Source organism: Capricornis sumatraensis, chromosome X (genome assembly GCF_032405125.1).
Source record: "Capricornis sumatraensis isolate serow.1 chromosome X, serow.2, whole genome shotgun sequence".
NCBI lineage: Eukaryota > Metazoa > Chordata > Mammalia > Artiodactyla > Bovidae > Capricornis > Capricornis sumatraensis.
The window spans coordinates 82,218,904-82,507,261 of NC_091092.1; the positions used below are offsets into that span (position 1 = coordinate 82,218,904).

The 288,358-nt window shown below is 38.8% G+C and overlaps 1 protein-coding gene across 1 annotated transcript; it reads right to left on the reverse strand.

The window, feature by feature from the left end:
• Positions 1–4,373: 4,373 nt before the first annotated feature.
• Positions 4,374–200,258, reverse strand: AR (androgen receptor). The gene is made up of 8 exons (XM_068962648.1): positions 198,730–200,258; positions 81,780–81,931; positions 40,758–40,874; positions 18,282–18,569; positions 12,034–12,178; positions 6,205–6,335; positions 5,224–5,381; positions 4,374–4,529 (listed from the first exon to the last, which is right to left on the reverse strand). The coding sequence occupies exons 1-8, from the start codon at positions 200,256–200,258 to the stop codon at positions 4,374–4,376; spliced, it is 2,676 nt and encodes an 891-aa protein (XP_068818749.1).
• Positions 200,259–288,358: the final 88,100 nt, after the last annotated feature.

Here is a 288,358-nt window from a genome sequence, read left to right on the forward strand (position 1 = left end):
ATTTGGTAAATTAGCAGATACAATGTAATCTTTGGTTACATAATGTGATGCACTGTCTTTTTTTTTTTTTTGGTCTCTATATCTTTTTTTTAAACTGCTTTCCCAGATTTTCAAAGAAATTAGTGATGAGAACAGACCTGCCTATAAAAGGCAGCAAGGGTAGAAACTTCGTTTTATAAGATAGTGCACATGATAAATGGATTATTTTAAGTTTGGGATTGGATCTTGTGTTTTAGCATTCCTGATTCTCATGACCCCCTACATATAGTTGAGCATGAACGTCACCTCCCTTGGGCCCAGTGTCCTCTCACCTGGGCAACTGCCATAAAATAATTAATATTCAACCTCTTGTCTTCCCAGGGCCATGTAGGAACCATGCAGGGACAGTTACTAAGCTGTCTGAAGAGAGTCTCATGAAGTGCAACCCTAGCACAAGACTGAGAGGGAGTAGAGGGAGTGGCTTGTACTTTTGAGTCATGCCCAGTATCAAGAAAGAAAAGAGGACAAGGCCATGTCTGTGCTGTGCCTAATGAAACAAATACTCAGAAGCTACTTGATGCTTAACATTAGATCATTTGTGTAGTATCAATATCATGTGGATGGTGGACCTATTTTCTCTTGAAGTACAAATAGAATATTTCTTGCTATATATGCATGTATGTATATAGAAGTAGAGTATGAACAGAGAGGGATTCTAGCATCAGCGTGTTATTTCTCAACCTGGAAAATCACTTCAGCAACTACCCAAAGGACAGAGTGAAACTCTTTCCCCCCCACCTTTTTAAGTGCCAGTTAACATATATAAAAATATATGTATTACTGATTCTTTTTTTTTTCAAAGATATATGACAGAATCCTTCAAAAATCTTCTTTCTTGTTAAAAAAATAATGAACTCTCCAAGAACAAAGATACTGTCTGTGGCATAGAAAAGCTATGGAACAAAGAACCCAACCCGCATTTCAACTCAGAGGCCAGGCCTGGGCAAGCTGCCCAATGAGCAAGAGCTGAAACTGCCACACGACTCTTCCTTGACCACAGAATTTATGAACCTGACAGCTGTCTGCTGCCCAGCACAGATGGGACTTTCTCCCTGGTGCTCCTTCTTTTTCTCTTCCTCACTCTCCTTCCCCATTGAGCACCGCAAACCTTTTCGGGGATAGTCTCCATGGCTTGTCTGGTGAGTGATCCTCATCTTTACAGGTGAATGGGTGTGGGTGGCCGATCCTTCAAAGGTGAGCACAATGTACCAACCATATCAACTCTGTTTGTAGAGCAGAGTGCATGCAAAATGAGACTTCTGTCAATTACGCTGGCTGGAACAACAATGGCCAAAAGAAAATAAAAATCCCCCTTTCATCTGTGGGAGACAAAGCTAAGCTAAAATCTCTTTTGCTCACTGAAAGTGAAGCCAAAAGTGAAAGTAAAGTCACTCAGTCGTGTCCAACTCTTTGCCACCCCATGGACTGTAGCTTATCAGGCTCCTCCGTCCATGAGATTTTCCAGGCAAGAGTGCTGGAGTGGATTGTCATTTCCTTCTCCAGGGTACCTTCCCAACCCAGGAATCGAACCTGGGTCTCCCGCATTGCAGGCAGACACTTTACCATCTGAGCCACTAGGGAAGCCCAGTGCAAAAACACTACACCTAAATACTTGTTTAGGCCATTTTCTCCTTGTCTTGCCACTTGGGAGTTCAGAGTAATCTAGTTGTTTCTGTTTTTAATTACATTGCCATTTCACTGATTTTTGGCTTTCACAAGTGAAAAACATATACTCATAAAGACAAGAGTCACGATTGGGAAATCTAAAAAGATGAAAACCTTGATAGCCAGAGAAATGGAAAGGAGAGCATCTAGTATTTACAAGAAGAGGTATTAGAATAATATACTCAAATCCATGTACCACAAAAGATGAGGATCATTTCAAAACAGATGTAAAGGAACTTTTAAAAAGTAACCTAGTTTAAATGAATAGAGTGGTGGATTTTTTTTTCCTCTTTAAAACAGCTAAAAGTGATCCTGTAAGCCTATATAAACCAAATGGTGTCATAACAAAGAAAAACAGAATTGTTCTATCCTACCCTATAAAGAGAACCTGTCAGCTTTAGTTTTGTCCAGCAGATTTGGATTGGTGTAACACACATCTTAAGTTCCCCTCTCCCTTGTTATTTAAAGAAGCTGTTTTGCAGGTTCATTTGGCTATTAATATCAGCAGAAATCAGGGGAGGAAACCCATGTAGATCATATCATGTCACTCAGAAACTATCTTCTCAAGAAGTAGAGTGAACTAGCTGAAACGGGCAGCTTGGTAACTGGCCTCTAATTTGCTGTTTAGCAGATGAATTTAAGAGCTATGTGAAGAGGCAGTGGCCAAGATAAGAGAGTAGGTAGGCATTCCCCAGTACTCGTGACTGGGGGACAAAGTCAACAGAACAAAGGAGTGCCAAAGGACTATATGAAACCAGTGTCCCAGGAACACACCAAGTTCATAGGTGGCAGCCCATCAGAGCCACATCAACCAGACCTTTCCAAAGGAGGCCATGGTTTGGTAGTTTCAATATTTCAGCTTCCTCTGGCCGAGAGGCAGCAACAACAGTGGCTGAGTGAGTATGGCCAACATTAGAGCCCAGAATCAGCAGCAGAGAAGGATGGTGAATAAACTCACCAGATGGTGCCCATCTGGCTTTAGATTTTGCTTCTGAAAACTTTTAATTTATTAGTTTGTATTCTCTTGATTTCTTCTCTCTTCTTCCCCTGACTTCTGCAGGTGGATGTGTTGGATGGAAAGGAGAGCATTTACAGGATTTCTGTTTCTAGTGCCTTCCTTTTTCTCACCTTGGTAACAGAGTTTTCTCTTCAACACAGATCTGGGTAGCCCCTTTAGCTGCTCTGAAGGAGGAAGTGGGCATTCTTCACTTGGTGGGAAGGTGTCATCTCTGGGGGACAAGGGCAAGACGCCCAGCTTGTCCAATCCCATTGATGCCTTCTTTCCAGTTTGTCTAAGGTCTTCAGAGTTCTGAGAGTTCAGTTGATGAGAGACATAAGGTAAGAAGTCTTTGAGCCTACTGGCATCTAGAGATAGACATCAAGACTGCTGACTTGCTAGCCTTCTTGAGGGTGGGAGTTCTTAGCAGAGAATCTAAACATGCCCAAGGAGTGGACAAGTTTCACCATTGTGGCTGTAATGAAGTCTGGTGAAGCTCAGGCTCTGAAAACACAGAAGGGAGGATGGATGATGCTTGCAGCTGCATGGAGTCAGGGAGAAAACATTCAGGTCTCTTAAAGGTAGAGGCAAAGAAGGATCAAATCTTCAGTGTCCTAAGCAGAACAGTCAAGCCACCACTTCCTTTTCTTCTGACTCTAGCCCCAGGCTCCTCCCTGGGCCACAAATGGGAAAGCAGACCTGGATCAGAATGGGGCCTTACAAAAGGTCAGATCTCCCTCTCCTTCTTGCTGGTCTGATTCTTCAGTGGAAGTGGCCAAGTTTCAACTAAAGAGAACATTCAGTTCAAAGCTCTTAGAAAAGATATTGAAAGTCAATTTGAGGGTGGAGGCAGAGGATGCGAGAGAAAAGGGACTGGTGTGGGGAGGCATTCCCAACAGACAGGTTTTCAAACATGAAGCACATTTTTCAGTACCATGAATTGTGCTGCAGTTGAACAGCCTAGCTCTCAGGGGCCAAGGCTGTGGGCAGGTACTGGTGATCCATCTGTCCTATTTTAAATCTGCCCCCCATCCACCTCAGTTCTGGGGTCAGCCTGCCCTCTAATGGCAATAGCCATTGGCAGAAAATAAAGTCTCCCAGGGAGAGAGGGTTCGGGGAAAAAAAGCAGTGACTCCCCATGGGCTTGGAATTTTCACCTTATTCTAGTTACTGTTGGCCTCTTTGGTAATTTCTGTTTTAATATTTTTTAAGAGGGAAAAACCCTAGTGTGTTTTTGTTTGTTTGTTTGTCTTTTGTTTTCCCAGATACTCTTAGCTCTCTAAACTTCACGTGGCATTAGGTGAGTAAACGTTTGTGTAGCTGGCACACAGCACAGTGCTATAAACAAGCACAACTTGACACTGTGCCACATGAGGATCATCACAGATTTAAAGAAATACAACAGCATTCAAAACACAGATAAGAGCCACAGCAGGGAGTACAGTCTGAAAGTGCCATGGGAGAGTCAGATAGGGAAAGATAGAAAAGAAAGGTGGAAAAGAGAAAAAGAAAAGCCCAGCAAATAGAATTCAAGAACATCTTCATGACAGACTGTACATAAATAGAGGAAATTCCCCAAGGCACTGCAGAGAAGTAGTGCAGAGTTAAAACAGGCAGAAGATATCTGAAAAAGGGAGTGAGGTGGGGTAAGAAAATGGGGGCTTCCAAAGCTTCACTGAGTGTGAAAATAGATAGGCTTGACTTTCCCGGAAAGGATCTTGGGCACTTGCACAGAGATGATCTCTGCCATCATTTCTGGAAAGTCCACGCTCACCATGTGAGACTTGATTAGCAGGTCAAAAGTGAACTGATGCAGCTCTCGTGCAATCTGCAGGGAGACAATAAGAGAAAGAGAAAACAGGGTTGACAAGTAGTTGGCTTCTTGTCAGGGTCTCCCCCACAGCCTTTGATTTCCTCCTCCTTCCTTTTATGTCCTTGGGGCTCTGTGAGTGTGTGTGTGTGTGTTTGTGTGAGTGCATACACACACATGTGCACTAAATTGTCTCCAGGGAGTCACTGAGAGGTCCCAAGAGACCTCTTAAACCACTGCAAGCTCTCTGACTCAGGACTGGGTGTTCCTTTTCCCCAGCACACACACACACACACAAACACACATACACACACACATGCGCGTGCACACACACACACACACACACACACACTCTCTCTCCCTCTCTCTCTCTCACACACACACACACAAACGTACATGCACATGACTCAAGGAAGAGGGGGAAACATCCAGGTCTGTTTTGTCTGCCTAAAGAACTTATCTACTCTAAGCCCCTTCTCTGAGTCCCAGTTGCTCTGTTCTCAACTCCTCCACCTCTTTCACAACATCCAGCTGGGACACTGTGACCTGTGTTCCTTTCTTCTTCATTGGATTTTCTTCCTGGACCACACTCAAAGCCAGAGGGGAATGGAAGCACCTCCCAACAGGTGGTGCCAGACCCTAGAACAGCATATTATCACTTGGCTCTATCAGGCTACTCTCCCTGACAAAGCACCCTCCATTGTTTGCTTACAGGCTGCACAGAGTCCAGGAGCTTGGTGAGCTGGTAGAAGCGCCTTGAGCAGGATGTGGGATTTTTTCTCTTGCATGCAATGATACGATCAAGTTCCTTGATGTAGTTCATTCGAAGTTCATCAAAGAATTTTTGATTTTTCAGCCCATCCACTGGAACTGATGTGGGATGAAGACAGAATGGGGAGGGGAAGCATGCCCACGAAGGAGCATTAGACAAAGCACCAAGTTTTCTGATCACAAACTTGACCCCCACCCCCACAAGGAGGGAGCCATCGACTTGGCTTCCTGTCACTTGAGGTCTATATGCCTGGGGCCTTCAGGAAGTCTGCCAGGAAGGTCTAAGGGAGAAGGCTAGCTGGACCCAGTCTGTAGGGCATCAAATAAATAAAATTTACTGAGCCTTTCCTTTCTCTGGTCTTCACATCTATACATTTCTTGGTTTTACATTATCCACAGTCCAGTTCTGAATTAGACAATTAAAATATGTGGCCTTGAATATCAAATTTTATCTCCTTTCTCCCCCAGAGGGGCTAAGACAGCACTCTGCTTAGAAAAGATATTAAAGAAATATTCCTTGGCTGCCAAATAAGCCTTCTCTGAGTTGCTTACATAGACCTTGTCTTTTTTGGCAGAAGAAGAAATTCTTTCTACCCTACAAGAAATATAAGGTAGTCTTTGCCTGTTTCTATGGTAGATGCTATGGAAAAATTCAGAGACCTGATAGAACTAGCCAAAAAGGCCTTGTCCCAGAGAAAGATTGGGGGTAGGTTTTGAATTGAAGCAAAGAAATTGGTCTCTAGCCATGAAATTCATCCTTGTTAGGGAAAAAGATGCTAAGGGAGAGTGGAGGAGGGAGGGTGAAAGAAGAAGGGAAATATTCAGGATCTGGCTTTTTCCTGATAATCCTTTAATGAAAAAGCACCTCTCCTCTGATCCCCTATACCCTCTAGGGGCACTCTCTACCCTTCCAGGCACTTACTAATGCTAAAGAGCAGCAATGCCTTCATGCACAGGAATTCCTGGGGTGTGATTTGGAGCCATCCAAATTCTTGGGAGAGGTGCCTCATTCGGACACACTGGCTGTACATCCGGGACTTGTGCATGCGGTACCTAGGAAGGAAATACACAGAGAAAAAAAGAGGGGTAAGAGAAGGCTTAGAATAAACCCAGAGAGACTGTCTGTGGGTGCCCTCCCCTTTCCAGTTTCTCCAAGAGGAGCTTGATGTTTCTCTTGCTAGTGCTTCAGTGACAAGGAACAGGTTGTTCTTTCCCCCCCAGCCCCCCCCAAATCATGGTATCTTGATAACTACTCATCTTCCCTGGCCAGGATATGGGTTAGCACATGAAGTTTTCAAGTTCCCATACCCCTCCTGTTTCCTGAGACAGGGAAAGGAAAGCCTAACCAAATGAATACAATGGCACATGGTCTCCCTGACTACAGTTCTAATATTGCAGCTACAGCCAGAGACAGAACCTGCCTCCCAGACATTCAAACTTGAAGGATTTCTAAGAGACAGGCCTTAGACATCAAGTCCTGACATAAGGATACCAGGATTCCCAAGTGTCCACACATACTATACTAGAAATATCATTATTTCTTTAAAAACTCCCAGAAAAGGAGATTCCCCATTGCCCCTTTAAATGAGTTCCAATGCTTATCAAATCAGCCATAAAGTATTTCTGAATATGCAATCTAAATATCCCCTGCTGAAGGGGAGCCTACTCTTTCATATACTAGCTGTTCTTTACCACAGTTTGGGAGTTATAAAAACGTATGAGCTGCCTTTATTATAGTGACTTGTGAACAGATCATCACATTATCACCCATAAATTATATAGAGAAGTAGCCACGGCTTAGATAGCTTCTTGGGGAGAGCAACATCTCTGTTCCATGACTGACTGTGACAAGCCTGTAAGAGAAGATACACAGATACACCATTCTTCTGCTAGTAGAACTTCCTAGTCTTCAACACATCAGAATTTGTGTGTGTGTGTGAGAGACAGAGAGAGAGAGAGGCAGGGAAGAGGAGAGAGAGAATTTGATTTTATATCTTATAGAGAAAGGAAAGGGAATTTGACACTCACTTAAGTAGTGAGGGAAAAGACCACTGAGATTGGGCTTGAAGCTTATGGTTTGACATTTTGGTCCTCAAACCACTAGCTTCATTGACAGGCTGAGCAGGCCTGATACTGGCTGGGTGGAAGCTCAGAATCCTATCTCAGAGAGATCTTGGCTGGCCTAGAGAAAGAGGGAAAAGAAGGAGCAGATAGTGTAGAAGCATTTAATGCAGGCTGGAGCCCAACTAGAAAAAGGAAGTGTTTAGACAATGAAAGTGTTAGTTGGTCAGTGGTGTCTGACTCTTGCGACCCCATGGACTGTAGCACATCAGGCTCCTCATGTCCATGGGATTCTCCAGGCAAGAATACTGGAGTGGGTAGCCATTTCCTTCTCCAGAAGATCTTCTCGACCCAGGGATTGAACCCAGGCCTCCTACATGGCAGGCAGATTCTTTACCATGTGAGCCACCTTGGGTAGTATCACAAATCATTGCCCAGAACAGTGCTGCTCCAAGCTCTTTCTTCCTAGAGAATTTTTGAATAAGATCTGCTGAGTTTTGGGGTATGGCCTTGCTCTGGGCTCTATTGTGCTTCCAAGCCTTTGTTGATTATAACACTGCAGTATTTTTACCACTGAAATTGTGATCCTGACATGAAGGATTGCTATAACACTGCTGAAGGCCCCAGGAACAGAGACAGTAGGGAAAGGAGGGAAGATAGACAAGGGAAGGAATTCAAAGGTGAAAGGAATAAGACATGAGGAGAAAGGGCAAATAGAATGGGGGACAGCTAATGGAAAGAAAGGGATAGAAAGTGCAAGGTAGAAAACAAGGTGCAGGGATGGAATCCAGGAGGTGAGCAGAGGTAGGAGAGATTAAAAGAGAGTAGATGAATATTAGAAAAAATGATGGAGCACAGTGCCTGGCGCATAATAATTGCTCAAAAAAATGATACGTTGGAAGGTGCCATTGTTATACTATTCACTGTTCTACAGATGAGGAGAATAAGGTTCAGAGAAGTTCAGTGATTTACCCAAGGTTGCACAGCTAGGGTTCAGGCCCGTTACTCTCACAGACTATGTTCTCTACAAAGAGCAGAGGAGAAAAGAAGAAAGCGAGGTTGATGACAAGTTTGGTGTCAGAGAGATCAGCAAATGAGTTGGCCCAGAGTCCCTGTCTCTTTATTTAGGTATCAGTTTCCCCATTAGTACCTTGAGGAGTTTAGCAGTAACAGATGGCTTTTAATTGGAGGGGTACTGCCACCTTAGTGTGTGCGGGCAGTATGAGCTGTCACAGTGACTAGGATCTTATTTGGAAGACCCTGATGCTGGGAATGATTGAAGGCAGGAGGAGAAGGGGATGACAGAGGAAAAGATGGTCAGATGGCATCACCAACTCAATGGACATGAGTTTGAGTAAGCTCTAGGAGTTGGTGATGGACAGGGAAGCCTGGCATACTGCAGTCCATGGGATCACAAACAGTTATATACGACTGAGTGACTGAACTGAACTGAACTGAGTCAGGTACCAGGGATGTTAAACATATTCCAACATGCAAAAATGTACTACACAATGAAAAACCATTTCTCAGGAAAAGTCAATCCCCATTGAGAAGCAATGGTTTAGATGATTCTAGGGGTTTTAACAACCCTAACATAGTCAGTTTCTATAAGAGGAAGGGGACCTGATATTTCAGGAGCCTTGGGCCTTCATGGAGGACCCAGACTCTGTGTGGAATCCTATAGTACCTTTTGATGAGGTGCATGGAAGTGGACTAGAAAGCTGAGGTGGGGTGCCACATATATATACAGAGGTGGAAGAAGAAATGAAGATTTAGAAAATAGCCAATTATCACCTTACAGAGGTTCAAAGGTCTTTGGGCTCTGGATGGGATAGGTGCCCAGTAGTTGGTTTAATCACTGGAGCACAGGAAAAGGAGAACAGGAAGAGGGCTTTTTAAGGCCCAACCCAGAAGATGGCATCATAGGTACCTCTTTGGATATCTGGAAACCATAAAGCAGGTTGTGCCAAAAGCTCATTGGTTATTCTTAGCTTCTGACTACCAGGGCTGGCTGAGTTGGCAGAGGGCAGCTGGGGACACTTATTTTCCCCCATATGGCATTGCTGTAATGGGAGGAACCACTGGCCTGTAGATTTTATTTTAAGGTTCTTCTGGGTTAGAGGGCTGGAGGAAAGGAAAGGTCAATTCATTCCTGGACCAAAGGGGTTCTCTATGGTGAGAAACCAGAAATCAAATTGCAAACATTCAGTGGATCATAGAGAAAGCAAGGTAATACTAGAAAAACATCTACTACTGCTTCACTGACTATGCTAAAGCCTTTGACTATATGGATCACAACAAACTACATACAATTCTTAAAGAAATGGGAATACCAGACTATCTTACCTGTCTCCTGAGACACCTATATGCAAGTCAAGAAGCAACAGTTAGAACTAGACATGGAACTACAGACTGGTTCAAAATTGGAAAAAGAATATGACAAGGCTGTATATAGTCATCATGCTTATTTAACTTATATCCAGAGTACATCATTCAAAATGCCAGTCTAGATGAATCACAAACTGGAATCAACATTGCTGGGAGAAATATCAACAACCTAAGATATGTAGATCATGCCACTCTAATGGCAGGAAGTGAAAGAGGGAACTAAAGAGCCTCTTGATGAAGGTGAAAGAGGAGAGTGAAGCAGCTGGCTTACAACTCAACATTCAAAAAACAAAGATCATGGCATATGGTCCCATCACTTCATGGCAAGCAGAAGGGAAAAAGGTAGAAACAGTGTGACAGACTATTTCCTTGGGCTCCAGAATCACTGCAGATGGTGACTGAAGCCATGAAATTAAAAGATGATGTTCCTTGGAAGGAAAGCTATGACAAACCTAGACAGTGTGTTAAAAGCAGAGATATCACTTTGCCAACAAAGTTCTGTTTAGTCAAAGCTATGATTTTTCCAGTAGTCATGTACAGATGTGAGAGTTGGACCATAAAGAAGGCTGAGAGCCAAAGAATTGATGCTTTTGAATTGTGGTGCAGGAGAAGACTCTTGAGAGTCCCTTTAGCTGCAAAGAGATAAAACCAATCAATCTTTTTTTTTTCCCAATATTTCCATATTTTTTATTATTTCTTTTTTTAAATTTAAATTTATTTAATTGGAGGCTAATTACTTAACAATATTGTATTGGTTTTGCCATACATCAACATGAATCTGCCACGGGTGTACACATGTTCCCCATCCTGAATCCCTCTCCCACCTCCCTCCCTGTACCATCCCTCTGGGTCATCCCAGTGCACCAGCCCCAAGCATCCTGTATCCTGCATCAGACCTGGACTGGAGATTAGTTTCTTATATGATATTATACATGTTTCAATGCCATTCTCCCAAATCATCCCACCCTCTCCCTCTCCCACAGAGTCCAAAAGACTGTTCTATTCATCTGTGTCTCTTTTCAACCCTGAATATTCATTGGAAGGGCTGAAGCTGAAGCTCTAATACTTTGGCCACCTGATATGAAGACCTGACTCATTGGAAAAGATCCCGATGCTGGGAAAGACTGAAGGCAAAGAAGAAGGGGGCAGCAGAAGGTGAGATGGGCAAACTCTAGGAGATAATGAAAGACAAGGGAGTCTGACGTGCTTCAGTCCGTGGTGTCGCAAGGAGTCACACACGACTCCTGCAGCTGAACAACAACATTCACAATACCATGGGGGACCTCAAATAGAGACACAGAAAAGATTATCACTACTAGGAAAAGAGAATATTGGAAGGGTACTTCTTTTTATTTCTTGCCCATTTTGAGCCAGACATTTCACATCCATTAGCTCCTACTTTAGTTGTCATAACAAACCATTGAAGAAAGTTTTATTTTATTAACAGCTGAGGAAACTGTTAATCAGACAATGAAATAATACAACAGAGGTTTCAGTTAAGAAAAGTATGCTTCTAAAATTTGAGCCCTTGGCTAAATTTATGAAGGATAAATAGAGCTGGTGGGCAGGGCAAGTATTAATTAAACTTGTTTTTAAGAAGAAGGAACGGATTGGGCCAAGGTCACATGCCAGAAAATGGTGGAGTTGCTCTTCTTCATCACTTACCATCAGGAGGCAGTATAAAAGCTGGGAGTTACACAGTTATACTGTGAATTCTGTTGCCAACATGCACTGTTTAACATTGTTGGATGAATCACTATTTTGTTGAGCATAATTTCCCCCATCCATTTAAAAAAATATTTTAAAGGAGAAATCAAGTTATCATAACTTGATTTCACCATTAAAATGTGGGCTCAATGAGAAAAAATTAGGAAAATATCTAGTATAGTCCTGGCACACAGGAGTTTCTCAACAAAAGGTGACTGGCAGTAGCTTTTGGTGGTAGCAAAGGGACCAAGGGAGCTTCAGCATTCAGATCTAGAGTGTTTATGTTCACTCCTTATGTTGCCCAGAGTGAAGAAGGACCCTGACATGAGGGTCTGAGATAAGCTAAAAGCAGGTCAGAAGCACTGCCAAATTACCAGGATTGTGTCTTGATCAGGAAAAGTGATGGCCTTCCTCCCTTCCCTCCTATCCATTGGCCTTCCAGCCAGGCAAAGCCACTTTAGACTGAATAGGTTGGCTAGGTCTCTACTGCCTCATATAAAGGTCAAATGAAATAACTCTCACCATTACTTCCATTATCGTCATCGCCACGAACCAGGTCTGTGTCTATGTGAATTTTGGGCCCATAAGCACTTACTCATTGAAAACCAGGTCAGGGGCAAAGTAGAGCATCCTGGAGTTGACATTGGTGAAGGACCGCCAGCCCATGGCAAACACCATAAGCCCCATCCAGGAGTACTGAATGACTGCCATCTGGTCGTCCACGTGCAAGTTGCGGAAGCCTGGAGATAGGACAGAGGCAATGGTCAGACTGAGTACTGATGGTCTAAGTGAAGTCTGGGACTCTGCTGGACTGAGAATTTCCGGTACTCGGGCTGCCCCTGAGGAGACCCAGGGACCATCAATGATGGGGAGTAAGAGGAGAACAAAGTATATGGTGGGGATAATTATTTGTGCTCCCTAATTCATCAAGCTGCTCGAAAGAGATGGTAATGGAGGCAAAAAGTGCACTGCCCATTGGAAGAGAATAATAATCTAACACTGACAGCTTACAATGAATTAACTTTATCATAAGTATATTACTTATATTAATTCACTTAATACTCACAACAATCCAATAAAGTGTATATTATCGTGCCCAGTCTGTAAATCAGTAAAAGTGAGTCACAGAAAAGTTAAAGAATTTGTCCAAGATCATAAGGTTAGTACCTGGCAGATCAATTACCAAAGCCAGTCTGATTCCAAAGCCCATGCTCTTGATCTTCAGAAAGGCTCACTGCCTTTCTGAAGATGCAGTGTAATAATCATTTTTCTCACATGAACAGCATTTTTCATTTTACAAAGCTCTTTTCTAGCTATAATCTTGTTTGTACCCTCTAACAACCCTGGAAAAGGGATACTATTACATATCAGCATATGGTGAAATGCCTTTGACAGCCACACCTTCTCCTTCTTCACCTTCAGGCTTCATCTCTTTTCTCCAATCCTTTTCCTGCCTCCTACTTCCTCTCCATTATTTTCTACTCAACAAGTACCTGGCACTGCTAGTTTCTTACCTTACTGCCATTCCTGCCAACTGCCATTATGTATGCACAAACAGGCTCTTTATGACCTCCCTTCTTAGACTAACTTCTTATCATTTACCTTCTCATAATTTAGGTTCTAGCTATTCTGAAAAACCCACAATTTGCTGAACACACATAACATACTTCATGCCTCAATCTCTGCTGTCTCTGCACAGGCAGTTGTCTTTCCCTCGAGTGTATTCTTCCCTTCCCAGACTTTCCATCTGATAAATGCCTACTCATCTTTCAAGTATTCACTGGAAGGCTACCTTCTCTGTGAAGCCTCTTTCAACACATCCAAGCAGAAGACCTATTGATTCTTCTTTTACCATCCTAATGAATCTTAAGTAGTTCTATCTAATTATAGTACTCATTACACTGCACTGGAATTTATTTGTGCACATATCTGTCTACTCCACAAGACTTAGAGCTTCTTGAAGACAGGGACCATCCCCTTTTTTCATTTTTTCCTCCCTAGTATATAATACAGCTCAGGTATTTGAGTAGGAGTTTGAGAAATATTAATTAAATGGATTAAGGACTCTCATTTTTTTTTTCATTTTATAAAACGAGAATTAGATGATCTTCAAATTACTCCCTTAAACTCAGAGAACAGAGGTTCCCAAATGCTGCCTCCACAAATAGTACATAGGTAGAACAGATATTGCTCTGCTCTCCTGGAGGTTTCCAAGCAGTTGAATACTTAGAGTATCACATCAGAGCTTATCTCTTAACAGTACCACATTTATCTTCTCCCTAACAGATCCAGAATTATCTAAAATTTTGTTTTGCTATACCTCATTAGGAATGCTTATATAAATTTAGATAATGCTTCTAACTTTCCTGATGATGACCTCATTTAACTCTCACAATTATCCTGGAGTGTGGGCAATGTGACATTTATTTTGTCATTAAGGAAACTGAGGGCCAGAGAAGTCACAGCTCGAAACTACCAAGGTCACAAGTTTTTCTTAGCCATAGGGTCAGGTCTGAAATCTAAGCTATCAAGATACATTGTTCTGTTTGTTTGGTCCTTGCCACACACACACTCTATTCCCCTTTAGGTCCCAAGTCTACCAGACATCAGGGATGACAGAGTTCCTCACAGCACCACCCTTGACTGCAATCTTACCTCCCAGGCAAGTGCCTCCCACCTTCACTGGTAATGATATGCTAACAAACTAGTTGCAGCTTCAGACACAAGAGTATTTCCTGCTTGAAGCCCTTGTGTAGAACAGAATGCCTGGGATGGACTCTTTCCAGTAGGAGACAAAAAGCAAGGGTCAAGCACATAACATCCAAGAATCTCTTTGGGAGGGGTCCAGGAGTTTGAACCTTGAACCTCTGGGGTGGGTGACAGTGAGAATCAAAGAAAGCCTTGGAAGGTGACGGTGTGAATATGAGGGTTCATGGAGGTATGAGGATTAAACTGTACTAGTACGAAGGAAGTCATCAATACTAATGATTTTTTCCTTCACTGAGATGTTAGAGAACTAACATAGGAGAAAAATGGGATAGCTTAGTTTGGCTTAATACTAGTTAGTGATCCTTAGTGAGAGCTGCTTAGAACTCAAACTTAATTACTATGTACACATCAGCAACATAGCAGGCCAAGTTTCCTATAGGTCTAATCTCATTATAATACCTAACTCTGTTCTCCAATGTCCAGCCTTTGAAAAGACCTGCTTAGATAGTATGGCTGTCAAGGCATGAGTTGAGGAAACACTAGCTTCAGCCTATAGGTTTCCTTCAACATACATTCACTCAACTCCTATTTGGCAGTGCATCAGGCTGTTTTGGAAAAACAGAGAGAAGTCATTTTCAAGTTTTGAAACACACCAAACAGGTTAGGGAGCAGAGACAGTTTCTTGGAGACTCTGTTTTCTCAGCAGAATCCAATCAACATCACTTCTTAGCAATCTTGAGCAGAAACCTCTGGAAGAACATGTCTAAAGAAAGGTCAATTAGGAAATCTTTGCTGCTTTAGTGCACCTGACAGCCAAGGTCTTCAAAGAAGACAATTCATCTTTGGGACCTATGAATGAACTTCTAGGCAAAGTTAGTGGCAGTTTAAAATGATTTTAGTGGTTTAGTTCTCAAGCTTTATAATAATGACCCACTATTTACAGAGACTCTTCTATGTTCCAGCTATTGTACTCTTTATACAGAATTTCTATGTTGATAACAATCTGCAAGGTAGCAACTGCTCTACCATCTCTACAAACAAGGAAATGAAAGCATGTGCAGACACGTGATCTGCTCAAAGTCACGCTAGTGTATAGCTAAGATGCCAAGCCAGATACATCTGATTATAAATATACTGTGTACATACAATCTACTCACTTTCTCTCAATAGTTATCATTTATTAATGTGCTGGTGCAAAACAAGGCAATTTACATGTACTATCACTATCAAAAAAAACTTCACATCAAAATTATAATAGTAGGTACCAGCACAGTGCCTCTCAAAGGACAAGAAAGAGCTCAGTCTGTTCAATGAGCAAATAACATGAATTAGTAGGTGATTATTGATAATAGGAATAACAGTTCTAATGAATATGGTACTTGGCTTTCTTTTGAGGCTATTCTTCTAAATGACTCAGGATCAGAGATCATTTCCTTGGACAAGATGGATGGTGAACTGATATTAACTTGCAGACTTGTTAATGTAAGGAAACAGCTTCTCATCCTGGAGGTTGGGCTGAGAAAATCCAGTGACTTCAAGTTACACAAATTCTGTCATAATGATTTGCACTAAGTTATTGCTAAGACTGGAAATCAGAGGGTGTGAGCTCAAGCTATGGCTGTATTTGTTAAGTCACCAAGTGGAACAAGTTAATTTACCGCTATGAATCTTGTCATATGAAATGGGAGTAAAAGCCCCTATGGTTCATAGAACTGCTATAAGGATTAAGTGGAATCATATGTAAGAAAAAGTCTGTAGCCTATAACATGGTACAATTAGGTGTCTGGCAACTGCTTGGAAAGATTAAACTGAATCTCTGTTCAGTTCAGCACAGTTCAGTCGCTCAGTCATGTCTGACTCTTTGCAACCCTACGGACTGCAGCATGCCAGGCCTCCCTGTCCCTCACCAACTCCTGGAGTTTACTCAAACTCATGTCCATTGAGTCAGTGATGCCATCCAACCATCTCATACTCTGTCGTCCCCTTCTCTTCTCACCTTCAATCTTTCCCAGCAACAGGGTCTTTTCAAATAAGTCAGTTCTTTGCAACAGGTGGCCAAAGTATTGTCTAACAGAATCTCTGTTAGACATATAACATCAAGACACTCAGCTGAATAACTGATAAGAATTAAAGCAACTTTTAATTTTGTTATTATTATTATTTGTATTTTTCCTCCCTGTGTGATCTCTGTTTTTGGCACAGACAGTATCCTTGGGCCTTCTTCCCAGGGATTTTATTGGCTAGTCAACCCCAGATTTCCAAGCTAAGAAGGCGTTGCTGCTGCTGCTGCTAAGTCGCTTCAGTCGTCTCCGACTCTGTGTGACCCCATAGACAGCAGCCCACCAGGCGCCTCTGTCCCTGGGATTCTCCAGGCAAGAATACTGGAGTGGGTTGCCATTTCCTTCTCCAATGCATGAAAGTGAAAAGTGAAAGTGAAGTCACTTAGTCGTGCCCGACTCAGTGACCCCATAAATCTGGTGGTTGTATCTGGGCCTTGTGAATTGGAAAGACAAAAAAGGAGCTTGACAGTCAACATGCAATGTCTTTCACGTTATGATCCAACTGGCTTTGGATAACTTGGTCCCTCATTGTAAAACCCAAGGCTAGAGATCTACAAAGGTGCTACACAGACTATTGGGTAGAATTTGATGAGGAGGGAATTTGGAGTTAGGAGGAGACCTGGGCTCAAGTTCTGGCCCTACTATCTTCTGAATGTGCAACTGCAGGGCAAACATCAACTCTCACAACTTCATTCTTTATCTATAAAATAGGGAAAAGAATCCCTACTTTAAAGAATTCTTATGAGGATCAAATCAGGTAATATATATGAAACTGCTCTGTTCAATATAAATTCCCAACTGTTTGGCAGTTATTAAATGGTGGGTTAATCTTTGATTCTACAAGAAGAGGTTTGGTTGTTGATGATTCAGAAGAATCTTTCAATCATGGAAGTTTATGATTAAGAGAATCCTTAAAGAGTTTATGCTTCACTTGTTTCCACATTGTGTTCCCTAGAGCCCTAAGATTCTGCAAGAGTGATTTGAGGCTTCTCTAGGCATAGTGAGGGAGAGGCACTGGCTCTAAATCAACCAGCTCCACTTGGATGTGTACCATGTTTTTGAGAAATAAAGAGTTTGGCTGCTAAAGGAACATTTGTGAATCATTGGATGTGATGTGAGGCATATGGGATAGAGGATCTCTGAGGCTTCTTTAAACTCTAATATTTGAATAATTATTTCTTTTCAAACAACAGATGGCCAAGAGAGGAAGTGAGTTCCTCATCACTGGAGGTAAACTTGCAGAAGTTAGACAAACACTTCATATTTCTTTCACTATCACTTAATATACCCTTCCACTATGATGATCCTATTTTATTAAGGATTAATAAAATCCTTATTTTATTTTTTTTTCTTTTTTGGTCACACCCTGCAGCCTGTGGGATCTTAGTTCCTCAACCAGGGATTGAACCCATGCCCTCAGTGAAAGCACAGAATCTTAACCACTGGACTTCCAGGGAATTCCCTAAGATAGTTTTAAGAGCACTTATCAGGGAATTCCCTTGAAGTAAAACTGGAAAATTATTAATGCAGTCCAAACCACTTTTCACACATTATACATATGGAAAAACAGACCAGGAAAGGGAAGGGATCACATAATGAGTTACCAGCAGAGCTAAGGCTAGAATCCAAGTATTCTGACTTCCAACCCCATGTTCCTTCTACCATACCATATTATAAGAGTTCCCATGGTATGGGTCCTAACTAATAGTGAAAACAGATTATCAGTTAGGTTCAAGATTATCTTTGGAGTGAACTTGTGTATGTACATGTAGAAAAGCATCTTAAAGCATATAAGGATATGTATGTCTGTGTGATCCATGATTATGAGGAAATTTGCTGATTAAATCTGTGGGTTGAACATGATTGTTGTGTGCTGATGTGAGGCATATGGGATACTCAGTAATGCTGTTTTTCTTGATTTTTGAATTTCCTTATTTTAAACGTGGGGATTTTTACCATTCTCTCCCCTCACAAGGTTATGGTGAGTTAACAGATGGGAAAGGAACAGATGTGGTGCATGGCCCAAAGGAACATTCACTAAATATGATATCCCATATCCCATGCCCCCACTTACCAGGCAAGGCCTTGGCCCACTTGACCACATGTACAAGCTGTCTTTCACCCAGTTCATTGAGGCTAGAGAGTAAAGCTGCAAAGGAGTCAGGTTGGTTGTTGTCATGTCCAGCACACACCACCCCTGGCTCAATGGCTTCCAGGACATTCAGAAAGATGGGCTGACACTCATAGCCTTCAATATGTGACACTGTCAGCTTCTGGGCTGGCTCCTCAGTGGGGCTGGTGGCACTGGAAGCCTCCCCTTCCTCCTGTAGCTTCAGATTCCCAAGTTTCTTCAGTTTCCGGGCTTTTGGGAAAGAAGGGAAAGTTGGATTTATTATCAGTGGCAAAAAACACACAGCACAACTACCCTGTTAGAAAAGCTGCTTGAGCTAAGAAAACAAGTATGATCATTTTTCCTGATCACAGGCTCTAAACTCCTTAAGGACAAGTATACATTTTAACCACTGGTTGAATGAATGGTTCATCATTCTAAATTCCTACTAAACTCAAATCTTCATATCTTGCTTTCGCCTTTATCCTCTTGCCAGACATACCTAGTATATCTTTGGATTGGGGACTGCCTAAATACGGTCTCCAGTATTCATACTTTGAATCTTTAATTAAATCATTACTAACATATTCATGGTTCACTCATTCATTCAACAGATATCCATTGTTAAGGCTTACTTCTGAGTGACAAAAAGAACACAGGCCCTAACCAGTTTGGGAGAGGAAAAATAAATGCCCACTAAAATATCTATCAGTTAGAAAATGTCAAACTGGTGAATGTTATAACAGGGGCATTAACAAAAGAGGAAGGTAACAATCTTTGTGCATAGGTTGGGTCAGGAAGTGATTATGGTGACATTTGACCTGGACCTTGAATAATAGCAAGGACTTCACCAGGCAGAGAGTGATGGAAAGGGCATAAACAAAAGCACTAAGGGTTTAAGGGAAAAAGATACCAGTGTGGCTGGAGTGTATATTTTATGTGTGGGGAGAATGGCTATTTATGAGGTTGAAAATAATGATGGCATCTGACTTTGAAGGAACATGTATAACATATTAAGAAATTTGGGCCTTATCACACACAGTGATAACAAATATGGAATGTTTTAAAAAAAGAGAATGATGTACTTGTGTCTATGTCCATCATGTCTAGCAGATTGCTAGCAAAGGAGACCAGAAAGGCAGATCTATTGAAGAAGGACTAGACTTGTTCTATCTTCCCACTTTGGGGTAAATAAATGGGAATTTTCTGGTGTTGCAGCATTTCTCATTTTAACTGAAACAACCCAAGTTATTGTGAGATATTTACACTCATAGTTGAACATACATTGCAACACGTATATTGATTTTTTTCTTTAGCAAAGGAGAGAGGGGGAAGCTTAAGTCTGAAATCCCCAGCTGTATTAAAGAAATAATAGAATGTCCCTGCCTTTATAATCTGCCTGTAAAACGGGAACCGTGCTAGGAAGCATCCATTTGTTATTTTAAAAAGCAACAATAATCTAAAATCCGAATCTTAAGAACCATCCCCCTCCATGCTCTCATACACATAATTTAGAGGTCCTTGAGCATCCTGATGTTTACTTTGTGCTATTTTCCTTAGCATTTATATTGGCAGAAATATAAATAATTGAAAGGTCATAACTCTGATGTCTAGCATAGACGGTTGCACTGGGGCAGATCATAAACCACTTTATCTCTAATCCTTTTAAATAATAATAATAAATTTTAAAAGGTATACAACAAAGAGAGAAGCTGATTGCTGTTTTAATGGATGAATACAACAAAACCTGTTGCTGATCTGTTTCTGGCTCATGCAAAAAAAAAAAAGATACTTAGCTGGAACTGGCTTTCAGGTTTAATTAGAAAAATAAGTCTTGCAATGCAAACTTCAATCATAGTGCAACTCAGTAAATCAATGAAAGGATGAATCACATGTTTGGATTAACAACCAGGATAAAGGAGGAGAAAATAGAGGGATTGGTGCTACAAGAGGAGCACAATGAAGAACTCAGGGTAAAATAACAAGGGAGCCTGGAAAATTAACACAGAGTTCAAGATGACCTTGTCCAACAATCATTTCTGCAAGGCTTGGGCACAGTCAGTAATAAGGAGATATGCACACCCACTGTCAACTCCCACCTCCCATCAAGGGCACAAGCTGGAAGGTATGGGCAGGGCTAAGCTTATCTTACCCCGGAGCTAGAGGCCTGGCCCCCACAATAATCTTGTCATTTGGTGAAACCATTGTTGACACAGGTTCATGTAGGCAGCTCTATAGACTGGTAGTGCTTACTGGATATGCTCCTCTAGTACAGTTTCTAGAGGTAGACACTCTCTTTCCCATCACAGGCACTTTCTGACTATGGGCTTAGAAGTTGCCAGGCCATGTAGTTCCCCTTTTAGCCTGGGAAAGGACAGAAATATAATTAGCCCTATGCCTGAGCAAACTAAGAGATATAAGGATAAGTACTTTTTTCTCAGCCTTCTATATACCTTACTTCATAAACATATTATATCATTTAACTCCACAATGATCTTAGGAGGTGAGGAATATTTCCTATCTCTGTTTTGCAAGTGAGTAAACTGAGCTAACACAACTATCAAGAAACAGAATCTAAAAATCTTAATGTAGTCTGACTGTAAAGCCAATGTTCTTTCTACTATATAATACTGCCTACCCCAAGGAGCCTTAAACTCTACTTCTGGCCTAATAAAGTTGAGGAGTGGGACTAGGGTTATATCCTCCCTGCCTTCTTCCCTCACCCTTGACCCTAAACTTCAGTAACTATAATAGCATCAAATCCAGAAAGGAAAAGGTAGAAAGCTATGAGATTCCTCTGGCTGGGTACCTAAAGCAGAAATACGTTTGGGGAACTTATAGTGACTGGAACTATAGTGGCTTAGTGATTCATAAAATAACAAAATATTAAAGGTCCTTAGAACTCATCACATCCAGGGGGTTCACAAAATGTGAACCTTCAGTGTCTACACATATAACACATTGTGTATGTGTGTTTCTGTCTCTCTGGGTATGTGTTTATAGGAGAATGGTGGGAACTCTGGTGAACTAAAGTGAATGCTTGACCTACAATACATGTACACATACACATACATATACACATACTGTTAGAAGACATTCATATAATATTTACAAATTTTCCTAAAACTCATCTGTAAAACAAACATACAAACAAACAAAAAACTCATTTGTATCCCAAAGTTAAATTCAAGTCATAGCCTTTATTTTGGGACTTCTGTTGCTAATCCAACATTTCACATCAAGGATGGGGAGGCTGAGGCCAGAGAGAGTGAGGTCACCAAGTGGCAGAGCAGAGGCTCTTATTCCTAATTCAGAGTTCCCTGTGCCATATTAGCCCTCTTTTTGACTAAGTAATTTCTACTATATCTCAGTACTTGCCTCTCTGAGCTCCTTTTAGAATTGCACTGTCCAACACAGCAGCCGCTAGACACATGTGGATATTTAAATGAAATAAAATAAAATAAAAAAAATAATTCCTTAGTCTCACTTAGTCAGTTCAGTCATTCAGTCAGTTCGGTCACTCAGTCCAGTCCAACTCTTTGCAACCCTATGAACTGCAGCACACCAGGCTTCCCTGTCCATCACCACCTACCAGAGTTTGCTCAAACTCATGTCCATTGAGTCAGTGATGCCATCCAATCATCTCATCCTCTGTCATCCCCTTCTCTTCCTGTCTTCAATCTTTCCTAGCATCAGGGTCTTTTCAAATGAGTCAGTTCTTCCCATCAGGTGGCCAAAGTATTGGAGTTTCAGCTTCACCATCAGTCCTTCCAATGAATATTCAGGACTGATTTCCTTTAGGATGGACTGGTTGGATCTCCTTGCAGTCCAAGGGACTCTCAAGAGTCTTCTCAAACACCACAATTCAAAAGCATCAATTATTCTGCGTTCAGCTTTGTTTATGATCCAACTCTCACATCCATACATGACTACTGGAAAAACCATAGCTTTGACTAGACGGACCTTTCTGCTTTAGCTGTCTAGGTTGGTCATAACTTTTCTTCCAAGGAGCAAGCGTCTTTTAATTTCATGGCTGCAGTCACCATCTGCAGTGATTTTGGGGCCCCCTCCCTCACCAAAAACAAATAAAGTGTGTCACTGTTTCCACTGTTTCCCCATCTATTTGCTGTGAAGTGACAGGACCAGATGCCGTGATCTTAGTTTTCTGAATGCTGAGTTTTAAGCCAACTTTTTCACTCTCTTCCTTCAGTTTCATCAAGAGGCTCTTTAGTTCTTCTTCACTTTCTGCCATAAGGGTGGTGTCATCTGCATATCTGAGGTTATTGATATTTCTTCCAGCAATCTTGATTCCAGCTTGTGCTTCATCCAGCCCAGCGTTTCTCATGATGTACTTTGCATATAAGTTAAATAAGCAGGGTGACAATATACAGCCTTGGCATACTCCTTTCCCTATTTGGAACCAGTCTGTTGTTCCATGTCCAGCTCTAACTGACGTGTATACAGATTTCTCAAGAGGTAGGTAATGTGGTCTGGTATTCCCATCTCTTGAAGAATTTTTCCACAGTTTTTTGTTATCCACACAAAGGTTTTGGCATAGTCAATAAAGCGGAAGCAGATATTTTTCTGGAACTTTCTTGCCTTTTTGATGATCCAACAGATGTTGGCAATTTGATCTCTGGTTCCTCTTCCTTTTCTAAATCCAGCTTGAACATCTGGAAGTTCATGGTTCACATGCTGTTGAAGCCTGGCTTGGAGAATTTTGAGCACTACTTTATTAATGTGTGAGATGAGTGCAATTGTGTGGTAGTTTGAGCATTCTTTGGCATTGCTTTTTTTGGGATTGGAATGAAAACTGATCTTTCCCAGTCCTGTGGCCACTGCTGAGTTTTCCAAATTTCTTGGCATATTGAGTGCAGCACTTTCATAGCATTATATTGTAGGATTTGAAAGAGCTCAACTGGAATTCCATCACCCCCAGTAGCTTTGTTCATAGTGATGCTTTCTAAGGCCCACTTGATTCCGCATTCCAGGATGTCTGACTCTAGGTGAGTGATCATACCATCATAATTATCTGAGTCTTGAAGATCTTTTTTGTAAAGTTCTTCCGTGTATTCTTGCCATCTCTTCTTAATATCTTCTGCTTCTGTTAAGTCCATACCATTTCTGTCCTTTATTGAGCCCGTCTTTGCATGAAATGTTCCCTTGGTATCTCTAATTTTCTTGAAGAGATCACTAGTCTTTTCCATTCTATTGCTTTCATCTATTTCTTTGGGTTGATCACTGAGGAAGGCTTTCTTATCTCTCCTTGCCATTTTTTGGAACTCTGCATTCAAATGGGTATAACTTTCTTTTTCTCCTTTGCCTTTTGCTTCTCTTCCTTTCACAGCTATTTGTAAGGTCTCCTCAGACAACCATTTTGCCTTTTTGCATTTCTTCTTCTTGGGGATGGTCTTGATCCCTGCCTCCCGTACAATGGCACAAACCTCTATCCATCATTCTTCAGGCACTCTATCAGATCTAGTCCCTTAAATTTATTTGTCACTTCCACTGTATAAGTGTAAGCAATTTTATTTAGGTTATATCTGAATGGTCTAGTTGTTTTCCCTAGTTTCTTCAATTTAAGTCTGAATTTGGCAATAAAGAGTTCATGATCTGAACCATATTCAGCTCCTGGTCTTGTTTTTGCTGACTGTACAGAGCTTCTCCATCTGTGGCTGCCAAAAAGATAATCAATCTGATTTTGGTATTGACCATCTAGTGATGTCCATGTGTAGAGTCTTCCCTTGTGTTGTTGGAAGATGTTTGCTATGACGTGTGTTCTCTTGGCAAAACTCTACCAGATTTTGCCCCACTTCATTCGGTAATCCAAGGCCAAATTTGCCTGTTACTCCAGGTATTTCATGACTTCCTACTTTTGCATTCCAGTCCCCTATGAAGAAAAGCACATATTTTTTGAGTATTAGTTTTAGAAGGTCTTGTAGGTCTTCATAGAACCGTTCAACTTCAGCTTCTTCAGCATTACTGGTCGGGGCATAGACTTGGATCACCGTGATATTGAATGGTTTGTCTTGGAAATGAACAGAGATCATTCTGTCATTTTTGAGATTGCATTCAAGTACTGTATTTCAGACTCTTTTGTTAACTATGATGGCTACTCCATTTCTTCTAAAGGATTTCTGCCCACAGAAATAGATATAATGGTCATCTGAGTTACATTTACCATTCCAGCCCATTTTAGTTCGCTGATTCCTAAAATGTCGATGTTCACTCTTGCCATCTCCTGTATGACCACTTCCAATTTGCCTTGATTCATGGACCTATCATTCCAGGTTACTACACAGTATTGCTCTTTACCACATCAGACTTTACTTCTATCACCAGTCATATCCACAACTGAATGTTGTTTTTGCTTTGGCTCATCTCCTCATTCTTTCTGGAGTTATTTCTCCACTGATCTCCAGTAGCATATTGGGCACCTATCTACCTGGAGAGTTCCTCTTTCAGTGCTCTATCTTTTTGCCTTTTCATACTGTTCATGGAGTTCTCAAGGCAAGAATACTGAAGTAGTTTGACATTCCCTTCTCCAGTGGACCATGTTTTGTCAGAACTCTCCACTATGACCCGTCTTCTTGGGTGGCCCTACACGTCATGGCTCATAGTTTCATTGAGTTAGACAAGGCTGTGGTTCATGTGATCAGATTGGTTAGTTTTCTGTGATTGTGGTTTTCATTCTGTCTGCCCTCTGATGGAGAAGGATCAGAGGCTTATGGAAGCTTCCTGATGGGAAACTAGCCACAGTGTAAGTGCTCAAAAGTCACGTGTTGCTTGCGGCCTGCTACACCAGATAGCACAGATACAGAACATAGCCTTCATCTTACAAAGTTCTATGGAATAGTGCTGTGAATGTAGACTGTACTCTGGGGCAGCTGTCTCATTTGTCATGCCCTACTTATGTTATTGATAAAAGAAAATCACATAAACAGTGTATAGATGATCCCTGGTTTTTCTAAAATATGGAAGGACACATGGAACGGTTGGTGCTGATGCAATTAGCAAGGTACACACTCTGTCACCTTGACTCTCCCACCAATGATTCAGATCTCAGTGGGGTGATGACTCGTGGACCTAAGCAAACTCATTACAAGCCAGTTCAATATGTGTAGAGACTCTGGGGGAGGGGGAATGCGTCAATATAAAATAATTCCCCTTCTCTGCATAGTGCTAATGAAAACTTGGCTGGTATTCTCATATCTTCCTCCTTTAGACCTATAGGGCATCTGCTTGAGGAAGAGAAGCTGCATTCCCACTTGCCTCCAGGACCTGTATAATGTGCTGTCCCTGCGGCCACAGTGGCCCAAGCTGCACCAGGTGTTCTGGCCTCTCTGCCTAAAGAGAGTGACTGTACTGAACATAATTGAAATCAGATTCCATTCATTCTGCCTGGGAATCCTCTGTTCTCTGTCTGCAGCAGAGGCCAGCATGTTGCTAGACGACTTGGAATGCTGGACAATGAGGATTGCTAGTCTCAGCTGTTACTCAATGCCCAAGGCCTTGTTTTCATCCATGAAGGCTGCCCCCACACCCTTTGTGTCTCCTGCACCTGAGCCCCAGAGCCAGATCTAACTCTTGCATGCCAGGTACAGGCTCGATAGGCCCCTGTGTTGCGGCAGAGACCCATTGGTTTGCTCAAATTGAGTATTGAAGCCTGGATAAAGGGGACAGTAAAGGTGGGGAATTCTAATAGTGTGTGAGCTGCTTTTCATCTCTTCCCTGTCTTTCAATCATAGATCAAAACAGTGACAAGAAAGGGACATTGGCAAGGCATGTCCTTGTCTGTACCTGATATTTAGGGGACTGGAGTTCTTTAAATGATGCCTGGATCCTGCTGCCTGAAACTTATTGGGAATTCACTTTTCAGCCTTGTGGCATTAGACCCCTATGAGGGCTGTCTCTACAACAATAGAGAATGATTTTTCCAACCAGGTACATTCCCCAGAAGAAGTAGATGTGATTAATCTGTAGCTTCTACAGCCACTGTGACCATTAGGCACTATTACAGCCTCATTCCTTGGTACCTGAAGATAGAGGTTTTCTCATCTATGGACAGAGAACAGGCAAGGTGAGGTGAAGTTTCCAAAGTCTTAGAAAGTCCAAGTTCCTCTCTCTAAGGTCAAAGATGTTTCTCTTCCTAGGATCTCACCATGGAAATTGAAGCATAAAATGACTTCCTGTGATAGATAGACTTTTACAATAGCCACCAAGTTCCCCATGCCTGGTGTCCACATGCCTTCTTCCAGTTATTTAGTCAAACACTAATATAGGTGCTGTTGTGAAAGAAATAGATGTAGTTAGGGTCACAAGTCAGTTAAATTTTGAAGGTGATTATGCTTCATGGGCTTGACCTAGTCATATAAGCCTTAAAAGGTACTGGCTTCTTTTTGGAGAGATGTTCATGGACTCAGGGTGACTCTACATATGGGAGATTGCAGGCTTTGACACTGGAGGGGTTCATAGGGAAAACAATGAGGGAAGCCTCTGGAAAATAAGAACAGCCTCTGATGGACAGCCAGAAAGCAAACAGAAACCTTAATCATACCACTGTAAGGAACTGAATCCTGACATAATCACAGGAGCTTCAAAGAGGATTGTGAACTCCGGATTAGAATGAAGCCTGGCCAATAGTTTTATTTCATCCTTGTGAGACAAAGAGGTGAGAATCCAGTCATGCTGTGTCAGACTTCTGACTTACAAAACTGTGAGCTGATAAATGGGTATTAAATTTGAGGTAACTTGTTATGCAGAAGCGGAAAACTAATACACTTTCTTTACAAAATGTGTGGTATTGGCAAGGTAATAGGCTCTGGAATCAGACAATCTTAGATTCAAACCACAGCTCCATCAGTTACTAGGTTAATAACTTTGAGCCCATTGCTTAGTTTCTCTGAGATTCTATTTCCTCATTTGTAAAATGGGGGTACCACCACCTACTTCTTAGGACACTTATGAGAACTAAATGAGAGATAATGCCTGGCACATTCTAGTGAGCCCTCCAAAATGATTTTCTTAATTCTCCATCCATTCCTGAAGAGTAGAGAATGACTGGACTACAAGAAATGAAACCTGGATATGGGGAAGGAGGGACAGCAGGATTAACAGAGTACCAGAAATGGCAGAGAAGGGAAGAGTGACATATTATGAAATGGAAGAAAAAAAAAAAAGTAGCTGAGTTTATTCAGCACATAATTGCCTATAAAACTGAATTCAGGTCTTAAGTGTAATTCTAAATGCTGACTAAACACAAAGGTACATTTGGTGCAGAGCTTCAAATTCTTTGTGAAACCAGACTAGGCTGTACTTATGTGACTGTTTGCAATTGTGTGTGTGTGTGTGTGTGTGTGTGTGTGTGTATGTGTGTGTGTGTGCACAGGTGCTTATATATTATAATACTTAAATCTATGGGTCATGAGCTTCAATATCTTCACTAGTCAGACAGATACATAAATGAGTTAAAACAACCTAGTAAACATAAATAGGGTGGGTTGGGGACAGTGAAAGTGATTGATGTCCTGCCTAGGGGAAGTCTAAGTCTGTTTATGCTAGAGAAACAAAATTCTGCAAGTCAGTTCTGGCCTGTGGAAAACCAATTTGTGCCCTTTGGCTTAAATCATGCCAACCATCTTTCCATCCACTAGGATTAGAGTCAGGGGATCTCATTGTACAACTTTAGGCTTAGATATTCAGAGGAACACTGGATTAAGATCCAGGGGAGCCCACTGTATGATCTCCAGAATATCCTTTTCCTTCTTTTGCTTTTAGTTTCTTGATATATGTATAAAGTGTAGTAGTTAACAGCAAATAACCTGGAGTCATTGCCTCAGGGTTAAGCCTGGCTCAATTGTTCACTAGCTATGTGACTTTGGGCAAGACTTAGCCTCTCTGTACATTAATCTCCACATCTATAAATTGGGAAAACTATTAGCACCTACTTAATAAGGCTGCTAATGAGGAATATAGACACTGTGGTGGTATCTGAGAGTAAAGGGAAGATTCAGCACCACCAGAAGAACCCTCCAAGCCCACAGCATGGTGAAAAATTTCACTGAACTTAAAGGAGGCAGAATGCAATGATGACATCAGAATTCTAAAGTGGTACTCACAATAAAGGGATTTTTATTATTGGTAGTGGTAGTCACAGTCTTATGAGGTATCTGAGCTTGAACATATACCTTGATTCCTTCTATACCTCACTTTTCTCATCGGATCACACTACTGCATAAGACTATTATTAGGAGAAAGTGAGATGATCTCAATGAAAGTGCTCTGAATTTTATAAAAGTGTATCCCAATGGGCAGGCTATGACATTTTCCAAGAATGAATCTCTAGCTAGACAACATTCTGAAAAGCTGTTTAGGGTAGCAACCTATAAAATATTGCCTTCCATCTTGGGCAACTGGTCTCAAACCAAAGATTGAGGGCCATACTGACAGGTTTAAGAATCCTAAGATAATTATAAGATCTACCTCACAGAGTTGTTATAACTTTACCTAAGAGAATACACGTAAGGTGCTTAGCACAGAATATATTCTGTAAGACAATACATGATGCCTCTTATTCTCTTGCTAGTTGCTAAACCCTACATTACTACATGTCATTTCCTTTATCTCAAGTAGATGAATTTCTCTCTGAAAAAGCTAACTTATGAAACATACAGTTTTGACAGGGATTTAAACCAATTAGGAGAGAGAAACAAATTGGAAGTTCCCCCAGACATAAATCTACTGCAGTAATGGAGCCCCAAAGATTTTTAAAGGGCCCTGAGAGGAAGCAAAGTGGGGTGATCATGTGACTCCAATAACCCTGCCTTTTTCAAAGCAGTGCTTTATTCTGTATCTTCATTTCAGGCTCTGCATCAGATTTTGTTTGAAGAAAAGATTCCATTGCTAACAAGATGCTTGAACGCCCCAAATCTTGTCTATTTCTTCTTTTCCTATTGAAACTAATCCCCATTTTAAAGATGAGTAGGCTGAAGGCCAAAGCCAAATCTTTCCCAAGGTCACACAGCTAGATAGTAGCAGAGCAGGAACTAGAATCAGGTATCCTGACTTCTCGGGTAGTACTCTTTCAATTTTATCAGGTAGGGTAACACGTTTATGGGAGAAGGGTCAGCTGGAGATGAGTGGGGAATAACTAGGACAGGGATAAGAGACAGGGAACAGAGCCAGTTCTTGGCAGGCATGGAGTGAGAGATTAGTAGGGGCTGCATCCAAGTGTAAGTGTACACAAACAAGTATAGGCCAAATTCTCCCAGGCAAGAAAGCTCTTGGTCCTTCCACTCATGCCCCCATTCTCCCAGTTCCAATCCTGAGTCAGAGGGATAGCCAGGGAAAAGAATACCAAATTTTATCTTTCAAGGTTTATGTTGGACAATTTAGTCTAATGTTTTTTAGTTCATGAAGGAGTAAACGTAATTAATAATAGAATGATATGCAATGCTGCACATGCTTGCCAAAGCACAGGATCTGGCAGAAAATATTTCCAAGTCTCCTCTCTCTGACTACTGAGCCAGAAGAAAGAGGTTCACTGTCCAGATACCATTCTGGGTGAGGGGCACAAGGTCATTACCCAAAACCTGCTCATGTGAAATTGCAGAGACTGGAAATGGTTTTACATATCAGGCTTTTCCACTGGAAAAAGTAACTACATGAATTTAGAGCATACATGCTTTTACAATTACATTTAAACTGACATTAAAAACAAATGTGAAACAGTCCAAGCCGAACAGGTCAGCATGACCTGGAAAGCAAATGAGAGAAAAAAAAAAAGGAAAGAAAGAAAAAAGAAAAAGGAAAAAGGTCCAATGTTAACAGCATTAATTCTGTCAGTCTGCTGTAAATAAGAAAATACCATTGGTGTATTAATGGCTTTATTAAAGGAAAATTCGCTAGCAAAAATACACAACATTCAAACAAATAGAAAGCAGTTAAAAAATAAACCACATTAGCCTTTCGATTCACATTAGGGGAACTCTTGTTGGCCTGGAGATTAAAATTCTGCCCTAAAGAGGGGGAAATTAATTCTCTTCCCTCCTTGAAGTCTTTCCTTGGTTTTTCTCCAGCATGTTGTTTAGTCAGGGGAAGGAGAGAGAGGTGTGTGTGTGTGAGTGTGTGTGTGTGTGTGTGTGTGTGTGTGTGTGTGTGTGTGTGTGTGTGTGTGTGTGTGTGTAGGTGGAGAGAGGAGAAGGAAGAGGGTGGAAAATGCAGGCTCCAGGTAAGGCTGGAAGAGTGCTTCTGACCCTCACATTTGTCAGCCCCTGGCCTCAAAGATTCCACATCCACCAGAAGGAAGCTAGCTTCAATATGAAGTCTCTGAGGCAGAGACAGAGCATAGCAAAATATTGTAAATTCTAAGGCTCTCTCCTCTTTCATCAATGCAAAGTTTGAGGCTGGCCTGGGAGAAGAACAAAGCATCACACTTGATGGAGAAGCAAGTGTATTATGTAAGTGAATAGTGTGGGGCACTAAAGCTAGAAGTTAAGACATAAAATCTTATCAACTTTCTTCTATCATCTTAACTTCAATAGAAAACAAGAAAGTAGGCACTGGTTCTTAGATTTTGCCTTCTTTCACTTTATGAAAATTTCAAGTGTGTGTGCACTGCTAAAAGGGAAGTCACATTAACTTTGAGAATAGGGAGAAAAAGAATGTCTTATTGTACTCTCCTGGTCTGAAGAGTTTGTTGGCTGGCTTCTTGGAGGTGTTTCTACAGGGGAGTCTAAATATGGTCTTTGTTTACTGAACTTGTATGGATCAGCTACTACCTTCAGCTCAATGATGGAGCCTAAGGTTACGATCAAGCTCCATGGCAGAGGTCCAGCAAAATAGAGGTAAGAGGAAACTTGTGAATTATAAAAAAACCAAGTGAAAATGACCACAGGAGCCTCAGATAGGGACAGTGGCTTCTTGTTCAAAGCAGCACTTTGAGTCCTGTTAGCTAAGCTTCTTTGCAGCAGTAGCACACTGGAAAGCAAGCACCTGCACCAGAGCTTCAATGCATCCACTTGAGTCAGTGCCTGATGTCATCATATATGATCAAAAACAATCAAAGGGCCCTCTGCTAATACCAAGTCATATTATAGAAAACAACAATCATAATTGTCATGGCTACATGAATTGGTAACTCTACTACTTAGTCCTCACATAGCTATGAGGTAGGGAAATACCATCAGCTTCACTGGGAGGAGAATCAGCTAAGAGAGTAGTCCCCAGCCCCAACATCAGAGTTGAGGAGCACGGGCTTAAGTCCCCAAGTCTCGCTCCAGGTGTTTCCAGGATATCCAATAAAATCCTCTAGAACCCTCATTTTGAATAAGGCAGATCAGGTCAGCCTTTCTTTAGTGTCTGGTTATTATGAGATGTTTGCAGTATCTAACCTGCAATTTTTCTAATATGGTGAACGTAGCAACTTGAAGATATGTTAGCATGTTAGCTGGCTCCATAATCAGATACTTGAGTCAGATCCTCGGATGCAGGAGGCAGCAATGCAAAGTTGGGGAGAAGGAGTGCCTGCCATTTTGGACTAGAGGTTTTCTTCTCATTTCCTATCTACCTGTAAGACAGAAGTGAGGCTGAGAAATGGGAAATTCTTTATTTGGAGTTTTGGGGGCTTTTCCTCTTTCTCTTTCTTTTCTGCTTTATTGATCAATATACTAAAGGACATATATGTGTTTGTATGTGCCTCTTCGGCAAGAATAAAGTGGTGGTTGTGGTTGAGAGGAAAGGATATGGAGGGAGAGAAGGGAGGTGAAATTTAACAGTCTCCTTATAGCCACTCAGAGCCCAACAAAGACGCCCTATTTGGTCTTCTGAATTTCTTGTAGTAGCCAAACAATCCCATAATATTACAAGCATTATTACTCATCCTAGAGATGGGAGTGCTTCGAAATTAATGTCTCTGCACCTAACAGCTCACTAATCAAAGCTTCTATGCCTCATTTTCTACCCTGGTGAGAGTCCTCAGTCTCTTCCAGTTTCATTGTGGTCAGCATGATACACCACACTGTGCAGGCCCAGGCTGGTGAACTTTTGTCTTGGTCAAGATCCAGATTTTCTTTTTAGTTCCAAATGCCAGTCCAAGTTTTTTGCAGGTGATTTCTTCAGGATTGGTGCTTACATTTTTTAAAATTGCTGACTGTTAAAAGTCTGAAATGTCCCTCAACAATGAATTTTCACTTTAGCCACAGAAACACTGGTCCAATGGGGTATTAAACAGTGGAAAGAAATACATTCTATGCCAGGCTTAAGAGATCTAAAACCTGTAGCAAGGATGAAATGGACTGAAGAGAATGGAACTTGGTTCTAAAAGAGGTGATCCAGGGTAGCCATGCCATTTGCAGTTTACTTTCTATATACCCGTTGTCATGGAGATATTATTGGTAATAGACAATTTGAAGGCTCTACTGGTTTCTGGATGGTTGTGTATTTTCCTCTTAGTTCTACTTCATATAAACATGATCCCAAAGGATGTACAAAAGTCTAAAAAAGTATCTTTCCCAGGTAAATTGTCTATGTAGAAGTTCAGGACAATAAGAAAATATTCTAAACACTTTTGTTGATCTTAAGGAATACATTCTCCAATTTGTAAGAACAAGTGGCACTTTCTTAAATCAAAAGTAAAAGGTTTTCATACAAACAGTTATATTATCAGCTCATATAAAGCTTTTTTTCTAAATTGTTATATTTGGAAAATACCTGCTTTTGTATATATGACCTATTGTGTGCTGTGTACTCTTAGTTTTCTGCCTAGTACCTTCAAAAAATATTGCCTATGACATCATTTTACTCTCTCAAAAGCAACTGAGGGAATTTGGAGCTCTCACAGCAAGAGTAAACAACAATAAAATCTGCTGCTATTACACTTTAAAAACTCAAGGATTTTAAGTGGTGATTTTACAAGTGAGATACTTATTCAGAACCAGATATCATCAGTTTTGATGATCAGAGAAAATTATTTACTTCTAACCATAGTTCTATAAAAACAAATATTCAGAGACAGACCACAGCATATATATGCTGTCCCAGACAATGTGGTTTGGAGGTAATTCCATATAAAAGTTCACTTGAGAACTACAATTAGAGAGAAAGATACCTTTTACTCTCCAATATGTCACCAAATATGTATGTAACCAATTGGAAGATGGCAATATTGGCTTTGGAGGACAGATTACAAGTGTTAATTCAAGGGAAATTCAGAGACTGGAGAACCAACGAACCAGTGCCAAAATCCACACTGCTATAGCAAAGAGTACAGGCTCCAGTGGTGACTGGGAGCACACAGATGAATTTTTATCTGAAAAAGGAAGTACAGTGATATTTATTGTGTACCTACTATGTGTTAGTTTCTTTATAAATTTACCACAATTTTGTAAGGAAGATTTTATTATTCCCATAATGTAGTTAGGAAATTGAGCTGGGGAAAGTAAGGCTCAGAGAGATTTAATGATTTACCCAAGGTCATCAAGATAGTAAGTGGCAGAGCTAGGATGAGAAACAAGGTCTGTCTGTATCCTAGTCCATCAAGCTATTTCCACTATACACAGGACCTCCTAAAATACAAAACCAAAACAAAGAAAGAAAAAAGAAAACCAGAAACTTTAACTGCTGAGCCACATGTACATGTTGATGTCAAGGGGAGGGAGGAGGGAAGGGAGTTCAGGATGGGGAACACATGTATACCTGTGGTGGATTCATGTTGATGTATGGCAAAACCAATACAATATTGTAAAGTAATTAACCTCCAATTAAAATAAATAAATTTATATTTAAAAAATTATATGGCAATTATACTCCTCTGTGCATGCCTCAATTATACAGATCTGTAGGACTATCTAAGTATCTAAGAAATGTGTGTGGGGAGTAGCATTTCTCAGAATTGAGACTTACTGCTTGCATCTCCAACCTAGAGACTTTTGGGGCTCTAATCTAAAGAGTCAAAGTAGAAGGGAAGAAATTCTGTTAAATGAGTTCTACATTGTTGAGTCTTTATGATACTTAATACTCTGCTGCTTGCTGAAAGGGGTTTTGAGGGGATTCAATCATTGGGTGGGCAGTGGAACCCAAAGTCTTAAAATCTGTGATTTCTTGGCCTCTGATATGAATAATGAAGGTATGTGGTAGCACCATGATGAAGTTCTGGGTGGATGTTGGAATGCTAGTCAGAGAAAAAGGACTATTAAACTTTAGGGTAGATAGCCAAAATATTTAGTAATCACTTTGCATGATGCTAGAAGTCATCATGTTTCTCAGAAATAATGTATCTAGCATGCTCCTTGGGTAAGGAATATGTACCTATGACCATTGTATAATTTACTTAGTAACCCTACTTTGGCCTGAATTATATCTTATCCTTTGTGTATGACAATAATACTACATACCCAACATGGTTTACTATAGTTGTTTTAGAAGGCATTGGTGCATACTCTTGAGATGTGGTGAAGATTGTTGGCTCTTGGTCATGAAGTCATTCTTAATTGATTCTCCTTGTGAGCAATATACATGTAGATATATACATCTATAAATGCATGACCTGGGCTAGTGGTATCATCTCCTTATAGGATAGAGTATTTATCTATAACCAAGTTTTCCAAAGTACATTCCAGAAAACATCAGTTTTATAGGATATTAGCAGGTGTTATATAAAAACAGGTTTCTCTGTGTGAGATAAATTTGGGAATCCTGAGTTACTGAGCTCCTCAGGTTATTTTACTGCAATATTTGACAAGGTCTGTGATGTGATAACATGCAATGTAAATATTCCTGATCAAGACTATAATATGCAGGTTTTCCTAACTTATTCAATCATAAAAATAAATTTTCATGTGTCATGTTACAGAACTACTTTTCTCAAAACTTACACCAAGAAGCACTGGCCTAGATCAAGGCAACAGGCTTGTATAAGGGAAGGGCTTATGCATGTGGTCAGTACTGGCAGGTATCAATCTGAACAGAGGCAACTAACTCCAGGAACCAAAGCTGTAAACCTAGATGTTTAACAAAATTGATGCTAGAAATTTCTTTCTCTCTTACTACCTGGCCTACTATCTCCTTTTATAAAACTTAAGCCCTCACTGCTGCTGCTAAGTCACGTCAGTTGTGTCCGACTCTGTGCGACCCCAGAGACGGCAGCCCACCAGGCTCCCCCGTCCCTGGGATTCTCCAGGCAAGAATACTGGAGTGGGTTGCCATTTCCTTCTCCAATGCATGAAAGTGAAAAGTGAAATTGAAGTCACTCAGTCGTGTCCGACTCTTGGCGACCCCATGGACTGCAGCCTACCAGGCTTCTCCATCCATGGGATTTGCCAGGCAAGAGTACTGGAGTGGGGTGCCATTGCCTTCTCTAAGCTAATTCTCTTAAAAAACAAACACACAAATAAAATGGATATGTGAACATGTCTATCTCATGTCATAGCTCTTCAACTGCCTGAAGTTCAAACCTTTTAGCATAATAACCAAGTATATTTTCAGTGTGGTTTCAGCTTGCCTTCCCTATTTCCCCAGATCTGTCCATGAAAGTAAAAGTGAAAGTGTTAAGTTACTGAATCGGGTCCAACTCTTTGTGACCCCATGGACTATAGTTCACCAGGCTTCTCTGCCCATGGAATTCTCCAGGCAAGAATACTGGAGTGGGTTGTCATCCCCTTCTTCAGGGGATCTTCCCAACCCAGGAATTAAACCCAGGTCTCCCACATTGCAGGCAGATTCTTTTCCATCTCAGCCACCAGGGAAGCCCAGATCTGGCTATATTAAACTATTAATACTTGTGTTGTTCCTCAAAACCTCGATGCTTATTTAAAATGTCTCTCTGCATCTATTCCACCTCACTCAACTTCTTCCCAGTAATTTCCTATTTATTCTTTAAGGTTAAGCTGTATTAGTTATCACTGCCTGTCTCCAATTATTTAACTTTTTGAGGGCAGGGATTGTATCTTATTCATCTACGTTCCCCCAAAATGCCTACTACAGAAACTGGCACATAGCTGGCACTCAAGGAATATTTGTTAAATGGATAACTAGATGAATGGAAGGATGGAAATATGAAAGGCCTAGCTAGTTGGCTGGTTGGAAGGATGAATGGATAGACAGATGAATAAATGTGAAACTTGTCTCTTGAAGAATCAGGCTGAGTGGTATTTCAGCACTGGAATCACGCTATTGCATCCAAGGCATCTGATCCAGAAGTAGCAGTGGTGGCCTGCCCATGAGCATGGGGAATGATGAAAGAGCTGATATCAAAACTCTTGTCAACACTGGAAAGTGATAAGGATCTTTCTAGTGCTCATGGTAACATCAGACCAGGATATCCTCTCAACTAGAGAATCATGGAGGTTGTTAAAACCTGCAGATCTGTTAATAGTTTTGAGTCTCAGGTGTGGAGTTTAGCCCCCTAGAAGGAATGAGACTTCTCAAATATGTTAGAGTAACCCCAAGAAAATGCAGCATACTTCTGATTCTTACAAGTCATGGGGCTTCATGTTTCTTCTCCACATCTGCGTTTGGCTGTTACCTGAAATTCCTAAAAGGCCTACCATCTTCCATGGTTCAGGAGAGGAGGGCATAAGCAGGGGCCAATGCCATTTATTAAAAGTTGAGAATTCAAGAGTTGCTTAACAGAGAAATAAATAATGTTTTGGGAGGAAAAGGAAAGCAAATGAGAAAGAAAGAAGGGCCAGGGAAGAATATGGTGGGTAAAGGTAATTCTTTCTTTCTCATTCCATCTTGAAATCTGGGAGTATATCATTGAGTACAGAGAAAAGTGAGGTGACTCTATTTACTTAAATTATTAACTGTGAAAAAAACAGAAGTTAATTTATCAGAAAGAAAGTGCATCTTTGGACAGTTACATTAAAAAAAAAAAAATTCCTAAATGAAGAGTAGGCAAGAAGTATTTACCCTAGAGTAGGCAAGAAGCAATTAGTGACATGTGGTTTTTCCAAAGCAGGAAGAAACAAATCATGCTCAAAGAAAAGCCTATCCCTGTTGTAGATGGGCAGTTGAGAGCCTAGAGGTAGTCTTTAAGTAAACCATGCTGAGAATCCAACCACCTCCAGGATCCTTTCAGAAACAGTAAGAACAGCTAAAACAATAAGAATCAACAGGTATAGAGGCCTGGAAGCAAAAACAAAAGCGTATGTGTTTTAAGTATCTCTGATCTGAGGAGATTCCATTACCAAACACTACAGAGAAAGCTAAATTAGAGACCTTGAGGCATCAAGATCAAGCAGCCATCGGTTGCAGAGTGCCAGCTTCTCTAAGATACAAAGACAGCCCTTCTGCCCTCCACTCCATCAATAACCTATCCATACAGTCTAGACACCGGATATATCTTACTTAGATGTGACTAGAGGTAGCTAAAGTCACTATGCAAGTCAAAGTACACAAGTCTAGACTAATCTATATTTCTGGGACAGTGAATAGACAATCCAAAAAAAAGGACTGTCACAACTACAGTTCTTTCTCTGTGAGCTTAGACACAGAATCACAAAATGGTAGTTCCTAAAAGGTCCTTGGTGAAGCTCATTACCTTATTTTTATGATGAGAAAAATGAGCCTCAGAGGGGAGAAAGGAATTACCCAAAACCACATTCTTAATTGCCATTTTGGAATATATTATATAATTTTGAATTGAGTGATAGGAAAAATAAAACAAAATTATATAAATCCTTCTTCAAGGTGATCAAAATGTTGATGCTAAACCCACATCTTATGAAAAAGGAAGTCTATTATTAGAATATTCAAAAGGATCACTGTATTGACGTTTGCTTTCTTTTTTCCATTATTTGAGTAAAGTTGTAGTATACACTGAAATTGCAAGATAAAAATAAACTTGGGAGGGGTTTTCAGCAGGGAAGCAGGGAATATGAAGATAAGTTTAGCAAAATGCAAAGGTTTGTTTCCCAAACAATAGTATCTAAGAGGGTAAATACTTAGGTTTTCTTTGATGTGGCACTTGAATATACTGTATGAGTCCCTTAATTACTAGAATTGGCTTTCAAGCAGGATCTTGATAACACTTTTGTTTTGAGATGATTTCTGGTAATGTTCTGTCTGTTGGAGCTATTACATATTATAGGGCATGCCGAGTAACTCAGGATTAAAGCCAACTGGGAAGTGCTGTGAACAGCTTTACCAGCTAAATTACCACTGACCTTACTATCATAAGTCCTTACATTTGTCTAGCACTTTTTCACTTACCAAGGATATTCACATTCATCATGTCACCAGATCCCTATTACAGCTCCGTGAGAATGGTATGTCTAAATTACAGATGAAGAAATTGAAGCTTAGAGGGGGAACAGTGAATAATAGCGCTGGGCCTTTAACCTAGGTCTGCCTTACTCCCAAGGCAAGACCATTTACAAAACATCCAGAATCCTTGTACCTTGTGGACATTTCTTGAAGTTTGCCTGCCTGAAGCCCTATTGCCTAGCATGGTTCCTTGTACATAGGAGAGATTCAGTAAATGTAAAAAGGGAACTGAAACCAGAGCCAGCCACAGCACTTCTCAGCTTCTTTTCATTGTGTTGACCAAGCTCATTAAAATTTGAATACCTTAATAAATCAATTTGAAAACTTACTTTACCACTTTCTTCAAGAAATTAATTTATAGATTTATGTTAGACTACTATATGGACTAGTGAAATTGTCTATTATATATATACTTCTTTTCACAAGAGGTTCACTATAATCATGTTATAGACACTTTACAGTGGACGATATTAGCTGACATATGAAACTAATTTTAGGATTTGGGCCCAAATGCTATGAAGACTTTTATTATCATTAAACTTTACCTGTGTTAAAGCAGGTTTGCAATTCGTATCAGCAAATGGAAAACTAAGGGGCTCTCTATCTGGAAGCCTCCATCTCTTATACATAATTCAGAGAGGGCTAAATAATCGAGAGTTGAGTGTTTCAGAATCCTCACCCTGGGGTGATCCCACCACCATGAATGTTGTGACAAGATTCATATGGAGAATATTTCATCTTGACAACTCCGTTGACAACTTTCCTGGCTATCCTTCTGCACTTTCCCTCTACCCCCAGCCCTGTTTTTTCCTCCTCACTGTAGGCCACAATTGTAGGATTTCTCTGTAGTGGGTCAAGCAAAGAAGAATAAAGTTTATTTTTCTCAAATATTTGAATCTCATTTGATGTGGTTGCCTGGAAAACCACTTGTAGAGCATCTACATGCTAAGTCTAGGAGTACTAGACACTAGTTGAAAGGTTGTCTCAAACTGAGCCTGCATAAATTCATTTTTAATACTTTGGTCTGTTTAAAGAATATTACTAGCCTTCAAGGAGGCAAGGATACAGCTACCCACATGAAGTTAGAAAACTACCATGTTGATTTCTGTAAATATGCACATAGGCAGACAAGATATTGAGCACCTTGCAGAAAGCCAATAATAAACAAGTACTCTAAATCAGTCTTGAGAAGGGGAGGGGAGAGGGCAGAATTATAAGAACTTGGATTTTCCAGGATGATAATAAGTAATCAGGTATGAGGCCACAGTTTCAGGTGTTCAGAAACAGGCTTGTCTTTCTTCAAATTTCCAAATCAAAGTAAACTAATAAGCTTACTTTTCTCATGAAAGGTGCATCTTTTGGGAAGTGGCAAGTGGTAGGAAGGAACTTGGCAGTGAGCAGATGCAAACATGAAGAAATAGGAATTTGAAGGGGGAAAATGTAAGTGTCAGTTAAATCTTTCTGTAATGGTGACAGCAATCATGGTAGACATAGACTAGAGGACAGAGAGCATTTTGATGGAGGATTAACCTTGAAAGAGCTGTATCTTCATTTTGTCAAACTACTCTGTTACTAAAAAAAAAATGCTTTTGGAAATTGTCAATAGATTTGTAAAGAAAGGGAAATGATTAAAAGGCCTGCTCATCCCTGGAAGATGTGGGATAGGAAATTGGCTCTGGTTGGCAGCCTAGTCATTGATTCCAAAGAAAAGCAGCTTTTCATTCCAGGTGGCTAGCTCCACAACACAGGCAGCAGTTAACCGAGGAATATTCCTGGGTGTTCAGGGCCAGCCTGTGCCTGGGTCATCCTGCGCCTGTGACTGTTCTGAATTCCTTAGTTCTCTCATTCTAGCCATCATTTAACAACATAAGGTCAGTACCATTATGTCCCCTGGGAAGCCCTTCAAGTCAAGCCCATACTCACTCATCCTCTGATGGGTCCTGATCCCTGCTTCACACCTCCTGCTCCTATGATGAGCCCCACAGTATGGTGTAGCATGTTTAAGGATAAAGAAAAGCACCAGCTGACTGATGGCCACGTTGGATGTGAAGGGGTCAGCCTGTTTTTAGAGCATGGCTGGCCTCCTTAGAAGCATCAAAGAGGAAATCTGGTTTAAAGAGACAATAAGAGAATAAGGGAGGGAAAGGAAGAAAGAAAAGAGGAAGAAAAGTATCATACCTCCCAGAGTCATCCCTGCTTCATAGCATTTCCGGAGACGACAAGATGGACAATTTTTTCTTCGGAATTTATCAATGGTGCAATCGTTTCTGCTGGCACACAGGTACTTCTGCTTTCCTGGGAGAACAAATATAAGAGTAGACAGCCCTGTTAATGTGTCACTAAAGCCTCTCTGGAAAGTATTTCTAGAAAGAAAAGGTGTGAAGACATATCCTGGCCAATGAGAGAGGTGGATAGGGAATGGTCCCATACCATTCGATCACAAAACTCTATTACACCAGGATGATTTAATTCAATGCTGTATTGTTTGATTTTCATAGGTGTTTTTCAAAGGGATGGACAGTTCAGGTCCTGCTAAATACCTCCTTTATTAGGATGACACAACATGGGTGTTTTTCATAATACAAGTACAGATAATCCTTCTATAAAAGAGAACTCCATGTGATTTTTAATTGTTATGTGAGACAGCAAAAGAGACATAGATATAAAGAAGAGACTTTTGGGCTCTGTGGGAGAAGGCGAGGGTGGGATGATTTGAGAGAATAGCATTGAAACATATATACTACCATATGTGAAATAGATGACCAGTCCACGTTCGATGCATGAAACAAGGCACTCAAAGCCAGTTCACTGGGACAACCCAGAGGGATGGAATGGGGAGGGAGGTAGGAGGGGGGTTCAGGACAGGGGGACACATGTGCACCCATAGCTGATTCATGTCAATGTATGGCAAAACCCACAATATTGTAAAGTAATTAGCCTCCAATTATAATAAATAAAAAAATTTTTTAAAAAGTTAATTATCATACCACCAAGCTTTCAGAGTATAAAAATCAAAGTGATATATATGTGTTAGTATACTGTATTGGTGTTTTTCTTTCTGGCTTACTTCACTCTGTATAATCGGCTCCAGTTTCATCCATCTCATCAGAACTGATTCAAATGTATTCTTTTTAACAGCTGAGTAACCCGTGGTGGATTCATGTCAATGTATGGCAAAACCAATACAGTATTGTAAAGTAAAATAAAGTAAAATAAAATAAAAAAATAAAAAAACACAAAGTGATAAAGCCCACTCTTTGTAAACACAGCAAATAAAAGGAAGTCTTCTGAAGATAGAAGAAGAAAAACAATCACTGTCATGTACATGTGAAGTTGTGAGAGATACACAGAAATATATACACACAAACACACCATACACATTCTCACACTCAGAAATCCTTAGGATCATAGCTGTTCAAAGAAAAACATGAAGTTCCACTCAAAAACACATACTTCATTCCTTGCTCCTCACACAGGCCTGGCACACAGTAGGTCTTTAATAAACACTGACGGAATGAATGCTGAAGTTGAATGGAGAGATCTAGAGGCACATAGAGTTATTAACAGAAATCTAAAACATGCAGAACTTATGCTCTTTGTCCTGTCCCCAGCTTGAAATTTTTCTTCCCCTCATCCCACCCCTTTCTTTCTCCAAGTCCTTGTTTTTTTTTTTTTTTTTCTCTCATTTGCTGTCATGCTTTACTTTATGGAATAGATCAAGATTTTCAGGAGGCTTCTTTTGGCAGTGGAAGAATGTTTGCTGGAGGGAAAAGAAAGAAAAATTGAAGAGCAATTGTAATTTCATATTGGGGGGAACCCACAAATTTAGCCACAGTTCAGCTTTCCTCCCTCTTCACTCAGCCTAAAATGTACATAACGTTCACAGAAAACTCATCTATTGTAGTAGGTTATTTTATGCTGGAGATTCAGTGTAACCAGATTACAAAATTTTCCCTCCTCCCTCTCTTTTCCTCTTCCCTTTGTCAAAGGACTCCAAAATGCTGGGCTTGAAGGAACTGTTAAAGTTCACCCCAAAACAACATTTTCATTCCAAGGATGAGTTCTGGGGAGGTGACTTGACTGAAGAACACTGAATTAGAGGCACCAGAAGGAAGAAAAACTACCATTTAATAGGCATTTACTATGCACAAGGCTATGTGAGGGGATTTACATGTGCTATTTAAATAAATCACCTCAGCAATGCTTTGAGGTAGGTACTATCATCACTTTCATTCAACAATGACAAAATTAAGGCCTCTAGGCCAACAATCTTTCTACCATACTGCAAGATTTTATTTGTATAAACAGAACACATAATTTGCAGCTTCTTTGTGCTTCAAACTGAGGATGGTAATGTGTACAGAAAGGATGGTGCTATGATAACCGCCATACAGCTTTTGGGTGCCAACTCCTAGAAGGCAGGCCCTGTACCAGTTCCAGTGGGTTCATTTCTAGTGCTGTGAATGTTCTAGAACTGGGACACCCTCACAGAATCAGTGTTCCTGCAATCCTGAAGACATCTCAGAGATATTACAGGTGTGGTTACAGACTACTGCAATAAAGCAAATATGCCATTAAAGGGAGTCATATGAATTTTCAGTTTCTCAGTGCATGTAAAGGTTACATCTACAATCTACTATATTATACAGCTTCCCTGGTGACTCACATGGCAAAGAATCTGCCTGTAATGTGGGAGACCTGGGTTCAGTCTCTGGGTTGGGAAGGTCACCTGGAGGAGGGCATGGCAACCCACTCCAGTTTTCTTGCCTGGACAATCCCCATGGACGGAGGAGCCTGATGGGCTGCAGTCCATGGGGTCACAAAGAGTAGGACAAGACTGAACAACTAAGCACAAATAACATATAACATAAAGTAATAATAAAATATATAAATTTAATAATATGAAATAAAAATCCATCCCATTTGATTAGCTTGCAAAAGTTAATAACAATTTTGTACAACTTAAGTATAACAGGGATTACAACATACCTCATTATACAGCTGAAGAAAATGATGCTCATTAAAATGAAATTGACCAGCCTGGCACCACACCATTTATTTGTTCCATATCAGAGTGCATAAGGTTATGAATCTCACATATCAGAAATAACTAAGCATTGGTCACACCATCTCTACTCCATACAAAGCTTGAATCTCCTCTATAGCATTCCTGACCCATTTTTTCTTAAACTTTAGCCCACTTCATTTCTAGACTCTATTATAGGGCTCTTACTTCCAGGAAACTCTGTATCTGTCTCCTTGTAGCTCTGACCCCAAACCCTTTATTGAGGTATGTAAATGAAGACTGGAATTAAATGGGAAGATGCAATACTTCAAGGATGCCAGCTTTTCTCCCAGTCAAATCTACAAATTTAAATAAACCTGAACAAAATTTTGACAAAATAATCCTAAAGTTGATCTAAAGGGATAAAACGTGTGATATTGCCAAGATATTATTTTAAAATAAAAAAAAAAAGTAATGAGAGTTTTCCTACCAGTATTATAACTCCATAATGGTTACTACAGTTTGGTATTCATTCCAGCATAGATTGATCAGACCAGAGAAGTCAAAAACAGACTGCATATGCAATACATCATTATAAATCAGCAAAGAAAGGATGATTTATTCATTAAATGGTGTCAGAACAACTGGTTACTCATTTGGAAAAGATAATAAAGTTAAATTACCAGTTGAAACCAAAATAAATTCCAGATGGATTAAATATGTCATAGAAAAACAAACGAAAAAAGGAATTATTGAAATATTGTTAGATGTTGAAATATTGCAGGTGAACTTTTTTTTAATTTTTGAAGATTGAAAGGAGATTTTTGGAACATGACAATAATGAATATGTAAGTGAAAATTCTGATAGACTTGAAAACATTTAAGTTTTCTTACATGAAACAAACATAATAATATAATCTGAAGGCAATCACGAACTAAAAAATACATATTGGTATCAAGTATGTAAAAGCAGTGGTTAATCTCCTTGATATATAAAGATGAGTAGTATGATGAAAATATGGGCAACAGACATGAACAGGCAAATAAAAGAAAAAACACCAAAGATCAATAAGCATATGAAAATTGTACAATTTCAATTTTATTAGTAATTATAAAATATGAAATGACATCATTTTCACAAGGAAGATTGGTGAACATTTACTACTAATTAATGTTGAAAAGGTATTGTTAGTGGGTGTGTAATTTTTAGAGTGCAATTTTGCCATATATCTGAAAAGTTAAATTCACACAAAGTTCAATCAGTAATTCCACTTTTGGATTTTTTTACAAGAAAATAGCAAGGTTAAGCACCAAAATGTAGTTCTATTTATCATTATATAAAAAGGGAAACCAGTCAGCTCTCAATATTCATGTTTCACATCCATAGATCCAACCAATCATGGATCAAAATTTCAACTGCATTTATCCTACAATGTATTTTTATTATTTGTCTTTCAAGGTTTTTTCTTTATTATTGCACTATAGTTGACATGTTTGCACGTGCATGCTCAGTTGTGCCCGACTCTTTGAGACCCCATGGACTGTATGTAGCCTTCCAGGCTCCTCTGTCCATGGAATTTTTCCAAGCAAGAATACTGGAGCAGGTTGTCATTTCCTTCTCCAGGGGATCTTCCTGATCCAGGGCTCGAACCCACATCTCTTGTGTCTCCTGCATTGGCAGGCAGGTTCTTTACCAGCTGCACCACTGGGGAAACCCCACAGTTGACATACAGAATTATATTAGTTTCAGTTGTACAATATAGTGATCCAACATTTATATAGTTTAGGACTTAATCACCATGATAAGTCTAGTAACCGTCTGTCATCATACAAAGTTATTACAATATTATTGATGATATTCCCTATGCTGTACATCACAGCCCTGTGACTTATTTATTTTATAATTGGAAGTCTCTATCTCTTAATTCTCTTCACCTATTTCTCCCAACCCCTCACTCTCCTCCCCTCTGGTGCCCACCAGTTTGCTCTTGGTACTGTTTTGTTTCATTTACTTTTCAGAATCCACATATAAGTGAAATCATATGTTATTTACCTTTCTCTGTCCACTTTTTTCATTTAGCATAATGCCTTCCAAGACCATCTATGTTGTTGCAAATGGTAAGATTTCATTTTTCCTTATGGCTAAGTATATATACACTATATCTTTATCCATTCTTCTATTGATGGACACTTAGGTTGCATCCATATCTTGGCTATTATAAGTGATGCTGCAATGAACACAGGGATATATATATCTTTTTGAATTAGTGTTTTCTTTTCCTTTGGATAAATGCCCAGAAGTGGAACTGCTGGATCATATGGTAGTTCTATTTTTAATGTTTTGAGGACTAACCATATTGTTTTTGCATAGTGGCTGTATCAATTTACAATCCCACCAATAGTGCATGAGGGTCCTCTTTTTTCCACATCCTCTCTAACACTTGTTTTTTATTGTCTTTTTGGTGATAGTCATTCTAACAGGTGTGAAGTGACATCTCACTGTGTTTTTGATTTGCATTTCTCTGATAATTAGTGATGCTGAGTATCTTTTCATGTGCATTTTTGTCATCTATATGTGTTCTTTGGAAACATGTCTACTCAGGTCCCCTGCTCATTTTTAAATTGCTTTTTAAAAATGTATGTTGAGTTGTGTGAGTTCTTTATATATTTTGGATATTAATCCTTTATCTGACATATCATTTGCAAATATCTTCTCCCAGACAGTAAGTTGCCTTTTTGTTTTGTCAGTTTCCTTTACTATGCAAAAGTTTTTTAGTGTGATGTAGTCTCATTTGTATTTTCTTTTTATTTTGTTGTTTTTGTCCAAGGAAATAGATTCAACAAAGAACTGCTAGGACTGATGACAAAAAGTGTACTGCCTTTGTTTTCTTCTAGGAGTTTTATGGTTTCAGGTGGACTAAATCATTTTATATAAGGTACTTGAGCATTCACATATTTTGGCATCCACTGGGGCTCCTGGAACCAATCTCCAGCAGATACCAAGGGACAAATGCATTGGAAAAATGTAAATGTCCAACATTATGAGAATGATTAAATAAATTATTCCATATTCATGCAAGGGAACACTGTGAAGTCAATGTCTTTTTTTTTAATTTCGAAGGATATTCACAATATACTATTTCATTAAAACAACAAAATGGTGTTAACAAACAACGTATTTTATTGAATCCAACTTTTAAAAATTAATACATTAGAAATTATTCAAATTATTTTCTCTTTTGCAATGAACCTTTTTTTTTTTTTTCACAAATGAAACATTACGTACAGGCCCCATATACATAACAGATGAAAATTAAATCTAATGTATCTGAAGCAAGCATAGGAAACTTAAAACTCCAGCTAGATCTCTCCATTTCTCCCCTTCTGTGTAGCTTTATCACTGTGGTATGATAGTAGATATAAAATAACAAAGCGTAAAGCATTATATAGATCTTATCTATTGATCATTATCTAATGATGGTATCGTTATATCATCTAATGGTATCATTTTTACTCCCCAAGGCTTTGCAGAAAAGTTTAGAAATCTACTTGACTTAGTCCAACCTTCCTATCTCCTATTTCACAGATTAAGAAACTTAGAGTCCGAAAATGGGGGGTGGGGGGGTGGGAAACTTGCTTAAGATCATACAGTGAGTCAATGTCAAAGTAAGGACAAGAAACAAGAATTCATGTCTATCTCAAGTCTAGCAGTTCTAGTAGTTCAGTGCTAACCTCACACTGGTAGTAGATAAGTAGATAAAATAACAAAGCATAAGACATTATGTAGATCTTACCTATTATTATTTAAATAATATACTCCATGAATATCAGAAGAGGCAATGAGATCTGCTGAGATCATCTAGTCCAACACTCTCATTTTCAGTTCAGTTCAGTTCAGTCGCTCAGTCATGTCCGACTCTTTGCGACCCCATGAATTGCAGCACGCCAGGCCTCTCTGTCCATCACCAACTCCCAGAGTTCACTCAGACTCACGTCCATCAAGTCAGTGATGCCATCCAGCCATCTCAACCTCTGTCATCCCCTTCTCCTCCTGCCCCCAATCCCTCCCAGCATCAGAGTCTTTTCCAATGAGTCAACTCTTTGCATGAGGTGGCCAAAGTACTGGAGTTTCAGCTTTAGCATCATTCCTTCCAAAGAAATCCCAAGGCTGATCTCCTTCAGAATGGACTGTTTGGATCTCCTTGCAGTCCAAGGGACTCTCAAGAGTCTTCTCCCATACCACAGTTTAAAAGCATCAATTCTTCTGCGCTCAGCCTTCTTCACAGTCCAATTCTCACATCTCATTTTACAGATGAGGAAATCAAGATCCAGAAAGCAGAGTGGACTTGACCAAGATTAAATGAGTCAATGATAATGATAGCACTCTCAGGTTTTTGCCCACAATATTCTTTGCACATTTCCTTTATTACTTCAAAGTCATTTTCATATTCATTATCTGGCTGAGCCTTCCTTCAGAGTAGGGAGGGTACAGGCCATTATCTTCAATTTATGAGGAAACCTAAGATACAGAGTGCCTATTGATACCAAAGAATATATCCCAGTTTCAATACAGGTTACCATATGCTTTCTACTGAACCACTATAACCAAAAAAATATTTTATTTGCCTCTCATATGACTTATTTGTCCTGTATTTTATCCATTTACCCACTGCCTCTTCCTAGTGTCAAGGAAGAGTAACACTTGAAGTTCCTGGGGAAAGCAATGGAGAGAGAGGAGGTAACCCATTGTGCTTTGCATACTATTCTAGGTGACTTCAAAGATGCTGACTCATTTAATTCTTGTAAAAATTCTTTTTGATAACTGCTATTGTTATTTTAAGGTTGAGGAAAATAAGGCTCAGGGATGCTGAATGACTCACTTACAGTCACCAGCTAATAAGTGGAAGAAGCAGAATCAGAAGCCAGGTCTGTATGACCTGTGATAGAGATGTTTGTCTTTGTCAGTGTGGTATCTTTTCTCATCTGGGCCCTGACGCTATACTTAAAAGAAAGAGGTAGCACAGAATAGTTAAAAATCACAGAGCAAGAAGGAGAAAGACCTAAGGACCAGCCCTGCTGTCTCACTGAATCACTATGTGACCAGCTGTATGTTTTTACTTCTCTCTTGATCTTCCCTGCACCGGCCCCCACCCCTGATATATAACTAGAAGGGAATCTTAGGCATAAGAGAACAGTAGAAGACTATGGAAGGTAGGCTCAGAAGTCTTCTATTCATATTAGAACTTGTGCTGAGAGTCTCAGAGTCCACCTGAGTGTGACTCAAGGAGAGATAAAGCCAGTCTGCATTTCTATCTTGTTTTTCCAATCTCGACTCTCTTGACCCTAAAGGCTTTGTCTGAAAAACAAAAAACACTGTATAGAAACAAGTAGCTAAGTGTCTCTTTCCTGAGTGACCTACATAGACTGAAGGGAGACCAGCTCCTGTTTACAGTCACATATCCTATGGACATTATTTCTCTGGGGCTGAGACAGTGTAGAACCTCTGACCTAATCACTCAAGGGCTCTCTTCCATGAAAAGTAATCCCAAGCATTATTGTTTTCTAGTACTTTTTTTTTTTTTCCTCCTAGAATACTATCTTTGGACCTGTGGAATAGGTTAGACGACTCTAAACAACACGGTCTGTGCTCTGCCAAAGGGCAGGTCTTTTATGAGAAGGACTTATAAGGTAGCTGAGTCCTTGTGATTCTAAGGATTTAACCATTCCCTTACCTGACCCAGAAACACAGATGGCCATTAAACCAGTACCATGAATGGGCCCTCAGCCAGGCCCCTCAGCCACTTCTCAATGGGAAGGCTTCTTGGGAGTGGTTATAAAGCCATGATCATTACTGATTTTTTCAACATTATGGTTAGCTCTAGAGAGGCTGATAGGAATCAAGCACACACTTCTCTTCTTGACTTTCTGGATCTTCCACAATCTGGTCCAAGCTCCACAAAACAGAAATATAAAGAGTACTAGACTGGCAATCAGAACAGTTAAGTGTCAAATCCCAGCTCCAAATGGTCTAAGGCAAGTCTGAGCTTTGATTACTCTCTAAAAAAAAATGAGGATAAAAATAATGGCATTGTCTACATCCTAGAGTTTTTACAAAACAAATTATATAGAATGTATGTGAAAGTGATTTGTAGTAGGGAAGTATTAGATACGTGAGATGAGTTATGTATAATGTTGCTGACTCTATCTTGTCTTTCATTTCACTCCAAGAGCAACTCTCTTATGACTATGCTGTTCTCTTCATTGGCCCCTCCCCTGGTCACAAGCATTCCATCTGTGCTTCCTGCCCCCAGTACATACACACATATTTCTCTGTTAAAGAAAACCCTGCAATATTCAGTTCTAGACCATCTTTCCTGTCTACTGTATTTCATATAGACCTCCTGCTTCAAGAATACGGAAGTAGAAGGTGAAGGTGACAAATTAGATGGTGGCTAGGTCATAAACAGCCTTGAACACAATGCTATGCAGTTAAACCCTTAATATAATGAAATATTTGAAGACATCATTGAATTCAACCATAGAAGATGTTTAGTAACTATCCTATGATAGTTAAAGGACAATCTTTGAGTGCATACCTACTACGTTTCAAACATAACTCTAGGCAACTGGGAAAACAACAGCGAACAATACAAAGGCCTTGCCCTTAAGCTAGGTGAACTTTTGGTGGAAAAAGACAAACAATAAATGAGTGATAATAACTTAGATATTTTCAGATGGTGCTACATAAAATGAAAGAAATAAAACAGAGTGCTGTGATAGAACAGGAGAGCTTATTTTGTATAGTAGGAAAAGATTCTCTGAGGATGAGGTTTTGAGATGAAACTTGAATAACAGAGACAGACATGTAAAATTCTCAAGAGAAGTAATAGCAAATAAAAGTCTTAAAGTCATGAATGAATTTGATGTGTTGTTGGAACAGCAATGTGGCCTGTGTGGCTGGCATATCGAAAGGGAGGGGAGGTGGTAGGTTAAGTTGATTTGACTGTAGAACCAGGTTGTGCAGGGCAGTGATTCTTAACTTTGGCTACAAGCCAGAATCACCTAGGGAGACTTTACAAAATACTTATGCCCAGTTTCACTCCTGATAGCTCTGATTCAATTGACTGGGGGCAAGGGTAGGCACTGTGATATTTTTAAACACTTCCCTATTTTATCTAATGTGCAGCTAAGGGAGAGAACAGCTGATGTTGGCCTTGGACAGTGAGTTGATTGCTTATGTAGTTTTGCAGGTGACACCAGGTAAAATAACTGGATGAATGTTTGACATTGAAATAGCATTTGACAACTCACAGAACACTTTTCTTTTTCTTTTCTTGCTTCTCAGGAGACTGCTGAAGTTCAGTCCACTCAGATGAACAGTGTAGGGAGCATCAAACAGATGATGTTCTTCATATGGGATTTGGAAAGACCATCTTGGAGAATTACAGGTTCCAACCTCATCAAGGAAAACACTATGAAGAATAGGCAGTTCACTTCTGTCAAGGTCATCTGAGATTTGGTCAGACCCAAGTTTTATGTTGTCAAGCTGTCTTCCCTTATGTTCTGTCCAGTCTTGTGCTGGAGTTGGCTTGTAGCGATTCATTAGAAACAATTCTGAGCATCTCTTCACAACTTTACAGTCAATGCTGACATACTGGTAGCTTAAAACTGGTCCTCATAAAATTGTCTCAGTTCAGTTCAGCTGCTCAGTCATGTCCGACTCTTTGTGACCCCCATGGGCTGCACACCAGGCTTCCCTATCCATCACCAACTCCCTGAGCTTGCTCAAACTCATGTCCATTGAGTCGGTGATGCCACTCAACATTCTCATCCTCTGTCATCCCCTCCTCCTCTTGCCTTCAATCTTTCCCAGAAGCAGGGTCTTTTCCACTGAGTCAATTCTTTGCATTAGGTGGTCAAAGTATTGAAGTACCAGGTTCAGCATCAGTAATTCCAATGAATAGTCAGGACTGATTTCCTTTAGGATTGACCGGTTTGATCTCCTTGCAGTCCAAAGGACTTTCAAGAGTCTTCTCCATCACCACAGTTCAAAAACATTAATTCTCTTGAGCTCAGCTTTCTTTATGGTCCAACTCTCAAACCCATACATGACTACTGGAAAAACCATAGATTTGACTAGATGTACCTTTGTCAGCAAAGTAATGTCTCTGCTTTTTAATATGCTGTCTAGGTTGGTCATAGCTTTTCTTCCAAGGAGCAAGCATCTTTTAATTTCATGGCTGCAGTCAAAATATGCAGCTATTTTGGAGCCCAAGAAAATAAAGTCTGTCACTATTTCCATTGTTTCCCCATCTATTTCCCATGAAGTGATGGGACTGGATACCATGATCTTAGTTTTTTGAATGTTGAGTTTTAAGTCAACTTTTTCACTCTCCTCTTTCACTTTCATCAAGAGGGTCTTTGTTCTTCTTCACGTTTGGCCATAAAGGTGGTGTCATTTCCATATCTGAGGTTATTATTTCTCCCAGCAATCTTGATTCCAGCTTGTGCTTCATCCAGCCCAGCATTTTGTATGATATACTCTGCATATAAGTTAAATGAGCAGGGTGACAATATACAGCTTTGACGTACTCCTTTCCCAATTTGGAATCAGTCTGTTGTTTCATGTCCTGTTCCAACTGTTGGTCCTTGACCTGCATACAGATTTCTCAGGAGACAGGTAAGGTGGTCTGTTGATGAATTTTCCACAGTTTGTTGTGATCCACACAGTCAAAAGATTTGGCATAGTCAATAAAGCAGAAGTAGATTTTTTTGTTTTTCTGGAACTCTTGCTTTCTCAATGATTCAATGGATGTTGACAATTTGATCTCTGGTTCCTCTGCCTTTTCTAAATCCAGCTTGAACATCTGGAAGTTCATGTTTCCCGTACTGTTGAAGCCTCACTTGGAGAATTTTGAGCATTACTTTGCTAGCGTGTGAGATGAATGCAATTGTTTGAACATTCTTTGGCAATGCCTTTCTTTGGGATTGGAATGAAAACTGATCTTTTCCAGTCCTGTGGCCACTGCTGAGTTTTCCAAGTTTCTTGGCATATTGAGTGTAGCACTTTTACAGCATCTTCTTTTAGGATTTGAAATAGCTCAACTGGAATTCCATCACCTCCACTAGCTTTGTTAGTAGTGATGCTTCCTAAGGCCCACTTGCCTTCAGATTCCAGGTTATCTGGCTCTAGGTGAGTGATCTTGCCACCTCTTCTTAATATCTTCTGTTACTGTTAGGTCCATAACATTTCTGCCCTTTATCATGCCCATCTTTGCTTGAAATGCACTCTTGGTATCTCTAATTTTCTTGAAGACATCTCTAGTCTTTTCCATTCTATTGTTTTCTTCCATTTCTTTGCATTGATCACATAGAAAGGCTTTCATATCTTACCTTCTATTCTTTGGAGCCTTGCACTCAGATGGGTATAGCTTTCCTTTCTCCTTTGCATTTCACTTTTCTTTTCGTAGCTATTTATAAGGCCTCCTCAGAAAACCATTTTCCCTTTTTGCATTTCTTTTTCTTAAGGATGGTCTTGATCCCTGCCTCCTGTACAATATCAGGAACCTCTGTCCATCGTCCTTCAGGCAATCTTGTCTATCAGATGTAACACCTGTAATCTATTTGTCACTTTCATTTTATAATTGTTAGGGACTGAATTTAGGTCATACCTGAATCGTCTAGTGGTTTTCCCTACTTTATTCAACTTAAGTCTGAATTTGGTAATAAAGAGTTCGTGATCTGAGCCACAGTCAGCTCCCAGTCTTGTTTTTGCTGACTGTATAAAGCTTTTTCTTCTTTGCCTACAAAGAATATAATCAATCTCATTCCGATATTGACCATCGGGTGCTGTACATGTGTAGAGTCTTCTATTGTATTGTTGGAAGATGATGTTTGTTATGCTGAGTGTCTATATTTTGGAATACTAATGAACACTACAAATATCAAAGCTTCCCACTGACTCTGCTCCCTCAGAGTCAGAGATCTAGTTTATTGGCACAATACCAGTCCTGCCCTCATGGTAGCTTTACTTTCTTCTACTTGAGTATGACCACCTTGTCCTTTTCTCCATTTACTTTCATCCGAATACATCTCTGGGGCCTGGTAATATGATTAAAAGTACAGTTTATATAGTCTGAATTGCATTTTAGAAACACTGCTATCTTCACATACTTTACCCAATAGAAGTTTTCCTGGACAGTAGTGTATAAATCATATTTCTTTTTAACTGAATTCTCATTTGAGTATACAGTGGGGATTGATTATTTAAAGAAACTTGGTATTGAATAGTGCTGTAAGGTCAAGATAATAATTATTTTGTAAAATCAACAGTAACTATTTCATTTATAAATTTTATCAAATTCACATTTTGCATAATCTTACAATCTTTGTGGAGGAAAATTTGACTACAGCTTTCAAAATTAGAATGCATATATGCTTTAACCCAGCACATACATGTGTGACATGACATATATACAAGAATATTCTCTGCAACATTGTTTATAATAGCAGGAGACTGGAAACAAGATGAATGATCATCAGTAGATAAAGTTGTATAATGCAGCCATTTAAAAATGAAGCAGTTCTGTATACACTGAGTAGAATAATCTCCAAGATACATAGTAAAGTGGGAAAAAGATGCAAAACAACACAGAACACAAATTCTCTGGGCAAAATTGACATATTTTTATGTGCCTATAAATTAATATACTATGTATACAAGAAACTAAAAATTATTTGTTGCCTCTGAAGAAGAGAACTGCATGCCTGAATGATGGGGAGTTGGAATTATTTTTCACTCTTTAACCTTTTTTGATTTAACATTTTTGAATTATGTGCATGTATTGTTTAATTTAAATAAATAATACACTTAAAATAGTTAAACCTCTGTTATAAACTTCCCTGTTGCCTTGAGATAAATCACTTATACTCTCTGGGCTTTGGTATCCCTACTTACACAACAAGGGGCTTGTTCAGAGAGGAAACCAAAACGAGGTGCCCCCAAGCACATCCTAGTTCCCAGTTTATTGAGTCACCACTCACAAAGGGTGGTTGCCTGTTCACCATATTGTATAATTAGAGAAGCTGCTGCTCTAATAAGGCCAGAGACCGTACTCCTGCTGTTGACAAAATAAGCTAGTCAATAACTTTATAATACTATTGGCTTCACTGACTCAGTGGACATGGGTTTGAGCAAACTCTGGGAGATGGTGAAGGACAAGGAAGCCTGGTGTGCTGCAGTTTATGGGGTCACAAAGAGTTGGACACAACTGAGTGACTGAACAACAACAAGTTAGTCTACTAATAAATGTCTACTGAAAACCCAATAGTCAAACCCTGTGCTGAGTCTGTAGAAGAGAAAAAAAAAAAAAAACATAACACTTGCCTTTTAAAAGCTTGCAATCTAGTGGGTGATAGAATGAATAGACATGAAATAGCAATAATACAAAAGAGGATGAGAGAATTCTGGAATGAGGCAAGGAGGTGTAAGTCATGGCTTAACTACAAAGGCTCACTGTGAGGTGCTGGGCAAGTCAATACTTTCTATTAAGACTCAATTTCTTCATATATAAAATGATGGAGGAGCACAATGAGGAGAATTCAATAATCTCTCAATAAATTAATTCTCAGCCCAGAGTTTAAGAGACTATAGGCATAGACTATGAAGCTTCTATTACCTTTCTTAGCTATTTCCTAGTTGGCAAAGAAATATGGTGTGGTGGCAAGAACAGGAAGTTAGAAATCAGAGGGATGCATTATGAGTCCCAGCAATGTCATTTGCTAGTTAGGGACACAGCATGTGCATGTGTGCTTAGTCGCTCAGTTGTGTCCAGGTCTTTGTGACCCTGTGGCCACTAGCCTGCCAGGCTCCTCTGTCCATGGGATTCTCCATGCAAGAATACTGGAGTGGGTTGCCATGCTCTTCTCTGGGGGAATCTTCCTGACCCAGGGACTGATCCAGCATCTCTTGTGTCTCCTGCATTGCAGGTGGGTTCTTTACTGCTGAGCCACCAGGGAAGCCCATGGACATAGCATAAACTTTGGCAAATAGCATAAACCTTTCTGAATCTATTTTCCCCTTTGTAAAATGGGGATCATAACAGTCACCTTTGGGAAGCCATGGACATTTAAAATAATATATGCAAAACATCTGGGAAATTCTAGGTACTTGGTAAACAAGAGTTGTTTGAATGGTATGACTTTGCTGGAGTCATATGGAATGTGGAAAGAGCAGATCAAGGTTGAGGTTACTGCTGAAATCTTTATTGTGCAGCACTCAAGGACTGTGCTTAATGTTATTTATTTATCAAGTGCTCCATAATAAAACATTTACCTCAGAGTTTTCTTACTATATAGTTTTAGAAATAACGGTCACCTAAGATCAAATTTGAAAACTGAAAGTTAATCTGCAGCTCAAGCACACCTTCATTATACTCCCTTTATGAGTGCTATTCTGATTTGACTTACTAAAACTTAAAAAAAAATTGATAATTATCAAGATTATAGTGTATCTATATCAAAACACTTACATGCCTCTTGACAAAAGTAATGACGGGGGTGGGGGGGAGAAGGAGAGGGAGAGGAGGAGGGGAAACAAAAGGAAGAAAGGAAGAAGAAGAGAGAGGAGAAGGAAGAAAGAAAGGGAGAAAGAGGAAGATAAGTGGAAGGCGTCAGGGAAGAGGCAGGAACTAGACGGTAAAAGAGACAAGAAGAAAAGTAAAAGAAAATAAAAGGTTTATAGAAATAAAAACCCTATCCTGGGCCCCACTAAAGACCTACTGATCTATGTGACAGCTTCAAGAAAAGCTGAGAGGCCATTACCGTCCCCCACCCCCAACCAAGCGCTGCCTCACTGGGCTCAACATTGCCTGTGATGGTGGAAGCATTCCTGGTTGCAGGAGGGAAGATGTGAGCTTGTATCCCAATTATTTCATAGCCATCTTCTCCAAATCTCTCCCAAACATTGTTTTGAGTTTCTTCCCTTTAGAAAATCACCCTGTGATGGACTCAGAGCACTAAGAAGCTGAAACTCCTTTCTGACTCTAGGAAAGCCCCACAAATGTACCAAAAGATTGACATGGGACACTCAGAAAACACTGGAAACTATAGAGAAAGGAGCCAGTATAGTATAGTAGAGAAAAAATAGGGCATTGTAGTTCCACAGATTTTATTCAAATTCCTGCTTACTAGATGGGACTTGGAGTAAGTAACTTGATTTCTTTGGACTTCAGTTTCGCTCACAGTAAAATAGACTTACAGGTCTGCTGGGACATGTAAATGAAACAAAGTGTGCAAAACAACTAACACAATGGCTGGCCCTTATAGGCATTCACTAAATATTGAAAGAGAAAGAGAAAAAGAGAGGAGTCAAGGAGTAAAAAAAAAAAAAAAAAAAAAGGACCTAGAATATGTATACTGAATGGGGCAAAATAACAGTTTCTATATAATATCACCAGAAGACAAAATAATGGGATGCTAGGATGCTGGGAAAGATGAAAGGCAAAGAGAGGAGGGGGAGGCAGAGATGAGATGGTTAGATAGCATCACTTATTCGATGGGCATGAATTTGAGCAAACTCCAGAAGAAAGTGGAGAAGAACCTGGTGTGCTCTCCCATGGGGTCATAAAGAGTCGGACATGACTTAACGGTTGAAAAACAATAAAGTAAACTGTATAGTAAGAGAAATGCAACTTGCGAATGTTGTTAAACTCTTAAAATGAAAGAATTAAGGAGTAATCTTTATGAAAAAAGAACTTTACTAAGTTAACAAAGCACAGGTAGAGAATACCAAGTAAAGGAAATGATGTATTTGAAAGGCATGCTGGTTGGAAAGAGCCAAGATTAATGGATGAAACAAAGTGTGAAATTAATAACTTGTTTGTCATCAAAGACTAAAATATTCAGTTAAGTCTTAAAATATCAGCACTACTTGTCATTAGTTGAAATTTATTGTACATCCCTGATGTTCTAGGGTGAGTCTCCTTCAACACTGGAGTTTTTAAAGTCATTTTGCTCTGAATTATTTGCTGTGAAAGTCGCTCAGTCATGTCCAACTCTTTGCAACCGACTATACAGTCCATGGAATTCTCTAGGCCAGAATACTGGAGTGGGTAGCCTTTCCCTTCTCCAGGGGATCTTCTCAACCCAGGGATCAAATCCAGGTCTCCCACACTGCAGGCCGAATCTTTACCATCTGAGCCACAAGGGAAGCCCAAGAATACTGGAGTGGGTAGCCTACCCCTCTTCAGCGAATTTTCCCGACCCAGGACTCGAACTGGGGTCTCCTGCATTGCAGGTGGATTCTTTATCAACTGAGCTATCAGGGAAGCCAGATTATTTGCCTTAGATGGAGCCAAATACATTCGCTCCATTCCACTCTATATTTACCTTTCTATTAAAAACAAAGTATTTTTTTCTTTTTATAACTACCAAAAGAGTTTGACCTGATCAGGAAAATAACAGCTGGAGGCTCGCAGGGCAGTAGAAGGAATCAGTTCAGTCACTCAGTTGCGTCCGACTCTTTGTGACCCCATGGAGTGCACGTCAGGCTTCCCTGTCCATCACCAACTCCCTGAGCCTACTCAAACTCATGTCCATCACATTGGTGATGCCATCCAACCATCTCATCCTCTGTTGTCCCCTTTTCCTTCTGCCTTCAATCTTTCCCAGCATCAGGATCTTTTCAAATGAGTCGGTTCTTTATAGCAGGTGGCCAAAGTATTGGAGTTTCAGCTTCAACATCAGTCCTTCCAATGAACATTCAGGACTGATTTCCTTTAGGATTGACTGGTTTGATATCCTTGTGGTCCAAGGGATTCTCAAGAGTCTTCTTCAACACCACAGTTCAAAAGCATCAATTCTTCAGCACTCAACTTTCTTTATAGTCCAACTCTCATATCCATACATGACTACTGGAAAAGCCACACCTCTGACTAGACAAACCCTTTGTAGAAGGAATACTGAGTGCTTACTTAAAAGCTTTATTTTCCAACTTTCCAACAAGAAAGCAGGGATACTACATTCATCAAGAAAGGTCCACACGTGCCATCAATCTGCCATAAAGATAATGTATTTTCCTGCCATATACTGGAGTTCCCCCAAACAATTCTCACTGAAAATGTTGAAATCAACTGAACTACAAACAAAAATAATGGTCACTGACAATGTGAGAAATCTGTCATTAATCTTAAAATTCCTCTAAAAAGAAACAAATACATTACTCCTTTCCATTTGTGATTTGGAAAGCCAGAAAAACCCAAAGGTAAATGTTGCTAAGCATTCCTTAATGAAAACAAAACCAAAACCAAACAACAATGACAAAACAAAACAATCAAACAAAAAAAAATCCCAGCCTGGCCAACTTGAGGAACATGAGCTGACAACCAAGTTTAATTTTCTGTTCTTTTTTTTGCTGTCTCAGAGGTCTCTAGGTATCTGAGAGTCTATGCAGTTTGGAGTACATTTTCAGCACCAATGGCATCAGAGATTTTCCTAGGAAACATGGAGTCATCTTTGGCTCCAAAACATGCAAAACATCAAAAACTCTTAACAATCTAGGGCTAAAAGACTTGCAAAACTCCAGTATTGAAAGAGGATCACCCTAGAACATTAGGAATGTAAAATAATTTTCAACTAATGACAGGTAGTGCTGATGTTATTCAGGTTTAGTTGTTCTCATATTGACTGTACTCCTTCTGTTTCCTAAGCACTCACCACCAGGAAACAGTTTACATGTATTCATCATCTTACTAAATCATTAACATTTATATCAACTCCACCTTGCATTTGTTGGTAGTTTTAAAACTTATAGGTAGTGTCCCTATGCATTATCTTGCTTGAACCTCACAACAATTCAGAGAAGTTATTATTATCATTTTACAAATGATGAAATTGAAGCTGAGAATGGTTAACAGAATTGTCGAAGCTTATACAGTTAAGTAAGAGATGAAATCTTTGCCTCACAGTATATTCGCTCATTTTGATTATTTTTCCATAGTTTTCCAAAATTCAACAAAAATGTTAATTACAGTCACTCTGCTATGTTCTGGATGGCATGAAAACCACTGTACCCATTACATGAAGAGATACATAAAAATATCAAAACCCAGACTTTTTGGAGATCAGTTATCTGGGAAAATTCATTTAAGTTGAACATTCCCTCATAGCTCAGTTGGTAAAGAATCTGCCTGCAAATGCAGGAGACCCCGGTTCAATTCCTGCATTGGGAAGATGTGCTGGAGAAGAGATAGGCTACTCACTCCAGTATTCTTGGGCTTCCCTTGTGGCTCAGCTAGTAAAGAATCCACCTGCAATGTGGGAGACCTGGATTTGATCCCTGAGTTGGGAAGAATCACCTGGATAAGGGAAAGGCTACCCACTCCAGTATTCTGGCCAGGAGAATTCCATGGACTATAGTCCATGGGGTCCCAAAGAGGTGGACATGACTGAATGACTTTCACTTTCACTTACCTGAAAATACTAGAAAAATAAAGGGTTAGAAATGGAGCATGGTATTCATTGTGTCATTCAATGAAAAATGGCTAAACACCTACTAAGTAGCAGAATATATAATAAACATTGTTTTCTTTGCCATATGACAGATGAAATATTAAGGCAGAATTAATTAATTGGATATCTATTAAATATTTATACCAAGCAATATTTTAGATGCTTGAGATATATCACTGAACAAATAATCACAAATCTATCTTGACTAATATTTTAATGTGTGTCGGGATGTGAAAGAGGGAAGGAAGCAGACAATAAAAAATGCACATAATAAATTAGACAAAATTAATTTGTATGTTAGAAAGCACCAAGTGCCATGAACAAAAAACCTAGTAAATGGAATGGGGAATGCTTAGTGACAATGATTTTGAGTGGTGAAGACAGGTTTCATTGGGGTGATGCTTGGCCAAAACTTAAAGAAAGCGAAAGTGAGCCACACAAGTATTAAAGGGAAGAGCATTTGTGGCTGAGGGAACAGATGATGTAGGTCCTTGATGTGGGAGGATACTTGTCACGTTTGGGAACTGGCAAAGAAGCCAGTGTGGCTATAGCTGTAAGAGCTAACAGCAGAAGAGATCATTTATGATCATAAAGGTCATTGATTTATAGGTCAAATACTCTTACCATGAGTGAGATTGGGTACCATGAATGAGATTGGGATACAATGGAGGATTCTGAGTAGAGGGAGAACATGGTCTGGCTTTTATTTGTATATCATATGCATAAAACATCTTTCTTCTTGCTTGTCAAACAAAAAACAACATTGGGGTCGTGACCTCAGTAACAGCAGAAAGATCCTGAAAATCCACGTAACTCTCAGGGTCTTTTTACTGGACACTGTAGATATTCACTTTTAAAAAAATTAATTAATTTATTTTAATTGGAGGCTAAGTAAAATATTGTAGTGGTTTTTGCCATACACTCACATGAATCAGCCATGGGTGTACATGTTGGGGAGTGCTCGATCAAACCATTTTAGACTGGAGTAATGTCAGAGTAAATGATGAAGTAAGAAACTGCTAAAATTCTCTCCTCCATGAAATAAATTATAAAACTGGCCAAAAGATGGTCAGAATAAACATTTTCAGAACTCTAGAAATCAAACAAATGCTTGCATCAATCTGAAGAGGATTTATTCAAAGCTTTATGATATTTAAATTTGCCCTATTGCCCATCATCCCCTCCCAGCTCCATAGTTACCATAAAAACCAACAGTCTGCAATGACGGTAAAAACGAGCAGATTGGTAATCACTGGAGGAGACAGAAAGGGGTTGGAACTCCTTTAAAGCCCCTTTCTCAAAGAACTGTTACTGTTTGACCTGTCTGAAGATTCCCTGAAAGACTCCATTTTCAAGACTATGTTTATTTAACCTGACTCAGAGCTTGCCAGTGTGAATAGCTTTTTCCCTGGGGGAGTTTGTAGAAAATAATCAGAGACAAATGCCGAAGGTCAAGGCTGGCTGAGTTGGTGGTAACAACTGTGGCAAACAATGAGCTAACCAAAGAGCTTAAAAAAAGAAGTAAAGAAATGAAATATCCACTGGAGGTTTTGAAAAGCTTCAACATATCCCCAGGCATTTAGAATTAGTTTTTAAAAACTCACTAAACAAGCAAATAACAAAGACAAGAATAAACAGCAGCAACAACAAACTATGAGGTTTAGCAGGTGTAAATACTGCCTAGTAAGTAATTAAGTGTAATTGTATTATACACTGCTATTAAAAGACAGAGATTTGAAGAATGAATTGGAAAAAATCATGAGATACAACTACACGCTGTCTACAAGAGACACCATAGACTCAGAGACAAACACTTTGAGAGTAAAAGAACAGAAAAAGTATTCTATGTAAACGGTAACCAAAGGAAAGCTGAAGTGGGTATACTACTGTCAGACAGAATAGACATGAAGATAAAAGTCTGTGACTGTTGACAAAGATGGTCATGTTGTAACAGTATCAAGTCAAATTCACTAGGAAGACATATAGTTATACATATAAGAATCTAACAACAGAGCCCGAAAAACATAAAGTACAAACTGACAGAATTGAATGGAAAAATAGATGGTTAAATAATAGAAATTTAAAGACCTAATTTTCAATAAGAATAGAATAAGTAAGCAGAACATAAGAGAAGGGAAGTAGTGACAACACTATAAAAATCAGGTTTAACAAATATCTATAGAATGCTCTACCCCAAAACACCATCATACATATTTCTAAATGCACACTGAACATCCTCCAGGAAAGAACATAGTTAAGGCCATAACACAAATATCTTTAAGTTCAAATGGACCAAAATCATACAAAGGATGTTCTCTTTTAAAAAATATTAATAGAATTAAATTAGCAATCAGGAAGTTTGAGAAATTCACAGATATGTGAAAGTTAATGCAGCCTAAACAATCAATTGTTCAAAGAAGAAATTACAAGGGAAATAAGAAAATACCTTCAGATAAATTGAAATGAAAAGACAACGTGCCAAAGCTGTTGGAATTCAATAAAAGCAGTGCTTAGAAGAAAATTTATAGTACATTTACATTATTTACAGCTGCTGAGAAACAGCTCAAATAAGTAACATTATCTTTTATCTTAAGACACTAGAAAAAGGCAAGTAAACTAAAAAAAGAAAAAGAAGAAGGAAAAATGATTTAAAAATATACATGTACACCCGTGGTGGATTCATGTTGATGTATGGCAAAAACAATACAATACTGTAAAGTAATTAGCCTCCAATTATAATAAATAAATAAAAAAATAAAGACATAAATAAACTAAATAGACAACAGAAAACAAAAGAGAAAATGAACAAAACCAAATTTTGGTTCTTTGGAAAGATCAACAAATTGACAAACCTTTTAATAGGCTGGCCAAGAAAAAAAAAAAACACAACATGACTCAAACTATGAAAATCAGGAATGAAAGAAGAGAGAATACTATGGAAATAAAGGTAATTTATTGAATCATTTTTACCAAACAAAATCTTACAGAAATTTAAAAAAAAAAACTATATGAGAATGCCACAACTGTATGCCAACAAGTTGAGTAACACAGATGAAGTGAAAATTACTAGAAAGAAACAAACTGTCAAATCTGACTCAAAACTAAAGTCAGAATATACCTATAACAAAGATACTGAATAATAATAATAATTGTAGCAATAATAATAATTTCTCACAAAGAACAGTCCAAGGACTCATGGCTTTATTACTGAATTCGACCAAATGTTTAAAGAAGAACTTATACCAATTCTTCACAAATACTTCTGAAAGAGGAACAAAAAGATGAAGGAACAATTTCCAATTTATTTTGAAAGTATTATTACCCTGATAACAGAATGAGACAAAGATAGGGCAAGACGAAAATTACAGATCACGTTTTCTAATGAATAGAATATGGAGGTAAAATCTGAACAAAATACTTACAAACCAAAAAGCAATACATAAAAAGGTTTATACCCCATAACCAAGTGAAATTTATCCCAGGGATATAAGGTTGGTTCAACAACAACAACAACAAAACTCAATCAATGTAATATAACATTTTAACAGAATAAAAGACAAAAATCACATGCGATTTAAATAGACACAGAAAAAGCATTTAAAAGAATCCAACAATGTTTCTTGATAAAAATATTTCAATAAACCAGGACTAGAAGGAAAGTTCCTCAACCTGATAATGGGTATCTATGAAAAACCCAGAGCTAACATCATACTTAATGGTAAAAGACTGAAACCTTTCCCCCTAATATTGGGGACAAAACAAGGATGTCAGCTCTCATCACTTCTATTCAACATTGTACTGGATGTTCTAGTCAGGGCAATTAGACAAGAAAAAGAAATAAAAGACATGCAGATTGGAAAAGAAGACAGAAAACTATCTCTTTTCACAGACTGTTTTATCTAATACAAAGATAATTCTAAAAATATGCAAAATAACTTAGAGTTGATAAATTAACTCAGCAAGAATGCTGTATAATAGATCAATATATACATATTAGTTACATTTTAGTAGCAATGAGTAATCTAAAATAAAATTAATAAATCAACTCTATTTACAAAAGCATCAAAAAGAATAAAGTCTTTAAGGATAAATTTAATAAAAGTCTATGAAATTTGTACATGGAAAGCTACAAAACATAATTGAAAGAAATTAAAGAACAACTAAATAAATGGAAAGATGTCTTGTGTTCATGAATGTGAAGATTTAATATTGTTAACATCACAAAACTCCCCACTCTGACCTACCAAAACCCAGCTATCACTTTTCCTGAAATTACAAGGTTTTCCAAAAATGCATATGAAAATGCAAGTGTCCTAGAATAATCAAAACAATCTTGAAAATGAAGGACAAATTTGGAGGACTCACACTTTCCAATTTCAAACCTTACTATGATGCTACAGTCATTAAGATGGTGTACTAGTTTCATAAGGAAAGATATATAGTTCAGTGGAGCAGAACTGAAAGTCCAGATATAAGTGCATATATTTATGATTAATAGTTTTTAACAAGGATACTAAGATGACTATGGAGAAACAATACTCTTTTCAACAAATAATTCTGGGACAGCATGTTATCTACATGCAAAAATGGAGTTCGCCTCTCACCTCACATCATCTAAAAAAATAAAAGAAAATCAACTCCATATGGATCAAAAACCCAAATGGAACAGCTAAAACTACAAAATTCTTTGAAGAAAGCATAAGTGTAAATGTCTGTGACCTTGGATTAGGCATAAAGTTTTGGATAAGACACCAAAACACAAGCAATAGCGGAAAAAGACAGATAAACTGAACTTCATTAAAGATTTTATTCTTTAATAGATACCATCAAAAAAATGAAAAGACAGTTTTACAGAATAGGAGAAAATGTTTGCAAATTATATATCTGATAAGAGACTTGTATCTATAACTCACAAAGAATACTTACAAGTCAATAGCAAAAAAGAAATAATCCAATCAAAACATGGGAAAGGAAATGAATAGTAATTTGATTATAGAAGATACACAAATGCCCCAAAACCATATGATAAGATGCATAACATCATTAGCTATTATATAAACACTAATCAAAACCACAATACAATACCACCTCACACCCACTAGGATGTGTATAATAATAAAAAAATAATAATGCAATATAATAATGAGTTGGTAAAGATGTGAAGAAATTCAAACCCTCATACAATGCTGATGGAAATGTAAAATGGTGAAGTCTCATTTTTTAAAAAAGAAAGAAAACCCTTAGTCCCTGTTAAACGTAGAGTTACCATGAAAGTGCAAGTGTTAGTCACTCAGTTGTGTCCAAATCTTTGCGACCCCATCGACCATAGCCCACCAGCCTCCTCTGTCCATGGAATTCTCCAGGCAGGAATACATCAGTAGGTAGCTATTCCCTTCTCCAAGGGATCTTCCCAATCCAGGGATGGAACCCAGGTCTCTTGCATTGCAGGCAGATTGTTTACCATCTGAGCCACCAGGAAAGCCCCATATAACCCAACAATTATTATTCAATTAGAAAAAAACGAAATACTAATGTAGACTAAAACATGGATTAACATCATATTAAGTGAAAGGATCCAGATACAAATGTCATGTAATGTTCCATTGAGGTAAATGTTCAGAATTTATAAATCCATAGAGACAGAAAATATTAGCAGTTTCCAGGGATTGAGAGGAGGGGAAATTGGGAGTAAGTGTTAATGGGTACAGAGTATCTTTTTGAGATGATGAAAATGTTCTGGAATCAAATAATGGTAATGTTTTCACGATTTCTTAAACATACTAAAACCATAGAATTAAACAGTTAAAAAGGGTGAGTATTGTAGCATGTGAATTTTATCTTTTAAAAACCAGGCTCCTCTGTCCATGGGATTTTCCAAGCAAGAATTCTAGAGTGAGTTGCCATTCCCTTCTCCAAGGGATCTTCCCGACCCAAGGATCAAATCTGGGTCTACTGCATTGCAGGCAGATTCTTTACCATCTGAGCCACAAGGGAAGGCTCTTAAAAAAAAAAAAAAATCCTACCATGCTTTTTGGTGCCAATAATAGGAGTCAGAAAAGAAGATTAAGAGTGTCTTGTAAATTGTGCCTCAAATGATCTAATATAAAGTCTGCAGAGGTCTTTAAAGACACTGGAAGTCATTAATGAAGGTAAGTCTACCTTTATAAGGTCCTGAAATCAATCTCATACAATGTAAGATGTGGTAACATGAGCAAATCCCTTTCTATACATTACTCACAACATACTTATGAAGTAGAAAAAGCAAATACCATTAACAGCCTTGTAGATACAGAAGCAGAAGTCCAGAGATATTCAGTGACTTGCCTACAGTCACATGCTAGCTTTCTTTTTTCTAGTAGTGGTTTACTCTGACATGATGCATGCATAAAGTGTGTATGTGTGTGTGTGTGTGTGTGTGTGTGTGTGCACGTGCAGATGTGTGCTAAGTCGATTCAGTTTTGTCAAACTCTTTGCAACTCTATGGACTGTAGCCTGCCAGATTCCTCTGTCCATCGGATTCTCCAGGCAAGAATACTGGAGTGGGTTGCCATGCTCTCCTCCAGGGGATCTTTCCAACTCAGGGATCTCATGTCTCCTGCATTGGCTGGTCAGTTCTTTAACACTAGTGCCACCACTCTTTTCTAAAACAAAATGAACTCTTCCCAACTTCTCATCTAATTCATGTCATTATCACCTATGTTCTTGCCTTTTGTGACAGCAAGATTCTATAACCTGTAGTGCCATGGGGTAACATTTCAAAATAGTTCTTTAAAATTGCAAATCCAGTATTTCATAATGGGGCCTTGGGAGTGGTTAGATCCACACTCAGCTTTTCTATCATTCTCTTGTGTCATTACCATGTAAAGACATGCAGCAGTGCATGAAATGTAGCAGATCATTATAAAATGAAAGAATGGCTATCTTTATTAAATTGTGAAGGAGACAAGGATTAAACGTACTCTTTTTTGTCATTCCTTGTGTCTGGCAAATAAAAAAAAATATATCAGTTTATACTAATTGAATGCATGAGTGAATGAATGATTGATTTTTTTAAATATTTTGTTGGCCATGACATCTTTCTGAAATGTGCTTCTTAAGGAAGCAGCCCAAGTCCTAGAAGCTTATGAGGTTTTGAAAGTCTCCTAAAAAGAGTAGTTATCTTTCTGGAGTGGAAAGAATCAACAAAGAGAGAACTATAGTTTTAATAAATGCTAAGTTCCATTCCTTCCTTCTATAATGACTGTTTGAAATCCTGTTTTCCCTTCAGTCCTAGTGACTTTGGTGAGGCTGCTCTATGGAATGCTGGCATGGAGCCTCTTGGATGATGGATAGAAGGGGTCAAGGGAAGCCAGAGGACAAAGCTTGGTTTGCTGCCACTTCACTGTCAGCCCACCACAGTCACTACTGACTCTGGTAGCTTCAGTATCAAGATAAAATAAAGAAAAGGACCTTGGAAACAATTTCTCAAGGTTCCTATGTTAGCCATGCAGCAATGCCCATGAGCTCAAAGGGAGCATATTAAAGGCCAAGAGATGGCTCCATTGGGAAAAACAGATAAAATTTTGAGGGTGATGAAATAGAAAAAGCCTATATATTTATAATTTACAACAAATGAATTCATTCAGATAATATCACTGTTCCCCTGCAATTTGTATACAGCAGCTTAGGAACCTGCCATGCTGCCAAGTGCCAGATCAAAGTAATGTCTGCTGGGGATTAAAAACACTAAGCAATGAAACAAGGACTTGCTTTTAGAGTGAGTTTTGCTTTTGCCATAAACACTGCAACTTATCTGAACAGACCTTTAGTAATCTTGCAAGTAAGACCCAAAAATGAGCTGTAAAAGAAAGGCACTCCTCATGGCCTCTCTTGGCCATCTTCTAGCTACTACTCACTTGCTGGAAGAAAATAATTACCTGTATAAATAAAATTATCTACCTAACCATATATCTTGTAAAAGTGGTTGGGCATACTGTCAGTGAATTTGGAGGTTATCTTTGTGATAGACTATTTGCCGGGGGGGGGGTGGGTGGGGGGGTGGGGGGGATAAAATTCATTTTGAGGATTCTTGATAGGTATTTCAAAGAGGTAATCATTCTGGTGTGACTGCAGATGTACTTTATGTACATGCAAATAAAGCAGAAATTTGCAAATTAAACTGTTTCTCCTACAGACAACTCTTTGCAAAGGGTTTTCAGAGATGTCAGAGGCAAGTATTTATATAACATAGGCATGATTGTCCTGAATGATGATAAGGAGATTTCCCAGAAACTAATACTCAAAGAATAATTTTCAATTTACACACTGTTTTCACAAGCATCATTTCCTTTGGCTTTTTCAACCACTATATTACCTCCATTTTATAGATGAATTAACTGAGGCTTAGAAAGGTCAAGTGAATTTCCTAAGGCTAAATCTACCACATCCTAGCTGCTTGGAACATGTCTGAAGCTAATCAGAGGACAGCTTATCTGCAGGCTCTATTCTCTGTACATATTCACTGGTGATAGCAAACTTCGGAATATTTTCCAGAACAATGACAGTCTCCTCGAAGCAATACACCAATCACAATTCTGCTCCAAAGAGGGATCAGGTCATTCACAGGTGATTCTAGCAACACGAATGTCAAATGCTCACAGAATCATAAAAGAGCTTGCTCTTAGAGACTGACCATCCTCTTATTGGATATGTGTCTAAATTTCTGGCATTTCCCTATGACCCCATAGAAGCATAATGGATAGATTAACAAGGAAGAAGGATTACCAAGTAAAGATTGGGTCAAGTTGACATGAGCAAAAGAGAGGGGGTACAGGAAAGAATAGGATGCCTTTTGATGGGGTGGAAGCTTCATGGAGGAGTGGGCACTTGAGTGAAGCCTTGAAGGAAGGTGGGACTTAAGAAAAGGCACTTGAAGCAGAGGGGGGAGAAGTCTGAGTAAAGGTAAGGAAGGGGAAAGTGTGAGCATGCTTCCTTGGGGCTCTGATTTAAACCAATCATTTGTTGTACAATCTCTTTTCCATTTTGCACTTACCCTTATGACACTTCTCTCAGCAGAACATAATATTTGTTTCCACACTGATATCCCTCAGTAAACTTTGAGATCTTTGCAGGTAAAACTGTGTGTCATTCATCAGTGAGTTTCCAGCATCAAGCAGAAGGCCTGAAACATATTAACCTAACTGTGTACTTATTGGTTTGCTCCCATTGGACTGAGAATATGTTTTACTCATCTCTCCTTAGCACTTAGCACAGGCCTAGCATACAGTAGATGCTGAATGTTTGTTGAATTGAGATGAGTTAGTTCCCTCCCTATTCTCTTAGAGTCTTAGTTTCCCCATTTGTAAAATAAGGGGTGTAAGAATATCTATTACTTCATAACATTTTTGTGAAGATTAAGCAAGCATTTAGTATAGCATCTAACACAAAGAAAATGTTCAGTAAATATTAGCTGCTATAATTATTACCATCATTATCTTTTGTTGTTGATAAGGCTTCCAGACCTGCTGATGGGAATAGGCCCCTCAAACTGTGCCAATCTTGGTCAGAGCTGTGCTTAGGTATGGGGAGCTATGCCTGTAGATTTTTCTCTCCCCTGTCCCATCATACTGCTTCTGCTATACTCAAATACCCTTTGTAGTATAAAACTTTAGCTGACCTTGGAGGGTATGTCCATCAGACCAGAAGCTCTCTGAGGACAGGGCCATCTCAAACTCATCTCTGGACTCATACAGGGACTCATACAATATATGCATGCTTTTAACAAAATGAATGAGTAAAAGCTACTCTTCCTCTTCTTCCTCCTCTTCTAGTCTACCTCCAGCTCTTCTTCCCTGACACTGGAGTCACAAATGCCTATAGTCTGAGGTCCCCTCTAACTAAGAGACAGGTACCAGGGAGCCCTGTGTTGCCTATCTCTGTTCTATCCTTCACAGCTCTAGCGAACTCCTTTTAGGTCTTTGGTACTTGGGAATGAATATGTCTACAAAGCTGCAAAACTATTACAGTCTGATTTATGTCTGAAATATGTCATATGTCTAAAAATAATTACTATCAAACTATGCATGTAAATAGCAACAGGTGAATTATTTAACTTATACCTGCATTTCTAGAGTGAAATAATAGGACCACTGGAACACATGCTGAAATTTGACATGGAGCTGATTTCTCATTCACACATTAAGAGGCATTGTCAACATTATTTGATTCACCTTTTTAGGAAGTCTGGCACTATGTAAGCAAACTTCTAGTTACTTTATCTCATGTAATCCTTAGAATTTTTCTAGTGGTCATCATTATCCCAATTTTACAAGCAAAAAAACTAAAGCTCAGGGATGACATGTCATTTTCCCAAGATCACAGAGTTAACAAACACTGGACTCAAATCGAGTCTTTTACTCCTATATCAATAAGGCTTCTGAGTAAAAAACACTTTATTTTTGCAGGGTTTAACTAGTTAGGTGAGAAATTATTCCACATCTCGATAGTCCTTTCTATTGTTTCCTGCATCTATTTCTGCTGTCATGGAAGCACAATCTAACCTAAACTTGCTAACTATTGTTTAGTAGCTAAGTCATGCCTGACTCTCTGTGATCCCATTGACTGTAGCCCATGAGGCTCCTCTGTCCATGGGATTTCCTAGGCAAGAATACTGGAGTGGGTTGCCATTTCCTTCTCTAGGGGATTTTCCTGACCCAGGGATTGAACCCACATTTCCCACACTGCAGGCAGATTATTTAGCAACAAAATGTTGCTGACTAGTCCTCTTGAAATTGCAAAAGAGACAAGAAAATCTTCTGAGTGACATGATTACAGAAGTTTCTAGAGAGCCATGGAGGCTGTAGAGGTGGGGTAGCAGAAGAGGCCCTGCAGGACATTGGGAAGCAGGAAGCCTTTAATCATAAGCAACATAAATGAAGGATCCTGTCTCTGTTTTGAAGCTGAGCAGAGCTAAGGGGCGTCAAGGATTGGATACCCACTTACTGATGAGCCCCTTCCAGGCCCCAGGCAAGATGTTAACCTCCCTTCTCTATATATAGGGTTTTGGACAAGATCTAAAGATGATTCAGTTAGGAGTTAGTGATAAGTAGTATGTTACATTGGAGAAGGCGATGGCACCCCATTCCAGTACTCTTGCCTGGAAAATCCCATGGATGGAGGAGCCTGGTAGGCTGCAGTCCATGGGGTCGCAAGAGTCAGACACGAATGAGTGGCTTCACTTTCACTTTTCAGTTTCATGCGTTGGAGAAGGAAATGGCAACCCACTCCAGTGTTCTTACCTGGAGAATCCCAGGGACGGGGGAGCCTGGTGGGCTGCCGTCTATAGGGTTGCACAGAGTTGGACATGACTGAAGCGACTTAGCAGCAGCAGTATGTTACATGTGGGCTGGCTGACTTTTAATAGGACTGATACTGAAGAGTGGGTATGGATGTCAATCTATGGGAAGCAGAATGAATGATGAATCATGAGCAGAGTTTCATTTTATACACGGTAAAGTCACAGGCCACACTAAAGCATTATCTGATTTTTGAAAGAAATGCTCCTCTCTCACAAATAACAAAGCAATAATAGTACAACCAGACTACGTTTCTCCAAAGGGTCCAAAGCACTAAGAATGTAGGAGACAGTACTCTAGATAAAATACAACCCAGCTTGGTTTTAAAAAATACCCATCTGGCTTCAGGAAAAGAAGCTTTAAAATTGTATTTACACAGGTGCTGGCTCAGGTTTCTATTGAATCTGGCCCCAACATACTTTTAAGACACACCTCTGGCTAGATGAGGGAAACCAATGGCTGAAGAATGTGGAGGATAATTTATGAACTTTGTTAGCTTTTCTCCTGGCCTGTGGCTGTGGATCTGAATTTACCAGGGAGGTCAGACAAATCTTGTTGCAGACAAAAATACACAGAGAGCTCTGACACTTTCATGTTCAAAGCCCAAAAATCAAGAGAGGGAATGGACACATGCATGCTGGGCTTTCTGGGAAATGTTATTCATAGTGCCCTGGGAGACAAAGAGGAAAGAGGAAGAGATTAACTTTTGCTATGTTCTTATACAAATGCAATTGGACCTTTAGATCACCAATTAAGTAACACTGAAGATAAGTGGTTGTTTGAGAACCTTACACCAACCGAAGGCCTTCTTTACCAGGGAACTGCCATAAATACTATCTGCCACCTCTCCTCTATGCTACCCAAGGGACATCATAAGTGTATGTGTACTAATGACCATAGCTCCATTTCAGTAGATGGAATAAAAACTTATTGGGCTGTGCTAATATGAGCTATGCTACATATTATTTAGCTCTTACAATAACCCTGTGACCTATTACTATCCTCACAGAGGCACAAAGTTACACGAGTTGCTCAAGGCCCAATATCTATCTAATTTGGAGCCAGGATTGAACTTGGGTCTATTTTACAAGGTTGATGCTTATAAGTGAATGGCTGGCCCATGGAAATATCTGAAGTATCCATAACATTTTAGAGATTTATTGTTAAAAAGATTTAGGCTGTTATAGATTTATTGCTAAAATATTCAAGATCATTTAGCTCAACACTTTCAATATTTAAATGAAATTTTGAAGTGAAAAGAAGGAATGGTAGATAGAATCTGCTCCTCTTTCACTGCATTTCATTCTACTATCTAGATAGAAGCATGCTTCCAAAAAGCCCAGAAAGTAGAGTAGGATAGCGATGTACAACTCAGCATTGGCACAAGGTTGGGGTGGGGAACAGGCATAAAAGGCCAATTGATGGCTGATCAAGGGATCTGTTGCATCTGATGAGGTTCCCCTCAACCATCTCTGGACTCCAGAATGTTCCTTAAACAAGTATCCTGCTTTCATGCAGCCCTGTCTTTGGGCAGTCTGTTCAATATTCCTAAAGTTCACTTCCTATCTTTTGTACCTGGCAGACTATTGTTGTTGTTGATGTTTAGTCACTAAGTTGTTGTGTCTGACTCTTTGTGATCCCATGGACTATAGCCCACAAGGCTCCTCTGTCCATGTGATTTCCCAGGCAAGAATACTGGAGTGGGTTGCCATTTCCTTCTAAAGGAATATTCCTGAATCAGGGAACAAGCCCACATCTCCTGCATTTGCAGGAGGATTCTTTACTACTGAGCCACCTGGGAAGCCCATTATGTGGGAAACTCTGTGCCATGTTCACTCTATAGTCACTAAAAAGTCATACGACTTTGAGCAAGTCACTTTAACTCCTCTGTGCCTCAATTCCTTCATTTGTAAATGGGACAAATGATAATACCCACTTCATAGGGTTATTGTGAGGACTGAATGAGAAAATGTCTACAAAACAACTAATACTTACTGAGTATGCAATAATTAGTTTTTGTTATTATCTCTTATTTCCAGTGCCTTGTGTAGGTCTAGTGCACACAACAAATAAACACCGACTGTGTTGAATAAACTGATGTTATCTGGGGAAAGTGCCAGTCATCAAATAGTCATTTTAGCTATCCCTGCAGTCAAGATAAAGATTTATTGTTGCCTCACATAATTCTTGGAGGTGCCAAGGCAACAATCTCTGAAGCTGTGAGGCTGGAGAACTCCTCAGACAAGAAATAAGAAACTACTGGAAAACCTTCATTTCTGCCATTTATATGTTCTATGAACCTAGGAAAGTCACTTCCTCTCTCTCTGGGCTTCAGTTTCCTCTTTAAAAAATAGCTTGGTCAAATTTTTAAATTTTTAAGTTCTCTTCTTTTAATTTTTAGCAGGTTAGCATTTAAAGATCCTGTGGTTCAAAGCACTGAATCTTTTAAGTCTTTTCATTAAATATCTCTTGGCTGAATCAATGCTGAGAAAGTGAAGGACCTTGTGAACATGGAACTATAGAAATGTGATTATTTAACTTATGAACCTGTAAGAGGTCCACAGTCTCCAGGGCCCACATCCAGGTACCACAGTGAAATCATGGTCCATCCACACTATCAGGTATCCCAAGAGAGGAAGGACAATAAAAACCTTGACAAAAGAGAACAGGATTTTGTCTCTGTGAGTTTTTAGCCCTGTCCTGAAAGACAATATTTTCTGGTTTATGACATCAAAGAGGAGGGGAATGGAGTTTTCTTTCTCCTGGCCCCATAGAAAACATTCTGTGGTATACTTCTCCAAGCAGTCTCAAAGCAAAGAGTCTAGGAACATGATTCTAATATTTGTATCAATACATACTGTCTGAGTTCTTCAGCTTGGCAATGAGAATTAAAATTCTCATGAGCCTGGGTGTTAAATCATGCTCCCTGTTCTGTGGTTCTGTGATGAGAGTGAATTAAGGAGATACTGAGCCTGGTTTCATCAGAATCAGAACTTTCCCTCTGAACATTAGCAGCTAGTGGAAAGACTATCACTCACATGCCCCTGCTGTTGCTTCTGCTGCTAAGTTGCTTCAGTCATGTCCGACTCCGTGCGACCCCATAGATGGCAGCCCACCCAGGCTCCCCCATCCCTGGGATTCTCCAGGCAAGAACACTGGAGTGCCTGTCACTGACCCTAACTAATGAAGAGTTTCTCGTGAACCACTAGCTATTATAAGTTTGTTTGTTTGTTTTAAGGAAGAACATTCCCTGTGATGTTAGTGTTACTCACTGGTTTCTCCCCATAGTACTTAAAGTTTTTCTTCTTTATTTTCAGATTCTGTTGTTTCTCTTCACTGTTGTCTTTCTTGTTTGCACTTTCCTTCTGCTTTAGGTTAGTATGTTTATATATTTGAGAGGTAGCTGTGCCATAAGAGAGTGACTGCTACCTTTGGACCCAGAAAACCTGGCTTTAAATCCAGATGCTCCACTTACTTCTGGAGAGGGAAATGGCAACCCACTCCAGTATTCTTGCCTGGAGAATCCCATGGACAAAGAAGCTTGGCAGGCTACAGGCCATGGGGTCTCAAAGAGTTGGACAGGACTTAGCAACTAAACTATCACCACTTCACTTACTAACTGTTGATTAACTGAAAAAAAAAATCAGTTTGCTTACATGGAAAATCAGGAGGATGACCTCTCCCCTTGTTCCAGGTGGTTGGGAAGTTCAGATGGAAATGAAATATGACTGAAGAAATTTAAAGGTGTCCAGGGTTATGCTTAATAGGTTCCTTCAGGAAGGATCTGTATCTTGAGTATGTGAGCCTAATATCCCATGTGTAGTAATTATCCAGCAAATATATACTGACTGAACACAAGATAGATTACTACCAGGCCAATTCTTATGAAGTATTCAGTAAAATATAGGCACCAGTGTAGCCAGAAGCTGTGGTAATTCCAATGGGATGCATCAGGAGCCACAACATGGACTAGAAATAAATGGACTGAGAATTCTAATCCTTGCTCCCTTTATAAAGAATCATTAACTCCAACTCTCAGTTTCCTTTTCTGGATAGAGGGAAGTTCCCTTTTCTGTGCTCTCTTCTGAAAGGTACAAAACTTACCTGCCTCCTTGGAATTCTGAGAGCAGTTGCCAGCTCTGAAGAGGAGTGTGAACACTTGAATAATAGCTTCCAGAAGTATGCACACATGGCTATTATAACTGAAGAGATTGCTTTTTGAAATAATGAATTATCCCAGAATTCAGTTGTTATGAGGGACAGTGTGTTGGTTGCCATGGGACTAGACTAGAGACTACAGAAATAAGAAGTAACTCCTACCTCTGAAGAAAAAGTGGGTCTAACACTTACCTGTGCAATAGCAGCCAACTGCTAAAATCTACCACCCAGAGTTTCATAATTACCAAGAGATTCTCTGGGGATTAAAAACAAAAAAACAAAAAAACAACAAAAAAAAAAACCTTCTGGCTGCAGTATATGGATGGGCTTTAAAAATAGAACATATTTGGGAATAGTAAGGCAAGGTAAAGGGAGACAATGGACTCACGCGGCCTTGCAGGTGACATAGAAACTTCTTGTTAATCACTGTTTCATTAAATGCATTTGCTATAAATTATCAGCCACAGGGCCTTATATATCAGCAATGGCAAATTCTTGACATGGGCCCCAAATTGGGCTCTAATAAGAGACTTAGGTGAGCATCAACTAGAATGAGTTATAGAGGTAAATTATTTATTCTGCAGGCCTGTGGTCTAGTCCTATTATGAGGAAGACCAGAATTAAGCCAACAAATATGTAAAGACAAATAATCATAGGGAAATATATGGTAAATTCATAACTCAGCTGGCCACCTGGGCCCTACTTTCTCTGAGACAGAGAACTTTTCCATAACACTTCATACCAGATAGTCCTCAAATCTACCTTCTTCTATACTATCTGGGTTATGTGTGGCATCCGAGGGCTTCCCTCATAGTTCAGTCGGTAAAGAATCTACCTGCAATGCAGGAGACCCGGGTTCGACTCCTGGATCCTCTGGAGAAGGAAATGGCAACCAACTCTAGTATTCTTGCCTGGAGAATCCCATGGACAGAAGAGCCTGGCAGGCTACAGTTTACGGGGTCACAAGAGTCGGACACAACTTAGCGACTTAACTATTACTACTATGTGGCATCCAGCAAATTCACTCATACATATTTTATAATGGTTACAGTACAAAAGCCTAAAAATTATGTGGAATATTTTCAGTTTCTCCTCTGGGTATTGCAAGGTTGAGTGATATACCAGATCATCAGAAAAAAGTATCTTCTTCTAGCATTCCAAGAATGTTTTTTTTTTTTTTTTTTCCCCTATTTAGTGAAAAAATGCTCAGGACCTAAGCATTCTATGGAAGCAAGGTATACAAACTTTCACTGGCCATATCAGAAGAATGTTTAAAATTAGATAATCTAGAGAGTTACTAAGACAACAGAGATCAGAAAGAGCCAAATTTACTATGCAGATTTGTAAGCAGACCAGTGATCATCTAAAGCAAGAGTCGACAAACAGCAAAAATTCACAAGCCAAATTTAATGTGCTTTTTCTTTTTGGAAAATTCATTCTCCAAGAACTGAGAATGAATTTTAGATTTAAAATAGCTGAAAAAAAATTAAAAAAATAGTATTTAAAGGCATGTGAAAACTGAATGAAATATAAATTTCAGTGCCCATAAAGTTTTACTGGAGCACAGCCACACCCATTGGTTTTGTCTAGGACTGTATTCATGCTGCAAAGGCAGAGTTGAATAATAGCATCAGAGACTATATAGGCCACAAAGTCTGTTACTATCTGGCTCTTTACAGAAAAATATTTGCTGACCCCTAATTAAAGTCTGGCTATGATATTTAAAAAAAAAATCAGAGACAGATAAAAGATACTATGAGCTTTCTGAAAAAAAAAAAATCTCTAAGACTCATGCAATAAGGATCAGTCAACTTCTTGGCCAAAGACACCCGATGGAGGCCCTTTTGAAGTTACAAGTAGGACTTTATAGGTGGAGATAGTGGTAAAAAACAAACAAACAAACAAACAAAAAACGCCTGCCAATACAGGAGACATAAGAGACTTGGGCTCCATCTCTGGGTAGGGAAGATCCCCTGGAGGAGAGAATGGCAACCCACTCCAGTATTCTTTCCCAGAGAATTCTGTGGACCGAGGAGCCTGGCAGACTACAGCCCATAGGGTCGCAAAGAGTCAGACAGGACTGAAGCGACTTAGCATGCACACACAAAGTTGCAATTAGATCCTCCTAACATAGCTAACTTGCCCCTGGGAAATGTTACTCCTAAAGTCAGGGAGTGAAGAGGACACTGATATGCACCAAAAACTCTCTGCAAGACTCCAAACAAGAAGTAATATTCGATTCCACATGAGTTGAGGTGGGAAAGAGTAGATTTAAAGGACAGAAAGAGTTCAATGAGGGTTCACTTACATTTCTTCCCTCACAGAAACCTGGGGAGAGAGAGAGAATCAAAGCCATACTTATATAAAATTTGCCAAGGATACTAAATTGGGACATATTGTAAACATCAGTGAGGATGGTGTAATTCTTTGAGTTCAGAATGTAAACTACAGTTTCAATTTTATGATGTGTACCAAACAGTGCTCCATGCGTACAAAACAAATGGATGTACAATCTCCAATGTTTTACTAGAAAATGTCTGAAAAATAGTAAATTCTTGAGCACATAATGCACATGATGAATTAATTAACCCTCTTTGAAACATGATGAGGTAGAGATGAGGATTCATATCCTGATTTTCCAGATGAGAAAATGGAAAAGAAAGGAAGTTATCCAGCCATGGTCATAGTGCTGGGAGAAGAGGGAATCTGAGTCCTGACTTTTAACTCAGCCCATCCACAGTGCACTCTCTGAGCTGGCTCTATCCTCATCTGAAGATTGGTTTTTGTAAGAGATGGGAGCTAGGATTCACCATCTTCTAGGAAGGCAAAACCAAATGTGCATACAGGTATAAATGCACATGTTTGCTGAAATAACAGTGATGGTGTTTGTTATTTGTAGAATTGTCATAAAAAGTCTAAGCTGAAAGGGCATTTTAAAAGTATCTTAGTTTAACTCCCTTATTTTACAGACAGGGAAAACTGAGGTCCCAACAGGGAAATTTTCTTAGCCAATGTCACAAAACTAAACCCCCTCTGAGCCTCTACTCTGCTCAAGGATATCACCTTCCTTTGACTTCCTGGTCTTTTTGATAACATCCAACATGCCTTCCCTTTCACCTTCCCACTCATCCCACCCACCACCACTAGCTAATTCTCTACATGCTTGTTTCAAACCCAGAGACCATCCTCTCAACAGCACATACCTAGACACACACATGCACACACAGACACACATTCTTTTAATAAGCTTCCATCAAGCAGGTTTTAATGATTTTAACCCCCATGGCCTACAGTTGTTTTTTATCATCATTTTTAATCCCCAAATAAGCAGATTCTTCCTTGACTAGCTTCACCTTCACCCTAAACTCCCAGCAATACTGACAATGAGAAAATGTGAGGCTCTCTTTTCTTCTTCCTCAACAGGAAAACCTGGCTAGATTACAATCGACTCTTTGCTGAGTCTTGCACCAATGACAGCATTAAAGCCTCATGGTTTATGAACTACCAAAGCTAGAAATGGATTTTTTTCTGACGTGCCAGGCTTTTAAGTCTTGTACCTGTGCCCAGTCCAAAGATTTCTGAAACCCTGAATAAAGTGGTAATCAACACTCTGAATACTCCATCTGAGTTAACTGACAACAACAAACAAATTAGGAAGAAAAGATTTGTTCTCCCACTCCCTCCAAGACAGGTGGAATTCCAAGTTTCAACAAGGCAGATTCAGAATCACCTTTAGAAAGGCCAATTGGGCAATAAAGATGCATTGTAAAAATGAAAAAAAAAATCAATAAATGCTCTGCAGGTAATAAGACAGCCCCCTGCCTTCAAACAGAGATAATAATGGCAGTAAACTGCAGCCACCAAACTTTAAAGGTAAAAGAAAACACCAATACTTTTTTTCTTTTTGCTTTGTTTCATGTTTTTTAAATAACTTTCTCCTGTCCCTCAAAGGGCTCAGAAATGGAAGCTGGGGTTCGCATTCCAAAGGAACCAATGGGCTAGATAGTTTTGTAAAGAACCCACTGAAGATTTTAATATTTCAAGGAGTTTAGAGCATTTGGCTCCATGAGCTCACAGAGGCTCATTTTCTCAAAGAAAATATTACCAACTTTCTCTAACAAGTGATTCTAGGGTCTGAAGAATTTTGAGACCTTGCTGGATTTCCAAATGCTTGGCAATTTGAGTGATCACCCCTCTCCCAGCTTCCTTGGTCTCAAATAGTCCAAGATCCACATAATAGTAGAGCTCCTCCCAAGCAGCCCTGCCAGCTGCCCTTCTGCCTGCCTCCCTCCTTCAGCCCTAATTTCTGTAGAAAGCTCCCATGTGGAATATGTTATGACAGCAAAATCTTCCCTTTCACAATATAGTTGATCATTTCCACAGTTTTCCAAAAACAACAATATCGTGACCCAGATTTTTAAAACCCAGAGGCAGCATCAAATACAATCTAATCTATCTAACTATTGAATTTGCTTTTTGCTTACTTTCTTGAACTCTTTTTCCCATCGGATATAGTTGCTATTACTGTGGTGCCAGGGCTTACTGACACATTGCTTTTGATGGGTGCAATGGTTCCTTTTCTGCTCTATAGATAGGGCTTAACTGAAGCCAAGGTATGGGAAAGAGGCAAGTTCTTACTGGAGATATTGGGGTGATCTGAAATCTTTGGCGCTACTCCTCATTTCCTTTTCTGACAACCATCCTTTTGTGAGTAATCTTAAGGAACGAAGACACTGATCTCTGTCTCTTTCCAAACTGCCTATGCCTGGGCACTGGGGCACTGGACCTCATATTGCTCAGTTTAAGCAGTAGCAATGTGTCACTCAGCATTATGGGTGGAACATGCAGCGTGCTTTCTTTAATGCTAAATGGTATCTGTCTTCTTATTGCCTGGGGAACTAGAAGACAACAAAATAGGTTTCCATTTTATAGGTATTTCTTTCACCTGGCCAAAATGGTGAAAAGATAATCATCATTCCAATTGGCTATCAATAGGGAGACCAGTTAAAGAGCACACACTTTCTAATTTTTCTCTAGTTGCCAAGAACTCTGTGGTGCTTCTGCTGTCCTCTGATGGGTGTCACCACATTCCTGCTGAAAGATGTGGCCAATATACCTGCCACTTTTAAGACTGTCCTCAGAGATTATAGCTTTATATAAGGAAAGGGTGTCTCTTTCAGTTCTGACTTAAAATTTCCAGGCCAGTGAGAAGGAAGAAAAATGTCTTGGCAGGAAGTGCTTCCTTTGTGAGAAGTGGAGGCAGGAATAGATACTGGTGTTTAGCAACTGAGTCTGCTCCCAGAGCAGAGCATCTCTGTCTAGAAGCTGTTCATTAGTGTGCTTTCAAGAAGGAATACTTAGTACAGGATGGGGAGTGAAGTGGATGGGTAGGAGGCTTAAGCCTAGGGAGATTGGAAAGGAAGGAGGCAATAGCATATATAGGAGGTTTGGAAGTGTAGGCAGTCTTCCTGCTGTAAGATGTAACCTGAACACCTCTTGGGGCTAAGCAGATATTAATTATTTTAAGCTAAATAACACTAAGGAGCCAGTTTTTGAGGCCACTTAGCCAAATATAAGATACAACTTAGCTTAGGGTTATGGGCTATTGAACAGGGTCTGAGGGAGAGAATAAAACTTTCTTATCACTTTGGATACTTATCTACCTAGGAGCTATTAATGCAAAAAGGCCCCAAGGAGGCAGCAGCAGGAGGGAGCAGGTGCATAGACTGATGGTCTGCTGAACAGTGAGAACACTTCCTTTCTGGGGCCGAGGCCAGGAAGCCTTCACTAAGGAATAGTCTTGTATTCACCACAGAGTACAGGCTGGGGACTTGGTCTGGATTTCTCCACTTCTAACCTCTCTAATAAGGACATTTTTTCCCTCACTAGGCAGGAGAATGGAACACAAGCAAGGAGGAAATTAAATCTTTTCAAATAATTAATTTTTTCTTTTGTTCCTAGGACCCACCAAGCTCCAAGCACCAGCTGGGACCAACTTCATTGCCTGTACTAACAAGGCTGCCAAAGACAGGGGTCCAGCAAGTATGAAAATTGACTTTTTAAGGCTCTTAGGTTCTTTGAACCAACACTGCCAGTGACTTTGTCCCAGAGATCATAAAATCCTGAGTCCTGATAGACTGGTGTCTCTTTTTAGAAGAGAAAGGGAGAGAACAGTGAGTGTCCAAGATCCTTTACCTTCAGCGGCTCTTTTAAAAAAGACTTTGCAGCTTCCACAAGTGAGAGCTCCATAGTGACAGCCAGAAGCTTCATCCCCACAAATCAGGCAGGTCTTCTGGGGTGGAAAGTAATAGTCGATGGGCAGAACATGGTCCCTGGTGGTCTCCAAACTGAAAAGACCCAAGAGAAATAATGCAACACATGTCAGTAGTTGGCAGAAACAAGAAGGTAGAAGTCTGAATCTTCAAGATTAAACTGCATGTGTAAATTATTATTTATTCTTAACAGAGTCAGTGTGAAGCTGAATTTTCCTTGGACTTTTCCTAGGGATTATTTTTGTAGGGTTTCCTATCATGTGGACAGGGCCCTTCTGGATCCTATGAAAGGATTTGAGAAGTTTTCTGAAATCAGCCAGTCCCTTGGGCTATGTCTGCATGAGGGACGGATGAAGGCAGAAACCTGAGGTAAACGTCTCTAACTTAAGGTGGTGGTCATGAAACAACTTCAGAGTAATTAAATGGTATTAACTCAGTCCTAAAACCTTACTTATCCAAAAGGAGACCTATGGCGATACCAGACTAAGCATCAAAGCAGTTTGATGTGCTTTGTTCTAGTTCTCTGAGCCTTACTCTCATCTGTAAGTAGGAATAATATTAGCCAGCCTACTGAACTACTTGTGTGAGCAGAAGTATAAATAAGCCAAAAGGATAAAAAGCTCTTGTAATGAATACAGAAGTGAGGAATTACAATTAGTATTTTCATGCTAGTCCTTTTTTTTTTTTTTTTCCATTCCCTTTCTTTCCTTAGGAATCTATCTAGATAACATGGACATTTCCCCATTTCCATTCTATAACAAAAAGTAGCAGTTAATGTTGGATGCATTAATGGACAGTGATGATGGAAATCTTTCAGGCAACCCTCTAAACACTTAGCCATTAGAATACTCATGTTCCTTGGTCTAAGAGTTTCAAAGGTCATCTAGTTAACTGTCTATCTCCAAGAGGATCTGTGCCTGTGTCCTTCCAGGTGGCCTGAAAGAGAGAGCCAAAAGCCCAATCCTAAAACCTTAATGGAAAGGTAGATCTTAGTCTCCCACAGTAATAAATTTAAGTTTAAATAAAGGGAACATGGTTCATACTACTCAAAGGTCAACTTTTTTCTCTCCTATGTCTTATGTCTAATCATTAAACAAAACATATGTGGTTTCCTGGGTTAAACTGCTACAGGTAAGTGACAACTGCCTATTCTCTTATCCAAAAGAATGCAACCACTATTTTACTTACTTTTTTTGCTTTTACTTATTTATTGGAGTATAATTGATTTATAATATGGTGTTAGTTTATGTTGTACAACAAAGTAAATCAGCTATATGAATACATATATCCCTTCCCTCTTGAACCTCCCTACCCCCTATCCCACTTTCTCTAAGTCCTCACAGAGCACCATGCTGAGCTCCCTGAGCTATACAGCAGCTTCCCACTGGCTATCTATTTTACATATAGTAGTGTATACATGTCAATCTACTCTCCCAATCCATCCAACCCTCCCTTACCCCACTGTATCCACATGTCCATTTTCTATGTTTACATCTGTATTCCTACCCTGCAGATTCATCTGTACCATCTTTGTAGATTCCATAAATATTCATTAATATATATTTGTTTTTCTCTTTCTGACTTATTCCACTCTGTATAACAATAAAGGCTGAGGAAAATGTGGAGAAAACAAAAACCTTCTTGCACTGTTGGTGGGAATGTAAATTGATACACCACTGAGGAGAAGAGTATGGAGGTTCCTTAAAAAACTAAGAATCTATAACTGCCATATGACCCAGCAATCCCACTCTATTGGGGATATACCCTGAGAAAACCATAATTCAAAAACACACATATATCCCCAATGTTTACTGCAGAATTATTTACAATAGCCAGGACATAGAAGCAACCTAAATGTCCATCAACAGATGAGTGGATAAAGAACCTGTGATACATATACACAGTGGAATATTACTCAGCCATAAAAGGAACAAAATTGGTTCATCTATAGTAATGTGGATGGACTTAGAGTCAGTCACCATTTTTATGAGTACTTCTTTCTTACTAAGGCAAGAAGGAAGGAAAATAGCCCTAATGATAGCCTGTTTGCTGTGTTGCATGATTTCAACTCCTCAAAACACCACTGTGAAACATTTATTATTATTATATCAAATGAAGAAATTCAGACTGAGAGTGGAGAAGCACAAAACTTTTTGAAATCAAGTACAGGAATCTCTGACTTCAAATCTAACACAGCGTCCATTACCCTATTGTCTTCTCAGTAATCACCTTCACTTTCTACCCATGATTCTTTGATTATCATACTCAGCAGAACCATCAGAATCCCCAAAAAAGCCTGAAATGTTATGCTCCTCTCAACCCTAAGTGAGAAACCTTGGCAGGGCAAGAGCAAAGAAGGCTTTCACTCAGGCTACACTTGACAAGCACTTTATCTCTAAGAGACAAATAGCCTTTATTCACAGCCAAAATACAACAGAAAACACTCAGAAACTTCTGCTAATATGCAAACCCAGCAGCTGATTATGGTGGCCTATCTTTTCCCCCATAATTCATCCCAAGCCAGCAGGAGTCTATCCACCAAAATAAGACTAGGAAGGCCATGAGTTCCACAGGAAAAAAGCTCAGTTCCCATATATGAATGAGCCAAAAGCTAAGAACATCATTCCTTTGGCTAAAAATGTCATTTCATTGGGTAAAAATTGTCATTAAAAAAATTAATTTATTATTCATCTTCTTACATTTCATGACTTCTATAACTAATAAAAACAGTTCAAATACAATCAGAAGGACATGTAATATTAAGGCACTTTATGTGCCAGGCCATTTCATATATATCATCACATTTAATCTTCCCAACAACTGTGCGAGGTAGTTCTATATCATCCCTATATTATAAGAGTGGAAGCTGCTGCTCAGGAAAACTCAGTAAACTTGTTCAAGATCACTGTTCTAGTAAGTGGAAATGCCAGGTTACCATCCTAGGTAAGTCCAACTGCAAAGCATAGATTTGTAACCAATGACTAACCATATTATGAAATTGAAGGTCTAAATTAGGTAGATAGGTTCAACTCAACCCCTATGGACCAGGTAGAGGTCTAGGTGTTGGGAATATACTCATGATCAAGATATGAACTTTGCTTCTAAGCAACTTACTATCTACTACAGAAGAAAGACAGGAAGCAAAGAACTGTATAATAACATAGCAGATTATATAATAAAGCAAAGTGTGTACTGCTACAGATGAGAAAGTACCTCAAAGATAGAAATGCTTTTTGAAAGATATGTTGTTGTTGTTTAGTCACCAATTTGTGTCGAACTCTTTGTGACTCCATGGACTGTAGCATGCCAGACTTCCCTGTCCCTCACCATCTCCCAGAATTTGTCCAAGTTTAAAAGTATAAATATATGCATGTATGTATATACAAATACATATATGTATTTACATTGAGTGACTGAACTGAACTGATATTTACATATGTAAAATGACAGTAGTTATTATTATATGAATGAAAAGTAAATATTAGATAAACAAAATATATATGTATATACATGCATATATATATATTTATGTATATATAAAATAATGACAGTAGCTATTATTATATGACTGAAAAGTAAATATTAGATAAACAAACTGGGAGCCTGCATAGAGTAAATAAGTGGTCCTTTTAGAGACTTTAAAAATAGAAAATTTCATCCATATTAAAATTTAAAATACAAGTTATTTAAAAGAATCTAATCAATCAAATTTATAGCCAATACTCCAAGACGGAAAAAAAATCATTTTATTTATTGGGGCTTTCCAATAAATAAAAACAGTAAAGAACCTGTCAAAAATGCAGGACACCCAAGTTCAACTCCTGGGTTCGGAAGATCCTCTGGAGAAGGAAATGGTTACCCATTCCAGTACTTTTGCTTGGAGAATTCCATGGACAGAGATGCCTATACGGCTACTGTCTATGGAGTCACAAACATGACTGAGTAACTAACACTTGATTTATAAGATATGAATATAATGAAACACACCTCAGATAAAAATAACTATGGATAAAGAAGCTGTGGTACATATATACAATTGAATATTGCTCATCCATAAAAAGGAACACATTTGAGTCAATTCTAATGTGGTGGAAGAATCTAGAGCCTATTATATAGAGTGAGGTAAGACAGAAAGAGAAAAACAAATATTGTATATTAACACATATATATGGAATCTAGAAAGTTGGTACTGATGAACCTGTTTGCACAGCAGCAATAGAGATGCAGACACAGAGTACAGACTTATGGACAAGGGGAATGGGGAAGAAGGAGAGGGTGGGTTGTATGGAGAGAGTAACATGGAAACATATACACTACCATATGTGAAATAGATAGCCAATGGGAATTTACTGTATGACTCAGGGAACTCAACCCAGAGCTCTGTGACAATCTAGAGGGGTGGGATGATGGTAGGAGGTGGGAGGAAGGTTGAAGAAAAAGGGGACATATGTATATCTAAAACTATACAAAAAAGATCTTCATGACCCAGATAACCATGATGGTGTCATCACTCACCTAGAGCCAGACATTCTAGAGTGCAAAGTCAAGTGGGCCTTAAGAAGCATCACTACAAACAAAGCTAGAGGAGATGATGGAATTCCAGTTGAGCTATTTCAAATCCTAAAAGATGATGTTGTGAAAGTGCTGCACTCAATATGCCAGCAAATTTGGAAAACTCAGCAGTGGCCACGGGACTGGAAAAGGTCAGTTTTCATTCCAATCCCAAAGAAAAACAATGCCAAAGAATGTTCAACCTACTTGCACAATTGATCTCATGGCTCAGATGGTAAAAGCATATGCCTACAATGCGGGAGATCCGGGTTCGATCCCTGGGTCGGGAAGATCCCCTGGAGAAAGAAATGGCAACCCACTCCAGTACTCTTGCCTGGAAAATCCCATGGATGGAGCAGCCTGGTGGGCTGCAGTTCATGGGGTCACAAAGAGTCGGACACGACTGAGTGACTTCACTTTCTTCTTTCTTTCACTTCTTTTCTTTCTTTCCTTACACACTAGTAAAGTAATGCTCAAAATTCTCCAAGCCAAGCTTCAGCAGTATGTGAATTATGAACTTCCAGATGTTCAAGGTGGATTTAGAAAAGGCAGAGGAACCAGAGATCAAGTTGTCAACATTTGTTGGATCATAGAAAAAACAACAGAATTCCAGAAAAACATCTACTTCTGCTTTATTGACTAAGTCAAAGCCTTTGACTGTGTGGATCACAACAAACTCTGAAAAATTCTTAAAAAGATCGGAATATCAGACCACTTTACCTGCCTCTTGATAAATCTCTATGCAGGTCAAGAAGCAACAGTTAGAACTGGACATGGGACAATAGACTGGTTCCACACTGGGAAAGGAGTACGTCAAGGCTGTATATTGTCACACTGCTTATTTAACATATGCAGAGTACATCATGCGAAATACTGGGCTGGATGAAGCACAAGTTGAAATTGAGATTGCCAAGAGAAATGTCAATAACCTCAAATACACAGATCTGTATGTGTATTATGCTTATGGCAGAAAGCAAAGAAGAACTAAAGAGCCTCTTGGTGAAATTGAAAGAGGAGAGTGAAAAAGCTGGCTTAAAATACAACATTCAAAAAACAAAGATCATGGCATCTAGTCCAATCACTTCATGGCAAGTAGATGGGGAAACAGTGGAAACAGTGACAGACTCTTTTCTTGGCCTCCCAAATCACTACAGATTGTGACTGCAACCATGAAATTAAAAGATGCTTGCTCCTTGGAAGAAAAGCTATGAGACCAACCTAGACAGCATATTAAAAAGCAGTTTGCCAACAAAGGTCTATCTAGTTAATGCTATTGTTTTTCCAGTAGTCATGTATGGAAGTGAGAGTTGGACTATAAAGAAAGCTGAGTACTGAAGAATTGATGTTTTTGAATTGTGGTGTTGGAGAAGACTCTTGAGAGTCCCTTGGACTGCAAGGAGATCAAACCAGTCAATCTTAAAGGAAATCAGTCCTGAATATTCATTGGAAGGACTTATGCTGAAGCTGAAACTCCAATACTTTGGCCACCTGATGTGAAGAACTGATTCATTGGAAAAGGCCCCAATGCTGGGAAAGATTGAAGGCAGGAGGAGAATGGGATGACAGAGGATAAGATGGTTGGATGGCATCACAAACTCGATGGACATGAATTTGAGCAAACTCTGGAAGCTGGTGATGGACAGGGAAGCCTAGCATGCTGCAGTCCATGTGGTCGCGAAGAGTTGGACACGACTACGTGACTGAACTGAACTGATGGCTGATTCAGGTTGAAGTGTGGTAGAAACCAACACAATATTGTAAAACAATTCCCCTTCAATTAAAATTAAATAAATTTAAAATGTAAAAAAAAAAAAAAAACCTGTGGAAAAAAAGGATGTGGAAGAGTAGGAGAAATAATGAAGTTAATTTTACAATTTGAATTTTTCATAATTACAACCCACTTTGGCTAGAAGCCTGAGATATGACCTTACCATGCCAGTAGGATTCCCACTGACACTGACAAGGGGAATACTGCCATTCTGTCTCATGGACTGATCTTCTGGCACTGGAAATGAAAATTCCGATTGCAGTCTTTCTCCCATGTTTGTATTCTAGAGAAACTCATGCATGTTTGTACCAGGAAGTATGTGCAGAAATGGACATTGCAGCTTTGTTTATAGAAGCAGACATGATACAGAAGAAAGAGTGAATAAATTATATCATATTCATTCAATGAAATACAATTCAGCAATGACAAGAAACAGAGTACGTCTACAAAGAGGTGAATTTTCACAAACTAATGTTGCAGGAAAAAAACATAACTCATAATAGCCTACATACAATATGACTCAATTGGATAAAGTTTAAAAAGAAGTAGAAGCAAACAATATGTAATTTGGAAATATATACGTGAAAAACATAAAAATGCCAGGGAGTAATAAACCCCAAATATAGCATAGTGGTTATCCCTGAGGAGGTAATGATATAATGAAGGGAGGTACAAATTGATTTATGCATTCAGTAAAAAACATGTATTAAGCACCCGTTACATATTAGGCACCATTCTAGGTCCAAGGGTTAGGTTGGGGACAATAAAAATGTTAATGTTCTCATTACTTGATTGGGGTTCATGAATGTTGCTTTATTATCATACTATATAAGTAACTTGAATGTTACATGTATTCCTTTGTGTAGCTATAACACAATTTAAAAAACAAAAGACTAAAAGAACAACCTCTGAAATTTCTAACACATCCCTAAATAACTCTAACTAGAAGCACAGCAGAGGTTTCCTTTGAGAATAAGTAAGGGCAGAATTTGCACACAACATTGTGTTTTTTCCCACCACCCCTGGGTTATGTGCTCATTTATTATCCCAATGAGCGACATTTAGTTTCATGAAGTCTGAAACAAAAGTCCTGCCGCATAAAATGGAAATTTCCCAAACAAGAACATGATTTGCTTTTCTCCAATGGTTTCACAATTAATTAAATGAAAGTGGATTACTAGAAAGCTATAGGCTTACAAACGCCAGCTCAACCATGAGAAACTTGGGCTCAGAAACCCTTAGCACCTAGTTATAATCTCAGTCTCTCTCTCTCTCTCCCTCCCTGTGTCTCTCTCCCTTCCTCTCTTTTTCACTCCTTCTCTATCTCTCTGGATCTCTGTCTCCCTGCCTTTCTCTATCTCTTTCTTTCTCTTTGTCTCTCAGACTTGAGGATACTTTAGATACCTTAAGGAGTCTGACTAATGTAAGCAAAGATCCTCAATGACTATGGAACCAGGATGAAATGTAAAAGTCACAGACCAGTCTTCCCTGTTTGGGAGAGAATGTAAAATCAGTAGGGCTTTTGAGCAAGTCAGACCTGGGTTAAAACCTTGCCTCTACCACTGAACCTTGGGCTTAGTAATTAGGCTCTCTGAGATCAACTTGCCTTATCTAAAAAGTGAGGATATTTTCTGCCCTTAGGGCTTTTGTGAGACTTATATTGAATAACAAATGTTAACCCTTTCCCTCTATGCCTGTCACATGGTGGCTGTATTGTAAGTCTAGGGTGCCATTATCTTGTGTTGTGCCATAAAAAATGAAATCTCTTATAGTCTTAAAATAAAAAGGACAATTGTTCTTGGCTATACAGTGTTTTTAGTGAAAGTTTTAGTCTAGCTCAGTCATGATTGACTCTTTGAGACCCCATGGACTGTAGCCTGCCAGGATCCTCTGTCTATGAAATCCTCCAGGCAAGAATACTGTAGTGGGTTGCCATTCCAATTTCCAGGGGATCTTCCCAACCCAGGGATTGAACCTGGGTCTCCTGCATTGCAGGCAGATTATTTTCCATCTGAGCCACCAGGGAAATCCAATACAGTGTTTTTAAGGAATAGAAAATACAGATGGAGAGAGAAGAGCAAAAGGCTATATATGTGAAACTGTATCATTTTTGTACATACCTCTGTACTTTTCAAACAAGAAAGGATTTAGGAAACCACCAAATATCTTTATAGAGCATCATATTTTCCTCATGTGGAATAATTAAAATTTTTTATTAATGACATTGTGGAATATAATGAAAACTTTACATGAATTTCTAAGATAAAAATCAAAGAGTTCAAAGTTATTTTCTCTTCACAGATGGCTTGAACCTACTTTTTTGAGGGTATAATGGATATTTCAGTAGTAAGCCTCTTTTCCCCTGACAGCCTGAGATTTGAAATTTGATGAATATCTGTTCAAGAAAACAGTCATGGTTTCTTTTAAAAGTATTACATGAGTTTATGTTATATCTCTCAAATTCTCTTTAGTGATGCCTTTTGTTGAAATGGGAAAGTAAACAGGTAGAACATATGGTTTTCATGGTCATCTTTGCCATTTTATAATAAGTCGCTGAACAAATAATTTTGCTTAAATTTCTTCATGTGCAAAATGTATAAAGAAATATGGAACTCACAAGACTGCTATGAAGATTCCATGATATTCTGGAGGTAAAGCAGCTTACATCATTGCTGAGAAGACAGTGGGATTTTGAGAAACATGCCTTGAATCCATGGAAAATATTACCATCTTAACAATGCTAAATATTCTCACAACAGAACCCAACTCCACACACCAGTCAGTCAGCACCAGCACCAAGAGTCCTGGGGCCACAGAATAAGCTGCACCAAGCCTCAGCCCTCCCCATCCACAAGCTGGTACCAGGCTTGGAACCTCACAGGATGTGAAGCCAGCCATACGAGGGCCAAGCTCTGCCTATCAGGGGTTGGCACTAGCCCCAGGAAGCCTTTGGACACACTGCCAGCTGAGTCAGGATATAGCCCCACTCACCATCATGCTGGGAGCCAATGCACAAAGGAAGGCCTGGTAGAAATCAACCACACCTACCAGCATTCCCACAGTAGTCAGCCTTGTCACAACAGACGGGCACACACATATATAAGGGGGCACCATCAAAACATATTTCTGTGATGAACAGAGGGGAAGTGCTTCTGGATCTCATAGAACATTCTCTATATTAGATCACTTCACCAATACTGTGAAACACAATAACTGATCTGCCTAAAAAGCAGAATAAAAACAGAAAATTAGGTAAAATGAGGAGACAGAATATATTCCAAATGAAGGAACAAGACAAAACCTCAGATAATGAACTAAATGAAATGAAGATAAACAATATATCCAAAAAAGAGTTCAAGTTAATGATAATAAAGGTGCTCGATGAACTTGGGAAAAGAATGGTTAAACAGAATTTTTAAACAGATATAGAAAATACAGAGAAAAATCAAACAGAGCTGAAGAATACAACTAAAATAAAACATAGATTAGAAGGAGTCAACCATAGATTAGGTGGTACAAAGGAATGAATCGCCAAACTGGAATATAAACTAGTGGAAATCATCCAGGCTGAAGATAAAAAAAAAAAATTAATTTAAATTTAAATATCTAAATGAGAAAAGTTTAAAAGATCTATGGGAAAACATAAAGCATACAACTAATCACATTATAGGGATTCCAAAAAGAGAAGACAAAGATAAATGGGCATATAGCTTATTTGAAGAAAAAAAGCTGAAAACTTCCCTAATTGGGGAAAGGAAGAGGACACTAAGGTCCAGAAAACACAAAAAGTCCCAAACAAATGAATGGTAAAAGATCCAGGTGATGGAAGTAACGTCCGATGCTGTAAAGAACAATATCGCATAGGAATCTGGAATGTTATGTCCATGAATCAAGGTAAATTGGAAGTGGTTAAACAGGAGATGGAAAAAGTGAGCATTGATATTTTAGGAATCAGTGAACTAAAATGGACTTGAATGGGTGAATCTAATTCAGATGAACATTATATTTACTACTGTGGGCAAGAATCCCTTAGAAGACATGCAGTAACCCTCATAGTCAACAAAAGAGTTCAAAATGCAATACTTGGGTGCAATCTCAAAAATGACAGAATGATCTCTGTTGGTTTCCAAAGCAAACCATTCAATATCAGAGTAATACAAGTCTATGCCCCAACCACTAATGCTGAATAAGCTGAAGTTGAATGGTTTTATAAAGACCAATAAGAACTTCTAGAATTAACACTGAAAAAATATGCCCTTTTCACCATAGTGAATGGAATGCAAAAGTAGGAAGTCAAGAGTTACCTGGAGTAACAGGAAAATTTGGCCTTGGAGTACAAAGTGAAGCATGGTAAAGACCAACAGGGTTTTGCCAAGAGAAGACATTGGTTATAGCAAACACCCTCTTCCAAAAACACAAGAGATGACTCTACACATGGAAGTCATCATATGGCCAATACCAAAAGCAGATTGATTATATTATTTACAGCCAAAGATGGAGAAGCTCTATACAGTCAGCAAAAACAAGACCAGGAGTTGAATGTGGCTCAGATCATGAACTCCTTATTGCCAAATTCAGACTTAAACTGAAGAAAGTAGGGAAAACTACTAGACCATTCAGGTATGACCTAAATCAAATCCCTTACTGTTATACAGTGGAAGTGACAAATAGATTCAAGGGATCAGATCTGATAGACAGAGTACAGGAATAACTATGGATGGAAATTCAGGACATTGCAGAGGAGATTTATCAAGACCACCCCCAAGAAAAAGAATGCATAAAGGCATAATGGTTGTTAGAGGAGACCTTACAAATAGCTGAGAAAAGAAGAGAAGCTACAGGCAAAGGATAAAAGGAAAGATATACCCAGTTGAATGCAGAGTTTCAAGAATAGCAAGGAGAGATAAGAAAGCCTTCTTCAGTGATCAATGCAAAGAAATAGAAGAAAAGAAGAGAATGGAAAGACTAGAGATGTTTTCAAGAAAATTAGAGATACCAAGGAAATATTTCATGCAAAGATGGGTACAATAAAGGACAGACATGATATGTACCTAAGAGAAGTAGAAGATATTAAGAAGAGGTGGCAGAAATACACAGAAAAATTAAACAAAAAAGATCTTCATGACCCAGATAACCAAGATGGTGTGAACACTCACCTACAGCCAGACATCCTGGAGTCTGAAGTCAAGTGGGCCTTAGGAAGCATCACTGTGAACAAAGCTAGTGGAGGTGATGGAATTCTCAGCTGAGCTATTTCAAATTCTCAAAGATGATACTGTTAAAGTGCTGCATTCAACATGCCAGAAAATTTGGAAAATTCAGCAGTGGCCACAGGACTGGAAAAGGTCAGTTTTCATTCCAATCCAAAAGAAAGACAATGCCAAAGAATGTTCAAACTACCACACAGTTGCACTCATCTCACACGCTCGCAAAGCAATGCTCAAAAGTCTCCAAGGCAGGCTTCAACAGCACATGAACCATGAACTTCCAGATGTTCAAGCTGGATTTAAAAAAGAGAGAGGAACCAGAGATCAAATTGCCAACATCTGTTAGATCACAGATAAAAGCAAGAGAGTTCCAGAAATATATCTACTTTTGCTTTGTTGACTACAGGAAAGCCTTTGACTGTGTGGATCACAACAAACTGTGGAAAATTCTTCAAGAGATGAGAATATCAGATCACATTATGTGCCTAACTGAGAAATCTATATGTAGGTCAAGAAACAAGTTAGAACAAGACATGGAACAACAGACAGGTTCCATATTGAGAAAGGAGTACGTCAAGGGTGTATATTGTCACCCTGCTTATTTAACCTAAAGGCAGAGTACATCATGATAAACGTTGGGCTGGATGAAGCACAAGCTGAAAGCAAGTTTGCCAGGAGAACTATCAATACTTCAGTTATGCAGATGACACCACCTTTATGGCAGAAGGTGAAGAAATAAAGATCCTCTTGAGGAATGTGAAATAAGAGAGTGAAAAAGCTGGCTTAAAACTCAACATTCAAAAAACGAAGATCAGGGCATCTGGTCCCATCACTTCATGGCAAATTGATGGGGAAACAATGACAGACTTTATTTTCTTAGGCTCCAAAACCACTGCAGATGGTGAATGCAGCCATGAAATTAAAAGACACTTGCTCCTTGGAATAAGAGCTATAACCAACCTAGACAGCGTATTAAAAAGCAGAGACATTACTTTTCGAACAAAGGGCCATCTAGTCAAAGTTATGGTTTTCCCAGTAGTCATGTATGGATGTGAGAGTTGGACCATAAAGAAAGCTGCTGCTGCTGCTGCTGCTAAGTCATTTCAGTCGTGTCCAACTCTGTGCGACCCCATAGACGGCAGCCCACCAGGCTCCTCCATCCCTGGGATTCTCCAGGCAAGAACACTGGAATGGGTTGCCATTTCCTTCTCCAATGCATGAAAGTGAAAAATGAAAGTGAAGTTGCTCAGTCATGTCCAACTGTTAGAGACCCCATGGACTGTAGCCTACCAGGCTCCTCCATCCATGGGATTTTCCAGGCAAGAGTACTGGAGTGGGGTGCCCTTGCCTTCTCCAATGTCATCTGCAAATGGTGACAATTTTACTTTTTTATTCATCCTTTTGTTTCCCTAAGTTAATGAATGATTTGTGAATGATGAACTATCTTTGCATTCTTGGAATAAATGCAACTTGATCATGGTGCATGATGGTTTTTGTATATTGTTGGATTCGGTTTGCTAACGTTTTATTGAGAATTTTTGCATCTATATTCATCAAAGAATTGACCAATAACTGAAAGCTGATCTCCCCAGGTTGGTAGGTGCCCAATATGCTACTGGAGAAGAGTGGAGAAACAATTTCAGAAATAACGAAGAGATTAAGCCAAAGCTAAAACAATGCCCAGGTGTAGATGTGAGATGGAAGTAAAGTCTGTTGCTGTAAAGAACAACATTGCATAGGAACCTGGAATGTTACGTCCACGAATGAAGGTAAACTGGAAGTGGTGAAACAAGAGATTGCAAGAGTGATAATCAACATCTCAGGAAGCAGGGAACTAAAACGAACAGGAATAAGCAAATTTAATTCAGATGAACATCATATCTACTACTGTGGGCAAGAATCCCTTAGAAGAAATGGAGTAGCCATCATAGTCAACAAAAGAGTCCAAAATGCAGTACTTGGATGCAATCTCAAAAACGACAGAATGATCTCTTCATTTCCTAGGCAAACCATTCAATATCACAATAATCCAAGCGTATGCCTTGATCAGTAATGCTGAAGAAGCTGAAGGTGAACAGTTCTATGAAAGCATACAAGAACTTCTAGAATTAACACCAAAAAAAAAAAAATGTGCTTTTCATCATAGGGGACTGGAATGCAAAAGTAAGAAGTCAAGAGATACATGGAGTAACAGGCAAATTTGGCCTTGGAGTACAAAATGAAGCAAGACAAAGATTAACAGGAGACAACTCTATACATGGACAACACCAGATGGTCAATACTGAAATCAGATTGATTATACTCTTTGCAGCAGAAGATGGAAAAGCTCTATACAGTCAGCAAAAACAAGACTAGGAGCTGACTGTGGCTCAGATCATGAACTCCTTAATGCCAAATTCAGAAGTAGATTGAAGAAAGTAGGGAAAACCACTAGACCATTCACGGATGACCAAAATAAAATCCCTTATTATTATACAGTGAAAGTGACAAATAGATTCAAGGGATTAGATCTGATAGGCAGAACGCCTGAAGAACTATGGACGGAGGTTTGTGACATTGTACAGGATGCAGTGATCAAGACTATCCCCAAGAAAAAGAAATGCAAAAAGGCAAAATGGTTGCCTGAGGAGGCCTTACAAATAGTTGAGAAAAGAAGAGAAGCGAAAGTCAGGAGAAAAGGAAAGATATACCACCTGAGTGCAGAGTTTCAAAGAATAACAAGGAGAGATAAGAAAGTCTTCCTAAGTGATCAATACAAATAAATAGAGGAAAACAAGAGAATGGGAAAGACTAGAGTTGTCTTCAATAAAATTAGAAATATCAAGGGAACATTTCATGCAACAATGGGCACAATAAAAGACAGAAGCATATGGACTTCACAGAAGCAGACAATATTAAGAAAATGTGCCAAGAATACATGAAAGAAATATACTAAAAAGATATTCATGACCCGTATAACCACGATGGTGTGATCACTCATATAGAGCCAGACATCCTGGAGTCCAAAGTCATGTGGGCCTTAGGAAGTATCGATATGAAAAAAGCTAGTGGAGATGATGGAATTCCAGTTGAGCTACTTCAAGTCCTAAAAGATGATGCTGTTAAGGTGCTGCACTCAATATGCCAGCAAACTTGGAAAACTCAGCAGTGGCCACAGGACTGGAAAAGGTCAGTTTTCATTCCAGCTCCAAAGAAGGGCAAAGCCAAAGAATGTTAAAACTACCAAACTACTGAGCTTATCTCACACACTAGTAAAGTAATGCTCAAAATTCTCCAAGCCAGGCTTCATCAGTACATGAACCATGAAATTCCAGATAGTCAAGCTGGATTTAGAAAAGGCAGAGGAACCAGAGATCAAATTGCCAACATCTGTTGGATCACTGAGAAAGTAAGAGAGTTCCAGAAAAACATCTACTTCTTCTTTATTGTCTACACCAAAACCTTTGACTGTGTGGATGACAACAAACTATGGAAAATTCTTCAAGAGATGGGAATACCAGACCACCTTACCTGCCTCTTGAGAAATCTATATGCATGTTAAGAAGCACTGTTAGAACCAGACATGGAACAACAGACTGGTTCCAAATTGGGAAAGGGGTACATCAAGGCTGTATATTGTTACCCTGCTTATTTAACTTATATGCAGAGTACATCACGTGAAATGCTAGGCTGGATGAAGCACAAGCTGGAATCAAGATTGCCAGGAGAAATATCAATAGCCTCAGACATGCAGATGACACAACCTTTATGCCAGAAGGCAAAGAGGAACTGAGGAGCTTCTAGATGAAAGTGAAAGAGGAGAGTGAAAAAGATGACTGAAAACTCAACATTCAAGAAATGAAGATCATGGCGTCTGGTCCCATCACTTCATGGCAAACAGACGGGAAAATAATGGAAACAGTGAGAGGCTTTATTTTCTTGGGCTCCAAAACCACTGCAGATGGTTACTGCAGCTATAAAATTAAAAGACTTTATTCCTTGGAAGAAAAACTATGACCAACCTAGGCAGCATATTAAAAAGCAGAGACATTACTTTGAAGATAAACGTCCATCTAGTCAAAGGTATGGTTTTTCTAGGAGTCGTGTATGGATGTTAGAGTTGGACCATAAAGAAAGCTGAACTTGAAGAATTGAAGCTTTTGAATTGTGATGTTGGAGTAGACTCTTGAGAGTCCCTTGGACTACAAGGAAATAAAACCAGTCCATCCTAAACCTGGCCCGCTGCAGTCCATGGGGTTGCCAAGAGTCAGACATGACTGAGCTATTGAACTGAACTGAACTTTCTTTTTTATAGTGTCTTTGTCTGTTTTTTGGTATCATTGTAAAGGTGGCCTCCTGGAATGAATTTGGGTGTCTTTCATTCTCTTCAATTTTTTGGTAATATTTTGAATATAGTATTAATTTTTCCTTTTATGTTTGTAGCAATTCACCTATGAAGTCCTCCAGTCCTGATTTTGTTTGCTGGAAGATTTTTGTTTTTATTACAAACTCACTTTAACTTCTAGTCAATCTGTGCGAACTGTTTATTTTCTCTTGATTCATTCTTGGCAGGTTGAATCTTTCTAGAAATTTGTCATCTTAATAAAAATGTTTTTCTTACTTCTTCTACAATCTGGATGATTTTTACTTTCTTTTCCTTGTCTATTTTCCCTGGCTATATTCTCTAATACACTGGTGAATAGAAATGGTGACAGCGAACATCTTTGCCTCGATTTGCTCTTATAGGGAAATCTTTCATTCTTTCACTCTTAAATATGATGCATGCATGTGTGCTAAGTCGCTTCAGTCGTGTCTGCTCTTTGAGACCCTGTGGACTGTAGCCTGGCAGGCTCCTCTGTCCAGGGGATACTAAAAAAAAAAAAAAATAGTGGAGTGGGTTGCCATGCCCTACTCTAGGGGATCTTCTTGATCCAGCGATCAAACCCACATCTCTTGTGGCTCCTGCATGGAAGGAGGATTCTTTACCACTGAGCCACCAGGGAATCCCTGTAATTATGATAGCTGCTGGTTTTTCATAGATATTCATTTTCAGTTAGAGCAAGTTTTTTTACTTTTCCTTGTTACTAATTTAATAATGAGAAAGTATTAGAGATTTTTCCAATTATTTTCAGCATCTATTGAGATGATCATGATGCCTTTGTTCTCTTAAATATAGTGCATTATACTTATTAGTTGATTTTCTAATCTTACCTTCCTGAGATAAATTTCAGTTTTACATTCTTGATATAAACCCTACTTGGTCACTATACTGCTCTTTATTTGATGCTAGTTTGCTATTATTTTGTTGAGGAACTTTTTTAAAATCTATGTTCAAAAATGATCTCTAGTGTGTGTGTGTGTGTGTGTGTGTGTGTGTGTGTGTGTGTGTGTGTGTATGTGTGTGTGTGTGTATGTGTGTATGTGTGTGTTTTTGAGAATCACAGAATTTTGGAGGAAGTGTTTTCACTTGTAGTTTTTGGAAGAGTTTGTGAAGGATTGGTAATCAGTTCAGTTCATTGCTCAGTCATGTCCAACTCTTTGCAACCCCACAGCATGCCAGATCTCCCTGTCCTTCACCAACTTCCAAAGCTTGTTCAAACTCATGTTGAATGAATTGTTGATGCCATCCAACCATCTTGTCCTCTGTCATCCCCTTCTCCTCCTGCCTTCTATTTTTCCCAGCATCAGGGTCTTTTCCAATGAGTCAGCTTGTCTCATCAGGTGGCCAAATTATTGGAGCTTCAGCTTCAGCATCAGTCCTTCAATAAATATTCAGGACTGATTTCCTTTACAAAATAGCAGAAGGACAACCAAGCTTTCTGGGGCCTTTTATAAGAGCAATAATTCCACTCAATGCGGGTGCCACGCTCATATACTTAGTATTTCCTAAAGGTCCCAACTTCTGATACCATCATATAGGGCATTAGGATTTCAAGGTATGGATTTATGTGGGGATAAAAAATTCAGACCTTAGAAATAGGCATTCATAGCTATAAATTTCTCTTTAAATACTGCTTTAGCATATGTATATCCCATAAATTTAGTAATGTTACAATTTTGTTTTATTTACCTCAATTATTTTCTTATTTCTGATGTGATTTTTTTTTTGTTTGACCCATTGTTTATCTAGGATTGTGTTTCATAGCTTTCCTTCTGGTAGTGATACCTAGTAACTTCTATTATGATCAGAGAACATACAGCAGATTTACTTGAATAAATATTCCTCGAATTAGTTGCAAGCCTTTTTTTCCTTTCCAGAATTCTGGAAAAGTTAATATTCACAATTTTTTCTAGTGTGTATGTTGATTTTAAGAAAGAGTAGATTTATGGCAGTATTCACTTTAACATTCTTGAGCCTTGTTTTCCAAGTCAGTTTATATTTCATGTGATACAAGAATCACTCCCCCAATACACACACACACTAATCCTCATCATACATCAGAAAGGGGGGAAGAAGTTGCTAATACTTTTCTTTCACCCATTCAAAAATTCATAACATTCATATATTATGGAGAGTTCTGCTAAATGGTGGTTATATGAAGATGAGAAAGACACAGCCTGTGTCCTTTAAGAGCTTTCATGGGCTCATTTTGGCCCATGACAAGTATCTGAATGATCAATGCAAGATATAGCAAGAGAAATACTATAAAAGGGGCCAAGATGGTGATTACTCTAGAATCAGAAAATGTGTGTGTTGCCTGAAGGGTTCAGGGAGTAAAGCCTACCATTTACTATATCCAATTACTAACCAGACTAGATGTTTTACATATTCATCTGTTACTCTAGAATAGATCAGATGCCCATAGCTCTAATGCATACTCAAGTCTCAAACCTGACATTCAGAGACTGCTTTGCACAATACACAATGACAAATAGAAAAATACATCACTATGCACCAGGCAGTTATAGGCCTACTTGTGATTTCCATTTTCCTGTAGTTTTTAGCACTGATGAGCATGCTAAGACAGCAACACATTTTTTTAAATCAGTATTCCTCACCAAAATGTCAAAGCTGTCCTTTTCCCCATAAATCACTCTCAGAAATGGGGCTGAACAGTGACTCCTTACTACAGTCATGTCCTTATAATTCCCAAGTTACATCTGCAGTATTCTGTGAGCCAAAATCTTCCCAATGGCTTCTGAGCCATCAGAGCCAATTGGTCACATAAGAACTAGCCAGATTCCTTTCTGCAGTGTCATCAAATCTGAGGGCTGAGAGCTGTTTCCACATTCTTTGTTTCCAGAATCCATTGCCAAGAAAGCAGAAAATGAGAAAACAACTTGATTTTAATTTACCTGTCAAATATTACTAGACCAATATTTTCCTCATAGCCTTCATTTGAAATCTGATACTAAAAGTATTATTTACTGAAGGTATACTGTGTGTTAAGAACTGTTGAAAGTGTGTAATCACCACAACCACTACTGCAGAATATGTAGAATATATTTTAAAAAGAAGAGCCAGAGGCATTGAACAATTTCTTCAAGATCACACAGCTAATAAAGTAGAAAAGTCAGGACTTAAATGCATATCTGACTAACTTCAAAACCTACACTTTGTTCACCATGCTATCTATATGGCACTGCTTCTCAGTGACTGTCAAGGCTGGATGGCTCTGAGAGATCATCTAGTCCAATGTTTCTCATCCTTGCTGCTGCTGCTGCTGCTAAGTCGCGTCAGTCGTGTCCGACTCTGTGCGACCCCATAGACGGCAGCCCACCAGGCTCCCCCGCCCCTGGGATTCTCCAGGCAAGAACACTGGAGTGGGTTGCCATTTCCTTCTCCAATGCATGAAAATGAAAAGTGAAAGTGAAGTCACTCAGTCATGTCAGATTCTTCGCTACCCCGTGGACTGCAGCCCACCAGGCTCCTCTGTCCATGGGATTTTCCAGGCAAGAGTACTGGAGTGGGGTGCCTGGGTACACAGTAAAATTGCTAGAGGAGTTTCCCAGGGAACGGAGATGCCAATGCATCTCCCCACAATCCCAATTTTGATTTAATTTAACTAGGGTGGAGTCTGGGAATCCAAATTTTTCAAAGCTCCTCAAAGTAATTTAATTTCCAATCAAGGCTGAAACTCCTTCCTGTAGTTTAACTCCCTTATTGTTCAGAGAGAAAATTTGAGGGCTGAGAAAGTACAGAGAACTGACCTGGAGAAAAAAATTTTCAGAGCTGGGCTTGAGACTAGAACCCAAATATTATGATTCCTATGCCAGAATTCTGATGTAGAACAATATTTCTAGTTACATTCTGCACACTAAGTTTTCATAGGACCTAGTGTCTAGAATAGCCAACCTATGAAAAATCTATATAATGACCAACATCAGTCACTCAGCTATATTCCAGAGCCCTTCAAAAAAATGGTAATAGCATTAAACAGTATAGCAGCTCCCAAAATGTATTTCATCCATTATGAAACTACCTTCTTCTTATTAGAAAGAATCAGCAAATATTTATTGAGTGCTCTACTCTGTGGCTGGAAAAGGAAATGGCAACCCACTTCTGTATTCTTGCCTGGAGAATCCCATGAACAGAGGAACCTGTCAGGCTACAGTCCATAGGATTGCAAAGAGTCAGATATAACTGAAACAACTTAGCACACACACACATGCATGCTACAATGTGGCAGACACTATGAGAGGCACTTAGAATACATTAAAGACCTAAAGATACAAATACTGCTGTCCCATATTCTAAGTCTTGTTTTACAAGATTTATCATCATACAGAGCAAAGGTCGCAGCATCCATTTAACAAATTTTTTTTTTAAAGCTCAGAGTAAATGGTGTTTTATAGTAAGTTGCAGTGTCACAAGAAAAAAAAAGGCTTTGGGGGCCAAGAAACTTGAATTTGAATCTATTACTGATCACTGGGTCTTATCAGGTGATGCAGTGGTAAAGAATCCGTCTGTTAATGCAGAAGATGCAAGAGATGTGGGTTTGATCCCTGGGTCAGGAAGAGCCTCTAGAGTATGAAATGGCAACCCACTCCAAAATTCTTGCCTGGAAAATTCCATGGACAGAGGAGCCTGGTGGACTACACTCCATAGTGTCACAAAGAGTCAGACATGACTGTATGACTGACCAAACACACACACACACATACACTACTGATCACTAGCTATGTGATGTTGGGCACAAAATGAACCTAATGCCCTACCATCAGTTTCATTATCTACAAAATGGGGAAAACAATATACTAGCCTCAAAGGAGTTTTCTGACAAATGTCAGATAACATGGGAAAGGGCCTGGAACACTTAAAAGGTCATTTATCCCCAATTTTCTCATGCCATCACAACTTCTCCTCAGGACTAGAGTCCAGGATATCTAACTCCTAGTTCAGTGAGCTCTGAAATACACCATACTGCCTCCTACACTGTCAGATACTACTGGTTAAGGCAGAGAAGAAGCAATCACTGCTATCCTTTGTGAAAAACTTATGAAAGCACTGAAAAAAATAACTTTATCTTTAAAGTACTTTTGTGACTTGGTCTGAGGCAGCAAAAATACAATGTAGCTTAAGAAATGTGAAAATGTTCAGCAGTGTCTGAGGGCTTCAGAAACCCAAAGAAGGAAGATAGCATGATGAGAGCAGGCACAACATGGGGAGGAATAAAATGCTGATGAGATTTCAAGCTCAGTTCACAACTGGGAAATCCAAGGTTAGGCATTTCATGTCGGCCAAAAGAACCTACAAGCTCCAAGGAAACAGCTTCATTGAGACACTCACCAGCAACAGGTCTTACCCTGTTCTCTTAAACACACAAAGTACAAGGCCTGCCCCAAGGAAAGACAAGGCTAGGTATTAACCTGACACTTGGGAAAGTGTTTTGCTCCCAAACCTAAAATATTGATTTTGATTGTGAGGAGAGGGTGTCATTGGCAGGGAATAAAAATCCCCTACCTCATCTCAATCCAGTATACTATCCCAACATATGGCATAATAATAACAGCTAACACGTGCTGCTCAAAACCCATAGACAGTAAATGATGGTTGTAAGGTTTGAACTCAGGTCTCTCTAACTCCAAGGTCAATTATTAGACCTTAGTTTCTCACAGGGGATGGTAGTCTCCAATGATTCCACCCAGAAAACTACAAGCCATCTTGTATTTAATATAATACACTTACTCATTGTATCCCATGAACTATCCATATCCAGTCATCAGTGACTAGTATCTGCTAATTTTACTACTTAAGTCATACCCTGCCACACAAATACACACATGTGCACACACACACGTGCGCGCGCACACACACACACACACACATCAACCTTCAAAATAACTGCAGCTCTTACTCAAGTCTTTCTGCCTACTGTCTGATGCTCTCCAATCCACAAAACACACTGGATCACAGAGGAATTCTGTCTAAAATATTTGTTTCTGTAACTCCTTCTTCTTAAGAGTTCTCAGAACTCCCCATGGTTTACAGTAGTGGCCTTATTCACTGATGTATCATAATTCCTTGAGTAGCTACTTAGCAATACAATTGACCTTCCATATCTTCAAATTCTGCACCCACAGGTTCAACCAACTACAGCTCAAAAATATTCTTTAAAAAAATTCCAGAAAGTTCCAAAAAGCAAAACTTGAATTTGCTGCATACTGGAAATCACTTATATAGAATTTACACTATATGTACAACAATTTATATAACATTTACATCATATTGTTTCCCAGGTGGAACAGTGGTAAAGAATCTACCTGCAAATGCAGGAGACACAAAAGATGCTGGTTCAATCCCTGGGTCAAGAAGATCCTCTGGAGTAGAAAACAGTAACTTTCTCCAATATTCTTACTTAGAAAATTCCATGAGCAGAGGAACTTGGTGGGCTACAGTCCTCAGGGTCACAAAGATCAGACACAACTAAGCATACATACACACAGTAACACAGTACATTCCATTAGGTATTATAAGTAATCTAGACGTGATTTAAAGTATACTTCAGGATGTGCATAGGTTATATCCAAATAGTATGCCATTTTATATAATGGACTTGAGCATCTATGAATTTTCGTATGCACAGAAGCTCTAGAACCATTCCTCTGTGGACAGTGAGGGACAACTTTACGGAGATTTTGTCCCACCCTTACTTAGCCCAGAGTCTTCTGAATCTGCAGCTACAGGTAAGACCTAAGGGTTTATAATTTTATAAAATGCTTAAGCAATCTTCTTGGGTAGGCACTGAAAAATGCTTATCCTACAGCATACACATTCAAAGCACTAGCTTGGTATTCAAGGCTTATTTCTATCTCTTTCTTTCACCACTTCCACAATACTATCCAAATGACCTCCCAACAGTACTACCTTATTTCAGTTCTCCAGTCTAACCTGCTGTTTGACACCCCAGTGTCTTTGCTTACATTACCATTCCCTCTATCTGGAATGAACTTATCTTGCCCCCAACTATCTCTCTCCCTTGGCACATCTCAGGTCTCAGCTCAAGAGGCCATCACCTACTCTATGAAGCCCTTCATGATCCTGCATCCGTTACATGGAATATGATCATGTCCCCAACTTATTATGGCTTTCAGAACATTTGTAATGTTTTATACTACAAATAATACATTTATGTATGTCTTTCCCACTCTTCATATGGCCTTCATTAATTAATTTCCAGTGTCCAGCCCAGATGCTTCCTGAGAATTTCCTAATTAACTCTCTTCTCTCTTTCTTTTCTGTTCCACTTACTTTTTGGCCAAAGATCAAAGTTTGAAAACCACCAATGTTGCCTTTCAAGTAGCATGTTAATTTGAAGGCCAAGATGGACCCTGAACAACCTTTGAGTTCTAATTAAGACACTGTTAACCTATATTGTGTGGATAACAATAAACTGTGGAAAATTCTGAGAGAGATGGGAATACCAGACCACCTGACCTGCCTCTTAAGAAATCTGTATGCAGGTCAGGAAGCAACAGTTAGAAATGGACATGGAACAACAGACTGGTTCCAAATAGGAAAAAGAGTACGTCAAGGCTGTATATTGTCACCCTGCTCATTTAACTTATATGCAGAGTACATCATGAGAAACGCTGGACTGGAAGAAACACAAGCTGGAATCAAGATTGCTGGGAGAAATATCAATAACCTCAGATATGAAGATGACACCACCCTTATGGCAGAAAGTGAAGAGGAACTCAAAAGCCTCTTAATGAAAGTGAAAGAGGAGAGTGAAAAAGTTGGCTTAAAGCTCAACATTCAGAAAACGATCATGGCACCCAGTCCTATCACTTCATGGGAAATAGATGGGGAAACAGTGGAAACAATGTCAGACTTTATTTTTTTGGGGCTCCAAAATCACTGCAGATGGTGACTTCAGCCATGAAATTAAAAGATGCTTACTCTTTGGAAGAAAAGTTATGACCAACCTAGATAGCATATTCAAAAAGCAGAGACATTACTTTGCCAACTAAGGTCTGTCTAGTCAAGGCTATGGTTTTTCCTGTGGTCATGTATGGATCTGAGAGTTGGACTATGAAGAAGGCTGAGCACTGAAGAATTGATGCTTTTGAACTGTAGTGTTGGAGAAGACTCTTGAGAGTCCCTTGGACTGCAAGGAGATCCAACCAGTCCATTCTGAAGGAGATCAGCCCTGGGATTTCTTTGGAAGGAATGATGCTAAAGCTGAAGCTCCAGTACTTTGGCCACCTCATGAGAAGAGTTGACTCATTGGAAAAGACTGTGATGCTGGGAGGGATTGGGGGCAGGAGGAGAAGGGGACGACCGAGGATGAGATGGCTGGATGGCATCACTGACTTGATGGACGTGAGTCTGAGTGAACTTGGGGAGTTGGTGATGGACAGGGAGGCCTGGCTTGCTGCGATTCATGGGGTCGCAAAGAGTCAGACATGACTAAGCGACTGAACTGAACTAAACTGAACCTATATCAGTGGAGAAGGAAATAGCAACCCACTCCACTATTCTTGGTGGGAATATCCCATGGACGAAGGAGCATAGCAGGCTATAATCTGAGCACATGGCCTATGTCAGATGCACTAAAAGCTCTTTAAAATATACCAAGGATTTTACAGTATCAATTTGATCACAGTACAGCTCACATCCTAGCCAGAAACTCTTCTTCATATCTAATCTAAATCCCTCAGATTACTTTTTCCTTTGTCCTCAATAAAAATAGCAAATGTTACATGCTCTGTAGTTAGTTAAGTTCAGTTCAGTTGCTCAGTCATGTCCAACTCTTTGTGACCCCATGGACTCCAGCACACCAGGCTTCCCTGTCATGTCCATTGAGCCACTGATGCCATCCAACCATCACTTCCTCTGTCGTCTCTGTCTCCTCCCACCTTCAATCTTCCCCAGTATCAGGGTTTTGTAAATGAGTCGGTTCTTTATATCAGGTGGCCAAAGTACTGGAGTTTCAGCTTCACTATCAGTCCTTCCAATGAATATTCAGGACTGACTTCCTTTAGGATGGACGAGTTGGATCTCCTTACTGTCCAAGAGACTCTCAAGAGTCTTTACAAACACCACATTTCAAAAGCATCAATTCTTTGATGCTCAGCTTTCTTCATAGTCCAACTCTCACATCCATACATGACTACTGGAAAAAACATAGCTTTGACTAGATGGACCTTTTTTTGGCAAAGTAATGTCTCTGCTTTTTAGTATGCTGTCTAGATTGGTCATAACTTTCCTTCCAAAGAGTAGGCATCTTTTAATTTCATGGCTGCAGTCACCATCTGCAGTGATTTTGGAGCCCAAAAAATTAAAGTTTCTTGCTGTTTCCACTGTTTCCCCATCTATTTCCCATGAAGTGATGGGACTGGATGCCATGATCTTCGTTTTCTGAATGTTGAGCTTTAAGCCAACTTTTTCACTCTCCTCTTTCAGTTTCATCAAGAGGCTCTTTAGTTTTTCTTTGTTTTCTGCCATAAGGATGGTGTCATCTGCATATCTGAGGTTGCTGAAATTTCTCCTGGAAATCCTGATTCCAGCTTGTGCTTCATCCAGTCCAGCATTTTGCATGATGTACTCTACATATAAGTTAAATAAGCAGAGTGACAACATACAGCCTTGATGTACTCCTTTCCCAATTTGGAACCAGTCTGTTGTTCCTTGTCCAGTTCCAGCTATTGCTTCTTGACCTGCAGAGAGATTTCTCAGGAGGCAGGTCAGATGGTCTAGTATTCCCATCTCTTGAAGAATTTTCCAGTTTGTTGTGATCCACACAATCAAAGCCTTTGGCATAGCCAATAAAGCAGAAGTAGATGTTTTTCTGGAACCCTCTGGCTTTTTCAATGATCCTACAGATGTTGACACTTTTTTTTTTATTTTACTTTATTTTACTTTACAATACTGTATTGGTTTTGCCATACATCAACATGAATCTGCCACGGGTGTACATGAGTTCCCAATCTTGAACCCCCCTCCCACCTCCCTCCCCATATCATCTCTCTGGGTCATCCCAGTGCAGCAGCCCCAAGCATCCTGTATCCTGCATCGAACCTAGACTGGCGATTCATTTTATATATGATATTATATGTTTCAATGCCATTCTCCCAAATCATCCCACCCTCTCCCTCTCCCACAGAGTTCAAAAGACTGTTCTATTCATCTGTGTCTCTTTTGCTGTCTCACATACAGGGTTATCATTACCATCTTTCTAAATTCCATATCTATGTGTTAGTATACTGTATTGGTGTTTTTCTTTCTGGCTTACTTCACTCTGTATAATCAGCTCCAGTTTCATCCACCTCATTAGAACTGATTCAAATGTATTCTTTTTAATGGCTGAGTAATACTCCATTGTGTATATGTACCACAGCTTTCTTATCCATTCATCTGCTGATGGACATCTAGGTTGCTTCCATGTCCTGGCTATGATATCTGGTTTCTCTGCCTTTTCTATAACCAGCTTGAACATCTGGAAGTTCATGGTTCACGTACTAGTGAAGCCCGGCTTGGAGAATTTTGAGCATTACATTGCTATTGTGTGAGATGAGTGCAATTGTATGGTAGTTTGAGCATTTTTTGGCATTGCTTTCTTTGGGATTGGAATGAAAACAGACCTTTTCCAGTCCTGTGACCACTGCTGCATTTTCCAAAGTTGCTGGAATATTGAGTGCAGCAGTTTCACAGCATCTTCTTTTGGGATTTGAAATAGCTCAACTTGAATGACATCACCTCCACTAGCTTTGTTTGTAGTCACGCTTCCTAAGGCCCACTTGCCTTCTCATTCCAGGATGTCTGGCTCTAGGTCAGTGATCACACCATCTTGATTATCTGGGCCATGAAGATCTTTTTTGTATAGTTCTTCTGTGTATTCTTGACACCTCTTCTTAATATCTTCTACTTCTGTTAGGTCCATACCATTTATATCCTGTATTATGCCTATCTTTGCATGAAATGTTCCATTGGTATCTCTACATACTCTTACCTTGGCTTATTCTTTTCCTATATTACAGGTAAACACAAGCTAAACAAAATGTAATCTAGGGTAAAACCTGAGAAAGAAAATGTGTCAGTTTTGACATCTTTTTGAACTAGGTAAAATTGAAGTGGTAAAGAGTTGATGGAACTATCACTGTTAGATAAACATAGATAAAGAGTTCAATTTGATGAACAAGCTCTTTCTGTTCTGCAGAATAATCATGTGGTTTCTCACACATTACCTTCTAAGTTCCACTTTTCCATTATGATGAAGAGACAGAGTCAGTCAGACAGACCCTGCTTTCCCTTATCCCTGACCACTATCTACTTTCCTCCACTATTTCTGCTCTTGAATCTTTCTCAGTATAATAGAATAGGAGTTGGGAGCCTGAGATTCCATTATAAATTCTGACACTAACTTGTTGCATGACCTTGGACCAGTTACCTTTTTCCTGAGTCTCAGTTTTCTCATCTTATAAACCTATATTTGCAGAGCATTTTAAGTATGCAAAGCACAGGCATTATCTCATGATATCTACATAGCCATTCAGTGAGGAAAATGAAAGAGTTAAGGGAAGTTTAGGGAGGTTAAGTAACTTGTCTGAAGTGGAATAGCTAGAAAGTAGCAGGATTGTAAATTGAACTCTGGTTTTAATTCTTAATCCAACACTCTCTCTTATATACCCAATTGTCTTTGGAGATATATAAAACATAGTGGTTGGATTAGATTTTTTTTTTTACCAATGATTATATGTATAGCATTTAATAAATGCAAAAATATCTTCATATTCATTATCATCAATTTTGTCAATAAAAATTTATTCAGTATCTACCATAAACCAGTACCTACCAGGCCCAATCTGACTAGTGATATAGTGACGAACAAGTCAGACAAAATCACTGACTGCCTTTTGAAGGTTTCCATTTTAGGGAGGTACATGAACAAGTATATAAAGAATCACAAAATAATTTCAGATATTGATAAGTGCAGCACAGTATGTGGATACAGAGTGACTAAAAAGTATTTTATTTAATTTCCCAATACTCCTGATATGGAGAGATTTTCATTAACTTCATTCTCCAGATGAGCAAAAAGAGGCAGAAAAGCTAAATGTCTTAGCCAGTGAACAGGAGAGCTGGGCCTAGGCACAATAACTTCTGACTGTATGTTCCATGCTCATTCCTTTCTGCTGCCTCAATCCTGGCACTAGTTTTCTAATCTTCTGTGATTCCGTCTCCAAATGACTAACTCTTGAGTACTTGGTTTAATAATGCTCTATCTCTGAAGGAGGATGAAACTCGGGCTAGTTGTTATTTGATCATAACACTGAGAACACCAAACACTTAGCCTTCAAATGAGGACCAGGGTATATGATGGTTCACTTTATCAGTTCCTTGAGAGTAGAAGAAACTCTGCTTTGCTCACTCTTCTGTTCCCATGACTTGACTCTTATATTGTTTATCAAATATTTACTGTATCTACAGATGGATGAATGAGTGCACAAACAAGTGAAAAAACACATTAACACAGCTTTTAGAAACCTAGGTTTGTATATTCCTGGAAAAGAAGCTAAACTACCCTCGACTTTCACCTGAAAGCAAGATTCAGTTGTTTTCTCCCAGCAACAAACAGCGATGGCAAGGAGATACATAGGAATTGGCATCTGAGAGGAAAGAGAAAGGAACATCATGCTGCAAGAAACATAATCAGGTCAGTTGAAAATTAACTGCATCCTCTAAGAAGTCATTAGGACAGGGCTGTGATATGATTTTTTTCTTCTCTTAGCCCTGGAGAGATAAAATTATTTTCTGTACTTCCTACATGATGAAGAAATAGTATATCTGAAATGTGATGGTTCTTGCTTTCTGCACATTTTGAATGCTGAAAAGGACAATATTCTAGCCAATGAGGACTAGAGTCACCTAGGGAGCTTTGATAGGGCTAGTAATATCAGGTTGCCTGGGACTTTCATTAAATGTCCTAGTCACAATTTGCCTAGATGATTGTGCTATACACACATAAAAACAGAGTGGTCTCTCAGCATCTGCAACTGACTTAGATGGAGAGTGGGAAAAGCACAGGAATCGAAACTATAATAAATAATCTTCCAACAAACAAAAGCCCAGGACCAGATGGCTTCACAGGTGAATTATACTAAAAATTTAGAGAAGAGCTAACACCTATCTTACTCAAACTCTACCAGAAAATTGCATAGGAAAGTAAACTCCCAAACTCATTCTATGAGGCTGCTGCTGCTGCTGCTAAGTCCCATCAGTCATGCCCGACTCTGTGCGACCCCATAGATGGCAGCCCACCAGGCTTCTCTGTCCCTGGGATTCTCAAGGCAAGAATACTGGAGTGGGTTGCCATTTCCTTCTATAAGGCTACCTTCACCCTAATACCAAAACCAGACAAAGATGGTACAAAAAAAGAAAACTACAGGCCAATATCACTGATGAACATAGATGAAAAAATTCTCAACACAATTCTAGCAAACATAACCCAACAACATATTAAATAGATCATACCTCATGAGCAAGTGGGCTTTATTGCAGGGATGCAAGGATTCTTCAATATTCGCAAATCAATCAATGTAATACACCACATTAACCAACTGAAGGCTAAAAACCATATCATTATCTCAATAGATGCAGAGAAAGCCTTTGACAAAATTCAACACCTATTTATGGTAAAAACTCTCCAGAAAGCAGGCATAGAAGGAACATACCTGAATGTATTAAAAGCCTTATATGACAGACAGTAAACATCCTCAATGGCAAAAAATTGAAAGCATTTCCCCTAAAGTCAGGAACAAGACAAGGGTACCCACTCTCATCACTACTATTAGACATTGTTCTGGAAGTTTTAGCCACAGCTATTAGAGAAGTAAATAAGTAAATAAATAAAAGGAATCCAGATTGGAAAAGAAGTAAAACTATCACTGTTTGCAGATGACATGATCCTGTACATAGAAAACCCTAAAGACTCTACCATCAGAAAATTACTGGAGGTAATCAATGAATATAGTAAAGTTTCAGGATATAAAATTGCTGCACATAAATCCCTTGCATTCCTATACACTAACAACGAGAAAATAGAAAGAGAAATTAAGGAAACAATTCCTTTCACCATTGCAATGAAAAGATTAAAATACTTAGGAATAAATCTACCTAAAGAAACAAAAGACCTATATATAAAAAACTATAAAAGACTGATGAAAGAAATCAAAGAGGACACAAATAGATGGAGAAATATACCATGTTCATGGATTGGAAGAATCAATATAGTGAAAATGAGTATACTACCCAAAGCAATCTATAGATTCAATGCAATCCTATTAGGCTACCAACGGTATTTTTCACAGAACTAGAACAAATAATTTCACAATTTGTATAGAAATACAAAATACATCGAATAGCCAAAGAAATCTTGAGAAAGAAGAATGGAACTGGAGGAATCAACCTGCCTGACTTCAGTCTCTACTACAAAGCTACAGTCATTGAGACAGTATGGTACTGGCACAAAGACAAAAATATAGAACAATGGAACAAAATAGAAAGCCCAGATACAAATCTATGCACCTCTGGACACCTTATCTTTGACAAAGGAGGCAAGAATATACAATGGAGAAAAGACAATCTCTTTAACAAGTGGTGCTGGGAAAACTGGTCAACCACTTGTAAAAGAATGAAACTAGAACACTTTCTAACACCATACACAAAAATAAATTCAAAATACATTAAAAATCTAAATCTAAGGACAGAAACTATAAATTTTTTAGAGGAAAACATATGCAAAACACTCCCTAACATAAATCACAGCAAGATCCTCTATGACCCACCTCCAAGAGAAATGGAAATAAGAGCAAACATAAACAAATGGCACCTAATTAAACCTAACAGTTTTGCGCAATGAAAGAAACTACAAGCAAGGTGAAAAGACAGCCTTCAGGGTGGGAGAAAATAATAAGCAAGCAAAGCATCTGACAAAGAATTAATCTAAAAAATACAAGCAGCTCCTGCAGCTCAATTCCAGAAAAATAAGTGACCCAATCAAAAAATTGGCCAAAGAACTAAACAGACATTTTTCCAAAACAGACTTACAGATGGCTAACAAACACATGAAAAAGTGCTCAACATCACTCATTATCAGAGAGATGCAAATCAAAACCACAATGAGTTACCATCTCACGCCAGTAAGAATGGCTGCTATCAAAAAGTCTGCAAACAATAAATGCTGGAGAGGGTATGGAGAAAAGGGAACCCTCTTACACTGTTGGTGGGAATACAAACTAGTACAGCCACTATGGAGAATAGTGTGGAGATTCCTTAAAAAGCTGGAACTAGAACTACCATACGACCCAGAAATCCCACTTCTGGGCCTACACACTGAGGAAACCAGAATGGAAAGAGACACATGTACCCCAATGTTCATTGCAGCACTGTTTACAATAGCTAGGACATGGAAGCAACCTAGATGTCCATCAACAGATGAATGGACAAGAAGATTGTGATACATATACACAATGGAATATTACTTAGCTATTATAAAGAACACATTTGAATCAGTTCTAATGAGGTGGATGAAACAAGCCTATTATACAGAGTGAAGTAAGTCAGAAAGAAAAACACTAATACTGTATCTTAGCACATATATGTGGAATTTAGAAAGATGTTAATGACGACCCTATATGTGAGATAACAAAAGAGACACAGATATAAAGAACAGCCTTTTGGACTCTGTGGGTAAAGGCAAGGGTGGGATGATTTGAGAGAATAGCATTGAAACATGTATATTACCATATATGAAATAGATGACCAGTCCAAGTTCGATGCATGAAACAGGGCACTCAAAGCCAGTGCACTGGGACAACCCAGAGGGATGGGATGGGGAGGGAGTTGGGATGGGGTTTTGGAATGGTAGACACATGTACCCATGGCTGATTCAGGTCAATGTATGGCAAAAATCAACATAATATTGTAAAGTAATTAGCCTCCAATTAAAATAAATTAATTAATTTTAAAAAACAGCAAAAATAAATGCTTATGGAAAAAAGGAAGTCAATATTTTACTTAGGATTCACCACACTCCAGCACTGTGATACCTATAGTCATACACATTGGGTAAGGACAGTTTCCCATGTATGAACTGGGATATCAATGCCTACCCACCTGATTGTTGTGTGGATTAAGTAAACTAATCCACGTTAGGTGTTCTGCACAATGTCAGGCATGTAATATGCATTAATAAAATGAGCCTCCACTGCCATCGTTGTCACCATCATCTATGTGCAGCATATGTTTTCAGTACTTTCATATCAATCATCATAAGCATCCTCTCTACAACACTGCATGGTAGAGATGATAGAAGAGGAAACTGAAGCACACTGAGACATAGTAACTTGCCTAAGGTCCTGCAACTTGGAAGAAACACAGCACAAAGTAGCAGCTAGATTTATTTGACTATTCCTTCATTGTATCACACAAGTCCAAAATAAAGCTTGGCATCAAGTAGTCACTGATGTTCAGAAATTTTGAAAGACTTACATTAATTCCACTTGCATGTCATTGTTAGAAGTAAATGTAATTATATCTTGAAACTCCATTTTTATTCCTTGATAAGCTAGGGGTGGTTTGCTAGAATTGAAAAAAAAAATGAAATATATTGCTTGGGGTTTAGAAGGGAAAAAAAGCATACTTTTATAAAATGTAATAAAAACTGACAGTTTTAAAATAAGATATGCTGAATTTCACTTATGATAATGGAGAAAGCACATTTCCTGCAATGAGCCCCTCTACCATGGAACTGATATCGTATAGATTTACATATAGATATCAAAACTCCCATATTCTTTTAAATTTTATTTTTTATTGAAGTTTAGTTGAATTGCAATGTTATGTTAATTACTGCTATATAGCAGAGTGACTCAGTTATACATATATATATATTTTTTTCATTTTGTTTTCCATTACAGTTTATCACAATATATCAAATATAGGTACCTGTGCTATGGCCACAGGACCTTGCTGTTTATCCATTCCACATATACCAAAATTGCCATATTTTATACTTGCTATAACTCAGTCTTTATCAAAGTCTTCATATCCATTCAAAAGGTTGCAACTGAATCCTATGAGTCAGGGAAACAGAAAGGATCAGGCTGCAGACCTTGTCTTTTGAGGCTATCACTGGCAAATAGTAAAATGTCACTTGAAAAAATTCATAAGTGAGAACAATACAGAATGATGCAATAAAAACATGGTATGGGGAGGGGTAGGAATACAATCATTTTAACAGGTTTACTGAGATATACATGCCATGAAGTTCACACATTTAAAGTATAGAGTTCAATGGTTTTAACACATTTACAGAGTTGTACAAATATCACCATCTAATTCCAGAATGCTTTCATCACCCCAAAACAAAACCTATACCCATTAGCAGTCACTCTCCATCATCCCCTCATCAAAGACCCTTTGAATCTTTATGGCTTGATGGATTGGCACATTCCAGATATTTCATATAAGTGAAACCATATAATATGTAGCTATTCATAACTTGTTTCCTTAACTTACTGTTGTCAAGGTTCATCAAGTTGTAATAAATAACAGTACTTCATTCTTTTCTATGTATGAGTAATATAATATTAAACAGATATATCACATTTTATCTATCTATTCATTAGTTGATCATTTGAGTCGTCTCTACTTTTTAACTAAAATTAATAAACCTGCTATGAACATGTACAAGTTTTTCAGTGGACATATGCTTTCAGTTATCTTGATATATACCTAAGAATGAAATTCCTATATACTTGTACATATATACCTAAGAGTGAATTGTCATGTTTATTAATTTTTTGAGAAATTTCCAGAAAGTATTCCAAAAAAAGCTGCAATACTTTACAGATGCGAAGGGAAAGGAGAAAGGGAAAGATGTACCCAACTGAATGCAGTGTGTGCTGTTTGTGACTCCAGTTCCAGAGAATAGCAAGGAGAGATAAGAAAACCTTTTTAAATGAACAGTGCAAAGAAACAGAGGGAAACAATAGAACTGGAAAGACTAGTGATCGCTTCAAGAAAACTAGAGATACCAAGGGAACATTTCATTCAAAGATGTGCACAATAAAGGACAAAAATGGTAAAAACCTAACAGAAACAGAAGAGATTAAGAAGAAGTGGCAAGAATGCACAGATCTGTACAAAAAAGCTCTTATGTCCAAGATAACCATAATGGTGTAGTCAATCACCTAAAGCCAGACATCCTGGAGTGTAAAGTCAAGTGGGCCTTAGGAAGCATTACTACGAACAAAGCTAGTGGAGGTGATGGGAATTCCAGCTGAGCTATTTCAAACCTTAAAAGATGATGCTATTAAAGTGCTGTACTCAATATGCCAGCAAAATTGGAAAATTCAGCAGTGGCCACAGGACTGGAAATGGTCGGTTTCATTGCAATACCAAAGAAAGGCAATGCTAAAGAATGTCCAAATTACCATACAACTGGACTCATTTCACATGCCAGCAAGATTATGGTCAAAATCCTTCAAGCCAGGTTTTATCAATGTGTGAACCAAGAACTTCCAGATGTACAAGATGAATTTAGAAAAGACACAGGAACCAGACAGAGGTCAAACTGCCAACAATTTCTGGATCATAGGAAAAACAAGAAAATTCCAGAAAAACATCAAATTCTGCTTCGCTGACTAAACTAAAGCCTTTGACTATGTGGATCACAGCAAACTGTGGAATATTCTTAAAGAGATGAGAATACCAGACCACCTTAACTGCCTCCTGAGAAAGCTGTATGCAAGACAAGAAGCAACACGTATAACTGGACATGGAACTACAGACTGGTTCAAATTGGAAAAGGAGTACATCAAGGCTGTGTATTGTCACACAGCTTATTTAACTTCTATGCAGAGTACATCATGTGAAATGTCAGGCTGGATGAAGCTCAAGCTGGAATCAAGATTGCCGGGAGAAATAACAACTATGTAAGATATGCAGATGATACCACTTTAGTGGCAGAAAGTGAAGAGGAACTAAAGAGCCTTTTGAGGAAGGTGAAAGAAGAGACTGAAAAAGCTGGCTTAAAACTCAACATTCAAAAAACAAAGATCATGGCATGCTGTCCCATCACTTCATGGCAAACAGATGGGGAAAAAGTGGAAATAGTGTCAGATTTCAGTATCTTGGGCTCCAAAATCACTAAGGATTGGGACTGTAGCCATGAAATTAAAAGATGCTTGCTCCTTGGGAAAAAAGCTATGACAAAATTAGACAGTGTACTAAAAAGCAGAGACATCACTTTGCTGACAAAGATCTGTATAGTCAAAGATATGGTTTTACCAGGAGTCATGTATGGATGTGAGAGCTGGGCCTTATAGAAAGCTGAGTGCCAAAGAAGTGATGGCTTTGAACTGTGGTGCTGGCAAAACTCTTGACAGTTCTTTGGACAACAATGAGATCAAACCAATCAATCCTAAAGGAAATCAACACTGAATATTTGTTGGAAGGACTGATGCTGAAGCTGAAGCTCTAATACTTTGGCGACCTGGTGCGACAAGCTGACTCATTGGAAAAAGCTCCTGATGCTGGGAAAGACTGAAGGTAAGAGGAGAAGGAGGTGACAGAGGATTAGATGGTTAGGTGGCATTATTGACTCAATGGACATGAGTTTGAGCAAACTGAGGGAAATGGTGAAGGACAGGGAAGCCTAGCATGCTGCAGTTCATTAGGTAGTACAGTCAGACACGACTTTGCAACTGAACAACAACTTCTTATTTTCCATATGACTATAATCATGATTATGACTATTACTGCCATCCTAGTGGATTTCAAGTGATATTTCACTATGATCTTGATTTTCATTTCTTAATGTCTAGTAATATAGAGCATTTTTCATTAGTATATCTTCTCTGGAGAAATGTTTATTCAAATTCTTGTTCAGTTCAGTTGCTCAGTCTTGTCTGACTCCATGCAACCACATGGACTGCAGCACACCAGGCTTCCCTGTCCATCACTAGCTCCCAGAGCTTGCACAAACTCTTGTCCATCAAGTCGATGATGCCATCCAACCACCTGATCCTCTGTCATCTTCTCCTCTTTCCCAGCAATAGGGTCTTTTCCAATGAGTCAGTTCTTCACATCATGTGGCCAAATATTGGAGTTTCAGCTTCAGCATCAATCCTTCCAATGAATCTGCAGGACTGATTCCCTTTAGGATTGCCTGGTTTGATATCCTTGCAGTCCAAGAAACTCTCAAGAGTCTTCTCCAACACAACAGTTGAAAAGTTTCAATTTTTCGGTGCTCAGCGTTCTTTATAGTCCAACTCTCACGCCTATTTGTAACTACTAAAAACCATAGCTTTGACTAGATGGACCTTTATCGGCAAAGTTATCAATCTGCTTTTTAATACACTGTATAAGTTTATCATAGCTTTCCTTCCAAGGAGCAAGTGCATTTTAATTTCAAGGCTGCACTCACCATCTGCATTGATTTTGGAGGCCAAGAAAATAAAGTCTATCACTGTTTCCATTGTTTCACCATCTTTTTGCCATGAAGTGATGGGACCAGATGCCATGATCTTAGTTTTTTGGATGCTGAGTTTTAAGCCAGCTTTTTCACTCTCCTCTTTCATTTTCATCAAGAGGCTCTTTAGTTCCTCTACACTTTCTGTCATACAGGTTGTGTCATCTGCATATCTGAGGTTATTGATATTTCTCCGAGCAATCTTCAGTCCAGCTTGTGCTTCATCCAGCATAGCATTCCCCATGATATACTCTGCATAAAAGTTAAATAATCAGGGTGACAATATACAGCCTTGATGTAGTCTTTCCCGATTGAGAACCAGCCTGTTGTTCCATGTCCAGTTCTAACTGTTGCTTCTTGACCTGCATAGAGATTTCTCAAGAGGCAGGTCAGGTGTCTGGTATTCCCATCTCTTGAAGAATTTCCAGAGTTTCTTGTGATCCTCACAGTCAAAGGCTTTGGCATAGTCAATAAAGCAGAAGTAGATGTTTTTTCTGGTATTCTCTTGCTTTTTTGATGATGCAACAGATGTTGTCAATTTGATCTCTGGTTCCTTTACCTTTTCAAAATCCAGCTTGAACATCTGGAAATTCACATTTCACATACTGCTGAAGCCTGGCTTGGAGAATTTTGAGAATGACTTTGACAGCGTGTGAGATGAGTGCAAGTTTGCAGTAGTTTGGTCATGCTTTGGCATTGCTTTCTTTGGGATTGAAATGAAAACTGATCTTTTCAAGTCCTGTGACCACTGCTGAGTTTTAGAAATTTGTTGACATATTGAGTGCAGCACTTTCACAGCATCATCTTTTAAGATTTGAAATAGCTCAACTGGAATTCCATCACCTCCACTAGCTTTATTCATTGTGTTGCTTCCTAAGTCCCACTTGACTTTCCATTCCAGGATGTCTGGCTTGGTGAATGAGGACACCATTGTGGTTATCTGGGTCATGAAGGTCTTTTCTTGTACAATTCTTCTGCGTATTCCTGCCACTTCTTATTAGTATCTTGGGTTCCTCTGTTCTGTCCTTTATTGTGCCCATCTTTGCATGAAATATTCCCTTGGTATCTCTAATTTTCCTGAAGACATCTATAGTCTTTCCATTCTATTGCTTTCCTCTAATTCTTTGTGTTGATCACTGAAGAAGGCTTTCTTATCCCTCCTGCTCTTCTGCATTCAAGTGGGTATATCTTTCCTTTTCTCCTTTGCCTTGTGCTTCTCTTCTTTTCTCAGCTATTTGTAAGGCTTCCTCAGACAATCATTTTGCCTTTTTGCATTTCTTTTTCTTGGGGACTGTCTTGATCCCTGCCTCCTGTACAATGTCAGGAACCTCTGTCCATAGTTCTTCAGGCACTTTATCAGATCTAATCCCTTGAATCCCTTTACCACTTTCACTGTATAATCCTAAGGGATTTGATTTAGGTCATCCCTGAATGACGATGCTATGAAAGTGTTGCATTCAATATGCCAGCAAATTTGGAAAACTCAGCAGTGGCCACAGGACTGGAAAAGGTCAGTTTTCATTCTAATCCCAAAGAAAGGCAATACCAAGGAATGCTAAAACTACTGCACAATTGCACTCATCTCACATGCTAGTAAACTAATGCTCAAAATTCTCCAAGCCACGCTTCAGGAATATGTGAACCATGAACTTCCTGATGTTCAAGCTAGTTTTAGAAAAGGCAGAGGGATCAGAGATCAAATTGCCAACATCCCTGGATCATGGAAAAAGCAAGAGAGTTCCAGAAAAACATCTACTTCTGCTTTGTTGACTATGCCAAAGTCTTTAACTGTGTGTATCACAATCAACTGTGGAAAATTCTTCAAGAGATGGGAATACCAGACCACCTGACCTGCCTCTTGAGAAATCTGTATGCAGGTTAGGAAGCAACAGTTAGAACTGGACATGGAACAACAGACTGGTTCCAAAAAGGAAAAGGAGTACGTCAAGGCTGTATATTGTCACCCTGCTTATTTAACTTATATGCAGAGTACATCATGAGAAATGCTGGACTGGAAGAAACACAAGCTGGAATCAAGATTGCCTGGAGAAATATCAATAACCTCAGGTATGCAGATGACACCACCCTTATGGCAGAAAGTGAAGAGGAACTCAAAAGCCTCTTGATGAAAGTGAAAGAGGAGAGTGAAAAAGTTGGCTTAAAGCTCAACATTCAGAAAATGAAGATCATGGCATCTGGTCCCATCCCTTCATGGGAAATAGATGGGGAAATAGTGGAACCAGTGTCAGACTTTTTTTTGGGCTCCAAAATCACTGCAGATGGTGACTGCAGCCATGAAATTAAAAGACGCTTATTCCTTGGAAGAAAAGTTATGACCAACCTAGACAGCATGTTCAAAAGCAGAGACGTTACTTTGCCAACTAAGTTCCATCTAGTCAAGGCTATGGTTTTTCCAGTAGTTATGTATGGATGTGAAAGTTGGACTGTGAAGAAGGCTGAGCTCCAAAGAACTGATGCTTTAGAACTGTGGTGTTGGAGAAGACTCTTGAGAGTCCCTTTGACTGCAAGGAGATCCAAACAGTCCATTCTGAAGGAGATCAGCCTTGGGATTTCTTTGGAAGGAATGATGCTAAAGCTGAAACTCCAGTACTTTGGCCACCTCATGAAAAGAGTTGACTCATTGGAAAAGATTGTGATGCTTGGAGGGATTGGGGGCAGGAGGAGAAGGGGACAACCAAGGATGAGATGGCTGGATGGCATCACTGACTCAATGGACATGAGTCTGGGTGAACTCTGGGAGTTGGTGATGGACAGGGAGGCCTGGCATGCTGCGATTCATGGGGTCGCAAAGAGTTGGACACGACTGAGCAACTGAACTAAATGGTCTACTGGTTTTCCGTACTTTCTTCAATTAGAGTTTGAATTTGGCAATAAGGAGTTCATGATCTGAGCGACAGTCAGCTCCCAGTTGTGTTTTTGCTGACTGTATAGAAATTCTCCATCTTTGCCTGCAAAGAATATAATCAATCTGATTTCGGTATTGACCTTCTGGTGGGGTCTATGTGTACAGTCTTCTCTTGTGTTGTTGGTAGAAGGTGTTTGCTATGACCAATTCATTCTCTTGGGAAAACTCTGTTAGCCTTTGTCCTGCTTCATTTTGCACTCCAGGGCCAAATTTGCCTGTTACTCCAGGTAGCTCTTGACTTCGTACTTTTGCATTCCAGTCCCCTATAATGAAAAATATATCTTTTGGGGGGTTAGTTCTAGAAGGTCTTGTAGGTCTTCATAGAACCGTTCAACTTCAGCTTCTTCAGCATTACTGGTCAGGGCATAGACTTGGAATACTTTGATTTGAATGGTTTGCCTTAGAAACAAATAGAGATCAATCTGTCTTTTTTGAGACTGCATCCAAGTACTGCATTTCAGACTCTTTTGTTGACTCTGATGGCTACTTCATTTCTTCTAAGGGATTCTTGCCCATGGTAGCAAAATGATCATCTGAGTTAAATTTACCTATCCCAGTCCATTTTAGTTCACTGATTCTTAAAATGTTAATGTTCACTCTTGCAATCTCCTGTTTGACCACTTCTAATTTGCCTTGATTTATGGACCTAACATTCCAGGTTCCTATGCAATATTGCTCTTTACAGCCTCGGACTTCACTTCCATCACCAGTCACATCCACAACTTGGTGTTATTTTTGGTTTCTCTCCATCTCTTCATTCTTTCTGGAGTTATTTCTCCACTCATCTCCAGTATCATATTAGGCACCTACTAACCTGGAGATTTCATCTTTCACTGTCCTATCTTTTTGCCTTTTCATACTGTTCATGGGGTTGTTCTCAAGAAAAGAATACTGAAGTGGTCTGCCATTGCCTTCTCCAGTGGACTATGTTTTGTCAGAACTCTCCACCATGACCCGTCTGTCTTGGGTGGCCCTACACAGCATGGCTCATAGTTTCACTGAGTTAAACAAGGCTGTGTTCCATGTGATCAGATTGGTTAGTTTTCTGTGATTGTGGTTTTCATTCTTTCTGCCCTCTGATGGAGAAAATTAAGAGGACTATGGAAGCTTCCTGATGGGAGAGACTGACTTAGAGGGAAACTAGGTCTTGTTCTGATGGGCAGGGCTATACTCAGTAAATCTTTAATGCAATTTTCTGTTGATGGGCCGGGCTATGTTCCCTCCCTGTTGTTTGACCTGAGGCCAAACTATGGTGGAGGTAATGAAAATAATGTCAACCTCCTTCAGAAGGTCCCATGCAGGCACTGCTGCACTCAGGGCCCCCAACCTGCAACAGGCCTCCGCTTACCTACGCCTCCACCAGAGACTCCTGTACACTCACGGGCAAGTTTGGGTCAGTCTCTTGTGGTATCACTGCTCCTTTCTCTTGGGTCCTGGTGCATACAAGCTTTTGTTTGTGCCCTCCAAGAGTCTGTTTCATCAGTCCTGCATAAGTTCTGGCGATTCTGTGGTGGGGTTAATGGCTTATGCCATACCCAAGTCTACTGCACCCAGAGCCCCTGCCCCTGCATGAGTGCACTACTGACCCATATCTCTGCAGGAGACACTCAGACACAGTTCTGGCTCATTCTCTTTGGGGTCTCTTGGTCCTGGTGCGCACAAGGTTTGTTTGAGCCCTCCAAGCGTCTCTGGAGGGTAGATACTCAATAATAGAAAAATGGTTTAGCATATTATGGCAAATTTACTCTATTGCTGTACTTCCCTGGTGGCTCAGCTGGTAAAGAGTCTGCCTGCAGTACAAGAGACCTGGGTTCAATCCCTGGGTTGGGAAGATCCGCTGGAGTAATAAATGGCAAACCACTCCAGTATTCTTGCCTGGAAAATCCCATGGATGGAAAAGCCTAGAAGGCTACAGTCCATGGGGTGGCAAAGGGTCAGACACAGCTGAGTGACTTCACTTTTCATACTTCATTATGGTCTTCCCTGGTCACTCAGTGGTAAAGAATCCACCTGCCAATGCAGGAGACACAGGTTTGATCCCTGGATTGGGAAGATCCTCTAGAGAAGGGGATGGTAATCCACTCCAGTATTTTTGCCTGGGAAGCCCCATGGAGAGAGGATCCTGGGAAGCTACAGTTCATGGGGTCACAAAAGAGTTGGACACAACTTAGTGACTAGACATTGGCAACACATATTCCCCTATAGAACTTCCTCTGTTGATTGGCATGTTATATATCTACACAGTCCAAAACAGTATCTAAGACACCATTGAGCTTTTATTTGTGGCTAATGAGATTGTGGAACTGAAATTTTAAAAGACAAAATATAAAAGAATTAAACCATGACAAAAACATGTTTTATATAAAGCAGATATAGAAACACAGGTTACATGGATAAATACACAAAATTATAAAGGATAAATGTTTGTATAAACATGAAAGATAATTTTAATAGGGTGATTAGGTAACTAGTGAAAACTTTTACCCATTTTTAATTTTCTTTTGTTATTTTTCCATCTTAAACCTTTTTTAAAAATTACACTACAGCTTGGAATTTCAACTCTTATGGTACAAAATTCTTGAATATGCATTAGATTCACTAATACTGACTCATCAATTCAGCCAATAGAGTATCTCTTTAAATGATCTAACTTTTTTTGTCAAGAGTAAAGAGACAGACAATCATACTCTTCACAATGTCTTGTCCTCAAAAGTAACAGTTTAAAAATATGACATGATCAATGATAGTCAAATGGGAGTGTGAAGTCAAGTGGGCCTTAGGAAACATTACTACAAGCAAAGGTAGTGGACGTGGTGGAATTCCAGCTGAGCTACTTAAAATCATAAAGATGATGCTGTTAAACACTACATTCAGTATGTCAGCAAATATGGAAAATTCAAAGGGCAACACCAGAGAATGTTCAAACTACCATAAAATTGACCTCATTTCACAGGCTAGTAAGGTAATGCTCAAAATCCTTCAAGCTAAACTTCAATGGTATGTGAACCAAGAACTTCCAGGTGTACCAACTGAATTTAGAAAAAGCAGAGGAATCAGAGCTCAATGACCAACATCCACTGGATCATAGAAAAAGCAAAGGAATTCCAGAAAAACATCTACTGCTTCATTATCCTAAAGCCTTTGACTGTGTGGATCACAACAAACTGGAAAATTCTTCTGGAGATGGGAATACCAGATTACCTTACTTATCTGTCTCCTGAGAAACCTGTATGCAGGTCAAGAAACAACAGTTAGAACCAGACATGAAACAATGGACTGGTTCCAAATTGGGAAAGGAGCACATCAAGGCTACCTATTGTCACCCTGCTTATTTAACTTCTATGCAGAGTACATCATGCGGAATGCTGGGCTGGATGAATCACAAGCTGGTTTCAAGACTGCCAGGAGAAATATCAACAATCTCAGGTATGCAGATGATACCACTCTAATGGCAGAGAGTGAAGGGGAAATAAAAGGTCTCCTGATGAAGGTTAAACTATAGAGTGAAAAAGTTGGCTTAAAACTCAACATTCATAAAAGAGAGATCATGGTACCCTGTCCCATCAGTTCAAGGCAAATAGATGGGGAAACATTGGAAACAGTGACAGACTTTCTTTTCTTGGGCTCCAAAATCATTGCAGATGCTGACTGCAGCTATGGAATTAAAAGGTGCTTGCTCCTTGGAAGAAAAACTATGACAAACCTAGACAGTGTATTGAAAAGCAGAGACATCATTTTGCCAACAAAGGTCCATACAGACAAAGCTATGATTTTTCCAGTGTTCATGTACTGATGTGAGAGTTGGACCATAAGGAGGGCTGAGTGCCAAAGAATTGAGTCTTTTGAATTGTGGTACTAGAGAAGGCTCTTGAGAATCCCTTGGACAGCAAGGACATCAAACCAGTCTATCCTAAAGGAAATCAATCTTGAATGTTCATTAGAAGCACTGATGCTGAAGCTGATGCTCCAATACTTTGGCCACTTGATGCAAAGAGCCGGCCCACTGGAAAGGACCCTGTTGCTGGGAAAGATTGAGGGCAGGAGGAGAAAGGGTGCAGAGAGGATGAGATGATTGGATGGCATCATCAACTCAGTGGATGTGAGTTTGAGAAAACTCAAGGGGATAATAAAGGACAGGGAAGCCTGGTGTGCTGCAGTCAATGGGGTCACAAAAAGTTGAACATGACTTAGCGACTGAACAACAAGGAGAACCAAAAGCCAGAGTAACTTAAGTTCCAATGAAATTAAAATAAAAGAGAATGGAGAGAGAATTACTGCAGGGCTTCTGTTGACTTGGTGAAATGAACAGTGGAATAGAAGACTTTGAAAGTGTCTTTATCTAAGAATTTTAAAAGTAACTATGGCAGCTGCTCTGGTTTTTCCCCACTATCTGTAATCTCATAGATAAAGGCAGAATTTCCAAGTGACTGTTAATTCCACTGGAAACAGCACACCATGGTGGGGTCTGCCTGGTAAGGTATTTCCACTGATCATAAGCAATATGAAACTGGATTTCCAGATTATGCCTGGTTTCAATGGTGATTGCTATTTGTTGAAAAACCTGTGGCCTTGCTAGGTACAAAACTTGATGATTTGTATCTGGTCAATTTGAATATAAGGAAACTTGGAATTTCTGTTGGACATGAGGGCCTGTACCCAAATTTAGCATGTACACAGGTAAGGTAACTGAATGTGAGCACAATGTCTGTGACAGCTCATGTAGAATAGTGAAGTGAAGTGAAGTCATTCAGTCATGTCCAACTCTTTGTGACCCCATGGACTGTAGCCTACCAGGCTCCTCTGTCCATGGAATTCTCCAGGCAAGGATACTGGAGTGGGTTGCCATTTCCTTCTCCATGTAGAATAGGTGCTCTGTTAATCCCAGAGCCAAACTTTGACAGGAGGTAAGCTAATGCATAGAATCTTTTGATCCCATTTGGTTCTGTTACATGTGAGATCCAGCCTGTGAACATTAAGTGGAGATTCATCTGCACAGTTCTGAATGAGTACATGAGTCACAGTGGAGACAGAACATCTGGATGTAGAATGTATTGCTTTATTATTTTCATTGATTCTTAACATTTGAATCACATTTAAAGTTAACCAAGTGCTTTCAAATCCATTATTCCTTTTGATGCTCCTAACAGTTCTGTGAGATAGGCACAATATCCAGTATATTAAGTAACAGTTACCTCAATAACCAGTATTTGTAAAGTACACTCTTTCATATGTATTATCTCAATTGTTCCCCATAACTCTAGGAAGTAACTAGCAAATTTCAAACTCTCATTTTATAGTTAAGGTTATGGCAAAACCAGTACAATATTGTAAAGTAATTAACCTCCAATTAAATAAATTTATATTGAATGAAAGAAAAAGAAGAGGAAGATTCCTATGGATTCACAAGTAGTGCAATAGTGTCAGGGCTTCAACTCTAATATTCCAATTCCAACTTTCAAGTTTTTTCAAAAACAACATGTAGTTTTTTTTTGTATTCATATATGTTAACTATATGCCTGAACTATTTTATTCAAATTTTATGTATTTGAAATCTCTAGAACTATTAAAAAAAAAAAACATACTGCCCATCCTTTTCTGCCCATATACAGACTAGTGTAGGCAGTAGCTTCCTGAATGACCTCACTACATCTAGTTTCACCACTGTCATCTTTCTAAAGTGCAAAATCTCAGGGTCACATTTCTACTTAAAATCTTTCTAAGGACATGCAAACTAAAAACAACCAACCTCAGTGGAGAAAACTAATGTCTTAGAAGGTAATACTCACTTCATGCAGTGTCTTGTACATAAGAATTGCTCAAAATTATTTTTTGCATTAATTAAAAAATTATTTTAAGTCTTCTGAGACTGTATCCACATGATAAATTCAAAGCCTTCATGATGACATCCAAAGCCCCTTATAACCTAATAACTACCAGCATTCTGCTTATGAAACACTGGGCTATTTGCCATTCCCTCAAACTCAATGTACTAGCATGATTCTCTGCTAGTTTCTCTGTCTAGAGTACCCTTCTTCCCTCAACTTGACCCCCTCTGGAAACATAACATTATCACTCTTTCCCTCAGTATGTTTCCCTCACATTTTCAGTATGTTATATCCACATACACTATGACATTTTTAAAAAGTAGCTATTTGTTTATGTTTGTGTACCCTGTCAGACTGAAAATACCAAGAGGACAGAAATTTGTCTCATCTCCCTTAAGAGAATGCCTAGCACAGGTGCCTGTTACATGGCAAGCAAGCTCATTGTATTAATTCACCTCAGTGAAGAAGTACCAATTATCTGTCAGTTATGCTATCTGAAAAAAAAAAAAAAAGAAACAAAACAGAAAATCACATGTCCAGTTGGGGCAAATACAAACTGAAAAACTTTAGATTTGGTGTTCCTGCACAATTCCTGAATGGTCTCAAGACAGACAGATGGAAGAAAATCATAAGGCTTCCTTGAGTTATTCTTTTGCTGCTTGGTAGCCAATGAAGACAAGGAGGAGAAAAACTGATTTTCTTAGACAAATAAAGAGGCCAGGTTACCATTTTGCAGCCTGTGGAGTGGTTGTAAAACAAAGCGCCAAATCACTCCACAAATGCTTTCTCATAAAGAAGGCTCCAAGGTGGAATGAACACACTTGTACAACAAGTTGGCCCTATGCAGAGTCTATCTGTCCACAGTGAAAGTGAAACCATCCAAGCAAAAAGGGTGAGTCATCCCAAAACTCAGCATACATCTTCCCTTAAAATTAACAGGGAATTCTAACAGTGTCCCCTATAATACAGGTCACTAGAAGAATCCTTTGGGAATGCCTGAGGCTGAAGTGCTTCCCAGTGCATTGAGATTCTTACCTAACTCAATCCGAAAGAAACAGCTCCTATCCTAATCATTTCAGGATTTTACTTAACCAGTTCCAACCCTTCAAATTCCCTTATCCACCCTGGTCCCTGAGGAACTAAAGTGAAGGAGACCATTCTAAAGAGGCCATGACAATCAACCTTGCAATGAATGTTCAGAAAACATGGTATGGTTACCATCACCAGGTCAGGCCTCTTTCTCTGAAAGCAGACAATGGTGACTTGCAGTGACAATTGTTCTACTAGTAGTATAAAAATTGATCTCTTTGAATACTTTGGCTACCTGATGCGGAGAGCTAACTCATTGGAAAAGACCATGATGCCAGGAAAGATTGAGGGCAGGAAAAGAAAGCCGTGACAGAAGATGAGATGGTTGGATAGCATCACAAATTCAGTAGACATGAGTTTGAGCAAACCCTGGGAGATAGTGAAGGACAGGGAAGCCTGGCATGCTGCAGTCCATGGGATCACAAAGAGTTGGACATGACTCAGCAACTGAACAAGTATAAAAATTTTACAGGAAAAAAAAAAAAAACAGAAATGTAAAGGATAATTTTTCTGTCTTTTTTTTTTTTTTCTTTAGTTTCTTTTAAGGTCAGGACCAAATTTCTTCAGGCAGTGGTTGAATATGCTAACATTAAGGTTAATTCGATCTATTGTTAGTCACACATAATTTGTTGAGAATCAAGAAAGAATTTTTTACAGCAGTAAGGGATCCTATTCTCATTGTTTAGGTAAATAGTTTAGACTTTAATTATCAAACAGGATAGATGCAGGGAGACATATAGTATGTGTGTGTGTGTATATATATATATATATATCACTATATATATCAGAATCTCTGGGAGAAGGTGTCATTCAGAAAAAATATATTCAGTATCATAATTGCTTTGGTTATTCTGGCACAATGACTAATTTATTTGGAGATTTCAAACAACAAATAAGAATAAATAAAGAATTTTTATGTTTACTGAAAACAGATATGTGTATGATACAAATGTTGATTCCTGAGCCTCATTAAGACTGAAGGTGGGCCCAAGAATCTGCATTTGCCACACAGGAGACCATATAGGCAGTCCTGGGATCATATGTTACAAATCCTTCAATAGACTATTTTATTTGGGAAGTCTCCCAAGGCTTTATCCTATAAGTGCTACCTATTTTTCAATGGATCAGGCTATACATGCCATGTGTCAAGCAGAGAATTAGAAAATCTTTTAGAATAGACTCAGAACAAATAAATGTGGATTCGAAAAATAACCTTCAGGCATTTTGAAACAGAGTCATCCTATATGACTGTTTATAATGGGGTGAAGCCCAGGGAACTGATCCAAATTTCTAAGGCCTCTCCATAGAGCAGGTGAGTGCTTATGGCTCAGATTTTACTGCAGTGGCCTTGCCTCATCTGCAGCCCACTTCCACTCCAAGAAGCAGTGTATATACACACACATAAAAAAGGCATAGGAACCAGAGATCAAATTGCCAACATCTGCTGGATCATTGAAAAAGCAAGAGAGTTCCAGAAAAAATGTCTATTTCTGCTTTATTGACTATGCCAAAGCCTTTGACTGTGTGGATCACAATCAACTGTGGAAAATTCTGAAAGAGATGGGAATACCAGACCACCTAACCTGCCTCTTGAGAAACCTGTATGAAGGTCAGGAAGCAACAGTTAGAACTGGACATGGAACAACAGACTGGTTCCAAACAGGAAAAGGAGTACATCAAGGCTGTATATTGTCACCCTGCTTATTTAACTTATATGCAGTGTACATCATGAGAAACGCTGGGCTGGATGAAGCACAAGCTGGAATCAAGATTGCCAGGAGAAATATCAATAACCTCAGATATACAGATGACACCACCCTTATGGCAGAAAGTGAAGAAGAACTACAGAGCCTCTTGATGAAAGTGAAAGAGGAGAGTGAAAGAGTTGGCTTAAAGTTCAACATTCAGAAAACTAAGACCATGGCATCTGGTCCCACCACTTCATGGCAAATAAATGGAGAAACAGTGGCTGACTTTATTTTTTGGGGGGGGCTCCAAAATCACTGCAGATGGTAATTGCAGCCATGAAATTAAAAGATGCTTACTCCTTGGAAGGAAAGTTATGACCAACCTAGACAGCATATTAAAAAGCAGAGACATCATTTTGTCAACAAAGTTCCAGACATCTAGTCAAAGCTATGGTTTTTCCAGTGGTCATGTATGGATGTGAGAGTTGGACTATAAAGAAAGCTGAGCACAGAAGAATTGATGCTTTTGAACTGTAGTATTGGAGAAGACTCTTGAGAGTCCCTTGAACTGCAAGGTGATCCAACCAGTCCATCCTAAAGGAAATCAGTCCTGAATATTCATTGGAAGGACTGATGTTGAAGCTGAAACTCTAAAAGACCCTGATGCTGAGAAAGATTGAGGGTGGGAGGAGAAGGTGACTACAGAGGATGAGATGGCTGGATGGCATCACCAACTCAATGGACATGAGTTTGAGTAAACCTCGGGAGTTGGTGATGGACAGGGAGGCCTGGCATGCTGCAGTCCATCGGGTCACAAAGAGTCAGACACTACTGAGTGACTGAACTGACTGGCCTGAAACACACTTACACTACACCCCAACTCCTAGCCTTCAATCAACACTGAGGAAACAAGAATTGAAAAATACACATGTACCCCAATGATCATTGCAGCACTATTTGCAATAGCTAGGACATGGAAGCAACCTAGATGTCCATTGACAGATGAATGAATAAGGAAGTTGTGGTACATGTACCAATGGAATATTACTCAGCTATAAAAAGGAATGCATTTGAGTCGGTTCTAATGAGATGGATGAAGCCTAGAGCCTATTATACGGAGTGAAGTAAGTCAGAAACAGAAAGACAAATACTGTATATTAACCCATATATTTGGAATTTAGCGGAGAAGGCAATGGCACCCCACTCCAGTACTCTTGCCTGGAAAATTCCATGGACGGAGGAGCCTGGTAGGCTGCAGTCCATGGAGTAGCAAAGAGTTGGACATGATTGAGCGCCTTCACTTTCACTTTTCATTTTCATGCATTGGAGGAGGAAATGGCAACCCACCCCAGTGTTCTTGTCTGGAGAATCCTAGGGATGGGGGAGCCTGGTGGGCTGCCATCTATGGGGTGGCACAGAGTCGGACACGACTGAAGCAACTTAGCAGCAGCATGGAATTTAGAAAGATGGTACAGACAATCCTACATGCAGGGCAGTAAAGCAGACACAGACATAAAGAACAGACTTTTGAACTCAGTTGGAGAAGGTGAGGGTGGAATGATTTCAGAGAACAGCATTGAAACATGTACAATACCATATGTAAAATAGATGACCAGTGTGAGTTCAATGCATGAAGCAGGGCAACCAAAGTTGGTGGTCTGTGACAACCTAGAGGGATAGGGTGTAGAGGGAAGTAGGAGGGGAATTCAGAATGGGGGGACACATGTATATCTATACATCATATTGACGTATGGCCAAAAAAAAAATCACAAATTATTGTACAAATTTTATTGTAAAGTAATTATCCTCCAATTAAAAAATCAAACAAACAAACAAAGAGCAGCTGGATATTGGATGCAAGTGCTGCTCCTGTCACATTGCATATAAAAGTGTTCTTTTCTTTGACTCTTTCTGTTCTCCACCATCATCCTGACTGATATTTCCTAGCTGTGTGCCTTCTACCTATCTCAGCACTCTACAAACCTCTTGATCATTGCCTCCTTGCTGTGTCCATTTTTCCTCAGTGACTCCTCTCTCCTCTAACCCCTCTCCTAAGTCATGATTTTATCATCTTTCCTTTCTTTCTTTCCTAAATTGCCTTTCTCTAGTCAGCCTAGTTGCCTTTTAAATTTCACCAGCAACCCTTATCCCCATGGCTGACAGAATTTTCTTTCTAAATTATAAATCTGATCAGCTCACTCTTTTGTTCAAAAAACATATGATAATGTCCAGATTCCTTAACACAGAAATCACAATCTTCTATGATCTGGCCCCAATATATTCTTCTAAACTCATTTCCTGTTATACTTATGCTTCTTACACTTCAGTTATACTGAACTACTTGTTATTCCCTTCTTTGCTTATGTTCTCCCCTCAAGCTAGAATTCTTTTCCTTCTCTGTCCCTTGCTATTCAAATCCTCACTGTTCTTCAAGACCCAGTTAGTTCATAAGCAACCTTCTCTGAACTCTCAACAAACTTTGTTTGTTCATCTCAAAGCATCGAGCAATGCCTAACTTGGAGTATAGCTAGTATGGCTCCATATCTTCTCTCTTCTACTACCTTATGTGTTACTTGAAAGCCAAGACCATGTCTTATTCTTTTCCCTTTTATATCATCTACAGAGTTTACTATAGTGAGAGGTACAGCCTGAGTTCTCAGTAAGTATATGATATGAATGAACAGTTTTACAGGTTCTGTATTTTCTCTGCTACAGTAGAACTGCAGGTATATGATCTGGTTATCCTAAGATCACATTGTGGGAAATTCTACGTAGGGTTCAATTATATTCCTTTACTTTTTTTTTTTTTTCATGTGTGAAAAGCATTTTTACAGGCCTGGAAGACTAAAACTGTTCTTAGTAATAACCCTAAAATAAATAATATGTCCCATTACTGTGGGAGTCACACTTCACAATTACAATTTCAAAGCAGTATAGATTACTTCCAAAATGACAGGCAAAAGGAAACTGAGGCACATAAATTTGATAAATGGCTTACCTTAGACCACATGGTACATGTTTCAATTTTTATATTGCTGCATAACAAACTATCACAAACTTAGAAGACTAAAATAACAGACATTTATTATCTCAAAGTTCTGTATGTCAGAAGTCCTGGTGGGAGCAGTTGGGTTCTCTGCTCAAGGTCTGACAAGGCCAAAATCAAGGTGAACCAGACTGGTCTCTTATATGAGATTCTGGGGTAAGAATCTACTTGCAATTTCATTGGTTGTTGACAGAATTCATTTCTCTGTAGTTCTAAATTGAAGGTCCCCATTTTCTTGCTGGCTGTCAGCTGGAGATCATTCCTAAAAGCCACTTTACTCTCCATGTGGCTCTTTCTATCTTCAAGCCAGTATTGGCCCATAAAATCACTTTAAAAATTTTATTTATTTTAATTGGAGGCTACTTACTTTACAATATTGTAGTGGTTTTGCCATACATTGACATGAATCAGCCATGGGTATAAATGTGTTCACCATCTTGAGCCCTCCTCCCACCTCCCTCCCCATACCATCCCTCTGGGTCATCCCAGTGCGCCAGCCCTGAGCACCCTGTCTCATGCAACGAACCTGGACTGGTGGTCTGTTTCACATATGATAATATACATGTTTCAACAGCAAAAGAGCCACAGATGTATAGAACAGTCTTTTGGACTCTGTGGGAGAAGGCGAAGATGGAATGATTTGAGAGAATAGCATAAAATCACTTTTAAGATTCAAATCTCTTTCTATTCTATTATTTGGTAAATAAAAGTCTCTGCTTTTAAAAAGTTTGTATGATTGATTAGACCCTTCTTAAAGTCAGTCATGCCATATAACATAATCATGGGACTGATACATATTCATGCAATCTACCCATACATAATTTATTGCCATATTTTTCAGGACAAATTACTATGGTCAAGGCATAATGCAAAAGGGGACTTGAAACTTGTGTGAATATCAGCACAAGAAGCTCACTAAAGCAGAAGGCAACAGACCAAATTAAGTCCTCTTCTGACATACTGTGTGATTTTGAGCAAGTCTCTGCCAGTCTGTGGGCTCACCCATAGATAAAATGAAGGAGTTGGACTGAGTTACCTACAAGCTCCCATTCATTTGAATCTGTATATGGTTCTACTTCTCATTGACTTCTCTACACTATTCTTGTGGGTTAAAGGTGTACCTTTCAAGAAACTACACTTGCTGATAAAGAGCTAAAAAATGAATCCAATGAAGGAGTCCATAGTGTAAACATTTGAATCTGAAAAAGAAACTTTTTAAAAACAATTTTCTGCAGGTCTATAAAGAGCAAAGCAATAATCTAAATTTTTATTATAAATAATTTAAAGGCATCTACTATACAGTAAGACTCAAAAAATCTCTTCTCTGAATAATTAAATAACTACATTGTTGAATGCCTACTCTGTATTTGTTATTTCCTACCACAAAGAGATTTCAAGTGTCATATAGGTTGGACTGAGTAGATGGTGTTCAAGATTTCTTTCAACTCTGAAATACTATGATTTAAATTCTATATCCTAAATTATTAATTCTAAGATATAAATAAATTTTTACAAGATACATAGCTTTTAGTATCAAAAAACTTACAGGATGCCCAAAATGTGCTTTTATTCCTTAAGTGATGAATAATTAACAAGAAAAAGGTACAGACTGTGAACTCCTGTATAACCTCTTATTATTCCATGTATTTTGATGATTATCTGCCTGAAATAACCATTTGATTTACTTTCAGTTCAGTTCAGTTCACTCGCTCAGTCGTGTCCGACTCTTTGCGACCCCATGAATCGCAGCACGCCTACTTCAAACTTAAATAACTAAAAATACATAATACATCATTTTACCAAAAAACAATGTCATTAGAAAAATTATCTTAAAGAACTAGGCAGCATTTGTTGAAGAATCTTCTTTTGTAAGTGATCATCACTGAACTAATAGACAAACATGTACCCAAAATGCCTAATTCAATCGGAGATCAATTTGTTCTCTCCTAATTACTTTTGCCTTGTTTAAAACTTGCATTGACCTGCTCTAATTTTAGTACCAGAATTTTAAAACAATTTTTTAAATTACATGAGTAATTCATAATCATTGTTCTAAAACTCAAACAATACAGGGTGTATAATATAAACACTGAGACCCAGCTCTCTTCCATCCCACTCCTCAGGAAGATCCACTTTAAGAAAAACATGAGATATATTCTACCAAAGCTTTGCTTATATACATATAAACATATGTACATATGTACATTCAAATGTAGTGATTTTATTTTTTTACAAACTCAGATGATACTTAACAAATTGATTTGAAATATTCTTTTAAAAAATATATATTTATTTATTCTAATTGGAGGTTAATTACTTCACACTATTGTGGTGATTTTTGCCATACATCAACATGAATCAGTCATGGGTATACATGTGTCCCACCATCCTGAACCACCCTCCCACCTCCCTCCTCACCCCATCCCTCTGAGTTGCCCCAGAGCATCAACTTTGGGTGCCCTGCTTCACACACTATTTTACATATGGTAATATACTCAACAATGCAGTGTGTCAGTATATGCATATCTTCCTGATTTAATGGCTGTATAATATTCCATATTACAAGTATACCATAATTTAACAATTTTTCTGCACAATGACATGCAAAAATCATGTTTGAGAAAAATAAAATAAGTAAAATCACTTCATCTTTCAGACTTGTCATTTAGTTTCAAACTTATTTTGAAATAATCAATACAGTGAATCTCTAAAATGAAAATTGACATGTAGCTCTAAGTAGTAAAAATTGCCTTTACAATTATGTCCCTTTGTCAAATAGTAAACTTCATGGACTCCTATTATTCATAGTGTAAATAAGTATTTATTGAGCACCTGTTTTGTGCTATGCACAGGAGGAGAGAGACAGAGATGAACAAAAATCTGTCTCCCTCCTCAAGGCTCTTATACTGTAGTAACTGGAAGACAAACATAGGCTCTTTCATTCAATCACATTATGGGTGACATAGAAATTGCCCAAATGAGCTTCCTGAATTAAGTGAAATAAATCCAGCTTCCTAATTAGCCACTTAAATCAAACCCATTCTCAGGGTCTAATTTCAGTGGTGAACTCACTGTGACATGAATCTATCCACTGAACCTCTTGTATTTTCCATGTAGCAAAAGAACCATATTGTCCCCCATTGTCCTGTACTCTTATGGATATGTAGGTATTCAGTGTGAGAAGTGAAAGTGAAAAAAATATGGTATCTACATAGCAACTTTACCTATATAACACAGAGATGAGATTACATTCATCAATGCCACAAATAGGTGAAAAGCAAAGAATATAGGAGCAAGTAATGTCACACATACTACTTTCCTTAATGATTTATAGCCCTCTTTTTTAATAAACACCTAATCCTCATCTATTTGAATACCTTCCACTGGATAATTCTCTTCACCTCTTACACCGTCCCTTACATTTCTATTAGAACTAGTGACACTTCATGTGATCCATAGTTGTGTGTTGCTAGTGACTACATAATGGACAGCATAGATCTAGACTGAGTTCTCTGAGACCAAGGATTCTACTCTGTTCTTCACACAATTAGGCACTCAGGAAATTTCTTGTGGGTAAGTTATCATCATGCTTGTCTTAAGATCACAGCAGGATATTCTTTGCCTTAAACTTTGTCTTGGGTAGAAAAGAAAGTATAAAAAAGATGAGATGAAGGACAGAATGACTAAGAAAGGCGGCTATGAGGACTGTGGTTCCAGTCAGACCCAAGTAATTCTGCATTACAAAAAAAAATTGAACTAATGTTTTAAGGGTAAACTGGTACCCTTACTATAAGTAAACTCATCAAAGAGCCAAGGATTACTTTTCTAATTTAATAGAAACAAATTACTACAAAGTGTTGCAAAAAAGCAATTAAAGTGAAAGCAGTATATTTTCAGCACTTTTTTGGACTAATGGTCCACTCATCTCAATTATTCCATCATTTTTACATGTGGCAGTGCTGGGCCACTTTCATATCCATTATCTCCTTTAGTTTTCAGAAGAACCCTGAGGAATAATTGTAACCATTAGCTCCATCTCAAAGATGAAAAACCCAAGGTTCACAGAGGGGAAGTGACTTGACCAAAGCCATAAACACTGTGGTTAAGTTGGTAGTAATGGCAGCTAAGACTTTAAAATCTTGCCCAAGTGTTCTCTTCCTGCAACAGGCTGTCTTTCACCAAAAGTGTATTTGATCTGCTAAGATGATTTTCATCCAAATGAATCCATGTCCAATTGCAAAGTGATAGTTGGAAAATTCTTTTTTCCCTTTTCTAGCCAGGCTTGCTGGAACATATCTATTCCAAAAGCAAAGGATATCTACAATTTCTATGCCATGACTAGCAAAAAGCTCTGTGAAGGAAGGGCAGGGCACCTACTCACCTGGGAAAAAGTTACCAGGGCAGTGAATAGATAGTCATAGGCCACTATAAGCCAACTGTTCTGCATTCCATATCAAATAGCTTTCTGGAAAGTCTGTGTGTCAGCTTTTGTGAAAGGGCCAAAGGTGGGGCTAGAATAGAGCAAATCAGATCAGTGCCTAGGCTGTGGTAGAATAATTCAGGAGGTTAATTTCTGGTAATCTGAAGAGCCCAGAGTTTTAAGTGTGCTCTTACTAAAGTATCTAATGCAAATTTTAACTTAGCTATGCTCCCAAAGGGCAAAATGGAGGGCAAATGTATATACCAAGCAGGGTCATAAAACCTTAAGGAATGTTCAGAAGCAGGGATGGACAACCTATGTGGCCTACATGCCAAATTTCAGGTTGCTATGTTTTTTTCTAAAGTTGTACTGGAACATAGCCATACTCATTCATTTATGTACTATCTATAGCTGCTTTTGTGATACAATAGCAAATTTGAGTGCTGTGACAGACCCACAAAGCCTAAAATATCTATTATCTGGGACACAGCAGAAAGTTTGCTGATCCCTGCTCACGAGATGCCAGAAGATTTTTCCAATATTTTGATGAAATGTTTTTTTAAAAAAAACTGAGTTATAATTAACACACACTATTATATTACTTTCAGGTGTACAAATATCAAGTCGATAAAATGACATTTTGAATAACTTTCCACACTGAGCAAACTACTTCTCAGCTATGTAATTTGGGGCAATTCACATACTTCTGTTTCTTCCCCTGTAAAATGGGTGTGATGTGGCTGTAAGGCACAATTTAAAATCTAGCTATTGGTTTAGTGCATAGAACAATGATTGGCATACAGTACCAAGATAGACAGGAAGAACCAGAACAGCTGCTCTTAAAGGAATCATTACTTTTCAGTACAAAGTAAGGACCACTTTACTGCTTGAACTGCCTGAGAAAACATCCCCACATGTGTTTTTTTAAGTGAGATTTCTGCAGGAATGATACAACCAGTTTCTCTGGAGAAATGACATGTAATGTGTGGTGTTCACTAATCTATATGTGTCTAAAATGAGTGTGTGAAGATTATTATGTACCATGATAATCCAATTATCCCTTTGATTAGCTTCTTACACGGTTGTGTGGGAGAACTGAATACACATAGCCCAAATACACGCAGAATTTTCAAAGTAAACAATGTGCTTAAAGTGTGCTGTTTGCTTAATGGCATAAGTATGATACAGAAGATTTTTAAACCACCTTAAAAATCAGATATTCAAAATAATAAAATAAGATTTATATTTAAACTGATTTGTGTAAAACAGATTTTAAAAGACTTTAAAGCTATCTAGATATATAGATCTCTCTCTACATATTAGTTTGACAAAAAATAAAAATTGCTTGAAAAACAAAGTAAATACATCATCTGGAAGGCTACCCAAACAAAGAAAAACTTGGAGTCACCAAGGAACCCTTCTTTCTGATAACAAAGAGACAATCATGAGGTTTCATAGGTTTTTAAGCTTTTGATGCTGAAAAATTCATTAAAGATCATGTAACTCAATTTATCATTTTGCAATGAGGAGACTGAGGCCCAGAGAAGTGTTAAATGACTTGGTGGTTAGTAGCAGAATTGAGACTACATTCCAAGTTTCCTGGATTCAATTATACCCAAATTTCTCAGTCTCTACACAATTGACATTTGAGGCCAGGTAGTTCTTCTTTGTGGGGGCCTAATTTGTGCCCTATAGGATGTTTAGCAGGATCTCTGGATATGCCAAGAGCACTGTTCCCATCCCAGTTGTACCAAAAATGTCTCCAGACATTGCCAAATATCCTGGGAACAGGAGGGCAAAATTGGTCTCAATGAGAATCACTAAGCTACATGATAAAACTAGTAATATTTTTCTCCAACTTATTGAGACATAATTGACATATAACATTGTGTATGTTAAAGGTGTACAATGAGATGATTTGATACATGTATATGTTGTGAATTGACAACTACAACAATAGGGTTAACACCTCTATCACCTCACCATTTTATTTTTTAGAGATCTAAAGATCTAAAGATCTACTGTCTTAGCAACTTTCAGGTAAATAATACAATTTTATTAACTATAGTCACCATGCTGTACATTAGATTTCTAGAACTTATTCATCTTATCACTGGAAGAAGTTTATACTCTCTGACCAATATCTCCCAATTCTTCCCACCCTTCAGTCCCTGGAAATCACCATTCTAGTTTCTGTTTCCACGAGTTCAGCTTTATATTCCACATATAAATGACAAATACATTTGTCTTTCTGATTTATTTAAAAATTATGCTGATAGCAAGTTAATAGCATTTTATTCCCTACCTTTACATTTTGAAGACAAATTAGAGACACTAAAAAAAAAAAAAAAAAAAAAGGAAAAGAGTACCCAGAGCAAACAGAAAAAACAGTGGAGGTTTCCCAAATTCATAAGATTAGTAAAGCACAAGAAAAATATTTTATATACAGTAATTAGGTTATACAGATGAAGTCTTTCACTGTTTGAATTTAAGTGAATAGATGGAACAGTCTCCTCTCTTAAATCCATCACCAAATCAGAAATTTCATGACCTAGTGAAATCAAAAGCCATTCTCATGAATTTTTAAATTCCATGGAAAGCTTACAATAAAATAATAAACAAAGGTAAAAAAAAGATCATTTAGATTTAAAATAAACTTCATCTGAGTTAGACTGAAGTATAAAGACAGAATTATGAAACCAGGATTATAACTAGTACCATTCCATAGCATCTATAAATAATATGGTCCATAACTTTTTAAAAAAGTTTCTTAAAAAAAAAAAAACAGGCTGTGGAAGGCCATGATATCCTGAAACTCATGCTAAATTTTTTAATAATCAGTATGAGGGTTTTCTAAATCTTTAATAACCAGAGTTAGTTGTGACACAATACCCATCAACAATCTTTCTACAGTACTTTGTGCAGTGTTCAAGCTAAGACCATTCAAGTAATCTGTTTGCTCGGAATGTTTTAAGAAAGGCAGATTTAAGCTCTGATGAGGCACATTATAATTTAACAGATATTCTAGTTTAAATCAAAACTGCAACGTGTGCAGATTTGAAATAGTAACTGTCTTCCTTTGGAATCTACCACATGCTACATTGCGAAATTATTTAGGAATTTAGAAAAATAGGGAAGTATTTCACTTCCTAGTTATCAGTATATAGGAAGAAGAAGATGATGACTAAATTGGTCCCATAAGCCAATATTTTAAGTTTTCCACACCAATTTGGATGAAATTTATGTAGTGATTTTTGTTGCTATTATAATTTAGAAAACAACCTCAATTGTAAGGTTTTTGTTTGGTTTGTTAATGCTGAAATTAACATTATTAATATATTCCTGTTTGCTCCCCTGGTTGAAACATTTATGTCTGTTGTTCAAAATAAAATGTTTTATCCATTTCCATTAAACAAAAATATTACAAAGACCATCCTTTTGGGGGTAGCTGCTGTTTACTACATAAATTATGGCAAAAACAGCTCCAATTATCTATAATTTGTCCATTATTGTGGAAATTGTTCTCTTCCCAAAGAGTCACAAGATCTAAAAGAAATGAATCTTTCCTCAGTTCTCTTTGATTAAAGGCTTTTGATGCCTGGACTTAAGCAAATAGAATCAGTTACCTTTCTGAAAATTAATATGAAAAAAAATTAACTACTTCCTTAAATATACTATGTGTCTTCTAAATTTAGAATCATCTCTCTACTAGTGTTCCTTGGAAGAAATGCTATAACAAACTTAGACAGCATTAAAGCAGAGACATTATTGTGCTGACAAAAGTCCATCTAGTCAAAGCTATGGTTTTTCCAGTAGTCATGTATGGCTGTGACAGTTGGACTAAAAAGAAAGCTGAGTGCTGAAGAATTGATTGTGGTGTTGGAGAAGACTTGAGAGTCCCTTGGAATGCAAGGAGATCCAGCCAGTCCATCCTAAAGGAGACCAGTCCTGAATATTCATTTGAAGGACAGATGCTGAAGTTGAAACTCCAATACTTTGGCCACCTGACTCATTGGAAAAGAATCTGATGCTGGGGAAGACTAAAGGCAGGAGGAGAAGGGAACAACAGAGGATGACTCATTGGACTCATTGGAAAAGACCCTGATGCTGGGGAAGACTGAAGGTAGGAGGAGAAGGGGACAACAGAGGATGAGATGGTTAGATGGCATCACTGACTTGATGGACAGGAGTTTGAGCAGGCTCCGGGAGTTGGTGATGGACAGGGAAGCCTGGCGTGGTGCAGTTCATGGGGTTGCAAAGAGTCGGACACAACTGAGCAACTGAACTGAACTGATCAACTAGTTGCAAAAATATGTTCAATGTTATAAAGACATTAGTTGACTTTTTGAGGAAAAAAACATAACTTAAGAAAAATATATGTGTATTTGCCATTGTTTTATGAAATGGTTTAACATTCATAACAAACAACATTGTTTGTTACATTTGTTACATAACATTCATAACATCGCCTAACAAAACAGTTTAAATTAAAAAAAAAAGAACAACTAAGAAATCACTTAAAGAAAACTTATTACTGGAAACAACTGTAGGAGACCCAAAGCCACCAGTCTAAGAAGTTCAGAAATTTGGGTAAGGAAAATGATCAAAAGAAACTAAAGATAAAGGTGCATTTCCAAAAAGATGATTTAACCTTCAATGAAAAAATGAAAGATTTGAAAGAAATCAAATGTGAAAAAGGCTGAGTAAGGAAAATGAAGGTGCTGTATATTTAAAGAACTAAAGTGAAAAGTAAACAAAAAAGAATAATCTTAACAGTAATGAAACATTAGAATTTTGATTCCTAAATCATCTGGGAATCACCCAAAGTATAATTATCAAAGTAAAAGAGTTATAGACTTTTGGGTAGTTAGGTTATATTCATTTTCCCTGGTACTTTTTATTTTATTTTTTTAAATAGAAATGCTAGAGTGGCATTTCCTTGGGCTTTCTTAGTTTTCACTTATGCACACAGCTAAGCTATCAAAACCAGAGGCATCAAAATCAGTTACTAGTTAGGATTCAATGAAACACAGTTTGTACAGTGTGTAACTATTTCCCTTAGGATATGCTCAAAACTCTCCAGTGATAAGAATATCACAGAGTCTTTATAAATAGTTGATAATGACCTAATTTAAACAAATTTATCTTTAGTCTTATCCATCACATCTAGTACACTAAAGAAAGTTTTCCTTAGGAATATTGATAAGACAAGAAATCACCAAGAAAAATGATGTTATATGCAATAAGTTAATTTTACAGTCTCTTAAGAATGCCAAATGTATACAAATGGAAGCACATTTCTTCTATACATTGCAGAAACATGTATTTTTAATACAATTCCTAGAAAGGTAAATGTATATACTCCCAGCCATTCTTGAAATGTATTCAGGGAGCTTCCTGTTTAAAAGGAATCTTACTCAAAATCTTTTAAGGAAATGAAAATGAGGATAATCGTTTCCTAATTAATTATTTGTGTAATCTTCACTTTCTTTTATTGTGTTTGCTTAGTATGAGAAGTATCTATAGTTTGTACCCTTACATATTGTTTAGCCAATGTCTCTGCCAGCTCCAACCTGCAATGGAGGCTGCAGGTGATGGACACATATCCACACATCTCCACATAAAGTTAAAGTGGCTGAATGAACAACAAACACCCAATATATCTTTATTAATAAACCTATGTGGTGGTTTGGAGAAGGCAATGGCACCTCACTCCAGTACTCTTGCCTGGAAAACCCCATGGATAGAGGAGCCTGATAGGCTGCAGTCCATAGGGTCACTAAGTTGGACACGACTGAGCAACTTCACTTTCACTTTTCACTTTCATGCATTGGAGAAGGAAATGGCAACCCACTCCAGTGTTCTTGCTTGGAAAATCCCAGGGACAGGGAAGCCTGGTGGGCTGCTGTCTATGGGGTCACACAGAGTCGGACATGACTGAAGCAACTTAGCAGCAGCAGCATGTGGTGGTTGGTGGTTTAGTTGCTAAGTCATGTCCAACTCCTACAACCCCATGGACTGTAGTCTATCAGGCTTCTCTGTCCATGGGATTCTCCAGACAAGAATACTGGAGTGGGTTGCCATTTCCTTCTCCAGGGGATCTTCCCAACCCAGGAATTGAACCTGGGTCTCCTACATTGCAGGCAGATTCTTTACCAACTGAGCTATGAGGGAATTTATACTCAATGAAAACCCAACTTATCTTTATTAGTAAACTTTTTGCCATGCCCTCCTCCAGGGCATCTTTCCAACTCAGGGATCAAACCCAGGTATCCTGCATTGCAGGTTGATTCTTTACCATCTGAGCCACCAGGGAAGCTCTATATTGAATATGCCTCTTCCCAAATCCTCTAATCTACCTCTATAAAGAGAATCACCCCTTATATGAAGAAAATACTCCCACTGTGGGTTCTTCTAGAGAGCTCTTCTTTAGTCATTTAAAGGATTATACCTTCTGCTTATTTAGAGGAAGACATTATTTTACAAGTGGTGTCAACAGTAGAAACAAAGGAGGGGTGATGGCAACTCAAAGGAAGTTGGGGAGTTGGCACTACTGCAAAGATGGTCTTTTAGGTTGCAGTTTTCATCTCATGGCTCGTTTTGAAGCAAGCCCCTCTGGGGACTCTATGTAATCAATTCTAAGATATTATTTTCTTTATCTACCTTCATGTAATATGCATGTATCTTTAGGAGCATTCCTTCTCAGAGAGCCCTGTTAAGCATTTCTGGGGATGTGGAGGGTTCACAGTGCTCAGTAAGAGGTACAACCTATCCCAACAAGCCCACCTTAAGGATTCAACTTTCATCTGCCACAGAAGGGAACCAAATTTGATGCATTTAGAGTAAATACTTTTAATGTCATGCTTGCTTCTTGCCCACAGCTTTGACTTTTCCCTTTCAAGATGGTTTATTTCAGGCCATGACCCATACAGATACACATAGCTGGCTTAAAGTTTAATATGATACCTGGAAGAAACTCCAACATAAAATGCAAAAGGACAACTCTGGGATAAGTGTGAAGTTGGCAAAAAAGCAAATCAAATGTCACACTATTACAGGCTTATCATTACTCCAAGCAGGACTAGGACTCAGAACTCAGCCAGTTTCCTGTCATTTGCATTTTACTATTTATTTGCACAATGGTCAGACAACAGAACTTAACGGAGGAGCACTATCTCCAATTACACTTTGAGACATTATCAAGATTTATAAGTTCCATATTTCTACTCTGTCTTAAAAGATGATTTTTCAACTTGGGTTAGTCTGGAAGGGTAGACAAAAGTATAGTTTACAAACTCTTCAACTAGGAAAGAGCCTAAGAAGTCACCTAGTCCGTTCCTCTGTCCACAATCACACCTAAATCATCCATGCTGTACAAGAGGCAAGAAAATTGAAAGTTAGGAGAAGAGTATGAAGGGAAAATAAGAATAGCTTTTTAGATCATAATACCAGTTTGTCATTTACAAAGTATTTCCTCATTCATTATCTGATTCAATTCTCTCCCTACTGAATTATTTATTTATCATCAACTCCTATGAGGTAATAATTATTGTCATAATTTCCATTTCACAGATTAAGAAAACTCAAAGGTTAAATCACATGCCTGAGATCATTAAATGGTGTGGCAAGGCCTTGAACCAAAATCTTCAGATGAGAAGATCTGAGCAATTCTTATTACAGCAAAGAATTATTCTTTGCCAGTGATATCTGTGACAATTCAAGGCTTTTCACTCTGAGTTCTTAGTTCTTCTTTCTGCTTAACCCTGAAAGGGAAGAAGACTTTACCTCCCCAACTACAACTTAGTTCTTGAATTTCCATATTGCTTTACAACCTAAACCAAACACCTGACCAGGGGGAGCAATTATGAGACAACTGCAGATCATCAAACACCTGGGAAGAGGAAGGAAACAAAACAAGAAAGGAACAAGAGTTTCATAGTGTGAAAACTGTAGCTTTAAAAAACTCAAAAATCAACTTAAGCAGGGGAGAAATGTTCCTTCAAGCCTAAAGTTTCTCTTAAAAATATGGAACTTTAAATGAGGCTGTCAATCCCAATGTGTTCTAAGTTTCTCTCTGTGTGTGTTAAGTCGCTTCAGGCGTGTATGACTCTTTGCAACCCTATGGACTGCAGCCTGCCAGGTTCCTCTGTCAATGGGATTCTCCATGCAAGAATACTGGAGTGGGTTGTCATTTCCTTCTCCAGGGGATCTTCCCAACTTGGGGATAGAACAGCATCTCTTATGCCTAATACATTGCTAGGTGAATTCTTTACCACTAGCACCACCTGGGAATAGCAAATAGTCACTCAGCCAGAGCCAGGAATCATTGGGCATGCTCCACAATCCAGCTCCTTCTCCAGAAGCTTGGCTCCACCTCTCGGCTATGTGAGCAAGGGAGGAAAAAGAGGAGAAACTGGCTGCTTGAATCCCACCTGCCCGCACAGCAAAAACACAGCTTGCATGTTTAATTTTAGGCCTGTCTGCCTTGAGGGCAGTCTTATAATTTTCATTTTAGCAAGGCACCAGCAGTGATCACTGCTAAGCAGATGGGAAAGGCTCAACCTATTCAAGTTTACATCACTTCATAGGAAATAGATGAGGAAACAGTGGAAACAGTGTCATACTTGATTTTTGGGGGCTCCAAAATCACTGCAGATGGTAACTGCAGCCATGAAGGAGTAAGCCACACTTACTCCTTGGAAGAAAAGTTATGACCAACCTAGATAGCATATTGAAAAGCAGAGACATTACTTTGCCAACAAAGGTCTGTCTAGTCAAGGCTATGGCTTCACAGTTGGACTGTGAAGAAAGCTGAGCACCGAAGGATTGATGCTTTTGAACTGTGGTGTTGGAGAAGACTCTTGACAGTCCCTTGGACTGCAAAGAGATCCAACCAGTCCATTCTGAAGGAGATCAGCCCTGGGATTTCTTTGAAAGGAATGATGCTAAAGCTGAAACTCCAGTACTTTAGCCACCTCATGCGAAGAGTTGACTCACTGGAAAAGACTCTGATGCTGGGAGGGACTCGGGGCAGGAGGAGAAGGGGATGAGAGAGGATGAGATGGCTGGATGGCATCACTGACTCGATGGACGTGAGTTGAGTGAACTCCAGGAGTTGGTGATGGACAGGGAGGCCTGGCATGCTGCGATTCATGGGGTCGCAAAGAGTTGGACACGACTGAGCAACTGAACTGAACTGAACTGATTCAAGTTTTCAAGGGCTTCCCTGGTGGCTCAGACTGTAAAGAATCAGCCTGCCAGTGCAGGAGACCCAGTTCTATCCTTGGGTCAGGAAGATCCCCTGGAGAAGGTAATGGCAGCCCACTCCAGTATTCTTGCCTGGAGTACTCCATGGACAGAGAAGTCTGAGGGGCTATAGTCCATGGGGTCACAAAAAGCTGGACAGTACTGAATGACTAATGCTTTCACTTTTTCATTTAACTTTAGTCTGCTCTCAAAAAGTTATCAATGACTAATTTTTCCCTCCTGGACTCCCAAGGAAGACAGAGGTGACTACAACAGGAAGAGGACTTGACTGGTATTCAGAACAAAAGCCAATTCAAGTCAAGTCTCAAACACAAACCAATTAGAAGGTCTAGATGAGGGGAGTTTATTTCATTTTAATATACATACTCTTTGCAAGGCCATGAGTGAAAGTGTATTCTGTGGGATATGGAAATGAACAAGGTAACCTACAAATCGTGGGGAGAGTTAGGAGATAAGATGTAAACAATGGAGCACTTGAAAACTTTTTAACTATAGTTAACAAACATTGTTTGAGGGTTTATTTTATGTGCCTATGAAGTACTGAAGATAGAGAGGTGAACAAGAGGACATAGCTCTTGCCTTCATGAACCTTAGTGTAATAAGAAAATTTGAACAATTAGTTACAACTGTGTTGAGTGTTACTAAAGGGAAAGAAGCCCAGGGAGCTATTGCAGTTTCACTTCCAAAGCTTCCTTGCTGGAAAAGCAATGGTGTGATAATGAAGAAAGAAAAAAGATGGACAGAATAGGGATCACACTAAAATGACACACCATCTACCACTTGTCTGATCTTTTCCTGAGAACATGTTGGAGATGGGGAAGGGGAAAGAATAAGAAAGAAAGATGGAAAAAGAACAGATGAGAAAAAAGAAAGTAAAGGACAAAAACCAATTGTGAGGCCATGTCTACCCTATTTGGTCAAGCTGAGGCATTACTATGGCATCAGCTTGGCATCATCACATTCTACTTTTTGATAGAAACAAATTTGCCTGAGCTGGTTATTCAGGTGAAATTCGAAGAGCCAAGGGCATTTTCACAAAGGATACATAGGGAAACTGCCAGCTAACATTCCCTCCCTCTCTGCTTGTCCAATAAAAACAGGCTTGATGATCCCAGGCTGGGCATGACTAATTGTGTTGGGTGGCAGCCGCTGCACTGGACTGTGTGGCTTTGGTGCTTGTCATATTGCCTTGCAAAGTCCTTTGGGATACTTTGAGAACAGAAGGCACTACCAATCACTCTGATTCTAGTCTGTATAAATAAAGCTCAGTGAGTTTAAAGTGCCCCCTTTAATCAAATGATGTGGGGACAATGGCAGCTTGAGAAATCTACTCCCTGGACAAGTCTGAGCCTGGTCTTTTCACCCTTGAGATGGATTTGGGTACAAGAGGCAGTGCAATGCATGACACATACATGGGCTCCAAGATCTGGAGTGTGCCTTCATATGGAGCGTGCAAAGAGCAATTAGGAGTTCTAGCCAGGAGATTGAGTAACAGCCTCTGATACTCTTCAGAACATTCTGTACCTACCCACTTTGGGAGCCCCTAGTAGCAAGGGGGGGGGTGCCTAGGGAGCCCTGGAAGAAAGAAAATTAGATAATCAGTCCTTGCAAGAGCTGTGCATTTCAGCATAAAGCAGTAGGCCAACCTCTAAATGTATACTGGTGGGTAACGAATGGCTGGGAGAACAGGGCTGCGGTGTGGAGTAGGAAAGAAATAGTTTACCAAGTGGCTTCATTGTGCTGGGTGCTGCATCTCATTTTCATTCTCACAACAGTCAAGCAAGATGGGGTTTTATAATTCCACTCAAAGGATGAGAAAAGTGAAGTTCAGAGAAGCTGAATAATTTACATAGGGTCACACTGTGAGTGACTATGAACTAAATCTAATTATTTTCAGAATCCACTGTTTTTTCCATTGTACCATGCCACCTTCCCAGAAGTATTTTAGTAGAATTCCCTATAATGTGGTGATGATGCTCATTAGTCTCTACATCAGAAAATATTTGGGGGCTCAATAATATTTTCAGAGACTTTTTTGGAAAATGCCATTCATATAGATGCAGTAATGAAATAAAATATATACTAGAGTCATTCCATCACCAAGAACTATGTTTTTCAAGTAGGCAGCCCACTTTGAGGGAAAGGATTCAAACTTTATGGCTGTTTGTCTACACTTGCCCTAGCTTGCCTTCCTGCTGGGAAGCATATGGGTAGCCAAAAAATGAAATCCACATTACTGAATACTTACTAAGCATAAATCATTACCGCCTTCCAGCAAGGATGTACACATTTAGGCAAACATCACACATGGCACTCCATTCCTCACCTGATTTTACTGTCTACTTGCTGATCCACAGTGGTCTAATAAAAAGAGCAATGGTAGAAAAAAAAGAGGTAGAAACACCTGCTTAAACTCCTGCCTCCTCCACTTCCCAGCTGCATTATCTTTGAGAAGTAACTTCACCTAGTTTAACCTCAGTTTCCTCATCTGAAAAAATGAGAATGCCTTTTTATAGAGTCATTCTAAGTATTAAGCAGGATAATGGGTATGGAAGGATCTTGTAAATGACAGAGCTACAGAGGAGTGCAGGGGTGTTAATATTTTCATTTGGCAAGTCCAAGAAATCAACAAATGAGCTGGAATTGAAAGTGGTGAATTTCCACCCTTTTAACAAGGCATAAAATAGGGTAGTGTCATTTTTAACCTTGGCCTTAAAGAGAAGCAATACAGTGAGGATTAACTCTAAAACAATTGGGTCTAGAGCAGGCTTTACTATATTTGAGCAGTATACAAGAACTATGTAACTCCATGCCTTAATAATAGATGGTTTGTGTATGCAGGTATTAACAATCTAACTTCATCCTTCAAAATTAATTTTTGTTTGGCTCTTCTTTTCAGGGGGAAAGCTGGGCACCTGAAAGAGTGAAGGTCATTCATTAACTAATTCACTTAACCTTCAACCATTCACAGAGTGCATTGTATATGTCAAGCATATGAGACCCAGAGGTAGAGAGGTCAATTTCTTTTCTTGTAGAGGTATAACTGATGAGTGAATAGACTCAACAGCAGAGATGTGATAAGAGAAGTGTGAAAGGTGTTTTAGGGACTTTCCTGGAGGTCTAGTCTTTAAGACTCCAAGATCCCAAAGCAGGGGGCCCAGATCTGATCCCTGGCCAGGGAACTAGATCCCACATGCCGCAACTAAAAGATCCTGCACACTGCAATGAAGATGAAAGATTTCATATGCTACAACTAAAATCTGGAGCAGCCAAATAAATAAATAAATGAAAATGTTTTAAAAATATGACATAGGTAAGTAAAGTGACACTGAACTAGGATTTTGCCAGGTCAAAAAGGGGAAAGAACTTGCTAGGCAGAAGGAAAAGAAATGCAAACTCACAGAGAAGTGAAAGGAAATAAAAGTTTCATGTGACTGAAGCAGACAGTGTGTGTATGTTTAGATGCTTACGGGGAAGGAGGATCAGTTGGAAGGAAATAAAATGCTCTTATATGGAGGTAGAAAAGGCTATCATCTCCAGCCATGATTTGAGTGGTGCATGGAAGATTCTTCTCTCTCAAAATATCTACCCTTATACACTTGACAATTCCTAAAATTCCATTTGGGATTCTGAGTTTCCTCTATCCTTTAAGAATCCCCTATTAAAATGCAAGTGCCTTTGAGAGAAGCCACTGCTGCTGCTGCTGCTAAGTCGCTTTAGTCGTGTCCGACTCTGTGCGACCCCATAGACGGCAGCCCACCAGGCTCCCCTGTCCCTGGGATTCTCCAGGCAAGAACACTGGAGTGGGTTGCCATTTCCTTCTCCAGTGCATGAAAGTCAAAAGTGAAAGTGAAGTCACTCAGTCGCGTCCGACTCTTCGCAACCCCATGGACTGCAGCCTACCAGGCTCCTCTGTCCATGGGACTTTCCAGGCAAGACTACAGGAGTGGGGTGCCATTCCCTTCTCTGGAGAGAAGCCACTATGAGCCATAATAGGAATAGTGGATAGTCAGCTGAGTGCAAGGAGGACTTGCAAGAAGGGAACAAAGGGAATGTCTTGGAGATCTGGTAGGAATGTATATAGATACCAAAGATGCCCTTTACTAACAGTGTAAATTCTTCACAGAAGACAAGCTCGGATGCAGAATTATAGAGTGTCTGTTATCATCAATATAATATAGGTGTTGATTCCTATGTTTTAAGTACAACAGAGCTGTACAGCAGGCTGTATTGTGGGCTAATCACTGCCCATAGGCTACTATGACTCATTCACATCTTTTCCCCATATCTAAATACTTGGGACCATTACTGTATGTGATTTCTAAAGCTATTATTGGTGGTAGGTATAGACTGTGGTCATGGAGAAAAAGGGGTGAAGTATCTCAGGCAGGACTCAAAGTCTCGAATGACCCTGGCTTCATTAAACAATGCATTGTTACCTCAGCGTGAGGAAACCTCAGACTCAGATATTTCACTCCAGGGATATGCCTTTACATGGACAATGAACTGACCAGGCCAGTCATTTGAATCATACTAATGTTCATCATGGATTGCCAAGTGATTGCTAGAGTTAAGGTAATTCATAATGTTTATAAAAGAAGCCAAATAACTAGTTATATCACATCATGATCCATTTCACTATTCCACCCCTCAGAAATTCAATCCATACTGCTTATTGTTATTCCTAATAGTGCTGATTCTAAATGATAAAGAATTTTGAGACACATAATACAGATGGATATTTTGCTATCAACTCTTGCACTTTTTCACAGGAGAGATAATTTCTCACTGCTGAAGAGACCTTAGTGTGACTACTATGAGTTGTGAAGTCACTCAGTTGTGTCCAACTCTTTGCAACCCCATGGACTGTAGCCTACCAGGCTCCTCTGTCCATGGGATTCTCCAGGCAATAGTACTGGAGTGGATTGCCATTCCCTTCTCCAGGGGATCTTCCTGACCCAGGGATCGAACCCGGGTCTCCCGCATTGTAGACAGGCGCTTTACTGTCTGAGCCATCATGAATGTACAACTATGAGTTAATGCCCTCCAAATTCATCTGCATTCAGTTGGGTATATCTTTCACTTTCCTTTTGCTTCTCTTATTTTCTCAGCTATTTGTAAGGTCTACTCAGACAACCACATTTCTTTTTCTTTGGTATGGTTTTAGTCACTGCCTCCTGTAAAGAAAGCAGTGTCGAAGAAGTGATGCTTTCAAATAGTGGTGCTGGAGAAGACTCTTAAGAGTCCCTTGGACAGCAAGAAAACTAGGCAATCCTAAAGGAAATCAGTCCTGAATATTCATTGGAAGGACTGATGCTGAAGCTCCGATACTTCGGCTACCTGATACGAACAGTTGAGTCATTGGAAAAAAACTCTGATGCTGGGAAAGGTTGAAGGCAGAAGGAGAAGGGGGCAACAGAGGATTAGATGGCTGGATGGCATCATCGACTCAATAAACATGAGTTTGAGCAAACTCCAGGAGATAATTAAGGGCAGGCAAGACTGGCATGTTGCAGTCCATGAGGTCACAAAGAGTAGGCCATGACTTAGCAACTGAACAACGAACAACAAAGTCATCTGAGATCTAGAAATACTGCTGCTCACAGAACAACTCATAAGGCATAGAAAAAGAAACCTATTCAACACAAAAAGAATTACAAAACCAAACTTGCCAACAAATAAGCCTGGGAGAGTTGAAAGACAATATGAGAGAATATGCCTCTTTGTTTCTTCCATTTTCCCTAACCTACCTCTTGACTCCTAGGAAAAGGTTATCAACAATTCCAAAGTTATTCAATGAAGGGGAACCATCTAACAACAGGAAAGCAGGGCAGTTAATTTTCTTGGATTTGAGCATTTATTAAGTGTTTGTCCCATAAATAATCTGTTATGTTGAAACAATCCTTACCTAAGTTCTTGTAAGTGACAAAGCCTGTAGTCAAATGCAGATCTGTCTGAACCTAAGTCAAGTACTCTCTCAATAAGAGTTCACAGGTGTTCCTTCAGAAACAAGATTCCAGCCTACTTTTCTGCAATGTCATCTCCAGAGTCTTTAAGCAAAATCTCCAGAGCCTATGTGATTCACTTTCATCTATATAAGCCATAGCCATGGTCTATAAAGACCCTGAGCTTCTCTTATACCTATTGTTTTGACATCTATCTCCAAACTTTAAGGTATAGCTCAACTTTTCCCTTTTCCATGAACTTTCCCCTGGATCTATGAATGTGGAGACAGGATTTCTTGAGTGGCAAAGAGGTCTGGGTGAACAGTGGAAATATACACTATATGTTCTTCTCCAAAATCCCCAGTAAGCACTATAAAAGGAAAATGGAAAAGAGAGAGTTTCAGTTAGCATTTGGGAACAGATTTCTGTCAGGAATCTGAGGTACTAGTTTTCCCCCTGGAGATGGCTTTTTGTTCCTTCGGGATTTTTAGGAAAAAGACATCTATCTGCTTAAGATGAATTAAGAACTCTTGTGGAGTTAAGGAGTGAAAGGCTATGAAAACTATGTGTGAGAACTGTTGAGTTGTGGCTGAGGTAAGATCAAAAATGACAAAAAAATGACCACCCCACCTTTGCTGTCAGGGTCATGTGCCACCTTTAAGAAAGAGAAGCAAACTTACATAGAGACCTACAGCAACACTCACAGAAGGAACTAATTCAACTTTTCCAATCTGCCATTTTTTTTTAAAGGGGTTGAGCTAATAAATGAAAAACTACAATGTTTGCATTGATGACATCTGAAGGAAAACAAACTTATTTATTGTTTTTAACCAAAAAGGAGAAGAGTGAGAGCAAGAGAGAGAACAGCACAAGCATGCAAGTGAGAGACAGTGTGAGCTCTAACTGGATTAAATATGCTTTGTTTAATAGCTACATAGAAACCTGAAGCTCATAAATTTTCCTTCATGTGCCCAGGACAACAGAGAATTGAAGATTTATGAGCTTTGTGTTAGAAATCTGTAACAGTATCTTCTACATTATACAAGATTTGTTGAAATGACATTCCAAGGACTGTTTGCTGGACATTAAAGAAAATAGTGCAAGACAATCATCTACATTTTCACACATGCTTAAAGCCTTTTCTTCATTCAAAATGTCCATTTTGATCTCACAACACTCTTCTGAAGTGTGCTTTTAAGAAATACAAAGTAGCCTTACAAATAGCTTACGTAGGAAATCTATCAGCTCTAAAAATGAGGTCTGTGCACCTACTCTTCTGCAGTTCTTTCCAGTTTTCAGTGTCCTTTTGAAGGCAAAACTGTTCACCAGGACCACCTGGGGTATTAAGATATTCAATAGGTACATTAATAGATGCAGAGCCGTGAAAATTTTTGCCCAAAGTAAGCCACTGAAAAGATCTTGAAGATAACAAGCTGGCAAAATAATGCATTCTTACTATGTATAACATAATGAGTCAAAAAAGGGGTATGTTGGGAAATAAGAATTGGATTCTGGTTCAGATTCTGTCACTGAGCTGCTGGGTGAATTTAAACACATCTCTAAGTGTCTCTCAGCCTCAGTCATCTCATCTGAAAAATGGAATTGATACGGACCACACATCTGCTTCAGAGGCTGTTTATGAGAGGACAATGAAACAAGGAACATTAAGTACTTCTAAAAACACAAAACAATCTACAAATGTAAGAGATTATCACTAGGAGAAAGTTCTGCTGGCTAATAGTCTCCTAAAAAAGTGAAGTTACCCGGAGAATAAACTGTCAATAGCTACATAGCACTTATGCCTAGATGAAGGAAAAAATATATGCAAAAAGTCCTTTCATTTTCCCAGTCACTGAATACTAAAAAGCAGAGACATTACTTTGCCTATAAAGGTCCATATAGTGAAAGCTATGGTTTTTCCAGTAGTCATGTACTGGACAATAAAAAAGGCTGAGTACTGAAGAACTGATGTCTTTGAACTGTGGTGCTGGAGAAGACTCTTGAGAGTCCCTTGGACATCAAGAACATCAAACCAGTCAATCCTAAAGGAAATCAACCCTAAATATTCATTGGAAGGACTGATGCTGAAGCTGAAACCCCAATACTTTGGCCACCTGATGTGAAGAGCCGACTCACTGGAAAAGACTCTGATGGTGGGAAAGCTTGAAGGCAGGAAGAGAAGGGGATGACAGAGGATGAGATGATTGGATGTCATCACCGACTCGATGGACATGAATTAGAGCAAACTCCTGGAGTTGGTGAAGGACAGGGAAGCCTGGCATGCTGCAGTCCATGGGTTGCAGAGTTGGAAACAACTGAGCGATTGAACAACAAAGCTACAGAGCACATATGCCTAGATAAAGGAGAAAATAAATGCTCAAAGTCCTTTCATTCTCCCAGTCTATTGTGTTTTATGGACTCTCTGCTACCATTCCAGATTAAATTGTAGCACCAATGTACAGTTGGGGCTTCCCTTGAATCTCAGTTGGTAAAGAATCTGCCTGCAATACAGGAGACCCGAAACCCAGGTTCAATCCCTTGGTCGGGAAGATCCCCCCTGGAGAAGGAAATAGGAACCTACTCCAGTATTCTTTATTTTTTAAATTAATTAACTTATTTTAATTGGAGACTAATGACTTTACAATATTGTGGCAGTTTTGCCATACATCGACATGAATACAGGTGTCCCCCCATCCTGAAACCCCCTCCTACCTCCCTCCCCACTGCATCCCTCTGGGTTGTCCCAGAGCACCAGCTTTGAGTGCCCTGGTTCATGCATCAAACTTGCACTGGTCATCTATTTTACATATGGTAATATACATGTTTCAATGTTATTCTCTCATATCGTCCCACCCTCACCTTCTCCTCCAGAGTCCAAAAGTCTGTTCTTTACATCTGTGTCTCTTTAGAGACGACCCTACATGAGGTCATTGTTACCATCTCTCTAAATTCCATATATTTGCGTTAATATACTATATTGGTGTTTCTCTTTCTGACTTATTTCTCTCTGTATAATAGGCTCCAGTTTCGTCCACCCCATTAGAACTGACTCAAATGTGTCTGTAGAATTCCATGGACAGAGGAGCCTGGCAGGCTATAGTCCATGGAATCACAAGAGTCGGACACAACTAAACCAGCACCAATATACAGTTGCCCATTAATAAACCCACTTGTCCTTATCCTCAAATACAAAAAATAATGACTAGCTTACTGAGCACATGTGTGGCACATGCACATACTGGTATATACACATACTGGAGTGAGTTGCCATTTCCTTCTCCAGGAGATCTTTCCAACCCAGGGCTTGAATCCAGGTCCCCTTAACTGCAAGCAAACTCTTTACCATCTGAGCCACCAGAGAAGCCCTTCATATGTGGTAGACACTTTACATACATCATCTTATTTAGTCCTCCTCACAGCAATTTGACAAGGTAGGTTTTCATATACCTCACCAATAAAGAAATGGAGACTCAGAGAAGCTAAGTAGCTTGTGTAAGGACACAGCTAAGAAATAGAAAAAAACAGTATTTGAAATTCGGGTCTGTGTGATTCCCAAATTTTTTCTTATGTGGAGTTCCATGACTTTCCACTTTAGGTTATTTTATTATTATTTTGTTGTTGTTGTTGCTTTACTTTATTTTACTTTACAATACTGTATTGGTTTTGCCATACATCAACATGAATCCACCACGGGTGTACATGAGTTCCCAATCCTGAACCCCCTCCCACCTCCCTCACCATATCATCTCTCTGGGTCACCCCAGTGCACCAGCCCCAAGCATCCTGTACCCTGCATTGAACCTAGACTGGCGATTTGTTTCTTACATGATATTATACATGTTTCAATGCCATTCTCCCAAATCATCCCATCCTCTCCCTCTCCCACAGAGTCCAAAAGTCTGTTCTATACATCTGTGTCTCTTTTGCTGTCTCACATACAGGGTTATTGTTACCATCTTTCTAAATTCCATATATATGTGTTAGTATACTGTATCAATGTTCATCACAGCACTGTTTATAATAGCCAGGACATGGAAGCAACCTAGATGTCTATCAGCAGATGAATGGATAAGAAAGGTGTGGTACATATACACAATGGAGTATTACTCAGTCATTAAAAAGAATACATCTGAATCAGTTCTAATGAGGTGGACGAAACTGGAGCTGATTATACAGAGTGAAGTAAGCCAGAAATGTTATTTTATTTTTAAATCACCAATATAAATTGCTAAAAGAAAGTGGGGGAATTCTTCATGTCTATGGTACATAGAGGGCTTTCCTTGTGGCTCAGCTGGCAAAGAATCTGCCTGCAACACGGGAAACCTGGATCCCTGGGTTGCGGTTGCAAACAGTTGGACACGACTGAGCCACTTTCACTTTTACTTTATTGTACATAGAAACCACACACAAAGCAAAAATGAATTTGTGTAGGTCTAATCAGTACCTCAGTGCTTAAAATGAGAGATTTCTTCAGCCAACTGACCTGTAAAACCTACACACTTTTCTATCACAATTTCTTATGCCCTTCCTTCCCTGTTCAAGTTTGCACAAAGCAAAATAAAAAGAAAAGATCTCAGACTCAACCAAGCTAAAGCAAATAATAAAACAACCAAAGACATGGAATTTTAAATGTAGATTCTCCTTGTCCCAGATTAGGGTGGGGGTGGGGTGGGGGCTTAAATGGCACATTTCTGATACATTTCTGATAAATTTCTGTTCCTGGGCTGCATTCTCAGCAGAGAAGCCAAGGTCACTTAGATTCTGGTGGCATTCATATTCAGCAAAGTGTCTAATGCAGCTAAAATATGTAACACCAGTAAGACCACACAAATAGCAGCTAAAAAATATCATATAACTGTAAGTTACCATCCTTAAAAAGACAAAAGTTATCCAAAATATATTTTAAAATCTTACAACTCGATAATAAAAAGAAAAGTAACCCAATTAAAAATGAGTAAAAGATCTGAATAAACATTTCCTCAAAGAAGATATATAAACAGCCAGTAAGGACATGAAAAGATGTTCAACATTACTGTCAAGAGAAATCAAAACCAATACAACATTTTAAACTAATTAGCCTCCAATTAAAATAAATGAATTTATATTAAAAAAGAGAAATGCAAATCAAAAGCACAATGAGATACTACTTCACACCCACTAGTATAGCTATTAACAACAACAAAAAACTAAAATGGACAATAACAAGTGTTGCCTAGGATGTGGAGAAACTGAAATTCTCATACATTGCTGGTGAGAATGTAAAATGGTACAATTGCTTAGGAAAAGTCTGGCAGTTCATCAAAAGGTTAAACACAGAATTACCATATGACACAGCAATTCCTTTCTTAGGTATATATCCAGGAGAAATGAAAACATATGCTCACACAAATACACACAAACGTTCATAACAGCACTATTTATAATAGCAAACAAGTGGGGATAACCCAAATGTCCATCAACTGATGAAAAGATAAACAAATGTAGTGCATTCATACAATGAAATAGTAGTCAGTCATAAAAATGATACATTCTATGTAATACACTGTGGCTAAACCTTGAAAACATTATGCCAACCTAAAGAAGCCAGATGCAAACAGCACATATTGCATGATTCAATTTATATGAAATGCCCTGAAAAGACAAATTAATAGAGATCACCCAGGGCTGGAGAAGATAGGAGAAAGGGGAAAGGTAACCACGAATAGGTATAAAATTTTGGGGGAGGGGGTAATGAAAATATTCTAAAATTAGCTTTGATAACAGTTGCACAACTCTGTGAATATATCAAAAAACTGTATACTTTAAATGGGTGAACTTTATAGTATATAAATTTTATATCAACAAAGCTATAAAAAAGCAATATGCCTTGTATGAAAACATATCACCATTTTTTATAAAGAGAGAGAGGAAAAAGTAGAAAAGAAAATAAAGGTTGAACAGCCAGATGTTACAATGAAGAGAGAACTACAGAAGGACTGCAATTTCCACCAACAATCAATCCCTTTTAGCCCATTTGCCTGAGAATAACCTTCTTTATTGTCTCAGCACACCAGCTCCAAAAACCAAACTCTATAAAATAAAATCATCCACTATTGGTGGCCACTTTGCTGAAAACATGACCTTTGAGACTGAGACCAGAGTACCTCAACTTGGCTAAGTACTGGGAGGAGGGTTCTGACCAGCCTGTTTTTCCACTTTTATATGTTTTTATTTTCAAAGAAAAATTTCATTAAGAAGGGGAAATAGTAGGTGTTTAAAGCATATCTCCCAAGGTACCAGCTGATTATTTCGTTTATGAACACAATTCCCTGGCCTTATTGTCCCGTATGGATGTGACAGTTGGACTGTGAAGAAAGCTGAGTGCCGAAGAATTGATGCTTTTGAACTGTGGTGTTGGAAAAGACTCTTGAGAGTCCCTTGGACTGTAAGGAGATCCAATCAGTCCATTCTGAAGGAGATCAGCCCTGGGTGCTCTTTGGAAGGAATGATGCTAAAGCTGAAACTCCAGTACTTTGGCCACCTCATGCAAAGAGTTGACTCATTGCAAGAGACTTTGCTGCTAGGAGGGACTGGGGGCAGGAGGAGAAAGGGACGACAGAGGATGAGATGGCTGGATGGCATCAACAACTCGATGAACGTGAGTTTGAGTGAACTCCGGGAGTTGGTGATGGCCAGGGAGGCCTGGCGTGCTGTGATTCATGGGGTCGCAAAGAGTCGGACACAACTGAGCGACTGATCTGAACTGAACTGAACTGATACTTAACATGGGGGCTTCCCTGGTGGCTCAGACAGTAAAGAATCCACCTGCAATGAGGGAGACCTGGGTATGATCCCTGGGTTGGGAAAATTCCCTGGAGAAGGGCATGGCAACCCACTCCAGTATTCTTGCCTGGAGAATCCCCACGGACAGAGGAGCCTGGTGGGTTACAGTCCATGAGGTCGCAAAGAGCTGGACATGACTGAGTGACTAAGCGCAGCACATGCTTAATAGGGCAGCTCCTCAACAGGCACAGCAGAAGATGAGTATAATGCCAAGGAAGTTAGGGCTGGGTTCAGTTTACAGTGAATTATATTTGTAAACTACACAATGGAACCAAACAGGGACATGGCTGTCATCACTTTTTACATCAACAGTCCCAAAGGAAAAAGAAAATTTAGTGGAGGGCTGAACTAAAAACCTGCTCTAACCAGAGATTCCAAAATACCCATATTCCAATTCTCCATGAAGACTGTGGTCAGCAGCCATATTACTGATGCAGAAGTGCAATTATTTCTCTTTCAGATAGAGCAAAGATTTTTTGGTATACATTCGAAGTCTCCTGATCTCAATGGTTTGGCAACCAGACAACCGAAAATTTTTTCCTGTGTAATATACATAAAACCCCACAAGTTTCTTGGACATTTCAAATACGATTCTTTGACTCTTTTTGTTTTTTCTTTCTGCTTCGACAAGGTGTTCTTTTCCTTGCCAATTCATGTGAAACTTAAACAAATAAAGCTTTAGTTGAAAAGAAAAAATGAGCTTGTATTTACTAAAACAATGCACATAGTTTTCTGTGTAAGCAGAAACAAACCACATAAACAGAATGGTTAGTATAATAACCCATTCCAAATAGATAACCAAGTCTAAGGGGTAAAGGAGATAACATTTGAAGTTATTGATACATTTCTGAGATACTAATGGGAGTGTCTTCTCAACTGACTTACAAGGAGGGAAGAGATGATGGCTCTTCCATATTAAGCCCTTCTCAGTATCTCAGTTTAGCACCGAAGTTTTTAAAAGTCTTTACTGCCTTATTTTAGGTATCTAACCACAGGTATTTCATTTCTTCTTTTAAACAAAAGCATTATCATTTGCAATGCTATCCCATTTTGATAATTCACAGTTTTTGGCATAGGCACATATTGCATAAATTCAAACAGATTCTGAAGTCATAGTGTAAAAGTTTTGCCCACAGCCAGAGCTAAGCTACCTACAATTATTTCTACATCCTCTCAACATTTTGCAATAGAAAAGAGAACTTTACTCTCTGACCTTTACAATTGTCAGTGGGGGAAAAAACAAACAAACAAACAAACAAACACTTATCATGTTTAAGAAGCCAAGGATATTTGGATCTCTTTCAAGGTTTCTTTTTAATGGATGGATGACCCAGTTTTTCCTTTTCTTGCTCCCTCTCCTTTAAAAAAATAATCACAAATACTTCTCACTACCCTCACCATGCCTTCTGCACTGTCCAATAAGTTATTTTTTTGATTTTCAAAAATATGTTAATTCTTTGCCCAATTGTTATAATCTCAGCAGATCTTCCTCCTCTACCTACATCCAATGCACTTGAAAGTAGACCCAGATCCCATAAGGACCCTGTCAGTGCAATTAGTAGAAATCCATGCTGTCTGTACTTTTTTGATTACAAAAAGTCTTTCCTTTATCTTTCTGAATGTCACGAGTCAGACATCATCCCCAAAGAAAGAAAATAGGCTCTATTATTTGGATTTATCTTTCTAGTTACCTTATTTCGCTTAATATTTTTTGGCACTACCAAAAAATCAGAAGCTTAAGCTTGTAGCCTTTGCCTCATATTGAGGAGTAAAATACTCAGCTCTGAGTTTTGCTGGTAATCACAAGGCCTTAGGCTAATTGTTTCCATCCCAGCAATTCCCACACCTGTAAGAATAAAGAACGCTTTATTGACATTGTTTCCTTTACTTGGATTAACTGTAGAGCTTCTGTAAGAGAGTTTATCTTCTAAAGCTTGAGAACTAATAGGGAGATGTCTAGAAATACTACATTTGATTCAAGATTTTAAAACTCAACACTATTGCCAAGGTTCTGAAGATGAGAGCCTCTGCTACAAAGTCAGTGAAGGAAAGTTGAGAGGCAATAAGTGAGCTATTATGACAGATATTTCCTGCCTCAGTAACACAGAAGTCCTCAGCAGATTAGGGAGTGGGCCTAAGCAAAAACTGAGAGCACTGAGCACACACACATCTTAACTAGTCAAGTGGGTCACTGAGGCACTTGAATATATTTCCATTTTGACAAAAGGTGTTTTCAGGAATATCATCTTATGGGAAAGTATATAAATGGGTGCTGCTTCTGTTGTTTGAGAAGGTGGGTATAGAATGGAATGAAAGCCAAATTCAAATCTGAGGAAAAGGTAGAACTCATTACCATCAAGAAGACATGTCAGGAAGGAACACACTTAGTCACTAGTGCTTTTTGTGTTTTGTTTTTAAAACTACCTTCTACGGGTGTTGTCCAATAGGCCTTCTAGAGCTGAAGTGAAGTAAATCACCACTGAGAAGAACATACATCCTAATGTGCTGGCAAGAGCCTTAGAGATCACTGACTCATCTTTCCTACATGTCCGTCATGTTTTACAGATGAGGAAAATAGATAATAGAAATTAATTTTATCCATTTCGATAGTTGTAATACTCAGAGCAATGTTTCCTCAACTGTGCAATGTATACTGGTGGTAAAATCATGAGATGAATTAAGGTGGCACCTCAATAAACTTTTTTAGTAGTTATACATTTGTTTTAATCAGCATGTTAAGAGCACAGAGTCTCACAGACTATTAGATAATATTTGGAGATTATTATTATTTTAGGGATGGTGATAATTTTATGGTTATGTTAAAAAGAGAAAGTCCTTACCTGTTAAATATACACACTGAAGTATTTACAGGTGAAATAAGTCTGAGATTGGTTTTAAAACACTGCAGCAAGAAAAAAAAAGTGAGTAGGGAATAGATGATACAAGAACTGCAAAATGTTTATAACCATTGAACCTAAGGATAGGTGTGTAAAGGTACATTAGGTTGTTCTAATTTTGTGTATGTAGTTTTGAAATTTTCTACAATCTGTTTTTTAAGTAGGGGATGAAATATTGGTTTCTCATGTACAATACTGATGTGAAAGTTTTTTTTTTTTAATAAATTTATTAAGTGCAAAAGGCAAGTCAAGAAAAAATATATTAAGTACAGAGGAGTAGAAATGGTATGCAGGGTCAAACCTGTGAAGGTGAAGTTCACTGAGAATGAATGATGTTCAGGAAACACTTCCCTAGACCAACAATCCCAAGAGAAGCATGAAATAAGAAAGTATTACTAACAAATACTATGGAAAAGTTCTCCTCAAAGTGCTCCTAGATGACAATAAATTACTTTTAACTGGATCTTTAGTCACCAATTGGAGCAATTATACTTTAAGTGCTACTTCTAATGATCTTTTCTAAGACTTTCACAATAAGCTAAAACACCAGGGATAAAACTACCTACTCTACAAATTTGAAATAGATACTTACTCTGGCAATAATTAGCTGCATGACCCTGGGAAATTCCCTTTACCACTTTGAGCCTCAATGTCTCCTTATATACAATGAGAGGGTGTTAACAACATCTGTCAAAGGGTGGTGGGGTGAGAACCTCAGTCTATATCCCCAGTGGGTCAGCTTGCAGCCTTACAGTTAAAAACAAAGGCAATGGAGATGTTCTCACAGACCTGATCTGTTGATCCTGAGAAAACATCACAGATTCAGAGTTAGGAAGAACTTTTAAAAGCCAGTCAGTACAGTCCTATATGTGCTACCCAGAAAACCAATCCATTTGTACTAACTCTGCTGTCCTCAAATGGAGAAACATTACAGGGCTATTCAGAACAAATAAGACTGTTGGCCCAGACTTCAGAAGAGCAAGATAAAAAGACGCTGATCCAGAAAAGAACTGGTTCCTCCATCTTACTCCACCTTTCTTATGCAAAGCCAAATTATCTAAGGTTGAAAGTTACACAAGTACTTTCTGAAGGTGTCAGTATTTCAGTTGTCTCTGTTTGCTTTTCTTTAACTTGGTCATTGTTCACAGCCCTCTGAAAGTCCAGACACTTCATCTAAATGACCTTCCAGTCTCTGTTTTGTAGAATGGTTAACCTCAGAGAGCAGAGGCCATGGTTGGTGAACAGACTTCCAAATAATTATAAAACTAATATTTATAGAAAATGACTGACTATGAGCTAGGTTCTAATCCTTATTACAAAACATTCTAGCAGTAGAACCCTAGCATAGTTTATATATTTGAGTCTTAATTTCTTCTATAAAATGGACACTAAGATTACTACCCACCTCACTGGGTTATTGTGAGGATTAGAGTGTCAAGGCACTTTACACATATTTAACTTTGCAATAAATAAGGTAAGTTGGTCCTGGAAAGCATTTGAGCATAGTGGAACAAATTTCAGAATGCTGATTTGAGGATATAAACTTTTTTGGAATACCCATGACATAGTGAACTAGCCAAACACATGGCAGAGTTTCCTTCTTGAAAAGTGATTGGATAGACTGGTTTGATTACTTTTGTTCTTCAAGGCTCAAGGCTTACCTTGCAGTCTAACGATCTACTTTCAACTTGAAATCCAGCTTCTATCACACTAACAAAATAGATCACAATAAACTGTGGACAATTTTGAAAGAGATGGGAATACCAGACCACCTGACGTGCCTCTTGAGAAACTTGTATGCAGGTCAGGACGCAACAGTTAGAACTGGACATGGAACAACAGACTGGTTCCAAATAGGAAAAAGGAGTATGTCAAGGCTGTATATTGTCACCCTGCTTATTTAACTTATATGCAGAGTACAACATGAGAAACTCTGGGCTGGAGGAAGCACAAGCTGGAACCAAGATTGCCAGGAGACATATCAATAACTTCAGATATGCAGATGACACCACCCTTATGGGAGAAAGTGAAGAAGAACTAAAGAGCCTCTTGATGAAGGTGGAGAGTGAAAAAGTTGGCTTAAAGTGAAGAGAAGAGTGAAAAAGTTGGCTTAAAGCTCAACATTCAGAAAACTAAGATCATGACATCTGGTCCCATCACTTCATGGCAAACAGATAGGGAAACACTAGAAACAGTGGCTGAATTTATTTTTCTGGGCTCCAAAATCACTGCAGATGGTGACTGCAGCCATGAAATTAAATGATGCTTACTCCTTGGAAGGAAAATTATGACCAACCTAGACAGCATATTAAAAAGCAGAGACATTACTTTGTCAACAAAGGTCCGTCTAGTCAAGGCTATGGTTTTTCCAGTGGTCATGTATGGATGTGAGAGTTGGACTATAAAGAAAGCTGAGCACAGAAGAATTGATGCTTTTGAACTGTGGTGTTGGAGAAGACTCTCGAGAGTCCCTTGGACTACAAGGAGATCCAACCAGTCCATCCTAAAGGAAATCAGTCCTGAATATTCATTGGAAGGGCTGATGTTGAAGCTGAAACTCCAGTACTTTGGCCACCTGATGCGAAGAGATGACTCATTTGAAAAGACCCTGATGCTGGGCAAGATTGAGGGCAGGAGAAGGGGACGACAGAGGATGAGATGGTTGGATGGCATCACTGACTCAATGGACATGTGTTTGGGTGAACTCCGGGAGTTGGTGATGGACAGGGAGGCCTGATGTGCTGTGGTTCATGGGGTTGCAAAGAGTCTGACATGACTGAGTGACTGAACTGAAACTGAAAACAAAATAGAAAAAAATTTTTTTTGATTGTTTCAAGGTAAATCAAAATAAGTTCCAAAAAGCTTCCCTTTTCCTTTTACATGCTAAGTTTTTTTAATTTAATATTCTGTCAGTAATTGGACCAACACCTAAGACCTCCATTCTTTTAAAGGAGGTCCTGAACCCCCCTCCCACCTCCCTCCCCATACCATCTCTCTGGGTCATCCCAGTGCACCAGCCCCAAGCATCGTGTATCCTGCATTGAACCTAGACTGGCAATTCATTTCTTATATGATATTATACATGTTTCAATGCCATTCTCCCAGATCATCCCACCCTCTCCCTCTCCCACAGAGTCCAAAAGTCTGTTCTATACATCTGTGTCTCTTTTGCTATCTCGCATACAGGGTTATCGTTACCATCTTTCTAAATTCCATATATATGTGTTAGTATACTGTATATTTATAATAATATTTTTGCAAATGGCATTTTGCTTGATATTCTGATTTGGACTTTTTCTTTTACAAAAGATTGAAAATAATAATACAAGTCCCTACACACCTGACGTCCTAACAGCTATCATTTAAATATTTGTTGATTAACAAAATTGGACAGTTTATGTCATATGTATAAAATATTGTTTTTATCTAGAATGTATTATCTTAGAAAAGTCATGATTCTCCCTCAACAGAATACTCTCTCTCCTTAGAAAAACCATTCAGCATTTTTCCAAACAAAACAAAACAAAATGACCAGGGTTTGCTGCGAAAGACCATATCAGAATATTATTTTAATAAATTGTTTTATGAAATATCTCTCCTTTTTCCTAATTTTTTCTTATTTTTCTCTAAATAATTTTGGCATGTGCAATCATTTGGTAGTTACTGAGTTAGTCTTTATTATGGCCATTATCCAAGTGAGGAAATCAAGGTTTGATGTTATCAAGTTTGGCAAGAATGGAGGTTTATATGTAGACTGCACATTCTAGCCAGGATGACAGACTTCTCTGTATTCAAATCAATGTAACAAAAGAAAAATTCACATCTGGATTATAAAATATGATAGATTTTACCCCTTGGTTTTGTTATTTGGATTATTTTACATTCAGTAAAAATTTCTATAATCTTACAGGAGGATTGGATTAAAATACTCCTAGGTAACTCAGCTGTTACCACTGAGCCTAGTCCTCTGCTACTGACTACTTCCTTGGCAAGGCTTACCATAATTGAGAGCAAACTATACTCTTTAGAATTCTGCATATACACTAATAGCTCAGCTGGTAAAGAATCTGCCTTCAATGCAGGAGACCCTGGTTCAATTTCTGGGTCAAGAAGAAATCCCCTGGAGAAGGGATAGGCTACCCACTCCAGTCTTCATGGGTTTTCCTGGTGGCTAAGACAGTAAAGAATTCACCTGCAAGGCAGGAGACCTGGGTTTGATACCTAGGTCGGGAAGATCCCCTGGAGGAGGACATCGCAACTCACTCCAGTATTCTTGCCTGGAGAACCCCATGGACAGAGGAGCTTGGTGGGCTATAGTCCACGGGGTTGCAAAAAGCCAAACACAACTGAGCAACTAAGCATAGCACACATATACACTAAACAAATGAACAAAGGGTAATAGAAAAATCATGGCTGCCCCTAGAAAGGATCACAGGTAATCTGGGGAAAGTGGGTATTATCAGGTGCTGCTAGTGGTAAAGAACCCACCTGCTAATGCAGGAGACATATGAGACGTGGGCTCAATCCCTGGGAAGATCCCCTGGAGGAGGAAAAGGCAACCCACTCCAGTATTCTTGCGTGGAGAATCCCATGGACAGAGGAGCCTGGCAGGCTACAGTCCATAGGGTCACCAAGAGTTCGGCATGAGTGAAGCAACTTAGCACACATGCACGCAGAACTGTCATAAAGTGTCCCTACCCCTATCAGTGGATAAGTTTGTATGACAGTGGTGGTGACATTTAATAATCTCTCTTTAATATCTTGCATACAAACAAGTATAATAAACAGGTGAACAGGGTTTGGAAGTTTCCTTTTTGCAGTGGAAGAACAAACACCAAAAAGAGTACATCAAGCAAAGAAAGAGACACAAAGAATTTAAAATTTAAATACACGAGATAACCTTCTACCAGAAAAAAAGGAGAACTGGCCTTGTCCTCATGCTTTCTCCCTCACTGCCTTTGTTGGAAAGACCCTGGAGCCCAGGACAAAGAACGATGGGATCCTGCTAAGCTTCTCTCTATGGTCCTCATCATTCCATTTCCTGTGAATTCCATCTTGAGCCCCCATCTCACTCATACAGATGAAAAACATGTCCATCCATCTGTCATTTTTCATTCTCCACTGTGTCTATTCTCTTTGTGCTCTAAGTCCACCTTAGAGCTATCTGTAGTAACTTCTCAAGACAAAAAAAAAAAACAAACAAAACCAGAAAAGTAACACCTTCTAACCCAATAATGAACATCACAAATAAGACTTTACAGTACAAATACAACCCTTCTCTACCATCAGTATGCTGAGTTTTTCTGAATAAATATAAATAAAGATATAATATCTTATATAGCCACTCATTTCAAATTTACTTCACTGACACAGTGAAATTAGCTTGAAAAGGTTTGCAATTTAAATACCACTCATTTACCAATAATTCTCCACACAAGGTGTCCTGTCAATAAAGAAACAACGTGCACAATTCTTAAATGAATCTTTGACATCAGTTCAGTTCAGTTCAGTAGCTCAGTCGTGTCCGACTCTTTGCGACCCCATGAACCACAGCATGCCAGGCCTCCCTGTCCATTACCAACTCTCGGATTCTACCCAAACCCATGTCTATTGAGTAGGTGATGCCATCCAACCATCCCATCTGGTGTTATTTCTTCACTGATCTCCAGTAGCATATTGGGCACCCACCGACCTGGGTTAAAAACTAAGCCATGCCATGTGGGGCCACCCAAGATGAACGGGTCATGGTGGAGAGATCTGATAGAATGCAGTCCACTGGAGAAGGGAATGGCAAACCACTTCAGTATTCTTGCCTTGAGAACCAATTTGACATCACACATGAACAATTACATCATACATGAACAATACACACCTATGTACCATGGTGGCTGGCAAGCCCAAAAATAAGCAGTAAGTAAATTCAACACATCTGTGATATCTCACAAAATAGTCCAGTAGATTCCTCAGAAAGCAGATGGGCATCTTGTGAAATCAATGGGTACATATGAACAGGCATATAGCTAAAATACATGAAACAGACACCAACACAGAGAGATACATGGAAATGTCTGGTCACAGAAAAACAGAAAGATACACGGACCATTAAACATACAGTCAGATATACACCCAGGGACACAGACAGAGACAACCATAGACAACAGATGACAAAGATAGTTCTTCCAAACAAACTAAATGAAGGCACATGCACAAAAAGATGAGGCCAATTCCAAATGATGCATACAGAAACATACAAGGACCAAGAAAAGCAAAACACAGGTATACAAGGCCAGAGAAGCATGAACTAAGTAGGCAGATGCACCAAACTATATACATAAAAAGACACGCAAAGACAGGAACATTAGAGGCAAAGAAAAAGACATACAGAGAAGCAAATACACAGGGAAGGACTAATCAGTTCAGTTCATTCGCTCAGTCTTGTACAACTCTTTGTAACCCCATGGACTGCAGCATGCCAGGCTTCCTTGTCTATCACCAACTACTGGAGCTTGCTTAAACTCGTGTCCAGCAAGTTGGTGATATCATCCAACCATCTCATCCTCTGTCGTCCCCTTTTGCTCTTGCCTTCAATCTTTGCCAGCATCAGGGTCTTTTCAAGTGAGTTAGCTCTTTGCATCAGGTGCCAAAGTATTGGAGCTTCAACTTCAGCATCAGTCCTTCCAATGAATATTCAGGACTGATTTCCTTTAGGATTGACTGGTTTAATTTCCTTGATGTCCGAGGAACTCTCAAGAGTCTTCTCCAACACCACAGTTCAAAATCATCAATTCTTTGGTGTTCAGCTTTCTTTATGGTCCAACTATCACATCCATAGGTGACTACTGGAAAAACCATAACTTTGACCAGAGGGACCTTTGTTAGTAAAGTAATGGCTCTGCTTTTTAATATGCTGTCGAGGTTGGTCATAGCTTTTCTTCCAAGGAGCAAGCATCTTTTAATTTCGTGGCTGCAGTCACCATCTGCAGCGGTTTTGGAGCCCAAGAAAATAGTCTGTCATTTTTTCCATTATTTCCTCATCTATTTGCCATGAAATGATGGGAGTCGAAGCCATGATCTTAGTTTTTTGAATGCTGAGTTTTAAGCCAGCTTTTTCACTCTCCTCTTTCACATTCATCAAGAGGCTCTTTAGTTCCTCTTCACTTTCTGCCATAAGGGTTGTGTCATCTGCATATCTGAGGTTATTGATATTTCTCCCAGCAATCTTGAGTCCAGCTTGTGCTTCATCAAGTCCAGCATTTCACATGATGTACTCAGCCTATAAGTTAAATACAGAAGGTGACAATATACCGCCTTGACGTACTCCTTGCCCAATTTGGAACCAGTCTGTTGTTCCATGTCTGATTCTAACTGTTGCTTCTTGACCTGAATACAAGTTTCTCAGGAGGCAGGTAAGGTGGTCTGATATTCCCATCTCTTGAAGAGTTTTCCAGTTTGTTGTGATACACACAGTGAAAGGCTTTAGCGTAGTCAATGAAGCAGATTTTTTTTCTGGAATTCTCTTACTTCTTCTATGATCCAGTGGATGTTGGCAATATGATCTCTGGTTCCTCTGTCTTTTCTAAATCCAGCTTGAACATCTGGAAGTTCTTGTTTTACATACTGTTGAAGTCTAGCTTGGAGAATTTTGAGCATTACTTTGCTAGCATGTGAAATGAGTGAAATTATGTGGTAGTTTGAGCATCTTTTGGCATTCCCCTCCTTTGGGATTGGAATGAAAACTGACCATTTCCATTCCTGTAGCCACTGATGAGCTTTCCAAATTTGCTGGCATATTTAATGCAGCACTTTCACAGCATCATCTTCTAAGATTTCAAATACCTCAGTTCGAATTCTATCACCTCCACTAGCCTTGTTCCTAGTGATGCTTCCTAAGGCCCACTTGACTATGTACTCCACAATGTCTGGCTCTAGGGAAGTGATCACACTATCATGGTTATCTGGGTCATTAAGATCCTTTTTGTATAGTTCTTCTGTATATTATTGCCACCTCTTCTTATTATCTTTTATTTCTGTTAGGTCCATACCATTTCTGTCTTTTACTGTGCCCATCTTTCCATGAAATGTTCACTTGGCATCTTTAATTTTCTTGAGGATATCTCTAGTTTTTCCCATTCTATTGTTTTCCTCTATTTCTTTCCACTGATGACTTAGGAAGGCTTTCTCATCTCTCCTTGTTATTCTTTGGAACTCTGCATTCAAATGGGTATGTCTTTCCTTTCCTCCTTTGCCTTTCACGTCTCTTCTTTTCTCAGCTATTTGTAAGGCCTCCTCAGACAACCATTTTTCCTTTGGCATTTCTTCTCAGGGATGGTTTTGATCACCGCCTCCTGTACAGTGTTATGAACCTCCATCCATAGTTCTTCAGGCACTCTGTCTATCAGATCTAATCCCTTGAATCTATCTGTCACTTCCACTATATAATCATAAGGGATTTGACTTAATTCATACCTGAATCAGTTCAGTTCAGTTCAGTCGCTCAGTCGTATCTGACGCTTTGAGACCCCATGAATCGCAGCACACCAGGCCTCCCTGTCCATCACCAACTCCTGGAGTTCACTCAGACGCGCGTTCATCGAGTCAGTGATGCCATCCAGTCATCTCATCCGCAGTCATCCCCTTCTCCTCCTGCCCTCAATCCCTCCCAGCATCAAAGTCTTTTCCAATGAGTCAACTCTTTGAATGAGGTGGCCAAAGTACTGGAGTTTCAGCTTTAGCATCATTCCTTCCAAAGAACACCCAGGACTGATCTCCTTTAGGATGGACTGGTTGGATCTCCTTGCAGTCCAAGGGACTCTCAAGAGTCTTCTCCAACACTAAAGTTCAAAAGCATCAATTCTTCAGTGCTCAGCCTTCTTCACGGTCCAACTCTCACATCCATACATGACCACAGGAAAAACCATAGCCTTGACTAGATAGACCTTAGTCGGCAAAGTAATGTCTCTTCTTTTGAATATGCTGTCTAGGTTGGTCATAACTTTTCTTCCAAGGAGTAAGCATCTTTTAATTTCATGGCTGCAATCACCATCTGCAGTGATTTTGGAGCCCCCCAAAATAAAGTCTGACACTGTTTGAACTGTTTCTCCATCTATCGGTTTTCCCTACTTTCTTCTATTTTAAGTCTGAATTTTGCAGAACTCTGTTAGCCTTTTGAAAAGGGCCAATAGACAAACAGAAATGGTCATCTCAATAACAGGCTTGCATAGGCACTTGAAATCCCAGTTATTAGGGGAAGCACATTGACTGAAACTGCCCACCCTGGCCAGGCACCATAGTAACCATTTGCATGAGTTGTTTTACGACAGGAGTTCCTGGTAAGGAACATGGAAATATTAAGCCACCACCAACCTGAAGAGTTCAGGAAAAGTCAAAAAGAGACCACATGTCCGACCACCTCCCAGAATCCTCGCTGGCATCCATCTTGGCTGAACAAAGTGTGCAGCAGCAGGAAGGACTCTGTCAGAACGACTGGCTAAAGATAACCGGAAACTAATCCCATCACCATAAAACCCAAGAGCCACGTGGCAGAGCAGTTCTCCTGGTTTCACTTACCCTACTGCTCTCTGCCCGGGTGCCCTATCCCAATAAAATATCTTGCTTTGTCAGCACACGTGTCTCCTCCGACAATTCATTTCTGAGTGTTAGACAGGAGCCCACTCTCTGGCCCTTGAAGAGGGCCCCCTTCTGGCAACATAGTCAGAGATAGATATTCATACACTGACAGAAAGAGCTCTATACATAGAAGCAGTGACCCACGGGCTTGGAGTCAGAGATGCCCACAAAGATAGATACATGTCCAAACCCAGAAGGAAAAAATACAGGAAAGCACAGAGACACAAGAACAGAAGAATGGATAAAGAGACAGGGGCACATTGATTCAGTAAGATGCATGATTAACTTGTAGACACAAGTACAAAAGAAGAGACAGGGTCCCACTAGAAAAGCACAGTTAGATGCTGCTTCTAGGTTTCTGTGCCACAACTCTTCAGAAAGGAATTCACATAAAGAGACAAAATTATATACAATCATTAAGTCAGAGTACATGGGCAGAAACTCATACCTATTCTGTGCACAAAGGCTGAAAACTGGAAGACAACAAGTATGCTGCTTACTGCCCCTAAGGGACCTGCAAGCAAGGCCAAAATGCATGAGAAAAGTAGCCTTGGTTTAGGAGATTAAGTGCTTTTTTCATGTTAATAATAATGGATTTCTCACTCTCCACCACAATTCCCAACCTACACTGTCAGTCAGTTCAGTCACTCAGTAGTGTCCTACTATTTGTAACTCCATGAATTACAGGACGCCAGGCCTCCCTGTCCATCACCAGCTCCCGGAGTTCATCCAAACACATGTCCATTGAGTTGGTGATGCCATCCAGCCATCTCATCCTCTGTCGTCCCCTTGTCCTCTGGCCCCCAATCCCTCCCAGCATCACGGTCTTTTCCAATGAGTCAACTCTTTGCATCAGGTGGCCAAAGTATTGGAGTTTCAGCTTCAGCATCAGTCCTTCCAAAGAACACCCAGGACTGATCTCCTTTCGGATGGACTGGTTGGATCTCCTTGTAGTCCAAGGGACTCTCAAGAGTCTTCTCCAAAACCACAGTTCAAAAGCATCGATTCTTCGGCACTCAGCTTTCTTCACAGTCCAAATTTCACATCCATACATAACCACTGGAAAAACCATGGCCTTGACTAGACAGACCTTTATTGGCAAAGTAATGTCTCTGCTTTTCAATATGCTATCTAGGTTGGTCATAACTTTCCTTCCCAGGAGTAAGCTTCATTTCATTTCATGGCTGCAATCACCATCTGCAGTGATTTTGGAGCCCAGAAAAATAAAATCTGACACTGTTTCCACTGTTTCCCCATCTATTTCCCATGAAGTGATGGGACCAGATGCCATGACCTTAGTTTTCGGAATGTTGAGCTTTAAGCCATATTTTTCACTCTCCCCTTTCACTTTCATCAAGAGGCTTTTTAGTTCCTCTGCACCTTCTGCCATAAGGGTGTTGCCATCTGCATATATAAGGTTATTGCTATTTCTCCCGGCAATCTTGATTCCAGCTTGTGCTTCTCCAGCCCAGCCTTTCTCATGATGTACTCTGCATATAAGTTAAATAAACAGAGTGACAATATACAGCCTTGATGTACTCCTTTTCCTATTTGGAACCAGTCTGTTGTTCCATGTCCAGTTCTAACTATTGCTTCCTGAACTGCATATAGGTTTCTCAAGAGGCAGGTCAGGTGGTCTGATATTCCCATCTCTTTCAGAATTTTCCACAGTTTATTGTGATCCACCCAGTCAAAGGCTTTGGCATAGTCAATAAAGCAGAAATAGATGTTTTTCTAGAACTCTCTTGCTTTTTCCATGACCAGCGGATGTTGGCAATTTAATCTCTTGTTCTTCTGCTTTCCTAAAACCAGCTTGAACATCTGGAAGTTCTTGGTTCCCGTATTGCTGAAGCCTGGCTTGGAGAATTTTGAGCATTAGTTTACTAGCATGTGAGATGAGTGCAATTGTGTGGTAGTTTGAGCAGTCTTTGGCATTGCCTTTCTTTGGGATTGGAATGAAAACTGACCTTTTCCAGTCCTGTGGCCACTGCTGAGTTTTCCAAGTTTACTGGCATATTGAGTGCAGCACTTTCACAGCATCATCTTCCAGTATTTGAAATAGCTCAACTGGAATTCCATCACATCCACTAGCTTTGTTGGTAGTGATGCTTCTTAAGGCCCACTTGACTTCACATTCCAGGATGTGTGGCTCTACATGAGTGATCACACCATCGTGATTATCTTGGTGGTGAAGATCTTCCTCAAACCACTGAATGCTAAGATAGCTTAATAAGCAAGCTGATCTGTGTACTTAATGGGTAATGATGTGGCTGCATCTTACAGGTCATGGTCCAAAACTTACAACACTCATCATTGCGTTTCAAGTTTTCAGCCAAAAACCTTGCACATATGAGGCCAGAGTATCATACCAGAAGTGAAAAGAAATATCAGGACCATTCTGCATTCATTTCCCTGGTGTAGTTGTACAAGGTCCTGTTAAAAGGAGGCCTCAAGCACCTTGTAGGCAGGCTTTTGCATAGGCAATAAGATGAAACATATAACCTTGGGGAATCCCTCTCTGCTCTTAACCCAGAGGAAAAGAGAGTAGCTTGGAAAATTAGAGCTGAAAAACCTTATTGTTATGCAGAAAGTGAGAGAGAGAAGGGAGCAGAAAAACAAACATGCCCTCCCCATGCTAATCATTTCTTTGCTAATTCAAAATTCACAAATGTGATTTTAATGAGGACAGTGGTGTGAAACTATTACATATGATAATCACAGTTCTTCCAACTTCCAGGTCCCTGTAAAAAGCAAAGGGGAGGAGAGGGACATATTTCCACTTTAGCTAGAGCTGGAATCTCAGATCCCACCATACCCAATGTATTACAGCAAGGGTCAAAATCATGGATATTCAATTCAGTTCAGTCACTCAGTCGTGTCTGACTCTGCGACCCCATGGACTGCAGCACGCCAGGCCTCCCTGTCCATCATCAACTCCCAGAGCTTGTTCAAACTCATGTCCATTGACTCAGTGATGCCATCCAACCACCTCATCCTCTGTCATCCCCTTCTCTTACTGCTTTCAATCTTTCCCAGCATCAGGGTTTTTTCAAATGAGTCAGTTCTTCGGATCAGTTGGCCAAAGTATTGGAGTTTCAGCTTCAGCATCAGTCTTTCCAATAAATATTCAGCACCTATTTCCTCTAGGATGGACTGGTTGGATCTCTTTGCAGTCCAAGGGACTCTCAAGACTCTCAAGAGTCTTCTCCAACACCACAGTTCAAAAGCATCAATTCTTCAGCACTCAGCTTTCTTTACAGTCTAACTCTCACATCCATACATGACTACTGGAAAAACCATAGCTTTGACTAGATGGACCTTTGTTTACAAAGTAATGTCTCTGCTTTTTAATGTGCTGTCTAGGTTGGTCATAATTTTTCCTCCAAGGAGCAAGTGTCTTTTAATTTCATGGCTACAATCACCATCTGCAGTGATTTTGGAGCCCAGAAAAATAAATTCAGCCACTGTTTCTAGTGTTTCCCTATCTGTTTGCCATGAAGTGATGGGACCAGATGCCATGACCTTAGTTTTTTGAATGTTGAGCTTTAAGCCAATTTTTTCACTCTCCTCTTTCACTTTCATCAAGAGGCTTTTTAGTTCTTTTTCGTTCTCTGCCATAAGGGTGGTGTCATCTGCACATTTGAGGTTTTTGATATTTCTCCCAGCAATCTTGATTCCAGCTTGTTCTTCATCCAGCCCAACATTTCTCATAACGTACTCTGCATATAAGTTAAATAAGCAGGGTGACAATATACAGCCTTAACATACTCCTTTTCCTTTTTGGAACCAGTCTGTTGTTCCATGTCTAGTTCTAACTATTGCTTCCTGAGCTGCATACAGATTTCTCAAGAGGTAGGTCAGGTGGTCTGGTTTTCCCATCTCTAAGAATTTTCCAGAGTTTGTTGTGGTCCACATAATCAAAGGCTTTGGCATAGTCAATAAAGCAGAAGTAGATGTTTTTCTGGAGAAGGCAATGGCACCCCACTCCAGTACTCTTGCCTGGAAAATCCTATGAATGGACGAGCCTGGTAGGCTGCAGTCCATGGGGTTGCTAAGAGCCAGACATGACTGAGCGACTCCACTTTCACTTTTCACTTTCATGCATTGGAGAAGGAAATGGCAACCCACTCCAATATTCTTGCCGGGGGAATCCCAGGGATGGGGGAGTCTGGTGGGCTGCCGTCTATGGAGTCACACAGAGTTGGACACGACTGAAACGACTTAGCAGTAGCAGATGTTTTTCTGGAACTCTTGTTTTTTCGATGATCCAACGGATGTTGGCAATTTGATCTCTGGTTCCTCTGCTTTTTCTAAATCCAGCTTGAACATCTGGAGGTTACAGAACATCTGAGCTGAAAAGGACCTTAAAGTGCATCTAGTACTGATGTGGGAGTAGCAGCCCTTGATTTCCAACCTGAATGGATTACAATAAGTTTTGTGAACTAGGTCTAATCCTTTTTCCTTCCCAATCCATAAAAAAAGATAATGACTTTTGAGAGTCCCCTCTAAATTCTGATAATCTCTGATTCTTTGATATAAGCTCACCCCCTTGAACTCACTGTTTTTAACTGATATTTAGAGGAGAAGCACAGTTAATCCTTAGAAATGGAAAGGAGAGTAATGTTTTTCACCAAGTCCACAAATGCCTGTTATATACTAAATAAGAAAAAAAGCCCAGATAGATATGCCTGCTTGAAACAAGCTTCAAATGTTAAGACTGAATAATTAAAGAGGGGCTTTGGAGAGTGAGAGACGGACTTGATCTTCTTTACCTGCGATTTGCTGACCCCTGAATATGTAACTCTCTTTTTATATTTTCTCAGTGCTAAAGTAGTCCACTGCCTTTAGCCCATAGTTACTCCAATTATAATGTGGCTAGTACAGGGGCAGACTCACCTCTTAAGCCCATGTGTTCAGGGTTTTACAAAAAACAGGACAAGGTTTCATGACTGAAGAATAGCATTATTTTGTGATCATAAAAAGCAACACTTTGAATATATAAGCCATTTCTGAGTATATGAAACTATTTTAGACTTACGCTTTCATCTATAAAATTAGAATGTATGTTCTAATTTATAGATGAGAAAATTCTGACTCACAACTGTTAACGTGTCCAAGGTTACACAGATAGTAACCAACAAAGTCTGGATACAAATCGTGGTATTTGAAACATACATTCACTGTTCTTTCATGTACCTCTGCCTTTTTCTTCATTCATAGTCTTCCTGGAAATCATTCAACGTCTTCTTCCACTTTGGTCCAGCAAGAGGAAAAGAAAACTCTGGCATCAACTCAGGGCTGAAAGGAACTCATGTCTAACTCCCACCATCATGTCTGCACAGAAAATAGGGAAGCAGGAGAGGATGTGGCACTTGGCTGAAGGGCTCTTGGAAAAGAAGGGAAGGAAGCCTTTCTCCATCATTTTCATTACAGTTAGTTCTCAAGAGAACACTATGGGTAAGTTTATGAAGCTAAGGAAGTAAAATAGAGATGACATGCTGCCCAGGAAATTCACATCCCAGACTAATTTTTCCTGAATTAGCTATGACTTTGATTTTCCATTTTACAGTTAACCAAGGCACTTAAGAGCCTGGATTAAGCTCTGGGTCACAGTATCCATGAAGGCTGTAAACCATTTTCTGAGGATTTCTTAAGAATATTCTAGAGAAGAATAATGTTGAAGGGAGGCAAGAAGCTTTGGCTAATGGAGAGTAGATTTAATGGTCTCTAAAAAAATAAAGCTGAAGTCTGTAGAATATCGAAAACAGCAGTGAGGCCAGAGGACAAAAGACTGAAAATTGAAATTCAAATCCCAAATCCACTGAGGTACTCACTGTGTGACCTTGAACAAGTCATTAACCTCATCTATAAAGTGGAATTAAAAAGAACTGTCTAGGATCAGACAGTTCTTTAATTTAAAGATTTAATTTAAATATTAAATAAGAAAATACTTTGACAACATCTAACATACACTTAGCACTGAGAGGTAGATGCTCAAAAATATAATATTTGATCATAATTAGTTTATCCATGCTAGGAAACAGGCTTAAGTATCATGTTTTCAAAACAAGTGGAATAGTGATGCTCTAGTCCTGCTGACCAGTTACTTTAAAAAAACAACAACAAAAAACTAAGATCAACTCTCATACAACATCCTTGTCACCCCAATCCTCTATATAATACATACATACAGGATTGGAACTCACTATAACAACTTAAGCACCTTCATAGCCCCTAATTAGCAATCCCTAAGTTCCAATCTATCATCACACACCAACCCACAACCCACACACACACACACGCAGACTGAAACTGTCACTTCTGTTCTTAGGAAAATAGTATTAGATTAAAAAGTAGTTAGTCATAAAGCTTCATATTCAATACTCAAAATGAAAGACATGCCCATTTTTAGGAGGGCCATACTCACTATGAAGAGGGATATGACTTGAAATTTTGGTAATAGCATTTTGTAAGTATCTGCTCTTATGTTTACTATTGAGATGTCAGTCCCCAGTGTCTGAGATCTTTGAAATCTGAGATGTTGGCTCATATCTCTTTTTATCCTCAGAATCCGGCACAAGGTCTGTTACAAAGTTGGCATTCAGGAAATGTATTAGTGAGTAAAATAATAAATTAGCAATTTAATGAATGAAATATTTTTCATTTGACCACACTGAGATTATTGAGAATTAAAATGCTGATCCCCAAATAATAGGGAAATTTTTAATTGAAAATAATGCTTCAAATCAAATATGTACTCATTCATTCACTTATCCAATAGCAAATCTCTACAGTGAATTTGAAAAAAATTACAACCAGAAATGTATGTGTGTGTGTGTTCAGTTGTTTCACTTGTATCTGACTCTTTGCAACCCCATGTTCTGTAGCCCACCAGACTCTTCTATCATGGTCCGAATCTGGGTTCTTCCGTTTACTGTCTAAATTACTGTGGAATGTCCCTCAAGTGCCTCCAGCCTCAGTTTCCTCATCTGTGAAATGGGGATGTTAATCCATGTTGTGACTACCTCTAATTTGGTTTTGAGAACCAAAGAAGACAATGTGCTTGAAAGTACTTCGTGAAATTTCAAGCACTTTTTACTACTTAGGAATTGGACTCATTTAATCTCAAACATATCCAATGGCTCCATTCCTATTTTCCAGTCCTCTACCATTTCTCATATCAATTGGATATAACAAAGCCAGCTACGTTATCCTCTGAAAACCATCTAAAATTGAATCCAAAAAGGAAAGGATATACAAGTATAGAACCATTATGTTGTAAACCTAAAATTAACATATGTAAATAAACTGTGGAAAATTCTGAAAGAGATGGGAATATCAGACCACCTGATCTGCTTCTTGAGAAGCCTGTATGCAGGTCAGGAAGCAACAGTTAGAACTGGACATGAAACAACAGACTGGTTCCAAATAGGAAAAGGAGTACGTCAAGGCTGTATATTGTCACCCTGCTCATTTAATGTATATGCAGAGTACATCATGAGAAACGCTGAGCTGGAAGAAGCACAAGCTGGAATCAAGATTGTCAAGAGAAATATCAATAACCTCAGATATACAGATGACACCACCCTTATGGCAGAAAGTGAAGAGAAACTAAAAAGCCTCTTGGTGAAAGTGAAAGAAGAGAGTGAAAAAGTTGGCTTAGTGCACCAGCCCCAAGCATCTTGTATCCTGCACTTAGCCTCCAATTAAAATAAATAAATTTAAATAAAATAATAATAATAATAATAATAAAGTTGGCTTAAAGCTCAACATTCAGAAAACAAAGATCATGGCATCTGGTGCCATCACTTCATGGGAACTAGATGGGGAAACAGTGGAAACAGTGGCAGACTTTATTTTGGGGGGCTCCAAAATCACTGCAGGTGGTGATTGCAGCCATGAAATTAAAAGACGCTTACTCCTTGGAAGGAAAATTATGACCATCCTAGATAGTATATTGCAAAGTAGAGATATTACTTTGCCCACAAAGGTCCGTCCAGTCAAGGCTATGGTTTTTCCAGTGGTCATGTATGGATGTGAGAGTTGGACTGTAAAGAAAACTGAGTGCCAAAGAACTGATGCTTTGAACTGTGGTGTTGGAGAAGACTCTTGAGAGTCCCTTGGACTGCAAGGAGATCCAACAAGTCCATCCATCCTAAAGGAAATCAGTCCTGGGTGTTCATTGGAAGGACTGATGCTGAAGCTGAAACTCCAATACTTTGGCCACCTCATGTGAAGAGTTGACTCATTTGAAAACACCCTGATGCTGGGAGGGATTGGGGGCAGGGGGAAAAGGGGACGACAGAGGATGAGATGGCTGGATGGCATCACCAACTCTATGGACATGAGTTTGAGTGAACTTTGGGAGTTGGTGATGGACAGGGAGGCCTGGGGTGCTGTGATTCATGGGGTCGCAAAGAGTCAGATACAACTGAGTGACTGAACTGTACTGAACTGTATAAATAAATTAGGGGCTTCCCAGATGGCCCAGTGGTAAAGAATCTGCCTGCTAATGCAGAAACCACAGAAAATGTAAGTTCGATCCCTAGGTCAGGAAGATCAGACAGAGAAGGAAATGACAACCCACTCCAGTAGTCTTGTCTGGGAAATCCCACGGACAGAGGAGCTTTGAAGGCTAAAGTCCATGGGGTCACAAAGAGCTGGACATAACTGAGCAACTGGGCATAAATACATTATACCCCAGTAATAGAAGGTGGTAGGGAGGAAGGCAGAGGCCTAGGTTTGCTGTCAGCTTCAAACAAACTTTGGCTTACCTGATTTCTTATATGTTCTGGATATGGCTGCCTGAACAAGCTATTGCTACCACTGATTAAAAAAATCTTAATGCTAACCTTTTAAACTCATCCAAGAAGCAGCCCTTTTGTATCCACTCTGGCTCCTATGACCAGCAAAGCAAAGGGTTGTAAGGAAGATTCTGATGGGAGAGAGAAGGCATGATAGAAGGAGAGGGGGAGGCTATGTAAGTCATGAGATAAAAATGGTGTTTTCAGATATACATTGCTTTCAGCTACCTATAGCAGAAAGAAGCTTTATGATATTTAGATAGCTGACACACTGGTACCTGTGCTCCCTCCTTCTCATCCTTATGTTTTTATAAACTGAGAAGGAAACCCAAAGTGATAGACTAAGAAGTCTTAATAGATGCTCTCTAGAGTCATGGGGGCTAGAAGTGGGTGATCTTGCCCATCCCCATTGGAGGAAGCCAGATTTCACCTCTCAACTTACTCCCCCATAAACTAGGGTATAGTCCTTGCCTCCTGTGATATGCCAGCCTGCTCTTCAGTGACTCAGCATATCTTTAAATATACCCAGGCAAGGAGCTGCTCTGAGACACAGTAAAAAAAAAAAAATGTTTTAATCTGTTTGGGGTGTTGGAGAGGCAGTCAGGAAGGTCCTTTGTTAACATTGGGTTCCCAAGCAAAGTCAGCATTGCTATGAGCTCGCTCTCTATGGTAAGAGGCTTGTTTTTGTTCTGCCGTCTGCTGTTTGCCAGCTGTGTAGAGCACAAGGATGAGAAGGGGGATGGTTCCAGGCCATGGAAAGAGTCAAGGAAATTCCTGCCCAGTGATTATGTGGGGGATGGGGACCTATGTGGGCAACTGGTTTAATGTAAGGGCTCCAAACTCACCAAGAGCCCAGACCCTTTGCACTGGGTCATCCTGTTCCCTGTGGAAGACCATGACCTCTAGCTGAGAGGGGGGTTCTTCTCACTCTCCCTGTCTTTTCAGACCAGCTCAGTCTTGCACTTTGAAACAAGTGTCAACTAGTAAAAGATTTCAGCTGGGCTGAGGGAAGTAACTGAATAACTCTCATTACTAAAGCAAATCATGCTCCCGTTATCTGCAATGACCTCACACTTACATTCCAGCCAAAGCATTTTGGAGACAGAGCTTTGTGGAGGGGAAGAAGGGGCAGCAGTGGCCTGAGGAAAGGTTCATATAATTTAGTCGGTCTAGCTACACGTTTTCCCAAGTTTTCCTGGTCTAATGAAATAATAATAATAATGACAAGGAGGAGGAGAACCATTTATCAAGTTTTCATTCTGGGCCAGGCACTGATCAAGATTTTTTACATGCATTATCTCACTTATCTTCACAAGAATCCAAAGAGAGAAGTATTAATATCTTCACTATATGAATGAGGAAACTGAAAATAAAACTAAGTGGTCCAGAACACAAAGTTGGTAACTGTCAGGCTCGAGATTTAAACTAAAATCTGTCATATGCCAAAACCTATGTCTGAACCTCAATATATTATACTTTAACCCTGACCCCAACTTTTTCCTCAAGAGTCCTAATCCTCTCTGTTGTTTATTAAAAATCCCTACCTCTGTGAGGTATGTCTACAATAATCCAGATGGGCATTTTGGAGTTATTGATAGGGATTTTATATTTAAATTTAAAATTGCTAGAAAGCAACTGTGGAAGTCATCTAATGTGAGTCCCAACCTCTTCCCTGTCTACATGCTTTCCACCATCCAGCTTCTTCTTGTACACCTTCAATAAGAGTGAATTTACTACTTAAGAGTGATACTCCCAATGGACGTAATGAATGTGATGAATAAGGAAAAGTGAGCTACTATTTCAGTGCCTACTAAATGACATGCCCTTTATCTAAGCTGTTTTATTTAGTCTTAATGGTGTATTGTGAGGCGTGAAAGTCGCTCAGTTGTGTCCAACTCTTTGCAACCCCATGGACTGTACAGTCGATGGAATTCTCCAGGCCAGAATACTGGAGTGCATAGCTGTTCCTTTCTCCAGGGAATCTTCCAAACTGGGGTCCCCTGCATTGCAGAAGGATTCTTTACCAGATGAGTTACCAGTGAAGCCCCTATACTGTGAGGAGAGCATAATACAAAAGAAGCAGTTGAGGTTCAGAGGTTAAGTTACTCACTCAGGGTCACACATGTGAAAAATGGCTGTGGCAGAACTGAGAGCCAGGTCAGATTTGATTGCAGCGTCCCTTGTACTTTTCTTTAGTTCCTCTTAAATGAGGAGGAAAAGCCCTTGGGGTAAGGATGGATGTAAAAATTTGCCCATGTCCTTGATCTCACAGAGATGGCAAATTCAAATGCCTAGGAGTTACTTAATACAAGTAACCTAAATGAATAAAGCTAGTGTCTGGGCAAACTGAAAAGTATATGGATGCACGTTCCATCTAGAGGAGTACCTCACTCCTCACCTGCAGCTGGTCGTTGTCATGCAGGAATGTGGTTCCAATAATGCCAGATCTTCATTTCCAAAGCTGGAAACCTGAATCTTTATGTGAAATATTAGCAACTAATTTGATAAACCGCCCCCCCCCCACACACACTCCAAAACTCATTTGGTATTTGTTGAAAACGTCTGATATAGGGTGAATCTACTATGTCTTCCTTTCACTGAACTGTAATCTACCTTCATTGGTTTTGCCGTTTGGGATACTACAGAAAATATTGAACTCCTTTTATTCCATGACAGTTCTTCATATATACTGAGACAATATTTATATCCATTGCTCCCTGCCTCCTTTCCCACATCCAGCTCAGCATCTCAGCTTCTCCATGCTTTACAAGAGGAGATGTCCCATGAATAATGGGGTTGAACACTACATTGTAAATATGGTCTGACCATAATTCACTTCCTTTATTCTGGATTTTATATTTCTATTAATAGAACTTATGAACCATATTTGTTTTTGGCATTTAGCTTGACTGACTGAAACTCAATAAATAAATATTTATGGATACCTACTATGTAACAAGCTCTAAGCTATGTGTTTTGTATAACTTACACAAATATATCCATGAAGCAACTTTTGCCCTAAAAGAGGGCACAATTTGAAAAGATATATGAGAAGCACAAAAATAATTATAATTTAAGAACTAAGTACCATATCAATGGAGAAGGGGAAAAGGGCTGAATCTACAAGATATTAAGCACTAGTTATTGACTTACACTTGACCTCCCCCATGTCATCTGATTCTCTCCTCACAAAAGTCTTATAATTTACACATTTTGAGTCTTAATTTACAGATGAAGAAAACTGAAGCCTATGTTCTTTTAACCATATTATGTTATATAGATAACATTCTCAATGGATTATGGGATGAGAAATTTCATCTCATATGACACTGTTTCTGAGCTAAGGCTAGAAGAATGGATAGTATTAGAGTTGGGATAGCCTTCAAGGCCAAAGGAGTAATAGGAAAAACAAAAAAATCAAAAAAAAAAAAAAAGAGTGAGGATGGTTTAAGGTGACAGATCTATTTGGCTGGAGTTAAAAGATTTTTGCAGGGGAATTATAAGAATTGAGGCTAGAAAAGCAATCCAGATCATGAAAATCTTTGAACATCAGACTTAAAGCATCTGTATTTTAACCTATAAGCAAATGGAGAGGAGCTGCAATTTCAAACATGCATTGCATAACTGCTCAGCAAGATTTCCTCTGTGCTAAGCGTTGAGAATACAGAGATAAACAGAGTTCCAACCCTCAAGGAGCTTATAGACTAATGGATGTTTAAAGGAAGATACTAACAATGCTATAACTGAACTTTGAGAAGGTTAACCTGGTAGGATGAATACAATATGAATCAGAGAGCAGCACAGAGGACTAAGGAGAGCATGCATGAGGTTGCTGCACTAGTCAAGGCAAAAGGATATAAAGACTGGAACTCAGGGAGGGGGAATGACAGAGAAAGCTTTGGGAAACAACAACACATCATTTCACCACTTTAATCCCCAAAGCATCCAGCGTAGTTTTTCCTAGACACTGTGGGGTCATCTTTGATGATAGAATATTTCAACTCAATCTAGCACCTCAGCAAGGCTTAGCAGGTGCCCAAAGCAAACAGCATGAAAATATGAGTATGATTAAGGTTTGTGGTTTATTGTTAAGTAGTTGATGACTTAAATATCTCAGTCTAACTTGTTCTTTTTTTACTTAAAGGGCTAATTAAACAAATCTTTCAAGTGAACAACTGGAAACTCCAACAGACTACCCACTTGCTAACCTTTGTATTTTAAAACAAAAATGAAAGGGAAAGAGGGATAGGTAAACAGACTCAAAATATGTTTTGGAATCTTATCTGTACCCAAACGTTAAATATTAAGAATTTCCATCTTACTCCCAACTCTCAGTTTATGCGATCTCATCATCTAATTAGAAGTTGGTCAATGCTTCAGAGAAGGGGACCAATAAGACACTTTTGGAAAGATGCTTTCTCTTATGTAATGCTAATTTTCAAGAGAAATACCTAACTGGTTGTCATTTATACGAGTGGGAAAGTTGTATTTTCCTTTAAAAAAAATCTGGAGAGAAGCAGACATTCACAGTATCCTTCTTTCATCTCCACGGTAACAAAAAAGTCACCTGACAACTACATTCATGATTTCCTATGGGATCCTGCACAAGCCATTTGGGCTAAAATAACAGAGGTAGCATTTTTTTTTTTTTTTTCATACTGGGAAGTTCCCTTTCTTACTTAGGGCAAATTCCATGTGCTGACATTTTTTCGTGATGCTTTTGTTCCTTTTGTCCAATCTGGTAGGACATGAATTCTGATCATTCTCCCTATTCTCTGTCCAATCTTGCTGATGTAGAAAGTTAATTTTTAAAGAAAGGTGAGAAGCAGGGCAATACAGAAGGTAGAATAGAGGGAGACAAGTCAGCCCGAGAATGGAAACAGAGTGATAAAATGCAAAGAGGTTTGGCAGTCAGCAGTCTCAACTTTAAGCTCTGGTTCCCCTAATTACTTACCATGTACCACTGGATAAGTACCTTTCCTCCTAAAAGTCCTTAAAAGAAGCTAATGTATTGTAAGGACAAGTTGCTCAAATGTTTGAAGCTCAGGCACAATGTTTCTGCATTAAAAAATTCTATAATATGACTAGCACTCATTTCCCTAAATGTAGTAAAAAATTAATATAAATTTGGAGCTGAACTACCTATCTTCTAATACAGGCTCCTTTACTTACGTGTTCTATACCCTTGGGCATGTTACTTAATTGTTCTGTTCCTATTCATTCACCAGTAATATGACAATGATAGTCATACTTACTTCAGAAAGTTATTTTGAGAATTATATGAATCAACACATATAAAACATAAAAGAGCTCCTGACTTCAAAAAATCAACTATTTTGTTTTTCTTACCTCAGATTCTCTCCTATTTAAGCAGGCATTGAATTGTCCAGGTTTCTAGTAGGCTCTGAGATTTTTAACCACCTTGAGCTTTTTCAATAATTTCTATTGTTTTGCTTTCCAATCCCTATTATAAATGATTAGCCCCTTTCCATCACCCCCTTTATGTCCCTCCACCTCCACTTTAATCTCCAGGACTTAGCTATTCCATGAGGATCAGCAGACTATAATAGGGTCAGTGCATAATGACAAGTCACCAGTCTCTTGTGATAGTTGAGGTGAATGACTAGCTAATCTGAGAAGCTGTTAGTACTAAACAGTAGTTAGAACCTCACAGTTACAAGACAGACTTCTGCTAACTCCTAGCTGCATGACCTTTGGGCAAGTCACTTAACCTCTCTGAGCTTATTTGCCAAGGTTTTTGTGAGAATTAGTTAACCCATGTAAGCCTTCAAAATTTGGCACATAGTAAGCACTATCATTATTATTGCTATTATAATTCTTTGTTCTGAGTGTGTAAGCACTTTTCCAACATAGAATTTTCCAAAGAAGCAACAGACAGCTAACCCTCAGAATAGATTCTGAGCAAAGAAATGAGTTTTCTGTGTGACTTTGGTCAATTATTTCCCATCTCTATGCCTCAGGAACCTCATTCATAAAATGACCAAACTGGACAAGATGGCCTCCCATGTTTCATAAATTCTAATATCCTACAATGTCAGGCCATTTATGTTCCAGATCTCTGTAAGTTTCATCTCAGATTGAAGTTCAAAGACCTTTAAAATCTGCTTACTGTGTTTACCATAGATAAATTATTTTCACATGTGGTTCAATAAAAACATAATAGCAATATTTTGGTTTGATTGGGGGCAGCAGCCAACTTGTGTGATGTTCTAGGTTTTATTCATTATTTAGTTTAATTACCTGGTTTAACATTTGGGCAAGAAGAAGAAACTCACTGTATCCCCAAAATGAGGTCTCAGAATAACACTTATTAAAGGACCAAGCTAGAATCCAGGAAAACTGAGTCTGTGATCTAGTTATCCTGCCAGCTTGTTGTTTCACCCTAGACAACACTCCACTCCTCTCCAGCCCAGTATAAAGTAAAAGGGAGAAGGAAGGGGGCAACAAAGGTCTAGGTGATCTCTAGTTCAGTTCAGTTCAGTCGTTCAGTTGTGTCCGACTCTTTGCAACCCCATGGACTGCAGCATGCCAGGCTTCCCTATCCATCACCAAAAAGATGATTTCTAAGATCTCTTTTAATTTTCTTGAAAAGCAGAAAGATAAGGACACTGCATGAAAACTGAAAAGAAGACAATAGGATGTTCACCAAATAACTCAAACTTTGTACATCAAAAATCAACTTCTTGATTCCTACCCCACCAACACACACATAAAGTGGCTTTACCTACAATCTGCATCATCTCAGTAAATGGTAGTCACATTTTTCAAAGTGCTCAGATTAAAAGCTTGACAATCAGCATTGACTTTTCTCTTTTTCTCACAATGAGTATCTAATCTGTTAGTAAATACTGTAGGCTCTACCATGAAGACCAATCAAGAACCCAGTGTCTCAACTCCTCTACCAATAATCTCTGGTCTAAACCACCATAATCTCTCACCTGGATCACTGCAGCAGCCTCGTCTCCTTGCTTCCCCTTCATTCTTTCGGTATTTTCTCCACAGAGACAATAAGTAAACAAACAAATGTATAAAATATCAAAGAATGGTAGATATTTTGAAGAAGGGGATCTGTTAAAGTATTAGTCAGCTCATGTTATGCCTCTACTCAAAACCTTCCAATGACTCCCCATGTCAGAGTAAAAACTGAAGTCCTAAACAAGACCTGAGAAATCTCTCATTAACTCTGATCTCATCTCTTCACTTTCTATTACTTAAACTTCCATCCAGGCCTCTATGCTACTCTCCATCATACAAAGTATGCTCCTGCCTCTGGCCCTTTCTACTTGTGGTTCTCTATGCCTGGAATGTTCTAATTTCAAATATCCCTATGGCTCACCTCCTAATTCCCTTCAGGTCACTGCTTAAATATCACCTTCTCAGTAAGGCCTTTTCTAACTAAGAAATGTAAAATAGTTCTTTCCACTATCATTATATGTTCCCCACACTCTGCTAAATTATTCTTCATGACATTTATCACCATCAGATATATTCTACATGTCTCCTCTCACTAATTTGTAAACTCCATGATGGGAGGAATTTTCATCTGCCTTGTTCATTGTTGTGTCAATGGTGCCTAGTGTAGAATTTGATATATAAAAAGCTCAGTAACTATTTGTTGAATAATGAGGTCTATAAAGTAGGATGGCAAGACTGTCAGCGACTTGAATGCCCACACAACCCAACCCATCAGTCCAGCAAGTGGATAAAAGACCCAGGAGCCTTAAGAGCTTCACGAATTTCTAGTGATACTAGTTAAAGTTATTTTGCCTCTCTGACTCTCCTATTTCCTATCTATGAGGTGAGCAATCTGTGTGGTAGAAAAAAAAGGAACACTTGATTTGAGGAACAAAGAGTTGGGCCAAAATCCCGGCTCTGCTACCTTGCAGCTGTTTGACTTTAGACATGTTACTTAACTTCTCTGAACATAATATTTGCAATGGGAATGATAGAATTATAATAGCCTGAAGAGTACTAAAATAAAGTAAATCTGACACCTTGTATAGGATAGAAGTGAGAATGAAATGCAATAATGGAATATGAAACCATTCTGTAGACTGTGAAATGTTACTGGAATATGTCCATTGTCACTACTTCCTGTTCCACATTCAGAGAAAGGTGACAGGAATTAAATAGTGCTACTAAAATGTTTTGTACTTTGGAAAAGAACATCCAAAATTAAATAATAAGTACCACTATAGCTTATTTATTGTCTGGTACCAGGAGGTTCTGGCTCAAGTTTTCCTGTGATATGCTGAATCCACCAAAGGAGTCCAACTGTTTCCAGGGAAAATCTGTCACAGGACACTTGCAGTCCCCCAAGCGTCCAGATAGTGGGACTACACTTCCTCAAGCAAGAAACTACTCAACTTGCAGAAAACAAAACCCATAATTAAGAAGTGTGTCATTTTAAAAACTACATCATCTGATTTAGCAAAAGCCTTATTTAAAAAAAAATTTCATATTCCCCTTACTCCCAGAATTGTTTGATTTGTGCTTCTTGCTTCCCTCCCTTAACCAGTACCCTGAAACTCCATTTCTACAGAACCTCAGAACAAGCCACCATGATCAATGTAAAACTTGAGAACCGAATAATAATTCTTGATCTGATCACCACACTGGGCATCTTTATTGCTTCTCATGCCAAAGTTAGACCTTTTCATCACCCTCAATTTTAATTAATTCCTAATATATTGCAGTTAAAGACATCAAAACATGTTCTCAGCAAGTGCAACAAAATAGCCCAAAATGAGAAAGAAACTAGTAAATAACTTTGACTGGTGTGGCACTATTGAAAAAACAGAAATAGATTCCAACCCCTTACTCCAGTTCACTCACCATTGTCTTTCCAGAAATACTACCTTCTGGTATCTGAAATATCCATCAAGATCTATAATTATTGCTGGAGTTTAACCATATCCCAACCTAATTCATATAGGATAAGAAGCAATGACAGATAATACTGTTAACCACTTCCACCTATGTCGATCCATTTCTTTTTTGAATATTTACATTCAAAAAATACACAACACATAATCCAACATCTCATCACACTGGTATCATGGTGTTGCTATTCTTTGTTTTGGTTTTAATAGCTATAAGCTCCTTGAGGGCAGCAATCTTGAGATTCTCACTGAATTATGTTCGCTTTACTGTGATCTCCAACTAGTACACAGATGGGCATATAGCAGGTGTTTAATGTAAAGTGGTTGATTGATGAATACTTTTTAAAATCGGTTTATTAAGGTCATCTCTAAAGACAACTAGGTCACAATAGGACCTCTTCTTAAGTGGCCTGCCGTTTACTTACCATTTTCAGGACACAATAGCTATAGCTGATTAGTTATGACCCTTAGCCCAGAGTGTTAATGAGACCAAAGTTCAATCCCTTTATAGGTAAATTTTATCTCTTATTTATGGTTATGGAGTGCATTCCTGAAAAAAAAAGTCCAAATTATATGAGAGTAAATGAATCACTTCTTCATCTACAAATACACACCAGAAGGAGTGGTGGAATTTACTTTATCTAAGGGACAACATATAAATACATAAATACACAAACTCAAACATAAGCCAAATATAGTTAGCTAGTGATTTCTTTGGTTTAGTTTGCATCTGTTACCTCTTCATGTTAGTTTTCTGCATAGAAATTATTATTCCTCACCCTCTTGCTTGTAGTTCCCAAATCCAAATGCTGCTACTGCTGCTAAGTCGCTTCAGTCGTGTCTGACTCTGTGCCACCCCATAGACGGCAGCCCACCAGGCTCCCCCGTCCCTGGAATTCTCCAGGCAAGAACACTGGAGTGGGTTGCCATTTCCTTCTCCAATGCATGAGAGTGAAAAGTGAAAGTGAAGTCGCTGAGTCGTGTCCGACTCTTTGCGACCCCATGGATTGCAGCCCACCAGGCCCCTCCATCCATGGGATTTTCCAGGCAAGAGTACTGGAGTGGGGTGCCCTTGCCTTCTCCAAATCCAAATGCTAGTAGTTCCCAAATCCAAATACGAAAAAGAGAACTACTAACTGTATAAACCTTATTAATATGTTCCTTTCCTACTGTTCTCTAATGACCTGAAAATTTTAGATTCTAATTCACAGTTGAGGAAAGTTGAGAACAGTGTCTTTATGCATCCTTCATACCAGATGAAACAAAGTATGCTTTAATTTTCAGCACAGCAACAGAAACCTTTTGCCTCTTAAATCTTAGAGGTGTTCAAAACTCAGGTAGTTTCAGGGAGCTTGCAATATATAAAATCAATTTTCAAAAAATCAATTATATTTCTATACATTGGCAATGAACAATTTAAAAGGTACTAAGAAAATTGTATTCATAATAGCATCAAAAATTAAAATATTGAGGAATTAATTAAACAAAAGAAGTGCAATATTTATACTCTTAAAACTACAAAATACTGTTGAAAAAAGTGAAGATGACATAAATAAATGGAAAGACATTCTGTGGCCATGGATCAGAAGACTTCATGTGGAGATGCAACATTTCCCAAATTTATCTACCTCTTCTATTGGCCTCTTCTATTAGAATCCCAAATGACTTCTGTAGAAATTGACAAGCTGATCCTAAAACTCAGAAAGAAATTTTTAAAAATCCACAGTATTCAAAAACAATCTTGAAAAAGAATAATAAAATTAGAAGACTCACACTTACTAATTTCAAAACTTATTAAAAACTTACAGTAACTAAGACACTGTGGTATTGGTATAGGATCAATGTAATATAGCCCACAGTCCAGAAATAAACTTTCACATTTACAGTTAACTGATTTTACACAAAGGGTGCCAAGATAGTTACATAAGGAAAGATTCAACAAATGGTGCTGTAGTGACTAGATATTTACATTTAAAAGTAAGTCAAAAGTGAACAAAAACTTAAATTTAACAGCCAAAACTATAAAACTCTTTAAAAGGAAACCTAAGTGTAAATCTTTGTGACCTTGGATTAAGCAAAGCCTTCTTAGGCATGATACGAAAATCATAAGCTACATACAAAAAAATAGGTTGGGCTTCAGAAGTTTGTGTGTTCTTTAATGAATACCATCAAGAAAGTGAAAAGACAATGCACATATATGATAAAATATTCACAGATCACAATCTGTTGCAGGATTTGTATCTAGAATATATTTTTTAAAACCCTTACAACTCAATAAGAGTAAGACAAATAATCTAATTAAAAGTGACCAAAGACAAGAGTATATACAGTCAATATGCATATAAAAAGATGCCTAATATTATTAGAATATTATTAGTCATTATGAAATGCAAATCAAAGCCACTCTGAGATACTTCTTGACATCCACTTCACACAGGGATTAAAAAGACAGTAACTCCCAGAAATAAGCCCATGCACCTATGGTCAATTAATCTATGACAAAAGAGGCAGACTACACAATATTGGAAACACAGTCTCTTCAGCAAATGGTGCTGGGAAAACTGGACAGCCAAATGTAAAAAATGAAATTAGATCATTCTTTAACTCCATACACACACACAAAAAAGCTCAAAATGGATTAAAGATTTAAATGTGAGACTGGACACTATAAAACTTCTAGAGGAAAACATAGGTAGAACACTGACATTTATAAAGCACAACAACATCTTTTATGATACATCTACCAGAATAATGAAAATAAAAACAAAAATTAAAAAATTGGTACCTACTTAAACTCAGAAACTTTTGCACAGCAAAGGAAACAATAAACAAAATGCAAAAATAACCCACAGATTGGAAGAAAATAAATGCAAATGATGTGACCGATAAGGGATTAGTCTCCAAAATTACAAACAGCTCAGGATGCTTAACAGCATCAAAACAAACAACCCACTCAAAAAATGAGCAGAAGACCTGAATAGACATTTCTTCAAAGAAAACATACAGATGACCAGGTACATGAAAAGATGTTCAAAATCATTAGTTATTAGAGAAATGTAAATCAAAACTACAATGAGATATCACCTCACACCAACCAGAAAAGCTATCATCAAAAAATCCACAAACAAATGCTGGAGAGGGTGTGGAGAGAAGGGAACTCTCCCACACTGTTGGTGGGAATGTTAGTTGGTACAGCCACTATGGAGAACAGCATGGAAGCTCTTTAAAAAGCTAAAAACAGAGCTACCATATGACCCTGCAATCCCACTCCTGGGCATATATCCAGAGAATATATGTGGGATAATACATATATACACATGTATCTATTCACTTCCCTATTCTCTATTCTCCTTCACTATTCACCTGAAACCACCATAAATTTGTTAATTGGCTATACCTCAATACAAAGTAAAAAGTTTAAAGTTTGAAAAATAAAAATAATTGGCAAGATGTGGAGAAATTGGACCCTCATACATTGCTGATGAGATTGTAAAATGGTATAGACACTTTTGAAGACAGTTTGGGAGAGTCTCAAAAGGTTAAACAAAGAGTTATATTAGCCAGAATCTTTACTCCTAGGTATAGAGCCAAAAGAATTAAAAACTTGTTCACAAAAAGAAACTTGGACATAAATGTTCATAGCAGTATTATTCATAATAGTCAAAATGTGGAAACAACTCTAATGTCCATCATAGATAGTATGGTACATGCATAAAATGGAAAGTATTGAGAGGTGCTTCAACATAGATTAACATTGAAATATTTATTCTACATGAAACTAGTCACAAAATACTAAGTACTACATGGTTCCATTTATAAGAAATGTAACCAAACCCATAGAGAGTGAAAGTAGACAAGTGGTTGATAGTTGCTCATGGTTAGGGTGGGATTTGACTGGTAAATGACTGAAATGTTCTAAAATTGATTGTGGTGATGGTTGCCCAACTCCGAATATTAAAAAAAACAAAAACAAAAACACTGAACTATATACTTGGGTGAATTACATTATTTATTGTGAATTACGTCTCAATAAAGATGTTGATTAAAAAAATAAAACTCAAGTACTGCATGATCTAAATTGGCAGCATTCTCAAGTAACCAGCATATGTTTGTCCAGATTAGCCACTCTCACCACTGCTCTGCCCTGTCAGATGGCAGCAGGAATTGGTGTGAGAGAGAAGGGATGGCAACACTCATGAGTGTGCAAGAAATTATGCATAAAACACAGAAATTGGGCATAAATCTCTATGCAGCAGCCACCAAATGTAGACTTTACTGAGTAAAAATATCATCTGTCAAGTAGGAAACTTCAAGAAAAAATGTTGGGAAGTGTCACTCTAAAGAGGTTTATCCACATGATAAACAAATGTTATAGAAAATGCAACAAATTCTACTCCCTCAACTAATAAAGGGATGTTCACTAAGCACCTTTCTGGCTTACTCAAACTTACATGAGTGCTAGTTTATAAACTGCAAGATGCTGGGTCTTTTCTCTGAAAAAAAGTGCTATATAAATATGAGATTTCATAATTCTCTTCAATATCACAAAATCCAATAAGTACTGATAACTGTATGGAGTTTTACAAGCAATGAGGGGGGAAAAGGTCAACTTTATGTCTCGGATGACAGTAACTTACTCTTGAGTTCAACATTTCAGAACTTGATGTAACGCTGGCAGGCAAATTCTGTGGCAGATTACTTTCTTAATACCTTTCTTTGTTTTAAGTGATTAATTTACATATAGCTTCACCACATTAGCCCTGCCGGACACTTTTAGCAAGCACCATCACATACAGATTAGGTGTTGGCGTGTGAAAGCCCTGCAGAAATTTGACCCACACAGACCTGTCTCAGAGGTGGGAAGGTCCAGTTTTTCTCAAGTTTTGAGAAAAGGTTGTCAAAATAGCCAGTAGACAGAGACAGGGAACAAAAGACAAAGAGCAGCCAGCAAATTTCTTCATTAAATCACCAAGTCCTCAAGCATCTAGTTCAGCTCCCTCAGCAACTGTTGAATTAGGCTCTAACCTCAAGGTAATTCATTTTGCAATCTCTTCAAGTCATCTAGTCTTAAAAGAAAGGTGCTGGGGTTGATCTGATCTGCTACTCTCTAGATTAAAAAAATATTCTTTAGGAGCATGCCACAGGTATAATAAGAAAAATATCCTGAAAAGTAGAAAGAAGAGTCTATATTTCAATGTCAAAAGCATGAAAGGAGTAGAATGAAAGAAAATCAGGGACAGGCAGCACTTAAGGAAGCTGCAGACAAAGAGAAAATGGTGGAGGTAGTGGGTGGGGAGAGGTTTCCTTTTCCCTCTCCAACCAACCTCACAAAACTTGATTTTTATTTGCTCTCTATTTTTTCAGGTTCATGATTTCAGGTCTGGTTATAAAATAAGCTCCTTCCTTACCACACTGAGCCAGTGTTCTGCTCCCTGCTTAGCAGAGTTCCGAATGAAACTGGTGGTCTTGATATCACCATAAATATCAATAATAGTAAAACTGCCCATGTCCCTAACTCCAACTCACATAATTCCACCAAGAGCAGACACAGTACAAGTAAGAGTCAGGAGACCAAAGACTTGTTTGGTTTAAATGCACATATGTATACCAGATAAGAAGATTACCACTGGGGTGAGGGTGGGGGAAACATTTTAAAAGAAAATCATATGTGCCAGCAAATTAAATATATTAATATCCAAGTTTACAGCTCAAAAAGAATGGAAGTCTCATGACATAAAATTAACACTGGCAAGAAAGCACCCTGTAACTGGAAAGCTTTTTCAAAAATATCTCTCACTGATGTTAACCTTCGGCAGAGCTGAGATACTCTGTAGACAACTAAGAGAATTCTATCACTACATCTTGAACATATTTCTAAATGGGGTACCACCCTGTGTGACTATCTGATGCTTGAGTTCTGATTACTGGTACCCAGAGAGATCTCACCAGTTATTTGCTGACTATGAAGAAAGGATGCTTCTTCCCAACATATTGACCCTGAAGGTCTATAGACAGATAGCGTCATTCCCAAAGCAAAACTCAGATTTACCAAACAGACAAACTGCTCCTTGCAAAATAGTCATTAAAAAGCTGCTTGATAACTGCAGGGAGGAAAGTAGATAGAAAGGGGAATTAATAAAATGACCTCTTTTGAAATAACTAATGGAGAAAGGCAGGATTTGCCAGTTTTAAAGCATTACTAAAATTCTACCTATTATGAAGACCAGAACAAATTATCAACAGAAAAATTAAAATGTTCTTTTTGCATCTGGATAATTTATTTAAACCCCAACTTTAATTCCTACATAGGCTTCCCTTGGTTTCATCTCCAAGAATAAATATTTGTCATATTATTATGCTATTTGCTGGGATATAAAGGGCCTTACTTCTGTCAAGTGAGACAGTGGTCAATTAACAAAGTTGTAGTCTTGTTTGATCTCTGAAAGAAGACAACTTCATAAAATACTATCAGTGTTTCATACCAACCCTATCACTTTTTATTATTCCTTCCGCAGCTCAAACCACATGCTAAAATATATACATTTTTTAAAAAGGGGCCATCTAAGACCTTTCTCCTCTTGACAGAAACATTGTAGATATATAAGAACACAGAAATATTGTAGATATATAAGAACACAGAATTATTCCAGAAGTTCACACACAATTGGAAAAGGGAGGAATCCAACATATTATTGAAAGTCTCTAGAATGTTGAGATTTTTAACTGAAAGATGGCATATAATGTATGTAATACAAAGAGAGTGGAAGCTCTAGCTTTGACTTAAGAAAAATTCTTCCCTTCACCAAATTGTGCCCTATAAAGTGTTAGAAAGAGAAAGTAAAAAATATCAACTTTTAGATTGGGGCTGGTTGAATTATGATAAAATTGATAAATTTTCAAAAACCCAATTTGAGGATTTTCTGTATCTTACAAATGAAAAATCTTTGTCAACTCACAAGACAGAAACACCAGTTTTACCTCTCACTAGACTCCTATAACCAGTGCAGCAATCACAAACCAGGAGAGAATAAATAATCTTGTGCTTTCTTAGGTTACTACTGATTTCTCACGATTTGAGGTCATTAATTTATGCAGGTTTTAGAAATAGAGAAGTTTTTCCATGAAGATCTGAGATAAAATCACCTAGCTTACTGCACACCTGATGGGAAGAACTTTTTAAAAACTCTCTATAGCCACTTTCTGAAAATTTCAGGTTATGCCTTTGAAAACACACACATCCCTTAACATGGAATCATTCATATTCTCCCTGTTAATTGAGTTACTTACTTGGATGTTTCGGGAGGCATACAGAAAAGGGACGGTTCCAGTGACTAGGCAAGTCATGAAGCACCTTATACATTCCACCCCCTCCCCCGCCCCGCCAAAAACAAAACAAAACAAACAAACCAAACCGTTCACATTAAAAAGAAAGCTCTGCCGACAAGCAACAGCCTTGGGGCAGTTGAGGGGGGGTAGGTAAATACTCTAGCAAGTGAATCTGTTCTTATAAAATGAAGACCTTTTGTCCCACAGTATGCCCACTTTGCAAAAAAAAATTTTAAAGACTGAGAATATAAATGAACCCTTTGAAAATCTTTTAAGCCAAACCTTAAAAACCTATAAAATGCAAAGCCTGGTTAGAAGCTGTTTCTTCAGTAACCCAGGAAATAATATTTTATGAAATCCTATTCTCCTCTTTCTTTTCTAACATTGTGCTATCAATCTTCCAAGAACAGAAGCATCAGTGAAAGGAAGCAAGTTGTTGGTTTAAGTCTCCAAACAAACATGCTAAAGGCTAATAAACTGAAAATGTCACAGGTAAAGAAAATAGCTACAGAAACTCGGAACAAGACTCAAGTCCATAAGACATCAACACCCAGCAGTTCTGAGGAGTTAGTTCCCCAGTTAATATTCCCTCCCTCACAGAGATAAACTAATATCTTAGTTTGCTCAGGAAAAAATATTTAATTTTTTATAAAATTAAAAAAGCTTCTTGGTCTCCAAAAAGCTCAGTTGTAGTAAGGGAGAAATTTTAACAGGCAAGATGAAACTGACTGCCACTTTTTTCATATCCTAATTAAAACTCTTGGGCAAGAGTAAGGCTCACAGATCCCTAACAGTTCTTACCCCATTTGTTATTATGTTTTAAAATGCAAGTATATCCTTAAAATGAAGGAATACAGTGAAGAATATTTCCCTTCACAAAAGCAGATTTCTGAGCACACTGCAATAGCAGGAAATCCTTTTAAACTTTTCCCTCAACACTTTTGTAAGTCAGACTCAAGTCTGGTTAAATTGTTCATTAAAAGAACATTCTCTTCCTTATAGATCTGACGCAAACTCAAAGTATGAATTGTGGATTTTTTGTAATCCATACAGAAAATAAACACTTTACAAGAGAAATCCAACTCTTCCATCTAGTTCCAACATAGTCAAACTGTGAGGGTAAATCTTACCCATCGTTTATGAGGAAATTTGTCATTTGGTTTTCCCCTACCTTTGCCTGCTCTAATTGTGCCTGGTTGGAGTCTGTCTCCTGACCTCCAACCCTGGGGCAAGTCCTCCTTGTTGCCAGCAAAGGGACTTCACCTCTTCTTCCCACACAGCGGGCCTCCCAACCCAGAGACCACCTTGTTCCCATAATCCCATTCTTCCTTTCATCTCTTTGGAGGAAGCGGGTTGAGAAAAGCTTGGGCCAGTCATTTTGCCTCTAACCTGCCAAGACAAGCTGGAGGGGCAAACCCTAACAGACCTTAAGAGGAGAAGTGCCCACATTTCTTGTCTAGGGTCTCTGATTGGGGGGAGGGGAGAGGAAAATTAGTGGAGGGCTTAAAAGGGTTTATTTCATAAAATGGCCCTTGGAACTGGATTTAAATTTGGAGCCGGCAGGACATGGAGTAACAAGTGTCAGGGAAGATTTTAGGAGGCTTAGTAGAGAGTTGTCAAGTCAAGGAATCTAGAAAGGCTTGCACCAGCATCCAGGACTCACAGCGGTGTGGGCTGGGGCACACAGTTGGGGTTCAGAGAGCAAAGGTCAATCTTTGGTAGGCCAAGAGTCCAGGGAAGGCTCCAGATTTAAAGCGGCCCTTTCTGTGAAACTCTGTTAAGCTCGCCCAGGAACAGAATGTTCGCGAGGGGAGGAGAGGGCTGACTCTAGGCTTAAAAACATTTTTAGGAGGAGAGACTTACCGCACGTCCCCATAAAGTCCAGAATAGTTCTCCATCCAGGGGCCCATTTCGCTTTTGACACAACTGGGACTTGGATAGGGCACTCTGCTCACCACACCGCCGGGATACCACACATCGGGTGGGGAGAAGTCACCTTCTTGGCTCCCCAGCCCCTGAGGTGGCCGAGTGTAGCCGTATGGGGCTGCAGCCCCTGCCTCGCCTGCACTGCCGCCCCCGCCTCCGCCACATACAGCTGGCCCATACAGCTGGCCTTCTTCGGCCGTGAAGAGAGTGTGCCAGGAAGAGGAGGCGGCGGCTGAGGGTGAGCCTGAGCCCGGTCCTGCTGCACCCCCGCCATGCAGGCTCGCCAGGTCCCCATAGCGGCACTGCGCTGCAGCGGCCGCCCAGGCGCTGCCGTAGCCCAGCGGGTTCTCCAGCTTAATGCGGGCATGCGGATGGGGAGGTGGTGGAGGGGGCGGCGGCCCGGCCAGGGCTAGCGGAAAGTTGTAGTAGTCGCGAGTCTGATAAGCTGCTACCTCGTCCAGTGCTCCAGACTTGTAGAGAGACAGGGTGGATGGCAGCTCAAGTGTTCCAGAGCCCCCTGCTTCGCCGCTGCCAGAGCAGCCCAGGCTGTCAGTGTCCAGACCTTTGGTGTAACCTGCCTTGAAAGGGGAATACTCAGCAGTCTCTTCAGTGTCCTTGCTCGGGCCATCATCCAGCAGAGAACCTTTGCATTCAGCCAAGGGGGCACAAGGAGTGGGACGCACCGCGGCTGGTGGACCTCCCAGGAGCGGGGCGTACATGCAATCCCCCCGAAGCTGCTCCCCAGGGCTCAGATGCTCCAATGCCTCCACACCCAAGCCCATAGACACCGACACTGCCTTACACAACTCCTTGGCGCTGTCCGAGATGGTCGAACTGCCTCCTAGGTAACTGTCCTTGGAAGAGATGGGAGCCCCAGTGGCCTCTCTCGCTCTCCCGCTGCTGCCTTCGGATACCGCCTCCTGCTGCTGCTGTTGCTGCTGCTGAAGAAGTTGCATGGTGCCAGCCTCGCTCAGGATGTCTTTAAGATCGGTGGAGCAGCTGCTTAAGCCGGGGAAAGTGGGGCCCAGCAGGGACAACGTGGATGGGGCAGCTGAGTCATCCTCATCCAGAGGTGCTGGCGGCGGCTGCTGCAGCCCCTTGCCGGCAGCCGAGGCAGCTCTGGGCTCTGGGACGCAGCCACTCTCCGGGTGACCCTCGGGGGCTGAGTGATGTTGTGAAGGCTGCTGTTCCTCTTCCAGGGCCAGGTAGCCTGTGGGGCCTCTGCTCTGGACTTGGGGAGAGCCATCCTCTCTCTGCTGCTGCTGTTGCTGCTGCCGCTGTGGACTGGTCTCCTGCTGCTGCTGCAAACGGGCGCCGGGAGGTGCTGCGCTCGAGGCCTCAGGGTGCCGGGGGAGCGGGTTCTGGATCACTTCGCATACACTCTGAAACAGGTTCTGGAAAGCTCCTCGATAGGTCTTGGACGGTGGCCGGGGGTAGACCCTCCCCAGCCCTAACTGCACTTCCATCCTGAAGCTTGGCTCAATCTTTCACCTAATTCCTTTATCCTGCTCCCCTTTTCTTGCTGAGAAGAGTTCAACAGGCTGCAGTGCGTAGTTGCTGCAGCTAGTTGCCCACCTGCGGGAAGCTCCTGGTAAGGAAACTTGCAGGAATAAGCTCTCCAAAGCGTTCTGACAGCCTCAAAGTATAGTGCAGAGGAAACACGCGCTGAACACGATCTTTCCTGGTAGGCTCACAATCTGTTCCTGAATACTTGTAGGGTAGAGGCAAAAGATGCTTCTTGAAGGTAGGGGGGACCCTCCGCCTTCTGAATTTGTTATCCACTGAAGCAGGTGCAAGTAGGAGCCTGGTTATTTTCTCTTTGGTTTATTTTGGGCTTTGTTGTTGGGTTTCGTTTTTTTGGTTTTGGTTGGGGCTTTGTTATGTTTTGTCCCTTTTCTTTCTTTTTTATTTTTGCGGGGGGGTTGGCTACTGAAGTCCTGACTGCCTTTTCATCGTTTGATCTCTGGCCACACAAACTGGTGGGAAGGAGGAGCAGCGTGCAGGGGAGGTGGAAAGGGAGTAAGAGGAACCAAGGGGTCTGACTTGCTCGCCGCCTAACCAGCCAGATTCTGGCTGCGGCGCTGAAGCAGCTCCCAGGTCTCCTGGCACCCCAGAGCAGTCTTTGCAACGTGCAGCTAGCTCGCCCGCTCGCAGCCAAAGGGAGTTACCTCTCTGCAAACTCGGGCTGGCCGCGCGGGACTGACTGGAAGCGGGGGGCGGGGGAGGTTGAGGGGGCTGAGAGGAACAGACAGAGGCAGCAGCCGTAGAGGAGACCCTGGGTGGGGGGGGCAGGGGGAAAGGAGGAGGACAAAGGCAGCCGTCAGTCCTACCCGGCACTTTCCTTGCTTCCTCCGAGTCTCTAGCAGCTTTTAAAAACTTCACCGAAGAAGAAAGGGCAGCTCCGGGGCGGCGACTTAGAAGCCGCCGCGGTGCAAGAGGCGTTGGCTGTCGCCAGAGCCCGCTGGGGTTGACGCGGTGCGTCCCTTAGGCTCCTGTCCCGCACGGAAGCAGCTAGCTCGTTCGCTTTCCCTCGGTCGCTGGCTCTGCCTCCAGGCTTGCTCCGGACCCTCCGACGCTCGCAGCACACTGGCTCCCTGGGATCTCGGAGAGGGTGCTGGGAGGTGGAGAGCAAATGCAACAGTTTGCTAGTCGGGTCCCGCCCCCGCCGGGCCTGCCTCCTTGCCTTCCCACCTCCTTTCTTCCTCCCCTCCCCTTTCCTTTTCTCCCCTCCCCTGAACGCGCAGGAAAGCCGGGTGGCTTTGGAGAAACAAGTGCTGGCGCAGCGTGGGTGAGGGCAGAAAAGGATTGGTCTAGCCTAGGAGGACCCCCGCTCCCCGATTATCTCTTGCTTTTCTGGACCAGATTTTAAGCGACAGGGCTGACTCTTTAAGCTTTAATTTGGAGCTTTATTTTGAAGACAGGGCCACTGAGCTCTCAGAGGCCAGCATTTACCAGATTTGGTTCTGAAGTCCAATCTCAAAACAGACCCTGTGCACGTGTGGGGGCGGAGGGAGTGGGAAAGGGAGATAGAAGTATAGAGGAAATACGAGGAGGATCTCCTTCAGTGAGGGACTATGTTCACGGCAGGCCCACCAAGAAGAGCAAATAGGAGGTCTCCTATAAACTGAGGAACTAGCTATGATGGCCAAGTCAGCCTGTACTTGTTGAAACCTTTCAGATTTCTCCATAGGGGTAGATTGGGCCTTGTGGGGTGGTATCAGTTGCTCTAGGAACCCTCTGCCTGGGAACCAAAGGCAATCTCTACCCTCTTCTCGTCCTCTTTTCCTGTCTAGAGTTACTTCTAAGCACACACTTCTCACTCATCCAGATATACAAAGGAAAATCACTCAGAAGAGCAGGCAAACACCCAAACACTAGAAATACTTGTCATGTACACAGAGACCTCAATTTTGTCCAGGGTTTTGCAGACATTTACTTATATACAGGCACTTGCTTTTCCAAGTTGTCTTTTCATACTTTAAGCTTGCAAACTGCATTATTCAAGGAATGGAACCTGTATAAGACTGCTTTTCTTCCTTTTTATAGACAGCCAGGAGTTAAGGTGATGTGGGCTATCACAATTGTTCTTTTATGGAAGAGGTCTCATCTTCTCTGGGTAAAGGTGGAGAGGCGAGTGGGAATCAAAGAGTAGAGAAAATGAAAGGGTCAATCTATAGAGAAGGAGGTGTCCCTTGGTGTCAGCAGGGTCTCTGGGCCTTCCTAGCTTTTAAAATCCTTAGACTTCTGGATCTGGGCAGGGTCTGTCTGTCCCAGAGAACTAGTGGAGTTTTTCACATGGGCCTATTCTGCTTTTTGCAGGTTTCTACAGAGTCTTATCTTGTTCACAGCCAAGCATCATGAGAATTTACTTACAGTGACCAAAGGAAGTAATATTAAAGACAGGGATGAGTGGGCATGATCTGCTCTATTTCCCAGATGAAGACAGTAAAGCAAGGACATAATTTGTTCTATGTTTCACTTTAGTAGGACCTAAACTAGTCTTTTATCTCACTGCTATTTGAGCTAGACTCATCAGTATCAAGGGAACTTGGAAAAGGGCTATAAATGAAACTTCTAGAAGCCTGAGGAGCTTTTTATCTGAAGAAGTGAAAAATTGTCTTCTGGGACTTCAATGACTGAACATCCCAGATATACCCCCTTTGTTGTTAAAGAGTCTCACAAGATACTCTTATGGTTAAGGCACAGTCTTATTCTTAAAGATGTCCAGTTGTAACAGGGAAATTCTCAATTCTTTATTGTAATGGAAAATGGGAGTATGTAACTGAAATGCACAGATACTTTGAAAACCTTATTTAAATAATAAACACAACCTTTAGTTCCATCAGAGCTTTTAACGAAGGTTGCTCAAGTGGACTGGTAGGAAAGTGAAGTGTGAAAGTGAAAGTCGCTCAGTGGTATCTGACTCTTTGTGACCCCATGGACTATAGTCCATGGAATTCTCTAGGCCAGAATACTGGAATAGGTAGCCTTTCCCTTCTCCAGTGGATCTTTCAAACCCAAGGATCGAACCCAGGTCTCCCGCCTTGCAGGCAAATTCTTTACCAGCTGACCCACAAGGGAAGCCCAGGAATACCGGAGTGGGTAGTCTATCCCTTCTCCAACGGATATTCCCAACCCAGGAATTGAACCAGGGTCTCTTGCATTGCAGGTGGATTCTTTACCAACTGAGCTATCTGGGCAGGAAAGTGGAATGGAAATAACGTAGGTCTCAAAGCCAGAAATTTGTCTTAAGATTGACAATGAATCTCTTCCTCTCAGTAAGCTTAATTTCTTGTCCTGTGAAATGGGATGGGGAGAAGGTAGATGCTGGATCTGACAGTCTTTCAAACACTGACAATTTAGAGTGCTGTGACTCACTTGAGTTTTCTTCTTATCTACACTCCATAGAGGGTGAGTATGGAAGGGGCTACTAGTGATAGTGAAAAACTCAGTGGACAGAAGTGAGGAGTGTAGTTATAAATAAAGAAGCCTGGAAAAAAAAAACTGAGAAATAATTCCTCAGAGTTACCCATTGAATAAATGACATCCTAACAGACATTCAAACCCGGGTCTGAAGAAATTCCAAAATTCATGTTGCTTTCACAGCACCAAAATTATCTCCAAAATTTTCTTATAAAATTCCAGCTAATAATATATACCTTTGAAAGGCTGGTAATTAAAGAGTATATGTATGTAAAAATTTAAACAGGAAAGCATTGTATAAATCTGAAAGATCACCTCATTATGTTTTATTTTTAAAGGCAGTGCTACTTGATAGCTTGTTCCTTTTTAATACTGAATAATATTCCATTGTCTGGATGTACCACTGTTTATTTATCCATTCATTTACTGAAGGACATCTTAGTTACTTCCAAGTTTTGGAAATTATGAATAAAGCTACTGTAAACATTGGGTGCAGGTTTTTGTGTGGATATACATTTTCAGTTTTTTTGGATAAAAACCAGAGAGCGTAATTGCTGGATAATATAGTAAGAGTATATTTGGTTTTATAAGAAATCATCAAACTGTCTTCTAAGGTGTCTGTACCATTCTGCATTCCCACCAACAAAGGATGAGAATTCCTATTGTTCCGCATCTAGCATCCAGTGTTGTCAGTGTTCCATTGTTGGCCATTCTGGTAGTGGTATCTCATTTCTGTTTAAATTTGCATTTCCCTCATGTCATATGATGTGGAACATCTTTTTTAAATTAAGTTTTATTGAAGTATAGTTGCTTTTTGTTGTGTTAGTTTCCTCTGTACAGCAAAATGAATCAACCATACATACACCCTAACCTTAACCCTCCCTTTGGACTTCCTTCTCATTCAGGTCACCACAGTGCATTAAGTAGAGTTCCCTGTGCTATTTTTTTCCTACACTTATTTGCCTATCTGTCAAGATCTTTCAGAGAAGGCAATGGCACCTCCCTCCAGTACTTATGCCTGGAAAATCCCATGGATGGAGGAGCCTGGTAGGCTGCAGTCCATGGGGTCCCTAGAGTCGGACACAACTGAGCGACTTCACTTTCACTTTTCACTTTCATGCATTGGAGAAGGAAATGGCAACCCACTCCAGTGTTCTTGCCTGGAGAATCCCAGGGACGGGGAAGCCTGGTGGGCTGCTGTCTATGGGGTCGCACAGAGTCGGACACGACTGAAGCGACTTAGCAGCAGCAGCAGCAGCAGCAAGATCTTTGGCCCATTTTTAATCCAGTTGTTTGTTTTCTTTGTTGAGTTTTATAGTTGTTTTTATATTTTGTATGTTGTTATACTCAGTCAAGTCCGAATCTTTGTGACTCTATGGACTGTAACCCACCAGTTCATGGAGTTTTCCAGGCAAGAATACTGGAGCAGGTTGCCATTTCCTACTTCAGGGGATCTTCCTGATCCTGGAATAAAATCTGCATCTCTTGTGTTTCTTGCATTGGCAGGTGGATTCTTTTACCACTGTGCCACCTGGGAAGCACATATTTTGGATAACAGTCCTTTATTGATGTATATTTTACAAATCTTTTCTCCCAGTGTTTGGCTTGTCCTCTCATTTTCTTGACATTGTCTTTCAAGAGCTGCTGCTGCTGCTAAGTCGCTTCAGTCGTGTCCGATTCTGTGCAACCCCACAGACGGCAGCCCACCAGGCTCCCCCGTCCCTGAGATTCTCCAGGCAAGAACACTGGAGTGGGTTGCCATTTCCTTCCCCAATGCGTGAAAGTGAAGTCACTCAGTCGAGTCTGACTCTTAGCGACCCCATGGACTGCAGCCTACCAGGCTCTTATGTCCATGGGATTTCCCAGGCAAGAGTACTGGAGTGGGTTGCCATTGCCTTCTCCCTTTCAAGAGCAGAACTTTTAATTTTTAATGAAGTCCAATTTATCAGTTCTTTCTTTCATGGATTGTGCCTTTTGTGTTGTATGTAAAAAGGCATCACCACACACACAGTTATCTAGGTTTTCTCTTATGTTATTGTCTAGTGATTTTATAATTTTCATTTTACATTTAGGTGTGATCCATTTTGAGTAAATTTTTGTGAAGACTGTCTAGATTCATTTTTCACATGTAGATCACCATTGTTCTAGCACTGTTTATTGAAAAGACTATTTTCACTCCATTTTATTGCCTTTGCTCCTTTGTCACTGATCAATTGACTACATTTATATGGGTCTATTTCTGGGCCTTCTATTACAGAGGAGTTTTCTAAAACAACCATATTAAAGATATTATTGACATACAAAATGGTGCACATATTTAAAGTTATATAAATTGATAACTTTTGTCATATATGCACTCATGAAATCACCATCTAATCATGATAGTGAAAATATTTATAACCTCTAAAATTTTTTGTGCCCCTTTTACTTCCTCACTCCACCCCTCCACACACTATCATTTTGGCAAGCAATTATTAGCATTTTGATTAGTTTTCATTTTCCAAAATTTCACATCAATGAAATTATCATCTTTTTTGTTTGGCATCTTTCACTCAGCATAATACCCTTGATTAGAGGAGCATGTGGCAACCCACTCCAGCATTCTTGCCTGGAGAATCCCCACAGACAGAGGAGCCTGGTTGGCTACAGTGTGTGGGGTCACACAGAGTGGACACGACTGAGCGACTGAAAATGCATGCATGTAATACCCTTGATATCCATCCAAGCTCTTATGTGTAACAGTAATTTGTTCTTCTTTATTGTTAAGTATTATCCCATTGTGTTGGATGTACCACAACTTGTTTACCCATTAGCTTGTTGATGAAACTGATGTTCTTTACAATTTTTGGATATAACAAATAAAGATTTTATGAACATACATACATACATCTTTGTATGGACATATACTTTTGTTCCCCTTGTCTCTATATTTAGTAGTGGAATCACTATGTTCAATAGGGTAGGGATATATTTACCTTTAAAAAAAAAAAAAACTGCTAAGCTGTTTTCCAAAGTGTTTGTGCCATTTTATGTTCTCACAAGCATTTCCTCCACATCCACACCAACACTCGGTATGGTCAGTTTTTTAAATTTAGCCTTCTGATTTGATATGTAAGCAATTCTCATTTAATTTACATTTCTCCAATGAATAATAATGTAGAGAGTTTTTGATGTGCTTATTTGCCATTTGTATTTTTTATTGGGTAAAGACAGCTCAATTTTTTTTTTTTCTATATTTGGCTACTTGTATTTTATGAAGTTTTTAGAGTTATTTGTATATTCTAGATACAAGTTCATTATCAGAAATATGACTGATATTTCCAAAGAGAAATAATATTTTCTCTCAATTTATAGTTTGTCTTCATCGTCTCATTCAATGTATCAATTTATTTATGGATTATGGTTTTGGTGTCAAATTTAAGATATTTTTTTCTAACCCAGCATCACAAGCTATGTTTTTAAAAGCCTGTGTTTTTTATCCTAGAAGTTGTATAGTTTTCAGTTTTATACTCAATATGATCCATTCTCAGTTGATTTTTGTATATGGATATCCAGTTATTTTTATATCAATGTCCTGTTGTTTCAGCCCCATTTGTTGAAAATACTTTTTCTCCTTTTAATTTCCCTTAAGCCTTTTTAATAATCAATTGTCAATATATGTCTCTGTAGAGAGTTGTTTTTAAGTTGAGTCTAATCATTCACTCACTTAAATTTTGTCTCTGGCTTTCCATTCCTCTTAGTATAAATGTCCAAATCTTTAACCAGATGCTATATGATCTGGTGTCTTGTAACCTCTCTGATTTTATCTCATACCACTTTTTCTCCTGTTTTCTGAGCCTTGCTCACACTGGCCTTTACTCAGAGTTCCTCAAAGGCCCAGTAGTTCTTCATGCCTTTTCATATGCTGTTCCCTGTACCTGAAATGCTGGCTTATCTTTCTCCTTACTCATTTAGCTAATGCCTATGCATAGAGCATTTCCAGAAAGACATCCTAGACCTCTTGGGCTACCTCAAATTCTCCATTCATTCACCTTTTTACATGTTTTAACAGTACCCAGTATTTCTCTGTTAGAAGTTTTCTCACAAATTGTTTAGTCACCCAGTCATGTTCGACTTTTTGTGATCCTATGGACTGCAGGAGGCCAGGCCTCCCTGTCCCTCACCATCTCCCGGAGTTTGCCCAAGTTTATGTTCATTGCATTGGTGATGCTGTCCAGCTATCTCATCCTCTGACACCCTCTTCTCCTTCTGCCCTTGATCTTTCCCAGCATAAGAGACTTTTCCAATGAGTTATCTGTGTGCATTAGATGACCAAAATACTGGAGCTTCAGCTTTAGCATCAGTCCTTCCAGTGAATTTTCAGGGTCGATCTCCTTTAAGATTGACTGGTTTGATCTCCTTGCCATCCAAGGGACTTTCAGGAGTCTTCTCCATAACTGCAGTTCGAAAGCATCAATTCTTTGGCATTCTGCCTTCTTTATGGTCCAGCTCTCACAACTGTATGTGACCACTGGGAAGACCATAGCCTTGACTATACAGACCTTTGCTGGCAGAGTAATGTCTCTGCTTTTCAACACACTGTCTAGGTTTGTCATCACTTTCCTGCCAAGAAGCAATCACCTTCTCATTTCATGGCTGCAGTCACCAGCCACAATGACTTTGGAACGCAAAGAAGAGGAAATCTGTCATTACTTCCTCCTTTTCCCCTTCTATTTGCCATGCAATAATGGAGCCGGATGTTCTGATTTTAGTTTTTTTAAATATTTAGTCTTAAGCCGGCTCTTTCATTCTCCTCCTTCACCCTTGTCAAGAAGCTCTTTAGTTCCTCTTCACTTTCTGCCATTAGAGTGGTATCATCCACTTATCTGAGGCTGTTTCTCCCACCTATCTTGATTCTGGCTTGTAACCCATCCAACCCAGCAATTTCTCATGATGTGCTCAGCATATAGGTTAAACAAACAGGGTGACAGCAAACAGCTATACTCCTTTCTCCATTTTGAACCAATCATTTGTTCCATACAAGTTCTAACTGTTGCTTCTTGAACCTGCCTACAGGTTCCTCAGGAGAAAGGTAAGATGGTCTAGTTTTCCATCTCTCTAAGAGCTTTCTACCAGAGAAGGCAATGGCACCCCATTCCATTACTCTTGCTTGGAAAATCCCATGGATGTAGGAGCCTGGTAAGCTGCAGTCCATGGGGTCTCTAGAGTCGGACATGACTGAGTGACTTCACTTTCACTTTTCACTTTCATACATTGGAGAAGGAAATGGCAACCCACTCCAGTATTCTTGCCGGGGGAATCCCAGGGATGGGAGAGCCTGGTGGGCTGCCGTCTATGGGGTCGCACAGAGTTGGACACAACTGAAGTGACTTAACAGCAAGAGCCTTCCACAGTTTGTCATGATCTATATAGTCAAGGCTTTAGTGTAGTCAGTGAAATAGAGATAGATGGTTTTCTGAAATTCCCTTGCTTTCACTATAATCCAGTGAATGTTGGCAATTTGATCTTTAGTTCTTCTTTTTTAATCCTAGCTTGGACATCTGGAAGTTCTTGGTTTGCATAATGCTGAAATCTAACATGTAAGATTTTAAGCGTGACCTTACTAGCATGGGAGGTGAGTTCAATTGTCCTATGATTGGCACATTCTTTGGTACTACCTTTTTGGGAACTGGGATGATGATTGACCTTTTCTTGTCCTGTGATCACTGCTGAGTCTTCCAGATTTGTTGAAATAATAAATGTAAAACTTTGATGGCATCCTCCTTTAGAGATTTAAATAGTTTTGCTGCAATTTCATCACATCCATTAGCTTTATTAACAGCAGTGCTTCTCAAGGCCCACTTGACTTTACCCACCAGAATGTCTGGTTCTGGGTGACTAACCACACCATCATAATAATCCCATTCATTAAGATCTTTTTTATGTAGTTCTTCTGAGTATTCTTTCTATCTCTTCTTGATCTCTTCAGCATCTACTAGGTCTCTACCATTTTTATCCTTTATTTTGCCCATCTTTGGGAGGAATTCTCCCTTGATGTTTCCAATTTTCCTAAAGAGATATCTAGTTTTTTCTCTTTTGTTGTTTTTTTCTATTATTAAGCACTGCTCATTCAAAAAGGCCTCGTCTCTTCTAGCTATTCTTTAAAACTCTGCATTTAATCGGATGTACTTTTCTCTCTCTCCCTCACTTTTTGCTTCTCTTCGTTATTCTGGTATTCATAAAGCCTCCTCAGATAACCACTCTGCCTTCTTGGTTTTCTTTTTCTCTGGGATTCTTTTTGTTCACCACCTCCTGTACAATATTACAAACCTCTGTCCATAGTTCTTCAGGCAAATACAATTATATTAATTGTGCATTCAGTTGTTTAATATCTATTTTCCTCACTAGACTATAAGTTTATTTCCTGATAGCAGGGACCTTGTTGATTCTGTTCATCATCCAATCCTTAGGACTCAATCTGGCATGGCACATAGTCATTACTTAATAAATATCTGTTGAATAAATGGATGGTATCTATTTCCGCTGAAATAGAATCCTGTTTCCAAAGAGAGCTTGGCTTTGGGGGTTTGCAGAAACCCTTGTGGTTTCAGCATACTTAGGCATGCAGTAAGCCTTTTCTCCACCTACAAGCAGAAAATCTCTCTAATTCATGCATTGAAGGGGTATTAAACATTTATTGCTTGGCAAGCCCTGTGCTAGGCACTTGGGATTCCCTGATAAATGAGATACTGTGGACTGTGTCTTTGAGGAGCTTATTCACAGTCTAAAACAAGAATGAAAAATCATTTAAATATCTATATTTGAGTTAGGCTGGAAAGAGTAGGGCTTATGAATAAATGCTCAGAGTTTTTCCTTCTGCTGATTTGTAGATGTTTACTATTTTCTCCATTTAGACAGTTATAAGAGACTGCTTTCTCAACTCATATTTTCTTCTTCCTCCCTAAATGGTGACGCCTCCATCTTACCTTTCCCCACAGCTCCAGCCCTAACTTCTCCCCTGACCACCTTCTTTGAGGCTATCTTCAATAGAATCAGAATCAGAAGGTTCTTTATTAAAAAAAAATAACTCTGATAGCATTGCTTCTCTTCTCTATAAACTTTAATTGCCTATATGAGGGGTTTCAGACCTGAAAGCCTCTTTAAACAAAAGTGAGTGAAGAGAACCTGGTATTAGAGAGAGAAAAGGTTGTGGTGGTGGAGAGTGTGGCCAACTAGAAAAAATATGTCCCAACTCAAGGAGGCAGCCTTCACTCAACTCCAACTGGTTGTTGCCAAGCAGGAATGAAACCTCAGTATTCCAGATGTTCCATTATTTTTAAGAATAGCATTCCAGACTTTAATGCAAAATCTCCTTCATTTTTTAAAAAGTTGGCAACTAATTCAATTGGTTTAAAAACGGCATCCAGGCCAACTGTTTTCAGCCAAAAAAAAAAAAAAAAACACACACAACATGGCTGTGGACAAAATTTAATTTCTGGACTGCCAATCTGAAAACTCTGACCTGCAGGTTCAAGTCCAAGTTTCATAGCCTAGCCTTTAAAATTTATCACAGTTAGGTCTTAATCTCTCTCTGCTGCACCTTCTCACATCTCATTCTCCTGCTAATCTCCCACCTCTTCAACCGTATCAGACATCCTGGGCTCTCTCTGAAAATATCCTGTACTCTCAGGCCAGCCTATGTTGGGTCATGCTGTTGGCTTTTACAAATGTTATTCCTTTGCTTCTCTCATGACTAAATCCAACTTAACTTTCAAAGCACAGCTCAAATCTTGAGCTTTATGGGAAGCATTTTTTGATTTATTAATCATAACTAATTTATATAACTCTATTATTTCACTTTTAAAACACTTATCACAGCCTGACATATCATATATCTGATATAAAAACTTCCTCCTCCACCAGGCAGTATCCCACACCTTGTACATTCCCATTCATTAATTTTTCAACAAATGTGTGGAACTCTTACTGTGTGCCAGACACTCTACCAGGCACTATGACTAAGAGTTCTAAATGTTCTGTTTAGCCAAAATATAAGTATAAAATTTTAAATGCATGCAGATTACAAAAGTAGCATAGAAAGAGAGAGGTTTTTCCACACATCTGCTATTTAACTGCTAATAATGATAATTCTGTAGAAATCCACTGGCTTTACAAGACATTGTTAATCACTTTTGTGTAATAAACCAGGTGACTAGGAGTTAATTCTATTTCGTAGAGGAGGAAACTGAGGCTCAGAAATATTAAGTAATTTTTCCAAAGTCAGCTGATAACAGGTAGGGCCAGTACAGCTATGAATTTTGATGTTCTATCACAAAGCAACTGATCTTTTACCACTATGCCTCAGTGGCCTCTCTGATACTCTGGAGAGGTGCCCTATCTATCCGTAGTATGCAAGCCAAACATTAGATGAGCTGGAACAGTACTGAATCTATGGTAGAGCAAGACATTTCATAATAGGTTTCATAGCAACATTTGATGAAGAATAAAAATACTTTCTATTCCTATTTATGTGCTATGTGACCTCTGGTAATCTTCCAGTTTGGGCCTCCTTTTATTTTTTCTAGAATGTAGAAAATAATAATTTTATTCTTCACAGTTTTTTGTGAAAACAATAACAAGAAAAAAATCCTCAAAGAGAATATGCAATAAGGATTATTATAATAATCTGTCCATTATGTGCTTACAAGAGCTCTTCAAGAGAAACACTGCTGTTATTATTCCCATTTTAAAGATGACTATATTTAGGGAGACCTAGAACTTGAAGCCTACTCTCTAAGACACAAAACAGAATGTCATATTGCCTCTCATGCATTAGGCAACAGTTAATTACTGGTATCATCTGTATACTTCTGTTTACTTTTCAAAATGCCTAAGGATGTTTGACCCCAAGTTCAAGTGCCAGGGACAACATTTGGGATTCAAAGTTTAAACTCCATATTTAAAAGGTTTCAAAATATGTGAGGCAGAGGTCAACAGTTTGAAATCATTTCGGCTAGATCTTTCTTTCTTCCTACTCACATCTCACCCTTCTCCAGCAAAAAGGCCTGATCTTATTCTACTCTAGAAATGTCCTTGACAACTTTTATTGTGGAAGACACATTTGTAGACGGCAATATACAGGGAATCTTTGCTCAAATTTATTTTTGCTTTACCTTGTAAGGAGGCGGGAATCAATAGCTGCCAGAAGGGAAAAATGACAATCAATCAGAGAACATATATCACATATAGGCCTTTAAGAATGGAATGTTTTGGGGAAATCAGAATAAGACCAAAAGATGTGCTTGAGATCATTGCTATGTTTCATAGTAGCAGAGCTTCCATATAGAGATTAAAGCTAGAAAAGATGGACCACTGAACAACAGCTATCATATATTCATGTTATTTCTGTAGTTAACAAAAGAGGGGTGTCTTCATCCTATCTTCATGATATCTCTGCAGCTTCAGGCCTTGAAAGCAGTGAGTTTTACATAGGGAAATATGATTCACAAAAATATATGCATATAATACCCCAGTTTTCATAGAAACTTTTGGAGTTAAGCAGAGCATGCACAATTAACTCTGTTAATTAGAAAAGGAGTCTACCCTTTGAACCTGAAGTGACCTGGTCAAAGGTCATTCAGCTATCCAGATGCAGAGAAATGTGGGAACAGCATTCTCCTTTGTCAGAGTTCTTTCTTCCACACCAGAATTTTCAGTGATAAACAAGTGATCCCCTTTTCCCAGAGACATACATTATTTGTAGCTAACTGAAAACTTTGGTTAGAGTTGGACTAGCTCTATCTTGAAATTGGGACAAATTCTCTGGAGTCCACTTTCCTGGCAGCTTCTTTGGGGCATGAGTGAGAGTGAAGACCCAAGGGGGTAAAGCTGAGGTTGTGTTATAGATAGAGTTCTACAATCCTTTGCTACTGCCTTCTGCAACATGCTTCCCTTTCAGAGAAGTGTGAATTATCTCACAAGTAAGTCCCTCAGAAAATGTCCTAACCAATTAAGTTTACCTTTGACCAGGGAAGTTAACTCCTTAGACCATCATGAATCAATCTGTGAACATCAACAGTTTCTTTATTTTTTGGCTGAGTTTAAATGCAAATCAATTAAAAAAATGAAAGGAAAGGGTATCATTCTCTTTTACCTTGGAAAGTAAAGAGTTATTAGTAGAAATTCTTATACTTTGTTGAATGAATCACAAATAGTGTTCTGATATTTGTCAGTTGAAATTTTATTACTTTATTTAGATAGATGATTCAGGTTTGTGTATACTAGAATCATGAGTTATTATGATCAAAGCCATAAAGAAAAGCAAACTATTTTCCAACAGACCAAAACAGATTACATTCTCATAGAATTGCAAACTATACCAATTCTGGTTGTCTTCCTTTGTGAATCAACCTAAACCTGGGACTAAAGAAAATTCAAAAACAAAGATCAAATACTAGCTTATTAGCAATATGTCCTTTGTCTCCTATCCAACATTATCATTCCTTAGTCACCTGCTTTCCAATGCTGGCCAAAATGCAATTGCATGTGCTATGGCAGTGCCTGGAAAACTTGTCTGCAAACCTGTTAAAAGCATCCCCTATCACAGATAGTAAACCGGGACAGGGATATAGGCCTAAAATAATATAGTATTGCAAGAGCATTTGGATTGTGTGTTCAAATTGAAACAAAAGGGCCTCATCTAGTAACAACTGGGTCGTGGCTCTCTTCACCAGAGAGAAGTCTATGGAATCGACTATAATACCACTAATATTTATTATACTTATTATGTGCTAGCCATCCTTTTAAAAGAGGTCCATGAACTAATTCATTTAGTACTAAGAGCACTTACTCTGCATTCAGCCATTCTTCTAACAGCTTTATGTGAATTAAATCATTTAATCTTCACAACAATCCTGTGAGAAAACTACTATTATTACTCTTATTTTACAGATTAGAAAAAAAAAATAAAGCTTGGAGAAATACAGCAACTTATCTGAGATCAAACAGCTAGCAAGCGATAGAGTCAGGTTTAGAAACCTGGCACCACTGCTTATGTTATCCTGACTACTAAATGATATTTGTATATCATCTGTATGGTCCTTTTCCCATTGATAAAATGCCAGAAAGCCTTAATAAGTAACTGACTTTTTTCTCAGTTCTCACTATGTGTTAGGCATACCCTCAAGAAATATTCAATAGAAAATAACCAAACATATTATTTTCAGCATTAGTTGAATGAACTTTTATTTTGTTAAAAAGTCAGAACAATTAGGACATGTTTAACTTTTAGAACTTTTAGAGTTTTTTCCTATGCTTAACAATAACAACTCTGTGAGTTTAGCTAGGAAGGTATTTTTCATCTCATTTCACGAATGAGAGAACTGGAGCTCAGAGAGTTTGTTTCTTGCTTAGAACCACACAGTTTGAAAGCTATATAGACAAGATTCAAAGATCTTCTGATTCAACACATTATGATCTCTTAACTACTGTGTGCCATGGTACATAAAATGAACATGCCAACCACTGTGGACTCAGAATGGCTATACTCACATGCTTTAACAGCTTTAGGCTCATAGATTGTCACTCAGGTGTTTAGAGGAAATCTTTGGCTTTTACTCTGCCATCTCTATGGCATTTTTCACCAGTGCAAACCCAAGCCCCCTAAATTTGGGCTGAGATAATGAAATTAATGAATAATCCAAAATCATAACACTTTTATATCTGTTCTAGCTCGGATATTGACCCTTGATAAGCCTTAGCCTTGCTATGTGCCTCAGTTTCTATAGGTTCCTTAACTGTTCAAATAGCACCTGGTCTACAAGTTCTATCATTAAAACCATATGTGGGGGATGGAAAATGGTATTCCATGTAAATGGAGACTTAAAAATGCTGGCATAGCAATACTCATACCAGAAGAAATAGATTTTAAAATAAAGACTGTTATAAGAGACAAAGAAGGAAAATACATAATAATCAAGGGATCAATAAAAGAAGATAAATATATATGCACCCAACATAAGAACATAAGGAAAATACTAACAACTATAAAAAGATAAATCGACAGTAACACACAAATACTGGGGAACTTTAATACCCTATTTTCATCGATGGATACATCATCCAGACAGAAAATCCATAAGGAAACACAGGCCTTAAATGACACATTAGATATTTATACAGCATTCCATCCAAAGGCAGCAGACTACATACTCTTCTAAATTGCACATGGAACATTCTCCTGGATTGACCACATACTGGGCCACAAATAACATCTTGGTAAATTTAAGAAAATTGAAAGTATATCAAGCTTTTTTTCTGATCACAGCTCAGTTCAGTTCAGTTGCTTAGTCATGTCCGACTCTTTGCGACCTCACGGACTGCAGCACACCAGGCCTCCCTGTCCATCACCAACTCCCGGAGTTCACCCAAACCCATGTCCATTGAGTCAGTGATGCCATCCAACCATCTCATCCTCTGTCGTCCCTTCTCCTCCGGCCTTCAATCTTTCCCAGCATCAGAGTCTTTTCCAGTAAGTCAGCTTTTCATGTCAGGTAGCCAAAGTACTGGAGTTTCAGCTTCAGCATCATTCCTTCCAATGAATATTTAGGATTGATTTCTTTTAGGATTGACCGGTTGGATTGCCTTGCAGTCCAAGGGACTCTCAAGAGTCTTCTCCATCACCACAGTTCAGAATCATCAGTTCTTTGGCTCTCAGCTTTTTTATAGTCCAGCTCTCACATCCATACATGACTACTGGAAAGACCATAGCTTTGTCTAGATGGACCTTTGTTGTCAAAGTAAGGTCTCTGCTTTTTAATGTTCTGTCTAGGTTGGTTATAATTTTTCTTCCAAGGAGCAAGCGTCTTTTAATTTCATGGCTGCAGTCACCATCTGCAGTGATTTTGGAGCCCCTTAAAATAAAGTTTCTCACTGTTTCCATTGTTTCCCCATCTATTTGCCATGAAGTGATGGGACCAGATGCCATGATCTTAGTTTTCTGAGTATTGAGTTTTAAACCAACTTTTTTACTCTCCTCTTTCACTTTCATCAAGAAGCTCTTTAGTTCTTCGCTTTCTGCCATAAGTGTGGTGTCATCTGCATAGCTGAAGTTATTGATATTTCTCCCGGCAATCTTGATTCTAGCATGTGCTTCATCCAGCCTGGCATTTTGCATGATGTACTCTGCATATAAGTTAAATAAGCGTGGTGACAATATACAGCCTTGACATATTCCTTTCCCAGTTGGAACCAGTCTGTTGTTCCATGTCCAGTTCTTCTAACTGTTGCTTCTTAATCTGCATACAGATTTCTCAGGAAGCAGTTAAGTTGGTCTGGTATTCTGATCTCTTTAAGAATTTTCCACAGTTTGTTGTGATCCACACAATCAAAGGCTTTGGCTTAGTCTGATCACAACAGTATTTGATTAGAAATAAATTACAAGAAGAAAACTAAGAAATACAAACATGTGGAGGTTAAACAATATGCTACAAAACAATCAGTGGATCACTGGAAAAAATCAAGGAGGAAATTAAAAAATACCTAGAGACAAATGAAAATGAAAGCACAATGATCCAAAACTTCTGGGATACAGCAAAAGCGATACTAAGAGGGAAGTTTGTAGCAATATAGTCTTATCTCAAGAAACAAGAAAATCTCAAATAAACAACCTAACGTTACACCTGAAGCAACTAGAAAAAGAAGAACAAGCAAAACCTAAAGTTAGTGGAAGGAAAAAAAATTATAAACACCAGAGCAGAAATAAATGACATAGAGACAAAGAAAATAATAGCAAAGATAAAGGACACTAAAAGCTGGTTCTTTGAAAAGATAAACAAAATTGATAAACCTTTAGCTAGACTCACCAAAAAAAATAAAAAGAGAGAGAGAGAGAGAGAAGTCAGATCAATAAAATTAAAAAATGAAAAAGAAGTTAAAACTGACACCACCAAAATACAAAGGATCATAAAAGACTACTATAAGCAACTGTATACCAATAAAATGGACAACCTGGAAGAAAGGGATAAATTCTTAGAAAGGTAAAATTTCCCAAGAATGAACCAGGAAGAAATAGAAAATATGAGCAGTCTGATCATAAGGGCTGAAATTGAAACTGTGATTTGAAAATTCCCAACAAACAAAAGCCTAGGGCCAGATGGATTCAAAAGTGAATTCTATCAAATGTTTAGAGAAGAATTAGCACCTATCCTTCTGAAACTATTCGAAAAAATCGCAGAGGAACGAAAACTCCCCAACTCATTCTATGAGGCCACGAGTACCTTGATACCAAAACCAGACAGAGATACCACAAAAAAGAAAATTATAGCCCAATATCACTAATAAACATAGATGCAGAAATACTCAATAATATGCCAGCAATCTGAATCTAATAATACATTAATATTATCATACAACCATGATTAAGTGGAATTTATCCCAGAGAAGCAAGTATTTTTCAGTATCTGAAAATCAATCACTATGACACACTGCATCAAAAAACTAAAGAATAAAAACTATTAAAAAATGTGATTAAGTCATAAAAAGGCAAATAAAAGCAAGAAAGGCCTATACAGTGGTAGAATTGTATAAATATAAAAGCTCACTAATGAGTTACCTTTGCTTTTGATAAGTATGAGGCTTTACTAGTTTAGGAGTATGTTTGCAAATAATAGAAACCTAGTTAAGGTCAATAAGGAAAAAAAGATAATTTGAATAACTTAACATACAGAACTATTTATATTAATAATTAAGTGTATAGAGATGTCTTACAGAACCAGGACTCTTCTGGGCCTCAAACAATTAGAACAAGAGACTCAGTACTATCAGGTCTCTTTTATTTTTACTGTCTTTGCTTCTTTTGTCATGTTTCCTCCTCCTCCTCCTCTCTATAAATCACTTTCTTCATTCTAAGTCTACCCTGGAGAAAACGGATACTGATAACATCTCTACAATTAAAGTTAAGAGCCAAACTGGCTTGGAATCTACAAAAACCAAGATAAAGATTGGTTGTAAAAACTTGTGTTGCATGTCCATCCTTTGGTCAGTTAAATGTTACCAGGGAGAAGGCACATTGTAGGAGCATGGTAGCTCTCAATAACATGTGCCTAGGATATTCCTTCTGGAAAAAGTGACAGTTTCCTTCAAAGAGGGTTTCCAGGAAAACAATCAAATGAATATATTTTTCTACAGAAGCAAAGAATATACATTTTTGCCAACTAATGCAGCCTGAGGACCTCACTGCTGCTGCTAAGTCACTTCAGTCATGTCCGACTCTGTGCGACCCCATAGACGGCAGCCCACCAGGCTTCCCTGTCCCTGGGATTCTCCAGGCAAGAATACTGGAATGGGTTGCCATTGCCTTCTCCAATGCAAAAAAATGAAAAGTGAAATTGAAGACGCTCAGTCGTGTCCGACTCTTAGCAACCCCATGGACTGCAGCCTACCAGGCTCCTCCTTCCATGGGGTTTTCCAGGCAAGAGTACTGGAGTGGGTTGCCATTGCCTTCTCCTTACTAGTGATATTTAAAGATGGTTCTCTCTTTATGTGCTGACAGATCTGTGTCCTTCCCCAATGCTAACAATGATTCCTGAAAGACCTATGCTTTGAAGATTTCCAGGGATATTAGGCATCACTTCTCCATTCTTTTCTAGAAGAAGAGATGAATGAGTAGTGTTCTAGTGAACATACTTGAGAAATCTTTTAGTGCCTATATTTTCTGGTTCTATTATTGTTAATAGAACAATACACCTATACACCTGATTTCAGAGGAACTCCAGCTTTATTGATACTCCCGAGAATTCTACCAATTAGTATTCTATTTCTTTATCTTAAGACTTAGCCCCCAACTCAATGTCCCTTTCCTTGGAAGTGATCATCCATGAAGACCTTTCAGTCATTGACGCATCGATATGAATTCATTGACCAGATATTGTCCCTACAGCAGATTCACTTAGAGTGGGGAAAAGGGGAAAAATTGGGAAGACAATGGGGATATAGACTTTCTGACAGGGAAAGTGGGAACATGAGTATAAGAAACAGTGGCTAGATGCCAGGACAAAGGCTTTCTCTTTCACTATTACAGACAGTCAGACCTCCCTGCCTGTACAAAGTTCCTGAGTACCTCCAACAGCTGGCCCTTGATGTTGATGACTTTCTCATAGTCACTCCAGTCTGGTCAGGCTCTTGATCAAGATTCTATGACAATATGCACTCTGGTATGCATAAGTAGCAACTCTTGCTAGTCTGGTCAGGATTTTGTGATAAATCTATACCTATATATAGGTATAGATAGGTATAGATATATCTATACCTACCAACTTATTATTATTTTTTTTAGCCCCTCTTGCTATCAAATAGGAACACAAATACTAATAATCTTATTAGTACAATAATTTAGAGTTCACAAGAATGCTTCCATGTACATCATCTAATCTGGTTCTCACAACTTCCTGATATAGTACATTGGGGAATGACTACCATTCCATTGAGCAAACTGAGGCTCAGTGGAATTAAATATTATAGGCACATAGCTTATATTTAATGAAGCCCTTGCTTGTACACTCTGTAAAATTAAAGTATTGTTTGCTTTGTTCACTGTTCTTTCTCCAGCTCCTAGCACTGAGCCTGACAATTAAGAGGAACTCAATTGCAATTTTCTCAATGAATTTCTCTTCACTTGGGTCTATATCTTCTCTGACCCTCAAAAGTACACTCTATAATGCCAGAGAACCAAACAAGAATTGACATGCGAGAAGCATTCCAGGCATTATAGATACATACTTTATTCAATCCTCATGAAAATTCTACAAAGTAGGGATTATTCTTTCTCTCCAAGCCTCAGTATAAGTTCTCATGGTTAGTAAGTGACAGGGCAAGGATTTGAACATTCATTCTAAAGCTCCTACAGTGCTCTTCTTCTTTACAGAAGGCCTGGGAAACTGCCATTCAGTTGGAACTTAACAGAGCATAAACAATGTTATTAATTTTTATGTATACATCCTTCCTACCCAGCAAGCAATTGGTGTCCAATATTGCTAATGCTCCTAATAATATACCATTAATTTTCCCCCCAACAAAAAGTTATGACCAACCTAGACAGCATATTAAAAAGTATAGATGTTACTTTACCAACAAAGTTCCATCTAGTCAAAGCTATGGTTTTTCTAGTAGTCATGTAGGGATGTGAGAATTGGACTATAAAGAAAGCTGAGTGCTGAAGAATTGATGCTCTTGAACTGTGGTGTTGGAGAAGACTCTTGAGAGTCCCTTGGACAGCAAGGTGATCCAACTAGTCAATCCTAAAGGAAATCAGTCTTGAATATTCATTCCAAGTACTGATGAAGAAACTGAGACTCCAATACTTTGGCCACCTGATGCCAAGAGCTGACTCATTTGAAAAGACCCTGATTCTGGGAAAGATTGAAGGTGGGAGGAGAAGGGGACAACAGAGGATGATATGGATGGATGGCATCACTGACTAAATGGACATGAGTTTGAGTAAACTCCAGGAGTTGGTGATGGACAAGGGGGCTTGGCATGATGCAGTCCATGGGGTCACAAAGAGTCGGACATTACTGAGCGACTGAACTGAACTGAGATCCCCGAAATGTATAAAAATAAAATTTAGTTCATTTCAATTAAGAATACTGAATGCTTACTCTAGAGGAGATCTAACATGTAATAGAGAAAGCCTTGCATGTATAGTGATAAACCTGAGGAGGCCTAAATCAATTGTCTTTCAACTGTGTGAATGTATCTGTCTCTATCAAAGTTTTCAGCTTCTTCATCTATAAACAGAGGCTAGAAATAACTTCCTTGCACATTGCCTGGCAGGTAGAGGACTTGCAGTAATTATTTTGCAAAATAGGGAATCAATATATATATTTTATAGGATGAGTGTAACTGTCAAATGGGATCATATATTAAAGAGTGCCTTGCTAACTACCTTTGTAAAGAAAATTATCAATGACCACAATTCCATAAATGAAGAAGACTTGGTATGGTATTCGGCTAACGAAGTTGTTGATAAACTCGTTCAGGGAGATCGAACCAACACACAAAACGTAGCAACTAGAAAAATACTATATGGGCCAGAGTAGTATAAAATGACTTCTTGGAGTTATGGAACATCAGCAAAGTGGTGTAGATAGCACGCCTCAGCATAAAGAAAAGTTTGAAGGAATGCTGAAGTTGGTATGGATGGGGTACAAAGTGTGAAAAGGGCACTTTGCTTAAGAAAAGTCTGTGTAGAGGAGGGCTGACAGAAAAAGTTGGCTGGATATGACAGGGACGGTTTATGGAGAGTCTTGTAGCAGTTTGGGCAGAATGATGTGGAATTGATATGGGGAAGGAAAGGAAGTTATTACTTATTTTTTAGCTATGGAGGTGATAGGATGCACATGGTCTTTAGAAAGCCATGTTAGACAACTTTGGAAGATACAGGGAAATTGAAGTCAATGAGATCATTTAAGCAGATCTTAATTTGGCCTAGGTCCAAGGTCTTTGTTTTTCTACTACAAAATACTATATTCTAATTTTTTTCATCTCATGAAAAAGGGTCTTGAAGTTTCAGGCTTGATCTTGAAACAGGCAACCTAAGATCCAGATAAGGGTCTTAACACCTACCAACTTCTGCCAACTCCCATCAGTGTCTTTTTGTTCTTTTACCACTAATTAAGTACTAGTAGACCCACCACCCTGAGGCCATCACTAATTGCTGCTTATAAGGGATAGTAAAGTTAGTGCCTGTGTTTCTGAAAACTTATGGTTTCCTCATCTGCAAAATGGAATATCATAATAGAGTGGGAAGAATATCCATTTTGTAATTAAGGAGACCTGGGCTCAAAATCAGGTTTCTGCTTTCTAGCTGTGCAAACTTGGGTAACTTATTTAACCACTTTGAGCTTCAGTGTAAAGGTGAGAAAGATAATACCCTGTTTTCAATAAATAGTAATTATGCACTAATTTAGGGGCTTCCCTGGTGACTCAGAGGTTAAAGCGTCTGCCTCTAATACTGGAGACCTGGGTTTGATCCCTGTGTCGGGAAGATCCCCTGGAGAAGGAAATGGCAAGCCACTCCAGTATTCTTGCCTAGAGAATCCCATGGACGGAGGAACCTGGTTGGTTACAGTCCATGGGGTCACAAAGAGTCGGACACGATTGAGTGACTTAACTTATGCACTAATTTATATTTGGCCCAGTACTAGGCACTAGAGATACAATGAGGAATATATTAGCTACAGTAAAATAGCTGATATAACAAACTACCCAAATTTCTGTGACTTTCACCACCACCAACATAAGCTTACTTTTTGTTCACATAAGAGAGAAATACAGATATTCTTACTCGACAGACAGCGTTTCTCCAAAGTGTTTCAGTGATTCAGAAGCCATGTCTAGGCAGTGGTTCTCAGCTTTGACTACCCACTAGAATATCCTAAGGAGCTTAAAAAGCACTGATGCCTGGCTGTCCACATACAGAGATTTAATTGATTTGGCTATCAGAAATTTTTAAGTTTCTAGGTGATTCTAACATTGCAGTCAGCTTTCAAAACCACTGCCCTAGGGCCTCAGAAGAATCTAGGCAGGAAGAGTACAAAGAGAAGATAAAGAAGGCATACCTGCTTTTTAACTTCTGTGGCCCAGAAATGACATATGTCTGTTCATATTGCATTAGTAAGAATTGGTCATACGAACCTGTCCTTTCCCCAGGATGTTAGGAGAGCTGATAAATATAGTCTCTGGCTAGGCAGCCACCTCTCAACAACTTTATATTATACAGCTATCATAATTAAATATTCATGCCCACTCATGTAAAATTGTAATTATGATAGAGAAACAAAGAAATATACCAGTTGTCATGAGTGTGTAACAGAGAGGATTAACATAAACAATGAAGTCAAGAAAAGTTACCTTAAAGTAATGATTGAGTTGAGACCTGAAGCATTAGTACAACTAGGCAAATATATTAATAAGTGGGAAGAACTATTCAAACAAAAAGAAAAGCAGGTGCAAAAGCCCTGAGGTTCACTTGAGCATAGTTATTATAAGAATCAATTAAGATAATTTGTGCAAAAAAGGGATTTTTCATAGTAAAGCACTATGCAAATACTATCATTTTAAATTGTCATTATTATTTATTTTCACACTCTGTCCTGGAACCCTGACACTCACTTCTCTGGACTCAGCCAAACCAATATTGTCCAAACTTGGGAGGACAAATGGGCTAGAGTTACAGTTTGGAAGTAGTGATAAAGGAATCAGAAAAGAATCAGGACTCCATTTTCACATTAAATAAAAAATATGGAAATTAAATAGCAACACATTCTATTAGCCATCCTTTTGCAAATGTTATTAAGCTTTTCCCCTTTACTTCCAGGCAGCTAGGAAAGGTCCTGTTAATATGTTTAATTCCTTTTTTTCTTGCCTGGCTTGTGTTACTGTGGCTTTGATTTCACAACCAAATCCAGGAAAACATCTAGCTTTTTTAGACTGGAGTATATCAGCAGATCTCTTGATGTAAGAAAACTGCAAATGAAAAAGTATGTACCCTATTGGAATTTAATTTACAAGACTCACTTTGTACACTATTTTGTATGGGCTTTCGTGGGCTACTGCAGCTAAGCAAAGTCAACTCAACACAACTCTAAATGCCACTGTGCATCATTCTTTAGATGTGACAGAAAAGAAGGGAGAGGAAGCTGTTTCCATTCTGAGTGAAGCTTTCTAAAGTATCTCTTAGATATTTTTCCTAGTGTTCATTTATCACAGTACTTCACATTTTTTTCTTCTCAACCCAGGTGTTTTATATATCCTCTTGCCATATCCTCTCTAGATCTCTAAGATATAGGAATGAGGATCATATGTGTAATATAATCCTAGAGAATTGGATCTGGATTGGGAGAGAGATTGATAAACTTTTAGGGATTCAGTTGGGGGGTACATACATAGCTTGGGAGTACCAAGGTACAGAGATAGAAAAAGATGACTACAATAAGTAGACATCAGGACATGGAGTGAAATCTCAAGTCCTATCTCACACCTTACACCTTGGTGATTGGTGCTTTTTCTGCTACACCCCACAATTAAATCCTTTCAGTGCCAAAGTGATTAGAAAGGTCTGTTTCTAACCTTCTATTTTAACTGGTTGATTTTTACATTCTTTCAATCAACATTTATTGAGTGATAATTATGTAAAGTTGAGAATGTAGAAATAATTAAGGCATCTTCTTTGTTTTCAGGAAGCTCATGCCAAGTGGGGAATACTCAGGGGAACAGCTATGTTACAACACTTTGTGTTAAAAGCTATAAAGTATGAGTAGGGTCCTACAGGAAGACAGAGGAAAAATAGAGTAGTAGTCAAGGAATACTTCTTAGAGAAAATATTAATTGACCTTATTCTCAAAGAATTATTATGAATTCACCCGAGAAGGGAAGCATAAAGGTACCAATTAGTAATAAGGAATAGCATTAGCTTTAAATGAGTAAAAAGACTGACTTTCATGTGGCTAGAGAACAGGGTGAGTTGAGAATAGAAACTGAATGAAAGCAAATTAATTCTGGCTTTATTCTGTGGGCTCCTGGGAAAACTGCACATTTTCAGGTAAAGTTGTGACATAGATGTGTTTATTCATTCATATATTCAGTGCACTCCAAGTGATCTTTGACAAATCTTCTCAGCTTAGAACTCCTAACTCCCTTTGCCTTTAGGATATAAGCTAAACTCCTTAATGTGATATTCAATACTCCATGACTACTTCCCCATCCATCTCCCACTCTACTCTCATTTCTTACCACTCTAAATCTTGTACTTTTAATTTTCTTGACTCTCCATGGTTCCCTGAGCATAGAGTGCTATTAGACACTCCTTTGCCATTTCTATTGCTGTCCATTCTTTAATATTTATTTCTCATCTTTTTTTCTCACTAACTCCTCTGAAACCTACATGTTTCTCACTAACTCCTCTGAAACCTACATGTTGAACTCTCCTTCAGGAAATCTTCCCTGATGCCTCTAGGCTGGTTTGAGTGCTTCTCCTCAGTGCTTTCAAGACATCAAGTTCTCATCTCTTGACTATCATTAATCACAATACATTGAAATAATCTGTTTACTCCTCTGGCTTTGTAAATAGGCTGTGAACTCCTGAAGGGCAAGGATTAGGTCCAGTCCATTTTGTACCTTTAGTTCTTGGTACTGACCTTGGCACAGAGCAATTGGCTCCATAAGTGCATGTTGAACTAGGCTGTGAGTTGGCCAGTTAAAAGCCTTTAGTAGCCTATTTAGGCTCTCATGACTTTGAAATCAAATTCAGGTCTCCAGTGCCCCAGAGCCAAGGGCCAAAGGCAAAACAAGACCTTAAGCCATGCCCGAGGAGCTTCTGAAATCAGATTATTTTAAGAGCATCAACTGGTTTTGGTTAAGGTACAGCTAGCAGCTGAATTTCAACAGTATGCAGGGAGCCAGACATTGCTAAAAATCCAGAAACTGAAGAAACAAAGATTCCTCGCCTTTGCCCCATGACACAAGTACTGAGGTGGCCTGGTTTAACCTGGCCTACAGTTCACACAGGAGGCAGGTCAGGGAGGTGAGACAAGCCAGAGTTGAGTGGACATATTCCCAGTCCAAGGCTTGGGCTGAAGCTAGAGCCCCAGGCAGAGCCCAGTCTAGCTTATACTGCTGCAGCTCTCTGCTGTTAGGGTACTAATGCAAAGAGAGGCATTCTGAGTAATCCACAGTCATACCTTACATGGAGTTAAAAGTGTAGATCCCCTTTTTCTTCCTTTCAGGGGAGAAGATAGTGTCCCCTGGGGGGAAATAAGCTCAGAATCAACTTCTTAATTCCCCCACAAGCACCACTTCTAGCAAGTGCCTTCACATCATCAGAATAATAAGATAAAAAATGCTAACAAAATCAGTTAAATCAATTATTTAGCCATCAAAACCAAAGGTATGTATAAAACTACTGTGATTATTATTTTTGATCTGTGTCTGTTTGTTTTTTTCAGGTTTCAGTCAAACCAGTTTCTGTGTGTAGACAAAGACTAGATGCCAGCCCACAGACAAAGTATTGCTGAGTATACTTCACTTAATAATATGAAGTACTTCCCTACTAAGAACCATCTTCAGAGTATGGTGTGTGTGTGGGGAAGGGAGGGGGTAGGTACTATGGGCCAGAGAGACAAGACAGCCAACACTTCTCTTCTAAAGCAACCCAGGCATTCAGTATTGGAGCTGGGGAAAGTCTCACCAGTTGTTATAGTCTCTTTACTTGGCTTTTGCTATTTCACCCAAAGGAAAGTACAGCCACTCAGCTACAAAAAATCTGTCAAAGATTGCATTGTGTGGTAGAGGTAATTCTGTGAGGAGGTCCACACGCCAAAACTCTCTGTTCTATCCAACTCTATTGTTTCTTCTCTTCACCAAGGATTCATCTTCAAAGTATTTTTATAAATATTAACTAGTGAAGGCTTTGACCCAACTGTGTGGGATGAGAGGAGCAGTCATGAACTGATCCAGTGAAAAATGTGAAGTGGCAAGAAGCCAATATGAGCTATTAATTATGTTCAAAAGAGATTCTGGACTTTGTCAGTATCACAGAAGTCAACGAGGGTCACAGAAATAGTATCATTTTAAAAGATTGATAAAAGGTCATTTAATCAATTCCTCTGTCTCTAGGAAGTCACCGTCTCAACTAGCAAAGTCTCTGAATGGTTCTTTAGCATCATTAGGAGACTTGTATTTTCTCTTCTTGCAACATTCCAAAATATAATCATCACATAGGAGATGATAGTTTATTAACCATTATGCCTATCAGGTTTTCTGTCAAGGGACATTTAAAATGTGAGAATCACACGTTCTGGTTTCTGTATAAACAGGAAGTAAGGATGGCTTCACTTTCATCAAGAGGCTTTTTAGCTCCTCTTCACTTTCTGCCATAAGGGTGGTGTCATCTGCATAGCTGACGTTATTGATATTTCTCCCAGCAGTCTTGATTCCAGCTTGTGTTTCTTCCAACCCAGTGTTTCTCATGATGTACTCTGCATATAAGTTAAATAAGCAAGGTGACAATATACAGCCTTGACGTATTCCTTTTCCTATTTGGAACCAGTCTGTTGTTCCATGTCCAGTTCTAACTGTTGCTTCCTGACCTGCATACAGATTTCTCAAGAGGCAGGTTAGGTGGTCTGATATTCCCATCTCTTTCAGAATTTTCCACAGTTGATTGTGATCCACACAGTCAAAGGCTTTGGGATACTCAATAAAGCAGAAATAGATGTTTTTCTGGAACTCTCTTGCTTTTTCCATGATCCAGTGGATGTTGTCAATTTGATCTCTGGTTCCTCTGCCTTTTCTAAAACCAGCTTGAACATCAGGGAGTTCACGGTTCATGTATTGCTGAAGCCTGGCTTGGAGAATTTTGAGCATTACTTTACTAGCATGTGAGATGAATGCAATTGTGGGGTAGTTTGAGCATTCTTTTGCATTGCCTTTCTTTGGGATTGAAATGAAAACTGACCTTTTCCAGTCTGTGGCTATTGCTGAGTTGTCCAAATTTGCTGGCATATTGAGTGCAGCACTCTCACAGCATCATCTTTCAGGATGTGAAACAGCTCAACTGGAATTCCATCTCCTCCACTAGCTTTGTTGGTAGTGATGCTTTCTAAGGCCCACTTGACTTCACATTCCAAGATGTCTGGCTCTAGATTAGTGATCACATCATCATGATTATCTTGGTCGTGAAGATCTTTTTTGTACAGTTTTTCCATGTATTCTTGCCACCTCTTCTTAATATCTTCTGCTTCTGTTAGGTCCAGACCATTTCTGTCCTTTATTGAGCCTATTTTTGCATGAAGTGTTCCCTTGGTATCTCTATATTTTTTGAAGAGATCTCTAGTCTTTCCCATTCTGTTCTTTTCCTCTATTTCTTTGCATTGATCGCTGAAGAAGGCTTTTTTATCTTTTCTTGCTATTCTTTGGAACTCTGCATTCAGATGCTTATATCTTTCTTTTTCTCCTTTGCTTTTCACCTCTCTTCTTTTCACAGCTATTTGTAAGGCCTCCTCAGACAGCCATTTTGCTTTTTTGCATTTCTTTTCCATGGGGATGGTCTTGATCCCTGTCTCCTGTACAATGTCATGAACCTCATTCCATAGTTCATCAGGCATTCTATCTATCAGATCTAGACCCTTAAATCTATTACTCACTTCCACTGTATAATCATAAGGGATTTGATTTAGGTCATCTGGTCCCATCACTTCATGGGAAATAGATGGGGAAACAGTAGAAACAGACTTTATTGTTTTGGGCTCCAAAATCAATGCAGATGGTGACTGCAGCCATGAAATTAAAAGACACTTACTCTTGGAAGAAAAGTTATGACCAATCCAGATAGTATATTCAAAAAACAGAGACATTAGTTTGCCGACTAAGATCGGTCTAGTCAAGGCTATGGTTTTTCCTGTGGTCATGTATGGATGTGAGAGTTGGACTGTGAAGAAGGCTGAGCACTGAAGAATTGATGCTTTTGAACTGTGGTGTTGGAGAAGACTCTTGAGAGTCCCTTGGACTGCAAGGAGATCCAACCAGTCCATTCTGAAGGAGATCAGCCCTGGGATTTCTTTGGAAGGAATGATGCTAAAGCTGAAGCTCCAGTACTTTGGCCACCTCATGGGAAGAGTTGACTCCTTGGAAAAGACTGTGATGCTGGGAGGGATTGGGGGCAGGAGGAGAAGGGGACGACCGAGGATGAGATGGCTGGATGGCATCACGGACTCGATGGACGTGAGTCTGAGTGAACTCCGGGAGATGGTGATGGACAGGGAGGCCTGGTGTGCTGCGATTCATGGGGTCGCAAAGAGTCGGACACGACTGAGCAACTGAACTGAACTGAACTGAACTGAAGGATGGCTTCATGAGTGTGTTACCTGTGCAGTCACAAAGAACCCTATATTTAGAAGGACCTAGGATTGGCTTAATGATCTGTAGTCCCAATCATGAAATTGTAATAATTTTAGGAAAGGCTCACACATTTTTATATAATACTGGGCTTCTGCCACTCCTGGCAGCTTCACATCCTCTCTGACCCATTTACATGTCTGCATTTCTGAAAATATACACTGACAATTCTGAGTCCATAGAGCATGGGAAATACAGGAACTGGTATTATGACACTTTAAAGACATGTCTAAGGACACTGCAAATCTCTCCCAAATTGCATGCTGCCAAGAGAACAGGTGTTGGTGATTTGAATTTAGATACAATTTAGGAAGTGATGGCCAAAAAAATGGATGTTAAAAAAAAATAAAAACTACCCAGTGCCTCACATTTAACCTCTAGCCATTCCATTTTGAATGTATTCAGGGTACATGTTGAGACAAGAAGTACCTAAGCACCAAGCTTCTAGTCTCTGCCAGGCCTGTGAAAAGCACACATGACTCTTTCCTCTTTGTACTTTCATTTGTGGGAAAGGTTCTAGAAACTGATGTTGGCAGAGTTTTAGTGTGGTACGCGAGGCAGAACCCAATCCAGCTCACTCTTTTCACAGCTGTCCTGGCTTCTAACAGCTGCAGAAATTAGTTTTTGTCAAGTATGCAGCTCTGATTCTAAACAGGCCTCATAAGAAAGAGGTACCTGGGAAATCAGTTGCATAGCTTTTAGTTCCTGACCACAAGACCCCTCAATGTTTGATAGTTCTTCATCAGAAAAAGTTCATTCTAAACTTGTTAGTTAAACTAGTGCTTCTTGGCTTATTTCCTAGGGCAACAAAGCAGCAGCATGAGAGGCTTCAGTTCAGTTCAGTTCAATCACTCAGTCGTGTCCGATTCTTTGCAACACCAGGGACTGCAGCACACCAGGCTTCCCTGTCCATCACCAACTCCCAGAGCTTGCTCAAACTCATATCCATGGAGTCGGTGATGCCATCCAGCCATCTCATCTTCTGTCATCCTCTTCTCCTCCTGGCTTTCAATCTTTCCCAGAATCACGGTCTTTTCCAATCAGTCAGTTCTTCGCTGGCCAAAGTATCAGAGTTTCAGCTTCAGCATAAGTCCTTTGAATGAATATCCAGGACTAATTTCCTTTAGGATTAACTAATTTGATCCCCTTGAAGTCCAAGGGACTCTCAAGAGTCTTCTCCAACATCACAGTTCAAAAGCATCAATTCTTTGGCACGCAGCTATTTTTATAGTCCAACTCTCATATCCATATATGACTACTAGAAAAACCATAGCTTTGACTAGACGGACCTTAATTGGCAGTGATGTCTCTGCTTTTTAATGTGCTGTTTAGGTTGGTCATAGGTTCTCTTCCAAGGAGCAAGTATCTTTTAATTTCATGGCTTCAGTCACCACCTGCAGTGATTTTGGAACCCCCAAACATAAAATATCTCACTGTTTCCATTGTTTCCCCATCTATTTGCTATGAAGTAATGGGACTGGATACCATGATCTTAGTTTACTGAATGCTGTTTAAACCAACTTTTTCACTCTCCTCTTTCATTTTCATCAAGACGCTCTTTAGTTCTTCTTCACTTTCTGACATAAGGGTGGGGTCATCTGTGTATCTGAGGTTGTTAATATTTCTCCTGGCAATCTTGATTCCAGTTTGTGCTTCATCCAGCCTGGGATTTCACATGATGAACTCTGCATATAAGTTAAATAAGTCAGGTGACAATATACAGCCTTGATATATTCCTTTCCCTATACGGAACCAGTCTGTTGTTCCATGTACAATTCTCACTGTTGCTTCCTGACCTGCATACAGATTTCTCAAGAGGCAGATAAACTTGTCTGGTATTCCCATCTTTTGGAGTGGAACTATTAATCCATGCAGAAGTTTGAAGGTATTTTCTCCTGGGAGTGTAGTTATATAGACTTTATTACATGTAGCAGAAAGGGGGAGGAGAGTCAGTTAACACTCTCACAACTTTCAGTTTTTGTCAGTTTTAATTTACAGTTTTTCAGTCTACAAACTTGTCCTAGATAACCTCGAGAGTCATTTCAGGCCATGCAACGCTGATATTATCTGTAAAAAAGAATCACAAGAAAACACAACCTGGCTTGAAAAATCCCTGAGTCCATACCCAAGCTTTGGGTTCCAAGCCATATTTCCAAAATTTTAAGAGATTTAGTGTGTGTTCAGAGTTCTGGGATAATCTTGACAAAGGTTTTGCTGAAGAGAAAAACCTTATTTCTGTTCATCTCCAGATAGAGCAATAAAAAAAAGTAAAAGACTAGGCTTGTGCCTAGTCTCTGCCCCATAGTAGCTATGTGGCTTTTTGCCTCTCAAAACCTCAAATTTGTTATCTATCAGATGGGAATGATGACCCTTGTACTACCTATGATGTCAGTATTTGTAAAGATGAAATACTATCATTAATGTTTTTCAATAAACATTTAGACCTAGTTGTACAAGATACAGGGGCTTCCCCAGTGGCTCAGCGGTAAAGAATCTGCTTGCAATGCAGGAGATAGAGGAGATGCAGGTTAGATCCCCAGATCAGGAAGATCCCTTGGAGGAGGGCATGGCAACCCACTCCAGTATTCTTGCTTGGAGAATCCCATGGACAGAGGGGTTTGGTGGGCTACAATCCATAGAGCTGCAAAGAGTTGGACATGAATGAAGTGACTGAGCACAGATGCACATGTACAAGATACAATCTTAGAAATATAGGGCTGAAGGATAAAGAATTATAGAAGAAAGAGCTATGAGGCTTCACATGAAGTAGAACTTATTTTTAGCTGCAGGAATCTTGGAAGGTTTCATGAACAAGAAGACTAAAGCTGACATTGAATAATGATCAGAGTTATCCAGGAGAAGATGGGGCAAGGGGTAACTGTGGAAAGAGTAGGCTCTTCTGGAAAGCACAGATAGTGTGTGTGTTTGTATGTGAGAGAGAGAGAATGAAAGAGAGAGGGAGAGAGGGGGTGGGGTGGGGAGAAATACTGGGCAATTCAGATCTAACAGAGCACAAAGTGAAAGACCAGACTTGTTCCAAGTCCCAAAGCCAAAGCCAATATGTCAAAAACTCTTCAACTACCTAGTTTTTTCTCTCTTACTGTCTGGATCCCTGGCTTTAGGGAAAGTGAAAGTGAAAGTCACTTGGTCATGTCCAACTCTCTGCAATCCCATGGACTACACAGTCTCCAAGCCAAAATCCTGGAGTGGGTAGCCTTTCCCTTAACCAGGGGACCTTCCCGACCCAGGAATCGAACCGGGGTCTCCTGCATTGCAGGCAGATTCTTTACCAACTGAGCTATGAAAGAAGCCCTGGCTTTAGAGAAAACGTGGAGCAATAGTAATCCTGTACCATCCCATGATTCCTATAGTCATCAGGCCTTCTGTTTGTCTGTTTCACTCATGTCTGTCAAGAGAAACTGCCTGGGAACTACCTGTTCCTCATGTACTCTGCCCACAAGGAGGCAAGAAGCCAGGTTGAGTAGTACAATTTATAGTTTCTTAATATCACATGAAAAATAGACATTCATTTGTGAACATGATGGGTCCCAGAGTGCCACTAGTTTCTTCTCAGCAGGCTTGGACCAAATGTCACCTTTTGCCATTTTCTGCAGATAATAGATATGCAATTAGTCCCAATTCTACCTCTAATTTATTGTGAGATCTTGGACAAGATACTTTGCCTTTCTGGGTCTTTTATTTTTCTCATCTGGAAACCAAGTGTGTTACAAAAATAAGAGAATGGTTAAGCACGAAATTTCATTAAAGTCTAAATTCAAATGATCTATCAATATAAGGAATATATATATATATGTTATATACATATAACAGAGTTGAGGTAATTGCAGTGGAAACATGGAGTTCACTTCAGTCTGTTACTGTTAGATCTTGGGCAAGTCCCTTCCCCTCTCTGAGCCTCATTGTTCTCATTGTGACACTGGAGTGGGAGTGGGGTTGGATTGAACTCAAGAATTTATGAATACCTCTAAGCACTGACATCCTTTGAATTTGTGCAATAACGTTAAATGAAGAAAGTAGATCATAAAATTCACCTGTACATGAGTAATTCTGTAAATGTGTATGTGTGAGCACTGCCCAGAATCAGAGTAGCACTCAGACTGATTTAAATAACTGTGTTCAAAATATTTGAGACTTTTTTCTTAAGTGTACAATAATATTAAAAAAAAATAAAATTGAACATCTATGGACACATTTTGTAATGTTTGCCCAGTTCAATATTATAGGATTTAACCTTCAAATAAATTTATTTAATAAAAATGAGCTGTCAATATATACATGTGTGTGTATATATATATATCCTGATAAATTTTCAATGCTTTTTCTGCCTTGAACTCTGTTACTGTTAGATTTATAATAACACTTTCAATGAAATAGTTCTGTAGCTGGCAAACTTTTTCTGTATAGGGCTCAATAATGAATATTTTAGGCTTTGCATATTTTGGGCTGTTCAGTCTCTGTTTCAACTACTCAACACTACTAGTGTAGCACAAAAGCAGTCAGAGACAATATGTAAAGAAATGAGTGTGGCTGTATTCCAATGAACCTTTATGTATAAAACAAGCAGTGCCTGTAGATCACCAAACCCTGAAATGGTTGATAATAAACTCTAAAAACATAGAATACTTAGCAAAATGCTCAGTAGTTACAAATACCATTAAAGTCTTTTAGTTTTAAACATTTAAAAGGGAAAATATTTTAAATGTATAGTTTTGGAAACAATTCTGCATTTTAATTAAATTATCTTCTGACAATTTCCTGATAGATAAAGGGTGTAATTTATGATAAAGTTTACACACCCATACCTAGTCTTGCCTTGTGTGTCACAATCCTTCTGTTATTGTAGGCTCTGGCATATATGAATTACACAGAATGCCAAGTGAAAGTAGAAGAAAAACATCGATTTCAAAAAACCCTTGGTATTTCCTGGTGCTCATTCAGGCCAAATAGCAATACTATGCTTTATATTTCCTTATAAGAGGCTCACCAGGGTCAGTCCAGGAAGTGATTTGTGAATTTATCTCAAAATTAGTCAAAATAAGGTTATTGATGTATTTGAGCATGTATGTGTCACCAAAGCTGTATGCCACTTCAGATGTGGGAGAAAGGGTTGACATGTGGTTTGGGTGGTACAGTTTGGATGATAAAATATTGAATTTCTGGTACAATTCAAGGGTTTATAGAGATATTAGGAGAGACTATTCGCAGTCAGTGTTATCCTGAATTCGAGTACTCTAGTGACCATGTCTTTATATGTTGTTTTACATGTGTTCATTTTTTCTCCTTTGATAGTCTGTAGAATCTTTGAAGGTAAAGACAGTGTCTAATGTTTCTTTTATCCTCAATGTAGTGATTAGCACTGTGTAAAGCACATATTGGGTGTTCAATATTTATTTTGGAGTCAATTGAACACTTAAACTATTCTAGTGCTCAGCATGTATTTAGGGAAGTTTAGAGAGACATGTGCTAAAGCCAGACAGCCTGCGTTTTAATCCTAGCTACCATTTTTTTAAAACTGTGTGACCTTACATGATTTATATAACCTCTCTTATGCCTAAGGTTTTTATCTTTAAACAAAGATAATAATAGTACCTGTCTCATGGGTTGTTATATGAAATAAATGAGTTAATAGGTGCAAAGTCCATAGAATGGTGAAAAGGAACTTAGTAGGTGCTATCTGTATTAGCTATTATTATTAATATTTGTTGAATAAATAAAAGGATGGATAAATAAAGTCTCTCTTTTATGGACTTAAAATCAACGCTGTTATGTATTAAAGGGTGTAGACTAGCAGTGACTTGAATAACACTTATTCAGTGAAAAAACTCCTTTGGCCCGAGGATTCCTCAAGATTGATTTACATTTCCAAAACTTAAGTAGTGACCTGTTGAGAAACAGGAGTTCCAATGAGGGGAAGGTGAAGGGGCTTGTGTGTGTGTGTGTGTGTGTGTGTGTGTGTGTATGATTCCTGGAACAAAGGCCTAGAGCAGGTTAACTGTTGAAAAACTACTCTGTGAATACCTGTGGCTAGAGACCAAAAAGTAATCTTCCCATATGCTCAAAAAGCAAGAGACTTCCTAGTTGCTCAATAGATATGTTGTTCACTCATGAAAGGCAGTGATTCTTTATAGAGCTGTAATTTGTTTTTCAGTTGGAGAATGAAGGATAGGTGCACATGTTCTCTATCTCCTTCATAATGGATTTCTAAATGACAATTTACATATCTGCCAGGGTGACAGTGTGGTTTAGTGGAAAGGCCATGGACTCTGGAATTGGGTTTGAATTTCAGAGCTATCACTTAATGTCACTTACTAGAGTGTCCTTGTGTTTTTTGATCCTCAGTTTTATCATCAATAAAATGACCAATTTTTACTGGGAGTGACAGACTTTATTTTCTTGGGTTCCAAAACCACTGCAGATGATGGTGACTGCAGCCATGAAATTGAAAGCCACTTGCTCCTTGGAAGAAAAGCTATGACGAACCTAGGCATCATATTAAAAAGCAGAGACATTACTTTGCCAAAAAAATCTGTATAGTCAAAGTTATGGTTTTTCCAATAGTCATGTGTGGATGAGAGAGTTGGACCGTAAAGAAGGCTGAGTGCCGAAGAACTGACGCTTTTGAGATATGGTGTTGGAAAAGACTCTTGAGAGTCCCTTGGACTGCAAGGAGATCAAACCAGTCAGTTCTAAGGAAATCAGTCCTCAATATTCATTGGAAGGACTGATGCTGAAGCTGAAGCTCCAATACTCTGGCCACCTGCTGCAAAGAGCCAACTCATTGGAAAAGACCTTGATGCTGGGAAAAATTGAAGGCAGGAGGAGAAAGAGACGACAGAAGACAAGATGGTTGAATGGCATCACTGATTCAATGGACATGAGTTTGAGCAAGCTCTGGGAGATCATGAAGGACAGGGAAGCCTGGCATGCTGCAGTCCATGAGGGTCACAAAGAGTCGGACATGACTGAGCGACTGAACAATAGCAACAAAAGTGACCATAAAAAAGATGCATTTCACAGATGTGCTGTGACAATTGAATGTGGTGTGACAATCAAATAATATGATGTATCTGTGTTATACAAGGTAGTGTTTAATAATTTTAGAGTCAGACAACCAGGCATGGGCAAAAGTGTTCCACAAATATGATCTCATTTAGTCCTCATAGCACCTATATGGAGGAGTGCTATTATTATTGCTATTATACAGAAAAAGAAAGGATATGACAATCTTAACTTGTAAAAGTTAAATGAAGAAACGGTTATTTGTCTCCAAAAATGAGTTTATGTTTATGAAGAACTGTGGCTATGAAGAACTGTAGCCATAGCCACACTCCCAATCATGCAACTTCCTTCTTAGAGGTTGGGGCCCGGAACTAAGCATATAATGTTGGTACAGCCTGGAAAATCCCATGGACAAAGAAGCCTGGTAGGCTACAGTCCATGGGTTTGCAAAGAGTCAGACACGACTAAGCAACTTCACTTCCACTTTCTTTTCTTTCATGGGCAGATTAACACATAAGATATAGGTGTCAACTCTCTTTCTGGACACTGTTTCCTTTGAAATGACCTAACATCACATTACATTTGCCGACAATAGCACATTGTTGATTAACAAGCAGTTTACCATTATTCACTAAAACCAAGTCTTTTAGTGTGTATTGCTGGAAAGCATCATTTTCCTGCCATCTCATGCAATTAGTTATTGGACTCCTCAACAGAACTATATAGTTATTACAATTAAATTTTGTCTCATTAGATTTAAGCTTATTTTTGGATTCTCTGTTGGTTATATAATAATCTATTTATCTATCATGTATCATCTACTTAAGTGACCTTTTTTTCTGTTTTTCCTATTTCTTAACATTAATCAAGCACCTACTGTATACCAGGCATTCTTGATGTGGATATTTGAGATCCAAAAATGAGTTAAAGATCTGCTGCCTTCAAAGACTCCTCATGCTCTTGGATAAGACTAGTTATTCATAATAAATTTGAAAGCAAAAAGGTAGAAACAACTAAATATGTCCAGAGTGAGGTGTGAGATAAGAGAATCTTCACAAAGCAGATGATATTTTAAGCCAGATTTGATAATGATGATAATAGGCACTATTATTCTCTAATAGTCATTCAATAAATACTGACCAACTTATGTAATGATCAATTGTTAAATGTTGATCATATTTCTGGCATCCACATTTGGAGTTTCAGTAGTAAATCACACAGACATGGAGCTTAGTGTCTAAAATAATTGAATAATTACAAGTTATTAAGTAACTTATTAAAAGTGAGTGTCAACATAATACAGTACTTTAAAAGCATGGATTTTAAGACCAGACTATCTGGTTACAAATCCCCAGTTCTACTACTTACCAGATGTATGACTTTATGTAAATAACTTTTTTTGTACTTCTTTGTACTTTGTACTTCATCTGGAAAAATGGGAACAAAAATAGCATCCACTTCATTGGATTGTTATGAAGACTGCATTGAATAATAATCTAAAATGCTTGAAATAGTTCCTAGCCCATAGCAAGTGATATATAGGTATTTATGCACAAAGTACAGAAAAGAACCCATTCTGAGGGAGATCAACCCTGGGATTTCTTTGGAAGGAGTGATGCTAAAGCTGAAGCTCCAGTACTTTGGCCACCTCATGCGAAGAGTTGACTCATTGGAAAAGACTCTGATGCTGGGAGGGATTGGGGGCAGGAGGAGAAGGGGACGACCCAGGATGAGATGGCTGGATGGCATCACAGACTCGATGGACGTGAGTCTGGGTGAACTCCAGGTGTTGGTGATGGACAGGGAGGCCTGGCGTGCTGCGATTCATGGGGTTGCAAAGAGTCGGACATGACTGAGCAGCTGAACTGAGCTGAACTGAACTGTAAGCACATAGCATATAACAAGGGAAGGGACAACTTAGTTTGGGAATTTAGGAAAAGATTCCTGACGATGTGATTATTAAGCTAACATCTGCATTAGGGAAACCTTTTTAAAAGAAGGGACATGAAAGTTGACACTTCTGAAACAACAGTAGGAGTTTGTGATGCCAGGTCCTTGAGAGCTGGTTTAAACAGACTGATCTTTGTCATAAAGAAATGGGAGGCCATTGACATGTTTTAAGTGGGTGAGTGGTATAAACTTTGTATATTGGAAAAGTCACTTCTTAATTAATTTTTATTGGAGTATAGTTGATTTATGATGTATTAGTTTCTGCTGTACAAAAAAGTGAATCAGTTATACATATATACACTCTTTTTTAGATCTCCTTCCCATTTACATCACCACAGATCACTGAGTAGAGTTTCCTGTGCTATTCACGTTTGAAATGAAAATAGATTAGAATGGGAGAAAGCTGGAAATAAAGATACTAGTTAAGAGGCAGTGGCAATATATGGATGAAAGTTGTGGTGACTGGAAATAAGGAATGAATCAACTGGATTCATAATATCAACTGGAATGAAGAGACTTGAATAGATCTGAGAAATATTCAAGAGGTAGAAATTGCATAAATAGCTTAAGAGCTAAGTAATTTAGTGTGTGTGTGTGTGTGTGTGTGTGTGTGTGTGTATTTATCAGTGAGAAAGGTAGTGATGAGAGAGATGGAGGAATTAAGGATAATAATCAAGTCTTTTACTTTTAGTAACTAGATGAATAATGAGACCATTCAATGAGTAAATAAAACTATGATGGAGAAGGTAATTCATAGGGAAAATAAATGAGTTCTGTTGCTGATTTATTAATATGTGCTAGGTATCATATTACATATTTGTATGCATTATCAATATTTAGCAGCCCTGTGAGATGAGCATTATCATTTTACACTAATTAGTCTTTTTCAGATTATGAAATCAAGGCTTAGAGAGGTTAAATAACTTTCTCAAGGTGGCATAGCTAAATAAATGACAAAGTTGGGATGTGAAACAGGGACTGTCTGACCCTTTAAGCCCGTGTTAATTCCATATTTCTCCATAGTTTCAGAGAATGACTTGGATCACCCTTTTCAACTCTAACCAGCACCAAATCCCTGAACTCTTCCTTGATCTATTTCTCAATATCTGCCTCAATGACTAAAATAAAGCCCTTAAATGTAAGTAAAATTTCCACTATTATGAAGTAAGCTCTGATTTTGCAAGCTAGAAAGGGTGGGAAACTTGAGAAACCAAAGCAATGGAGAAAATTCAATACAAGTAGCTTTCCATTCCACCTAACATTGCCCGATCACTACTAGGAAAGTCAGCTTTCCTGCTGGCACTATTGCTCCTCTGATTTGTCCTTCCATATAACTGGTGATGGGCTTCTTTGTGCTTCCCTGGTGGCTCAGATGGTAAAGACCCACCTGCAATGTGGGAGACCTCGGTTCACTCCCTGGGTTGGGAAGATCCCTTGGAGGAAGGCATGGCAACTCACTCCAGTATTCTTACCTGGAGAATCCCCATGGACAGAGGAGCTTGGCAGGCTACAGTCCATGGGGTTGCAAAGAGTCAGACACGACTGAGCGACTAAGAACCGCATGACACATAATTGGTGACATGATCATTTTCCTTACTAATAATGGTATTTTCCTAATTCTGAACTGGCACAAACAGTCTACAAAGGGATTTTGTGCTATGTTCAGTTGTAAAATGGAAGTCTGGTGGATATATTCTGGTTACCAAAATTTTGGAATTTCTTGGACATTTTGACCATTTTAGTGGTGTCTTGGAAGATGATATCTGAAATCAGGGCTGTTCTAAAAGAACTGAGTCATTTGCTTCCTTTTGCCATATCCCAAATTGCAAATTATACCAGCATATCTTCCCACTCTTCACTTAGACCATTGATAAATCAGTGAATGGGAAAAGAATGAGGCTTTTTATTTATGTTTATGTCAGCCTTTTATTTAGTTACTCACCACCTTTAATAGTTGGCCCTGAGTCATTTGTGAGCCATATTCCACTATAGCCTCTATCTATAAAAGATTAGAATGAGAAAGCTTACTGAACTCTCACACTCTATTCTCTTGCATAGATACCTTGTTAATAACACAAGCAAAAACAAAGTTGATTTATCATCAGTTGTTTTTAGTGCATGTGTGTTGGCTTCAAGTATATACTTTTAATGTTTTCAAGGATCATTCCTTAAACAAGCCATTGTTTGAATCTCACCTGAGTTCAAAAGGTTCATTTGTGTTTTATCAAAAGCACCCTCTTCCTCTTTCTGAAAATGCTTACTCTGGTAAACTATCTTTAGCTTTCAAGCTTCTCTGCAATCCTCCAGGGCTGTTTAATACTCATTGGTTTAACCCTTCTCACAATTTCTTGGTATGTGATTTTTCCGATTTAGGAGCCTTGAACTCATTTTAAGTAATTACATCTTCTTTTACAGTCACCTCATATCATTGTATTTCAGATACTTCTAACCAATGTTTATGTCTAGGCTAGTGTCTAACCAATGTTCATATTTAGGCCTGAGGACCATTCTCCTTGTCACTTTATTTAGTACTGGAAGTAGGAAGTAATTTCTCAGATTAGCTAGTTATCTTCCAGAAGAGTGCAGTACCCTGAACTGTGAGATAGTGTAACCAGTCTATAAAATCTCTTGAAAATTTTCTCTAATAGTTTATCAGTAGGGAGACTGCTGCTCCATGCAGCAAAATTTTGTGAATTAGAAAAAGTCATTCTCACACTCTCCTTGACCCCCTCATACCCCTAACAGTCCCAGTTATGCAAAAGAAAACTTCCTTTGGGGAGATGATGTAGCTTGAAACCAGGGCACATAGAACAAGAGGGAAAGGAATTGGATTTCAGCCCTCCCTCATGCTTTTCACCAGGCTCCCTTGTGCAGTGAGTAACTTACAAAATTGCACACAGTGAGTCCTTTCTGTGAGGAGAAGAAGAAACACCAATAGATAAGACAAGGGTGCTGTCAAAAATTCCCTACATCAATGTTGCTAAAGGTTGGCTTGGGACATGCAATTCAGTTTCCATTTTGATTTCTTGACATTATATCTGTGCTTCCAAAAAAGTTCATCTATGAAGCATTTGTGTCATAAAGATTATCATAAATATTAATTCCATGTAAAATGGATCAGTTGATTTTTATTTCATATAAACCTCTTGTCTATAGTATATGATTTGAAAAACCTTCCCTGTGAGTTTGTCATTTGCCATTTAATTTTCTTCAGGATATGTTTTAATGTTAGAAAATCTAAATTTACCATGAAATTAAATCTATCAATATTTTCTTTTATAAGTTTCTCCTTTACTTTCTGATGACTAAATAAATATTCCTCTGTGTTTTCTTTTACCTCTTTTTTTTAGTTTCATTGTTTCTTTTAATAACTCTGGAATTTATTTTGATTTATTATTTGAGTTAGGGAACATTTAACCAACAGTTGTTCTAATGGCATTTTCAAAATGCCAGATTTACATATATTATATTTTTATAAAGCTAAAGGTATGTTTCTAATCTTTTTAATGTATTTCTACTGTGTCTATGTATTCTTTTATTAGTATCAAAAGTCTTTAATTAGTATAACATTATAATAATGTTTAATACTATGATAATTTCAAACATATGGTACTGTGAGTTCCGATTATCATTCTTTATTTTGAATTTTAAAAATTAATTATTTTAATTGGAAACTAATTACTTTACAACGTTCTGGTGGTTTTTGCCATATATCAACATGGATCAGCCATGGGTGTACATATGTACCCCATCATGAAACTCCCTTCCACCCCCTTCCCCATCCCATGCCTCTGGGTTGTCCAAGAGCACCAGCTTTGAGTGCCCTGCTTCATGCATTGAACTTGCATTGGTCGTTTTACATATGGTACAATACATCTTTCAATTTTATTCGCTCAAATCATCCCATCCTTGCCTTCTCTAACATAGTCCAAAAGTCTGATCTTTACATCTGTCTCTTTTGCTGTCTTACATATAGGGTCGCCATTACTGTCTTTCTAAATTATACATGTATGCATTAATATTCTGTATTGGTGTTTCTTGCTCTGACTTATTTCACTGTATAATAGGCTCCAGTTTCATCCACCTCATTAGAACTGACTCAAATGTGTTCTTTTTTATAGCTGTGTGATATTCAATTGTGTACATGCACCGCAACTTCCTTATCCATTCATCTGCTGACAAATGTCTGGTTGCTTCCATGTCCTAGCTATTGTAAACAGTGCTGCAATGAACACTGGGGTACATGTGTCTCTCTCAATTCCAATTTCCTCAATATGTATGCCCAGCACTAGGATTGCTGGGTCATATGGCAGTTCTATTTCCAGTTTTTTAAGGAATCTCCACACTATTCTCCATAGTGGCTATATTAGTTTTCATTCCCCCCAACAGTGTTAGAGGGTTCCTGTTTCTCCACACCTTCTCCAGCATTTATTGTTTGTAGACTTTTTGATAGCAGCCATTCTGACTGGCCTGAGATGGTACCACACTGTGAGTTTGATTTACATTTCTCTGATAATGAGTGATGTTGAGCATATTTTCATGTGTTTATTAGCCATCTGTATGTCTTCTTTGGAGAGATTTCTGTTTAGTTCTTTGACCCACTTTTTGATTGGGTTGTTCATTTTTCTGATATTGAGCTGCATGAACTGCTTGTATATTTCAGAAAATAATCTTTGTCAGTTGTTTCATTTGCTATTATTTTCTCCCATTCTGAAAGCTGCCTTTTCCACTTGCTTATAGCTTCCACCATTGTGCAAAAGCTTTTAAGTTTAATTAGGTCCCATTTGTTTATTTTTGCTTTTATTTCCATTACTCTGGGCGGTGGGTCATAGAGGATATTGCTGTGATTTATGTTAGAGAGCGTTTTGCCTATGTTTTCCTCTAGCAGTTTTATAGTTTTTGGTCTTATATTTAGATCTTTAATCCATTTTGAGTTTATTTTTGTGTGTGGTGTTAAAAAGTGTTCTAGTTTCATTCTTTTACAAATAGTTGACCAGTTTCCCCAGCACCACTTGTTAAAAAGATTGTTTTTTCTCCATTGTGTATTTTTGCCTCCTTTGTCAAAGGTAAGGTGCATGGATTTATCTCTGGACTTTCTATTTTGTTCCATTGATCTATATTTCTGTCTTTGTGCCAGTACCATACTGCCCTGATGACTGTGTTTTTGTAGTATAGTCTGAAGTCAGGCAGGATGATTCCTCCAGTTCCATTCTTCTTTCTCAAGATTGCTTTGGCTATTTGAAATTTTTTGTGTTTCCATACAAATTATGAAATTATTTGTTCTAGTTCTGTGAAAAGTGCCACTGTTGGCTTGATACGGATTGCTTTGAATATATGGATTGCTTTGGGTAGTATACCCATCTTCACTGCATTGATTATTCCAATCTACAAACATGGTATATTTCTCCATCTATTTGTGTCATCTTTAATTTTTTTCATCAGTGTCTTATAGTTTTCTATATATAAGTCTTTTGTTTATTTAGGAAAATTTATTCCTAAGTAATTTATTCTTTTTGTTGCAATGGTGAATGTTACTGTTTCCTTAATGTTTCTTTTCTTTTTTCAATTTTCATGTATAGGAATGCAAAATATTTCTGTGTATTAATTTTATATCCCACAACTTTACCATATTCATTGATTAGCTCCAGTAATTATCTGGTGGATTTAAAGATTTTCTATGTAGAGGAGCATGTAATCTGCAAACAGCGAAAGTTTTATTTCTTCTTTTACAATCTGGATTCCTTTTATTTCTTTTTCTTCTTTGATTGCTCTGTCTAGGACATCCAAAACCATGTTGAATAGTAGTGGTGAGTGTGGGCAGCCTTGTCTTGTTCCTGATTTTAGAGGAAATGCTTTCAATTTTTCGCCATTGAGGATAATGTTTGCTGTTGGTTTGTCATATATAGCTTTTATTATGTTGAGATATGTTCCTTCTATTCCTCCTTTTTGGACAGTTTTGATCACAAATGGGTGTTGAGTTTTGTCAGACGTTTTCTCTGGATCTATTGAAATAATCATATGGTTTTTATACTTCAATTCATTAATATGGTGTATAGTATTGATTGATTTGTGAATATTGAAGAATCCTTGCATCCTTGGGATAAAGCCCACTTCGTCATGATGTATGATCTTTTTAATATGTTGTTGGATTCAGTTTGCTAGGATTTTGTTGAGGATTTGTGCATCTATGTTCATCAGTGATATTGGCCTGTAGTTTTCTTTTCTTTTTCTTTTTTTTTTTTTTTTTTTTGGCATCTTTGTCTGGTTTTGTTATTAGGGTGATGTTGGCTTCATAGAATGGGTTTTGGAGTTTACATTCCTTGTCAATTTTGTTAAAGGGTTTGAGTGTGATAGGTATTCACTCTTCTCTAAATTTTTGGTAGAATTCACCTGTGAAGTCATCTGGTCCTGGGATATTGTTTGTTGTTGGAAGAATTTTGTGTACAGTTTCAATTTCCATGTTTGTGATGGGTCTGTTAAAATTTTGTATTTCTTCCTGGTTCAATTTTGGAAGGTTATACTTTTCTAAGAATTTTTGCATTTCATCCAAGTTGTCCATTTTATTGGTATATAACTGCTCATAGTAGTCTCTTATGATCTTTTGTATTTCTGTGTTGAGGTGTCTCCATTTTCATTTCTAATTTTATTGATTTGATTCTTTCCCCTCTTTTTGCTTGATGAGTCTGGCTAACGGTTTGTCTATTTTATTTATTTTCTCTAAGAACCAGATTTAATTTTGTTGATGTTTGCTATAGTCTCTTTTGTTTCTTTTTCATGTATTTCTGCTCAGATTTTTTTTTAATTTTTTAAAATTTTTATTTTTACTTTATTTTACTTTACAATACTGTATTGGTTTTGCCATACATTGACATGAATCCACCACGGGTGTACATGCGTTCCCAAACATGAACCCCCCTCCCACCTTCCTACCCATAACATCTCTCTGGGTCATCACCATGCACCAGCCCCAAGCATGTTGTATCCTGCATCGGACTCTGCTCAGATTTTTATTATTTCTTTCCTTCTACTAACTTTGGGGTTCCTCTTTTCTTTTTTTTCATGTTGCTTTAAGTGTAAAGTTAGGTTGTTTATTTGATGTTTCTCTTGTTTCTTGGGATAAACTTGTATTGCTATGAATGTCCCTCTTAGCACTGCTTTTACTGAATCCCATAGGTTTTGGGTTATTGTGTTTTCATTTTCATTTGTTTCTATGCATACTTTGATTTTCTTTGTGATTTCTTCCATGATCTGTTTGTTAGTCAGAAAGGTGTTGTCTAGCCTCCACATGTTTCTATTTTTAATATTTTTCCCCTGTAGTTGACATCTAATCTTACTGCATTGTGATCAAAAAAGATGCTTGAAATGATTTTGATTTCTTTTAATTTGCCAAGGCTAAATTTATGGCCCAGAACATGATTGATCCTGGAGAATGTTCTGTGTGCATTTGAGAAAAAGGTAAAATCCATTGTTTTTTGGTGAAATATCCTATAGATATCAATTAGGTCTAACTGGTTCATTGTATCATTTAAAGCTTATGTTTTCTTGCTAATTTTCTGTTTGGTTCATCTATTCATAGGTATCAGTGGAATATTAAAGTCCCCCACTATTATTGTTACTGTTAATTTCCCTTTCATGCTTGTTAGCATTCACTTTATGTATTCAGGCGCTCCTATGTTGGGTGCATATATATTTATAATTCTCAGATTTAGCCTTTGATCATTATGTAGTGTCCTTCTTTGTCTCTTATCATGGCCTTTATTTCAAAGTCTAGTTTATCTGATATGAGTATTGCTACTCCTGCTTTCTTTTGGTCTCTATTTGCATGATATATCTTTTTTCCAACCCCTCACTTTCAGGCTAGTACTTCCCTGTAGCTCAAATGGTAAAAAGTCTGCTTGTGAGGCTGGAGGCCAGGGTTTGATCCCTTAGTTGGGGAGTTCCTCTGGAGAAGAGAATGACAATCCAGTCCAGCATTCTTGCTTGGAGAATTCTATGGATGGAGAAGCCTGGCAGGCTACAGTCTGTGGGGTCACATTGAGTCAGACACGACTGAGCGACTAACACACACTTTCAGTCTGTATGTGACTCTAGGTTTGAAGTGGGTTTCTTGTAGACAGCACATATAGGGGCCTTGTTTTTATATCCATTCAGCAAGTCTTTGTCTTTTGGTTTTAGCATTTAACTATTGATAAGTGATGCTTGGAAAGATTGAAGGAGGGAGGAGAAGGAGACAACAGAGGATGAAATGGTTGGATGGCATCACCAACTCAATGGACATGAGTCTGAGTAAACTCCTGGAATTGGTGATGTTCAAGGAGTCCTGGCTTGCTGCAATCATGGTGTTGCAAAGAGTCAGAAATGTCTGAGTTACTGAACTGAACTGATAATCCTGTTACCATTTACTTTTTTGTTTTGGGTTCATTTTTATCTTTTCTGTGTTTCTGTCTAGAGATCCTTTAGCATTTGTTGAAGAGCTGGTTTGGTGGTGCTGTATTCTCTCAGCTTTTGTTTGTCTGTAAAGCTTTTCATTTCTCCTTCATATCTGAGTGAAATCCATGCTGGGTAGATTAATCTTGGTTGTAGGTTTTCTCTTTTATCACTTTAAGTGTGTTCTGCCATTATCTTCTGGCCTGAAGAGTTTCTATTGAAAGATCAGCTATTATCCTTATGGGGATCACCTTGTGTGTTATTTGTTGCTTTTCCCTTGCTGCTTTTAATATTTGTTGTTTGTGTTTGATCTTTGTTTGTTCGTTTCGTTAGTATGTGTCTTGGAGTGTTTCACCTTGGGTTTATCCCGTTTGGGACTTTCTGTGTTTCCTGGACTTGAGTGGCTATTTCTTTCCCCATTTTAGGGAAGTTTTTGACTAGTACATCTTCAAGGATTTTCTCATGCCCTTTCTTTTTGTCTTCTTCTGGGACACCAACCGATGATTCGAATGTTGTGGTGTTTAACATTTTCCCAGAGGTCTCTGAGGTTGTCCTCTTTGCTTTTAATTATTATTTTTTTCTTTTTTGCTCTCTGCTTCATTTATTTCCACCATTCTATCTTTTACTTCACTTATCCTCTCTTCTGCCTCTGTTATTCTACTGTTGGTTCCCTCCAGAGCATTTTTCATTTCAGTTATTGTATTGTTCATTATTGGTTGCCTATTCTTTATTTATTCTAGATACTTGTTAAACATTTCTTGCATCTGCTCAATCCTTGTCTCTAGGCTATGTTTTTCCAAGATATTGGATCATCGTTACTATCATTATTCTGAATTCTTTTTCAAGTAGACTCCCTATTGCCTCCTCTTTTGTTTGGTTTGGTGGGTTTTTATCCTGTTCCTTCACCTGCTGAATATTTCTCTGCTTTTTCATTTTGTTTAGACTTCTGTGTTTGGGGTGCCCTTTTTGAAGCCTGGAAGCTTCTGATTCCTCTTAATTGTGGAGTCTGTTCTCTGTGGATGGGGTTGGAGCAGTGGCCTGTCAAGATTTTCTGTTTGGAGGAGCTTGTATCTGTGTTCTGGTGGATGGAGCTGGATTTCTTCTCTCTGGAATGCAATGAAGTGTCCAGTAGTGAGTTTTGTGGTGTCGATAGGTTTGGCATGGCTTTTGACAGCCCTTCTTTTAATGTTCACTGTTGCGTTCCTATTTTGCTGTAGAATTAGTGTGGTGTGTCTTGCACTGGAACTTGTTGGCGTTCGGGTGGAGCTTGGTTTCAGTGTTGGTATGGAGACTTTTGGGTGTGCTCTCATCAATTAATATCCTCGGGAGTCAGGAATTCTTTGATGTTCTAAAGTTCTGGCGGTAAGCCTCCTGCCTTTGGCTTTTGGTCCTTCTCTTACAGTAGCCTCAAACTTATCCATCCATACAGTACAGAAGATAAAACCCCTAGGCTAACAGTGAAACAATTCTTCACAGCCAGGTACACCAGAAAGATTCACAGAGTTATGTAGAGAATAGAAGAGGGAAGGAGATAGGGGTGACCTGGAGGAGAAAAAAGAGAGCCCAAAGGGGAGAGATCAATAGAGCCAGTGATCAAATCCCTCCTTTTGAAGAAATCTGGCTGCCTTTCTGGGTGCCTGGTGTCCTCAGCCAACGTTCAGTGGTTGTTTTTGTCGAAGTTGCTCAACATTCAGATGATCTTTGATGAATTTGTAGGGGAGAAAGTGGTCTTCCCGTCCTATTCCTCAACCATCTTGGGACTGTCCCCTCAGCTAGAGATATTTTGAAATCCAGTCTATGTCAAACTATTCTCTTATTATTTCTCCAACATGTGGAAACCCAGAACTTGTCATAGTATGCCTTATATTGTATTTACCATGTTTCTCTTCTGTTTTATTGGAAGCTCCTTAAGGATAACTACTATCACTTACTGCCTTCAGAGACCCTAGGCACATCATATACATTTCCATGGGGAAAACTCATTTGTGGTCTTGAGTTCATTTCTTTTGATTGACTTGACTTTAAAAAATTAATAGATAACATTTTTTTGGAGCAGTTTTAGATTAACAGCAAGATTCAGTAGAAGGTACAGAGATTTCCCATTTATTCCCCACCTCTATTAGCTTGTATTTTTTTTTCCAGAGTATTAGCTTTATTTTTTGTGTATGCTATACAGTAGGTCCTTGTTGGTTATCCATTTTAAATATAACAGCGTGTATATGTCCATACCAAACTCCCTAACTATCCCATTAGACTTCATTTTTAAACTATTTTGGATTTCCAAACGATTGAGAAGATAATACAATGTTCCTGTATAGCCAGCACCCAGGATTCCTCATTATTAATGTTCTACATTAACACTGAACATTTGTTACAATTAAGAAACAAATATTGGTACATTATTATTAGTTAAAGTCCATTCAGATTTTCTTAGATTTTATATAATGTCCTTCTCTGTTCCAGGACCTCCTTTAAGATATCACATTACATATGTCTTGTCTCCTTACGTTGGCTATGACATATTCTCAGACTTTGTTTCTCATGATCTTAGTAATTTTAAGGAGTATCAGTTGGATATTTTATAGACTGTCCTTCAATTTAAGTTTGGAAAACCATGTTTTCATGATTAAACTGTGATATAAGTTTTGTAAAGCAGACAAAGAGATGAAGTGCAATTCACAAGACATCATATCAATGATACATACTTTCACTGATGTTTACTGTGATCATCTGTCTTGAGTAGTATTTGTCAGGTTTCTCCCTGTTACTTCCACACCTGACTCTATGTTGTCCACTTTGGAAGGATGTCCCATACTTAAGGAGTAAGGAGTTATATTATACCACTCTGAGGGAGGGATTTTAGCCCAGTGAATACATTAAGTACCCATTATTCTTTACCAATATAAATATATGTGCATGTGTGTGCATGCTCAGTCATGTCCTCCATGCCCATGGAATTTTTGAGGGAAGAATACTGGAATGGGTTGCTATTTTCTTCTCCAGGGCATCTTCAAGTCTCAGGGACTGAACCCATGTCTCTTGTGTCTCCTGCGTTGGCAGGTGGATTCTTTACCAGCTGAACCACCAAGGAAGCCCTGATTTAAATAAATAATTCAATAATTAACTAAATGGGATGGGTGGAATATCTTCTCCTTCAGTTCAGTTCAGTCACTTAGTTGTGTCCAATTCTTTGTGACCCCATGGACAACAGCACACCAGGTTTCCTTGTCCATCACTACCTTCTCCTTACAGCAAGCTTTTAACTATTACATATGGGAATGAAGAGAGAAATAGAACATGACCATCCAGAAAGTACCACAGTAATAGGTGTTGCAGAAAATATCCACTTTGTTGTTCAGCCACTCTCAGTCATGTCTGACTCTTTGCTACCCCATGGACAACATGCCAGGCTTCCCTGTCCTTCACCATATCCCAGAGCTTGCTCAAACTCATGTCCATTGAGTCGGTGATGCCATCCAACCATCTCGTCCTCTGTCATCCCCTTCTCTTTCTGCCTTCAATCTTTCCCAGCATCAAGGTCTTATCCAATGAGTTGGCTGTTCTCAGCAGGTAGCTAAAGTATTGGAGCTTCAGCATCAGTCTCTCCAATGAATATTCAGGATTGGTTTCCTTCAGGTTTGACTGGTTGGATCTACTTGCAGTACAAGGGACTCTCAAAATTCACTAATGAATGTTAAAATTAATGGATGAATGTTTGAAGAGAAAAAGGACTTGTATAGTATCAATGTATTTTCTTCAAGATATTTGCCAACGATACAGTATATCAAAGAAAAATGCAGTAAATTTATAGTGGATAAAACCTTAAAGACACTAAATACATCAACTTAACCAACTGGTCAAGGTAATCAGCAGCAGCAGTAAGGCATATTGACATCATGAACCTTTTGATATGATGCACTGAGAAGGAATTTTTGGAATTATTACTTATTTTTTAGAACCCTTGGGATTTTCTACATAGACAGGAATGCCATCTGAAAGGAGAGTTTTGTTTCTTCCTTCCAAATCTGTAATTTACTTTTCTCATATTTCTGCAATATGACAGGCAGTGCAGTGTTGAATAAGAGTAATGAGAGGAGACATTTTTGCCTTGGTTCTGATCATGGGGGGGAAACATTTAGTTTCCTACCTTTAAGTATGATGCTAGCTGCAGGTTTTCTTTAGATACTCTATCAAGTAGAGGAAGTGTCCAGTTTGCTGAGAAGTTTTTTTTTTTTTTTTGGGTGAGTGAATGTTAGATTTTATGATGCTTTTCTGTATAAATTTAAATGATCATAGAATTTTTCTTATTCAGCCTATTGAATACCTTGAATGGTCTTTAAACGCTGAAGCAGCCTTGTATACATTGATAAATCCCACTTGGTTGTGTTATGGATATGTTTGGCTTTGGTGTATGATGATTAAATTACATCATTTAATTCAATTTTGATAATTTTAGGGATTTTTGCATCTATATTCTTGAGACATGTTGGTCTGTAGCTTTCCATTCTTGCAATGTATTTAACTGGATTTAGTATTAGAGTAATGCTGGCTTCATAGAATGAGTAAGAAACTTGTTTTCTTTTATTTTCTGGAAGAGACTGTAGAGAATAGTTATCATTTCTTCCTTAAATATTTGGTAGAATTCACCAATGAAACCTCTGGGCCTAGTGATTTCTTTGAGAGGAGGAAAAAAGAAAACTAATGTTTAATTGTTTTAAATTATTTACTTTTAATTATGAATTTTTCATTCAATTTCTTTAATAGATAAAACACTATGTAGATTATTTCTTTAAAAGATATAGGACTATTTCAGATATAGACCTATTCAGAGTTTTGGTTATTTGTGTCTTTCAAGGAATTGGTCCATTTCATCCAAATTATCATATTTGTGGGCATATAATTTTTCATAATATTCCATTATTATCTTTTTAAAACTCATGAGCTCAGTAGTGATGTGCCTTTTTCTATTTGTCATATTAGTAATTTGCGTCTTTTCTCTTTTCTCCTTAGTTAGCCTGTCTGCTGCTGCTAAGTCACTTCAGTCGTGTCCGACTCTGTGCGACCCCATAGATGGCAGCCCACCAGGCTCCTCCATCCCTGGGATTCTCCAGGCAAGAACATTGGAGTGGGTTGCCATTTCCTTCTCCAATGCATGAAAGTGAAAAAAGTGAAAGTGAAATTGCTCAGTCGTGACTGACCCTCAGCGACACCATGGACTGCAGCCTACCAGGCTCCTCCGTCCATGGGATTTTCCAGGCAAGAGTACTGGAGTAGGGTGCCATTGCTTTCTCTGAGTTAGCCTGTCTAGCTGTTGACAATTTTACTATATTTTTCTCTGTTTCTCCATGTTTTCCTGTTTCTTTGTCTTCCTGTTTTCAATTCGATTTCTTTTCTTCCATGCTTAAGTTGCTCTTCCATCTCTAGTTTCATAGTTGAAAGCTTAGATTATTGGTTATTATTATCTTTTATCTTTTCTGAAATATGAATTTAGTGCTTTAAATTTCCCACTAAATATTATTTCTGCTGGTATCCCACATAAGTTGTATTTCCATATTCATTTAGTTCAGAATATTTTTTTAAAAAAATATTTAAATACTTCTTCTTTGACCCATACATTATTTGAAAATGTTTTTTTCATCTTGAAATATTTTGAGGATTTCCAGCTATCTTTCTTGTTATTGCTTTCTAGTTTTATTCCTTTGTACTTTGAGAACGTATAATTTTTAAATTTGTAAAGTTATTTTGTATGGCTCAAAATGTGATCTGTCTTGGTGAATGTTCCATGTGAGCTTGAGAGAAATGCTTCTCAACAGCTATTGCTGTGGTTGGATGAAATGTTCTAGATATGTCAAAGAGATCCAGCTAATTAATGGGGCTATTGAGCTCAACTGTATCCTTATGAATTTTATGCTTGCTTGATATATTAATTACTGAAAAAAGAATGCTGACAACTTGAATTATAATAGTAGCTTTGTATATTTTCCTTGCAGTTCTATTAGCTTTTCTCTCAAGTAATTTTTTTTTTTTTTTTGGTGTTTCAGTTCAGTCCAGTCGCTCAGTCGTGTCTGACTCTTTATGACCCCATTGACTGCAGCATACCAGGCCTCCTCCCTGTACATCACCAACTCCTGGAATTTACTCAAATTCATGTCCATTGAGTCGGTGATGCCATCCAACCATCTCATCCTCTGTCATCCCCTTCTCCTCCCACCTTCAATCTTTCCTAGCATCAGGGTCTTTTCAAATGTGTCAGTTCTTCGCATCAGGTGGCCAAAGTATTGGGATTTCAGATTCAACATCAGTCCTTCCAATGATCATTCAGGACTGATCTCCTTTAGGAGGGACTGGTTTGATCCTTGCAGTCTAAGGGACTCTCAAGTGTCTTCTCCAACAACACAGTTCAAAAGCAGTTAATTTTTCAACACTCAGCTTTCTTTATAGTCCAACTCTCACATTCACACATGACTACTAGAAAAACCATAGCTTTGACTAGACGGACCTTTGTTGGCAAAGTAATGTCTCAGCTTTTTAATATGCTGTCTAGGTGGTCATAGCTTTCCATCCAAGGAGTAAGCATCTTTTAATTTCATGGCTGCAGTCACATGGCTGCAGTCATTTTTGAAGCCCCCCAAAATAAAGTCTGATGAAAGGTTGTTCTTTACCAGCTGAGTTATCTGAACCCTGAAAGACACTGGGATTCTTGGCCTCCAGAGGAGAAGAATTCAATCTGGGGCCAGAGACGAGACTTGATCACTCAGAGCTTTTGTGCAATGAAGTTTAATTAAAGTATAAAAGAGATACAGAAAGCTTCTGACATAGACATCAGAAGGGGGCAGAAAAAGTGCCCCCTTGCTCATGTTAGCAATGGAGTTATATACCTTTCAATTAGCTATTACAATGAATCAAAAGAATGTGTGGAGGTTGTAAAGATCTGACTAGACCCACTCTCATAATTTACATTTTAAGATAACAGGATTACCCAGGTTTTTCCCAGAAACCGTCCTCAAGTAGGATACATTATTGTTATATAACCCTAAGGAATGTAGAGGAAAAACAAGTTTGTCTTTTCCTTCTCCTTGGGAATTCCAGACCCCTATATCCTTGGGGACCCCTGGACTTCTTATCAACCAGGCTAGGAATAGACTCTCACTGCCTCTGTTTCCACTGTTTCCCCATCTATTTGCCATGAAGTGATGGCTCCTTAGTTTTTCTTCATTTTCTGCCATAAGGGTGGTGTCATCTGTACATCTGAAGTTACTGATATTTCTCCCGGCAATCTTGATTCTAGCTTGTGCTTCATCCAGCCCAGTGTTTCTCATGATGTACTCTGCATATATATTAAATAATCAGGGTGACAATATACAGCCTTGATTGTACTCCTTTGTCTATTTGGAACCAGTCTGTTCTTCCATGTATAGTTCTCATTGTTGCTTCCTGACCTGCATACAGATTTTTCAGGAGGCAGGTCAGGTGGTCTAGTATTCCCATCTCTTGAAGAATTTCCCACAGTTTGTTGTGATCCACACAGTCAAAGGCTTTGGCATAGTCAATAAGGCAGAAATAGATGTTTTTCTGGAGCTCTCTTGCTTTTCCGATGATCCAGCAGATGTTGGCAATTTGATCTCTGGTTCCTCTGCCTTTCACACATGATTGAAGCCTGGCTTAGAGAATTTAGAGCATTACTTAACTAGCATAGGAGAACAGTATGAAGGATTGTTTTATTTCCTTGGAGAATTGACCCCTTTAGCATTATGTAATATTATTCTCCATCCCGGAACATTTTCATTTCTCTGAAGTCAACTCTGTCTGAAATTAAAGTAGCTACTCCAACTTTCCTTTGATTAGTATTAGCATGTGAATCTTTCTATATTCCTTAACCTTTTTGGTTGTTATGGATGAATATTCGCAATATAAAATCACCATACAACCATTTTAAATTGTGCAATTGAGTACACTTAGTATACCAACAATGCTGTGCAAACATCAAAACTATGGTGTCCCAGAACATTTTCATCACTCCAAAAGGAAACTACGTATTGATTAGTCATTCAACAACCCTCCCTCCTTCTGGCCCCAGATACAATTAATCCACTTTCAGTCTCTATGGCTTTACCTATTCTGAATATTTCACACAAGTGGAATCTTATATGTGGCTTTTGTATCCAATTTCTTTCACTTATATTGATGTTATCAAGATTCGTCCATGTTGAAGCATGTGTCATTACTTAATTCCTTGCTATTAAAAAATACTTTATTGCCTGAATATACCACATTTTTTGGTTCATTTATATGTTAACAAGTATTTGGGTTGGTTTTGGATGCTGTTCAGTTGCTCAGTCATGTCAATGATGCTATCCCACTATCTCATCCTCTGCCATCCCTTTTCCCTCCTGCCTTCAATCTTGCCCAGCATCAGGGTCTTTTGTAATGATTCAGCTCATTGCATAAGGTGGCTGAAGTTTTGGAGCTTCAGCTTCAGCATCCGTCCTTCCAATGAATATTCAAGGTTGATTTCCTTTAGGAATGACTGGTTTGATCTCATTGCTGTTCAAGAGACTCTCAAGAGTCTTCTCCAACACCACAGCTCAAAAGCATCAATTCTTCAGCACTTGGCCTTCTTTATGGTCCAACTCTCACAACCATATGTGACTACTGGGAAAACTGTAGCTTTGAATAGACGGACCTATGCTGGCAAAGTGATGTCTCTGCTTTTTAATATGCTATCTAGGTTAGTCATAACTTTTCCTCCACACAGCAAGTGTCTTTTAATTTCATGGCTGCAGTCACCATCTGCAGTGATTTTGGAGCCCAAGAATATAATGTCTGTCACTGTTTCCATAGTTTCCCCATCTATTTACCATGAAGTGACCGATCCCATTTTTTGAATATTGACTTTTAAGCCAGCTCTTTCATTCTCCTCTTTCATGTTCATCAAGAGGCTCTTTAGTACCTCTTCACTTTCTGCCATAAAGGTGGTGTCATCTGCATATCTGAGGTTATTGATATTTCTCCTGGCAATCTTGAATCCAGCCTGTGCTTACTCCAGCCCAGTATTTCTCATGATGTACTCTGCATATATGTTAAACAATCAGGGTGACGATATACAACCTTGACGTACTCCTTTCCCAATTTGGAATCAGTGTGTTGTTCCATATCTGGTTCTGTCATTTCTTGACCTGCATACAGGTCTCACAGGAGGCAAGTAAGGTGGCCTGGTATTCCCATCTCTTTAAGAATTTTCCACAGTTTGTTGTGATCCATACAGTCAAAGGCTTTAGCATAGTCAATGAAGCAGAAGTAGATATTCTTTTGGAATTCTCTTACTTTTTCAATGAGCCAATGGATGTTGGCAATTTAATTTCTGGTTCCTCTGTTTTTTTGTTTTTTTTTTTTTTTTTTATCCAGCTTAAACATCTGGGGGTTCTCAGTTCATGTACTGTTAAAGCCTGGCTTAGAGAATTTTGGGCATTACTTCACTAGCATGTGAGAAGAGAACAATTTTGTGATCATTTGAACATTCTCTGACATTGGTAATTGTGACTAATGTTGCAGTTAACATCTGTGCACACATTTATCTTGAATACCTGTTTTAATTCTTATGGATATATATCTAAGTGTGGAAATGCTGAGTGAGTGAATGAAGGTCTTTTAGTAGTGTCTGACTCTTTGTGACCCTATGGACTATACAGTCCATGGAATTCCCCAGGTGAGAACACTGGAGTGAGTAGCCTTTCCTTTCTCCAGGGGATCTTCCCAACCCATGTCGCCTGCATTGCCTGTGGATTATTTACCAGCTGAGCCACAAGGGAAACCTAAGTTTAACACTTAAAATGCTGTGTTTAACCCTTTGAAGAACCCAAACTCTCTTCTATTGCACCTGCTTTATTTTACATTCCCACAAGCAATGTATTGTGGTTCCAGTGTCCTCATATCTTGGCCAATACTCGCTATTTTCTATTTTTTATTATTGTCATTCTGGTGTATGTGAAGTGGTATATCATTGTGGTTTGGATTTGCATTTCCCTTATGGCTAATTATATTGAATATTTTCATGTATTTATTGGCCACTTGTACCTTTTCCTGAGAAATGTCAATTCAAGTCTTTTGCTTATTTTTAAATTGAGTTGTTTGTCTTTTTTCTCATTGAGTGGTAAGAGTTCTTTATGCTGGGTACCACACACTTATCAGATATATAGTTAAAAGTATATTGTTCAATTCTGTGCATTATCTTCTATTTTTCTCAGTAGCATTCTTTGCAGCACAAAAAATTTTATTTTTGAGGATGCACAATTTATCTACTTTTCCTTTGTTACTTGTTCAACTAAGTTCAGTCGTTCATTCATGTCTGACTCTTTGTGACCCCATGGACTGCAGCACGTCAGGCTTCCCTGTCCATCACCAACTCCAGGAGTTTACTCAAACTTATGTCCATTGAGTTGGTGATGCCATCCAACCATCTCATCCTCTGCATTCCCCTTTTCCTCCCTCCTTCAATCTTTTCCAGCATCAAGGTGTTTTCCAGTGAGTCAGCTCTTCACATCAGGTGGCCAAATTACTGGAGTTGCAGCTTCAGCATCAGTCCTTCCAATGAATATTCAGAACTGATTTCCTTTAGGATTGAGTGGTTGGATCTCCTTGCAGTCCAAGAGACTCTCAAGAGTCTTCTCCAACACCACAGTTCAAAAGCATCAGTTTTTAGCACTCAGCTTTCTTTATACTCCAGCTCTCACAACCATACATGACTACTGGGAAAACCATAGCTTTGAATAGAAGGACCTATGCTGGCAAAGTGATGTCTCTGCTTTTGAATATGCTGTCTAGGTTGGTCATAGCTTTTCTTCCAAGGAGCAAGAGTTTTTTTTATTTTTTTATTTCATGGCTGCAGTCACCATCTGCAGTGATTTTGGAGCCCCTCCAAGTAAGATCTCTCACTGTTTCCATTGTTTCCCCATCTATTTGCTGTGAAGTGGTGGGACTGGATGCCATGATCCTAGTTTTTTAACTATTGAGTTTTAAGCCAACTTTTTCACTCTCTTCTTTCACTTTCATCAAGAGGCTCTTTAGTTCTTCACTTTCTGCCGTAAGTATGGTGTCATCTGCATATCTGTGGTTACTGATATTTCTCCTGGCAATCTTGATTTCAGCATGTGCTTCATCCAGCGTGGCATTTCACATGATGTACTCTGCATATAAGTTAAATAAGTAGGGTGACAATATACAGCCTTGACTTCCTCCTTTCCTGATTTGAAACCAGTCTGTTGTTCATGTCCAATTCTAATTATTGCTTCTTGACGTGCATACAGATTTCTCAGGAGGCAGGTAAAGTGGTCTGATATTCCCATTATTCATTTGATGTCATATTTAAGAAACCATCAACAAATACAAAGTTGTGAGAACATATTACTATATTTTCTGTCTAGAATTTTGATCCACTTTGACAGCTTTCAGAATTTTTTTGTATATGATGTAATGTCAGCGTCCAGCATCATTCTTTTACATGTGGACACCCATTTTTTCTAGCGGTATTAGAGTTTTATTATTTTAACTCTTCTACTTAATTGATCTACTTCAATTTTTATATGGCATAAGGTGAGATCCAACATTATTCTCCAATCTGGATATCCATTTGCCACAAAACCATTTGTTCAAAAGACTATTTTTCCCCATTGAAGTATCTCCACACCATTGTCAAAAATTAATTGATCATCAATATTTGGGTTTATTTCTGGGCTCTCTATTCTATTGATCTATATGTCCACCCTAGGTTTTCTTGTTCAGTCACTTAGTCATGTCCATCTCTTTGTAACCCCATAGACTGCAGCATGCTAAGCTTCCCTGTTTTTCACCATCTCCCAGACCTTGCTGAAACTCATGCCCATTGAGTCGGGGATGCCATCCAATCATCTCATCCTCTGTCATCCCCTTCTCCTAGTGCCTTCAATTTTTTTTTCTTGCATTTTCTATGACCGACAGATGTTGGCAAATTGATTTCTGTTTCCTCTGCCTTTTCTAAATTCAGCTTGAACAGGTGGACGTTCTCAGTTTACATACTGTTGAAGCCTGGTTTGGAGAATTTTGAGCATTACTTTGCTAGCATGTGAAATGATAGCAATTGTGCGGTAGTTTGAAAATTCATTGTCATTGCCCTTCTTTGAGATTGGAATGAAAACTAACCTTTTCCAGTCCCACGGCCACTGCTGAGTTTTCCAATTTTCCTGACATATTGAGTGTAGCACTTTAACAGCATCATTTTCAAGTATTTGAAATAGTTTAACCTGAATTCCATCACCTCCACTAGCTTTGTTCCTAGTGGTGCTTCCTAAGGCCCACTTGACTTCACATTCCAGGATATCTGGCTCTAGGTGAGTGATCACACCATCGTGGTTATCTGGGTCATTAAGATCTCTTTTTTGTATAGTTTTGTTTGTATTCTTTCCACCTCTTCTTAATATCTTCTGCTTCTTTTAGGCCCATACCATTTCTGTTCTTTATTGTGCCCATCTTTGCATTAACTGTTCCCTTTTCTTGAAGAGACCTCTAGTGTTTCACATTTTGCTGTTTTCCTCTATTTGTTTGCATTGTTCACTTAGGAAGTCTTTCTTTTTTTAAATCTCTCCTTGCTATTCTTTGGAACTCTGCATTAAGTTGGGTATATCTTTCCTTTTCTTCTTTGCCTTTAGCTTCTCTTATTTTCTCATGTATTCATAAGGCCTCCTCAGAAAACCATTTTACCTTTTGGCAATTCTTTTTCTTGGGGATGATTTCAATCACCACCTCCTGTACAATGTTACAAACCTCCATCCATAGTTTTCCAGGCAGTCTGTCTATCAGATCTAATCCTTTGAATCTATTTGTCACTTCCACTGTGTAATCATAAAGGATTTTATTTAGGTCAATATTTTTTTTTTATTGTGTCCTTATAGTAAAGTTTGAAATTGGGAAACATGAGTGCTCCCATTTTGTTCCTCTCTTTCAAGAATGTTTTGACTACCTAGGGTCTTTTTGCAATTTCACATAAATGTATAATCAACTTTTTAATTTCTGAAAAACACATTTTCAGGATTTTGATGTCACTGTTCAGTAGCTTAGTCATTTCCAAATCTTTACAACTCCATGGATGACAGCATGCCAGGCTTCACTGTCCTTCACTATCTCCTGGAGTTTGTACAAACTCATGTCCATAGAGTTGACAATTTTGATAAGGAGAACATTGACTCTGCAGATTACTTTAGGGAAGAATTGCCATCTTAAAATATTGTTTTCCAATTTACTTGAATAGCCTTTCTTTAAATTATTTCAGCAATGTAATATAGTTTCAAGTCTTGCGCCTCATTTATTCAATGTATCCCTAAATATTTTATTCTTTTTTATGCTATTGTAAGTAGAGTTATTTTCTTAGTTTTCATTTCAGATTGTTCATTGTCAGTGTATTGAAATACAACTGATTTTTGCATGTTTTTCTTATACCCTGAAACTTTTACTGAATCCAGGTATTAACATTGATAGACTTTTGTGTGTATATTCCTTATGATTTCAAATATATAGTACAATGTAATCTGTGAATAGAGATAGTTTTTACTTCTTCATTCAAAAATTTAATATCTCATTTCTTTATCTTGCCTAAGTACAGTGGCTAGAAGTTCCTGTAAAATGTCAAATTTTGTTGTTCAGTCAGCAAGTTGTGTCCGACTCTTTGGGACCCCATGGACTGCAGAATGCCAGGCTTCCCTAACCCTCACCATCTCCTGGAGTTCATTCATGTCCATTCAATCGGTGATGCCATCCAAACATCTCATCTTCTGTTGTCTTCTTCTGCTTTCAATGTCGAATAGCAGTGTCAAAAGTAGGATTCCTTTAATAGCTCCTGGTTTTAGAGGGAAACACTTTTAGTTTTTTAGAATTGAATGTGATGTTAGCTATGTGCTTTTCATTAAAATTTCTGTTATCAAGGAAGAAGTTTCACTTTTTTTTGATTCTGCTAGGTTTTTGAGTGTTTTTATTATGAAGACATGTTGGATTTTGCCAAATGCCTTTTTTGGTGTCAATTGAGATGAATGTGTTTTTTTCCCCTTCCTTTTATTAGTGTCAAATATTACTTTTATTTTCATATTTTGAATGACCTTAACAATCCTGGGATAAATCTCACTTGTCATGGTTTATGATCCTTTAATATTTTGTTGGATTCCATTTGTTAGGATTTTGTTAGAAACTGTTGTATCCACAGTCATTCCTTGATATCCACAGGGGATTAACCTCAGATACCAAAACTAATCATCAGGCACCAGAATTAATCTGCAGGTACCAAGATCCACGAAGGCTTAAATCTCATAGTTGGCCATCTGAATCCATGGTCCTGCATTCATGTATTCAACCACTTGCAAATAAAGTAGTACTATAATGTTTATTGAAAAAATATCTGCATGTAAGTGGACCCATACTGCAGTTCAAGCCCATATTGTTCAAGGGTTCATAAAGCATGTTGGTCAGTGTGTGTGAGCATGTTCAGTCACTTCAAACATGCCTGACTCTTTGCAACCTCATGAACTGTAGCCCACCAGGCTCCTCTGTCCATGGGAATTCTCCAGGCAAGAATGTTGGAGTGGATTGCCATGCCTTCCTCCACGGGATCTTCCTGACCCAGGGATCTAACTCACATCTCTTATGTTTCCTTCACTTGCAGAGGGGTTCTTTACAACTAGCGACACCTGGGAAGCCAGTATTGGTCAGTAGTTTGTTATTTGTGTTGTTTCTACCTGATTTTGGTGTTAGGGTAATACTAATAGAATGGGTTAAATAGAATGATGACTCTGAAATAATCAGCACAATTGTAGAGCAGTTAGCTTAGAATGACTTAAGAAATAGAGGGAGAAAACATAATTAACTAAAACTAGAAAAGCTGGGACATAACTACAAATCTTACACTTAATTAGCTAAAGATTTATCAATTTTGTGGATCTTTTCTAAAGACTAACTATATTTCAGTGATTTTTGTCTGTTTTCTGTGTCTATTTTCTTTTCCATTCATTCTTTTTCTTATATTTATTATTTTCTTTTTTTTCCTGATAAATTTGCAATTTCTAGTTACTTCAGGCAAAAAGTTAGATTGTTGTTTTCAGACTTTTCTAGTTACTTCAGGCAAAAAGTTAGGTTGTTGTTTTGAGACATTTCTTCTTTTTAAAACTTGAGATAAAATACATGTAGCATCTTTACCATCTTAACCATTTTTAAATGTACTGTTTAGAAATTTAAGTAAATTTGCATTACTGTGAAACCAATATCCAGAAAAATTTCATCTTTCAAAATTTAATTTCTATATTCATTAAAAGTCAACACCCCATTTCCCCCTTCCCTTAGCTCCTGACAACCACAATTTTAATTTCTATTTTTAAGAGTTTGATGTTTCTCAATACCTTATATAAATGAAATATAGTACCTGACTTTTTTGTAACTGGGTTATTTCAATTAGGATAATGTTTGCAATATACATTCACATTGTATCATATGTTAGAATTTCCTCCCTTTGTAGTTTATACTTTAAATTTAATATTCCACTGTATATATGTAGCACATTTTGTTTATCAATACATTGGCCAATATACTTTGAATTTCTTCTACCTTTTGGCAGTTGTAAATAATGCTTTTATGAACATGGATGCACAAATATCTCTTTTAGACTCTACTTTCAGTATATAACCAGAAATGGTATTGCAGGAGTTGTGTTGTCCTGTGCATACATTCTCAGTCATATCCAACTCTTTGAAACCCCATAGGCTACAGCCCGCCAGGCTACTCTGTCCATGGAACTTTTCAGACAAGAATACTGGAGCAGATTGCTATTTCCTTCTTCAGGGGATATTGCCAACCCAGGTATTGAACCCCTGTCTCTTGCATTTTCTGCATTGGCAGGCAAGCTGTTTACCAGCTGAGCCACCAGGGAAGCCAGTATTGCTTGTGTTAAATGGTGACAATACTTCTAATTTTTTTTATATTTTAATTTTTGAGGAATTACCACATTGAATTTTAGAGCAGTTGCACCACTTTACATTACCACCAACAGTGCCCATGGGTCTCAATTTCTCTACATCCTGACCAACACTTGTTATTTTTCTACTTATTCACTTTTATTCCTGATAGCAGTCATCCTAATGGGTATGGGGTAATATCTCAGTGGGACTTTGACTTGCATTTCACTGGGAGAAATATCAATAACCTCAGATATGCAGATGACACCACCCTTATGGCAGAAAGTGAAGAAGCCTCTTGATGAAAGTGAAAGAGGGGAGTGAAAAAGTTCACTCAAAGCTCAACATTCAGAAAACAAAGATCATGGCATGCAGTCCCATCACTTCCTGGGAAATAGATGGGGAAACAGTGGAAACAGTGTCAGACTTTATTTTGGGGGGGCTCCAAAATCACTGCAGATGGTGACTGCAGCCATGAAATTAGAAGACGCTTACTCCTTGGAAGAAAAGTTATGACCAACCTAGATATCATTTTCAAAAGCAGAGACATTATTTTGCCGACTAAGGTCCGTCTAGTCAAGGCTATGGTTTTTCCAGTAGGCATGTATGGATGTGAGAGTTGGACTGTGAAGAAAGCTGAGTGCTGAAGAATTGATGCTTTTGAACTGTGGTGTTGGAGAAGACTCTTGAGAGTCCCTTGGACTGCAAGGAGATCTAACCAGTCCATTCTGAAGGAGATCAGCCTTGGGATTGCTTTGGAAGGAATGATGCTAAAGCTGAAACTCCAATACTTTGGCCACCTCATTCAAAGAGTTGACTCATTGGAAAAGTCTCTGATGCTGGGAGGGATTGGGGGCAGGAGGAGAAGGGGATAACAAAGGATGAGATGGCTGGATGGCATCACTGACTCAATGGACGGGAATCTGAGTGAACTCAGGGAGATGGTGATGGACAGGGAGGCCTGGCGTGCTGTGATTCATGGGGTCCCAAAGAGTCGGACACGACTGAGTGACTGAACTGAACTGAACTGAAAGGGACTAGATCTGAGAGACAGAGTGCCTGATGAACTATGGATGGAGGTTCATGACATTGTACAGGAGACAGGAATCAAGATCTCCCCAAGAAACAGAAATGCAAAAAAGCAAAATGCCTGTCTGAGGAGGCCTTACAAAAAGCTGTGAAAAGTGGAAAGTGAAAAGCAAAGGAGAAAAGGAAAGATATGCCATTTTGAATGCAGAGTTCCAAAGAATAGCAAGGAGAGTTAAGAAAGCCTTCCTCAGTGACCAATGGAAAGAAATAGAGGAAAACAGTAGAATGGGAAAGACTAGAGATCTCTTCAAGAAAATTGGAGATACCAAGGGAACATTTCATGCAAAGATGGGCTCAACAAAGGACAGAAATGGTAGGGACCTAACAGAAGCAGAAGCTATTAAGAAGAGGTAGCAAGAATACACAGAGGAACTGCACAGAAAAGATCTTCACGACCCAGATAATCATGATGGTGTGATCACTCACCTAGAACCAGAAATCCTGGAATGTGAAGTCAAGTGGGCCTTAGGAAGCATCACTACGAACAAAGCTAGTGGAGGTGATGGAATTCCAGTTGAGCTATTTCAAATCCTGGAAGATGATGCTGTGGAAGTGCTGCACTCAATATGCCAGCGAATTTGGAAAACTCAGCAGTGGCCACAGGACTGGAAAAGGTCAGTTTTCACTCCAATCTGAAAGAAAGGCAATGCCAAAGAATGCTCAAACTATTGCACAATTGCACTCATCTCACATGCTAGTAAAGTAATACTTAAAATTCCCCAAGCCGGGCTTCAGTAATACGTGAACTGTGAACTTCCAGACATTCAAGCTGGTTTTAGAAAAGGCAGTGGAACCAAAGATCAAATTGTCAACATCAGTTGGATAATTGAAAATGCAAGAGAGTTCCAAAAAACACCTATTTCTGCTTTATTGACTATGCCAAAGCCTTTGACTGTGTGGATCACAATAAACTGTGGAAAATTCTGAAAGATGGGAATACCAGACCACCTGACCTGCCTCTTGAGAAACCTATATGCAGGTCAGGAAGCAACAGTTAGAACTGGACATGGACCAACAGACTGGTTCCAAATAGGAAAAGGAGTACGTCAAGGCCGTATATTGTCACCCTGCTTATATAACTTATATGCAGAGTACATCATGAGAAAAGCTGGGCTGGAAGAAGCAAAAGCTGGAATCAAGATTGCTGGGAGAAATATCAATAACCTCAGATATGCAGATGACACCACTCTTATGGCAGAAAGTGAAGAAGAACTAAAGAGCCTCTTGGTGAAAGTGAAAGAGGAGAATGAAAAAGTTGGCTTAAAGTTCAACATTCAGAAACTAAGATCATGGCATCCCATCCCATCACTTCTTGGTAAATAGATGGGGAAACAGTGGAAACAGTGGCTGACTTTATTTTTCTGGGCTCCAAAATCACTGCAGATAGTGACTGCAGCCATGAAATGAAAAGACGCTTACTCCTTGCAAGGAAAGGTATGACCAACATAGACAGCATATTTAAAAGCAGAGACATTACTTTGCCAACAAAGGTCCATCTAGTCAATGCTGTGGTTTCTCCAGTGGTCATGTATGGATGTGGCAGTTGGACTGTGAAGAAAGCTGAGCCCTGAAGAATTGATGCTTTTGAACTGTGATGTTGGAAAAGACTCTTGAGAGTCCCTTGGACTGCAAGGAGATCCGACCAGTCCATCCTAAAGGAGATCAGTCCTGGGTGTTCATTGAAAGGACTGATGTTAAAGCTGATACTCCAATACTTTGGCCACCTGATGCAAAGAGCTAGCTCATTTGAAAAGACCCTGATGCTGGGAAAGATTGAGGGCAGGAGGAGAAGGGGATGACAGAGGATTAGATGGTTGGATGGCATCACTGACTAGATGGACATGTGTTTGGGTGAACTCCAGGAGTTGGTGATGGACAGGGAGGCCTGGCATGCTGTGGTTCATGGGGTCACAAAGAGTCAGACATGACTGAGCAAGTGAACTGAGCTGAACTGAACTGAACTGAATGGTTAGTGATATTGAACTCTATTCATATACTTGCTATCCAGTTGTGTATTTTAATTAATTTTTTTGAAATATAGTTGTTTTATAATGTTGTGTTAGATTCTACTATACAACAAATTGAATCAACAATATGCATATGTATATCTCCTTATTTTGGGGGTTTCCTTCCCATTTAGGTCCCCCAAGACATAGAGCAGGATTCCCTGGGTTATACGGTAGGTTCTCATTAGTTATCAGTTTTATAACTATAATGAATAGTGTATAGATGTCAATCTTCATCTCCCAATTCATTCCACCCTCCCTTCCCCACTTTGATATCCTTATGTTTTTTCTCTACATGTGTCTTTATTTCTGTTTTGCAAATAAGATGTTCTATATAATTTTTCTAGATTTCATATATATGTGTTAATATATAATAATTGTTTTTCATTTTTTGAATTACTTCACTCTATATGACAGTCTTTAGGTTCATGCACATCTCCACAAATGAAAAAATTTAATTCTTTTTTTGGCAGACTAATTTTCCATTGTATGTTTATACCTCATCCTCTTTATCCATTCCTCTGTTAATAGACATTTAGCTTGCTTCCCTGTCCTCGCTGCCAAGTGTGCTTGCAGCAAATGGTGCTACAAAGAACATTGGGGTAAAATATAACTTGTATTATGGTTTTCTCTTGGTATAAACCCAGTAATAGGATTGCTGAGTCTTATGGGGTTTCTATTTTTGTTTGTTTGTTTTTTAATGGAACTTGCATAGTGTTCTACATAGTGGCTGTGTCAATTTCCATCCTCAAATTGACAAATGCAAGTGGATTCCATTTTGTCCACATCCTCTCCAGCATTTATTGTTGCTTGTAGATATTGTGATGATGGCATCCTTAGGGATGTGAGATAATACCTCATTGTAGTCTTGATTTGCATTTCTCTAATACTGAGAAATGTTGAGCATCTTTTCATCTTCCTCTGGGCCATTTATATGTCTTCTTTGGGGAAAAAAAAATGTCTCTTTAGGTCTTCTGCCCATTGTTAATTTCTTTTATATTGAGCTTTATGAACAGTTTCTATATTTTGGAGGTCAATTCTTTGTTGGTTGCTTCATTTGTATTTTTTGAAATATAGTTGTATTTTATAGATTATAAAATACATTGTATTTCATAGAATATTTTCTCTCATTTTGAGGCTAGTCTTTTTGTCATGTTTATGGTTTCCCTTGCTGTGCAAAAGCTTTATAAGATAATTAGGTCCACTTTGTTAATTTTTGTTTTTATTTTTATTGCTCTAGGAGATAGGTCAAAAAAGATCCTGCTGCGATTTATGTCAAAGAGTGCTCTGCCTATGTTTTCTTCTAAAAATTTCAAATTCCCTGGCCTTACATTCAGGTATTTAATCTATTTTGCGGTTATTTTTGTGTATGGTATTAGAGAGTGTTCTAATTTCATTCTTTTAGATATAGCCCTCCTGTTTCCCCAGCACCATTTATATAAGATAATTTCTTATCTCCATTGTACTTTCTTGCCTCCTTTGTCACAGATTAGGTGACATATGTACATGGGTTTATCTCTGGGCTTTCCATCCCTGTCCCATTGATCTTTTTTCTTTCTTTCTTTTCTTTGTGCCAGTACCATACTGTCTTGATTACTGTAGCTTTGTAGTATAATCTGAAGTCAGGGAGCCTAATTCCTTCATCTGGTATTCTTTCTCAAGATTGCTTTGGGTATTCTGGTTCTGGTTCTCATATAAATTATACATTTTTCTGATACATTCTGTGAAAAATGCCTTTGGCAATTTTATAGGGATTGCATTGAATCTGTAGATTGCTCTCGGTAGTAGAGTCATTTTCACAGTATTGATTCTTTCAATTCAAGAACATATATTTCACCACCTATTTGTGTCAACTTCGACCTCTTTCATCAGTATCTGACAGTTTTCTAGTAACAGATCTTTAGCCTCCCTAAGTAGGTTTATACCTAGTTTTTGTTGTTGTTGTTGTTGTTGTTGTTGTTCCAGTGGTAAATGTAATTGTTTTCTTAATTCCTCTTTCTGATTTTCACTATTAGTATATTGGAATGCAAGAGATTTCTGTGCATTAATTTTGAATCCTGCAACATTACTAAATTCATTGATAAACTCTAGTATTTTTCTGGTGGCATCTTTAGGATTTTCCATATAAGGTATTATGTCATCTGCAAACACTAAAATTGTTACTTCTTTCTCAATTTGGATTCCATTTACTCATTTTACTTTTCTGATTGCCATGACTAGGACTTCCAAAATTGTGTTGAATATTAGTGGCAAGAGTGGACAATCTTGTTTTGTCCTTGATCTTAGAGGAAATACTTTTCGTTTTACACCATGAGAATAATGTTTGCTGTGAGTTTTTCATATATGTCTTTTATTGTGTTCAAGTAGGTTTCCTGTATGAAGACCGCTGGAGAATTTTTACCACAAATGGGTGTTGAGTTTGTTGAAAGCTTTTTCTACATCTGTTGAGATGATCATGTATTTTTTTATTCAATTTGTTAATATGGTGTATCACATTGATTGACTTGTGTATATTAAACAATCCTTGCATCTTTGGGAAAAGTCCCATTTGATCATGGTGCATGATACAGGCTTCCCCGGTGGTTCAGATGATAAAGAATCTGCCTGCAATGTAGGAGACCTGAGTTTGATCTCTCGGTTGGGAAGATCCCCTGGAGGAGGAAATGGCAACCCACTCCAGTATTCTTGCCTAGAGAATTCTATGGACAGAGAAGCCTGGCAGGATAGAGTCCATGGGGTCACAAAAAGTCAGACACACACGACTTAGCATCTAACGCTTTCACTTTCATATGCTTTTAATGTGTTGTTGGATTCAGTGTGCTAGTATTTTACTCAAGATTTTTTCGTCTATATAAATCAGTTATATAAGTCTGTAATATTCTTTTCTTGTGATATCTTTGTCTGGTTTTGGTATCAGGGTGATAGTGTCCTCATAGAATGAGACTGGAAATTTTCCTCCCTCTGTAGTTTATTTTGGAAGAGTTTGTGAAGATTAGGTGTTAGGTTTTCTCTGAGTGCTTGATAAAATTTCCTTGTGAAGTTATCTCGTCCTGGATTTTGTTGGAAGATTTTAAATCACAGTTTCAGTTTCATTACTTCTGATTGTTGTGTGCATTTTTTTCTCTATTTCTCCCTGGTTCAGTCTTGGAATGTTGTACCACTCTAACAATTTGTCTATTTTTTCCAGGTTGTCCATTTTCTTCACATATAAGTCCTTTCAGTGTCTCTTATGATCCTTTCTATTCTTGTGATGTCACTGTTAACTTATCCTTTTTCATTTATAATTTTATTGATTTGTGTCTTCTTCCTTTCCTCTTAATCAGCCTGCCTAAAGGTTTATCCACTTCGTTTATCTTCTCAATGAACCAGCTTTGAATTTTATTGATTTTTGCAATTGTTTTCTTCATGTCTTATTTGATTTCTTTCTTTTTAATAACTTTGAGGATTTTTGATCTTACTTCTCTAGTTGGTTTAGATGAAAGATTGTTTATTTGAGATTTTTAAAAATGTATTTATTTTCATTGGAAGATAATTGTTTTACAATGTTGTGTTTGTTTCTCCCACACATCAGGATGTATCAGCCATAGTCATACATATATTCTCTCCTTCTTGAACCTTCTTTCCATCTTCCACACCATCAACACCTCTAAATTGTCAAAGAGCACCAGGTTGAGTTCCCTGTGTTATATAGCAGCTGCCCACTAGCTATGTATTTTACATATGGAAATGTTTATATTTCAATGCTACTCTCATTTAGTCCCATCCTCTCTTTCACCTACTGTGTTCATAAGTTTATTCTCTGTGTCTGAGTCTCTATTCCTGCCCTGAAAATAGGTTCATCAGTATCATTTTTAGATGCATTAATATATGATATTTATTTTTCTCTTTTTGACTTTCTTAACTGTGTAACAAGCTCTAGGTCCATCCACCTCACTACAACTGACTCAAATCCATTCTTTTTTATGGCTGAAAAGTATTCCATTGTATATATGTAGAAGTTCTTCATTCATTCATCTGTTGATGGACATCTAGGTTACTTCCATGTCCTGGCTATTGTAAACAGTGCTGCAATGAACACTGGGCATATTTGTCTTTTTCAATTATGGTTTACTCAGGGTATATGTCCAGTAGTGGGATTGCTAGGTCATACAGAAGTTTTATTCCCAGTTTTTTTCAGAAATCTCCAAATTGTTCTCTATGATAGTTGCATCGATTTACATTCCCACCAATAATGCAAGACGTTGGCCTTTTCTCCACATCCTCTCCATCATTTACTGTTTGTTGATTTTTTTGATGATGACCATTTTGACTGGTGGGAGGTGATACAAATCATACTTTTGATTTGCATCTCTAATAATAAGTGATGTTGAGTATTTTTCACGTGTTTATTGGCCATCTCTATGTCTAATTTGGAGAAATGTCTGTTTAGGTTTTCTGCCAATTTTTAAAATGAGATGAGTGGTTTTATGATATTGAGATGCATATGTTGTTATCTATTTTGGAGATTAATCCTTTGTCAGTTACTTCATTTATAATTATTTACTCCAATTCTGAGGGTTGTCTTTATGTCTTGCTTATGGTTTCCTTTGCTGTGGAAAGCTTTTAAGCTTAATTAGATCCTATTGATTTATCTTTGTTTTTATTTTGATTAGTCTAGAAGGTGGGTCATAGAAGATCTTGCTGTGATTTTTTTTCAAAATGTGTTCTGCCTATGCTTTCCTCTAAGAGTTTTATAGCTTCTGGTATTACATTTAAGTCCTTAGTTTATTTTAGTGGGCCTTAGGAAGAAGCACTATGAACAAAGCTAGTGGTGGTGATGGAATTCCAGCTGAGCTATTTCAAATCCTAAAAGCTGATGCTGTCAAAGTGCTTCATTCAACATGCCAGCAAATTTGGGAAATTCAGCAGTGGCCACAGGACTGGAAAAAGTCAGTTTTGATTCCAATTTCAAAAACAGGCAGTGCAAAAGAATCTTCAAACTACTGCACAATTGCTCTCATTTCACATGCTAACAAAATAATACTCAAATTTCTTCAAGCCAGTCTTCAATAGTATGTGAACCATGAACTTCCAGATGTTCAAGCTGGATTGAGAAAAGTCAGAGGAACCAGGAATCAAATTGCCAAAATTGTTGGATCATAGAAAAAGCGAGATAATTCCAAAAGAACAACTGCTTCATTGACTACGCTAAAGCCTTTGACTTCATAGATCACAACAGACTGGAAAATTCTTCAAGAGATGGGAATACCAGACCACCTTACTTGCTTTCTGTGAAAGCTGTATGCAGATCAAGAAGCAACAGTTAGGGCCAGACATGGAACAAAAGACTGGTTCCAAATTGGGAAAGGCGTATGTGAAGGCTACATATTATCACCCTGCTTATTTAACTTATATGCAGACTACGTCATGCAAAATGCTGGGCTGGATGAAACACAAGCTGAAATCAAGATTGCTGGGGAAAATATCAATAACCTCAGATATGCAGATGACCCCACCCTTATGGCAGAAAGTGAAGAAGTACTAGAGAGCTTGTTGATGAAAGTGAAGGAGGAGAGTGAAAAAGCTGGCTTAAAACTCAACATTGAAAAAGTGAAGATCATGGCATCAGGTCCCATCACCTCATAGCAAATAGATGGGGAAACAATGGAAACAGTGGCAGACTTTATTTTCTTGGGCTCCAAAATCACTGCAGATGGAGACTTAAGCCACAAAATTAAAAGATGCTTGTTCCTTGGAAGAAAAGCTATGACCAACCTAGGCAGCTTATTAAAAAGCAGAGACATTACTTTGGTGACAAATGTCCATCTAATCAAGGCTATGATTTTTCCAATAATCATATATGAATGTGAGAGTTGGATCACAAATAATGCTGAACGCTGAAGAATTGATGCTTTTGGGCTTTGTTGTTGGAGAAGACTCTTGAGAGTTCCTTGAATTGCATAGTGATCAAACCAGTCACTCCTAAAGGAAATCAATCCTGAATATTCATTAGAAGGATTGATGCTAAAGCTCCAATGCTTTGGCCACCTGATGCAAACAGCCAACTCATTAGAAAAGACCTTGATGCTGGAAAAGATTGAGGGTGGAAGAAGGGGATGACAGAGAACAAGATTGTTGATGGCATCACTGACTCAATGGATATTAGTTTGAGCAAGCTCTGGGAGATGGTGAAGAATAGGGAAGCCTGTTGTGCTGCCGTCCATGAGGTCAGAAGAAGTTGGAGACAACTTAGTGACTGAACAACAGCAGCATGGTGTTAGGAAGTGTTCTAATTTTATTCTTGTCCACATAGGTGTCCAGTTTTCCCAGCACCATTTATGGAAGAGACTGTCTTTTCCCCATAATATATTCTTGCCCAATTTTTTAAAGATAAGGTGCCCATAGTTATGTGAGTTTATCTCTGGGCTTTCTATCCTGAGATAAAAATTGGTCTATATTTCTGTTTTTGTGCCAGTATACTGTCTTTTTGACTGTAGCTTTGTAGTGTAGTCTGAGGTCAGGAAAGTTTCTTCCTCCAGTTCCATTCTTCTTTCTTAAGATTGCTTGGCCATTCTAGTTTTTTATGTGTTTCCAAAGAAATTTTGAAATTTTTTGTTCTAGATCACTGAAAAATGCTATTGGTAATTTGATAGAGATTGCATGAAATATGTAGGGTGCTTTTGGAAGTGTAGTCATTTTCACAGTTTTGATTCTTCAAATCCAAGAACGTGGTATATCTCTCCACCTGTTTATGTTGTCTTTGATTTTATTTAATCAGTGTCTAATAGTTTTCTGTATATAGATCTTTGTATCCTTAGGTAGACTTATTGCTAAATACTTTTTTTCTTTTTGTTGCCTTGGTGAATGTGATTGATTCCTTAATTTCACTTTCTGATTTTTCACTGTTAGTGTATGGGTATGCAAGAGATTTCTAAATATTGATTCTGTTTTCAGTGACTTTACTGGATTCACTTATTAGCTCTAGTAATTTTCTAATAGTATCTTTAGGTTTTTCTATATATAGTATCATGTTGTCTGCAAGGACTGAGAATTTTACTTCTTTTCCAGTCTGGATTCCTTTTACTTCTTTCTTTCTCTGATTGCCATGGCTACGACTTCCAAAACTATGATGAACAATAGTGGTGAGAGTGGGCACCCTTGTCTTGTTCCTGATTTTACAAGAAATGCTTTCAGATTTTCACCATTGAGAATAATGTTTGCTGTTGGTTTATCATATATGGCCTTTATTATATCGAGATAAGTTCCTTCTATGCCTATCTTCTGGAGTTCTTGTTTGTTTGTTTGTTTCATAAATGGGTACTGAATTTTGTTGAAAGCTTTTTCTGCATCTGGTGAGATTATCATATGATGTTTGTCTTTTAAATTGTCAATATGGTGTGTCACATTGATTGATTTGTATACATTGAATACTTCTTGCATCCCTTGGATAAACCCGACTTGATCATGGTTTGTAATACTTTTAATGTGTTGTTGGATTCTGTTTACTAGTGTTTGTTGATGAATTTTGCATTGATGTTCATTGGTAATATTGGCCTGTACTTTTTTTGTGTGATGTCTTTATCTGGATTTGATATCAGAGTGATGGTGGCCTTTTAGAATGACTTTGGAAGTACTCCATCCTCTGCAATTTTTTGGAAGGGCTTAAGAGAGATAGTCATTAGCTCTTCTCTAAATATTTGTTAAAATTCACCTGTGAAGCCATTTAGACCTGGTCTTTTTTTTTTTTTTTGTAGATTTTTGATCACAATTTTGATTTCATAGCTTGTGATTGACTTGTTCATAATTTCTGTTTCTTCCTGGTTCAGCCTTGAGAGGTTGAACTTTTCTAAGGATGCATCAATTTCTTCCAGAGTGTCCATTTTATAGGCACATAGTGGCTCACAGTATTCTCTTATATTTCAAAGAGTAGCATATTTATATTCATGTATACAAAGATTAGTCTCTTTGTAATTCTATGTTGTCTCTTTTAAGCTCTCTTTTATCATTTCTAATTTTGAAGATTTGAGTTTTCCCCTTTTTTTTTTGATGAGTCTAGTATTTTGTCAATTTTGTTTATCTTTTCAAAGAATCAGCTTTTAATTTATTGATCTTTACTACTGTTTTCTTTATTTCTTATTCATTTATGATCTTCATTATTTTATTTTTTGCTAACTTTGGAATTTTTTTTCTTTTTCCTGTTGCTTTAGTTGTGAAGTTGTTATCTAGTTGGTGTTTTTTTTTTAAATTTCTTTATGTTAGATAGGTTGCTTTGCTATGAAATTTGATGTTAGAACTACTTTGATGTATCCCATATGTTTTGAGTCATTGCATTTTCATTGCCATTTGTATCCAGATATTTTTGTTTCCCCTTTTATTTCTTCAGTAACTTGTTGGTTTAAGCTCCACATGTTTATGTTTTTTACAGCTTTTTTTCCTGTAACTGATGTCTAGTCTCATAGCATTGTGATCAGGAATGATGCTTGATACAATTGCAGTTTTCTTAAATTTACCAAGGCTTGATTTGTGACTCAAGATGTGATCTATCCTGGAGAATGTTCCATGTGCACATGAGAGGAAATTGTATTCTTCTGTATTTGGACGGAATATCCTGAATATATCATTATGCCCATCTGGTCGAATGTGTCATTTAAAGCTTATGTTGCCCTATTAATTTTTTTGTTTTAATGATCTCTCCATTTGTGTAAGTGGGGTGTTAAAGTCCCCTACTATAATTTTGTTGCTGTCAACTTCCCATTTTATGTCTGTCAATGTTTCCCTTATGTATTGAGGTGCTCCTGTGTTGGGTGCATATTTACTATTGTATGTCTTCTTCTTGGATTAATCCATTGATCATTATGTAATATCCTTTCTTCTCTCTTCTAATATTCTTTATTTTAAGGTTTAATTTGTCTGATAAAAGAATTGCTGCTCTCACTTTTTTAAAATATACAATTGCATGGGATGTATTTTTCCATCCTCTCACTTTCAGTCTGTATATATCTCTAAGTCTGGAGTAAGTCTCTTGAACACAGCATATATATGGATCTTCTTTCTGTATCCATTGAGCCATTGTGTCTTTTGGTGGGCACATTTAATCCATTTACATTTAAAGCAATTATTGATGTATATATGTGCCTATTGGCATTTTCTGAATTGTGTTTGGTCTATTTTTATAGTTCTTTTCCTTCTCTTGTGTTACCTGCCTATAGAAGTACCTTTAGAATTTTTTAAAAATTCATTTATTTTAATTGAAGTCTAATTACAATATTCTTTTTTTTCCTATACATCAACATGAATCAGCCATGAGTGTACATCTGTCCCACCATCCTGAAACCCCTCCCACTTCCCTCCCTATCCCATCCCTCTTGGTTGTCCCAGAGCACCAGCTTTGGGTGCTCTGCCTCAAGCATTGAATTTGCACTGGTCATCTATTTTACATATGGTAATATACATGTTTCAATGTTGTTCTCACAAATCATCCCACCCTCGCCTTCTCCCACAGAGCCCAAAAGTCTGTTCTTTACATCTCTGTCTATTTCGCTGTCTCACATATAGGGTCATCATTACCTTCTTTCTAAATTCCATATATATGCATCAATAGACTGTATTGGTATTTCTCTTTCTGGCTTAGTTCACTCTGCAAAATAGGCTCCAATTTCATCCACCTCATTAGAACGGGTTTAAATGCATTCTTTTTTATAGCTGAGTAATATTGCATTGTATTGTACCACAGCTTCCTTATCCATTCATCTGCCTATGGGCATCTGGGTTGCTTCCATGTTCTAGCTATTGTAAACAGTGGTGCAATGAACATTGGGTTACACGTGTCTCTTTCAATTCTGGTTTCCTCAGTGTGTATGCCCAGCAGTGGGATTCTACTTCCAAATTTTTAAGGTAATTCCACACTAGTCTCCATAGTGGCTGTACTAGTTTACATTCCCACCAATAGTGTAAGAGGGTTCCCTTTTCTCCACACTCTCTCCAACATTTATTGTTGATAGACTTTGTGATGGCAGCCACTAGCTTTGTCCTTAGAAATGCTTCCTAAGGCCCCCCTTGACCTCACACTCCAGGATGTCTGACTCTAAGTGAGTGATCACACCATCGTGGTTATCTGGGTCATTGAGAGCTTTTTTGTAGAGGTCTTCTGTGTATTCTTGCCAACTTTTCTTTATCTCTTCTACTTCTGTTAGGTCCATACCTTTACTGTCCTTTATTATGCCCATCTTGGCATGAAATATACCCTTGGTGTCACATTTTCTTGATGAGATCTCTAATCTTTCACATTCTATTATTTTCTTCTATTTCTTTGTATTGTTCATTTAAGAATGGTTTCATATGTCTCCTTGTTACTCTTTGGAATCCCATAGAACTGTAAACACACACACACAATATAGAGGTAGAAATATATAAAGGAAATAAAAAGTGTTATTTAAATATTCTCAAAAGCTTAAATAGATAATAATAATAACCACAACAACCATAAGGACAGAGAGAAAAAGAACAAAGAGAAAAAAAATCCAGAATCAACTACAGAAGAAACCAAAATACAAAATAATAATAAATGTTTTTCTCAGGTCCCTGCTATCAGAGTCTTTTTCCTCCATTGTGAGTTACAGTCTAACTGCCTCCCTAGGATGGCCTCCAATACTGTTCTTGTCTCTGGACCTGCTGTGGGGTCAGCTCAAACTCTTATCTGGCCCTACTCCTGCATGTTCTTTCCTCCAATGTCCACAGATGCCAGAATCCAGGCTTTTTCTTTTGTCAGAACACTCATTGTTCTTTTATATTTTCCATAGACACAGAGTCTAACTTAGTTGATTTTGTGGATTTAATCTCTAACTTGTACATCTGGTGGAAAGATTTTTGATCCTCTCTCCTTAGTCACTGCCCCTAGAGCTCAGTTGTGGTTTTATTCCCACCTCTGCTTGTGTGTCATCCATAAGATTTTGTTCCTGAGGCTATCCTGGAGTACTTGAGTCTGCCCAGTGAGGACTGAGTGTGGAAGTGATGTGGCTGGTTGAATTGCATGTCCTCTGGAAGTGCCAGTTATGCAGCAAAACCAGTGGCCACAGGTGCAAAAAATTCATCCCTTTTTTTCTAGAGTCTGGGCAGCTCTGTCCCAGTGAGGATTAAACCTGGAGGTGATGCAGCTGCTTGGATCACTAGAAAACTAGTTGTTCCAAGTGCACAGTGAACCCAGTGCCCACAGGTGCAGAAGATATGGTGCTATTTAGGTTATTTTCCCTAGCCTCTGGCAGCTCTGCTCCAGTGAGGATTGAGAGTGGAGGTGGCACAGCTGTTTGGACCACAGGGACCCTGACTGCACCAAGTGCCCAGAGAAGCCAGCAGCCACAGATGCATGAAATATGGTGCTCTTAGAGTATTTTTCTAGCTGCTTGCAGCTGATGTTCAAATGGTCTCCCTGGCTAGTCCTCTATTGCTCAGCACAGTAGACACATGCTCTTGTTCCCAATGTGTGTTTCAGTGAACTTAGTTCCCTGTCTGATGTATGAAAGGCCATGGCATGAATTGTCTGCGTGATTCTCTCTTCATAAAGACTGTCAGAGATCAGCTACTTCACTTTCTGACAGCCTCAAATGCATCCCCTCTGTCTCAACTGATTGCCCTGATGTGTGGCTTTTGCCCCTGCTTCAGCTTTCCCATACTCCGGGTGCAGGTCTGATCCTGCTTACTCTCCTTCTCTTTTTTTCTTTCATCTTTCTTCCTACTGAATTTTGCATGGAACTACATGTTCTGTTCTGGTGGTCAGGGACTCCTGCCAGCTCTCAGCTGGTGCTATGTGAGATCTTTTGTATCTGAACATATATTTCTGATGCATCTGTGGTGAGAGATGTACTCCACATCCATCTATTCCTCCACCATCTTGTCCCCTCCAAAATTTTTCTTGTATCTTGAGGTAGGATTGTATTGCTAAAAGCTTCCCTTTAGAACTACTTTTGCTGTATCCCATACACTTTTGGTCATCATTTTCATTTTTTTCTAGGTATTTTATAAAATTTCTTCTTTGATTTATTCAGTGATCTCTTGGTTATTTAGTAGCATATTGTTTAGCTTCCATGTGTTAGTGTTTTTTAAGGTTATTTTCCCTAGTAATCAATTTTTAATCTCATAGTTTTGTGGTCAGGAAATATATTTGATAACATTTCAGTTTTCTTATTGCGGCTTGATTTGTGAACCAAGATATGATGTATTATGGAGAATGTTCAATGTGCACTTGAGAAGAAAGTGTATTATGCTGCTTTGGGGTGCACTGTCCTAGAAATATCAATTAATTCTATCTTGTCTATTTTGTCATTTAAGGCTTCTCTTTTCTTATCAATTTTCTGTCTGAATGATCTATCCACTGGTGTATGTGGTGTGATAAAATCCTCCATTATGTGACTCTTGATTTCCACTTTTATGGCTGTTAGCATTTGCCTTAAGTGTTGGGGTGCTTCTATGTTGGATATATAAATATTTCTAATTGTTATATCCTCTTCTTGGATTGATCCCTTAATTGTTATGTAGTGTCCTTCTTTGTCTCTTGCAGCAGTATTTATTTTCAGTTCTATTTTGTCTGATGTGAGTATTGTTACTCCAGTTTTCTTTTGATTTCTGTTTGGATAGAATAACTTTTCCCTTCCCCTCACTTTTGGTTTGTAATTGTCCCTAGGTCTGAAGTGGTCTCTTGTAGACAGCATGGGTCTTCTATCTTAAATCTTTCCCAGCATCAGGGTCTTTTCCAGTGAGTTGGGATGCATATAATTCTTCTTCTGTAACCCTTATATTTCTAAAAATGGTGTGCTTAATACTGTCTCAGAGGACTCGGATATTGTTCTTATTTCTATTCATTTTTTTTTCTTTTGCTCTGCAGCAGTTATTCCCACCATTCTATCTTCCAGCTCACTTATCTGTTCTTCTGTCTCAGTTATTCTGCTATTGCTTCCTTCTAGAGAAACCCAAGTAAGATGGTAGGTGTTGCAAGAGGGCATCAGAGGGCAGACACACTGAAACCATACTCACAGAAAACTAGTCAATCTAATCACACTAGGACCACAGCCTTGTCTAACTTAATGAAACTAAGCCATGTCCACGGGGCAATCCAAGTTGGGCGGGTCATGGTGGAGAGGTCTGACAGAATGTGGTCCACTGGAGAAGGGAATGGCAAACCACTTCAGCATTCTTGCCTTGAGAACCCCATGAACAGTATGAAAAGGCAAAATAATAGGATACTGAAAGAGGAACTCCCCAGGTCAGTAGGTGCCCAATATGCTACTGGAGATCAGTGGAGAAATAACTCTAGAAATAATGAAGGGATGGAGCCAAAGCAAAAACTACCCACCTGTGGATGTGAATGGTGGTAGAAGCAAGGTCCGATGCTGTAAAGAGCAATATTGCATAGGAACCTGGAATGTCAGGTCCATGAATCAAGGCAAATTGGAAGTGGTCAAACAAGAGATGGCAAGAGTGAATATCGACATTCTAGGAATCAGCAAAATAAAATGGACTGGAATGGGTGAATTTAACTCAGATGACCATTACATCTACTACTGCAGGCAGGAATCCCTCAGAGAAAATGGAGTAGCCATCATGGTCAACAAAAGAGTCTGAAATGCAGTACTTGGATGGAATCTCAAAAACGACAAAATGATCTCTGTTCATTTCCAAGGCAAACCATTCAATATCACGGTAATCCAAGTCTATGCCCCAGCCAGTAACAGTGAAGAAGCTGCAATTGAATGGTTCTATGAAGACCTACAAGACCTTTTAGAACTAACACCCCAAAAAGATGTAATTTTCATAATAGGGGACTGGAATGCAAAAGTAGAAGTCAAGAAACACCTGGAGTAACACGCAAATTTGGCCTTGGAATGCCGAATGAAGCAGGACAAAGACTAATAGAGTTTTGCCAAGAAAATGCACTGGTCAGAGCAAATACCGTCTTCCAACAACACAAGAGAAGACTCTACACATGGCCATCACCAGATGGTCAACACTGAAATCAGATTGATTATATTCTTTGCAGCCAAAGATGAAGAAGCTCTATACAGTCAACAAAAACAAGACCAGGACCTGACTGTGGCTCAGATCATGAACACCTTATTACCAAATTCAGACTCAAATTGAAGAAAGTCGGGAAAACCGCTAGACCATTCAGGTATGACCTAAATCAAATCCCTTATGATTATACAGTGGAAGTGAGAAATAGATTTAAGGGCCTAGATCTGATAGATAGAGTGCCTGATGCACTATGGAATAAGGTTCATGACATTGTACAGGAGACAGGGATCAAGACCATCCCATTGGAAAAGAAATGCGAAAAAGCAAAATGACTGTCTGGGGAGGCCTTACAAATCACTGTGAAAAGAAGAGAGGCGAAAAGCAAAGGAGAAAAGAAAAGAAATAAGCATCTGAATGCAGAGATCCGAAGAAGAACAAGAAGAGATAAGAAAGCCTTCTTCAGCAATCAGTGCAAAGAAATAGAGGAAAACAGCAGAATGGGAAATACTAGAGATCTCTTCAAGAAAATTAGAGATACCAAGGGAACATATTATGCAAAGATGGGCTTGATAAAGGACAGAAATGGTCTGGACTTAACAGAAGCAGAAGATATTAAGAAGAGGTGGCAAAAATACACAGAAGGACTGTACAAAAAAAGATCTTCATGACGTGGATAATCACGCTGGTGTGATCACTCATCTAGAGCCAGACATCCTGGAATGTGAAGTCAAGTGGGCCTTAGAAAGCATCACTACGAACAAAGCTAGTGGAGGTGATGGAATTCTAGTTGAGCTATTTCACATCCTGAAAGATGATGCTGTGAAAGTGCTGCACTCAATATGCCAGTAAATTTGGAAAACTCAGCAGTGGCCACAGGACTGGAAAAGGTCAGTTTTCATTCCAATCCCAAAGAAAAGCAATGCAAAAGAATGCTCAAACTACCAGACAATTGCATTCATCTCACATGCTAGTAAAGTAATGCTCAAAATTCTCCAAGCCAGGCCTCAACAATACGTGAACTGTGAACTCCCTGATGTTCAAGCTGGATTTAGAAAAGGCAGAGGAACCAGAGATCAAATTGCCAACATCCGCTGGATCATGGAAAAAGCAAGAGAGTTCCAGAAAGACATCTATTTCTGCTTTATTGAGTATGCCAAAGCCTTTGACTGTGTGGATCACTATAAACTGAAAATTCTGAGAGAGATGGGAATATCAGACCACCTGACCTGCCTCGAGAAATCTGTATGCAGGTCGGAAAGCAACAGTTAGAACTGGACATGGAACAAGAGACTGGTTCCAAATAGGAAAAGGAGTACGTCAAGGCTGTATATTGTCACCCTGCTTATTTAACTGATATGCAGAGTACATCATGAGAAACGCTGGAGTGGAAGAAACACAAGCTGGAATCAAGATTGCCTGGAGAATTATCAATAACCTCAGATATGCAGATGATACCACCCTTATGGCAGAAAGGAAAGAGGAACTAAAAAGCCTCTTGATAAAAGTGAAAGAGGAGAGCAAAAAAGTTGGCTTAAAGTTCAACATTCAGAAAACGAAGATCATGGCATCTGGTCCCATCACTTCATGGGAAATAGATGGGGAAACAGTGGAAACAGTGTCAGACTTTATTTTTGGGGGCTCCAAAATCACTGCAGATGGTGACTGCAGCCATGAAATTAAAAGATGCTTACTCTTTGGAAGAAAAGTTATGAGCAACCTAGATAGCATATTCAAAAGCAGAGACATTAGTTTGCCGACTAAGGTCTGTCTAGTCAAGGCTATGGTTTTTCCAGTAGTCATGTATGGATGTGAGAGTTGGACTGTGCTGGTGCTGTTTTGGGGTGACTGTGAGCTTAGTACACCTCATGACAAACTGTTTACTGATGGGTGATATTGTGTACCTGTCTTGTTTATTGTTTGGCATGAGGCTTCCAGCACTAATATTTGTAGATATTTGGGTGGAGCTGGGTTTTAGAGTTGAGATGGTGACTTCTTGGAGAGCACTTGCCAATTAATATTCCCCACAGCCAGAAATTTTCTGGTTGTCCAGCATTCTTTTCTTAGTACTCCCACCCCAGAGGCTTGGGCCCGACTCTCACCTTGGGAACAAAGACTCAGCAAGCTGCATGCTGCAGAAAGAAAATAAATTGGTGGGGAGGTGCAAACAGACAAATAAAACCCAAGAAAAGTTAGAAAGACAAAAACAAATAAATACAACCCAAGACAAATGGTAAAAGCAAAAACAAACAAACAAAACCTGACAAAGAAAGTTGTTTTTCTTTTTTAGTTGCTCAGTCATTTCTAACTCATTTGAAATCCTGTGGACTTTAGTCTGCCAGGCTCCTTTGTCTATGGATTTTCTGGGCAAGATTACTGGAATTGGTTGCCATTTTCTCCTCCGAGGGATCTTCCCAACCCAGGGATCAAACCTGCATCAGCACATCTCCTGCATTGCAGGTCGATTCTTTACTGCTGATCTACCAGGGAAGCCCATCACAACGAGAAAGATGCAAAACCAATGCAATATTGTAAAGTAATTAGCCTCCAATTAAAATAAATAAATTTGCCATACATCAACATGAATCTGCCACGGGTGTACACGTGTTCCCAATCCTGAACACCCCTCCCACCTCCCTCCCCATACCATCTCTCTGGGTCATCCCTATTGTAAAGTAAAATAAAGCAAAATAAAATTTAAAAAAGAAATACAATTTAAAAAATATTTAAAAATAAATAAAAGAAATAGGAGCATTTTACACACTGCTCAGAGTTCAGTAGAAGTCATTGTACTTGAAAACTTAAGTTTAGAGGATATGCAGTGGGTTTAAAAAATATATATATAAATAAAATAAATTTATATTTAAAAAGATATACATAAAAAACAAAAGAAGCAAAATAAAAAACAAAGAAAACAAAAACAAGAAAACAATCAAACAAATAAAACAGAACACAAAAATGAAATCAACAATTAATAATAAAACTAACAAAAACAAGAACAAAACAAAATCAGAATGCAAACTAAAAAAGAATAAATACATAAAACAAGAACACAAAAAAGATAAAGATATTAAAAACAAAGCATAACACAACAAGGTAAAAGCAGAAAGCAATGTAAATGTAAAGATCGAGAAATAGAAATAAAAATATAAAAGTTTTAAAATTAAAATAATAATAATTAAAAAACAACAGGACAAAGCATAAAAATAATAGTCATAATAATATTTTTCTGGAGTCTCAGTTGTCAGTGTCCTTGCCCCTCAGTTGCGAGTGTCCTTGCCATAGCCAATCTCTGCCTTCCCAGGAGACCCTCTGATACCTCTATGTAGGTCTCTGTACCCACTTTGAGCACTACAGGTGCAGTTCAGACTCTGACCTGTCCCGATTCTGGCTTGTACTTGCCTCCATAGACTGATCTCAGTTTTGAAAACATTATTGTCCATTCAGATATTCCACATATGCAGGGTTTACTAAGTCAGTTGTGGGCATTTAATTTGTGGCTTTTACTGCTGCAAGGAAAGATTTTTATTCCTCTTCCTTAGTTGCCTTGCCCTGGGTCTCAGGCGTGGGTTTAGCCCCACCTCTTCATGTGGGCCACTGACAGGGATCTTTTCCTGAGGCTGCCCTGGATCACTGATTGAGTGAGGACAGTGCATGGAAGTGGAACATCTGCCAGTGTCATGGGAGCCTTGGTAGTGTCTAAAACTGTGTGGAGAGAGGATTGGTAGCAGCCAGAGATCTGGTCCCATTAATGAAGCAAGTGCATGAGTCAATGGCCTCAGGCATGAGATATTTGGCCCTAGTGGGAGCCATTCCTAATGTCCAACAACAGTTGTGAAAGGATAAGCACTGTAGGGGATTTTCTAGTGCCTGGAAGCAGGTCCCATTGGCAGGATCCTTTTCCAGTACCTGGGGTGGGGCAGGGATCACAGCATGAACTTAGACTAGTAATGTGGAATCTCTGGAAATTATATCATCCTTCCACCACAGGGTTCATTGTTCCCTGTTTGAGGTTTGAATTGTCTGCTTAGTGACTTTTCAAGTTATTTTTCCAAAGCTGAATTATTTAAGCATGAAGACTGAAGTTTCTATTTCATTATTTTAGTCTATCTGGTGTTCTGACAAAGACTTTCTTAAATACCTTGAAACGAAAATTAAAAAAAAAGTGGTAAATAATACTCCCCTGGTCTTTTCAAAATGGCTCTGACCTAGAAAACTCCTTAAACACTTAGCCTGGACAACTACTTCTCTATTTTGTCTTTATCTCTTGAATGTGTGGAGTACATAGCAAGTTCTCGAGTCATCTGGTCTTTTCTGAACATGTGTGTGGCCCTAGGCATGCATATTGCACTAAAATTTCCTTGGTATATATGAGAACTTTCCAAAGCTCTTATTCTTCCATGTATCTTCCTCTTCAACTTGTTCTATTCCAGGTCTTGTTTTCGGTCTTCTGTTTCCACTGGCCCTTGAACCAGTTGGATATTGGTATATTTCTTTTACTTCTTTCAAGAAATGTTGCCTGGAAAGTTGTTTGAGCCCTGAAAGAATTTTGTGGAGAGTCAATTAAAATCCAGCCTTTTTTCTGGTCTCTCAGGGAACTATCAGATAAGTAAAAGTGTACTTACACAGTTTTTTATTTTTTAAATGAACAAAGTCCATTTTATCTCTCTGGCATGAGCAAACCATACCAGGAATGGGAGATGCCACCAAACTGGGGAAATGGGTGGTTGTAGGTGGGTGAGAGAAAATGCCAGAGTCCTCTCTTTCCATATTGCAGTGGATTCTTCCTTCAATAAGTGATTTGCTTTAAGATCATTATTAAATTCTAAATAATTCCAAAAATTCTGGTGATTTTCACCAGATTAATGGTTGCTGCAATTGAGTAACTGATTTTTGGAGCACCTTATTCCACCATTTTCAGTTATGCTACCTATCACTTCACTTTTAACCTATCTATGTCTTTGTATTTAAACTCAGTACCATTGATTAAAGAGATTAATTTTTCTTCATGAGTATTCTTGACTCCATTGTTAAATAGTAGTTGGTAGCACATTCTTGGGTTTATTTCTGGGTTTTCAATTCAGTTCTGTTGGTCTATATGTCTGTTTGTTTGTTTTTTGCTACTGTACTGTTTTAATTACTATAGCTTTATAATACAGTTTGAAACCAGTAACTGATTTCTTATGCTTTCTTCTTTTCAGTATTTATTTGTATATTCAGGACCTTTTGTGGTTATATATAAATTTTAGGAGTGTTTTTTCCTATTTATGCTAAAAATGCCCTTGGAATCTTAATACATACTACAATGATTCTATAAATTATTTTTGCTAGTATTGCTGTTTTAATAAAATTAATTCTTCCAATCCATGAAAGTGAGATACCTTTGTGTTTATTTGTGTCTTCCTTTAATACTTTCATCAGTGTCATGTAGTTTTTAGAGTAGAAATATTTCACCTGCTTGGTTAAACTTATTCTTAAATATTTTAATATTTTGATGGTATTGTAAATGGGATCCATATCTTTCTTTTTCAGAAAATTTATTTTTAATGAATAGAAATGCTGCTGCTGCTGCTAAGTTGCTTCAGTCATGTCTGACTCTGTGCGACCTCAGAGACGGCAGCCCACCAGGCTCTCCCATCCCTGGGATTCTCCAGGCAAGAACACTGGAGTGGGTTGCCATTTCCTTCTCCAATGTATGAAAGTGAAAAGTGAAAGTGAAATCGCTCAGTCGTGTCTGACTCTTAGCGACCCCATGGACTGCAGCCCACCAGGCTTCTCCGTCCATAGGATTTTCCAGGCAAGAGTGCTGGAGTGGGGTGCCTTTGCCTTCTCTAATAGAAATGCTAGTATTTTTAAAAAATATAATTGGAAGTTTATATCTTTCAACCACCTTCACTCATTTCAACAAACTGCCATCTCCACCTCTGGCAACCACCAATCAGTTCTCTGTATCTGTGACCTTGATTATTTTAGGTTCCACATATAAATAAGGTCATAGAATATATATATATATATATATATATATATATATATTATATATATATATACACATATATATAATATATATATATATATATTTTTTTGTCTGACACTTAGTACTATGCCCTCAAGATCCATCTGGGTTGTCAGAAATGACATGATCTCTTTTTAAAGATAGAATAATATTCCATTATATATAAAACATTTTTTTATCCATTCATCCAACTAAGGGACACCTATGTTACTTTTATGTCTGGCTATGGGAGGCTGTTTCAAATCCTGAAATATGATGCTGTGAATGTGCTGCACTCAATATGCCAGCAACTTTGGAAAACTCAGCAATGGCCACATGACTGGAAAAGGTCAGTTTTCATTTCAATCCCAAAGGAAGGCAATGCCAAAGAATGCTCAAATTACCCCACAATTGCACTCATCCCACACGCTAGTAAAGTAATGCTCAAAATTCTCCAAGCCAGGCTTCAACAATACGCGAACCATGAACTTCCTGATGTTCAAGCTGGTTTTAGAAAAGACAGAGGAACCAGAGATCAAATTGCCAACATCCACTGGATCATGGAAAAAGCAAGAGAGCTCCAAAAAAACATCTATTTCTGCTTTATTGACTACCCCAAAGCCTTTGACTGTTTGGATCACAATAAGCTGTGGAAAATTCTGAAAGAGATGGGAATACCAGACCACCTGACCTGCCTCTTGAGAAATCTGTATGCAGGTCAGGAAGCAACAGTTAGAACTGGACATGGAACAAGAGACTGGTTCCAAAGAGGAAAAGGAGTACGTCAGGGCTGTATATTGTCACCCTGCTTATTTAACTGATATGCAGAGTACATCATGAGAAACGCTGGAGTGGAAGAAACACAAGCTGGAATCAAGATTGCCAGGAGAAATATCAATAACCTCAGATATGCAGATGACACCACCCTTATGGCAGAAAGTGGAGAGGAGCTAAAAAGCCTCTTGATGAAGGTGAAAGGGGAGAGCAAAAAAGTTGGCTTAAAGCTCAACATTCAGAAAATGAAGATCATGGCATAGGTCCCATCACTTCATGGGAAATAGATGGGGAAACAGTAGAAACAGTGTCAGACTTTATTTTTGGGGGCTCCAAAATCACTGCAGATGGTGACTGCAGCCATGAAATTAAAAGACGCTTACTCCTTGGAAGAAAAGTTATGACCAACCTAGATAGTATATTCAAAAGCAGAGACATGACTTTGCCAACTACAGTCCGTCTAGTCAAGGCTATGGTTTTTCCTGTGGTCATGTACAGATGTGAGAGTTGGACTGTGAAGAACACTGAGTGCCGAAGAATTGATGCTTTTGAACTGTGGTGTTGGAGAAGACTCTTTTTTGGCTACTGAGTTGTGTAAGTTATTTACAGGTTTTGGATATTAACCTCTTATCATATATATAATTTTCAAATATTTTCTCTCATTTTTAAGGTTGCCTTTCATTTGTTGATGGCTTTCTGTGCTGAGCAGAAACCTTACTCTACATTTAGCTGAACATTTTATAAATGCCATGTTCTTTCTCTTTATCACATATTATATACCTTAAAATGTTGGTGGTTTACCTATAGTTTGTAATAATGTATAATTCCAACTAATCTAAACCCCCTTTCAGATAACATTATAACACTTTGTGAGCAGTGTAATTATAGCATAGTATTTCAAAGTCCTCCTTCCCCTCCCTTTTAACATTAATGTCATTCATTTAACGTATTCATATGCTCCAATCAATCAACACAGTGTTGAGACTATGATCTGAAGAAACTATAAAATATTATGTCAATTAAAAACAAGAGGGATAAAATGTATTATTTTACATTTATTCATCTTCTGCTGTTCTTCCTCATTTATGTAAGATTTTTAATTAATTTATTTTTATTGAAAGATAATTGCTTTACAGAATTTTGCTGCTCTCTGTCAAACCTCAACATGAATCAGCCATAGGTATACATATGTCTCCACTCTTTTGCACCTCCCTCCCGTCTCCCTCCCCCATCCCCCACCGCTAGGTTGATACATAGCCCCTGTTTGAGTTTCCTGAGCCATACAGCAAATTCCTGTTGGCTATCTATTTTACATATGATAATGTAAGTTTCCATGTTACTCTTTCCATACATCCCACCCTCTCCTCCCCATTACTCACGTCCATAAATCTAATTCCCTTAGTTTTTGTTTGCTGAGAATATTTCTATTTGTCGCACCTTTGAAAGATACTTTTGCTGGCTATAGAATTCTAGATTCTGGGATCTTATGTTATTTTGTTTTGTTTTACTTTCAT

Bases quoted from the DNA above. Each gene is read 5' to 3' on its own strand.
- AR (XM_068962648.1), bottom strand. From the start codon at position 200,258: ATGGAAGTGCAGTTAGGGCTGGGGAGGGTCTACCCCCGGCCACCGTCC. The intron at 81,932-198,729 runs GTAAGTCTCTCC...GGGTCTTTTCAG, and splicing joins GGACTTTATGGGGACGTGCG to TTTGGAGACCACCAGGGACC. The intron at 12,179-18,281 runs GTAAGTGGGGGC...TCCTATCTCCAG, and splicing joins GTGGGCCAAGGCCTTGCCTG to GCTTCCGCAACTTGCACGTG.